At 38.4% G+C, this 288358-nt stretch overlaps 7 protein-coding genes across 7 annotated transcripts; 4 read left to right on the top strand and 3 right to left on the bottom strand.

Moving 5' to 3' along the window:
- Positions 1-5062: 5062 nt before the first annotated feature.
- On the bottom strand, positions 5063-13277 carry LOC139741031 (S-crystallin SL11-like). Its single transcript, XM_071651621.1, has 5 exons — positions 13062-13277; positions 11239-11334; positions 10275-10393; positions 8327-8431; positions 5063-6205 (listed from the first exon to the last, which is right to left on the bottom strand). Exons 1-5 carry the CDS (start codon positions 13201-13203, stop codon positions 6038-6040), a joined length of 630 nt encoding a protein of 209 aa, XP_071507722.1. The 5' UTR covers positions 13204-13277; the 3' UTR covers positions 5063-6037.
- Positions 13278-24439: 11162 nt separating this feature from the next.
- On the top strand, positions 24440-37111 carry LOC139741039 (uncharacterized). Its single transcript, XM_071651628.1, has 17 exons — positions 24440-25747; positions 26426-26505; positions 27323-27434; positions 28064-28138; positions 28652-28740; positions 29191-29264; positions 29740-29828; positions 30171-30254; positions 30712-30863; positions 31503-31563; positions 32398-32503; positions 33397-33617; positions 34200-34269; positions 34894-35000; positions 35368-35442; positions 35992-36126; positions 36965-37111. Exons 1-17 carry the CDS (start codon positions 24440-24442, stop codon positions 37109-37111), a joined length of 2985 nt encoding a protein of 994 aa, XP_071507729.1.
- Positions 37112-46534: 9423 nt separating this feature from the next.
- On the bottom strand, positions 46535-67551 carry LOC139741041 (ADP-ribosylation factor-binding protein GGA1-like). The gene is made up of 16 exons (XM_071651630.1): positions 67508-67551; positions 64348-64432; positions 63420-63594; positions 61282-61405; positions 59566-59666; positions 58722-58940; positions 57711-57792; positions 56285-56401; positions 55117-55257; positions 54338-54516; positions 53547-53761; positions 52270-52395; positions 49867-50183; positions 49533-49696; positions 48325-48435; positions 46535-47713 (listed from the first exon to the last, which is right to left on the bottom strand). The coding sequence occupies exons 1-16, from the start codon at positions 67548-67550 to the stop codon at positions 47621-47623; spliced, it is 2292 nt and encodes a 763-aa protein (XP_071507731.1). The 5' UTR covers position 67551; the 3' UTR covers positions 46535-47620.
- A 2353-nt stretch (positions 67552-69904) lies between these two features.
- LOC139741040 (small ribosomal subunit protein mS34-like) lies at positions 69905-72444 on the top strand. The gene is made up of 3 exons (XM_071651629.1): positions 69905-70179; positions 71190-71232; positions 72036-72444. Exons 1-3 carry the CDS (start codon positions 69994-69996, stop codon positions 72386-72388), a joined length of 582 nt encoding a protein of 193 aa, XP_071507730.1. The 5' UTR covers positions 69905-69993; the 3' UTR covers positions 72389-72444.
- Positions 72445-81253: 8809 nt separating this feature from the next.
- LOC139741030 (protein kinase C-like) lies at positions 81254-251673 on the bottom strand. Its single transcript, XM_071651619.1, has 13 exons — positions 251593-251673; positions 198097-198208; positions 152828-152956; positions 108207-108363; positions 102934-103156; positions 97631-97639; positions 93913-94038; positions 93183-93448; positions 92419-92620; positions 91000-91080; positions 89978-90085; positions 88989-89129; positions 81254-81460 (listed from the first exon to the last, which is right to left on the bottom strand). Exons 2-13 carry the CDS (start codon positions 198107-198109, stop codon positions 81281-81283), a joined length of 1635 nt encoding a protein of 544 aa, XP_071507720.1. The 5' UTR covers positions 198110-198208; positions 251593-251673; the 3' UTR covers positions 81254-81280.
- Positions 251674-269739: 18066 nt separating this feature from the next.
- Positions 269740-276457, top strand: LOC139741029 (uncharacterized). Its single transcript, XM_071651618.1, has 4 exons — positions 269740-271541; positions 272307-272456; positions 273117-273332; positions 274237-276457. Exons 1-4 carry the CDS (start codon positions 269762-269764, stop codon positions 274542-274544), a joined length of 2454 nt encoding a protein of 817 aa, XP_071507719.1. The 5' UTR covers positions 269740-269761; the 3' UTR covers positions 274545-276457.
- Positions 276458-278202: 1745 nt separating this feature from the next.
- LOC139741037 (uncharacterized) lies at positions 278203-285999 on the top strand. Its single transcript, XM_071651627.1, has 6 exons — positions 278203-278224; positions 278771-278948; positions 279847-279955; positions 280617-280979; positions 282828-282902; positions 285661-285999. Exons 1-6 carry the CDS (start codon positions 278203-278205, stop codon positions 285757-285759), a joined length of 846 nt encoding a protein of 281 aa, XP_071507728.1. The 3' UTR covers positions 285760-285999.
- Positions 286000-288358: the final 2359 nt, after the last annotated feature.

The following is a 288358-nucleotide window of genomic DNA, read 5'->3' as shown; positions in this document are numbered from 1 at the left end:
TCCTTATAATTTCCCTACAAACGATGATTAACACCCTCCATGTGACACACTTAGTATAGAGGAGAATGAGGAAAGATCAATCCTTAGTAACCTAGTTTTGTTTTGTTTTTCACAAAAACAAAAGCAGCACCGCTACTTACCAGAATGTACGAACACCGCAGGCAGCGCAAGGACTGTGAAACCAGTCGTCCGTCAGCTATAGTCAACGCCCTACCAGTACTAGCACACCCTGCTCACACGGATCAGGGAGGCACGGATCTTTTATGTCAGTGCAATACGACCTTGGACAAACTGTTCGGTGCACCGCAAAGCATGACACAGTTTGTTTTTTTTTTCCCACTCCGCTCTCCATATCTCATTATTCATACACATTCATTACGATCTATAGATACGCAGCAAAAGGTGCAGCAGACGATGCGCTGCAGGACCTGGAAGAAAAATAGTGTGTGACGCCGCGCGAACAAAGCATGGAAGGTCGGAAGCTGGCGGTGGACGTGCAAAGGTCTCTCGATCATTGTCAACTAAAAAAAAAATCTCGCAGGAACGTCCATGCGAATATTAACAAAGGAATCTGCTTAGTGTTGATTCAATGTCTTCTGACGATTTTGATAGCCAAGTAAATTCGCTTCTTTCACACGGAGTCCTAACATTTTTGAATTAACAAAGTAGTCGCTGGAGCTTTGCTTGAGTACTAAAGGACAAACTTTATTTTATTTTATCATTTTTGTTTGACAAAGGATATGACTTCAAGGTATGCAAAACGTATCAATAATGCTGACAGGAAGGGGATGTGAAAGGATGTGTCTCGGATATCTGAATATTGCGATGTTGCGATATTGCGATAAATCATTTCTTATTTATATTTCCCGTATAAATGTAACCTTGACAGATCTTCCTCTCCTAGCACCAACTTATACATAACTAGCCCTTTTTACACTTGTGTTTCTTAACCCCGTACTTTCTCTGACCCAGGACTATTGTTAATCCTGTACCAATTTTTTCAGCTTTTTACACTCGTCAATTAATCCCGTACTAAGCTCTTGTCCCGGGCTAAAGAGAAAACTGACCTTTTTACACTCGTATTTCTTAGTCCCATACTTTCCAAACCACATGAATATTCATGATTACGCTGTGCACTGTACACGTACACGCACGCACGCACCGGAAGCACTTGATTACCTCGTTTCTGATTGGTCAGTGGGGTTCGGGCTTCGTCTCCGTCGCTTAACCCCGGACTATTTCTTCGTTCTGTTAACACTCGCTTGCTTGGCACCGCAATTGCGGTGCTAACCCTGCTTTTTTGCAGAGTCAGATAGTACGGGATTAACGATGGGGCTAGCCCACTTTGGCAAAAACAAGTGTAAACAGAAAGTGGGCTAAGGAAAGTCCGGTACCAAAGGTGGGACTAAGGCCCCGCCTTAGCCCCATCGTTGGTACGGGACTAAGCAAAAATTTGCAAGTGTAAAAATCGCTATAGAGTGCATTCCGATGCATTTAGGATAATTCAACTTCCTTGGAATGTAACAGGTAAGGCAACTGCTAAAGAAAATGTCAGGATGAAGCATGCATACATGTTATTATGAATGCATTATTTTGTGGTTAAAAAAATCGTTTATGTCGACCCCATCATCCATAATCGGTTACAAAGAAAACATTCCTTTATTGCGTGTTATGTGCTTGATATTTTAAACATAGTTTCAAAGCTATTTAAAAAAGAAATCATCGGTATACATACTTCAGGTACTGTTTTAATAGGACTGCTGTTGTGTCAAATGTCTAATAGTGTCTGTGCCATAATGTGCTATGTTATATAGTTTATATCTTTGCATGCTAAAATCATAGTAAGTACTGTTTATAGCATCAGCATCATACTGTATTATGTCAGTGAGCAAATGTACAATGGTATATACACAGAGAAGAATTTGATATGAATATATTTTATCGGTGTAACAAATTGGTGCTGTCGTTGATTTGTTCCCAGTGTTCCACGTCTTACATCGGGCTTGGCTTTTAGTGGAACACTGTTTTCCATCGTTATGATTATTTACTATTTTTGTTGCCAATGCAAAGTGCATTGTTTCTTTTTTAATGACATCATTCATGCATATACTTTATATTGTACATGTAATAAAAAAAATGCCCTTATCAGACGAATGAAAAACAAATTGACAACATATACCGCTTTGAATCATGTTCTTTTTCTTTTTTGATAATCGAAATAAACAATTGAATCGAATTGAATTGAATAATTATTTTATACATTATAAAAAAATAATATGATACCCATTAATTTATTGAATTCATTATACCATCATCACATTCATGATCTATACACAAATGTCTGAACATTATGTAATCGTACATTATACGATACTGGTGCGTCGATTCCAAAATTTACCCCTTAAAATTAAAACAGTTTCTCCCTCTTTGTTTGATATCATTATCCTCTGCCTGCTGTGATTAAAGTTATGGATAGAAAATTGATAAACCCTTCTGATCAGATGATCATCTCCTTGTCGTATCTGATTTCTTGTCAATCTTAAAGGAATGATGCAGCTTCGGTTGAGAATGGGTTTGAGGTTTCCAACGTTTCTTAATGATGATTTTTTTTGTGTGTGTGTTAGATAATGAAAAACCTTTATGAAATATGAGAGAGCATTAATTTTAAGGCGAATTAAAATTTCATTTGATAAAAATGGGTTTTTGAATGGCTGGGATATCCAAAACAAAGCAATCCTAATAAAAGGTGGGACTCATCTTTTATTAGAATCACTTTGATTTAATTTGTTTTTGGATATCTCAGCCATTTTAAAACCAATTTTCATCAAATAAACTTTGAAATCCTACTAGAATTGAAGGCTTCTTAACACTTCATGAAGCGGTTTTGAAATATCTCACAAAAAGCTAAAAGCCCTATTTTCACCTCACCCAATACCATATCATCCCTTTAACCCTGTGTTCTGTGACAGAATAAATCCTTATTCCCCATCAATAACATTTTGTCTTTTGGAAGATTTATCGTTTGCACAAGCTTCTGGTTTACTTTGTCTCTGTAGCTATATCTTCTAGTCGCAACGTTTATCTAACCTGTGCCTTTGCTTTAACATTAGCGGGAATAGCCCATGCCTATCAATTATAGATGCTCCAACTCTAGAACGTTCTGCACATCGGCTTAAATTGCGTTACAATAATCCAAATCAGCCACTTTGATTGTTATTTTTTTTTTGGCTCTGACTCTAAACGCACATGTAGACACAGGTCAGTGTATTACGCGAATTTAAAATCTAAGTATCCTTTTCATCATTGTCCGGCTATGTGACCATGAATGTGAAAATTCGATATGGATTTATCTCTGCATACATTCTGCTGCAATGCACGGCAAGCCATCACAACCCTCAGGTGCGTAAAGGAGAGTGTTAGTACAGACATGTGGGTCATTTGTCCGGGTAGGCCCTGACGGTGGGAATTTTTGAGACGCGCTGTTTTCCATTTTCTTGAAAACCCCATAACGGATATTCAATTCAGTTCAATTCAATTCAGTTCACTGATAATCATAAAAAGAGAATATGTATCCAAAATACAGTGTAAAATGTGTTGGGGTGTTCACAGAGAGGCTTGATGCATATGTGATCCTCTTTGTAGAATTAAATACACATGAAATTATACAAATCAATACAGATTCAGAAACGAATTCAGGCAATCAAAGATATCGAAAAGAAAATCGAATGTGATTATTTTTTTTTACGTTGAAAATGGCTATGAATCAATTTTATATTTCGCTCTTAAACAATAAGAATATAAAACACTAAATTGGTGATAATCATATATCTAGGCAGGGTTCGACATTATTTTTTCTTCGTCACTACATTGTATTGATATTGTGTTATTATGTGTATGTAAATGCTTTGCACTGTCGGAAACCGTATAAAATGAAATTAATGCATGAATTAACTTTTTTTTTTTCTATGCTTGCAGTTCGGGGCACTAAAATCTTTAAATCTGAAATTTGGGGGGTCCGAAAAAACAAATGTTGTGACCTAAAATAATCTGAAACATAGCAGTCCATTTGAATCTTAGTTGCCTAATCGGGCTACCAAACGATAAAGTTGGGGGCCCGACACCAATTTTCAGTGACCCCGCGCGGACCACCGATAATATCGAGCCCTTTATTATGTATGTATTCAATCAGACGAGTTCACGAGACCTTTATTAACATTTTGTCTGTTTACTTTTGCATTAACTGTTTACCTAAGGCTCATGGTTCACTTTGTCTGTTACCATAATTTGATTAGTGATCTGTAAATAGAACCATACAGCGTACATTCAATGTTTACTTTCATTTCTCGTTCCCTCTCTTGACACGTACATGATCAGCAATACAGCTCTTCCGCAGTAATGGACATGTAACCCATCAAGTAATGACGTCACAGATCCAGACTGCTTCGATATCCCTCCGCCAAGATACCAAAGGTTTGCAATGTTTGTATAGCCCTCGTTGCATAGGGAGGAGGGAAAGTGAAACCGAACTATATGCAGGTATAGACCCATTGTCTAGGATATCATTCAATCCGTACGAAAGTATACATAATGTTAAATTCATGCTTGCAACTCATTCACTGATACATGTACTTCCCTGAGGAATCCCTTAAATCTAACACTTTCATTTCAATTGTCTTTATAATCCCATATATATATATATATATATATATATATGTATATATATATACATATATATATATACATTGTATATATATATATACATATATATGTATATTGTGTATATATATATATATATATACATGTAATATATACGTACAAATGTACACACGCACACATAGAGGCCTATTCATACACACAGACACGCACACGTAATGAAAATAATGTATAAAAATGTAGATACGTATATGATATATATATATATATATATATATATAATATATATGAATATGTATATACATACATATTTATAGAAAGTCCTACATGAATATAGGGCAGACCCCTCCTCCCGAGCCCCGTCTTCACCTCACAACGAAAATAAAGTATAGCATCATTGCAATCAAGCTGAGTTATGTGATTTTTATTCTAAATCAAGGTTATAATATGACGCTATACAGCCTGTTGTTTCTTTTCCCTTTCTAAAACTTTGAAAAAGGTGTAAATGATTCTTGTCAGGACCTGGTTTCAACGAAAACACTCATGTTGTGTACATTCCTGCTTGTAGTCTAATCAAGAAAGTCAACTTAAAGTCGGATTGAAATTTTCACTTTAGTTTGTCCTTTAGTGTCGAATCGTTTGTAATTACTTGTAAGAGATTAGACTGCACGCCAACTCAATAGAATGATTTGATTTCCTACTAACGTGAATACAGACTTTCGAAAGAAGCTTGTTAGCACATTTTAAAAACAGAGGTTTACCACGAACTCACAAATCCTATAAATAATTTGAACCGAAGAAAATAGGGGATGAGCTGAGCGGCTTTTCCCGTTTCATGAGTGAACACGTCAATTTAGTTCAACCGGATATAATTCATGAAAATTTGCTCTTTACTCTTCCTCTCGATGAGAGCTATTTTAACAATGGTGTTCACTCTTCATGATTGCACTGATATGATTAGAAAAAATGTTAACTCTCTAAGACAGCTGTACTCAACAAATTCTACAGATACGCAAACCAACACTCACAACGTTGATCTTGCCTGTGCCTGTGCCCCATTATCTGGAATAGTCCATGCCTATCAATCATAAATGCTCTCACTCTAGAACGTTCTGCACATCGGCTTGAATTGCGTTACAATAATCCAAATCAGCCACTTTGATTATTATCTTTTCTCGGTTTGAATCTAAACGCATATGTCGACACAAGTCAGTGTATAACGCGAATTTAAAATTTTGTGTATCTAATACACAAAAGTATCCTTTTCATCATTGTCCGGCTATCTATGTGACCATGAATGTGAAAACTCGATTTGGTTTTATCTCTTGATTCTGCTGCGATGCAGGGCAAGCCATCACATCCCTCAGGTGCGTGAAGGAGAGTCTTAGTACAGAGTTTTGGGTCGTTTGGCCAGATAGGCTTTTACACTGGGTATTTGTGAGACGCGCTGTTTCAGCTCCACGAGTTTGGGATATTTAGAGAAGAGGTCTTCGCCAAGGTGGTCCACACCAACGTCGACAAGGTTGAAGACTGTCACATCAGCGTAGGATGGCTGCAGATAAGAGGACAAAGTAATATCGAAAATGAGAAAGGGAAATCAGCTGAATCTGTTGACAGACAAATACCTTATCAAGCGCGGAACACAGCTTTATATATCAAAGGTCAGTATTGATTCGTTACCATTATAGTTTTGCAGTTAGGTTTTAAGTGGTAGTGATAATCAAAATGGGAATAATAATACCAAAAGTGGACAGTCTTGCCTTTGAGTTACAGAAACGGAACTTACTAACGTTTTCAATTCTAGTCATTGGACAAGTATTAGATACCGGTACACAAAACCCTTCCTCGAACCTTACTTTGTAAAAGTAATTCAAATCTTCTTTTTTTTTTAAATAAAAAAATCAAGGATATTCGCTTCTTTGCCGCAACACACCAATTTAAAAACATGTATTGCAGCTTGCATGGTTGCATTAATACCAAAGATATCTGGCCCTGTATAGTCAGATAGTTATCAGTCTGTAACAGCATTGCAAAATGCTCATTTTACACCATGTTAAACGCCTCTCATTACAACCAAGTTTTACTCAGACGATGATCAAAGATCGCTTAACACATCATGTAAACGACACCCACGAGTCATACAGCCCACGAGTCTTACAGCTCACAAGTCATACAGCCCATGGGTTATACAGCTCGCGAGTCATACAGCCCATTAGTTCGATACTAAGCTAACAAGGCCCACGAGACCGACACATTAAGCCCCAGTGTTGTATTTGTCGAACTCATGGGCTGTTTTTACCTGGTGTCGAACTCACGGGCTTTGTTTGCCTATAGTGTCGAACTCATGGGCTGTATGACTCGTGAGCTGAATGACTCATGGACCTGTCTTCAATGTCGAACTCGTGTGCTGTATGACTCGTGGGTGTCGGTCTAGTGGGATGACCCCATGCATGTAATCATCCTCCCAAGTCCCATGTGACTTGACTAAAATCTAAATGTCAGACGATGGAGTTCCCTCTTTCCAACATTAGACTGGTCAAAGGTCCTAAACCTTATTTGGGTCGTTGGTTGTTGATTTACAAACACGGCAAAGGAGGAGCTATCAATGTGTAACATGTTGTTGAGCAAAAATTGAGAGTCCTTTTTTTTTCTCCCCTCCAGGCCGTGGTACTATTTTTTATGATAATTTTTATGGAAATAGATAAGTTCTGCCAAAGCAGATCAATTTCTTTGTGAGTAATCGTGTCATCGGTTGTTACTTTGATTAATGTGAAAAGTGAAATGTTTCTGTTTCTAAGGTTGTGATAATTGCATGCTTGAGTGTAGGGTGCAACTTGTCCAGACGACAGACGTGGTGGGGGGGGGGGGGGGGGGTCAAAACAATATTTTGACGTCTATCTTAAGGTCGTGTATGGATGAATTATTAGCCATTACCCTTAAGTTTATTTGGTTGATATTAAAATGTCCCATATGCACCAGTTTGTCGTTTGTCAGGCGCATTTTGGAGGTTCGATCGCACTGAGAAATAACTTCAAGACGTATTTTAACTTCAAAACGGATTTTCTCTCGTCCATGTTGTCCTAAGACACTCGCAGAGTAGATTTAATTTTATTCATAATACTTCTGCATCTATTTCTCTAATTATTTCCGTGTCCTTTTCACGCATCCCATTATATCTTCGATATGCATCTGTCGAGGATCGCTGGATCATTCTGTTTTGCCTTTCTGTCCGTTGTATTGTCTTCCTATTATGTTAGTCTTGTCTCTCAGTCTCCCAGTCTCGCTTAATGTTTATTCGCGTTTGTATGTGTGTCTGTTTGTTACTTTGTCTTCTTAGTGGGCTTCCAGACTTTTTTCAGACTTTTTTTTCCAGCCTTTTATCCTTTGTGCATCACTTTACTTTTCTATTTGACATTCTACTTCTTTGTTTTGATTATGCAACCTTATTCTCTGTTAACAAAGAAAGTGCTTTGTCTATCTTCTTTTCGAAAAATAAAATACAATTTGAATTGAATTGAATTGAAGACCTCATTGTCAGTGAAAAACATGGGAAACAGATGATCGTTACTGCTTCATTTCCGTGGTGTCGAATTTTCAACGCAAAGGGATGATGTTCAACATTGGTGGCATTTTGAAATTTCGCTTGAAGCTAGCGATGGGTGAAGTTATTTACCTTGTCTCCAACGAAGTAGGCAGAAGAACTCTGGCCTCGTAACTTCTCTAGGAACGTGAGGAGCCGTGGAGCGGTCTCCTCCATGAATTTCTTCTTCGCTTCGGCCTGAGGGTGATGGAGAGGAGAAAACGAGAAGTTCTACAGCATTTAAAGGTATTCAACATTTTCTAGGGTTCCGAGTCTTACCCAATTCTTTTCTGGGTTAAACTTTATGAAAGTTTGATGAAAGTTTGATGCAAATCGCGCAATTCTTGTTAAAAAAAAAAAGCTTTGAATGTTTGTATCAATTTAGCGTGTTGCAATTTCGTAATGGGACGTTATGATAATTTGTCGTGAATTGAAGAGTTACAGGGAGCGAATAGTTTTGGTTGAGACGTAACTTCAGGTTTCTAATATCTTTTAGTGAGATGATGAGAAATCTTTCATGAAATGTGGAAGAGCATGTCATTCCAAGAGGGATTCAACGTTTATTCGATGAAAATTGGTTTTAAAATGTCTGAGATATTCAATAAAGACCAATCCAAATAAAAATGGGACCCACCTTTTAGTGGCATCGCTTTGTTTTACTTGTTTTTGGATGTCTCATCAATTCCAAAACCGATTTTCATTTAATAAACCTTGAATTCCTCTTAAAAGGGTATGCTCTGTACTATTTTATAAGTGGTTTCTTGGTATTTCACAAAAAAGTTAAAAGCCCAATTTTCATCTCCACAAATACTGTACAATCCCTTTAATTGAGAATACAATTTGCCTTCGCATAACTATAAATACGTAAAAACTCGAAGAAACGCAGTTTCCAAACAAACAAACAAACAAACAAAAAACCCGAAAACAACGCCCGAATCGTAAGTATTAGGGTGTTTTTCTTTTTTTTTGTCATGATAACGTGACGCAACAAGCTTGAGGTTGGAATATGTACCATTAGTGTATACTGATTTTCATAAAGGTCAGATGTTGCTGGTTTTTCTATCTTTTAGGTATGATATTACATTGTCAAATATTACATTGAAAATAAGCGTTACTAAGCATGTCACATCACACGTCAGAATTCAGTGGCATCGGGTCTTTGTTCGAGTTGCAGTCTCAGAGTGCAAGGTATCTTTGGCAATATAATGATTCTTTAATACGAGAGTGATAACAGTAACAGCGATTCTTTTCGTTTAAGATTCTTGACGAAAAGAACCATAGGCCTTTTAACAACACAGACAGTCTGATAAGCCAGTTCACAGCTACTCTAATTTGTGCACACGAGCAGAACAGGTCGATATTATTCAATCATAATTTTATGTGGTTTTTAAATTCACAGAGGTTTGAGCATCCCTGGAGTAATGGTTATTCATGTGATTCTTTTTTTTTATATAAACAATCTGCACGTACCTCCACCTGACAGCAAGCCTGTTAGTTAGCAAAATCGATAGACAAAGATTGTTCATGTATTCAGTAAAGAGAAATGAAATAGGTGCTTGTTGAACTTTCAACAAGATAGACTATTCTGGCCTCGTGCACCGGGTCTATACGCAAGTTTATCCTTTGTTTCAACGATGAATTTGATACTGTTGCGTCGGCCAAGCTTATGCATAACACCGGTTTGAAAACAAAAGAAGTGCCTAACCCACGGCGAAAAGAAGTCAATATTTCAATACATGTAGTGGGCGCTTGAGCTAACTGTGAACTGGCTGATACTGATAATCCATCAAAATTGATGCACTCAGTCGCATTAAGTCCATAAGCAATCAATAATCGACGGAATATATTTCTGGTGAATGTGTGTGAAGAGAAAAGAATGAAGAAAGAAACAGAAAAAAATACAGTTTGAGCAAACAAACAAAAAATAATCTATGCACTCTCTCCGATTCGTTCTCGAAGGAAACTATTTCATATAGGCCTATGAAAATTAAGTGTGTGAATTTCTTGACATTTTAGTGTAACCTTGAGAGATCACTGATACCTTTTTCGCTTCATCGCTATCGGAAGCGATGAACTTTGACAGTCCCTCTACGAAGTCGTCGAAGGTCTCGACCACGAGGTCCATGATAGTTGCCTCCTTGTTGTTGCTGCCATAGAAACCTACAACGTGATCAATCATAAAACGGGTGCTGTTCGTTATTCCGAAGGTTCGTTAATCCGAACATTTGTGGTGTTATTCCGTAGGTTCGTTATTCCAAAGTTTCGTTATTCCGAAGGTTCGTTTATCCGAAAATGAAATAAAGTTCGCTTTTCCGAAGGCTCGTTTATCCGAAAATGAAATAGGGTTCATTGTTCCGAAGATTCGTTAATCCGAAAATGAAATAGGGTCCGTAACGAATCTTCGTAATAACGAGCTTTGTTTTATTTTCGGATTAACGAACCTTCGGAATAACGAACCTTATTTCATTTTCGGATTAACGAACCTTCGGAATAACAAACCTTATCACATTTTCGGATCAACGAACCTTCGGAATAACGAACCTTCAGAATAACGGACTGTAACCCATAAAACAACGCTGTTCACGTCGGGCTTCAAAGTGACACTAGCCAGTTCTTCTTGCTTTCGTCAACAGACATTCATGACCCCCTGTGCACAGTCAGGTGCATTATTTGAACATGTATGGATTCTAGCCACCGAAAAGTTCAGTCAATTTCAATACAACTGAAGTGACTTTACATTCTTTAAATCCACATGTGTTGCGTTGAAATCCCCTCATATTTTGATAAATGGCTTCAATACAGTAGACTGAAATAGCCGCCAACATTCTGAAACATAAGGGGCTCAAATTTGTAAATAGTGGACCTTTGAAGGAATGAAGCGACCGAGGTTCCCCACAATGAAACCAAAGGGCAGATTTGCACAAGTAATACAGGCAAACAGGTCATACAGACTGACAAGGAAACGGAGACAGACACAAATTAAACACCTCAGAGATTTATCTCACCAAATTCTCGGGCGAGGTAGCGCTGAATAGCTCGGCTCTGTGGCAGGATTGGTCGGCCCTCTATCTCCAGAATGGGCAGCTGGCCTAGCGGGGCTTCTGTCGGCGTGTAGATTGAGAGACAAAAACTGACCATCGTATAAATCAACCTTAATGATTTTTGTCCCATCTCAAGAAAAAAAAAATGATATCTCAAAGCTTACAGGAGGAATACACAACCAACCAACAAAATATAATATATCAATAGATATATGAATAGATATAACATATTTAAATTGTATCAATAACAATAGTTCCTGTGAAATAATGCATTTTGCTTGACAAATCCACATGTGAAACACACACACACACAAAAGAATATTATGTAGAAGCAGGTGAATTGAACAAATCAATGTCAGGTTCAAAGAGAAAAATATTTATGAAATTCGAAAATTTTGTGAAAATATATAGAATTATACTTGTTCATTGAAAATCAAAGTGAACTTCACGTGCAAATATTATATTCTTTAAAAAAATTTTAACGCTAAATAATAAAATGGCTGCATTCCAAAGTGCTAATTGATGGATCATTACTGTCACCTGGTCTACGCAAATTAATTCTTTGTTTGAACATGACTGAGGTATTTCATAACTGTTTCGTCGGGCAAGCTTATGCCTTCTGTCACTTGAAAAGTATAGTGGAGTGCCTAATGAACCGAGAAAGAAGAAAGATCATTTTTACCCATGTACACATGGGCTAACCTTGAACTGGCATATTATGGGTATGTCATGCCAGCATGTTATGGAAATTATCGTGTTTGTGTGTCGATCTCGCAAACAAAATCATTATTGTACGATGTCAAAAATGCGAATAAAGATGAAATATAATGAGGATGAAATATCAAGACGCAGGTTAAATCAAAACAACACAGTAACACAAAAAGAGCGAGAACATGCACTTGATAACTCAGTGTTAAGGGAAGCATTACAAATCCTGCTGCAAAAGAGAATATACCATTCCTATGGTCTCTGTTTTGCCCCCCCCCCCCACCCTTTTTTAGTGGGTTGGGAGAGTATATTTTGTGGACTTGCTGGTATAGACCATATAACATGAATGTACCTAGCTGAAGGTGCAAAGCTTAGCTGGATCCTTTGATAGTTTTACAGAGATTCTCTTAATGTGATTGCCACCACCCCCCCCCCCCCCATACTCGTGGGATATAACGATTGTCAACCAATATCACCGACGAAGTGAACACCTTGGAGCAGCGTGTATCCAGCAAAAATATTAATTGTTAGCATTACAATTTGTTTGAAATAGCAGCTGAGGAAGACATGAATGCTTTAAGCAAGTAGTAACCATGGTAACAGTACCGATGGCTTTGAATCCCTTCTGGAGGGCAAAGTGATGAGGACAAAATGCCTTCGCTAGGGATATACTCCAAACCGCCGCAGTCCAGCGATTTGAACTGAGGACCTCGGATTGAAAGTCCGCTGTCTTATCCACTGCGCCACAATAGAAATAGCAGAATACGTATCTCATTGAATGCTTTCTTTACGCTTTCACAAGATATTACGTAACCACAAACATTAACGTCGGGTTCATTATCAAATACAATGTAATGCGATCACAGAGTTGAATTAGATCGATTATGACGGATGCTGAATAACACTGCGGTCAAGAACATAATATTCTTGACGGAGATTTCGTTAAATTGATAAGTATAACCCAAACGAGTTGTAAAAAGTTGCGTGTAGTGACGTATCATCTTATGTTGTTCTGTAAGCCCATCCCAGTCCTCAAGCTACCAACTGTCTGTCGTCTGTTCATAGGACACATAACGTACTCTTTTTCTCTTCCGAGGTGGCAAACGCGGCATCATAGGGGAGGCGCACGTCTTCGAACTCGACGCCTTTTAGGGCGAACAGGAGCCGGGCGATCTCCACTCGACCTCGCGCGTCAAAATAAGTCAACTTGTAGGACGGCATCTTTCTCGCGTGTCTCGTCTGTTTTTCGAGAAAAGGGAGGCGGAAGTGTTGCACAGGCGATGCAATGCTGTATAAACGAAGAGAAAGAGGAAAAGGAGGGAATGAGAGATTGATGATAATAATATGTTTTCCGCCCAATTTCATCAGATTTGCATTCGATTTAACGATGCGGTCATTCAAGTACAAGTGAATTTGAATGATCACAGAGATCGACATTCAAAAAGGTAACTATAGCTCATTCAATTTAATTTCATCAGCATGCGATTTCATGAGTTTTTCACAAAAAGGTGTTAAAAGGGCATCCAAATTAAAAAATGCAAGTGCAACGCATTCAAATTCGCATCAGCACCGCCGTGGAGAACGGTAAGGAATTCAAATTCACGATAAGGCAAACAACTACAAAGTATGGGCAGTCTTTTTCGTTGTTGCTTTTATTCTTTGTAGTTACTCAGCTGTTTGAATATGCAAACTTAATGTACCTTGAAGTGTGATTTTTCACTCACACTAACTAACAACTCGTATTACCCCACTTTCAAACACATACATTTACATTTTATTCATACACGATTGTAGCCGCTGCTATATACATTACAGAGTATGCGTGAACATCTCGAATACGGACAGATAAAAGAATGAAGTATGACATTGACAACCATCAAAACTGGCGATATAACCCTTTGGTGAAAGAGGTATTTACACAGCTGATCCGATTGCGGCAACTTATCACACGGGGCCAACTAAGGAATAGAATCTAAATGGATCAATATGGATTTGGACGTATAGGACCCCTAAGATATTCTGGAATATGTCTATTTCCTAAATGTTACATCCATAGGGATGAATTCAAAGTGACTGAAAGGTCGACAGGAAAGAAATCCATACATCCAATAAAATTAAGATAATTAAATGAGACTTGGAAATGAAAACGAAATTGTATCATTGAATCGTATAACAGTGAATAAAAAAGGCCCGTAGAAGTTGTGTATGTTGATTGAATTTGAACGTTCAAAGTGCCAAGTTGTGTTCCTGGCTATAAATGAAATTGAAACTGGTTTTGGCACGAATTTGAACGTCTATCCAGCTGGCGCGAAACTCAGTGCCAACTTCTGAGTCGTTGAATGGAATGAATTTATCTCTTAATTGAATGAAATAAAGTTTAAAAGGAATGATATGGAATAGGATTGAATACTCAAAGAATTAAAATTAACCTGAGAGTAGAGCAGTGACCAAAATCGCTTGAATTTGAACGCCTTTTCAGTAATTCTGATGATATTGGGCGGGAAAACCTATAACATTCAGTGTTACGTGCGAGGAGCTGCAAACATAAATCACCATTTTGATACGAATTATGCACCATCTGCTCGTGCATAATACAACATGTAGGCCTATATAGTTCAGTGGAGCTGCGACACGCCCATAGCTGTTTTGCACGTAGCACTAGGTCCACCCTAAATGATCGAGTGTGGTTGGATGGAGTTGGATGCGAGTATTGTGTCATGACTGAAGTGTAGTCTTTTTGTTACTAGCATTACTTTACTCTTATAATTTCCCTACAAACGATGATTAACACCCTCCATGTAACAGACACAGTATAGAAAAAAATGAGCAAAGATCAGTCCTTAGTAACCTGGAACACAGCAAGTGTTTTTCACAAAAACAAAAGCAGCACCACCACTTACCAAATGGACGAACACCGCAGGCAGCGCAAGGACTATGAAAACCACTCGTCCGTCAGTTCAGTTTTCAAGCTCACAACCTGCGCACACGGATCTTTCCATGTGAGTGCAATGCGAACTTGAACTTACTGTTCGGTGCAACGCGATACAATACTGCATGACGCAGCATTTTTCCCCCAATCCGCTCTCCTTACATTATCTCATTTTTTTTCATACACATTTACACTATTATCTTTCTTTCAAAGGTAGGCCTACCGATCTATACGCAGCAGATCAGAAGGTGCTCTGCACGACGTGAAAGGAAAAAATAGTGTGTGACGCCGCGCGAACAAAGCATGGAAGGTCGGAAGCTGGCGGTGGAAGTGCAAAGGTCGATCAATGTCAATTGAAAAGAAAAAAAAAATCTCATAGGGACGTTCATGCAAAAATTAACAAAGGAATCTGCTTAGTGTTGATTCAATGTCTTCTGACGATTTTAATAGCCAAGTGAATTCACCGAGCCCCAACATTTTTGAATTGACAAAGTTGTCTTTTCTTGAGTACTGAAGGATAAGCTTTATTATTATTATTATTATTTTTTTTTTTTTTTACAAAGGATATGATTTCAAGGCATGCAAAACGCATCAATTATAAGGTTGATAGAAGGGGGATGTGTCTTGGACTTCTGAATATTACAATGTTATGATAACGTATTCAAGTCATATTCATATTTCCCGTAAAAATGTAACCTTGACAGACCTGCCTCTCCTAGCACCAACTTATAGTTATATATAGAGTGCATTCCGATGAATTTAGGATAATTTAATTTCCTTGGAATGTAAGAGGTGAGGCAACTGGTACTGAGAATGTCAGGATGAAGCATGCAGACATCTACATGCATTATTTTCTGTAAAAAAAAAATGAAGTATATATATTTTGTTGTTGATACCATCATCCATAATTGGTTACAATGTTTACCAATTGGTTACAAATGGTAAACAAAACATTTCTTTATTGCGTGTTATGTGCGTGACATTTCAAACACTGTATCGATTAGCATATTACAAGATAAATCATCGGCATACACATTTGAGGGACTGTATCGACGGGATTGTTGTGTCAAATTTCTAATCATTATACATTACAAAAATATGATACACATTGATTGCATTCATAATACTCTCATCACAGCAACAATTATCAAAGTATATATATATGTATATATATATACACTGTATATATATTAATTTTATATATATGTATATATATATATATATATATATATATATGAAGAGTTTGTTTGCAAAAACCGATAAGTCCATATTTGTCAAATGGAGGTATTTGCGATTAAAAGTCAAGAAAAATAAAGAGAATAATAAGAAATTTTTTGCTTCTTTTGACCATAACTTCAAAAATGTACCTTTATGTGTAGTGACCAATATATCATTTAAAAGGTATTATTTTGTACTTTATGACAGATACCGTACTTCAAAATCTTCAAAAATGGACTTACCGGTTTTTGCAAACAAACTCTTCATATATATCATTCACAATTTATACACAATCAATGTCTTGACATAATCAGACAGTACAATACTGGTGCGTCGATTTCACAATTTACCCCCAAGAATTGACACAGTTTCTTCCTCTTTGCTTGACATCATCTGCCTACTGTGGCTAGAAAATTGATAAGGGCCGGTGCTTGTCTCCTTGTCCGAATTACGAATCTGGTTCTTGTCAATCTTAACCCTGGTGTTCTTTGATAGAATAAATGCTTATACGCCATCACTATCATCTTGTCTTTCGGAACAATTATGATTGTTGTTTGCCCAAGCTTCTGGTTTACTTTGTCTGAGTCACCATGCTCTTATAAGTGCTGAGCAAATAGAACCATGTTTTCTGTTCAACTTACACAATATCCCCGCTCAAGGAACGGACAGAATTAAACAGCATGAAAGTTCTTCCTCAGTGATGAGCATGCGAACCCATCAAGTAATGACATCACAGACTAAAACTGCTGGCCCTCCGCCAAAGTACCAAAGGTTCCCAACCGCGGCAGCAGCCGTTCGTGTTTGCAGAGCCCTCGATGGAGAAAGAGGAGAGGAGAGAATATGAAACCGAACCATGTAGACCCCTGGCCTGGGATAGCATTTCAGTGTTTCAAGTACACAATCATATTGATCTGAAGTAGTTGGCTTGCAAACTCGACTAACTGAACAATTCATCAGAATAAGCCAGTTCGGAGATAGCTTATGTGCACATGGGTACAAATGACCTTTCATTTTTCTCAGTTAGTTCAAAGCGACATAATGCATCAGTTTGCCCAACATAGCAATTTATGGAACTCGTATTAAAACAAACCATGAACCTGCCTAGATCAAGTGACCAGAATAGTTCGTCAATTACCACTTTGGGAATCATCCATTTCACTGTGCTGTATCAAATGCATAAATAATTTTTGCTTTGTTTTGTTTTTTCGCCAAATGCCAGGCTTGCTGTCAGGTGAATTTACTGGCAGGCATCATTTATAAGGATTACAGGAATGAATATTGCATCACAGATGCTTATCTCAGTGAATCTAAACACCAACCTGTCTTTCAGTACAAATGACCTTTTTTCTGCTCATGCGCAAACTGGAACCCCGAACTGGCTTCTAACTCATTCACTCAGGAAACGATTCGGTCTGAGACTGACACTTTCTTGTCACTGATGCTACATGACTGTCATGTCTACACACATAAACACACACACACACACACACACACACACACACGCACACACACGCACACACACACACACACATACACACATGCTGAAACACACACTCACACTTACACACGCACACACACACACACCTACACACGCACACACACACACACAAATAAACACACACCATTGATGTCTTAATATTTCACAAATATTACAACGGTGACTGGAAGAGTACTTGTGATAATAATAATATAATTATGATAATGATAAAACGACAATAGTTCAGTTTATTGTCGTTTAATCATTATCGTTATCACAAGAATCATTTTCACCAAACTCATCTTTGTAGTTGTTGTTGATGGTTCCCCCCCCCCAAAAAAAAAGGAAGAAACAGTCAGAATTATCACTGCACCGAGGAGACCAAATCCGAAACACGAGACCAGGCCTATAACACGACTCAACCCCTCACTCCGTCTCCCCTCCCCTCCTTTTTTTTTCCTTAAGGGAAATACTCTCAGGATGAAAACAAAATAAGTGCCTGTCGTTCTGATTTGGCCCAAGAAGTGGTTATTTCAATCAAGCTAAGTAGTTGTTTGAACATTATCATTATAATTGGAGGTTTCACAATGATCTGTTACTAGTCTGTCGTTTTCTTTCCAAAGTCTAGTTCCCCCCCCCCCTCCTTATTTCTCTGTTCATCTCTAATCTTTCTACCGTAATGCCATCATATTGAGTGCTATACGTGGTATCAAATGAAATTAATTAAAGGGGCATTCCGGACGATTTTCATAATTTCACATCATGTAGTACATAAATTGACAGCTCCATGTACAGATTTGTGGAATTTACTTTGGTCCTTGAGCAGAGAAACCAATAAATTGAAAATCTTAAACAAATTACACTGAATGTGTTGATGACATCAGAGCCTCATATATTTCAGAAATGCAGCAGTGTAATTCCATTACAATACCGCTTGCTCGACAAGTTCACCTGTGAAAAATGTATGCATGCCTTCTTCTTTTGTTCTGCTTCATTGAGCCCCAACTCATGCATTCTTATGGTGAGGCTGCCATGTCATCATCCTTGTTCATTGCAATTTGTTATAGATTTTGAAAACATTCTCATTCCTCATCCCGATCACTATAAACTCTTAAACTCTGTATCAAGTTTAACTAATTAATAGTTGTTCAAATGTAAAAGTCTGAAAATCATCCGGAGGTCCCCTTTAAATGTATTCAGAGTCACCATTCCTGCCTGGTGGAATTTCTTTCACTATACCCTTTTCCCCTCGCTAAAATCAACTGGATTCTGAGACACTAATGGAGAGATGTAACTCATCGCATATTCAGTCATAATTTTCATAGCCACTTTTAATCTAAGAATATAATATAGGAAGCGCACGCGGTGGTCTCAATGCGGCAAAATTTTGGGATTACGCCCTCTGTCGGCTCTTCCCCTGTAGATGTGAGTTGATGAAATTGATTACTTTCGGGAAAATACGTATTGGTAGGCGCACCTGTCATCTGAAAGATTAATTTGCACAGCTTTCTTGTGTTTAATTATTAATTTTCCTTCAATTCAGTAGGAAGATTAATTCATCTTTATCTAATATTTTGTTTTTAAGAATTGCGCATGATTAGGTGCTATACATAGATGTACTCATTTGTTAATGCTGCAAATTATCACTATCATATTCGCCATGCATTTAGTTATCAATCTATTTCGTTCAGTTCAACATCCAATTATATATATATATATATAATGTACCATTGATAGATAATACTTAGATACAGGCAATCACTTCTAATCATGTTGCCTACAGCACATGAAAGCAAAAGGCTACTCCCCCACCCCCAACACTTTTTAAATACAGCTTCCACAATCCTTGTTCCAGGGCTACGATTGAGTGGCAGTATATCGCACGAGACAACTAGCATATCATCATCACGATCCTCCTTAGGCCTACATACTTGTCACCGAGAAACTTTCTTTTCAACATGCAGGAGAAAGGAAAGTCTCCCTTTGTTTGCGATGCTAACAGTTCACCTAAATCCCCCACTAGCTACCCGCGGGGCTCGATTTAAGACCGTTGTACGTTGAAAGCAAATACATGTACCAGTAGGTTTTAAGAAAAATCTCACCACGTCCATCCTTTTCAGATGGGAAGAAAAGAGAAACCGGTTTTATTTGGACTACTTTGAGTGAGGGGGAAGGGGGATAGGCAAATTTACTTTGTAGATTTCCGCTTTGATTGTTTCTTTGTGTGGAAAACGTCACACGCATTTTTCTCCAAGCAACTAGGAAAGGTCTGAATATATTGTGTTACCGTTACCAAGAAGGGCAGATGGGGAATTTGCAGCTCCTCATAAAGCTCAAGGCATAATTATTAACTCGAGATAGGTATGTAATAATTGATGTCATCCTTCCTTTTTGGGTCAGTTTTTGACAACCTTCATATCTGCTGACAAGATCTTATTTCGATGTCACTCTATGAGGATGTATAGCATCGTTTGGTCTTGGATGCACTACAAGGAAATAATCACACCTAGACTCCAGTAACTGATCAAGAGCCGTTTGAAAGGTAGGTCACCAAAAATGTGTATGTTTGTGTGTGTGCATGCAATCCGTTGAATTCATACTATCAGACTATTGAGAGCCCTTCATTCACCTCTTATTGGTCTTTGGTTCTTTGATTTTGGTGCGGTTTGAGATTTATATTGTCTTGTTTTTCTAAAAGTGCAACAACGAATGAAATACAAAGCAGCCAGAGAATCAAACCATAAGAGAATAGCCATTTTCGTATTGATATTGCATGTAATATTTTTTATGATTATGTAACATAAAGTAAAGTTCCACACTGGAAATTGATCACGTGTCAGTACACTGTGAGGGGAGAAATGACGACATTGCCCATGCGAGGCAGTAAATGGCCAAATTGAAAAAGACGATTTCAGTCAAACAGAATTATTCAAAACAATCGAACCCTTTGCTATGCTTCTGAAACGGGCAACAATCGGCTGAGCATTGTTCAGATTCACTTTTTAATGGAAATCTAATTGATATTACGTGATTTACCGTATAGATAATACAATAGCAAGCGTTAGCGAAAACTGGGCGGCTGATATACTGCCTGTAACCATGGACTTGGTTTCGGTTAGGAATATTGGAATATGCCATCTGTAAATTGCAATTTATGAGAAGGAACGGAGTAGTAATTCTGCTACTGTTGATGTATTCAAAATGTTACCCACTAATAGATATACATAATATGCTCAGAACACACAAAATATTTGTACTTTCATGATTTGAATTTATCTTACTTGATTTTAGGCTGCATCTGTGACTTTGAATTCATCAGTGTAGTAGAATACAGCTCACACGATTTCGTTGATTTTCTTTAATATCTTACATTTCACCTTCTTTCGCATGCTTCCTTTTCTCTTTTCCTATTTTTGTCTTCTCTTCCTCGGTATTTATATCACTTATTTCACTACTTTGTCTTCATCGTGTACGCGCAGTATTCGTCCACAAATCCGCCTGATTATAGAGAAATGTCTTAAGTTCTCTTCTGTCTGATATTCACCGATTGTAGCTGAGGTAGGGGTCTCATCCGCATTAGGCTGAGCCGATCCCAACACAACAGCCTTTCCATTTCTTGAGAGTCTCGAAAGTCCATAAGCTTTGTACGGGGCGTGTAGCATGCGAAACCTTAAAATATCGTAGCATTATACAGCTATATATACTGTTATATATCGGATCAGACGATACTGGAGCTGACTATTGGGTCTGGTATGAAAGAAGAAGAAGAGGAAGAGAAGATGAATACAATGAGTGTTTCTGCAATAGTTATTGTGTATATATTATACATATATATATACATATACACACATGTACATGTAAATATATATATATATATATATATATATATGTGTGTGTGTGTGTGTGTGTGTGTGTGTGAGTGTGTGTGTGTGTGTATGTAGTTTTGTTATGCTCTCTGTTTCACCTGTTTCTTTTAATTATTTTCGTATACTATCTCCCCTCTCCACTAATATGCAAATTCCATGCCTGTCCAATAACTATCGGTTTACAAACTTATTTATTGAACTGCACCTTTAACAAATGCCGATCCTCAACACCAGAAAGCTTTTCGGGTACTATGCAACGTGGCAGAAAACAATTTATGCACGCTGCTTCCAAAGCAACGAAATTTATTTATTGGGAGCAGCGAATTATTTAATTAACGAGGTGTTCGGGGAAAACTTGTCAATCTGAATAAGGCGATTAGTCCTCACCGTATTTTACACCTGCTTCATTTAAAATAACTTCTTAATGTATACTTGGAATATAATTTTGTCCTTGTGCCTAACATTGCATCTCAATTGTCTCTTTTCATTTCCATCTCTGAGCTAAATGCAAATTAAATGTCATGTTTAATTAAGCGCTTTATAAAGAATGTTATCATTTATTATTTATTATTACCAGAAGGGGATGTGTAAATTCTATGAAGACTTTTTGATGTAGCGTTTTCCCCTTGTTTGTCGAGTCACTTGCTTAACATCAACAACTAACAACAAAAATAAAATGCACAGAATTCACCCATGATATGGTCTACCTTGCTATATCTTTTACATTTCCATGATGCCAAATTGTCAATCTCTACTGTCAACCTCCTAATGTTGATTTCTTCATTTGGTATAATGTTTTTCATATTTTCATCACAATGAATACCTCAAAATGTAACTGACTATAGAACATGTGACCGGTAGACAGTACAAACAAAAATCGAATTAAAAAAAAATACAGTAACAACAGTGAATATTATTCGAGGTCTCTTCCCCTCTTATAGTATAATAAGTTGATGTCACAACCTTTCTGGTTTTCTTTAATCAAGAATTTATTCAAATTCAGCGCAATGTGAAAGGAACATAAAACATACAACAACAAGATCCACTGTTTCATGCAAAAGGAATGACAGGTCAAAATACGTATATGAGTTACAAAGTAACTGTTGAAAGTTACATTACTACAACACAAAATACGCATATCATAAAAATATAACTGCATTACAATGACAACATATATATTCCTTGCCCGCAGTATCACAGTAACAATTCTCGATATGGATTAAACAAATGCAATACACACACATATACCATCATCTCAATCAATTAATGTAGTTCTTGCGCTATTTGTTGACTTTCTTTATTTAACGATGAGAAAAGCAAACAACCTATATTTTCCTGGAAAATCCATGTCATAGAGCTCAACCTGCTAGAAGTGTTGGTATTGCACCATACACTCCCAAAGAGGTGACCTTCAGTATACAAATGATGCACAGGACTGAGTGGATCAGTGAGAATTGGAACTGTTTAAACCCACGAGTGCAGCGAGTGGGTTTTAGACTGTTCCAAAATTAAACGAGAGCATCCAATTCTCACCGATCCACAATATAGGTCTGTGCATCATTTGTGTTATAAAATGGGCCCGTAAATTCATGAAATACAACCATTTTCCCCATCATGCGTCCGGTTCACCTACAACACTATACAAGACTTGAGCCATGCGTTCGGATTTTACCGGACGCATGGCTCAGTGTGGATCAGTAAAAATCAATGCATGACAATTGACCAATCAGATTGCAGAGATTCTAAAGCCCATTTTATAATGCAAATTTCTTGAGGGTTTTAAACAGATAAGTGTTTATTGTCGCTTCAAAGGGCAATTCAAATGAGAGGCATGTCGCTACGATGGAATCGTGTTCAAAGAAAGGAGACTCTTCCATATTACCTTGAAAGAAGGTACTCAGGGAAATTCCATCTTGGAATTTGATTTGAAAGAAAATAGAAGAATCACAGAGGTAAATCACTGAAAACTTTATTGGGAAAATCGGACTGAAAAAAAAGTTATAAATTGTAAAAATTTTAGATTATAAAACACTTGACTACTCTCTCTAATCTAGTTGTTTACAAACCTTCCCCGATTTCAGTATCCTTTCGAGAAAAACTCCTCAGACCTGTTCTTGACATAAAATTGTTATCAGAGTAACATGTTCTTGCTTGTCCTTTGCGGATATTAAACAATGTTTGAGAAAAGATACCATGGTATTTGGGAAATTTGACAAAGTTGTAAAATTCATTGTAAAAAAAATGAAGAAGTAATCAAAACATAGATTACAAACAGCTGCCAATTTGTCTTGTTATACTCTCTAAACTTTTACAGCATCATTTTTATGCCTCCAATTCATTTCTGAAATTTTTACTAATCAATTCCTCTGCTTTTATTTTGTTTTCATAGCAAAGCGACATACAAGATGAAATTTGCCTTCAAACAATCAGAGACAATGAAAGGAGCAGTCAAGAACATTTTTCAATTCTTCAGAAACGCAAACATTGAGGATGACTGAAAGGTGAGACTTACGGTTGTGACAGCAAATGTTGTATTCTGACGAGGTTTGGTGTTATTATTTGAAGCATACTGAGTCAGAATATTTGAAGGATAACGAAATGATTAACTAAAAGATTTAGGGAGAGAAAACTACAACTTCTGGGAGGAACAAATGACTTACTAGTATGCATCTTACGACCTTAAATGGTTAAAACTTCAATCCAAAATATCCATACTTTTATCTGTAGAACTGTCATACTTTCATGTTATTATCCTATACAGGTCAGCCTTGCTGTGAGGGGACTAAAAGGTGATACTGGTTCCACATAGATTTGTGTCAAGTGTGCCGCCGGCAACGAAAATGGACTATGGAATGAATCTCCTGTGAATACCGCTATCATTTTATTGTAATCGATGCAGTCAAGGCGACAAGATTTTTCCAATTTTGAATTTCTTTAGAAGACGTCTAACGAAAAACTAAGGACACCATGATGAGACATTCGGCTGCACCCGCTGAAACTGGTGTTTTTGTGCACGAGCCCGAAACCGACGATGATTTACAGTCGATACCCGTTATGCGCCGACATCGTCCAGTGACAGCCCTTGTTCGACGACGCTCGTCCAAGCTTGCCCAACTCGTCCAGTCGGTGGTTGACAACGGAGGCATCCAGAGAGATGATGATGAACCGGCCGTCGAACCAAAATTGGCAAAGAGGTCTGCCTCTGCACCCCATCGCATGTCGATCACCTCATTCTACGCAGACGACAGTGAGTTTCCCGCCCATCGCGAGCCGGAGAAAATAGACGATCCTTTGTCTGTTCTCAGAGCTAGAAGAAATTCGACACAAGAGATCATAAGCCAGACATACAAACGGAGAACCTCCATGCTCCGTCCCCCACCGAAACCTCCAAGAACAAGCGCAAGACCGAAGACTGCTTTTACAAAGAACACGTTGCCAGGGAGACAAACTCGCATGTCCGCCAAAAATCAGCGCAATGAGACGTGCGCCGACGAAGAAGAAAATGAATCCGACTCAGAATCCGACGCGGACTCAGACTCGTCTCTCTCTACTCTTGAATCGTTGGTGGAACTGAAGAAGAGAGTGGACGAAATTGTGGGGACGCGGCCGGTGCACGCCAGCCGAGCAGTTCGACGGGGGTCGGCCACCAACATTCCCCGCGTCGGCATGGTGAAGAAGGAGAGATCTGAGATGGTGCCAGAATCCGTGATCCGGCGCCGACCAGCCATGATTTCCATCGAGAGAAGAAGCAAATCGATGTCAAACGTACTCAGGACTAGGGAACGAGTCACAGTTGACGTAAACGGAAGTCCTCAGGGAAGCTTAAGGGGGAGATCGGCCAGCGTCGCCGAAAATTCGCCATTGCTGCCACCGCGTGGTCGAAGAATGCGCATAACGCGTCCGTCGACCTCTGCAAAGCGCTCTCAGCAATTGAAGAGGACAGACGCGAACAGCTCGCCTGGAGTTCAGATGTTTGAGAGCAGACGAGTAAGCATCTCAGGTGCCTTCTCCGAATCGAACGGCGACGTCTCTTACAAAACGAGGAAAAATATGCGCAGGGGTTCTCTCTTCGCCGCCGATACGAGATCGCCGTCTAGACTCGGCGAGGGGGAGGACGATATTCGGCGTGATTCTCTCATACCACCGGAGGACCTACTATCGGGAATACGAGGGTCGTTCGAGGACATTCGACGAGGATCGGCGACCAGCGCGAGTCGTAGACGAACGCCCATTCCCGGCGACATGGAGCTTTCTGTGCCGGATCGAATATCTGTGGTACGTACTGCTGCAAATACTAGAAATCAGATTTTTTTTCCCCATGAGATATCTGTTTTGATAACAGTGGGTCATATACACGCACTCACACATTCGCACACACACACACACGCACACACACGCACACGCACACACACACACACACACACACATCTTATATCCTTAAGTACCGCATACAAATGCAATATTGCAGCTGTCTAGCCAAGTGAAAGTAAATTTCCCTGGTACAAAGTGTGATAGATCTTCACACGGAAATTGATAACGTTGATTACTATAGTATTAGTAAGTACTGGGGAATCGAAGTGCCTATGATCTCATTTGCCTTCCTTATTGCCGGTAAATGCATCCTATATAATGGATGGAAATCTTTTTCTGTGCTTAAGTGGTTATTAAAAAATGACATGGTAACGAATGAGGAAAGTGATAAATGTTCCAAGGTCATTTTACTTTCATTCAATTTAATGAAAATATTGTTATAATGTTTTCTTCGCAAAATACGTTCAGTTTTCAATTATGTCGAAGGATGATTGAGCTAATTCTATTGTTTTGTAGTTTTTAATGCTGTCATCGTTATCAATGATCGTATTATGATTATTATTATGTTATCATTATAACCATTATCACTAGCATCCTCTTTGCGCATGTGTATTGTCAATATTAGCTTTATTTTCATTGCAGAAATTAGCACGTGAACGATTCCGACGAATAGCAAGGCTCGTTCTAAATTGTGTGAAGATCTGTAGGAGAAGCTATCTAAAGTGAGTAAATTCCAAAAATATAAGTTTGTAATGTAAGTGAAATAATTTTAAGCTTTGACAAGAACGAACCATATTTAATCGTGATTTATTGTTCACTCATATGCATTTTAAATGATAAATCACGATGACTTTTATTTGCATCCTTTTCCACTAATCGACATCTTTGGTGTTAAGTTAGGTTTATAACTTTCTGATTTGTGAAGGCGACTCAAATTTAATGTTTTTTTTTTTTTTGGTATGGCGATATTCTGTATCATTTTGACGTAGTGTAAAATTGTAAATGAAATTTCATCAATTGAACGATTTATTCACAAGCTCAGCTTATATAGGTGTGAAACTTAATTTTCACATTTTCGTACCCATACTTCTGTCTAGCACTGTCAAAATAACAGCAGGAAACTAATCATTTGATGAAAGTAAATCATACATTCCCTTGTACAAACAAATCCTCAGTATATTGAGTACATTTACATTCTCAGTTGTTGTTTTTTTGGCATAGCATGAAAGAAATTCTAAAATGACGAAACGTCGTATAAAGTCGTATAGTAAACAAAAAACAAAACAGACAAACCAAAACAGTACAAAACAACACCAACAGAATATGAAAATAAAAGGAATGGTACGGGGATGGGTTAATATTCGTAAATATCCAAACATTCATTGTCAACTAAATGAGTATAATAGTGACACTTGCTATGGTTTATAATTCAAATAAATCGCCAGCTCCTTCCCCCCTCTTTCTCCTTTGCTCTTTTTTTAAACCTATTCACCGATTTCCGGGTCACAAATTACATCACATGCACTCCTCTTCCTCCAGTATTGAGGAGGAAAAGTCAGAGTATATGTCTTTCATCCAAGTGGGAACACGAGCAGACGACAACGGGGACAGACTCTTCTTCGATCCGGATTACTTCAAGGCGGACAAATCGGTAAGAATTTGGCACTGATGCCCATGAATAGTTTGGGTTCATCTTTACGGGGATCCCCCTCCCCCCCCCCCCCCCCAAAAAAAAAAAACCCAACAACAACAACAATCTGATGAATTAGAATAAACAAGTAAACAAGTAAATAAAAATTATGTTTGCTGCTTAACAAGATGTTTATTTTCACGCGCAGCCCATGGCAGGTTGCGGCATTATACAACAAACCTACAGCTAATCATCTTTTACTGTCAATGTATAACTGTTGGAGCATACGTATTTCGAAAGCTAGAACAGAAGTTTCTACTTGCAAGATTATTCAGAGTAGCACCGATTAGTGTGTGTGTGTGTATGTGTGTGTGTGTGTGTGTGTGTGTGTGTGTGTGTGTAATTGCGAGAGCGAGTGTTACCTTAATTTAGATTTTAATTTTCTTCATCATCAAGACATGCTAAATACAGCATAGAATCAGACATCTCTGTATCATCATACGGTAAACCTGTAAAAACATTTTTCGTTCGGGCGACTTGCAGGCTCTTTCGCATCTACTCCGAATTGCAGTTAATGCATGGCATTGATCGTTTTCTGTCTACTGAATATCTAACAAAAAACATTAAACTTCCCATTCTTTCTTCCGCAGCAACGACTGTCGGAGGATACCAAACGCATTCTCACAGAACATCCGCACAAACGGACGGACAAGGAATTAAAATACGTAAGTCATTTCCACACTGTCAAGTCACCAAACAAAAAGCATAAGAAAAACAGTGTTCCAACATTCAAGCATGGAGCTTCAAGAGTAGCTTCATGATTCAAACTTTTAGCTTCACAGACCGTCCACATGGAGTGCACGCATACAAATCGTGCATCTCGTTACTTTATAGATGATATGAAACTCTCTCAAGGGTTAAAATCGGTTTCACTGTCACTGTAGGCAACCTCCGTCACAAAACATGACAATACCTTTGTATTTTCAGAATTGAGAACAGCACGCTGCATTTTCGTTTGCAGACGACTCCCTCTAGTTTGGGCAAGATGAAGTAAATGCCTTACTCTCACGGTTCGTATAACTTAATTACCAATCTTAGGTTCAAAATTATAGAAACGAAAGTAAAGTCATGCTTAGACAGTCATAGTGGAGACACAAACCCTTTAATCTATTTAATTAAAAGAATGTATAAACTTTGCTTTACTCGAAACATTACTTGATATGTTCTTCTCTCCTCAGGTTCAAATCGCGCTGAGAAACATCAAAGCTTTTGCCGAATATCCGATTCGAATGCAGGGAAGACTGTGTAAAGTAGGATGGCTGGAAACGTAAGTGGATATCACGGAACTCAAGTGACCCCACCCCAATTACGTCTCATGGCCTACGGATAGAGAAATGTTCTACAATATTTATTACCTAGCAAGAACAATCAACAAATTGGTCACCCTTTAATGTAACCAACGATGTACAGTGTAATTAGATTTGTAGCCAACAATGTAACCTACTTTTCATGATTATGTTTCCACTTTTTACCTATTAAAAAGTTTGTTTGTTTGTTTGTTTGTTTGGTTTTTTCGTAGTTTCACATTTTAATTATGTCTGAATGGAGATGTAATGATGAATGATGATACAGTATAAGTTATACAACATGTATAATGGATAAATGTACTATCTTCATATCATTTGTGTGTATGTGCATGTCTGGATGTGCTTTCTCTGTGCGTGTGTTAAGTATTAATTAATGATAAACAATGTTTATTGAACTTTCTCTTCTATAGGTATGGACCTAGTCGAGCGATTCTACGACAGGGTCATCCACCACACGCCTTCTATTTCATTCTCTCAGGAACACGTGAGTGATATGCCATTTACATTGTTATGTATAACAATAAATTATTACATGAATATATAATTTATGAAGAGATAATATAGTGTGTGTGTGGGTGTGTGTGTGTGAACTCTTTCTTGTGTTAGTTGTAATGATGATGGTGACAATAATTCTGATTATATTAGTGTTTGGTGTCTTTGGAAAGTCTTTAGATCTTCGACAATATCTTAGATTGATTCTATGTACCATTGAAAATGAAGACGAGAGAGAGAGAGAGAGAGAGAGGGAGAGAGAGGACATTATTCGAATTCTGTACGATGTATAATTGTTTTATATACATCATCTTCAATGGGAGTGCCATGTAACTAAAAGCGCTTTTACAACTTATTTCAATCCAAGCTGCGATACATATTTTTTTTCAAAAATCAAAAATTTACAGAATTACTCACATGATAATGTTATCTGACATATAATGTGGTTTTATCTTTCTTTGTTTCAGTTGTTGTGACAATCTTCACCACCAATGGGCCTAAAGGAAAACCTTGCACACAAACTGTGGCATTCCTCAGGAGGGGCCAGAGTTTTGGGGTAAGAATTCTCTAACGTAGTACGTATATAAAGTGATAAAGATGGTTGCTATCCCATCTTCTTCTCCATATTCGCATTTCCTTCCTTTTGATACGTTCCTTTACTTTCAGTTCAACACATTCTAGAACATGGACACTCCTTGCTTTCATTTCGAGCCGTGATGGGTTAACGAGTCCTTGCTTTGGCATTAAACAGTATTACTCTTTGCGTTTGAAGTATTGAAGCTCAACCCTACATTGTCATGTCATGAAATTGAAATCATTGATTCTCTGCACAGTATCACAATGCCGATATTGTCAAACTTTACCGTATATAGTTTTACTTTTATCTTGTTGCATTAAGGAACTTGCTATTTTGAACGAGACTGTTCGCGCATCAACGGTCATCACTAAATCCAGATGTGAACTCCTTGTCATCTCAGTACAGGTAATGTTCCGTCGTTTTTATCATTCTTTATCCACACAGCAGAATTTATTGCAGCATGGATATGATATGAACAGAGAGATGAAAATGAACATTATATTTGTAGGACTCGCTGGACACACACACACACACACACACACATAGATATGTACCGAAAAGCAGATTACGCAGCCACAAAGATCAGGTTCATATAAAAAGTCGAATCTTTCTTAACTGACTCTTGGAGTGATATACGTCTTTTCTTCTTCTCACCATGGAATTACACAAAGCGATTAAGCGACATCTGTTCATCATCATACCCTTAGGTAGATATTGATGAATCTGGCAAGACATCATCGTATATGTGATCTTTGTAATCTCTCGACGCCACGCTTCGCCAATAGGTCAAGCTGATCTTGATACAGACTTACAGATTTAAAATCTTTTCCCATTTGTGACATTCAAATTGAAAATTCCCCAGGATTTCCAAGACATTTTCATGGTGTCTGGAGGGATAAAGAGCGTGAACGACCCAGATCAGAGTGCCTTCCTCACCTCACTTCGGTTCCTCACACTTTGGCCCATTCACATCTTGCCTCAACGACCGAAGGACTGCCTCTTTCACTTCTTTGCGTAAGTTCGTGAGCAATTCCTCTCGTGTTAACACCTCCACTAAAAGGCAGTGCAAATATATCAGGATTGAGAACTACTGCTCCAAATTATCAGTGAAATATCACGCAGCGTAGCTGCCGGCGATAGTAACCGGGGTATATCAGTAATAATGGATCAGATCCGATCTGCCGATTATTGTTATTGATCTTCATACCAGTGAGACTTTCATTTCGTACCGGATGATGTCGGAAAATATCCGACCCTACGCGTTGACTGATTTATGAATTTCAGTAAAATAAGATGATTAAGAATGATGAATTTACAAACCTTTGTTGGGAGTACGTAGGACAATGAGTTGGCTTCCTCACACAGTATGACGACAATATACTTGTGGGCGCGTTTCAGAGTGTAACCGTTAGAGCTGCACATTAATGGATCAATCGATTTCCTGAAAGTAAAGTGCCGAGTGCTATATTGGTGGGGCCAAAGTGAAACCTGTCTTTTAGAATGCAATCAATTTTCTCATCTGTAATTGGGCCTTCACCCGAATCCAAGAACATGCCATAGATTTTTCTTCTTCTCGACTCCTCGAAGCATAATTATGGTAGGCCTATACTTTCGATTTATCTCACCGTCATGCTTCCGGGTTTCTCCTTGTAGAACCGGGGATGTCCTCGTTCAAGACAGTAACCACTCCGACTGGATCTACATCGTCAAATCGGTAAACTTTGCCAGTAATTACAATATATCAGTAACCTTTTATAACGATGTTGGGGTGTGCAGATTTCCGGGTTAAAGTGGTTGTGAGGAGCTACATACATTGGATCCCGCACACAAACACAGTTCTATCTTCTGTGTCACGTGCGTCAGAAATTTCTTCTGAGACTCGTGGTGCTTGATTGTGTGTGTGTGTGTGCGCGCGCGCGTGTGTGTTTATCGACTCTCTCCAATAGAATCAGAGAAAACAAAATGTCTGAAAAGTATATCTTGAATTCGCTCCTTATACGACTCCGTATTGTAATTGATGTTTCACAGTCATATGGAATGTTTCACAGTTACAAATCAAATAACCCCCCCCAAAAAAAAAAACAACAAAACAACAACAACAACAACAACAAACAACACAGCTATATCAACTTTACAAAACTGGTCAATGAGTGCAAATCGCAAAATATGAAAAAAAAATCTTCCTTAACATTTGTTTGAATATAAACATTGGTTATCATTTTCTATTTATTTCGTTCAAAGGAAATTTATTTTCTGCACGGCGGAAAATCAATCAGACAGAATTTAAACACGATATTTCTGAAATATCGTTACTTCTATCATTCATAATTGGTATAATATTCTTATTCATTATTCATTTCACTTGCAATATATTCACAGTGATAGCCGTCATCTCACCACATATAAAACTGTGATATGACTCACAAGTGAATGTGTTACCGTATTAAAGGTTTATCATCTAGCAGATTGTGAATAAGTATATAACTTATCATCGATGATACATTTAACTCTGAACCTTCAACATTATGATAATTTGTCTGTAATAAAGGGAAGCTGTTCGGTCATCAAGAAGTTGAAGTCTGTCTCGGAGAACGTCGACTCTGCGTACATGAGGAAAAACGTGTCAATGGCTTGGGAGAAGGGCACAATGTTAGGTAAAACATCTTTGCTTTTTTAACATCATAACTGTGAAATCGGAGAATGGCTCTGCATACAAGCAATTAAACATTGATATAACAATAGGATAACGATCATCTTTTTCTTTCAACATGTTCAGGGGGAAATGTTTCTTTCTCCCAAAATTGAGCTGAAAGGGTAAAAGGAAGAAAGAGTTGGGGAGGGGGATAATTGCTCAAGAGTTTTCAGCAGTTTATCTGATGAATATGGCATGGCAATAAGGAGATATAGTGCAGTATATATATATATATATATATATATATATATATATATATAATTATATATATATATGTGTGTATATATATATAGGCCTACAGTAAAATTGTTCTCATTCCGATTTGATGATACAATGTAGTTGTGAAGGAGTGAAAGAAGTCTCTAAGATTGCCACCAAACACAAAAATCTCTCGATTTCATGGTTATCAGTAACGATTAATGCTCTCTTTACTTTGGAAAAAAAATAAACAATATGACGCCTAAAACTAATCCCGAGTATACTCGGGCAGGTGTCTATGGGAAAATATGTATTTTAGCAAAATCAGCTCGTCCTCAACGGGTTAAACTATGCAGTGGCAAATGATTGTTGCAGACTTCTGTTTTTGGGCATCGAAGGGACGACAATGAAATCCAGAGGAAGGTTTATAAAGTACATAACAAGTCCAACCAGGATTGACATGCACTCTTCCATTATTCTGACTCAAATTTTAAAATATCTTTTCATCGCGTATATGCCACTAAAATATGCTTTATGCCCTCCTGCAGGAGAAAAGAAGGTGATTATAATTATGTTTGTAGTATTTGTATCAATTCCTGTTCACCTTTCAAAAGCCTAATACTTAAAGATTACCATCTTTAAACATCGCTCTAACAGGTGCACGCCTCGGGATCACGGGGACCGATGCTCCGAAGTCGCCGGCAAGAAAGAAGTCTAGAGGCTCAAGACGAAAATCCACGCCAGGTTCGTCAGCTGGAAAATCACATGACGATACCAGTAACACGAGCTCTCGGGGCGCCGATTCCTCAGCCATAGATTTCTCACTACAGGGCCATGGAAGCGAGACTAGCTCTGTACTGGCGGCAGTCACTCGGAAGGTATGACATCCTATAAACACCTTTCACAACTAGATACGCGCATGGCGTGCGCATGGCATGAAAGTTGCATTTATCATCCTATGGGGGTGTTGCAAGAAACTTGCAATTAATTGCATCTTGCAATTAATTACAAGCTCCCTTCTTGCAACTGTAACTTGCGATTGATTGCAAGTTGCAATAGATCTATCTATTGCAAAGTTGCAATAGACATTTGCGATTAATTGCAACTCTACTTTCTTGCAACACCCCCTATGATATGATTTTCTCTTACTTGCTCAAATCAGCAGATGGGAGGGTATGATCGCTATGCAGCGAGGCAAAACATTTTCATTGTAGATTGATGTAATGAATAATGTGGTGAAGGATCCAACATTTCAATTAAATCATACGCAATTTATTGCTGACGTTATATGTTCTTAGAATTAATGTTTCGGTTTCAAAACGACCGCAGCACGCATGCAAATTTCATTTTATGGGAATACTGTACCATTTTATTGACTATGTCTAAAGAGGACAGTAATTATTTGTAAGGCTGACAAAATGTGTTATTTCTGTCATTCTGATTCATATATGATCTGAAAGGGAGACGGTGTCTACTTGAAGACAGGCTCTCAAGGATCCTCTGACGGACGCAATGATAGTGACAATGAAGGTAACATTTAAACACTATAAATATATACAATACCATTAAGAGATATACGTCTCGGTAAACTATTGCGAACCTATATTAAGTATGGCATCTAGAGACACGGCAGGCTCTATACGGATGTAACTTCAACATACCCAAGAAACTCCTCACTCCTTGCATGCTCTGAAATCCGCTGATATCCATTAAGAAACAGTACCTGGAATCAATTTTGAAAAATGACAAAATAAAATGAGAATCCAGGAAAAGATAAGTCAAACAGAATTTTTAGAGGGCGTAATGCTTCAATTAGCGAACGTCATTGCACGACCGACACTTGGGAGTAGTGGTTAAGTGCACTGCGCAGATATCTAACTTTTTAATTTCATCCCATGCATATCTATCCAAGCATTCTCAGCAATCGCAAAATTTCATACATTCAACACGGTCAAACTTATCTAATTAAAAGAATTTGATATTCAATACACTCTATACTGTAGTAAAAAAAATGTATACAATCATGATTATTTACCCAACACAAACAGTCGTGTCAACTACAACAACACTGCAAAGACTGAAACTTCATTTAGTGCATTTTTGCAAGAATGAATCATCATCGGTTCCCTTTTTCCCATCTTCTTCCTTGAAAAGCAGGTGATGAGAATGAGGAATTAGACGAAAATACTGGTCTTCCCAAAAACTTCGTGGATCAGCGCCGGACGTTCCATACTGACCTCGATGCTGCCAAGGCCACGGGGGTAAAGTTCATGCAAACGGCTAACATATTGTTTTAATGATTATATCATAATCGTGTATAATCTTGTGATATACATTTTCAATTTATTTATAAGTATTTCCAAACATGTTTGAAATAAAAAGTGCATTTTGTAGGCCTATAAAGCTATCTTAAAAGACGGTGTATTTTATTTTGGCGTAATTCTAACTATTTATACATTGCTTACAACCGGTTATACCGGGAAATAGAATAGGACAGGACAGGAGGGTATACGCAATCTACTTGCACTTCACATTTCGGAATTGGATATAATTAATTGGTGAATTGTTTTCATTTTCATTTATCATCTATCGATGTAAATTTCTTTGCGCTCATCTCTCAATGTACAGCCTCGTGAGTTGACGGAAGCAGACAAGCACCCAATGTTCGTCACCATCCAACTCCTGCTCAAAGGAGGGGTCTTTGTAAGTTTCGTGCAATTTAGGAGAATCTGAGCCTTATTCTAAAGCGGAGACACCGTTATCTAAACTTTTGAATTGACATCAAAAATATCATTATCATAAATATCAATGCGCTGGTGGACATCTTACTATGATTAACGAAAGACATTGCAGGAAAACATGCACGTTATGCTTGGTCTAAGCATTGCTAGGGGAAGGTGCATTTTAATGTTCTTTGCTACTCGTATGAGTACTTCAGCAATGATTGATAGATAATGTCACTGGCAGAATCTTGGTTTGGAAGGCTTTTTAGTGGGCTTTTCCAATAATCCGACGAAAAATAGTAGGAATACTATAGAATATCATGACACATATTTATATAATCGATAATTCTTTTGGCCAAAAGTGATGATCAGGGTACTATGAATCAATACAGGCCAACGTGCATTTACACTGCTTAAGTAAGTTTAGAGCATCTCCCTATTACCACACAGTAAGACCCTGCGATCTGTCCTACAGGGTATTTATTCAATTCTTCATGTTTGAGAGATTCATTTTAATGACTTTGTACAGGGTGTAAACAACATCGTATTTCCGGACCAGCCAAGCCTGAGCCTGGTCAGCAACGGTGCCGAGTGCATCATGATCAAGAAACAGTTCTACCTCGAACACGCCACCGAAGACACGCTGAGTTTACTCCGCAAAAATGTGAGTGAATTGCCACAGTGCCAACAGCTTTTTAGAACATTGGGAATATCCGAAACACATACGTAGCTGTCAACAAATTTCTTCAACGAAAAATCTAAATGATTTCGTAATTATGCATAACTCCACTGTTCAAGAAATTTTGCCGAAGAGCAGACCATTGATACTACATTCATTCAAATCGATACAAATAACCACCTCAAGATAATCTGATGGTATCAATTCAAGTATCAAAATAATAGGATGTGATTTTTTTTTTCCTGTTACGAGGGAAGATCCATTTCTTCTATTACGAGGTAGGGAAGATCCATTAAGAGTTTTCTTCGGGACAGATGGGAACATGCGAGGTGATAACATCATCAACCATCCTGTCTTGATAAGACATGCGATACTTTAAATCTCAATTTATCCTTTTCCATATCAATATAATGTTCACTGTTCTGTTCATTTGACTTCATTTCTTTCTTTTTTCTTTTTCAATTTCAGCAATAGATTAGAATTTCTTTTCAAAGATTTGACTGATTCCAGACTTGCAGTAGCCAATGAAATACGATCGACACAGAAACTGTTCACGATGTGGGGCCAGTCGTCAGGTGGCACCTGCTAGATATTCAGACTACAGGACTGGGGTGTACCCACGTATCTACTCTTATTTTTTCCAAATAGTCACTTTAATCCGCTACCTCCTAGATTTGAATTTTGATAAATCTCCAAAGAAGGCACAATGATCCAAACCAAATCCTAAAGGTGATGGTTTGATTTCCTGAGTTTTATGTGACAGGATGGATTTTATCTGGGACACAACCGTATCGAGATTTTGATTTTTTTCCCTCAAATGCAGGAGTTCCCATATCCTACGGAGGAACAGCTCCAGGAAAAGCTTCAGAAGCACATGAACTGGAACGCCTACAAAGATCACACAGTGAAGTCTGTGGTGTTTGAGTCGCGGGCACACAGGACACAGCAGCTCCGCGTTGTTCACCGATAACAACATTTTATGAGCAGATAACGACTCTGATCTTTCAGTAGTTTATATTTTCATTATATCATAAGATGATTTCTTTTTTTCAATTTTGTTACCATGTTTTTTTTAACCCCATTCCCACCGGGGGGGGGGGGGGCATTTTGCCCCCCCCCCCCTCACGTTTCGCGTGATTATTCCGCAAGGCGTGATGCTCTCGCCGCGACATTTTATGACTTCTTTCTTTCAAGCATCGCGCAGCTTTTGAGACAAAATTTGTCGCTCCCGGGCATACCGTTTTGAATCCACGCCCCTTTGAAAAAAATTCGTCGACCCAAAAATTGCTCAAAAACATGATTTTGTGTACAAATCCAATATAAATTGTGTTTTTGCAATTAATTCATATAAAAATAAATATTTTCACTTTCAATGGCTGATGATTTATTTTAGCCTGATTATGCTTTAAAAAGTTTCTGCGACAAATTTTGACGAAAAAAACAAAAACAAAGAGTAAAAAACAAAGAAATACATAAGAAATTCAATAAACAATAAAATACATAAGAAATAATTATGAAGCCGAATTTTTGCTTCAATATTAATGTTGAGGATATTGAAAAGAATATGTTCACCAAAAATTAGAAGTCTTGGAGCTTTATTTTTTTATTTATAGGCAAAAAAATATTTTTGCATAAATTAGCATAAATTAATACAAAATACATAAATTAAAATTTGAAAAATCTAACTATACAGTCTTGTAGATTACATTGGTCTCTACCTTAGTGCAAATTTTTGCGAGGATCGCGCGATCCACGACCGTGATCTGAAGTGGGGGGGGGGGGGGAAGCCCCCCCCCCCCCCCCCCCCCCCCCGTGGTTTCAATCAAGTCCCTCAAAAAACCCGGTGGGATTAGGGTTAAAAGCACAGGAGTGCATGCTATCCCTGGAACGTGTGTTGGAAGAGCTGACAACAGCTAGCATCCACATGTGACCAAGAGAACACGAAGCTCGATGAGCTCAGTGCACTGTATTTTAGACCTTTGATACAGCAAAAAGCTATGATTATACCGAGGCGCGACTGACTGCGTCTAATTTCAGTCTATCTTGGTCGAGCGAGATGTACAATCCTTTGGTACAGAACCTTAATATTTCGATCACTTGTTTCAAGCGTGATCTTTTAATACTGCCTTTTATACCGCGATACAACATCTTGTGACTGCAACAAGGTTCTGCGAGTCAGTTTTCACACTGGATTTGTGTGCCATCCAACGACCTTGCAACAAGCCACGATATGGAGCAGACAGTTCGTGGACTACCATTTGTACATGGGATCCTCGACAATTTCTGTTGTATTATGTTTTCGATTACATGCCTATTTCACCTCAGGAAGTACTCTTTTTTTTTTCATGACAAAGGCCCGTAATAAAACAATGACTGATGTTAAAAGAGAGTATTGTTATTTCCTTTATTTTCTTATGTCCCTAGTTTGTCGTTAGAGGGAGCAGGTGCACGTATGTTTGAGTACACGACGCTTTCATAAACTTCTTTGTATGTGTTTTGTCTGGGATGGAGGCTCTTTAGAGGTCATGGTTAGATGAAATCAAGTCAGAATTAGTATGAAAATTTACGGTTTCTCTTCTGCACATTTCCTTTGAGAGGAGAGAAAGAGAAAAAATAAAATAAAATAAACAAAATAAGTGCTTATTTACATCGATGTAGGGCAATTTGTCAACAGTTGAAATGAAAACACCTCGACGGAAGAATTTCATGAATTTGAAAAAAAAAAATAAATAGTATTCCGTCACGCTGAAAGCGAGTGGGCATTCCACTGGGCTGGAGACTACTTGGCGACCTGGTGGCGACTCTAGTCCCCCTGGTCGCCGAAACGTATGTCTCCGCGGCGTCTCCTGAACGCCTCCGTGAATGTAGCCGAGTCTTCGGGGAGTCACCAGAGAATCGAACATGTTCGATTTTTTCGGAGACTCTTTCCAGGCATAAGCAGGTCTCCGCGACGTCTCCGCGACGTCTCCGCGAGGTCTCCTTGTAGTCGCGGCCAAATCGCAGAAAACCAATTTTATTCACGATCTCTCCGAGGCGCCTCTGCGACTTTGAGGTGACCCATATAGGCGACCCATCACAGACGTCCCAGAGATGTCGCGGCGACGTCTTCGCGTCTTCCGGCCGAATGATGATTACCATCTTATTTGGAGACATCTCTGAAGGAGTCACCTTCTTGGTGAGAGGACAAACCATTTTTGGTCTTTCGAGTCACACGAGTCACGACTAAGTTTCCTCACGTGAGATACACCCAAGGGTCTCGTGTCAAGAAGAATGCCAGATTCGAGGGGGAGATGAGACACGGGGATAAATCGGCATCACTCTGTCAACGACTGTAGTATGCTTTAACAAAGAGCACGGTGTAAAACCAAACTACAGGAAATTGAATTGCGGCGAGCGTGACTTGGATAGATTACTCTAAAGAAGAGTCAGCTTACAAATAATTATACACACACACACACACCCATATACTCACACAGACACAAATTACTATACATAATATGCGTGTTTATATCATAATACATCTATTATCATAACGTCATCAGCTTTGCCTCTTAAAAGTCCCATACAAACTGACCGAAGAAATTCCTTCAACTTTCGTTAATTTTGACTTATACAACAGAATTAACAAATGTTTTCACCCAACTCAGGTAGGATTTTTCTTCGATTTCTCCAATTTTTCGACTTGTGTGAGGTTGACTGTATATATATATATATATATATACATGACTATGGGGGAGGGGTGAAATTCATGCTACAAGTTAATTCAGATTTATATTTTTCACCGTAGTTTGCAGATACTAAGTATATGCAATAATGGCTCTCGTAGTTATTAGTGTCGGCATTGTAGAAGACATCCCAATCTAAGTTTGGTTCAAATGGCTGAAAGGTTTAGTCGCAGGTTTGAAGACATTGTGGTACATTATTTTGACTGAATTCCATAGCCTGCTTTTTGCATCATGACCTCTAACCTGCGATCCACTCCGTCCAGCAGAATAATTAAGTCAAACATAGAGAAACAATGATTTTCGTAAAAATACATTGTGCTAATTACTGTAACAAGATATTATTCTTTATAAAAATAATTTATATGGGGCAAATGGGGAGAAAGCAAATGGAAAAATAAACAAGGTAATCTCAGAAAAGTGTTTAAATAGTTTATGAGCAATTTATTCCCCCCCCCATAAAAAAAGGGCATAAAATCACACATCTTTCATCTATTCAAAACATACTTTTTTTTTCCATGAGAATGGTTTTCTGGTAGTTTTAAAGAATTCACATCACAGAAAAGAAACTACTACAAGGTATACAACGCAAACACTGCTGCCTTCAGCGAAGTAGTTTGTTGGCATAGTACGCGATAATCTTTTAATGTTCAAAGATAGAACTGTATGGTACAGACAGAAATGTGTACAACAGTGCTTACACTAGTAATGGAATCATTTTGATATTCAAGTGCCTTTAATCTTGGGAGAAATACATTCAGTTTGTCAAATGACAAGACTTTTTTATTATTAGAGCCTTCAGAAAAAAAATAGTCTTCAAAAAGTTGCACATTATGACAATTTTTGTGTCTGTATAGATGTTACTCTGACACACATAAACTAGAAACCATCAAGGTCTCATAAAGGCAAAAAATCACAATGTACAGCCAATATACATATTACATCATGACAGCAAATAAGATAATACTATTACAGCATTACTTTCAGCGACGGAGTTCCGCAAGCGCAAACAGAATTCAACTTTTGAAGTTGTGAACTATTACAGTGTCCCGCTTAAAGCAGCAATACAGCATTGTTTACATTTTCAAAGCCTTTTTCCACTTTCTTTTTTGTAAACTACACATGGGAGGGACAACAATCACTTATAAGGAAATATGAACCCATTTATCATGTTTTTTATACATCTATAATGGTCAACATCACTTAGCCACAATCTTGAGTAGACGTGCATATAATCATGAAAAATCTACAAAGTTTCACCAGAAACAAAAGTGTGCCATCATTTTGAACTCATGTATATTAGTAGGTACCCCTTCTGCAGGCCACTGGTTGTGGTAAAATCAACTTGTACACCTATTTCCATCCGTGACCACTGAAATTTGTAGTTCTTGTCATTTCAAGCCTAATCATCTTTGGGTATTTGTGAAGATGATTGTGATACAGACAAGCAAACATACAATAAACAAACACACTTTTGTCGCTGTTTAGAACCAAACGCATTATTCCTCCCTTGTAAGCATTGGTGGAGTTGCACACCTGGTATTTGTGATATCCATGTCAACTATGACTGTGATTACGATGTGGATGTAAACTCTGAATGTTAGTTAAAAATAAAATAACAAAAATGCAGGAAGTATAAAATGTTGACAGTGAAAAATTAGTTATAAATTATTACTGTTCCTACACAAAGTAGCTGTCAACAAATCATATTCCTGTCATCTTATACAAACAATATATTATATTGAATATCTGATGCTTATATAAGCATCAAAAATTCAGTGAACATGGTTGAATGATATGAACATAATTTCTCACGCTTTGTTCAGGGCCAGCCACCTTCTTCATAGACTGTGCTTGTGTAAGTTATTTCGATGCAGATTTGTGATTACACAGAGAAACATAAAAAAAAAAATACCATGCTTCCACTTTCTATGACAAATGTAATATCCCGTCTGCAGAAGGTTTTTGATGTGCCAGTATATTCAAAAACAAAATTAAAGAAATATAATCCTTTGGCCCTTACCGTAGATCATAGATATCTAGATGTCCGCTAAATTGTTTGGTAGTCAACATCATTCTCAATGCATAACTAATACTGTACGTGTATGTCTCCATTATTACATAAAGCATCAACTAATTAAAATGGGGCAACAATGATAGCAAAATTTCTTATCCAAAGAAGAGAAGATGTATTATATATCAACGCTAAAATTTGGTGAGTGGTACAAAATGATGAATACCGATGTAGATAGAACAGCAAAGAGATAACTGAAAATAGCTACTGATAATGTAGGCATAAGGATTCAATACCCAAACATACACATTGATACAGCAAAGCTCACAAATCATACATTGAGACTATTAAATACTTAAAGTGAAACAGGCGATTATAATGGCGGGGGAAGGGAGTATCAACATCAGCATCTATAAGTTGAACACTATAGTCAATCCACATTGAAGGGTTTATGCATATATCATCACAATATTATACAAATAAATTTATAAAACGCATATCTCTGAGCTGCCGTTAGTACGCGGTCAATGGTAAAAACTAATGACCGCTGGACATGTTAAGCAAAATAAAAAACTGGTCATGTGATATCTCTCAGCCAATCATTTGATTAGGATTCATATCACCATATACACAGCAGCTAACCCTTTCACGACCATCAATTTAGAATACTATGGACATCTAGGGCCTACTGATGTATAGTCACTGGCGGTAAAAAGGAATTTTATGTTGAGAATTTAGATATCTCTTCACATTGCATTCTTACCATGTTCAAGTGAATAGCATGACAATATACAGACCCTTATATGACAAAGTGATACTCATATGTTTTTTTTTTTGTTTTTTTTTTTTGTAGAGAGAGTACTGTTTTAAGAGTGTCTTTCAGATTTCATAGGCTTACTACCTAAGAAGAAATTTATGCAAAGCGATTTAATTTCAGGTCATGAAATGAAATACAACATGTTTTCTTTGGGGTTTAACTTCTTTGCTTTAGATCTTTATAGCTGAATACGAGAACATCTGAAAAATGAAGAAAAAGACATGAAGAAAGCCAGTTAGAAGACCATTACCGTGACAAATGTTTTGAATTGTCCTATTTATGGGCAGATCAATTATCAAAATAATTACAAAAATGTTGTACTAGGACAGAACTACTTAATGAAAACTAAAGTGTAACTCATACAGAGCTTGTATTCGTCAGTGATGTCATCAATAAATAGATGCTTTAGCTTGAAGACTTCGAGGTCAATGTGATGATAATAGTAATAATAATAATAATAATAGCGAGAACAAGAAACTTGACCGTGATGTCACAATGAAAAATCTTTGACGGAAACCAGACAAACACCAAGATGCAGCATGAATGTGTCACGTGGTTGGCTGATGCAGGATTTCATGCGAGAACTGTGCATAAACACTGTGGAAATGGCTACAAAAAAACTGTGCACTTAAGCAGAAAATAACATAAATTGATATGTACCACAGTACCCCAACAATGAGTTACTGTATCAGCATCCCTTGACAGAGATTGAGTACATATATGACTACACACTCAAGAGGATCACTGAATTATTTCTTCATATCCCTAAAGACTGGAATGACGAAAGATTGAACCAAATGCGCATCAAAAGTGACAAAATGTGCTGCTTTCATGTGGTATCACACAATATACATAGTCATATGTATTAAAGCAAATACCACGATGGAGCTTTAGTCACAAGAAACTGTGCTATTCTTCATTTAGCTTTGTTAAACAGGTGTTGACACAATCTAAGCAAATGGCAAGTCTGAGTAAAATGAAGGAAGAAATCCAAAGGGGAAAAAAAAAGATGATCATTAATTAGCATGAGCACTTGAACACACCCTCAGATGCTACAATAAGTCCAACTTTAAAGTACTATGTCTGTGGCTCTAAAGATAAAAGACTCAAAGGGCAAGCAAAAGATCCATTTGACATTTCAAAATATGTGTAATCACAAAATTTGTGTTTGGGGTCCTTCAGGTCATGGAGATGCCCCTCCCCACCCCAGTCTTTTAAGGGTCAAGCTATAAGGAGAAAGGTTCACATCTGTGAAATGAGTTGAATTGTTAATGGGCAATGGCCTATGACATGTAACATTTATCATTAGAAAACTAGACATATCGCTACGGCTACTGATATGCCTCCGCCATAATGCATGGTTCTCCTAATAGGTCTATAGTACAATGTCTTGACAATGTGTGATGACAGTTTCACACAACTGGCAAAATATTAAAAGGACAGGTTTGACACAAATGTGCTGAATGTTCACTTTCCTAGAACTAGGTTCAATTGGATGAATGATTAAAATGTCAGAGTGCAGGTATTTGGGGAACTGATGATTTTTACTTGACTTTTGACCCTTTTATAAGTTTATGCATTGAGTAATTTTCAAGGTATTGAGGAAAAGTATAATTTCAGTATCAAATGGGAAAATAGCATTATCTAAACCTGGCCTTTGACCTTTGACCTCACAGTTCCAAAGAGAATCACTGTTAGGTTGAACATGCATAAATATGTAAGTTTCATGATGATACCTGGAGTTACTTTCGAGATATGGAGGAAAAAGTGCAATTTAGCACTTTCACTTGACCTTTGACCTTTGACCTTTTGGCAAGAAACTTCCCCAAAAATATATATTGGGTAATACATGCCATACATCAAGTTTAAAAAAAAAAAAACCTTCAGGCATATTGCATTCTAAGGAAACTAGTGATATTTTGAGGAGTTGACCTTGACCTTTGACCCCCTGACCTTTGACCCACGACCCCAACTTCCCTAGATAATCACTGCCCATCAGTACAAGCATATATACTAAGTTCCATGAAGATACCTTGAACCATTTGCGAGATATGGAGAAAAACATGAAATTTCAAATTTTTTTTTTCACAAAATAACCTGTGACCTTTGACCCTGTGACCCTAAAATCCACACAAAGTATTATCCCCCAAGGATATACCCTCATACCAAGTTTGATGTAAAACCACCACACGGTTCTTGAGATATCGACAAAAACAAAACGGGACGGACGGACGTACGGACGGACGTACGGACGGACGTACGGACGTACGGACGTACGGACGGACGGACGGACGACCCGAAAACATAATGCCTCCGGCCACTTCGTTGCGGAGGCATAAAAATATATTCAGGTAATCTTGGCAGGGTGCAATATTTCTGCCAAATTTCTTTTGACTCAAACCATTGCCAAGCAATTGTGAATGACAGTATACACGTCATTTCACACAAATAGACACAAAACTCAAGCACAAAATGTGCCAAGTGTAATTATTAAAGGAAAATACATTATATGGTGATCCTGTAGCTAATACGCTCTTTTCATGACCACATAATAATTTCAATTTCCATTCATATGCAGAGCACACATTGTATTGTTTGTGTCTTACAGGTATTGTCTAATCATAAAATAACTGTGCTGTAGCAAAACTATATCTCTCATTTTTGCTTTTCTGACAGAAGTTTTGTTTGCTTGTTGTTCATATTTAGTATCAGGTAAAGTTTGACTAGTTCCAAACACACCCTTGTTTTTAATTCCCGAAGGCCATGAATAGCTTCAGTTAGACAAATTTTGAAGTCATAAATCCTGCAACATTCAAGGAATGTGTTTCAACACTCTTAAATTCCCTGAACTAGTAAGAACATTTCATATGTAACATGAATTGATATTTTCACAAAAACAACAAAACTGATTATTTAGTAATTGCTTCCTAAGATTCAGTATGGTTAGGAGTACATGTTGGTAGTGTAAAGAGCATTGTATATAATTCCATACCACTAGATTAGAATCTTTACTGACTATGGACCCATAATTTCTACTTCATTGGGATCTTCACTCTCTGTGCCAATGCCATGTACTGTGTGACAGGATATGCTTAATTCTTCAATAGTTCCAATTTGCTTTGGGTTCCAAAGGTGGACTTGGTGGATCCAAAAGCAAACGCCATGCCATGATACAGCTGGGCTGTGACAGTGTGGGCTTGCACTAAACAATAGGGAGCTTTAGATTTGCGACGCGGATGTTTGAGATGACGATTGCGCTGGACGTTCTCCTCTTTCCCTGCACCGTGCTGAAAAGTTGTTTTCGATTACGCTAGAACGCAACCATAAAAAATAAAATGGCCCCCTCACATGATCAGTGCATCAAGTAGCTCTCTGCGTCGTGAATTGAGCGGACGAAAAAATAGCCCAGAACGCATAGTGAAAACTCTACAGACGATGCGAGCTATAAATAGATCACTCTTGATAAGCGATTTTGTGCATGCTCAGAACAGGTTTTTTTTATTTCCTCCCAACATCCCCGTCACAAAAAATCTAAAGCTCCCTAATTACAGAGTTTTATTTGATGCTACTCACGGCAAGACCATGCTATATTTTTCACATGCACCTAGTGCCTCATCATGAACAGAAAATCAGCAGCGGAAGAGTTTAATCGCAAAACGGGTTAACTCTATTCTCATCCATTTGAGATATTTGCAATTAAGGCTGCTAAAAAGCAAAGAAAATGACAAGAAAATGTGGGATATTTTCAGTCACAACTTCCAGAATATCTATATGTATATTGGATGGCTATAAATGGGATACCAGAGAATACTGGCCCTAACAAGTGCAATATTCCCTGGTATTCCATGACTTAAAGTCATCCAATATAATCATTATTATTGTCAGTATCTAGAGAAAGCACAAACTGTAAAGAAAAAAAAAGTACCATACTTCTACTAGACTTTGAAGTCGACTCTGCACTGAAAACGTTGTGACTCGCACTTGTGTTATGTAGCAAGATGTGAATTGCAACAAGAGTTCTCACACTCATTACAGTAGCAAGATTTCGCGCACTCAGCAAGTGCTTGCGCATCAGATGCGACAACATACCCTACTTTAATACAACAGTAACCCAAGAGAAATCAATATACCGGTATTGGCCGATAGATGCGTTTCGTTCAATATGCTCTCGTATTGCACAGTGAAAACCAAGTGGACAAGAATGTGTCTTTTTAATGCACCGCTAAAACATCCTAGATAATAACCCTTGCCATCCAACAAGCAGGGCATCTCTGGAAAGGTTATAGTCTGCTTCATCTGATGATAGGTACACTTTATGATGTTTGAAGCTGGCATTTAACCCATCTTGCGATAAACTTCTTCAGTTGTGTAATCAATACACTATGGAATTACACAGATGTTCACGTCATTTGAGCCCACTTCATCAGGGATTCTAAAATAATCTTTAACATCTTGTGCAGTATCTGCATTGATGAATTGAAATAAGTTAACCTCTTCTATCACCTATGTTAAAACCCAACAAAAAACTTTGTCCTTGTTACATCACCGATATTTTCTCTTGCTGGTAAATCCTGGTGAAGAGTTACATTGTGTTCATGTTAAGTATCAACCAATGATCACCACATACAGAAAGTTCTGGTATAGATATATATCGTGCCTACAGCAGCTCTTTCTTTGCTAGCGACGGATACGAAAACAAAATTGTCATTGCTCCTATCTACTTCGATGATATCGAGTGCTTACACATAGTTCAAGGATTAAATCCAAGCAATTGACAGACATACAAAAAAAAAAACCAAGAAAACTTTGCGTTTACAATGCCACAGTTTCCCCTCAATAAGGTGAATTCGTAAAATGATTTACATCTTAAAGCATTTTTCTTAATAGTGTTCATAAATACATAAATCCAGTGCATGCTAGTTACTGTCAGTGTGTCGGTATCTTGTCGACTTCACCAAGGTCCGTGAAGGGCTGGTCGTTGAGGGAATATTGCATTTTGAATCGTAATCGGATCTTATCCTGTGGAATATGAGAAATGAAATAGAGATAGCAGGAGAAAATTTTGGTTAGGATTTGAACTCTTTCTTTTTTTTTTAACACTCTTCCATTTTCAATTTGTAGCTGTGGCCTTTACTTACTTATAACAACTTCACACCAATAAACAATGTATTACAAAATAGCCAAATGGATCAAGTGTGAAGCAAGAGGCACACTATTGGTTATCATGTACACTTTGTGCAAAGAAAAAAAATCCTAATATCTCCTGTAGACAAAATCATAATAGCCTTATCAGACACCATCTGCATCTTCATACAGAAAGAACAAAAAATTGACATTTTGTACATGAATCATATAATTATGTTTGTTGCGATATACCTTTTGCTTTAAAAAAAAAATGGAGCCATACTTTCGTACCTAATAGCCTAAACTGGAGACAGTATGAGAAAATTGCTCTTCTACAGTTAATAATGGTTCAACATAACTACATTCACTGGTGTTTAGAACAACTTCATTCAAATCTGAAATTGAGAAAAAAACAGTTTTTTCTCTCTTTTTTTTTTCCTGGTGCAGATTTGTGTGTGGGCATGTGTGTAGTACTGACATAGTTTCCAGTGAGTTTGAATTCTTACCTTATTAGGGTTGGCTAGGAGCATGACCTGGGTAATGGCTGATGGAGGGAGGATGGGGTTGTACGCTGGAAGATCGGTGGCCGAGGGGGGCTGGAGCTTGACCCTCATCGTCTGAAGATGCAAAGAAATAAAAAAACAACATAAAATCTGGACGACTCCTCGGTGACTAAAACACTACCAGCTTGTGTCAACAGCAATACATATGCTGCTGATGATGATGATGATAACAACAAATATAATCATCATCATCACCATCATCATCATCATCATCACCATCATCGTCACCATCATCATCACCATCACCATCACCATCATCATCACCATCATCATCACCATCATCCTCACCATCATCACCTTTATCATCATTATCGTCATCAGCAGCAGCAGCATCAGCAGCATCACCGTCATCACCATCATCATCATCATCACCTTTATCATCATTATCATCATCATCACCAGCAGCAGCAGCAATAGCAGCATCACCATCATCATCACCATCATCACCTTTATCATCATTATCTTCATCAGCAGCATCACCATCATCACCATCATCATCACAATCACCTTTTATCATCATTATCATCATCATCAGCAGCAGCAGCAATAGCAGTATCACCATTATCACCATTATCACCATTATCACCATCATCATCATCATCATCACCATCATCATCATCATCACCATCATCATCATCACCATCATCATCATTAATAGCAGCAGTAAGAACAACACAATAATACAACTAGAGACATGTATGAGTTTAAGAGTCTATCTCCAGTCAGAGAGAGATAGAGAGAGACCATACATGTTTTTAACTGGAATAATTGATAATCATTGTTCTTTTTATATTCACTTCTACATTCTCAGTCTCACAGTGCTACATGCTTACATAATAAAAGCTGGATTTCATACACTATCACAAAGCAATGTCATATCGTCGCTTGGGTGACAAGACCTCGTATCTACAAAATATCAAATGTTCAGGAGAGCCAAAAAACGTGGTGGCCACAGCACTATAGCAAATGGGAGAGCCTTTCCTTTGATATGCCGTGGTGGCTTCATTTTTGGAGTAAGACAGTTGGGATTTGGACAGGACATCACTCAACCCATTATTTGACCATTAATCCAAAAGAGTCATTTTCACTAAAATTGCAGATACAAGGTCTTGTCACCCCAGCGACGATATCAATCATAAGAGAATTGCCACCTTTGGAACAGCAGCCTGAAACATGAGATTCTTGAGGGGCGACGTGTTGGTGCTCATGGTTGAGACGACAATAACGACAATGTCCGGCCTTGGCGAATCTTTGCCAAAATGGAATACCGTCTTGACGTTATTCTTCTCGTAGGCTGTTACTGGTGCCACAGAACCTGTGATAAGATGATATGAAAACAAAAATGTTTGTGTGAAGACTTACTACTCCAGTCTTATCAAGTGCTGTTTTTGTCTATGTGTACTTAAAAAAAGAAGGTAAAAACATCTCCACATGAAAGGGATTAAACAAAAGCAAAGATAGGGTTCCCTGAAGTGCACAACTCACCTGGTTGTATCGATTCCAGAGGGACAAAGACGTCTGCTAACGAGAGGACTGTCTGACTTGCAGGTGATGCTGCTGCAGGCATTGGTTGCTGCTGCTGCTGTGACTGAGTTGCTACCACAGGCGTTGCAACGGTGGCAGCAGCTGGTTGCTGAGATGCCAGCTGTACTGCAGGGGCTGCTGCCTGGACTGGTGGAGCGGATATGGCTGCAATGGCCGGTGCCTTGGCTGGGGGTGAACCCCCTAGGAAGAGAAGTTGGTCATCACCAGACGCTGCTGGGATTGAGTTTGAGTTAGTGGCTGGTGTGACACTGGCATTCCTAGAGAAGAGAAAACAGAAGAGCAAACGAAGATTTATTACTTAATTTGTTAGGATTATTTATTGTATGATGCAAGATTATTCTTTCAGTTGGGACAGCAAACCACTTCTTTTCATTGGTACTGATATCAAAAGTTGAGAAAAAAATATTTTCAGCGCTTGATGAATCAGTACAATCTTAAAAACACTATTGTTCTAAGAATCAAAGTTTTTCTTTTTTTTTTGACTATAGTCAATGACATCTCTACACCTCAGTTTTATTCTTTATCTCAGTCACTTTGAATATTGATATTCCTTTCATGAATACCATATCTTTAATTCAACTGCTGCATTTCTGTGTCTGCATCACATGCATGTGACACAGGTCTGAGTATTCTGAGCTCTTTGTGAGCCAGGGTGAACACTCCCTGTATGCCACATTATTCTGAGATTGCAATGAATGAGCACTTCTGGAAAACATTCTGTTTTTCAAAAGCATGTGACTTTTTATAGAAGTGTTTGTTTTAGAAATGCAGTACATTAAAAGGATCATAGAGTTTTGATTGAGACCTAACTTCAAGTTTCTAACATTTCTTGGTGAGATAATGAGAAACCTCTTTAAGGCTCTTATGAAATGTGAAAGAGCATGTAATTCTAACAGGAATTCAATGTTTATTTGATGAAAATTGGTTTTGAAATGGCTGAGATATCGAAAACAGAGCAATCCTGATAGAAGGTGGGACCCACCTTTTATTACGATCGCTTTGTTTTACTTTGTTTTTGGATGTCTCAGCCACTCCATAACCGATTTTCATCAAATAAACTTTAAATTTCTCTTAGAATGGTATGCTTTGTACTATTTCATAAGTGGTTTCTTGGCATCTTGCAAAAAGTTGAAAGCCCAATCATCATCTCAACCAATACTATACCATCCCTTTAAGATTGTACAGGAAATTGCAAGTTTTGCTGTGATGTAAATTTTTAGATAAAGCTATGGCTATTTTTCTTGCAAATGGCCAATATTCAAAACAATTTGGTTTGGAAAATTGTTGTGCATTTGAGCAAAACATGCAAGGTTGGCAAGCCGTTGACTGAGTCAAGCATGCGAACATAGCACACAGAGAATTAATAGAGGCATACCCATAGATGATAGTGAAAGTGAAACCAGGACGAGGCAAAACAAAATTGAGAAAGGAAGCAATTGGTATGACTTCTCCAGATCAATGTCCATCAAGTGCTAAGCTTTCATAATCATGGACATCATAGTTATAAACCACAGCCAACACTTCTAATACAGGTATTCCAAATACCTGGCAGTGAATGGGAACTGTTGGCTAAGAAAGGCAAATGGTACAAAATTACAAAATTTAAGTTGTATAACAGGAAAACTTTTTTTTTTCACTTTGCAATACAATTCCATACTTTAGAGAAAGAATGAGAGACAGACAGACATAGATACAGACACAGACAGACAGACAGACAAATTCTGGTGCAGTACAGTCAAGACAACACGTGATTCACATGAATATCTATTTATAAACAAAATGAGATTATGTTGATTCAGCAAAGTCAAGCTTACTATTCAATATTCAGACCACATGACCGTTTCTTAAAGACTCTGCACAATGGAATGCTGTTTCTTCAGTGTTCCTAAGGAAAACTTTTCCACTGTAAGTCTATATAAAAGAAACTGTCACTACACTAGATAATTTCCCACTTAATTCTCATTCATGCATGACACTGCCAAAGTCCTAATGTATACTTTGGTTTGGGGGATGTGAATTTTAGCGAGAAACAAAAGGGTAAGGCTTGAAAATGCCAATAGCTCGGATCCGTCAGTGCTGCATTCTCTGTCTGTTTGTTTGTCTCCCTATCCCTCTCTCTTTAATTAGTCCTTTTTTTTTCACTTTTTCATGTCACATATTTGTGATGTTTTTGTATTCTCTATTTGGCTTTTGCAAACTTGAATAAAATTGCACGGACTTGTTGAAGAACAGCCTGTGGCTGAAACAAGTGAATGTGTGGAAATAAAATAAATGAATGAATGAATGAATGTGGAAATGCACATTAAACCCTGAATTTTAAATGCTAAACTATCTATATCTTACTCTTCTTTTGCTTTTGGTTTGATCATCCCCCTCCCTAAAGACTCGAGGTCGGCAAAGGCGTCGGATGAGATGGCCGGGGTGGCCGGCTTGCTATTTGAGGACGAAGATGATGTTGCATTCTGAGAGCTGCGCATGAAAGAGGAAACAGGACGAAATATGAAATGGAATGATTGTCATGCACGGAATGCCAAGAATACTAAAGAAAACTGGAGTGCATAAGATTGATATGAAGTCATACCATGCCTCATGAGAATTCAAGCCACATAATGTCAAACAGAAAAATGAAATCTTTTGCCTATATGTGAGAGCTAAAATGATAGAACCCAAATTTTGAAGAGTGCTTGTCTGACAGAATCATAGATAACAATTCCGACGACACGCTTTCAATCTTTTCATGCCACATGCAATGAACGAACATCTTATAAAACCTTTTCAAAGCACAAAACTTTATGACATGATACAATCTGAGATGAAAAGCCTCCAACACCTTTTCCCTGTCTAGATTACTACAAAAAGGTTTGGAAAATGACATCTATCTGAGGAAAGAATTTTGTCTACTTCTCAAAGTTAAAAGGCTGTATGATCAGGAGAAATTTCTATCAGGACTAAAGTTTGCAGAACACTGGAAAATTCGCAAATGCAAGGCTGACTTTCAAAGAATGCATTCTTGAGCAATACTTGAGTTTTCATAATTTGAGTACACATGGCACTTTACTGAGGAACTATCTCTTCATGCATTTATGCCAATATTCTAAAAAATGACAAGCAAAAACAATGAAAAATAAAGCTCTTCACAACGTTCATCAATATGTTTACTTCATTCTAATTTCTTGAATAGTTCTTCACATAAAACTTCTCTTGGACAGACTACAGACATATTGAAAGCAACATGAGACAAGGTGAAAAAATGTCGCTTTCAATTGTTTCAGGTAATAAGTGCAAAAAGATAAAAGAGATTGATCTCTAATCACTTTGCAAGGCTGCGACTACACTTGTAGTTTCTCTCTCTCTCTATTCTTCTTCTTCGTTGTCTTCTTCTTCTTCTTCTTCTCCTCCTTTTCCTTCTCTGTATCATACTTAGAATGCAAGGTTTCTGTTTTTTTGCCTACTCAGAAATGAAATAAATGAACACAATGAATCGATGAAATGAAGTTTACAGTAAAGGAATGGAGTACCTCATAGATTCATTTGCAGAAAAATGATTACGAGATGAAACAGAAAAATCCCAGAAGAATAGACAAATACAAAAAAAACCCACAATTGGATGGACAGCACACCTTGCAACTGTTGTGGGCTGCGTGGGGAACACTGATGTCACTTGTCCCGTCACAATGGGAACCCGCTGCTGCTGCTGCTGCATCATGGGAAATCCAGGGGTCATTCCCATCATGCCCATGGCTGGAGGTCGCATAGAGGGCGCCATTTGGGCCATCTGTTGCTGCTGCATGATCAGCTGCTGCTGCTGTACATTGGGGAACATTGTAGGCATCGTCTGCATAGGAAATACATTGTGACAAAATGAATGACAACTTGAATGCTACATGCTTTGGGAGAGACAAATAGAGAATAGAAGCACATTAAATTTTGGCTAGTATGCAAAAGCTGTACATTTTTGCAAATTTCACAAGTCAACTGATATTCAGGAAATTAACAAGCCACAAAAACACTGCTTCCCATGACAAAAATGAAATACATGTCTGTTCTACAGCAGAATTTTTGCTTGAAACCTCTTGATACTTATTTCTCGTATTGTCCCAACAGTGCTTCATTGTGAATGTAACCATTTGCAAGTTTGTCTATATACAATTCCTGATTTGTGAAATATTATGCTTGCAAACTGTAAATCATTTATTGTGAAAATACTCAATTCAAATAAGATGACTGCCTTCATAATACCTCATATAATAGAAGGCAGTTATGGATGACCTCAAAATATATTTTTCTTTTTAAATCAAAGTCTTATTTTGCTATTTTCTGATGAAGTAGGTTTTAACTTGGTTGTTTGTTATTAAAGGCATTTTACAGTGCATGTCCCTCATAGCTCCAATGCCGTCATGTTAAATCTCACCAATTGTGGTATGGGCTGGCTGTTTGCTAGTGAGTTGAAGGTCTGTGTTGGAGGGACCTGGGGCTGTTGTTGCTGCTGTGGTTGTGGTACGTTGATGGGGTCTGGCCCGAGAAGCTTGTCCAAGTCTGACGAACTCGTCGGCTGGACCACTCTGTTGGCAGACTGACCATTGTCCAAGCCTGAATCGCAAGCAGAGGCACGATCAGTGAGAGGGGAATACATGCTGACTTCTCTTAGATTTTTACATGTCCTATCAGAAAGCAAGTTACCATGGGACCAAGGATTTCAAGTTCCCCCTAATGGTTAAAGGAATGAGGATAGGGTGATTTGCCCGAGGGTTGCTTGTGGGTATTACTGCTGTCAACAGTAGGCTTTAAATATGGACTTTAAACTAAAGAGTTCATGGTCATATTCGAGCCATAAAGCAACTCTCCAAATATGCAATTTATGTCACAATACTTTGATTTCATCACCATAATCTTCATTATCATCATTGTTTTCCTCCTCATTTTGTGTCCATTCCACTTGTACTTATGTTGGATGTCAAAGATGATGATGAATCTTCCACTATGACTTTATAGTTTTATGAACTCAAATCCTCAGAAAGTGTGCTCTTCTTGCCCTCCCCCCACTCAAACTCTAATCATATCTACAACCACGACTACAACCACAACTGCAAACCCCCACCCCAACCACAACCACACAAAACCCAAACCACAACCACAAAGGAAACCCACGACACAACCACACTACCGTAACCAGAGAATGATCGCATTTACCTAGTGATGATAGCTGAGATTCAAGGAGTGCGGCGGAGTCTTGGGCTTGAGATGGTTGAGATGGGTCCGGTGGTTTGGGCAGCGTTGGGATCGACTGCTGCTTGACGGGACTGGTGCCAGCAAAGTCGATCAGCTTGCTCCCTGCACGGACAAAATACATAATGCATACACGTATGCCCTTTGGCCCGAATTCACGAAGATGGTACAATCTTTGTCCATGGTCTGACCGTAGTTTTGTATGGGGCGCCAAGTGTCGCATGGCCTATTTCGTTTAGAAATCAGTCACTTTGTTGACCAACGAAATATTCATTTCTTTACGAAATGTTAACATTTTGTCGATGAAATCATAATTTCGTTCACGAAATGGCCATTTCGTCTACAAAATGACTGATTTCGTAATGAAATAGGCCATGCGACACTTGGCGCCCCATACAAAACTAAAGTCTTTGTCCATGGTTTAAACCATGGACAAAGATTGTACCACCTCAGTGAATTCGGGCCTTTGAGATTATAATGGACATCAGGTTACTTCTCTACCGTGCTTCATGCTACAGCTCTGTATGCTGCTGTTTTTACATTACTGTCAATATGCAAAAATTTCATATGCTTCACATTTTATTTCCCTGCTGATACATATTCACATATGTACACTGTTTTTTTTTTTTTTTTTTCTCTCTTTTTCCTAATAGAGCATTCCCCATACAAAATAGAGCCTTTGGAATTTAGATTTTTATTTGTGGATTTGTCTACAGAAAGGATGTTTATGGAATATAGAGATGAAGAAACTGGGTGTATGCTCATCCAGATGATTCTCTATCATACTCGAAACAAACATTACAGTCTTAGATTCTTTTAATTTAATATGGCTTGTATAACATATCTGTGTATTTTCGCATCTGAAGAAATATTATTTGACTTTAGACAACTCCAAATCACTAGATGATTGGTTATTTCCTCACACAGTTCCACATTAACCCGTTGAGGACAAGTCCCAAGTATACTCGGGCAAGTGTCTTTGGAAAATGCGTGTTGTAGCAAAATCAGCCCGCCCTCAACAGGTTAACATACCAAAGAGGAGTGTATTTTGTGGTGACAAATGTTCTTGAGAGAGACAATTGGCCACGTACAATCCAAAACTACTTCTGAAGAGATTTAAAGGCAGACCCACCATCCAGTGTATTTGCTGACGTAGCTGAGGCTGAATTTGTGCTGCTCACATCGCCGAACTTCTCCTTGTACAGCTCCATCACTTTCACGACGGAATCGTTGGTTTCCAGAATGTCAGCTGGAAAATACAAGCATAGAAGAAAAAACATAATACACAAAGCAGGCCATGAACTGTCTGAAAGAGAGGTTTTCCCCAAACAGAGAGAACGACATGGTTCTACAGCACACTTGACACCAGTGGATACTGATCTCTTAATCTGATTTGTCTTGATAATCAGCCCATGTCAGTTTAGTATTTACTGGATGAGCATAGACCAGTCTAGTGTATGTAGGAGGCTGCCAACCCTGGTGGCAGTCACTGTACTTTCAATATTGCACCTCTCTTGGCAGATGGAGATGTATGTATTTATTTTTTCTTCTCTTTTTTGGTGGGGGGTGGGGGGAGGGGAGGGTTCTAGGCAAATGAGCATGTGACAAAAGAGACTTTTAACAATAATATATCTGCCAAGTATTCACTCAAAAGTGCAGGATACTGTTGGAAATCAACTTTCACTTCATATCTCCCTGCTCAAAGTCTTGTTAATGTTTAGTTTGAACATGCTGATCAGATCTATTGTGTTTTGTTGTTGTAGTTGCTGCATTTAATGACATCACATGAGAATCATGCGCTAACATATGTTTCCACTGTAAGTGGCTTGTTGATGAATCCGGCATTTCAAAACATGAAGGGGAGGTCAAGAAGGCTTTTCACTTTTTGCTTCCACAAGTGAAGGTAAAACACAGCGGGTCATGTCTTATATTCCAATACAAATTTTGTGGTTACCAAGAAGGCTTGCAATTGAAGGTTACTACAATAAAAATATTTCTTATCAATATGAAGCAAGCATGATAGTTATAACAATTATGACATCATCATCATCATCATCATCATCATCATCATATTTACAATGATAATGATAAATAATAATAATAATAATAATAATAATAATAATAATAATAATAATAATAATAATAATAATAATAATATTGATAATAGTAACAATGATAATAATAATAATAATAATAATAATAATAATAACTATAATAATTATGATATTGATAATAATAACAATAATAATAATGATGATAATAATAATAATAATAATAATAACAATAACATGGCTATCTATACAGCACAATACACAATTGAACAGTTTCATAACACTTAACAAAAGTAGTATTTAGTAGAAGTTACATAACTTGCTAATGCATACTTATTATTACTATTTTTGATCCATTATCTTTTATTGCTTATTCGTTTTCATGCTCTCTTATTGCCTCTGCCATAATGACTATGAATACTTAACGAGAAATAAATCTAAATCAGCAAGAACAATAATACCTATTAGATTGCCAGAAAGAACAAAGAGACATTCATTATGACTCACCGATGCAGTCGTCTTTCTCATCAGCATCACTGGCCAATCTGAAGAGGCTAGGTCTCATTCTCTCGCAAGTAAGGTATAATTCCTTAGGGAGGGAGAGAGAAGATATGGATAGATTGATCAATAGATAGATAGATAGGAGAGAAAGATAGAAAGATAGAAAGAAAGACACACAAATGGATGGACAGATAGATAATTTGTTGATATATGAAAGGAACAAAAGCCATCTTGGCCTTGTTGAGTCATTTTCTCAATTGATATTTGACTGCTGAAGCGAGGGTGTAGTTATTGACACCTTCCAACTCTCATGCCAGTACATACATGTAATGATGTATTATGGATAGATTGTGAGAGTCATTATTTTGTTTTACACACCAGTGATGAAATATGCTGTTGTAATAGTATATGTTTGATTCTTTAAATTGCCATACAGTTCAAAGTTTATCATGGCATTTGTCTCACACAATCACTGTTTACATTTGTCTCCTGATCCCATGACCACTGCCTCCCCCCCCCCCCCCACTGAGAGGAAACATGCCAGCCTGTCCTCAACTTCAATATTTAGAAATAAGTGGGGGAAAACAATGCAAAAATAGTCACTCTCACCCACGTCTCATACATATTTATCATTAGGTGTTTACAATAACGGGAATACTGCATTGATTAAAGCTTCTTATTCAAAAGAAAAAAAGAAAACAAATAGTGCTATTATATATGAATACTGTAAAAGTGGATATTTTCGCGCGACTAATTTTTCGCGCTAGGCCGGGTCAGAAGAGTTTCGCGTGTTTTTAATTCCGCGGAATCAAGACATCACGCACAGGAACGTATGGCAAGCAAAAATATTCGCGTGTTTTTATTTTCGCGCTAGTTTCTGGTTGCGCGAAATGCGCGAAAATTTCAACACCGCGAAAATTTCCACTTTTACAGTAGTTGGTAGGTGTGAAAGAAGGAGGGGCTAAAATGGGTGTGGTCCGTGCCCTTGGTCGCTCCCCTCCCCATCACCCCCCTCACCTTCATCAGCTCCTTCTCCTCGGGGCTGGTGGAGCCTTCCCTGTAGTGGGCCAGCATCTCATTCAGCAGCTTGACGTTGTTGTTGCAGCTCTCCAGCTCATTGGTCCGCCTCGACACCTTCTCCATCCTCTTCTGATCCTCCTTCACCATGTTCTTGATGAGACGGTTGGCGGCCTGGAGGTCCTCCGGATGTTTGCTCTTCAGTAGCCGCGCCAACAGCTGTGAGCAGGAGAATGTTTACTGTATTGTCATGTTTTGTAATGTGCTGTATTGCATTCTTACACTAGATGTTAAAAAAGAAGGTAGCTGCAAAGGTACAGTTTGTTACACAAAAATTACATTAATAGCACATTCACAATCACATCATAATAATGATGATTTCACTTTATGGTTTTCAAAATCAGATGCATTGTTTCACTAGAATCACCTGAGAAATCATATTTCATTCTACAGTTATTCATTTTTTATTTCATTATTGAGAATTATAAGACTAGAGAAGAGTTCTGGTATCTTGGAAAGCTAGGAGAGACAAATATTGTAAATGACAAGTTTTCTCACCTTTACAAACCAGAGATCACTGTTTACCATCTAATTTTCATTGTCTTACATTTTTATATCAATTTCCTCTCACACATTTGATTTTAAGAGTCATGCTGGACACTCTTCAAGGAGTACAGTATAAGTTAGTACCATTTTTTGCAATAATATCTAAACCTGTTGAGTATTACTTTCCTAAAGATAATATGACGAGTATTCCAAGCATGTTCTGGAGAAAATACAATCTACACTTTGCATGGAAGAGAATGGTATACTGGTAATTAGTCCCGTTTTCTGGTTTACAAACCTTTGATTTTTCCTCGTCTTCAAACTCAGCCATTCTGGGCTTTGGAGGAGCAGCAGGGAAAAGATCCTTGTCCAGATATGTAGGATCCTCTTTTATCAAGCCTGGAGGGAAAAAGGAAAACCAATCCAAAGTAACCGTATAGGACACATAATCTATGAATATACGCATATAGACACTGCAGTAGTCCCTATCTGCATATTGAAGAAACGAGTGCCAGAAGGATGAAAATAAACAAATCAGGTGAAATATCACAACACGAGCTCTGTCATTTTGCCTTTGAATTTAATTTTACACATTTTTGAGCTAGAGGTGGCTGAAGAATGCCTATGATTTTAAGGGTGTTGGTATTTCAAAGAACTTGAGGTACCATGAACAACTTTAATTTTTAGAGATAGACAATATTAGATGTTAGAGATAGACAATATTAGATGAGATAAAACCGAAAATTACCGAATGTTTTCTGGAGATGAAAATTTCTTTTAAACATTGCAACATTTCATTCCACATAGATCATAGAGGGACTGTCGCTTTTAAACAAACATACTCAACTGTGCACTTGGTCACTTTTACTTTCATTTTCATTCTGAGTACAGTACTCTCCGCGTAATCGGGTATCGCTTAAACGGGTACTCCGTTTAATTGGGTAGTAATGTCAAAATCAGTTCCAATGCACATTAACTTTACCTGATAATCGGGTTGCCTCTCCGCATAAATGGGTAAATAATGTTCTTCTAATATAATTTCCTACCCACATTTTATCGCAGATAAAACACTTTAAGAAACCATGAATGCCAAATTTTCCACGGCTAATCGCATAAACATGAAAATACAATTAATGTACGTGTAACAGGTAATCCCATTCTCTACTTAATTCGCAAAGGAGACCGATCATTTGGGGAGTGATTATACATGAGTTTTCTGAAGACATATTTGTCCATAAAAAGAGTGTAAATTATTGCTTGTGACTCAGCAAGTGTAAGGTACAGTATGTATTATAATGTGCCGTGCAAGCATGCGTGTTCAAGCATACAGTGTAGATGTTTGGTGCAATGTTCAATGCAATATACATACACACATTGTATGTGTCAACTGTGAATGAGACGTGTTCTTCTGTCAATCGGGAACTCCGCTTAATCGGGTAAGAAATGCTCTGCCCGAGCCTACCCGATTATGCGGAGAGTACTGTACAGTGCATCATAGTCATGAAATAGGTAATTTCCATTGGCAAAAATCAAAGAGTTGAGTGATGGATGGCACATTTGCCAGTTTCTGCTTGACAAAAGCAACATCCCCCACCCTACAGGGGAAAAAAAAAATCTCAGCAAATACTCTGTAACAGGAAACCTTTTACAGAAAAGATAAGAAAAATGCTACGAACAATGTTGTAAATTGATTTTTGAGGTCAAAATAAGGTCAATACTATGATATGCATGTTGCATTTATAAATAGTATTATTAGTCATCTACTACACGCATGCGAGAATGCATGTAACTTGGGTCTATGGTTAAATAGTGGGCGCAAACTGTTCACTGCTACTTGGCCTCCTAGATCACACTGCTTGGTGAAGGTTTATGTGGTATAATGACGAAACATTAATTCACTCCATGACAAACTTTGAGAACGCACTGAGCAAATGGCACAAACAAGTAATATCATGCCCTTCACCAAGGAGATCTATGGTCTGTCAAGTCAGTATTGACTGGATCTCCCACCAACCTTGCTTTTTCAGCATGTCATAAGCTTCCTTCACTTTCTGCTCCTGGGGAAGGCCCTTCTGCCAGGAATACATCAGTTCTATGGTTTTCTTCTGCACCTTCTCTGAGGTCTTGTTTCCCAGATACTGTATTAGCAGAGAAGACGGTGACATAACTTGAAGACATAGGAGTATATATGTGACCGTGCATCACAAAAAAAAAAAAAAAAGTTGCATGCAATGATTTTGTGTGATGATTGAAAATGGGTGAAATGGGTCAACCTAGCCAATCTTGATTTTTTTCCCGTATTTTCTGAAAAAGAAAGTCTTCTTGTGGGCAATTCCGCGGTTAGTAACGTTACATTTAAAGAAATTTAGATATTTATTTTTACTACTAAATCACCATTTATTCATTTCAAGTCAAAATCATTTTAAAACATGTTCATCCTTCCTAGGTCTATGATATAGAAAAGAATGAGTACAATCCAATAAATATTAGAATTGCTATGGCAACTAAAAGGGCTGGTTAGTAACGTTACGAAAAAAGGACATGACAAAAAAATCAATGTCTTGAAACAAAAAGTGTGCAAAATTTCAAGTTACTTAAAACAAAGTGTTGCATTAATTTCAATTGTTGCGTCATGACAAATGTTCACACAAATATTTTTAGCAGTTCGACCGATGATTTATTAGCTAGACCCCAAATGCATGGTTAGTAACGTTACGGTTAGTAACGTTACATTTGTCCGGAGTAATTCCGCAGGTCATTTCACCCTTTTGTAATCAACAAAATGTCACATGACTTCTGGAGTATTTAAATGTATTCATCTTTTACCTTTTAGCAAAAATTTGAGGAAAAAAATTTCAAAGCAACCCACTGTAATTTGCATTTAAGTGAATTTCAGCATCCCCAGTCCCACATGTACATTTTAAATGATGGTTTTAGATCTCGCAAAATCAATGAATATGAAAAATAAAATCTACTGAATTTGAAAGACCTTAGTGATTGGTGAACATCCATGGCATTAGTTGATACCTAAATTAAAGAGTAAGATAAAGAGGCACATTTCTTTTATCCATGTCATGTCCACCTAACTGCGGAATTGCCCTTCTATATTATGCTAAAATTTGGGATCATAAAACTAACATGAAAGTGTGTTTTTAGCTGTTTATCTGGCACAAATTTTTTAAAATAGTGTGATTAGGTGTGTCTTTAGAGTCCCTTTTACATTTCTTAAAAACTCTGTACACACTCTTCACTTTTAACTGTAATAACTTCAGACAGGATGCTACTGCTTTGAAAATTGGCATTAATCATGGACAGAATGTGTTAATAAAGCATGCTTAATTTCAGCTTCATCTGATAATCCCTTCATTGTTGTTACTCCAGTGGTTTGTACATCCCATTTTTTTTTGTCCCATATTTTGCACAGCTAGCACAGCTTGGTAAAGTTTAAGCGCTTAAATAGACCCTGTGCTTCAGAGCCTCTTTTCTGAGTTCACACTTTTCCTGGGTGGGTATTTTTTTTCCAATATTTAGATAGGTTAGGAGAGTCAATTTGATTTGAGTTATAAATCATTTTAAAGTTTTAATAGTCTGCTCATTCAGAATATGCTCTAAACTAAAAATCCATGTCTGGCGACTTCTTGTTGGTTTTGTGAAGCAGGGTCAGATATGCTAACACAATGAAAGCGATGCTTCAGCAACAAGAGGTAACAAACCAACTGGGCGAATGTCTCCAAATTTACCATGCACTTTGTGATAAAAGAAGAAATAATGTCTATCAAAGAAGAAGGATGTATTTTTTAAACTGATGGACAAATTGTTATCAATTTACTTTTTAGTCATATTTGGTCATTCGCTATTGACTGAGGAGTACACTTTGGTAAAAGCTCAAGTATTTAGTTCGGCACAGAAAAAAAAATTCAAGATGCTAACTTTTCTCCTGTTCTTTTTGAGGATTCTCTTCCCAACAGATCCATTCTGAATTTAATTCCTTCATTCTCACCAATCACTGATTTGCAAAAACACACAACTTGCAAGAGCAGTGTTTTACACGTATAGCTTCATACTGTCAGTTTCTGTATCAATACACACTTTGGCAGAAAGAGAATGAATGAATATCATACTATACAGAGTGCTCAGGGAATATAGACTTACCTTGGGCGAGATCAACTTGATCATCTCGTTCAGGAAGCGAAATTTGCCCAGCTCGCGATGGAAGGGCTCCCCGCAGTTCTTGACGCAGGCCTCCAGGACCGTCAACGCCTGCAAGGACTCCCTCTCCTGGGGGGACTGAATCTTGTGGCCCAGAATGCGGCAGGCAGTCAGAGGTCTGGGGTCAAAGGTCAGAATACGCATACATACATGTAGCCTTTACATCTAATATAACTCACTTTCTCTTCCTTCCTTTGAATCAAGCCATACAGGAGCCACATGTTTTCTTCCTTATTGAAGACATGGAGGAATAATAATTCACTTTTATTGACAGGGCTAAAGGTTACTTTTAGTATCTACATGTATATCATAGGTTATGTTATTACATACTTCAAAATAGAGATAAGGTTAACTCCTCTGGACAGATGTAGGATTTTTAAAGATTTGGCCTTTCTCTTGACTGTACTCAAGCTTGTTACTTGATAGGAACAGTGGTGCATAATTGTTACTCAAATGCAAGCATTATGTATGCAGCATGGATGCAATTCAGAAACTAATGAAAGAGTTTGCAAAAAAATGTCTGTCTCCATTCTTGCTCACATATGTCTCATTTAAGGCTGATATTTCCGCAACAATAGATAGTCCTCCAATGATATGTACAGAGCCCAGCCACCAGATTTTTAACAAAAGTCATCTTTTGTTGGCCTGACCTGGCAACTTTCAAAGATTGAAAATGAATCTTTACCTGTGCTTTCATTTCAGGTCACTATACGAATTGTCAATCTTTTTTTTTTTTTTTTTTTGAGCACCACAAATTCAGATTTAAAGATTCCAGTGGCCTGAATAGGCCATTAGAGAAAAGAGTTAGTGTTGAGCCCTAATACATGGGTTCTGTTTTTTAAATGATTCTCTACATCTTTTATACACTCACCCTTCTAGTTCATGATTGACCTTGTCACAGAAACTCATGATATACTCCCAATCTTCCTCCCTGTTGGCTGGATTCGTTGCTTTGTCTGAAAGGTTGACAGAGGGACATAGAAAAAATGTTCCTGATCTAGTGATGCAATTCAAATTCAAGTGACACAAGGTTTCAGGACTTTGATAAATGATACCTACAATCATACATACACATGTAAGATACTGCACCTATACACCTACTATAGTGCAGTTATGCTTACATTTGTAAGTCATAAATAAGGACTGTGATGATTGATATCAATCGAATCATATGAACTAAGACTCCATGAGGATTACTAGACCTTGAGCATTGACAGTCTGGTCAGGATATCTGAACCAAGTGGTTAACAAACTATATTCCCCGAAATATGTACTGAAAACTAACCATGCAGACGCTAACATCATCTTCAGCTCCTTTGGCGCAAGACAAAACGAACAAAATGTAGATGTGGATGTCATGTAAATAGTAACTTTTTCAAAGTTCCACAATAACATAAAATATGGTATGGATGGTAACAAAAGTGATATGTGACCCGCTGCAACAAAAGGATCCAAAAGTTGGGGAGGACAATTTTCTGAAAATGGCATGACATTATTCCCTTACTCTTCCACTTTAATGTCATATATAACATGACTCATAAAATTACTCAGTTGCGGAGATATCGATGATTTTATTAGCACATGTTGAGTGGTTTAAAAAATCAGCGATTCGAGAAAAACCGCCTTCAAAGTTTTCCTTCCGATGCTATCATGATCAAGGGGAAGCAAGGCAGTTTTCACCATTTGACAATAGAAGGTAAGCTCCTAGCAACCTCTACGATGTTCATTCAAGCTTAGTGCCAGCAGTCTACGCATGACCAATCAATAACCAGGATGCCACACACTGACCCATGAGATCACTCCCTTGTTGCTAGGGGCGGAGTCTAGCTGCGGGGCTAAATCCAAATCTTCGGACACGTTTCTGTTCCGTTGAAAGTCGAAAATCATAGCCCAGAAAAATGCTATTTTCTTGCCTTTCCTTTGATCATTTAGCTTCGAAATTTCGGCAGATGATAAAAGATACATTAGACTACAAAATCACATCAAAAACAGAAATCCGGACGTTTTGACGGATTTTGATGATCTGGCTTCAAACTTGATTTTCTCGGCTCGCCCGTCAGCGACTTTAGGATCCTTTTGTTGTAGCGGGTCACATATTCCTAACTTGATATCTGCATTCATTCTAGTTTACATACATATGAACTGACTTCACATGTGACTGATGTAATAATATGAAAAACAGAATTTCTGTTTTTCATATTATTACATCAGCAGAAATACAAATTTCATTTAGCCTCAGTGAAAGAGAGCATGGTGGTAGTTTATAACCTTAATCAATACCCTGATTCCATATTGAACTCTGTGTGTGCTGCTGCCTTTCATTAATACTATTAGTAACTTGTTACCACTTCTTCATAGGGACACAGAGAAACCAACCTTTATCAATTTATGGTTCTTTTAGTTTTCACCACACTCATTCTCCATCGCATGTGTTTACCAGTAAAATACTCATGAAATCCGTCTGTATGGAGGTGTTTATAACATTTTTGAAAAAACTTTTAATTCCATGAAGCCAGCCAGAAATAGTCTCTGCTGAACATATTCCAAAGTCTCCAATGATTATGATATTGATAAAATAAATTTTACAGTTCTACCATTCTACACTACACTCTACAGACTGATCTTTTGTAAGTTTGGTCAACTTAACCAGCAGGGGCCGTATTCTGAGAGCTTATTAAGTGTCTGATTAGCACTTAATTACCGAATTGGTATTCTGAGAGCATGATTAAGTAGGGGGTATATTAACTACCATAGCAACAAGCGTTTTGGCGGGAAGGACCTACGCGTTTGCGCGTATCAATGCGCGTACACCTCTGAGAGGACTTAATCACAGAGTTAATTACGAATCGGTATTCTGAGGGTGTAATTAAGTATGAAAGTTAATGGAAAACTTAATGATACCAAAGAGTGTCATTAACTACTCCGATATCACGCATTACATCGTGTTTTCTCTGCCACAACGATGCTTACCGTCTTCGGTAACCGAGGAGCTGTTGAATCTTGTTATCATGGTATCCGTAGAATTCAGAGAAAAAAAGAAATATACCCGATCTTCGAGGAATTTTGTCATTTTATGTGAGCGAAGAGGTTGAGATCTTCGCGTGCGTAGGTGAGGGGTTGTAATCAAATACCGGAGTGTGCGCACGGAGCTTGGCTCTTGGGTAGGTTGTAATTACAGGGGGCGTGGAGGAGCGCGCATTGAGGGCATATTTGCGCGTGTAATCATCATTTTGGCTTCTAACAACGCGTCTGATTGGATGGAATAACAATTAGATGGGAGGGACCTAAGATAATTACAGGGGACTTAATCATACCTTAATTACGTCCTCAGAATACCGATTTTGCCCATGATTAAGGGCCTATTAACTTCACGACTTAATCACGAAGTTAATTACAGACTTAATTACGACCTCAGAATACCACCCCAGCTATTAAATTCATTGAACTAGACTAGAGTTCTATTTCAGTATTTGTATTGTATGTAAACTTAAGTTAGAGGTTCTATGATATAGATCTCTAACATTAGTCTATATGAAAATAATTTAATGCCATTAAATTTACTTTTTATTAGTCATTACAAATTAGAATCTAGGGAGACTGAGAGGAAGGATGAATGAAGACTGGAGCTAGTAATTCGTTGCTGAGTTCACGAGGACTGCGAAGCAAGAGTCGGGGCAGGTCCGTTCTGACAGGAAACAGGGTAGTTAAATCTACCATTTATACAGCCACAGGATTTCGCCAGGTCCAAGGTCTACCTGGGCCCTGGCCCGCACCCCAGCTGCAGCTGGCAGGCCACGCAGGCCGCGGCCAGTCGGGAGCATTTAGACCTACTATCAATGCACCATAATCAACGAGTGGGACTGTGTGAAAGAGGCCATTAAACAGGGGGCGTTGGCAAAGTCATCATCACTTCACGAAAACTCTGTTGCAGCGACGGCTCTAGCATTAACTATGCAAATACATCTCAAGTGAATTGTTGTAGACTCCCAAATCGGGCTGTAATTACTCTAATTCAGCACTGTGGCACTTACTTAGCAACGTTTCCAGAGTTTCCCAGTCATCAGCTTCCGCCATGTTGACGATTTTTTTTTTTTCACATGATCAACCTAAAAAACTAGAGGAGCCCGTATAAATGCATGGGAGCTGGACAATTCGACCTCAAGATAATCTGACCCATAATAATGCGACCCAAACCCTGAACAGCTCGTTCAGCTACGAAATCCGTATGCACAATAAATGAATGTATACAACCACACTAAGTAGATGACTTCGGCATAATCGTGATATAGTCCCCACCTCTCCGTTGGGGACTATTACAATCCCACCTAAATGCCGATGACTTCTGGCATCTGAATTTAGGCCTATGGATGTAGAAAAAAATCATGGATGATAGTGGCAATAAGTGAAAACCAAATGCGACAATTACTTTTAAACAGCAAAGTTACTTACCGTGGCCGGACTGTCGGCGCCACTCCCTTTCAAAAATTGGGGGGGGGGGGGTGGAGGGGGATGGGAGGACCCAGTTTATATTTCTGGTACCACTTCCAGGTTTCATAAGCTAACAAGCAAAAAAAAAAAAAAAAAAAAAAAAGGCCTTCTAGGCAACTACTTTCGGCTGCTACTTCCGGGTTACATCAGCAAATAAGAAAACAACAACAACAACAACAAAACAAACAAACAACAAAAACAAAAAAGGCCTTCAGTGCAACTTTCTGATTCCACTTCTTGGTTCTTCAGCTGACAATCAAGCAAACAAAAAACAAAAACAAATACAAACAAACAAACAAAACCTTACCCCGCACTCCACTTCGATTCGGCAGTTACATAAACTTCACCAATGTCATGTTGTCAAGCTAAAGCATTTATTGGTTTGAATCTCCCCTCTAGATCAGGCACAATCTAAAAATTAGGCCTATATGCCTATAATAGATGTATGTATATCATACGTACTGTATACATATTTGTATTGAAGGTAAAATGGGAAACTTATAAGAATTACAGTATGTTGTTCTGTTAGTGGGCCAGAGTGGCGGGTATTTTTTTTATGACTTGAGAGGTTATTGTTATTGTTATTTTATTGAAATATGATAGAGGAAAATGAGGCCGGGTATCACAGGGAACTGTGTGAATCGTTTGTTGTGTTGCATATTAAAGATTAATATAAGTGGCAAAACACTGTATAGGGCCTTCATAAGATGAATGATAAACCTTAAACGGCGTATTTTTTATCATAGTTTTTCATTAATCAAATAATGTTGTTACCCTAATAATATATAAGCACATCAGGGTACCTTTCAACGGAATACCGATGTTTGTTTCATTAGTAGCATTCCTATTTTCGATAGTGCTCTTCCCACTGCTTCTTTGACGGTTTTGGCCGCAGCCTTTATTTTTTTTTTCAATTTCAATTCAGTTCAATTCATTTTCTAAGCATAAAATCCATGACAAGTAAGTATTAAAAATTGATTTCTCTAGTGTAGCCGCACTTCAGAATTGTTGTTGTTCTTTAGGCTGCTATATATCTTCAAAGGGCTCACTATTATAGTCCCATATAGTGCAGCCTGTTCAGGAAGATGATCCATACCACAGGTGTACGGCACAGGAGCGGATCCAGTAATTCTGTAAAGGGGGGCGTGACTAATATTTCTGGTGCCACTACCGGGTTTCATTTCATTGTTTTTATTTTTATTTCTTTTGTTTTTTACGAAAAATAAGGGGGGGGGGGGTTGTGCACCATTTGCGTCCCCCTCTGGATCCGCCACTGCGGCACATCTATAAACAATCGTATCCGGTGTCGAGCTTACTTAGAGAGTCAGTTCGCTTCTCATTATGTCCATACCATTCAATTACTTGTGAAAATGTGAAGATGCCAGATGAAGTTGCATATAGAGGTCTTACACGATCTATGTGAGTCGGGGGCATAGCATGGCCATACACAGGGGCCACACAGCTAGACAAAGCAGCGAATTGCTTGAAAATTCAGTATTTTTTTCCATACAATAATTATCTTATCTTATACACATTTGTGGCAAATACTTTTCTTTCATGCGAAAGAAGAAGAAGAAGAAGAAGAAGAAGAAGAAGAAGAAGAAGAAGAAGAAGAAGAAGAAGAAGAAGAAGAAGAAGAAGAAGAAGAAGAAGAAGAAGAAGAAGAAGAAGAAGAAGAAGAAGAAAACAGAGCTGATAACACATTTTAGGTAGGTCGAGGAGTGCGAACTCGACTTGGACAATTCGACCCATTGGACCTGTCAAGGACTTGGGTCGGATTATCCAGGGGTCGAATTGTCCAGGAACCGTCCACATCGCAGGCAAAGGTAGGGGTACACTCCGTGTGCACTCGTGCGCTGACGGTGCTGTGAAGCCTAGACCCATGTGTGATTTTATGTGTAGGGTTCTATGTAAACTCAGTCTAGGCGCAGGCCCTACCACTTGCCAGTGCTGATTATGTCGTGATCTAGCGGGGGCTCTTGGCGTAATAATTGCGTACTTTATTAGATCGATATATCATTTCCTGTACATGCTAAACATGGCAGTAGCCCATGCTCATCCCTGGAGAACTGGAAAGAGTCTCTTTGATATCCTGACACAGCTGCCGAAATTTGGAGTAGGCCGAGTGGTGACAAGAACAAGATGGCAGCATCTGTGGCCAGACCAACCTAGCTACTACCGGATAACTCGTGTGAAGATTGACTGTGAGAGTTTGGTAAGACTAGTTCCCGGACTCTGTTTCTCATGGGATACTTCAGGTGCTTTTGCTGGCTGTCAACATTGAGTAAATTTACAAAAGTTATTGCATAAGCACGCACGTTCATGTAACTGCAGAAATAGCTTAGCGATAGTGATCGGTGATGATGATCATGAATGACATGATGATGATGGTGATGATGATGATCAGATGATGTTGATGATGATAATGATGATGTCGATGATGATGATAAAAATAATTTATATATTTTACATTGTATATAATATTATTAGCAGTGATTAGGTCTAACAAATAGTCTAACAAGTTAGAATGGAAATGATGAAAATCATGAATACATGATAATGAACTAAATTAATGTTGAATGTATGACCTTTGTGGAACAGTCCTCCCTTTCTGAATTCTCTGAAGAGCAATTAAATGTTTTAGTTTTGCTAAATTTAAATTTTAATTGAAATTAGTCTCATGACCTCCTGATTAAAGCCTGCCCAGTGGAGGTCCCAGCTCTCTCCACCATCCTCCTCCCCCCCCCCCCCCATTCTAACATGAAGAGCAGGGGCCACGGAAGACGGAACATTTTTCAGTGGGGGGATGTCAAATCCCCCCTCCCCTTTTCTGCAGCCCCTGAGGAGTTCTGCTTCCTGTGGAGTGGATCTATATGTACATCCTGTAGGCTTTAGTGTGATTGTGAAAGTTATAGGTTTTAATCTCAAGAGTCAGACTCATCCCAGTAGTTGTTTATTGTGTGTTAAATACATACACTGTATATTTTTATTATTCTACAACATTTCAAAGACTGTGTTTGTTTGTTTTTTAGCATTCTATATCTTTTTCTTTTATGTCACACTACCGGTACTTTTTTTCTCATTCTGTCTTTATCTTTTCTCTCACTCTGTTTCTCTCTTTCTTTTGCTCATGTATCTATTTATCTGCATTATTCTATCCACTGGTGCCTTTCTCTCTATCTCGTCCACTTTGCTTTAACAAATGTTTTATTCCCTTTCCCATAGAATCTTGGCCAGGGAGAAGCATGGGGAATCCCTACTGTAAAGGGTGAGTAGAATTCCATCTCCCCTGGAACCCTCTTTTTAAAATATTTGTTTTAAAAAGAGACATTAATTTAAAGTGAAAGTAAATTCTTACCTGTTATTTTCAGGAACATGTTTCACTAAGAGCCTTACAGTCACTGTTACAGGAGGTTACATAATTGCAATTGGTATGATGGTCAGTGTTCACATTTTGTTTAGTGTTGATTAGCTCTAGCTAGTGCTGACTAGGTGACTGCTCTTACTGTAAATTACGGTGGTTACAAAGGCCATTGTAAATCAGTCACACAGACCATAGAAGAGAGGAAACGCCAATTGGATGTAGTTTCTCTTACACTTGTGTATATGTGATTCTTGTTTCTACCAGTACCTGGCGGTGGTATTCATCTTCATAGTAGACAAAGGGTTGTACCAGTCACAAGGTCTATGTGTGTTCACGAGCTCAGCTAAAATGAGATGATTAATGAAAAATTTTCAACTAAGGCAACAGGCAATTGAAGGTGTTAAACTGAATATTATTGTTCAATATTTGCTGGTTTTTTTTTTTTAATGAATTTACTTGATTTAATTCATTCATAGTTTAGTTGTAGATAATGTATCTAATTTGTCAGAAATAGATTATTCATGTTGTCATTCTCAGGGCATGGAAAGTGTTGTGGAGATATCAATTGGCATTGTTGTTTGGGGCATTATTGTCTTCTTCAAACTAAAATGTGTTCAGCCATTTAAAGAAGTGTCACGTTCCAAAAGTACTTGATCCAAATTCCTTTGTCTCTTTTTGCTCGAATATAAATGAACATTAAAACAAAGGTTATTCCAGTGATGGCATTGAAGTGCGTATTGGAGCGTGGTGGAAGAGAGAGTGGCGTCTCATCAGAAAGAGTGAGGAGGAGGAGTTCTGCGCCTACACCCCCAAGGAGACCGACTTCCACCAGGTACCCACCAAGGTGCCCATGCCGCCCCTCCTGGCAGCCATGATGAAGGAGGAGAGGACTTCCAAGGGACTTCCCCCTCTCGGTAAGGAGGGAAAGCCCCTCCTCTTGGACATCGGCATCCGAGGAGGCTACAGGAACAGGGCCTTTCAGATTCCTGAGGATGAGCTCGTCGGGTGCAGCTCCGGTGAATTTCACTTGCCGGATGTGACGAGGGATGTAAAGAGCTAGACCACTGCTCCTGGACATATATGAACCGTACAGTGTGTTCATGATGTGAAATGGAACACGAGGAACATAGGCAGAAAGATTTGCCTGCTTGATTACTTGCTTGGAATGTATTTCCTGACAGTAGGAGACCATGTTGGTATGACTGAGCCTCTTTATTAGCAGAGCAAAAGTGGCAATAGTCTTGAATTGGTATCGGACGTATGTATTCCAGAGAGTACTGTGGGAATGTTACATCTGTGAGGATAGTAAATGAAAGGTATGCAAATTTGGGTGCTGAATCAGATGGCAAAAAAAAAAAAAAGGAAATAAATAAATAACCACCAAGGAAGCACAAAAATGTTCAGAACGATTTGTTCACCCTGTTGGATGAGTAAACTGGAATATTACTATCCTCACATTGCAATTTACTAGCCCCAGCTGAAGGACCAGCAGGCTGGTACAATTGTAGTACATTAATACAGGGAAACTGAGTTATGGTGAGGGTCACCCACGATGGCTGAATTCACCTTGTTAAAGCGTTACATCATTCTGAGTGAGCCTGTTATAATGAGATTCCCCTTTTTGCTGCTCAGTGATTTGTGTTAAGTTAAAATCTGTGAGAGCATTCTGAAGTTTTACGAGGGATCCAGAAAGAGGAGTACCCGATTTCTGCAGGTAACCATTCACATTATCGAAACAGCTATTAGTTTGGCTTGTGTTATGATCATCATGCAGAATTTCATGTCAGGGTGAGGGAGATTGTTCAAGCAAAAACTCAGCAATCATGATAAAGATGTAAACTGTCATCAAAATATGTATCAAGAACTTCTGATATAACAGTGCGTCTATCTCCGTTGAAATTATCCATGAAATTCATTGTGTAGGCTGCTTGTGACTTTTTGACTGAATACCAAGTTCAAGGCAGCACTGCTTTCTGGGGTGTACAGTATAAAGGATCCTTCAAACTTGTTGCTTACATCAAATTTGTACCTCATGAAGTGTGTGAATCTTTTGGCCACTTCAAGACGAAGACCGGATAAATTCATGAATAAATGTTAATATGCAAACTGCACTCATGAAGAATCATCTTTCTATTTTCATTATTTTCATACACGACCCTCTTTGTAACATTTCATACATGTATATCTTTGTGTGTTGTGCTTGTGCATTTGCTTACGCTTACTATGCATACATCAGTATCTAACTTATGTACAGTTATACAATATCAGTGTGTGTGTATATATATATATATATATATATATATGTATATAGATATGTACAGGGCTCCACACTAACTTTTATTTTTGGTGGCCCAAAGGCAAACATCCGACCTCTTTTGGTGGCCCCAGGCCACCGGGCCACCATTAGTGTCGAGCCCTGATATATATATGTATATGTATATACACTTGGTGATTCTATCCTACTATGAAGAGTGCTCGATATCCTCAAAGGAAGGGCTTTAGACAGAAGTATTGGAACAAGTTCACTCGGTTGACTGCAGGTTCATCCGTATTTATTGCAACTCTGAGTTTCATGCAACCTCCATGAGGTGCAATCATCAGGCATTGCCTGATGATTGCACCTCATGGAGGTTGCAAGAATCTCAGAGTTGCAATAAATATGGATGAACCTGCAGTCAACCGCGTGAACTTGTTCCAATACTTGTATATATATATATATATATATATATATACTTCTAATATACAGTGTATATTATACACATATATTTTTTTTTTGTCTGCAAAATTATTCATACCCCAGAACATTTTTAATGGGTTTTTTTTTTCTGATAATTGAATGATGAAATGATTGTACTTCAGTGTGACTTTTGTGTATTTAGTTGTTATCTACCAGTTACAGTAAATTTGGATTTGACTTCATTTTTATAACAATAGAGACATAGAGATTTCCAGATTTTTGGCTGTCATTAATTATTTGAGTATTTTGTTGGAATGTAAGAATTCTTACTGGGAACATAGTAAAATCCAGTGCATTGAATGCTGGTATCACAATTAAATCACGTGGGATTTATATTGATGACTAATGTCCAAGTTGGGATTAAGTCTGTAAAGCCTTTAAAATGAATATCTGTACGTTTCTTTTTGTTGTGCTAGTGAGATTAAACTGAAAATGTAATGATTTTTTTGATATGACAATGTAAGGTATCAAATAAATGCCGGAGTGCCACTGTAAATAATTTTATTAGAAATAGGCATATTTGATGAAAAAAAAATATCAGAGGTATGCATGATTTTGCAGACGACTATATATATATATATATATATATATATATATGTAATCAAACTTATACTGATTATACTGTATTATAGACGAAGAGATTTCTATACATGAAATAAATAAAGAATAAATGATTACCTTTTTTTGTGTGAAAACAGACAAAGTAAATAAGAGAAATACAGTAATGAGGTTTACAGTTAAAATTCTTTCTAAAAATATCTTGTTTCCATGTTTGTTATAATATATACACTGTGTATATACATTTGTATACATACATGATATGCATATCCCAATGTATTTACAAGTCTGGAGTATGCAAAGACATGCATGAAATTTTCTCTATTCTTCTGTGCGTATGTCTTCTCTCTTGTTTGTTATGCCACAAAGTTTAGCACACACTGACTCGAAGAAATGTACCATCGGGTTGCCACAGTCATTAATTGACAAAAGTGCGTAGCTGAAAAATAGGAATAATCATTTCAGCTTGTATTTCACCATCTCATGTGCCTTGTGTATGTAATCAATGCAGAACACCTCTTGACATGAAACAAACATACACGCATACATAACACATAAAACATGCACAATTTAAAAAGCACACACACACACACACAAACCGGTAGACAAAAGAGAATGACGATTTGTATACATATACTTCTTTTCCAGAACAATCACCAAGTTTGAATAGATCCTTTAATCTTTGCTTATTCCTCCACCATAGCAAACGTCTACACTTGAGCATTACACATTATTCCATTGCAATGCCAAAAGTCGAGGGCTAACGTTTCATTCTCCTTTTCATTTTCAGTATTTGCATTATTATGATGTCCTATCTTGTGATACTTTGCAGACATGATTATTACACAATGTATTCAGACAATTGTCATCAAATCATCATGAAACCATGATCATGATTTCCATACACAAACTGAAAATACACCCAAGATTGAATCCTCTGTATACATGAAAAAATTTTGATACATGGAATATAGTATTTGACAAAATTATTCATGACTACCATTTGGGCTACAACTACTTCGGTTTTTTTACAGTGTCTGTGAAGTCGTCTTGTAATAAAATATTTGCACTACAGTAAAGAAAATAAGTAAATGAATAGATAAAGATAAAACATTTAGTCACTTAATTTTCAGTTTATATCAGAGGTGACATATCATGGATAGTCAAATTACTCAGCATTCAAACAAAACCAGAAATAATAAATTCTTATTGTAAAGTACTCTTCATAAAAAAGGACAAATCGTCCATTGTCATGCATGATACTCAACCTTTTAACTTTTGCTCACACCTTTGCTCACACATGGTTCAAGATGAAGATGGCAGAAATTGCTGTGACACCATAAATTATTAGCTTAAACTGACCTGTAGAGGCCTAGAGACGACATTCCTGTAGTTTTGTGCTGTACCACAAGTTTTATTATCCATCGCTAGTGTTTACATGGATGGTTTCTGATGCAGAATTGTCTTAAGAACTTAACTTGATTAAGTAATAACTTATTCTTGAAGTGAAAACATGTTATAAAAGATAATAAATTCTTGTACAGTGCACTCCTTTTATACCAAACACGGTTTACAACAAAGTTCTTGAAATAAAAAAAATTCTCAATATAACAAAATTCTTGTTACAATGAAATCAAAATTCATGTCCCAAAATTATCTATATAACTTTATAGACTACACTGTTTGGTTACTAGTATAATGAAATTTCAATGTAAGGCAAGAAAACCACCAGTCCCGAAGACTTTGTTAATATGAGAGTACACTTTACTTTGAAAGGACATATTCTTCTTCTTTTTTTGAGTAAATTTCTGTCGGACTTTGTGCAGATTTCATGATTTTAACCAGTTTAATCTTAAATAAACTTATTCCAATATAAGACAGGAATTGAAATTCAGTGGTGTAGCTCTCAGGATAACAAGATGAAGAATTCTGGTAAAAAATTTTGCGAGGACTAGATGGAATTACGGTGTCATTTTTGGTTTGACTTCTGGCTACCCTCTCAACAAATGCATTTTCCTGGTGTCCTGGGTCAGAATAACTTATGTACAAAAGGAAGCTGGACTCCATGACACACACATACACACAACACACCCACACACATCCACACACAGACACACAGACACACACACAGACACACACACACACACACAGAAAAAAAAATAATCCAAACAATCTCTGTTACAAACTACCAGTGATGGGAAAGCCATAACTACCACACATATTATTCTGAACAATGGACTCTGCCCCACCCTTGGAGAACTCGAGAGCAATCGACAGATCATTCTGCTTGAAATCTCCATACAATCATCCCATCATTCTTTGTGGATAGGCAGAAAAAGGTCTTACTCTGATTTTAACATAGTACATTAAACTGCATGCCTTTTTCATAGCACAAGATTTTGTCCGTGACAGATTATGTGTTGCATTTTTTTTTAGATGCTGATATTTCAAATTAATCTGTAGCTCCTCACAGCTTCTTGTTTACAAAAGAAACCATCGAGCCATCTTGCACATAATTTCATGTGGAAATCCAGCGACTTACGACATTGCACTACAAGACACTCGGAGAAACATTCAGATGACCTGCCTGTCTACATGTCCAAGAATAATCTCACAGTCTCATAAAAAACAAGAAGAAAGAAGAAAAAAATATCACATCAGTTCAAAGAAATTGATCCAGCAATTTTTATAATTGTAAAGTCCTCTCTGTAAAGTGTAAAAGACACACATTTCCTGTTCAGATACACTTTTTGATAGATATATTCATATTATGGTATAGTTTTCACATTGAATTTGAGACAATATCATGGTACTATCGAACAATCTGATAAATGATCTGTAATATAACAGCTGATATAATAGCTTCAATTTATCATAATAAACCATCCCAAATATACATAAGTATCCGTGATATAATCATACATGAAATTGGCAACCGGTAGTCGAAAATGGCTATTCTAATTACACACCTGGTCTACACGATTTCCTTAAATAAGAAATAAAGAGTTTCTACACTAAAGATTGAGGATAAAGATGACAAAAACAGAAAGAAAAAAACAAACAAACAAAGCCCAGAGAAGTTCCATTCACAGGAATATTTGATCTTCTAATAAATGTATTCATAATACTCTATATGATAATGGGTATACACCAGTAATATATATTGCATAAAAAATAATCAGGTTACCTGAATAGACACTTGAATATCTTCAAAAATGATTCACTACAAATTAGTGTATACTATTGTGATAACTTTCACACTCATCAGTACTTTCTAGTTGAAAAGAAATTATAGGACACAACACGTTTGGAAAGAAATATCGTGAATCATATCTTCACATAGGCAGATGAAACATATTCACAGATGATCCATTTTCACATCTTGTAAACATTATTTACAGGTGGTATTTAAAAGTTATATTCTAGTACTTGAATCTCACTAACACTCAGGTCGTGATCTACAGAAAGCATATAGTATACATGATGAGATCTCTTAAAGCCCTTTATCTATACATTTTATCTACCACTACTTGTTCACTAAATATCAAATGTTGACAATACTTAGTCCATCTCTCTCAAAACATACTTCGTACATAGTTCTTTTTCCTTTCTCTCTTCCTCTCTCTCCCTCCTTCTCTCTCTCTCTCTCCCCCTTTCTCTCACACAGTGCAAGGCACACACACATGTTCACACACACACCTTTCATGCCTCTCTTCATCTGTAGGAGTACATATACCTACAAATTTCCATGTCGGTGAAAATAATCATTTGTAATATTTTCTTCATTTTTTTTTTCCTTTTCTTATTATATGTCTAAACGATATCGTCCAAATTTCAAGGTTCAACACTAAGCTCAAGGAATATCAAGCACTTAACGAGCATTTTGTGTGCATGTGTGTGTGTAGGTTCTCGGGAGTATTACACTGTAACGGATATACCATGTTTATGCCAGCTTATATATGCATTTACAACCACTGAGAGAAACAGAGCTATTCAGTTTGTCCATTCTTTCTTTTAGCCCCCTCAACAGCATGTGGCAATTTGTTTTTTTTTTTCCATTTTTCATTATTTTTGTCACTATTTGTTAGCTGATTATAAAAAACTTCTTTAACAAAAGATATTTTTATGTTGCTAGTAATCCCTTGTATCAGACAAATTCAAGGCCAAAGGGGTATAACAAGAATAAATGAAAAAAAAAAAATGGTGGTGACTGTACTGATGATGCAATAGTAGAAGTAGCAGCAGTGCTAATCATAATAATAATGAAATGAGGTAATGAAATTAATGTTTATTATCATCATCATCACTATTATCTACTTATTCTCATGAACAATTCAATAGACATGATTTAATTTGTTTACTTTTGATATATCACATTATTTCCATCGTTATGGTAGTGACGATTAAGAGAACTGAATATTTTCGTCTGCGTGGATGCATGAAGGGTTGAAACCAAACCAACTGCCTACTTTACAAAAGTCTCCTAATACTCCATATTCTCTCATTGGCAAAAAAAGAAAAGAAAAAGAAAAGAAAAGAAAAAAAAAACCACCTCATTGGTATGTAATTCTTCTGTAACACAGATACACAGAACCAGTCTTTCAAGGGAAAATATGAAAGGTGGCTGTAAACCATTCTATTGTCTGTCTATTTGTTTGTTTGGGGGTTTTAGGCTTTTCTAAAGTCTATATTTCAGCCAGTCTATGTATGCTTTTACTGTCAAATTAATGATAATTCTGACAGACTGATAAATGGGAGAATTTGGATATACCTTTGGAAGGGAAATGCAAAGACCTCACCACGAATGTTTTTGAGATAACTTAGCAGCAAACAACAGAAACATGGCTGGTTGCTTGCATCCTGGAAAGGATGAAATAGTCATTCTCCCCCCCCCCCCCTTTTTGAGCACATAGAATCACGAGTTGCCAATTTGATTACAGTTTGAACTGTAGTGACTGTATTGCACTCATACACGAGATGATATCAAACCCATATTATTTTCAGACAGATTTGTGTGTTTGTGTGTGTGTGTGTTTTTTTTTATAGAACTGCTTGTCCCTTAAAGGTATGGTTAAAACAGACAGAATATGACTTAAAATCAGCAGATCATACATTTAGAGATTTTGTTGTTGTTGTTTTTGTCATGGATACAAACAAATCACATTCATCCACTATCTACTTATAACTAGCTACATAGAAAAATATCTTATTTTAGCCTGTGATGCACTCACTTTACTTAGTAAGCTGTATCAATTAATATACTGAATTTTCCAGTACCTAATGGGGTTCATCGCCTATTAAATAATTCATCTAGCTTTAATAAAAGAGGATAAAACACAAGTGAACTTAATGTATCTTGCAAAATACAAAGAGAGAGAGAGAAAAATTATCATGCTAAAATTTGACCCCAGTCCCTTTAAACTCCAAAATATAGAACCCCTTGAATGAAAGGTGACCTTACCATTCACAAGACAACAAAACAATAATTATTGAACCTACTATTAAAGGCACACGTCACAGGATAATGAGAGAAATGGGGGATAATACTCTCTCCTCCTCAATTATGAACAACATGCCTGCCTTCGAGCAACACTTAACTTTATCGCAAGCTATTCCTCTATGCTTATCAGCTGGTTATGTGGAAAATGAACACACTACAAAATGTTTCTATCCACAATGAAAACAAAAATGATTGTTGAAGTAATTACCACAGCACACAAAATGGTCCTTGGATGGAAAGTGTATAAACTAAGTGATTTTGATTCAGCTAGGAAAGCAAAAAGTGCTTCACAAGCACTGAAAAGATGGGGGAATGTGTTTTAAGGTTTCCAACACTCTGGATTGATTGGAAATACATTAACTGTTGACGACGTAGGGATTCTCCCAGTAACATGGATGTGACTGATTCAGACATGTTCCCTAAGATTTACATTGGATTTGAGGAAAATGTGATTTTCAAAATAAGCCCAAACTAGTATTGAATTCACACACTGGATCTATTCCTACACTCACCTTACCTACAGGTTGTAAAAAAAAAACATTATGTGATGGTGTTAAGAAAAAAAAAAATTCCCTGACCCATCATTGACGATGTGGGGATAATTTTGTATATTTCAACACCAGTGATTACCAGAAATTTTGTATGTAATGACTGGAGTGAATTCTTCACAGTCATACATATCATCCCGGGGTCCCTATTCGGAGTATCACTAGTGCTTCACTCGTAAAGGCTCTCAAGGCTTATTCCAGTTGCTTCAGTGAAAAAAAAAAGTCATGTGCTAACGGAAGTGGAATGTTGGAATACACGCAATACACGATCTAAAATCTGAAAACCAGCTATTGAGCAAAGTATTTATGCAGATGTCATCTCCTTAATATACCTCTTTAATGCAGCTATTGTCTTTCCAGCTTTTCACAGTGGAAAATAATACCATTGTGATTTGCCAAAATCTGACTTCGCCCAGAGGGCAAAAAGAAACTGTAAATAAAAATAAAACAGGCTGTAACTATAGAACTCTTCAAATTATTGATTACTCCTGCCAGCAGAATGTCTATATTGTCATGCATTGTCATACAGTCCCACATATAGAATTATCTAGAAGGACCCTCGGTCAGAACTTTGCCTTCGCCATCAACTTTTAGAGGACTGACACAAACTCACTGCTTCTCCTTCTCCTTCTCCTTCTCCTTCTCCTCCTTAAACTCTGAGTTTATAAACGAGAAGCCGTCAAACTCTGTCTGATCAAGATTCATTATAAAGAGTTTGTCCGTCGGGGTGAGGGTCGTCGACTCGCGCGTGAACTCCTTGTCAAAATTGCATAGGTCTCGAGGATTGTCCTGTATAGGATGCAAAACGAGAAGCAAAAAGGGGGAAGGGGTACAGGGACGGGAATTCCATGAAGTAGCAAGGGAGTGGGGATAAAAAGAAGACATACATGCATCAATGATGACCGTTAAATGTCATTGTGAATGGGCTTACACCTGATTGATAAAGGCTCCTACTTGTTGTTTTTTTTTTTTTTTCTCAAATTGAATTCCTTCTGCTCTTACATTCCTTCACTTCCTCATAGTAAACAACATGTCAAGATATACTTCATATCTAAAGTAGATTCTGCTTTGGTCTACTACTGATCAACAGCAAGAAAAGGTCACACCGACTCTTTACAGCCAAGCGAATGATTCACAAATCTGTTAGCTTTCCTGTGGAATGTTCAGCTCAGAACATACACAAAACACAAATGTCACTCAATCTCCTAGGTTTAAGAAGATATTTCTACCGCTGTATACAATTGCAACCTTGACAAGGCACAAAAATACATCAGGAGACTTTAAAACAATTTGCACACATGAGATGCATTGGAATGAGCTGCACAAAGCAAAGAAAATCTCACTAGTTAATCTTTCTAGTCACGTCACCTCGTTAGTAATCACACAATCAGATGTTCAAATTCCACAGCAATGATTGCACGACCTATGAACTGAGAGTTTTGAAGCTTCACTTTCACTTGCAAAGACATGAGAAGGAGAGGTGGGGGGGGGGGGGGACCCGGAATAAAATTAGTTTACATGTACGTATATCTATTCACTTTAATCCATACTTAAAGAGTTGCTTGGTGACTACGTGCTCAAAACATACTGTAAAACACAACATTTTTGCGGCATGAAATTTTCGCGAATTGGAGCCGACGGCCTTTTATGCGGCATGAAATTTTCACGAGTTGCCTCCAACATTCAATGCATATAGTGCAGACAAGAACTTTTGCGTGCATTTTAATTTCTCGAATCTTGCCTCTCACGAAATTCGTGAAATTAAAATGCACGCGAACATTTCTCGTTTTACAGTATACTGCTGCCATTTCCTCATTGTATGTTGTCAGTAATGAGGTGTCGATATCATGATTAACAAAGCACTTGTTCTTCTTTCACTGTTTTATACATGTGATGGGGAATGACTTGAAAACCACTGGTCAAGGTATTAAAAACACAGAATTAAAGTACAACTTCCCCCAGAAATTTGGGTAATTATCTTTCCCTTTCACCCTTATAAAATTACATCAATCTACCGAACACTTGAACCCCCCCCCCTCCAAAAAAAACCAACAACTCACAACTTGACAGCTATTACTCCTGCCTTCTCCAAATGTGTAGCTACATTTTTTCTATAGATTTATCATTTAGAATTGACAATTTTCTGACTTGTATAAATATCAAGAATATACAACTCTACCAAATTCATTGGAATTTATTGATCTCTTTGTGTGTGTTTTTCTTTTCTAGAAGGCCTGCCCCATAAAATAGTGATTTGATTGACATAGGAGGCAAAATGTTTGAGTAATTGTACACTGAATAAGACATAACAGCTGTGACCTGACTGGTCACAATGCATGAAGATTACAACTCAAAGCGTCTGGAAGCAGAAGGAAAAAAAAAATACTGAGAATTGTTATGGGGTCAAAGGTCAAGGCATTACACCTGTCAGCATAACCAGTAACAGTACCATGAATACAGAATGACAGTGATACTTCTCTCTCATTATGTCAGCTGCCCTAAACTGGTATGTGAAGTTAACGGCAACATAACTGATACTCACTTCCATCCATTTTGAAAGAGCTGTACCCTCTCATACATATTATTCTCCAACCCTCAACCCCTCCCCCCCTCCATCCAACCATGCTCCTACCCACGCATATACAGTATACATGTACACACACACAGAGCCTTCAACGAAATATTACTATAATACTGAGCTGTTTTACAAGATGTCTGTATCAATGACTTGTGTTCATCGATGAAAAACACAATATATCAGACAAGTTCATTCTTAGCACATAGCCTCGACTCAAGAGTCAGATTTGTACAAGGTTTGGTCAGTTTTCTGAAATGGTGTGACAGTATTCCAACTTCATGTTCACTGGAACAGCACACAGACATGATATGACATGGTAATGCTGTGTTGAAGGAGAGGATACAAAATGGCAGAAAGGTGACAAGTGCAACATGTTTTTTGTTTCCTACACACATTTGTACGACTAGAATGATTTCTTCTCTATCTGAAACGAAACCAAACTACAAAGACTGTGCTACGACACATATTTTTGACACGTACATGTACAGCTACTCTAATTACACTACCACATGGCAGGGGTGGGTGGGGGGTACAACCACGAAATTTACATCAGATAAACAGTGTAGATTAAAAAAAAAAATGAGATCAAAACCAAGTATATGCACCGTGTTTCATTTCATATACAACAGTTGTATATACTGGGCATATACAAAACTCCTAATGGCTCATTTCACACTGTGAACCAATATACTGTCATGTTTCATATTATGTAGGCACTTGATTCAACACAAAATACATAACGTGTCATTGAATATATTTTGCAAGACATAACAAGCTCAGACATCTCTACCATACACACATCTACAAAGTGACTGTACTCTTGAATGCAAAGAATGCATTTGTTGTTGTTTTTTCAAACCTCATTGTTCAGTATCACAAACCCTGCACTATACACAGATGCAACTGAATCTCAAGATTGCTTGTAGCATGGGCTCCTTGGCTGATGAAAGATTAGCCAACCTGAATTCAATTCTGACTTCCTCCAATACAGCGCAGCCCCCTCCCCCTTAAATTCATGCTCAAACATTTCTCCTTTTCTTACTATTACATTCTACATTCTGCTTGGTCCATTAGTTTGGCAAAGCATATAATTGTCTTTTCACTGCAGATTTCTGAAGGACTGATGCAAATTCCAGCTATAGATTGACTTATAACTGGAAAAACCTTTTTTATTGTTTGCTGTAAAACTAACACCCTGGAAAATTCACCTACTGATTGATAAAATCAGCTGTATCATTACCTGTGAAACCACAAAATTATTGACCAGCCATTTCTGTCACTTGCAAAACTCTTTATTCACAACAATCTTCTAAGAAATTTCAGCACACTTTTCCCTTCATCAAACAATGCTTGTTGGCTTATAGTTCTCATTTGAGGTCCTTCCAATAATATCACATCTTTGAATATTTCATCATTAGCATAGCTTCATACAAATGTTGACCCAAATTGTGTGAATGCTTCCTAAAATGCTGATATACAAGTTTATTGCAGACAATCATTTCTCCCAAAATCTGGCTTGCACGTTAACCCTAGGAACCCCAAGATATGACAACTTCCATTGCTTTCAATACATGACATACCCAGTTCCTATAGACGGTGGGTTACGTATGTACAGTTTGGGTCACATGATATTTGCAGTGGTAGCACACACTTTGACTGTTGGGGTTCATGAACCTCAAATGAACCATCGACATTAATGCAATGAGCGAAAGCCGAACGAGGTAAAATATTAAATGCTGATAGGTGCACCAGACACTCTTATGTCATTGGACAAATGCAATGCACATTTGCATCTACCCTGCAACAAAGAAGTATGCACTTTTTGAGGGGAGGGGGGCATTTGATTTTAATATCATGGGACATTAGCAATTTTGCTACAATTAACAAGAACATAGGGGGTAGGAATGCAACTAAGACAGAATTTATCACGTTGCTCTTTCTTTTTTCACCATTGATATCATGTACAGTAATAAAGCATCAGGATTCAAACTTTATTGAATAATCTTTGAAGTCAGTCATAAGTTGTGCAGCAATGAGTGCAGTTTCCTAAAACGGTAAAGATTGGTGAAAAATCCTCACAGAAGCTCAGACCAGATGCCAGGTTGAAACGCACTATGTACAAATAATATACTATGGTATCAATCAGATAGAATTCGCTCTAGAAGCATCTACTCTACTGTACACACAAAGCTCACTCAATTACTTGAGTCTCGGTCTAAAGACTGCACACACTGTTGCAACATTCCAAACCAGAAAGACACTGTGTACAGATCTAGTGGTGTTGCAGTTCACACGAACGGGTAAATTTACCCTTCAAATGCACTCATGATTGTTTGCGCATGTGAAAAGACAGGAATGACATCATTGCACAGGAGTTAAAACCTGTATTCACTTCAGACTGCTACACATTCTATATCCTATCTCTAACTAATCAAGCACTGTTGGCATGAACAGGAGACAAACAATGAAATTAAGAAAAAAACAAAGGCTGGAAAGATAAAGATTTAACAAACAAAAAAAGGTGGGCTCATTCTTTGTTCTTGGTCTTCTTCTCTTCACACTCAGGAATGTCATATTCACACAAATAACCCTTCTCTAGATTAACAATTCATCCAATGCCGACTGTGCACAATTCACGTAGCAACTAAAGACTAATGTACAAGTATAAACTACAAAAAAAAAAAAAAAAAGAGAAAAAGTACAAGGCTAATCACAGAAAGCCAAGGATGGAGTTCCAAGCAAAACTGGGGAGAACTATCCCAAGGTTTGGTCACAAGGGCATAGGACACAGGACCAGGGCTGCATGAAGAGGAACAGGACTCCATGAAGAGGGCCAGGACCAACAAGGGGGTGGGGGTGAGGTAAACTAGGACTATACATATCTACACTAGCTAGCTTCTCCAGTGACATCAACAGGACACACACTGCCAAAGCGGATTTGAGGCGGGCCACGATGACACTACGAAGGAGTCGTGGTTGAGCGCACATAGCTGGCGAAACTGGGGTTGGCGTAGGAGAAGCCGTGGAATTCCTCCTGTATGTTCATTATTATGAGTTTGTCTGTTGGGGTTAGCGCACACGGGATCTTTGTGAAATAGGGGTCAAAGTTTTCTGCTGCTCGGGGGTTTTTCTGCATGGGATAAAAAAACGAAAAAACAAAACAAAAACAACAACAAAAATACAGAGAAGAGCCATGAATGTGATATCAGGGACTTAACAGCAACAACAACAACTAAACGGTATGTAAAAGCTAAGGATACGTTAAACTATGGTCAAAGGTAACAACAATACAAATCACATGAACTACCAATCTGAACATGAATGAGTGGTCAAGCTAAGATAAAAAACTAGCATCTATACATCTTGCACCTCAGGAAAAAAAAGGGACAGCTTGTTTTGCATGCTTGGAGGCAATATCAAGAATTTGATGAAATAGTAATGGACACACATGACTAAGTAGTGGGGGGGGGGGGGAAGGAGGGTGAAGGGTGGGGCATGGAGGAAGGCTATCGTCATCACCAAAATATTGACCCAAAATGTTTCAGCACCACAGATTAAGACTCACAGCTTTGACCATATTCTTACAAAGCTTACAATAGCTTGTTAAACTGAATGATCACTTTGCACCCCTGAAAAATATCATATTTGAATAAACTACATTTTGAACCCTTGCATTATGACACAATGATTTATTTAGACTTCAATTTTGAAATTTGAAAATTGATAAATCAATAAAGTTTATTTTGATCACAAAAATCTTCAGTGTTTCACATATTTCTGAAGTCAATATGAAACAAAGAAAGAAAAGTTTATTGAAAAAAAAACAACTTTTAACCATTGACAATTGATCCTAAATTTCTTTGGGCTATCTCTGCAAAACGTGGCATACAAATTTACACTAGACTTTGAGTGAAATCGTTTTTGAATATTTACAACTGTTTCCAAACAGTCACATGATAAATTTTGGGTAGGGGTGGGGGAGGGTATCCAATGCCTCTTCTAAACCTCTTTGCTAGTTGGGATACGAAGCAAACACAACACACTTCTGATGTAGGACTGTGAGATAAGGAAATTCTTCTACAATATTCATATCAAAGTTTTCTGACTAAAGACAGAATTAACTTGATGCAGACAAAGTAGAAAATGTACAAGAAGAACAAGAATGTTAACCTGTTGAAGACTAGTCCTGAGTACAAGTGTATACTCGGGGAGGTGTCTATGGGAAATGCATGTTACAACAAAATTGGCTCAACCTCAATGGGTTAAAGGAGAAGTAGGAGGAGGAAGTAGAATGAAGAAGGAGATGAGTAAGAGGATAAAAAGGAGGAGGAGAAGGAGGAGGAGGAGGAGGAGGAGGAAGATGAGGAGAAGGAGAAGGAGGAAGAGGAGGAGGACGAGGAGGAAGAGGTAGAGGAAGAGGAAGAGGAAAGGAGGAAGTGAAGGTTGTTGATGCTGTTTCACAAAATTCAGACATTTGCTATCAATCCTTTCCACAAGGTAATGTGAGTATACTGTCTGATGGTCAATGTGAACTTTTAACATCAGATGTACATGTATATAACACCTACACACCTATGGTTTGAGGCTGCAGCTTTGCATTGATGCCACAACAAAGGCAAAATATTTTTAGCGATAAACCTAAAATGTTTCACTGTGGTATCCATACAAAATTCAAATATATAGTTCCATGAACATGCAGACACGCTAAATCAAACATGGAAAACAACAATGAAGTCTTGAACACTAGCCATAATGACTGCTATATGCAATTAAGAAGCATTTCCAAGATAATAGTACAAAATTACCATCATTGGACATTTGGGCTGATTTACACAATTCTGCTATCATTTCTAAATGGTAATAAATCAAAATGTCCATGTTTATGTTTGAATATGAGTAAAAATTTGCATATCACTGAAGTAACTTTCCTATGTCAAGAAAAAGCTCCAAGAGATTGGAAGTTTAATAATTTTATTTTGAGTAAAAATTAGAACCTTGAATAAATTTCAAATGAATGACAACTGTCTTTCCTTGTCATTTTGGTCTCCCCTTCCCCAACATTGAAAGATGTACATTGTCTGTGGTATTATAAGTGATAAAGTGTCCCTTTCATTTATCATCTTAACCATTACAATTCTTTGTTTAATCATCCTTTTCTTACATGTAGACAATTTGAACAAAAGAATTAGCATTTCGCTGTTAGCCTGAAATATATATTGACTAGGATGGCTTGATCAAAAAAGAAGAAAAAGAAAAAAAAAAAAGAAGATCATGCCAACAAGACTGGATGAAAGTATGCATAGAAATCTTCCATCATTCTCTGGGACGCAAAACATGCAAATTGTGAAGAGTTAACACAAAGACATCATAAGCTCTTGCTTTGAGACATGCAGTGCTTAACCGGACAAGTACAAAGCAGAAAGGAAAGGGTGAGGATGGAGGTCTAAAACATCAAGTTTTTGGACACGGGTTCTTTTACATGCTAAGTAGAACCTGGCTCTATCTAACATTGACATCTGCACATATTCCAAGAGATTCTGTTCAAGCATCTAATGAAAGGATTATCGAGACGATCGAGGAAAATTGTAAAACAGGCAGAGAACAAGCAAAGAACAGGCAGTGAGGCCACATTGTGCAGTGAAGTGAACAGAGAGAGGAGACAGAAACGCAGACGATAGATACCACCACCTGCCCCAAGAAGGGGGTAAAGGGACCACGCCCCGTTGCTAGGATACGTACCACTGAGGGGACAAAGGGGGGCTGCACTTCCCTGTTGGCCAGCTTCTCCCAGTCGATGCGTCGGAAGAACTGGTGCTCACGAATGTCCTGCTCTCCTGTCGGTCCGCTTCCTAACCGCTTGCCTGGGTGCTTGGTCAAGAACTTTAAGGGAGAGGGAAGAACGAGGAAGTTTTTACTTCCTCTGGTATTAGTGTAAATGCTCAAAAATTGGGCAAAAAACAAAATTGGAGCACATTGTCAGGAGCTGATACGAAAACCAAATATTCTGCTCAAGCTGGTGAATTTTGACACAGTTCTGGCTTGTGGCATTACTAAAAAAAAAAAAATGCCTCCCCCATTGAAAAGACATGGCGGGTTAAATATTTGCACACAAACTAAATGAGGCCAGTCTTGCATGGCCACAGACTACATCAAGATGGAGACTGAAATGAGGCTAGATAAAGTCGCCTTCACACCTAACCTGTCTCTGATCAGCATTCTTTTATCAGTCAAGGCTTCTGTGTATCATATCTAGCGGTCCAAATGTGATAAAGATCATTGTATTAAATCTTTCAGATATGCAAAAAGGGGAGAAAATCTTGTCAGCACATGCCATCGAATGACATCCAAAATTTGAGACCTGGGCCCCATTTCATAAAAAGTTGATATGATAACAACTAATGCTGGAATGGCAATTGTCATGGTAGTGACAAGAAGCAAGCTTCCTGATTGGCTGTTGCTATGGGAATTTGCCATTCCAGCAAGAGTTGCTATCTCAACATCTTTTATGAAATGGGACCCTGGATAATTTTTTTTCATATTTTCTTTTTTTCTTTTTAGTGATGTCCTTTAAACACATAAATCATGTTTGATGGGACTCATTCCTTAATGCATTGTATCTCCTTCACACATCTGCTGGTAATGCGCATTCTTGCTAGCACATGACACAAAGGACAGCCTTTATAAAACTCAGAGAACCAAGAGTCGGATGAATGAGTTGGAATACTCACGCCTTTGCATATTGATACCGATTCCTTGGACATGGACTTTGGATAGGAAGGAACGTGTTCCATGATGGACTGGAACAACTCGTCTTCATCCTCACCATCAAAGGGAGGCTGGACAAAATGAAAAAAAAAAAGAATGCAACAAATTAATTTTTTTTTTTACATGGACTGAAGGGCCATTTCACTAACACACATACAAATGCTTTTATATTTCCTGTTTCACTATCAAAGTATCAGACTAGCAAAATACCTATACAAATAAAAAACAATGACTTCTTTTTGAGACAGTCTCAATCAATGTACATCTATAAAGCAGCTTTTGATAGCAATGTCAGTCTGCACCGTACATGTATGTTGCTGTTGGTGACAAACTAAGAGCAATAAAATACAACATGTTCATATTTCACGTGGGTGCCAAGCCACAAGTTATCCCATTTCTGAGTTCTGTATAGAAGTCAATGCTGTACAGATGAAGTTTATTGAGGTAACCACTTGTCCACATGGAGGTACCCTCTTGTCAACAACAAGGTGTTCTCTTGCCCAATTCTTGGCATCACAAATGTGCAGAAAACTTTTGCGCGAGCTGAAGAGCCCTGTCACTAATGCATTGTGGGATTCCTCGGTGCCATTGTCGGTTCCGGTTGTCTCGCACACGTCGCAGTTGCCATATGATTCAATGGAGTTATTTGTCTGCTTTTCCGTTGTTACTCCTTTTTTTTTTTGGCTATAATTCAGCTTCAAAAAAGAGTTGAAAGTGTCAAAATTTTACTGATTTGCTGTCACTATCTGAGTCATGGTTCACTACTGCAAGGCTTCAATGTGCTGGTCACATGATGGAAAGCGAAGAAATCTTCAACAAAAAATACCCCTGGATAAAGACAGAACATGATCTGAGTGCATATGCAGCGAAAACCGAGAGAAAGTTTGTCCCCTGAGCTATCCCATAATGCATAAAAAATGCTGCTCTGCGCACGGCACCTACGTAGTGGCGGTACCGAGAACTCAGACAAGATCTTCTTACTCACCTGCCCTGCTAGCATTTCATAGAGTAACACACCAAATGCCCACCAGTCCACAGCCTTGCCGTAGGGTTGGTATGCTACAATCTGGTGGTACAAAATCAAGTCAGATGGGATTAGAAGATGCATTGGAGTCTCAGATACATTCGAAGATTTGCAGTTTGAGAATCTCTTTGCAATCAAAGATTGTATAATGAGTAAATCATTATCCATGAAAACAATGGTTTCTGATATATTTCTATTTCTTGAGTTATCCAATTTTGATGATATATATGTGACCCTGCACCTCCAAACAAACAAAAAGTCGCCAGACATGAATTTTTAGTTAAGACCATATTCTGAAAGAGCAGACTTTAAGCTTTAAAATGATAACTCAAATCAAATGGACTCTCCTAACCTATCTTAATATTGAAAAGAAAGCACAAACTCAGGAAAAGTGTGAACTGAGAAAAGAGGCTCTGAAGTACAGTGTCTATTCAAGCGCTTAATCTTTACCAAACCGTGCTGGCTGTTCGATGAATGGGACAAAAAACAGGAAGTAAACCACCAGAGTAATAACAATGAAGAGATTATTAGATTAAACTGAAATTAAGCATGCCTCATTAACACATTCTCTCCATAATCAATGCCAACTTTCAAAGCATAAGCACCATCTTTTCAAAAGTTATTAGAGTTGAAAGTGAAAAATATGGACAAGGTTTTTCAGAAATGAAAAAGGGATTCTAAAGACACACCTAATCACACTATTCTACCAAAAATGTTCGAGATAAACTGCTAAAAAACACACTTTCCTGCCCGTTTAATGATACCAAATGTTATTATAATGTAAAAGAAGACCCGCTCTTTCAGAAAATATGAAAAAGTCAAGTTCGGTTAGGTTGACCCATTTCACTTATTTTCAGTTCTCACGCAAAATCAGTGTGTGCGACTTTATGTTCGTTTTGAGGTGCACGGTCACATATTCTCTCTCTCTCTTTATTGTTCAGCAGTCTTGCTTGTTTGCCGTAGGTAATGTGGTCTGACTTGATGTTTGGGTTGTTGGTTTTTTTTTTTCAATTGAAAAAAACTGCAATAAGTGCTCAGTTAAATTGTATCCCCTGCATTGGGGAGAAGTTTGATATTTTGATTCATCTTGAATACGGACTTAACTTGAGAAAAACATCTCATCATCTTGTCTACACGATCTCTTCCGCATCTCTTTTAATCTCCCAAATCTTACGATGCCAATGCCAGCTTAAAACAGAGGAAGACAATTACAAGGGACATTTTTCACTTTTCTCTCAGGATAGGCAAATAGAAGCACAGTCAATAACGAACGAAGTCCAAAGTCTTCTACTTGTCGTGTGTGAGGCAGACAATCTGTTTGAAGCTTATTGAGAATGAGTATTAGCCCTGCTAGCCAAGAATTTCCTTTTGGGCATTCACCTCTGGCGCGATGTAGTCGGGCGTGCCACAGAATGTCCGCGTTGTGTCACCCTCGTTCATGTCCTCCTTGCACATGCCGAAGTCGGCAATCTTGATGTGTCCCTCGGCGTCGAGGAGTACGTTGTCCAGCTTGAGGTCCCGGTAGATCACACCCTGCATGTGGAGGTAGAAGAGCCCCACGGCGATTTCTGCAGCATAGAACCTGAGGTGCAAATAGTCAAGGGATCAAAGGGCAGGAAAGGGTACAAAGGTCAAAGGGCATACGTCCTGGAGCAGTCAGAATCATTTTTTCAAAGACTGCTACAACATTCTCAAGATGTGACAATTAACCCATTGAGGATGAGTCTAGAGTATACTCGGGCAGGTGTCTATGGGAAATGCGTTTTGTAGCAAAATTAGTCCGTCCTCAATGGATTAACTGAAAAAATGGTGGCAACATAAAAATTACATTTCACAGGAACCTTGCAGTACACAGAGGAAGGCATTATAAAATTTGACAGTGCAGCGCACACTTCTTGTGACTACAGTGCAATGTCATAGCCTTTCATCGCAATGGAAACTGGTTCTAGACAACCTCACCTGGTTCCAACCCAAGCTCAAAAAAGACTATGACATCATCACTACAGTATACTATAAAACTTTTCACATTTATTTGGGTACTTTTGGTTTGTTGGGCAAAATCTGGGCTCACAGACACTTCGAAATCAGGCAGAGTGAACTGTCCTATGTAACTTTAAAAATACAAGAGTTCTATCATCACTCACACAGCATGGGGCTCCTTGAACTTGCCAACTTTCTGGATCTGGAACATGAGGTCGCCGCCGTTGACGAACTCCATGACGAAGAAGAGCCGGTCCATCGTCTGGAAGCAGGAATGGAGTGCCGTCAGGAAAGCCGGCTTGCTGGGCAGCGCCAGCACCCGCTTCTCCGTCATCGTGCACTCGACGTCGTCGTCCTGAATGATGACGTCTTTCTTCAGGATCTTGATGGCGTAGAGTTCATCCGTTCCCTTCTTTTCTGCCAGCATGACCTGATGACAAGAAGTGGTGGTGTCACTTTTCTTATCAATCAACTTGCTAAAGGGAAAAATCCTCTTCATATTCACATTGATATCGATAAAGACAGTGAAGTCAAATGAAGAGACCAATGAAAGTGTTATCTGCCTTGGACATATAGAAGAAAATCTCATTTACCACAATTCCTTGGTTCCTTCTTGGTTTAGTGGTATTTAATGCTATTACATCATGTACATGTATGTCATGTAACAATAGCTACTAAGGCAATGTTTTAATAGTAAGCTCATTCTTTTTTTCCTTTTACTGTTTAACATGCTACAACATCATCTACACTGCAAGGTTATCTACTTTTCAGGAACACTTCACGATAAGTCATGCATCTGACTCTTTGTTGCTTTCACTTTTTTGATGTCACTAGGTTGCAAAACTGCAAAGGTTCCCCTTTGACCTTTGCCCTCCGACAATGTTTTCCACTCACCTTGCCAAAGCTTCCCTTGCCAAGCACCGACAGAAAGTTAAAGTCGCTCGCCCTCACAAGTCCCGTACCAACGTTGGCGGAGTTTGCGTTTGCTTTGGTGGGTTCCCTTGAGGGGAGTGGCAATTTCTAGGATAAAAAGATGCAGAGAAAATGATGAAAATGAAAATACATGACTATTACCTGACTTTCATAACTTGTGCATATGTGCGCTGGTGCTTGCTGCATTCTTTTGCTGTCGTACATGATGAAAGAGTAGATTCTGGCAGATGAAGGGTTAAACAGTCATCAGAATCATAAGTCACATGCAATTGTCAAATCACAACAACAACAGCTCAGACTATTCATTTCTGACATGATGCACATATCAAAACAGAAATTATGTAGTGACAGACTGGTATAGTAGTTAACTTCATGATGCTTAAATCCAGTGTTTGCTCGGTCACATACTCATCAAAAACTTTGTTAGAAATCTCCAGGTTTCTTTGAGATAAAGCCTTCCACCGTCCCTACAGTCAGTAGCGTCCTCATGCAACCTGCAATCAAATGTTTCGTGTTAGTTCAGAGATTACCACATGTCATTTCTGCTGTGAAGTGAAGTTGTGTGCTTAGTACTGAATATCAGTACTTGTGCACTACTTGTGTCTATACTCAGGTCATATTGTTGTCACACTAAAAAAAAAAAAAAAAATACTTCACCGACTGTATGCAGGGTCTTGTTATCTTGTGCTATGAAGGAAGAATTCTTGAAGGGACGTCAAGCAAGAAATATAAAGAGACCTGGCCTGTCATCCCAGAGAAGTGGGGGATAGAAACAGAGAGAGGGAGAAATGAAGGACAGATGAGGAGGATGAAAAGGAAGGAGAGAGGAGGACAATTATGAGATCAGACAGATACAGAAGAAGATCTGGAGAAAGAGCAAGAGGAGGAAGAGGAGCAGAAGGAAGGGTTGGAGGAGAGGATGGGAGAGAAGATAAATACGGAAAAAGAGGAAAAATAGAAGAAGAGTAGAAAAGGAAGAGAAGAAAGAGGAAGAGGAAGGGAAGATGAGGAGCAAGTGGGAGAGTGGGATAGAGGAAAGAAGAAAAGGAGGAGGAGAAAGGGAACGAAGAAGAACACAACGAGCTGGAGAGGGGTGATAGGTGTACCAGTACTAAAAACATCCCAATACTCCACTTCCACCGGTGTCTGAGGAAGGAAGATTGGAAACACGCCCCTCTCCTCCATTCTCGCTCTCTTTGCCCTGAATCCATTAGCTCCTTGGAGGCAGGAGGACGGATTCAAACATGGGAAAAGGGCAGAGGAGAAAAACCGAGACTGACAGGTACGTGAGAAAGGATTGAATTCGTCTTCCTGCAGGACTTGCTCAAGACCTTCTTTCAGCTCTAATTGGGAACGAGTTGATGCATTGTTGAATAGATTGATACAGACGAGGGTATTCAGAAGACAGAAACACACGAAGGAAAGGAAAGGACGGAGAGAGAGACAAAATAGATAAAGTATTTGATTAACCACTGAAGGGTGCTCAGATAGAAGGTTATAGGGGTTGAGACTTCATCAAAGATATAATGATGAAGACAATTCTGAGAATTCACCAAACAGGATGACTTCTCTAGATAATGGGTGCAGTGTCATCTCCCACAGTGCTAACTTGCATCACACAGTGAGTAATTGCTCTGACCCTTGTAGCGAGGACGAATCACTACGTCCATATCATCTCGAGATAGAGAAGCACGTAACTGCAAGCTTATTACCTGCGAATAATGCATGCATTTGTCCATATAAAACACAAGAATGCATCCCTAATGTAGCATGGAAACAAGAGCTGTGGGTGCCTACCCCTCAATGTGACAATCACTATAGTGATGACATTGTGAAACAAAGCCCTGTGAATATATTACAGGCTCATCAATTCCTGGGATAATTTTGCTACAGAATTTTTTCGTGTTGTCGTCTTTACACTGGCATCTCTAAATGTCACTGAATATCTCCAAAAAAAAAAAATAGACAGAATAGATAAGAGAGATGAATTAATCAAATGCGCACACAATCGGGAAGAAATTTGGGCAGAAAATTAGCAATTCAAGAGAAAAGCAGAAACTTTATTTGTGTAAAATGTCTGTGCCAATTTAAGAATCAGTGAAAAATTTAGAACAGAGGAGCATTTTGGAAATTCAACACAGTAAAAAAGAAAGAGGCTCTATTTTTTGTGTTTACTCTACCTGATGAAACCTTATAAATGGAAATCAAATAAAATGATAAAAAGCAAAATCAAGCCAGGAAAAAAAAAATTCTGGAATCTGATGGCTTAAAATAAAGCTTGAGGCATATTGGTGTAGTCCCACACAAAACATAACGGATGAGACATCCTATCTAGCACGGCAGCCCATTCTCTGCGCCATTACGGCACAGGCAGCTTCAATAAAGCATATCATAACATTTTCCCATTTTCCCCCTCGGGGGAAGGATGTGGCTGACGTGAGAAATTTGCACGTTGGGACGTCAAAACGTCTCCCGTTCGGTGAATCAGACGGTGAGATGGTGACAATCTAGAATCACGGATCCCTCCGGCATCTTCCTCTCCTGCAGCCATTAACCCACTGAAGACTAGACCCATGTATACTCAGGCAGGTGTCTATGGGAAATGCGTGTTATAGTAAATCAGCTTGTCCTCAATGGGTTAAGCATGGGAGAAGTCTGAAGATACACAAGTCTTTTCACTCCTCAAAATTTTCTTCTGGTTTCTGTGTGTAACAGTTGTTTGTTTGTTTGTTTGTTTGTTTTTGAGGGAGGGGCAGAAATACAATTGATACACAAATGTGGTATAGTTACATTGAAAACCAAGGATATAGTTACCTATTTTTTCTAGAAAGCTGTTTTATATGAAAAAAAAAATCCTTAAATAGTGTATTAAGGAAGACTGATTGAAGTCATACACTGTACAAATGCATTAATTTGACCTCTCTGTGTGTTCAGCGTGAGGCAATACACACATATACTATGTGGTAGAAGGTACAAGAGAGACCCACAAACCAATCCAATGAACAAGATACAGCTATCAGCTGCGTTGTTTTTAATATGGAGCCAAGATTATATTCCACCTCTCACACTGTGCTCTACTTAAACCTTTGTGATATGTCTAGACAGATGATTAAGGTCTGTCAATGCATTATATGCAACTAGGTCAGGGTGCTGACAACCGCTAAAGACCCCCTCAACTGGAAAATAATACATGGAACCTCTTTTATACAACAAATATCTCACTCTCATTCTCTTTATATCTACTTTAGATACCATTCGATTCAAAGTCAATGTCATTCTACATGACAGTGTAAATTACTGTAAAGTTACTTTTTACAGTGGTCTATGTCTTTACCATGAGGAGCAAATACGTCAAGTGAGGAAAAAGTGGCCACATTTTGTATGGATGCAGACAGACAGGAAACGAACGAACAGACAAACAACAAACAATCGGGGTGAGACGTCACTGGTGTCCTCCAATATGAAGCCAAGCGGTCGTTCCATAAATCTTTGGGCCAAACCCATTACGTCTTGCTGCATCGAGAATGGATTACATTTGCATTTTGGTGACAAAGGGAAATAAAAAGACAAGGTTACAAAACTGTTCTTGAGTTATTTTTTGAAAAGATCAAGTGGTGAACTTCTCCAAATCAATTTACATCCATCAAGACTTTGAATACAAAATGCAAGAAGCTTATACCTGAGTTGGGTCAGTATGAGGCAAATGGGTTACCATGACAATACATCTTTGTTCTTGTTAAAATATGATTAGGCCTATCTATCTCTCACACTTACCCTTGTTCTTTGGCAGAGTATATTTTCAGGACTGAATAAAATTGACCAGAAATGTTGGTGGATTGTTGATTGGATGCTTTTGTATCTACAGTCTGCATTTTGCATGGCTGTGTGCTAATATGTGTTTGTGTGTGTATGTGTGTGTGAGTGTATTTGTGTCTGTGTCAGTGTCTGTGTGTTATTGTTGTTGGTGTTGTTTGTGTGTGCCATTGGTTTTTTTTTTTAATGTCTGTTAACGTGAAAATTTGTTCTTGGCAAAACAAATACCTACATTGCCTTTGATCTGAGGAATGGTGCTGATATATCCAATAATGACCTCAGTCAAAGATGATGTATATGATAATTCAATCAAACATGATTTCAAGTGCTAGATACAGGGGTACAAATAGCTCTGTGCATTATAATGTTTCCATGTAATTTGTAAAATTGTGTGAAGGATAGGAAAACAGATGGATAACGGAGGAGGGGGAAATTAAGAAGTAGAAGAAACAGAAGAAAAAGAAGACAAAATGAGAACAAAGAAAAGGGGGAAGAAGATGAAGGAAAAGAGGAAAATGGAGATGATGAAGACAATGATGAAGGAGGGGGAGAACAAGGAGAATAATAAGATATATATAAAAAAAAGATGCAGATAAAAGGAGGGATGATGACGAAGGGGAAGAAGAAAAACATGGATACTATGAAGAAGAAGAAGCAGGAGGAGGAATAAGGGGACGGAAGAAAATGAAATGAAATGAAAAGAAGGTGATTAGAAAAAAAATGGACCAGAAAAATTATTGATTGAGAGGGGGAGTAGTGTTAGACCACAATCTAAACAAACAGAATGGATGACATACTGAGACAGAGAAAAACAGGAGAAAGAGTAAGAAATAGAGAGAGGGGGGAGGGTAGAGAGATATGGAAGACTCTGGGAAAATGCAGCATAAAGACATCAAACATCTATTTTTAGGTGTTTTTTTTTTATATAGAAGACGTGATGTCTGTGCACAAATGGTTTCGTGACCGGTGACAGATTACCACTGTCGACGCACGCTCATTTGGCCATTGCCAAATCAATCTGAGTTTGGAAGTGGGAGACGATTTTTGCCCGCCTAATGGGAGTGAGACTTGGGGGAAGCGTGCAATTCGTATCGGGGGTCGTGACGTTCCCGTATCTGGCAAGAAAGGTTGGTTTTTTTTTCTTTTTGGTGGGGGGAGGGTTGACGGAGGAGAAAGAAGTATTCCTGGGTCCCATTTCATTAAAAAAAAGTTGCGATGATAACAACTCTTGCTGGAATGGCAATTTTCATGGCAGAAACAAGAATCCAGCTTCCCGATTAGCTGTTACTGCGAGAAGTTGCTATTCTAGGAAGAGTTGCTATTCAAACATCTTTTATGAAGTTGGGGTCTGGACTTGGTTTGTAGTTGCCTGTATTCACTACAGTTTTATTTGGGCTTGTTGCTCATGATTTCTGTGAGGATTGGAGTGGTTATCAGGATGGATAGATCACTGGAAATGGTAAAGAAGCCGAGTCGAGATATTGATTACAGAACTGACGATGCCTATGATGAAAATTATGCCAGGCACGATGATATGATTCCTCACTATGCTGAGATTGATGGAGATTAACCTATCAGCGTGCCGCATTTACTTGAAAGTCATCATCTGCTTCTAAAGGAAGTCATCATATGATAGGAACTTGATAGGAAGTAAAGCAAAATGTAGGTATAAAAGACATTTGCACAGATGGATAGATAATAGGTAGGCAGCTGGATAGCGAGATTGAAAGATAGATAAGTAGATATACAGAAAGACAGATAGATAGATAGAGAGACAGACAAACAAACAGATAGATACAAATATAGATATGTAGGAAGATTAATTGTCAGTTGGTTTATAACAGATACACATATGATAATGTTAAACATTCGACATGCACTGACAAGAACAATACATGTCACAATAAAACTCATCTAATTTGACTCATCTCTGTTTCATTCAAAATTGGAAGAAATGAGTTAATTCAAGAATTGCATGCATGTACAAAATACAAACACTTGCAATTTCTGTGCACAACCTCTACCCCTCCCATCAACCATTCTCTATCAACCCATTGAGGACGAGTCCCGAGTATACTCGGGCAAGCGTCTATGGGAAATGCATGTTATTATAGCAAAATCAGTCCGTCCTCAACGGGTTAAAGACAGTATCACTGTCACTCTGAGACTAAGGTGTGATCTGCTATCAGAGTTCTTCCAGAAACCATGCCTCTGTGCACTGCTAGAAGTGATCCTAGGAGGGTGTGGTGTCTGTGAGAGAGAAAATATTTCACTTCTCATTCTGTGTTTCACAGCATCTTCTTTTTTGCTATTCTTTTTACCAACTGGTCTGCATCATCCACATCAAGAAGAATGGGAGCCTGAATTTTCAGGGCGTGCAGGCAGAGGGTCCTGCTTACACTATCGGTGGGTTCGGGCTTGACAGGGGAAAAACAGATATCGGAGACAGTGTAAGTGAGAAGTGTTGCTCACTGGCCCATTTGGCTTCACTCATCACTTCACATTCACGCAAAAAGAATGATCTCATGAACTTATTGGAGAAGGGAGATGTGTAAAGCAACTTATTGGAGAAGGAAGTGGGGAAGTAAACTAGTCACTAATGTATTCAACTTCATGAAAACTTTATGAATATGCAGCAAAGGTTGTTCACAACACCCTGGAATGCTTGCTGAAGACTTGCCTAACTAAGCAAATTCTAATGCATGCAGAATTTGAATTTGGTTCTCTATATATTGAAATATCTTTGTTACAGCAGGTGGAATGGACTAGCCTGTTACTATATTTTGTAAGGAAAGGGTATCCATAAATTTGACTAAACCAGTAGGCATGCTATTTTAATAGTGAGGTATAACTGTTCATCCTAAGGGTGGGATTTCACGGAGCACGCGAACGATTTGCGAATGACGCGAATGGCAAAATCCAGCATTCGCATTTTAGTCTGCAAAAGATCGCCAAACAAACGTGAGGGTTCGGAAGCGTCGTCAATTGTTCGCGAATGTCGTTTTTACTTCGGCGAGAATTTCAAAAAAGTTTGAAATTTCTTGCGAACCTTTTCCGCACACTTAGTCGGGATTTGCTCGTGAATTGTTCTCGAAAGTGTCTTTAAAGCTTCGTCATATGCGCAAGACCTTCGCAAGACACGCGCGATGTTCGCAAAATGTTCGTGAAACCTCAAACAGACTCCGAAACTTCGGAGAATGTCTCGCGTATGTTACGCGAAATCTGCGAAGTTTTTCCGATCATTTTACGACGTAATCGCAAACTGTTCGCGTACCTTTTGAGACATTCTCGCGAACGTTTACCGCACATTTGGGGGATGTATGACCTATACGTTTTCTACTTATAAAAGTCTTACCATACATCTAAACATCAAACAATTATTAACAACTATAGTAACAAAAGAAATTAAAAACTAGCAAACAGAAAGAAATGTTTGATATGATATACAAAAAAAAAATCGCAGAATACACCTAAAATTATTCTCAAGTAGGTAAAATTTCATTTGAACTATAGAGATTATGTGTTGGAGGAACTGCAAAAAAAAATCAAATGCTTTACTAGCGGAGATAGGTCCTAGGGAAAAAAATATATGTAGGCACACCATAGACAAATGAGAGGAAAAGAAAGGAGAAATAGAGTAAAGAAAAAAATTCAACTCAAGACAGCTTCCACCTCTCCTTGGGTACATTCTCTCCCATGATTAATGAAAATTTTTCGTTGTTCGCATTTCCGTCGCGTGTTCTTCGTGTACGAAACATGCTGTACTTTAGCAATGATGCACACGACATTCGCACATACGTCGTGGAAACTTCGCACAAATTTCGCAAGAATAGTTTTCGGCTTCATTGTCGGAAAACATTCGGAGAAAAACTTTTCCGAATGTTGGATTTTGTCATTCGCGTCCTTCGCAAATCGTTCGCGTGCTCTGTGAAATCCCACCCTAAGCAATATGTCTGAACAATCCTTAAAAAAAAACACTGAATAGCGTAGAGTACATGAAATTGACTATAATCATAATCTGCAATCTCCTACTTGCAGTTGCAGGTATGACAGATATTACATGTCTATTTTACTTTGTTGACTTAACAAACATCTACTGAAGTAATTCCTTTGTGCTCTACACATTTCTGTCCCCAGTCTGGCATGCAAAATTTTGCTGCAATCAACAACCACCCTCTATATATTTATACCAGTCATTCACACAAAATGAGACACATAAATCATTCCTGAAAGAATAGCAACATGTCAACTTGAATACTGCTGTGCCAAACACATCACTGCACATGACAAATGACAGCAAGAAAATGAGCAAGCAAGCAAACATTAACAGAGGGAGAGGGAAAAAAGGGTGAAGAGTAGCTCCATGGGATACATTCAACAGTGGTGGTGGTAGTAAGCAGGGGGGGGGGGAATGGCAATTCTGTCTAACGAGTTCCACCTGCATACTGTATGCTCCTAATGATATGCTCTACTAAGCTGAAATAATTTTGATTGTCAGAGGGCGTTACTATCCTTCTAAGTGTGGAATCAAGGCTCTTGTCAAATTTTGGCATGTCTCAGCTTTCTCAAAAGCGCATTCATGAGGATGAAACTTGGTACATCAAATTAGCAAACTGTCTCATAAGCCACTGAGAGTGAGAACTAATGTCTGCACCTTGCTTTCTTTTCCTTTTCTCAAATGTTTCTAGTATGAATCTGTTCCCTGCTGCTGATCTAAAGTTGGGTTCTTCTCCCTGTTCTCCCCCCCCCCCCCCCCCCCCCCATTCTGGCCTTCCATGTCTTAACATGAATTGCCAATAGGTAAAAAGAACTCACTTGTCATGGCATAATATTCTGCACACTTCATCTTGAATTAATCCTGCTAAAATGGTCTTTTATTGAGAGGTCTTGCATTTGGGAGCACAATAACATCTAACTTGGATATGGATATAGATATTTCTCACATATCCCAACCTTTTAGCATTGGATTTCACAGATTTTGTAATGGTAATGTTAGTCTGTCATTCAGTATTCAGAATAAAACAACAAAAATACAAAAAGTTAAAAGTGATACAAAGAGCCATTTCAAAGTAAGGGAACGAATATATCTGTCATTAGGTCATTAGAAAAATAAAAGAGAAGCACGATGCTACAAGCCACCACAGCATCGAGGCAGAAACGTACCGGTATCTTTGAAGTCAGCTCATCGATTGATTCTGTCTCGGTGATGGCGGGCACGTTGTAGTACTCTCCTTCCTCCTGACCAAGAAGCTTGAACCATCCATCCACGCCGCTCTTCATCAGCTCCGAGATGCCGAAGGACAGCGCCCCCATGAAGTCGTTGCGCGTGGCCCGGTCCCAGTCCCACACCTCGACGAGCAGCCTCCGGTTCTTGTCTGCATCTTCCAAGTTGCTATGGAGACAGGATGAAGGGGAGGGGGGGGGGGGAGGGGGAGGAGGAACAGGCAGAATACAAAAACAGTAAGATTTGCTAACAGTATTATATTGAGAATTCAATTATCCCGTTGAGGACGAGTCCTGAGTATACTCGGGCAGGTGTCTATGGGAAATGTGTGTTGTAGCAAAATCAGTCTGTCCTCAATGGGTTAACGCATGGTAACTTAACCCCTTGAATGCAGATGCATTTATCACAGTAACTTTCAAGGCTTTTTTCTTAGCATATGTTACCCCCCCCCCCCCCCCCCCCGACTTGACATGATATCACATGGACAAAATGTCTCCCTTTTAAAGCATGTATGGTAAGAGCACCAGTATTCGGTCAGCTACCGGTATTCGGTCACTTATCACTAGTCACCAGCCAGTAAGTTCAACTATCACAACACACGTAAATCACATCAATTCACATACTTGCACACTCATTCACAACAGGAAACTCCCATAGCCCCCTCGAAAAAACCATCAAAAATCCCAAATTTTATCGTCAAAAGTGCAGAATCGGCGCTACTTTCCAAAAGCGCGCGCAAATAAGGCCCAGTTTTAAGAGTACGGGTCGCCAAAAAAGCGCTAAAAATCGAGAAATACGCCATTCTTGCTTATCGCAAGCTCGGAGTGTGATGGTATCGTCAAAAACACAAAAGAAAAACAAAATTTCTGTCCGTGCCGATACAGTGTCTCAATGTACAAGGGTTGAATGCAAGTGCTGATTCCCCAGTATTCGGTCACCAACGGGCGCCGCAACGTCCCCGATGCAATTTTGCGACAACAAGGTAGCGCGTGCGCGCATTTTTCAGCTGCCTTGAACACGCATTGACTTTGAACGCGCATATCACGTGACCGAATACTGGTGCTGGTGACCGTATACTGGGGAATTTTCAAGGTGTTATATTTTGGGATTGTGTGAAATTCTGTGTGATATTTAACAAAATGAAAATTGAGATTAAAGAAATTTGATATATTTCACATACATTGCTGTAGATATGATGTATGTATGTATTTTTTTTAGTTTGAAAAATATTGCGAAAAAGCTTAAGTGACCGAATACTGGGGATGTTACCCTACTAGCCTTACATCAAAGCTATTGTGAAAGGAAATCAGAAAATTATTTACTCTCTATCACAAATGATTTGGGTCAAGGATATCTGTATATTTTGACAAAAACAGCATACAAGGGGTTGAGGGATGTAATAATTCACAAAAACAATCAAGTTTTGGGTTATTCTGTAAACCACCAATCAACTGTGTGAAAGGGGGGGGGAGGGGTAGTGGAAAGCAAGAACATCATACATCTGCTCACTCATTATAAAGCTCATCAGAGCATCAACATATCTTCACATAGTCATCTTTCATTTTCTACCCTGGGAGCAGCCACTTTGGGACACCTTGGTACTCTACACAAGGCACTTGCTAATGGACTGAGCATGGAGACCAAAGAGGAAGCTAATCCCATATAAAAGTGTACAGGGGTTTCCATCAAGTTGTGGAAAGAATCAGAGATAAAGTCAATCTCAAGAAGGCAACAACAGGAACTCAGCAATAAATGCAAGTGATCAGTAAAACTAGAAGTGAGACGGAATAGGTAATAACCAAGTTAGTACTGTCTAGACACTCAATAATCTAATACTACAATATATGAGAGCTTCAAAGTAGTACATGTATCTCAGTCGGAGGACTGAGACATCATTTCAAGAAATGTTCTCCATTTCCTTTGCATCTGGGAAATGTCAACGAGTTTGGGTTTGTGTGAGAGATATATTTCATCCTCCCCTCAACACTCCAATATTGGTAGGCAAAATATCTGTGATCTCATGTTTTTACAACCCATCAGATACGTAATGTGTTTATCCCGTCGTGCAGATTGACGAAAATCACAAGAGAAGCACTCTTTGACATCCCCACGCAAATGAGAAAGATGCCGTGCCGAGGTTCCCACGGGACGCAATATTCGCAGACATTTGAATGATCACGGCTGGCTCGTTCTGCTGCTGTTGCGTCATTGAAGGTGAAGGGAAGAGGTAATTGCGGGTGATACGGCATCGGTGAGCAGCCACCGAGGCCCTTTGGGAAATCCTCAAGATGAAGAAGTCATTACAAGGTACGACTTCTGATTCTTTTCTGGGGGAAAATGCACATTGTCGCCTCGCGGTATTCGGAGTGGAGTACCTTGCGGTGCTGCAATGAAACCTGCTAATATCCACATTAGAAAGTCTGACTGCCTCTTCACACATGCTCCTAGGGATGGGGGGGGGGGCAGCCTTCAAGCAATAAGGGTACTAATTCATGAATTTTCTTTATGTGCCTTCAGGAGCTAATCTATCTTCCATTTTCCTTATGAGAATAAATTAGTCACTCTAATGGTAAGATGTGCTTTCCTGATGAAGAAATGGTTTGAGCTAAAAGCGTTCATATTTATTGATGACTGAATCAGATGGCAGCAAAGGGTTTTCTAGGGGGAGATAAGATTTTACACATACCCTGGGTAACAAGGTTTCACTGCCAAACCCTTTCTTAGTAAGCAGTCACAACAAGGATCTATGCAGCATGTAGAAGACAATTCTTGAAGACTTGGTTTTGTTTATTGTGGCATTTCCAACATCCAGTTCAGCCTTGTGGTCACCACCACTACCAAGCAAGCAGTAGATATTTTTCCAGGAATGACTCCCATTATTTAAGAAAAACAGCAACTGATGATAAACAAAGACCATATATGCATAGGGTACATTTCAAAGGCTGTTTTTTTTTTAATATTCTTTTCATTCATGAATACAGCAAGGGGACAGATATACACAAAATCAACAACTTGCAAAAAATCTTGTCTCCTGTAGCACAAATGCATTTTGTATATTGCATTGTTTGAGAACATAAAGGGTTTAAAAAAAAGGAGCACTTGAATCTATACGTCAGGAAACAAACAAGCAAAACCCTGTTTCAAATCTGTTCAATATTCAACAATGCAGAGGCACGCAGATATAGAAATACACCTCGATCTGTGAGCAGTACCCACTGGCACACGCCCTCTGTGGAGGGCGGGCTGTTTGCCTAGCAGTCCCTAGATTCTCAGAAGGTGAGGTTAAGGGAGGGAAAAAAATTTTCCATCAAGCTATTTTTAGCAGCAGATAAAGCAAAACAAAAAAAGAAGAAAAAGAAATAAGGAATCTCAGAAAACACACATACACACAAACAAATGGAAAAAAAATGGGATAGATGTTTATACAAGAGGAGTGCACCGCCAGACCTGGAATGTTGCCATGGTAACAGCACCCCCATGTTAATTCTTCGAGATGTGCTGCTGTATATGTCAAGTGATGCAAGATGGGATTGATGTTAAAGGTCAAGCTGCTTAAAATGCATCAGCATTCATTCAAGCACAGAGAGATTCACGGCGGCCGAGTTCTGCTTTGTGGAATAAAAAATGCACAACAGAGTCTCAGCAGAGCTCGCTCAACACAACACAACTGTGACAAGATGGACCTTTAAGGGGGATGTCTCAAATCTTTCTCTCTTTGTTGTTATCACCATCTTGCGCCGAAGTTCAACCTCACCCTGCCCCCATCAGCTGTCTATCTTCTTTCCTTATGGCTGCTCATATCTGAAAGCACTTGAAAATAATCTTCAACTTGCAAGCATAATTGGAATGGTCAGGTTAACAAATAATTTGGGGTATGGATCGCCACGTTTACAAAACTACACCTGCAAAGATATATGTAGCCGGATATGCAAGACCTGGGGACCGTTTCATGAAACTTTTTGTCAGTGATTTACACTGACAACTGTTAAAAGCTACTGAAATCCTTGCGTCTGATTGGCTGATAGCAAATTTGTCGGTGAAAACCTCTGACGAACTCGTTGATGAAACGCCCCCCCAGGAGGTGGGGTACTGAAGCCACGACCAGAAAAATGTACTTCTTTCATTTACTGGGTCAACAGATTCTCAATCCAACAGTGACTTTTTGCACATGGAAAATCTTGTTACTAGAATGTTTTCCTGCAATTGCATCATATGTCATGTGAATACACTTTCTTTCTAGACTCGCAACACTGACCTAAATAGAAGAAATCCTAGTGGCTACTTCTACTACTACTAGTAAAAATGTCATACCCTAACACTACTTTGTACGAGCCACCTTTGAAACATGTGAGAAGGTATTCAAACTAGGTTTAAAAGGCATGTACTATAAGGCGGTACAGTCTTTGAGCATCCATTCATTTATACATGTTGGGAAATTCTTAATTTTTTGTCCTTGAGCATGTAAAAAGCAGGCATTGGAGGGGAGCCAGTGTAGTCAAGAATATGGATTTCATTCTTTGGTCATTATGAAAACATCTTGTGTTTTCAGTGTGAAATATTGATGCTAGAAGCAACACAGACCAAGAGGAAAGTGTATTTCCAACCATATTCTATCTAATTTCCACATCATTTGAATTATGAAATATGTAAAAATTATGAAAATCATCATACTGAAAAGTTAATTAGTAATGCCTTATGCATATCACCAATACTACTTGCATAAAAGTGTCATGCTTGAGCATATCTCACTAATATAGCCATATTACTTTTGATATCTTGTTGGGCGCTGGTCCAACACAGGTGGATAACTACAGTTGGATTATATGTATGTACATGTACATGTATGCATGTATGTATGTATCAGAGACTCCAACTCTCCCGTTTTCGACGGGAGATCTCCCGCCGAAAGCCCATTTTTGCAAAATCTCCCGTTCTCCCGTTTGAGATTTGATTTCTCCCGCCCTGGCTGTGTGTCTCCCGGTGGAAAGGATTTCTTACTTATTTCTATTGTATGTTGAAAAAATAAGCCTTAGATAGCACCAGAGAACACCTAGAACCCAAGGAACTTCGCGCCTCGCACACATCAACTTAGAGTCTCCCGTTTGCTAGGGGTTTCGGGCGGGAGAATCTCCAGATCAGAAGGTGCTTGGGGTTGGAGTCTCTGATGTATGTATGTATGTATGTCTGTCTATCAATATGGGAAGGGGAAAAGACTTACAACTCAAAGGACTCTCCCCACGTTGGGTTGAGACTGGCCTTGACCTTCTTTGATTTTCTCTTGGTCACTCCTTTCTGGTCTGGGATGAGTTTCAGCTTGACGAACGGGTCGGACAGGCCATTGGGGTCCATCGGAATGAGGTTCCTGGCCTCTCGGACTGCAGGCAAGACAGGAAGAAAAAAATATATAAAACAGATAATGAATGTTTGAATCGCTGGTCATGAAATACAAGAGAAATAAACAGATAGATTGTATTCATTAATTCCATTTTGAATTTTGATATATTCGAAATGGCCATCAAGGCAGCAATTGATTGCATTTACTATTTCCATTTTGAATTTTGATATATTCCAAATGGCCATCAAGATGGCAATTGAATGCTGATGACCACACAACCAGAGGGGACTGACCATTATGACCCCCCCCCCCCCCGAGACTATGCAATACCTTCCTCAGTTAAAGAAAAAATAAAATATTGCATTTATATGAAATGCTCAAAATTTCAAACAATCCAACAGCCCAGTCATAAGGACATAGGTAATATATGCAATTTGTCCAGAACATGGGAATACAGGCAAAATGGGTCTAAACACTGATTTATTCAAATGACATTAGGTTGAGGGCCTCATAATGAGAAAAAGAAAATGGCAGTGGCATTACTTTCCTAGTTACTTATTTCCATAATGACAGGTTACTCTGTGCAATGGGAAAAGGATGCCATTTCCATCAAGCCAATTTTCCTGTGAAACTACTGAAGCGGCAATCAGTATGAGATATGAACATGTTTATTGACAGAAACAGAAGAGAACTAATTAATAAAATAGATATAGTTTCAGCCTAGTTCTGCTATCTGACAACATTACCAACCATTGACTTTTGCAACTAGGAAATTGTTTTTTGTTTTCCCCATACAAGAGCACAGGTCCGGTGTCAGTTGTAGTTATCAGTAGAAGATATGAACTTGTCGGGGGGGGGGGGGGGGGGGGGGGTGCAAAGGAAGAAAGACAAAGAAAATAGAAGTAGATATTTCTATCTTAACTGTTTGTGTGCTTTGAGAGTCATTTGGCATAGAAAACCCCACGGCAACTTACATACTGTCAAGACTCTGGCACAGAATGGATTAAATAGCTTTCATACAAGGTTTCCAAATCAGACTGCTGCAACTTGTAAGAGTGGCTATCATCAGAAGGTATGTATGTGACTGTGGGTAAACAGACCGGAAGCACATGATACAGGGGGGTGTTTCATCAACGTTTGCTGACAATTTCAGCAAAATCCTTGGTTTTGATTGGATGAGATGCTCTGGTCACTGACTGTTACTATGGTATTTGTCAGCGCTGACAAACGTTGATGAAACACCCCCCAGAAGCTAACAAATGATATAGATGCTTATAAACATACCTTTTCACGCTGAACCGTGCATTGGCAAAGACATAAATATAAACACACCCTTGTGTGGAATGTTACAATTTGCTTATATTCAGTATGTGGTCACAAAGAAAGTGATTAACCCGCCGAGGACGAGTCCCGGGTCTCTTTGGCAAGGGTCTATGGGAAACGTATGTTGTAGCAAAATCAGCCCATCCTCAACAGGTTAAGGTAAAAGCTGCAAAAAAAGCAGTGTTAAGTACTCTCTGGTGGAACACAGGTGTAAAAAGGATAAAACGCCATGCCTAAGGATCTTACAACTCCTGCTATGGCCAGGGAGTTGAACTGTGAACCTCAAGAGTGAGCATCAGTTTCTTTTTTTTTTCTTTTTTGTACTTTAAGTTGTGTGTCCATCAAGGTCTGTACAGAAGAGTCTATAGACTTATAAACCGTTACCCATTGCCTGTGATGCTTTGGGCAATCTCCATAGACTTTGTACAGGGAAACCCAGGCTCCAGGAGGCATTGGCTTTAAAGGACACTCAAGTGAGCAAAGGTCAGTCTTATCGAACTGTCATGCCAATATGTATTGCATTTTTGTTGGAAATGAAATCAATGAAATAAAATGAAATTAATGAAATGAATATGAAAAATGAATATGAAAAATGAAATGTATCAGTATGTATCAGTATTTCAATGTATTGAAATGTACCGTATAATAATGTATGTAAAGTTGGTCTTCCTGAACGCATCATGATCACATGGACACGTGAATTTATCTGTCTCACCACATCTTTTTGAGTTGTGTAATAAATCACTCTCTCACACTTATCATCCCGAGTCAGATTGGCAACCTCAGTTCCAGGATAGCCACATGGTGTGTTAGGCAATGAATACCGCCCTGCACAATTCTACAGGCCATACACACTTGCAAGCAGTGATGGCAGTTTTCGCACTTTATTTTTTTCGTGTGTGCGGTGTGCGAGATGGTAATAACGAAAAGCCGCCTTCTTGACCGAGAGCATGCCATGCAATCGATAACACCAGTCCCATACTGTTGCGAGCTAGACAATGAATTAACCAGCCAGCCAATAACGAGAATGAGACAGAAGGGAAAAACATCAAAAAACAGCCCCCGGCTTCTATTTTCACCACGCATGGTGTTTGTCTATAAACAGCCGACAGGTAGCGCTGAAAGATTATCAATACTGCTCGGGGGGGCTCCCTCTCCATCTCGCTTCACATGATTGGGTTGCTGGATCAATGCACCAACTTCACATTCGAGCTAACTTCCTTGGAATGTCCTGTTTGTGGAAACCTTTCTGCCGCTACCACCTCATCCTGACCACCCCCCCCCCCCCCGAAAAAAAAATAAAAGAAAGAAGAAAACAGCCTACAGAGCTAGCAGTGATGTGGCAAATTGGCAACCCCCCAGACTCAAATCACTGCAATATCTGGAAAACGAATACTGGTACATCACATGTACATAGTAGACGAGATATCTCTAAGCAATTCTTGTCATGTCACATTGATTATGTGTTATCATCTCTAGGGCCGAACTGTATGGTAGATGCTATTTTTGTCACATCAGCTTCAAAACTCATCTGGCTCACCCTTATTTTCCCACTTTTCCCGCCCCAGTTACATTCACTTTCACATTCATCAGCTGCTTCGTGTCAAGATGGTCTCCATCCATGTCAGTACAATTACTTTTGTATATCTAATTTCCAAACAATCATCGCATTTATCTATTTAAGGAGACTACAATGAACGAATGGGTAGGCAAACCCCTAGTAACTAAAATCCCTAGAATTCACAGCCTTTGAAACTCATATGCCTTGCCCCTACCATATTTCATCACTTTTTCACACCTCAGTTTACATTCACTTTCACATTCACTGGCTGGTCTTGATCCAAGGAGGTATGTCGATACTTTCAAAACAATGTTTCCATTGTACCTCTTAAAGGAGACCATGAGGAATGCATAGTGGGAGCCCCTGAGCAATTTGAATCCCTAGAATGTTTATTACTCTTAACTGTACCATTTTTAAATTGTGTGTATAACGTCTTATGTGAGCTGATTATCACTGATGTGATGAAGCATACAACTCAACTGCTTGGAATTTTTCATGCAAAACACGACAGACATCGAGGCAAGTACTGTATACGCTATATATTTCGCGGGGGTTTTATTTTCGCGAATTTCGCGAGTCGGGAGCTATTCGCGAAATTATCAACACGCGAAAATATTACCTTCCAAAATGAATCCCTTGCCTTCAACGATACGAACATTTCAGTACTAGTATACCATGTCACGGCTTACCGAACAGACCATACTGGCTAAGCTTGTTTACGCACGTCCACGTCTACTTACGAATACTGTAGAGAGCCAATCCATTATCGCAAGGGGACCACTCGTCAGAAATCTAGCGCGATGGACTTAACCACTTCAAAAATGTTGAATTCTAACTTACTAGTTCGCAGAGTTTGGTAAGTTTTTTTTCATGCAGTGTATAACTAGTATCATTCTTATTTGCTAGTAAGTTGAAAATTCACACTTTCTTTGCCACTTCATATTTTCTCTGGTCCCCCAATCGCGAATTTAACCACTCGCGAAAATGTGTGACAGCGGCAATTTGCGAAAATTTATGTACGTGAAAATTATAGCGTATACAGTACCTAAAATCTGTGCTGACTGCTGAGATCAAATGTGACCACGGTTTTTGATAGAAGAGCAGAGGTATGATGTGTTGTTTTATCATGATCATTAAAGATCCCTCGTGAATTAGATGGTGTAGAAATGTATCATAAGTTACATTAAAACCAGAAATGTTTGTGTGTATGAAACTTTCGCGAATTTTGTGAGGAGCCATGGTCTTAAAAATTACTTTGCATGCAAAAGTTTTTGTCTACACAATGCAATGTATGCCACTGTAGTTCTGTGCACTGTATAAGTACTGCACTATTTAAATAATACATGTATTAGTAGTGTGCATTCACACTTTTTTTTAAACTACCAGTACCAGTGTTTAGTGATGAGCATTCAGTTTAGTTGTGTATTTTTATATCAATCAGCAGTGAGTATTAGACATATCCCTGTATAGTACTGTGGTACACTCTTATTTTTTCCATGGTCAGCAATCCAAGAAAGTTTCATGCCGCGAAAAAAGCCGTTGGCTCCAATTTGCGAAAGTTTCATGCCGTGAAAGTTTCTGGTTTTATTCTATACTCATTGACTGCCCCCATATACATGTAGTCTGTATGGGCCAAGGTCTGGGTTACTTTAATGATGAAAGAATTTAGCGTGATCAAAGAGGAGAGTTGTGTGCACTTATCTTAAGTGCTTTGCCCAAAGAACTACTGCCGGCAATTTTGCTATTACCACCTTGTATCGAGTGTTGTGTGATAATGTTTGCCTATGTGTGTTGTATGTGCCATTCGTTTGCATACTTGCATTTGTGTATCTTGGCCTGTGTGCTTAAGTATGTGCGGGTATGTTGTTTGGGCGTCTCTGTGTGTGGACATTCATATATGTGTGTTTATATACAGTGTGTTTGTGTTTATGTCTGTGTGCGTGTCCGCATGTGTGTTGTGCATGTTTGTGTGTGTGTATGTGTCTGTGTATTTATGGATACAAATGAGAAACTGTTTTCATGGCAATGTGATGACTTGTCACACCAACAATAATCCCACCACAGTCACTGGAATTGGGTTACCGTTTCTAGGTTTTAATACGGTAGTGCAGTTGATGATCACAACATACAGTGCATTCACAGTAAAGGCGTAAATGACATCTTAATGTGTCACTCTATCTCACTGAATACAATTTTTGTTTTGTTATTTTGTACCCATTCCCAAATACCTTGCATATGGGTTCCCTGGACTAGAAATGATCGAGTTTAAAAATGATTTGGCTTCAAGAAATAATATTTTTCTCTCAGAGTAAAGGACAAAGCAAAATGCTTTCTGTTTTGCTGACAAAAAAAACCAAAAAACAAATTGTAATGTTAATATGCATTGTTGTCTCTCACTGTGTGTGTGTATGTGTGTGTGTGTGTGTGTGTGTGTGTGTGTGTGTGTGTGTGTGTGTGTGTGTGTGTGTGTGCGTTTTGTCCTCTAAAGAATTCATAGTGTGGTCTCTGGTCTAGTAACAATGCCAGGGACTGACTGTGTAGTATCATTCATGGCATCGAGTGGTTAATACCATCATTAAAAAAAATAATGAGACAATCCTTCAGCTATCATCAGCAATCATCTTCCTCTTCATTGAGGTATACAAATAGAAACCTGGATGTTTGAAATACATTTGTTGCACCACAGAGACATGGGGAGGACAGAAAGGATGAGAAGGAGAAAAGATGCTGTGAGAGAAAGAGAGATGAAACATATATAGAGACAGCAAGTGAGAGAGAGAGAGAGAGATGAAACATATATAGAGACAGCAAGTGTGAGAGAGAGAGATGAAACATATGTGGAGACAGCAAGTGAGAGAGAGATGAAACATATATATATAAAGACAGCAAGTAAGAGAGAGAGAGAGATGAAACACATATGGAGAGACAGCAAGTGAGAGAGAGAGAGATGAAACATATAGAGAGAGATAGCAAGTGAGAGAGAGATATGAAACATATATATAGAGACAGCAAGTGAGAGAGAGAGAGAGGATATGGAGGATGGGAGCTGTGTGAAGGGGCTGTGGGTAACTGCACAATATTTCACAAAAGCAGCAACATGAATGAGCAACAACGTCGAGACCAAGGGATGGTCGGCTACTTCCACGCTAATCGAAATTAGAATTCTTCAGCGTTTGTGTTTGCTAAATGGACCGCAGCCTGTATCGTGCGACAATTTTAATACATCTCACACTCTCATATTCATGAAGCTCCATATCACACTTACACTCACACACACACACACACACACAGATGCTCACACATCTATAAGCATTGAAGCCGCCATATCTTGCACTTTGATGCTTAATGGACCATGGATAGCGCTACATGTTTGTTGTTTCATGTGGGTCTAGGCTCTCAGGTGAGTATCTATATCCAGCGATCCATGAAATATGATATGCTGGGAAATGAGGAGTATTGGGGGGGGGGGGGGTGGCCATGGAATTGAGTTTCAATCATGCGACTAATGGTCCAACTACAGGTGCTAAGGCTTTGGCTCATTACCCCCCCCCCCCCCCTTCTCCAAAAGTTCCTGTTGTTGCCACGGCAATGCCCATGATGTGTAATCTTTAAGTGTACTTGAAGAGGACATTTCACATGCCCTGCATAATCTTTTTAAAACTTACACAGGCAGGTACTTCAGAACTGAGAAGTGATTGTTAGCTTCTATGAGTACACTTACGGTGAGATATGAAGTGTTGAGTAGATGTTTCAAGTTTTGTGTTAATCACGCTATCTGCCTCTGTATCTTAGCCTCGGCGTACCCGGAACTAAAACTCACACAGGTTAAAGCACTACTGAGTATGGAACATACCAAGCATGTCTCATAAATAGCCACAATAGTTTACACTTCCTTGTAGATGGACACTCGAGAAAAAAAAAAAAAGGAAGACTCGAAAGCCAACACTGCATTTCAGTTCAGGTAATAGTAGGTTTTGCTCACTCTGTCTCAATCTCCTGCTAAATTGAGTATCTTTAATTTTCAAGCAAAAATTCATTAAAGTTTTGTTAGCTCATCTACAGAATCACATAAAATCAACTGCCACCTGTCACATACATGACAAAGTCCAGAGTTCTATGGATCAAACCTCATAAATACCTCATTAAGATCATAACTTGGCAAATTACACTGAACCTCATTAAAAAACTCATTAAGATCATAAATTGGTATATTATAATAGGGGTATTGCTCTTCCTCCATTTATTGAGGTCAAATGAAGTAAGACTCACTCTTTCCACCCAACACTTGCCAGTATCTACGATACCGCAAAGCACCGTTTCCAAAACCATTATATAATTACAATGAATTATGAACCCGTTTCATTCACCTGTCATTATCTAATTGAGTAGAATGGGAGGGGGTGGGGGGGGGGGGGGGCAGCCTGAGGCATATAAATTAATGCTCTGGAAACACAGACGCATGCCAAAGTACGGTTTTTATGACCCGTCCAGACACAGGCCAGACGGTTTCTGCCTCATGTCAAGAAATTTATGATTAATGGTCAGCGTGTCCATATTGGAAACTGCACATAATGGGGGAGGACCTGTGATATCCTGTGTGTGAGTGTAGAGAAAATCATCTTACATGTAGTCTAGACCGACCAAAGGGCAAGGATATGAAGGTTGATGACACTGGGACATTCAGCTGTACACTGGAATACAATCTGGTCAGAAATTGAGATGTAAAGAGCATTATACATATTAAAACATGTATGTGAACATATGAACAGAGAGACTATTCAAAAGTGTTCCAAAAATGACACACACATCCACAAAATCATGATTACATATGGAAGAGCTTTCAGAACTCTATCAAATTATGTCAAAATCCAAAATTTGATTTTGGGTCCAAATTTCATGCTAGGGTCCTTCTGCCAGGCAGGTGACAAGTACTTGCCACAGAAAAACAAATCAGGTGATATGAGGCCTGATTCAATATGGATTACTACATGGAATCCTACTTATTGGCTTAAGAAGAGCTCTACAGTAAAACTTTGTCTGTTAACATCCAGACAAAAATAATTTGACACAAAGTCTAATTTGGTTTGCTACAATAACATAACAGAGAAGTGCTGATTTAAGATAATTGAGCTGCACAAAGAATTATTGACATACAAGAAGCTTTATTCTATACATATAGGGGCCTGGGAATGTTTTTGATCACGGAGTGGCTGGATATGATCCAGAGACAATACTGTGCTCTCAGGATTTGAGTCAGAGCCCTTCAGAGAATCCACAGTGTGAATGAGTTTCTAACTTTTTGTTTTTCACACACTATACGGTTTTGATTTCTTTTTCATAGTAAAACTAGAAATGTCGCTATGGCGACTGATGCCTCCGCCATAATGCATGATTCTCACAATAGGCGTATAGTACAATGTCTTCACAATGTGTGATCCATGACAGTTTCACATAACTGGCAAAATACTGATATGACAGGTTCGTCAGAAATGACTTGAATGTTCACTTTCCTTGAACTGGGTTTGCTATAATTGTTGAAGAGTGCAGGTACACATACTTGGGGAATTGAGAATTTTTACTTGAATTCTGACGGACCCTTTTATAAGTTTATGCATTGAGTAATTTCCAAGGTATGAAGAAAAAGTGTAATTACAGTACAAAATAGATTTTTTTTTTTTTTTTTTTTTTGGGGGGGGGCATTGAAACCTGGCCTTTGACCCTTAACCTTTGACCTTTGACATTCTGGCTGGAAATTTCCTGGAGAATCTCCATTAGGTAATGCATTCTATGTATATATTAAGTTTTAAAACTAATAATGTAAGCATTTCATATACTAGTGTATGAGGGAAATAGTAAAATTTTGAGGAGTTGACCTTGATCTTTGACCCCATGACTATAGACCTATGACCCCTAAATTCCCTAGATAATCTCTGCCAGTTAGTACATGCTTATGTACCAAGTTCCATGAAGATACATTGAACCATTTGTAAGAATTGCAACATTTCACCTAACCTTTGACCTTTTGACCTTTGACCTTATGACATGAAACTCTCTCTGGAGAATCTTTACGCAGTAGTACATGTCTACACCAAGTTTCAAGAAAATACCTTCGGGCATTGCACAGATATTGGGGAAATAGCAACATTTTTAGCATTTGACTTTGATCTTTTGACCTTTGACCTCTTGCCACAGTCACCAAAATCTACTCAACTAATTGTCCCATCATACATCATACTTGGACCAAGTTTGGTGAAAGCTGCTTCATCCAGTTTTGAGTTATCACGTAAACAGATAAATTTTAGGATTTGACCTTGATCTTTGACCTTTGACCTCTGTCTGATTTCACTAAAAAACTAATCAAGTAATTGTCTCATTATATATCATCCTCCGACAAAGTTTGGTGAAATTTGCTCGATCCAGTCTTAAGTTAACGCGTAAACGGATACAATATCATGATTTGACCTTGACCTTTGACCTTTGACCTTTGCCGATTTCACTCAAAATCTAATCAACTAATTGCCCTATCATACTTTATACTTGGACCAAGTTTGGTAGAATTCAAGTCAATATTACTCAAGTTATCGCGTAAACGAAAGCAGACGGACGTACAGACGTACGGACGGACGGACGGACGGACAACCCGAAAACATAATGCCTCCGGCACCACTTCGTGGCGGAGGCATAAAAAATACAAGACACTGTTTGTTTGGGTTTTTTTAAGTGTTTTTTTTTTTCAGCTCTCTTTCTTTCTCTTTGTTCAGATAAAAAAAAAGGACTATAAAAGTGTATATTTTCGCGCTTGGCTGGGTAAGACGAGTTTCGCGTGTTTTTGATTCCATGGAATCAAGACATCAACTACTGGAACATATTGGCAAGCAAATACATTCGCGTGCTTTTATTTTTGCACTAGTTTCTGGTTGCGTGAAATGCATGAAAATTTCAACACTGGGAAAATTTCCACTTTTACAGTATTTCACTGGAGGAGACTTTGGCAAGACTGCCTTGACTAATCAGTCGCTGTGACTTGTGCGACTCCAAAGACAAAAGAAAAATGGCTGCCTCTCTCAGCAGAAACGCGATTCAACGGCGACTTCACAGACATCTCCAAATAAGGTGATAATTTATTCACCCAGAAGTTGTGAAGACATCACCGCATCATTTCCGAGACATCTTTGCATTTGTGGAGTCGTCTCCATCTCTGTGAATTCTACAGCAGGTCGCCAATAAGTCTCTGCCAAGTTGCGGAGACGTCTCGGAGACCTCGCGAATAAACTTACATCTCTGTGACTTGGCCACTCACAGAAGGAAACATCGCCGAGATGTCTCTGCAACCAGCAGGAGACTGGGAAGAGTCTCTGAAAAATACTGAACACGTTTGATTTTCTTGTGACTCCAGGGAGACTCGACTACATTCCAGGAGACTTTATGGCAGAGATGTTGCAGAGACATTTCCATGACTAGAAAGAGCCAGCAGTCGCCAGCAGGTTTTCAAATAGTCTCCATGCCAAATAAGATGCCCGCTTTACTATTACAAAACACAAAGATGACCAAAGTACACTTCTAAGTTGATATAAATAAAGAAGGAAAGTTTCATAAGTAGTCATAAAAGTTTGTCATACAGCTTACGAGAGGGCAAAAAAGTATTGTGTATAATTTGGATAAAAGCAGGCTGTTGAGAAATGAGAACGACACAAGACTACACTCACAAATACCAATCACTGAAGTGGTCATTGAATACTATTCAGCAGTTAGTTTCAATATCACTTTATAGTACTTCTAATACAAACTGAGAGATATAAATATCAGAACCACAGCACGTGAAAGCAGAAGAAGAAATAAGCAGTGTTGATACAATTGTTATCTAAAAGAGATAGATTTACAACACTCTGAGCTTAGACATGTAATGCAACATGCAACCATACTCAAGGAGAGTGATATTCGACACATGCTTCCTTCAAACTCACAGCACTCAATGCTGACAGTGCTTAATTTGCTGACTGACATGTGCTATCTTCACATAATGGCACAAATACATCATGGATTAATCGTCAACAAATAGACATGATCTACTGGGTAACCCTTATTGTGTCATCATGGCCTTCCTGTTGGACTACTGCATATTGCTGCATGTGAGTGGGCTTGCTAACTTAAACATAGGTCAAATTTTGGAGGAGTTAATGAATGCTGAAGAACAAGCTTGGCAAGTAAAGCCAGACGTGTGGGTACAACACATTTAGAATTCAAGGGTCTTGCCCATGATGGGCCGTAAATATAAATAGCAGAGATTTCAACCTGAAAATAGATACAGAGTTCCTTATGTGGCTCAGTGAGAAAAGAGATGACAGGTGGATAAACAAGCACAAAAAACAAAAAACAACAACAGTGCTATGAGCGAGCCGATACTCCGTTCACATTTGGGGACTTAGCTTGAATTTACATCAACAGTCAGTATTAAAGGAAAGCAATTATATCATTTTGTTACTGTATTTTCTAGTCTTCTTGTATGAACAGCACCAGTATACTTAGAAACACCAGTATAAAGTGCCATATAAATGCAATTAATATCATTACTATTATTATCATTATCATTATCAGTATCATTATCATTTTTTTATTATTGTTAATATTGATATTATTATCATTATTATTACTATTATTGATATTCTTATTCTTATTCTTATTCTTATTCTTATTCTTATTCTTATTATTATCATTATTATCATTATTATTACTATTATTATACTATCTTTAGCCACCAGCTGCATTTTGTAAGCATGCCTTCACACAAAGTCACTAGGTTTATTGTCACTCTTGTTCAGTGACTTTCGAAAGCAAAGGTTAAATAAGCACAAAATGATTTAACATGTCTACCATGATCAGCAGATCCGACATATTTACCATGTTCAACACTATTGCCAAGTTTGTCTTGTGTTTAGACTACACTTTAATACAAAGTTGACCATTTTGGCCTTGACAGCCATGTTTACCACGACAACCAAGCTTACTAGAATGATCTCACATATATATCTGACACCTACACAACATCAGGTTCATGCTGGTTACTAATAGGCCATATTTTACAAGTTACAAACTATTGGCCGCTATCTGCTTCAACAACACACTTTTTCAAGTTTAATCAGTTTACCATATCAACCCTACTGAATAATGTATCACATTAAACTACACGTACATCAACAGACTTTAAAGGGATCGTATTGTTTTGGTTGAGACCTAATTTCAGGTTTCTAACATCTTTTGGTGAGATAATGAGAAACCTCTTATGAAATATGAAATAGCATGTAATTCTAAGAGGAATTCAACGTTTATTTGATGAAAATTGGTTTTGAAGTGGCTGAGATATCAAAAAAAGAGCAATTCTAATGAAGTGTGGGACCCACACTTTCTTATGATCACTTTGTTTTACTTTGTTTTTTGATGTTTCAGTCATTCCAAACCCGATTTTCATCAAATAAACTTTGAATTCCTCTTAAAATGGTATGTTCTGTACTATATCATAAGTGATTTCTTGATATCTCACAAAAAGTTAAAGCCCAATTCTCATCTCCACCAATACTGTACCATCCCTTTAAACGTACCATGTTTACCAGGCTTAACTTCTAACCCAGTTCACAATACCACAAAAACTACCTACACTTGAGGTGGCTTAGAGCAAATCCTGCTTAAATTACCCCATTTATATTACTTCCAGTGCAAAAGGAGTCTAGACGTTGGAAGGGCCCCTGAACCGAGATGGTCCCTGACACATGATCTCGACAGACAGTCAAGGCCGCGGCGATAAACAAGTCGGCTCGCCACAAACGCGGCAGACTAAAGACGACGGGAAACAAGGATGCGGGGGAAAGGAGAGCCACCCACATGCTAAGTGCCGCGTCCGATCCGCCGACCTACGCCCTGGCATCTCACCCGATGACATTCTATTTACAGTCAAGAGACTCCTTGATGAGCAGAGAATTGGAAGGTCGATGCTTCAACACTCTATTCTCTCTTTAAATATTCTTTTGCTTTCTTCTTTCTCTGACCAACATTGTCCTGCAATGACAGACATTCATAGGATATGCTAATACACAAGCATACAAACTCACAGACACACAAAAACACACATACACATTTAAGCACTTCATTTCTCTTTGTAATACCGTCTATGTCCTTTCCTTCTTTCACTACTTTATCATCTCACATCACTCCTTCTTTGTTTCTACTAACATCTCATTTTTTTCTCTCTCTCTAACCACTCTGCACAACGATTCTTGTGCCCTTAACCGGTTGAGGACGAGTCCTGAGCATACCAGGGCAAGCGTCTATGGGAAATGCATGTTGTAGCAAAATCAAACCGTCCTCAACGGGTTAGGGGCAAAACAAACCAGTAGTTCTCAAACGCCTGCAGAAACAGTTGACCTTTACCTTTAAAGATAATATAAAGTTTTGGTACCATACCTCAAAAGTTTCCCTGAGTTTCCTTGTCTTAGTTTGTGTTTCAGGTTAAATTACCTTTCATATAACTAACACTGTGAGACTTACTCGCCCCAAAGTGCTCTCATGTCTTAGTAATCATGCAATAATGGTTTCGTACCAGAGCAGAGCGGGCTCTGAAAAATTCGAACGAGTCGTTAGTTTGACTCGACGCGTTACCGCGACAATCAATATACATGTATTGTACGAAACCATTATTGCATGATTACTAAGACATGAGAGCACTTTGGGGCGAGTAAGTCTCACAGTGTTAGTTATATGAAAGGTACTTTAACCTGAAACACAAACTAAGACAAGGAAACCAGGGAAACTTTTGAGGTACCAAAACTTTATATTATCTTTAAAATGCAGACATATGCATCAAGTTTGTGTGTGAAATTATGATGTGATAACACAATTTCTGTTGGTTAACAGCAAAAATGTGAAATATTGCCCCAAAAGATATGTCAGAAGTATTGCGATCTCAGAGCATACTGGAACTTGACTGCCTTTGATGTTTTATATTCGATTATAAAAAATGCAATATGGGCATGATCCGATCATAATGTATGAGTAAGTTTTTACCAATCCACTGCTGAGTGGCATGGGCACTTCACGACCAGAAGTCATAGACTATGATCAAAATTATTTTTTACACTTTTGATCTCGAAGTACTCTAAAGCAACTCATTATCCTGGCATATCATGTCAGCCTGACAAATTCCTTGGAAGACCCTTTTGATATATTATTGCAAATAAATTCTAGAGGGTGGAAGATGAACTTTGAACCCTTCTGAGAATGATGTTTTACCAGTACCTTAAAGTACTTGGGATTGAAAGCAAGCTTTTGAAGTGGTGACCTGGGCACAAGGCGTCTGAATGAGAACTACAAGTTGTATTGTATGCCACATGACATCGTAATGATGCATTCAAAACGCGTCAACCTGACATACAAAGTGTACTATGTCACTGAGACAGCAATGTGGGTGATTTCATCATTTAATGAGCAATGGACCAGTTTTGATAAAACCAGGCACGTCAAAAATCAATCTAAATGGAGGAAATCCAAGGACGCTTTCTTGTTTCAAGGCCAAACCTGGTAATGCTTTGAGCTTACGATGCAAGACGCACTACTCGGCAGGCTGTTTCGTCACCAAATGACGTTTGCCATGTATAATTGACAGATTATGCTACCACCGCCACCAAAAAATAAATTGCCAGGGCTCGAAAGTTGACGCTGTCTGAACACCAGACACCTGCTGATGGCACTGTTTATGCCCTTGAAGCACATAATGCAAGAGGCTTTCAGAAAATAGCACGGGGGGCCATCGCCGAGGGCTACAGCATCCAGTGGGATGAGAGCGGCACCTGCTGATGTCAACCAGGACACCTGTTCATCTGAGAAAGATATGAACTCCTCACCATGGATCTGAAGTCTTCATGTGCCATGGTGTAAATCCCCTGTGTACCATATCATTTCAAGACATCAACACATTTATGCTTCGGGAAAATATTCTGTTTTTCAAATCTCCTGTAACTTTGATAGATTTTTATTACTCCGGACATATATACAGCAACGATGTAGAGAAAATGCCAAACTTTACTTTGATGAAAATTGTATAAAGACATCTACGATTGTTTTTCTTTCAAATGATCAGTAGCTACATTACTTTACAGGCATAACTCGAACACAAAACAGTGACTGAAACTCAGAATATACTTGAAAAGTCAGTAGGAAACACGACTTGGTAGTCAATCACCACACAATATACAAGCTACATGTAGCAGGAAAGGAATTGCAAGAAATGCTTACATTGTACTGTGGCTTTTGGTGATTTATAGATTGGTTTTGGCGCGATTGTGAGTTTGAGCAGAGTATGCAAACTTGGCATGCCGTCGACCGAGTTGGGCGTGCAAAGGTGGCACATAAAGAGTTAATCCCCCACCCCCTTAGGATCAAGAACAGCATTGACAAAAATGTTTAACCCTTTAAACTGAGCTTTGTTCACTGATTAGCACACATGCTGGAGTACGGTACTTTCTTTTCCCACCAAAATAATTGTCTGAAAAGTAATTGTCAATGAATAGAGAATATCAATTCCCCTAATTCTATTGTGTCCCCAATGGCCTTCCTATAAACCTGGGGAACATTGCTATGCTTGTGTTGGCTTGCTAACTTCATAACTCAAATTTGATATAATTACTTTATGATCATAAAAAAAAAGTGAAAAAAAAGAACTTGGAGAAGTAAGTGAAGTGTCTGGCCACATAAAGGGTTAATTTCTTAAACATCCACTGAGCTTTTCAGCACTGCTTGTCTATCTTAAGACATGAATAACTGAGCTAAAACCAGCAAAAGACTTTATCACTGATGGGCACACAAGACAATTTGGGACTGGGGGTTTTACCACCCATCTAGCAGAACCAGTCATGCATTCAACACTTTCACTGAGATCAATAGGTATAAACATTGACTACATGCTGACTGCATGAGAAACTTGTATGTGGCATCTTAAGGGTGAAGAGAATATACACGACACAATATACCACACAGAGAAAACACCCCCCCCCCTCCAACTCCAAGCCATACTTCTTCTGCTGCACATGAAATATTGAATGTGAAGGACATTAGAGCCACCCGACTATGTTTTAAGGTCTGTATAGCTTATCACCATCCATAAACTTCTAATGAGGTCTACAGACTGTCTGGAAAGGGTAGCCAGATCAACTTGAAGAAGAAAGACGAGAGAGAGCGAGAGACCACAGAAGCATCCTCAAACTATTGACATGAAACCAAGCGATGTATTGGTCACTATCTTTAACTCCCTCAGTACCATCAACAATCCCTTCACATGCAATGTCTATGGTATTTGAGGGAGTGGTAGAAAGTGGGTTCATTCATCATTTAGAACCACCTGTTGGTGGAAAAAGATGTTGGGCATATGACAGCTTTCTAGGAGTATTGGGGCAGAAGATGATTAAGAAGCAAATTTATCTTACTGAATTTTTGGTGACTCTCTAAAGTACATATTATTTATGTGATATTCTGAATTAGATAGCTTATCAAAATGACGATGTTATATCAGGTAATTGAAGTTACTCACTGGAAACAAGATTTGAGAAAATTGACAGTAAAAGTAAAGCCATTCTTCAAAGACAAAGATGCCAGTGGGTTGCTGTGTGAAATTATCTATAAAGCATTAAAGCTTTTCCAAATTTTAGTAAACTTTCCTATGTTCTGTTTGAGTATCTATATTCTTTTTTCTAATTTTGGAATTACAAATGTACTACCATTTTTTCTTGAAAATATGTTACCTATCACCATGACTTCTGATAAAAGCACAGCCATTACAGTCAAAGAAAACTGTAACTATGGTTGTTTGAATGAAATGTACGAAATTTGACATCCTTTACGAGAAATATGGAAGTATGATATTTTAACTCCCTCTCATGAGAATTTCATTTTTTTTTTTTTTTTTGAAATCTGCAACTTTCAGGTTTCATACATACTGCTAAGGTGTGTTGAACTCATACATTACATTTAAATGCAGGCCCAAGAGTATCTTGGGATTGAAGCCAATATTCAAAAACTGCATTTATCTCACTGAAACAAATTTTACATAAATTGAAGGCACATCTTTTGAAAAGCGTAAAACTCTACAAATGCAGAAATTCATGCTCAATAATTTCATCAGACTCTCATAGTGATGTAGAACATTTTTTTTTCTGCTTTAAATTTCTCCTCTTCAGCGATAACACAAGTTCGGCGCTGGCTGAAAAGAATTCTCACGATGCAGTACCATGTAATGCATATCAGTGCCCGGTTCTTGATGGAGTGGCAAAGGAGACAGTTTGATGCTGAGCAGACAGACAATAGGCAGGGTCACAGGTACCCACATCTTTTTATGTGGCAGCTCCCTGTCCCCACTAGCAGTGCACTTTGACTCACTGCTCCATAAACGGGCGCGGTAGTCAAGGTGCCTGTAATTGTGTTTGGGGCGGCAGGTGTCTCAAGTCTGAGTGTGTTTGTGTGCGTGCATGTGTGTGTGTGTGTGTGTGTAAGTGTGTGTGTATGTGTGTGGGTCACATGTGTGGGAGGCCTGAATGACAGGTAAATAGAATTAACTTGGAGGTTAAGATGAGAGTTGGAGGGCATCCAGTTTATATGTGGGAGTTCGCCTCGCCGATCCTTCTCTTGTGTTGAGGAATTCTGTTGCACGAAGATGGGAAAGTGTTTTTCTGACAATTTGCTTCTCTGGTAATTGGCAAACTCAAAATCAAATACACCAAAAATAAACAATCAGCCTTGGGTGACTACGGATAGTGTTGTATGAGAGAAGGACACAGTGCATAACTCTTTACCTATTTTGTTGTAGTAAGTGTGAACTTGTTCTTTTCAGTACAGCACAAAAAACCTGTGAACCTCTTTACTGAATATTGTAATTGTGTCATTAGTTTGAAAAAGTAACATCCACCAGGTACCCATTTAGTTCACGACATTTTTTTCGTGATTTTATGTGCTGTCTCTGTATTATCAATACATTTTTTTTTAATCTTCTGTCTGCATTTCACAAAGTAAAATAAATACATCCCTTTCATTAGAGCACTACTATCTTATCCCATAGATTTATGAAATGCTTCCAAATCATTAAATTTGCAACTAATGATGAAATTGGCAAACAAATTTTAGAAAATCTAGGTTAATTATCTTGTCTCTCATTGGCAAATTTGTCCTTTTTTTCTGATTTAATGCAGCTTTAATAGATCCAACTAGTTCAATATAATCTTCCTCCAATGTAGGATATGCAGCAATATTTAGAGTTGTCAATTTAATTAGCACATGATCATTTCTGCAGCAATTACACCAGGACGAGATGGTTTAAAGGGTTGGTATAGTATTGGTTGAAGTGAGGTTTCAGCCTTTAACTTTTTGCAAAACACTTAGAAACCACTTTATGAAATATTAAAGAGCATACAATTCTATTGAAGAGGAATTCAAGGTTTACATATTTAATGAAAATGGGTTTTGAAATGGCTGAGATGTTCAAATACAAAGTAAACCAAAGTGATCCTAATAAAAAGGTGGATCCAACCTTTTATTAGGATTTCTTTGTTTTGGAGATCTCAGCCGTTTCAAAACCAATTTTCATCAAATTATTTGCTCTTTAATATTTCATAAGAGGTTACTCATTATCTCAAAAAAAATCAGCATTAAAAAATTGAAAACCTCTAGCCCCATCTCAGCTGAAAACTGTACCATCCCTTTAACGCATTTTATACCTTACAATAGTCACATTTAATCTATTCTTTACAACATGCTATAACACCCTACTACACCAATAGATTACTTGAGAATGTTTACAGATAATAAAAGTCAACAAAAAAACCACTTTTGCAGGTTTTGCCTCCTGTATGTGATAAAAATAAGTGCTTGATCTATTAATTCTACAAATGGGACGAGTTAATCCACTGGCATACAAACAACCATTGGGATGGAATGCATATCGGAAATTGCTACGCTGTATCAGAAGTAAAAGCTTTTAATCTCAAAACTGGCAAATATTCATGAGCTGCCTATCAACAAAATTACTTTGCTCATAAGGTTAGAAAGGAGGCAGTGGCTTTGTGTCTCACCGAAGCGATCTTTACCAATCTGTTAAATTGATAGATGAAGCATTATAATCTTCATGGTATGATCTTCAGTTTATCTAGGACACGGCATACTAGTTTATGCAGTGTGTTTGCATTTCTTCCCTTACACCATTTTATCACAGTTCTGATTATGATGATAATAAAAAAATGACAATAATATGATCTTATTCGCTAGGGGTAAACTCTTCAGTATAAAGTAGGACGGGCCTTGGCATTATAACTACCCCAGCACTCGTGTTTTAACCCGAGTTGAGAGGGACAGAATGTGCAACATATTTTGCCCAAGGCTGAATGCACTGGCGTGAATTGAACCACAGATCTCTTCTTCATGAGTCCAAAGCCATATCAACAGCACCAACACATTCCCAATTTGAACAAAAAAGAACCCTTAAAACAAACCAAACAAAAATGACTGCAAAGGGGGAAAAATGAAATAATAACTTTGTATCGACAACACGTTAGCTTGCTTGCTCAATATCACTGCCCTCATTCAGTGGATCCTGAATGATAAACAAACCATTCACCTTAATCTTAGTCTTGATTGTGGTTTGTTTAAACCACATCAAATAATACCGCCTACACAAACTGAAGGAGAGCAGGCACTGTTTCCACTCTATATTGGTCCGGATGATAGGATTACACCTGTTGTCGTAAACACTCGGCGAGATTTACGTCACAAGACAGCGTGAGAATGAATTATCCACATGTCACACGACCATGGGGGCCTCCCTTCAATGTTTGCTTACACCCCAAGCAACTCTTATGAATATGCATGCGGGGGTAAACATGTAGGAATGTCTACAAGATTACCATGGTTACGGCACCTTTCAGCCATCACCAATGTCCTTGAACAGCAGATAGAGAGATGTCCGGCCTTGTTCAACCATCACAGCGACGAAAACAAAGACCATGATTCGTCTGGGGTTTTTTTTCTGTTTGTCAGTGGAATTTCTCGAATGACATGGGTGTCTATTTATTGCTACTCTAACCTTCCAAAGCCAAAACTACCATTACTAATCCCATTTACGCTGATTTCCATACATTCTCTATGGATGCGATACCGAAAGTCACGGATGGAAATGCAACAAAAAGACGCCATCACTTGATCCAATATTCAGCCAAGCTTTCGCTTTCGCAGTGCCTCAAGTAGAATGTAGCAAACAAAGTGTATCACTACTTTGGGCACGGCCACGCCCCCCTCCCTTGTAGATTCAACTTCAGCAAAGAATCTTTCACCCCTGATACCAGGATGCCAGCATCATCATGCAACAGGTGCCGGGAGACCTCAGAACATCCTTTCAGGGACATCCAGCAAAAATTACCTCGAGTGCAGTTTCTGGGAAAAATAGATGAGGATATATTTATAGAGAGTCCACACAGAGACAGATCCTCCTTTCAAGGATACCAAAACTGCCAGTGAGAGAGAGAGAGCGAGAGAAAGAGAAAAAGATAAATCCAGAGAGGGATTGGAGGATTGAACGAAACAGAAAAAACCCAAACCCACAACAAAGACAACAAAGGGCTGCCTGCGAGTGGATCAGTAAGGGCTGATTTATGACACGATTTGTCGCCTTTAGGAAAAACGGCCTCCCCGCTTAGAAAAGGTTAATTTTGGCAGATCATTCCTTCTCATTCTCTGCCGTGCCCGGGCCGAGGTGCAATACATCTGACGAGACAACTCGCTCTCTCTTTTGCGGGCTGTCCGTCTGGCGCTCACCTCACCCCGCATCCAATTAAAGGATCGCCACGTAGGTTTCACATTCTAAATGTCAAGCAAGAGAGTTCTAAAAAGGGATGCTTGTGAAGGGCTTTGGTCTTTTTTCTTTCATCATCTTCATTTTTTTTTCTCTTCTCTTTTCTCGAAAGAAAGATGAGCACATAACCACAAGAAAATGCATTCGGTCACAGCCAGTACAGGTGCTGGGGGCAGCATGAAGGTTGAAAGACTGGGCAAAGATAAACATAGAAGAGAGAGAGAGAAAAAGAGTCATCTTCCAAGCGATGATCTTTTTCACTTTCATATGCATGCACACACACACACACACACACACATGGGTGTGTGTTGAGCTATATGTTTGCTTTTTCATATCTATATACATATACACATATACACAGATGTACATTAATATACATATAGATACACGTGTGTGTGTGTGTTTGTGTGCAGATAATGCAGAACCAGAAGCATTCGTGGCACAAAACTTTCGCTAACTGGAGCCAATGGCCCTTGTTGCGGCATGAAACTTTTGCAAATTGCCACTGACATGCAATGCATTGTGTAGACAAGAACTTTCGTGTGCATGTCACTTTCGCAAATCTTGGCGCCTCACGAAATTAGCGAAAGTTGTCATACACACCAAAAAAAAATCTGTTTTTACAATAGACAGATATACCTAGTGTATGTGCTAGTAAAAGTGTTCAGTCTATAACTGAACAGTGCTTAGCCATTGGAGCTCGTTCAGCGTAAGATTCATACAACATAGTCAACGTAGGACGACTCAAAAGCATTGTACACGATTATCCACAGGCCTATTTATATCTATATGTCTATCTATCTATAGATATATCCAGCCATCTATGTTAATGAGAGAGAAGGAAAAAAGTGGAGAATAAGTAAAAGCAGAAATAGAAACAGTATGTCTCCAGGGAAAAATGCCACCCTGGTGGCAAGAGATAATCTATCACTATACTCCAGCGAAGAGACAAAAATGATTTCCTGCTCGCACTACACGCTTCTCTCTCCATCTGAACTCAAATGCATGGCCTCCGGGCAGCGCTGCATTTTGGCTAAACTCCAGAAAATGATGGGGTACTCCGCTGCAACGATGGATGGATTCATAACGCCGGCATAATTCATCTCCAAATCAAATCAACACAATGCACATACATAAGGTAGGTTTTCACAGAATAACAGTCTACCTTTTTTTTCAATTACAATTTATAAGTGTTTATGGTACTTGACATCTACTTTTCCTTTTTTCGTTGTTAGATCATTTATGAAATACTGTACCAGTACATCAAGTTGTGCATATTTTTCTTTAATAGACAGAAGAATGTGCAATCCTGGGTGTCCAACACACACGGAGCTTACATGTTTTTGGTTTTATTACATTATAAACAAGGTATACTATTCACAGCTGTGCTCAGGATATTTATTGTTTCCATACCTGCTAGTCTTGACTCAAGAGCTGTGGATTTCTTTTTTTTTTTATCTATCCCAAATCAGTTCAATGTTGGCAGTGAGGTAGCTCAGTTGGTAGCATGTCTGTCTCATGATCCAAAGGACCCTGGTTGAATTCCTGGGTCTCACTGAGCAATGTTGTGTGTAATCATACCATTCCCTCTAGTAAGAGGCAAAACACTCTGTCCCTCGGATCGGACGTAAGATGGAGATCCCATGTGTGGGAGAGTCACAACTCATACACATAAGAGATCCCATTTCTTTTAATTCACCACAAAGGGCAGGGTGTTTCACCTGCTGAAGTGGTCCCGCCTTACATCAACTGGACCCCACGGAAGACCAGCTATTGCAGCTGAATATGGGCTATCCAGCCATCTTCTTAGATGGAAATGAAACAAAAAACAAACAAACAACAAACAAACAAACAAACAAACAAATGTGCCAGGCATTTCTTCCATAATGCATAACATTCTGAGTATCTCCGTATGACTGTAGGGCAGATTAATGTCCCCTAAATAATAGAAAGTCATCTCTGTTTGACAAGTATTTCAGACATATGAAAGAACAAGTGGTAAACATTTTGGAGTAAGGCTAAGAAGTAGACCTGTTAATTTCATTTAAAAAAAAGTTGCTATGATAGCAACTCTTGCTGGAATGGCAACTGTCATGGTAATGACAAGAACCCAGCTTCCTGATTGGCTGTTGCTATGAGAAGTTCCTAGTCCAGCACGAGTTGCCATCCTAACATCTTTTATGAAACAGGGCTCTGAAAAGCAGGTATACGAAGAGAGCAAGGCACGGAATGTGGACATACAAACATTGGGGAGAATCTCCCCCACTGGCCTTGAGACACTGATTGCTTGTGGGATAGGAAGCCATTAGAGTTTATGGTCAGCTTAACATCGAGGGGACTATCAGTATCATCCTAGACTCGATGCACCATGCAGTCTGACCAAGAGTACTGAGGTACCGACACCTGCCTTTCTGTCCAAAATTTAGTAACTGGTAGATCAGAAGGCTTTCACATTCTTCATCTAGTAAGTAATGGAGCAGAAACACATATATTCATAAGTAAAAACCCCTCCTGCCGCACCCCCACCCCACAAAAAAGGATATGTGGCTTAAAATAGTAACAGAACATGTGTGTGAAGAGATGGACAGTTAGACAGACAGACAGACAGACAGACAGACAGACAGACATACACCCCCTATTCAGACGCATGCCATTTTATACCAAAACTCGATAACGAAACGACGTATAAAGAATCATCGTATAACCGACAGACCGTTCAGACACTAATTTCGACCGTTCTGGGAAACGTCGTATAGATGTGCAGTTTCCCACTGCACATGCTGTTCTAGTCATGAGTGACAGCTGTGGGGTCGCCTTTCGTGCGCACTCACATTAAGCCCCGCCCAGTTATACCGTTCTATGGTCGCCATACGTTCAGACACACACGAAATGCTGATTCGTTATCGAGTTCTAGTTCGAAACAATGCTCTGACCATCGTTTCGCTATACGTCGTTTCGTTATATGTCGTTTCGTTAGTCAGCGTTCAGACGTATAAATTCATCGTATAGCTATACCATTTTGGTATAGCTATACCGTTCTAGTATAATTTTTTTGCGTCTGAATGCCCTGACAGATGTACAGGAAGAGGAAAGATGGGGGGGGGGGGGAGAGACTGGGGAAAGAGGGTGATGACAGGAAAGTGACAGGATACAGAAAGTGACTACCGGTACATGAGAGACAGAGGGGCATTTAATCCCAACGTCCCTCTCCCTGACCCAGAACAATCATCGCCCACGGAAGTTGAAGCTTAATGAAATGTTATCCCTGCTCTGGAAGAGACAACATTTGATGAAGAGAGATGGGACCAGCTCATCTTCTTTTACTCTATCTATCTCTCCCTCTCTGTCTGTATTCTTAATACTGATTGTGTCTCTCCGGCCCTGGCAAACTTATCTCAAGAGCCCACCATAATCCCCTCCTCTTCCTCCTCCTCTTCCTCCTCCTCTTCCACATCTCAACATCCCTCTTCTTCCTCACACAAGCCCTTCAGATGCTGAATGGAAAAATTGGTATGAATTGTGTGTGTGTGTGGGGGGGGGGGTGGGGGGCACCGAAGGGGGCGAGATCATTTCTGGGAAGGCAAGTTACGGAGGGGGAGGGGTCCCTCTAGATTCCTAGCAGTAGTAAGCAGCCTAAATATCTTAAGCTATCTTTATTCTAAAGCCACAGTGTTTCAATTCTCTTTAATAGGACAATTCTGGAATAGTTAAAAATTTTATCTGTAGTGAGGTTATACAAGTACAACAGTGAAAATCTGATTAAAATCAGAAAAAAAAATAGAGAAGCTATGAAATTTCTAAAGTTTTGCAAAATTGTACAAAATATTTCTCGATCCCTTGATATGAATCTGCAAATAAGTGAGTCGATTATGTCGTCGCTTCATAACTGGCCATATAGTTCTTCCACAAAATCTTAGAATTTCCATTTTTTTCCAAGCACAATTATGCCACAATCTTATATCCTAATACAGTTGACTGATCATTATTTTGAATTCAGCCAGGAATTACACTATGATACACTCTTATTGTAGAAATATTGATTTTTTGTCCATCGTTTGTAAACATTTGATAGAAAATTGTAAGGTAATGACATCATAATCATCAGCTCAGTCATTTGCATATGCAGCTCAAATATCTGAGAACTGTGTGCAAAAATTATTAAATCTTTCATAATTCATAACTTCCTCATCTTTTATCAAATTTTGATAAATTTTTCATGGTTGAGCTTGTAAATTGTGTGTCTTTTTTTTCCCTCTTTTTTTTAAAAGGATATAGCATACTATACAGGAAGCAGCCCATCTTTCATTTTTTACTGATGTACATTAGGAACGAGGTGTGAGCATTACTTAAAGAAGTCAATACTCCCATTCATTTGTTATGTCACTGAACATGCATGGACTAAGTTCAACTGAATTCCATAAGCCTTGCTCAAACCAACAAATTGCCCTGAGGTGGTATACTGATGAAAAAAAAATGACTACATTTCACTATCTGACTGTTGGATTGCAGTGAGAAATATTCATTCCATATCTGGACATTCAACTTTCAACATTTAATCTCATAACTCCCATATACCTGTGCATTTCATCATTGTACATGCAGATGTATGCACATAAAAAAGTCATTCTAATGTCATGTCAATATATTAAATTAAAAAAAAACCAGACATGTGGATGGATTGACAAAGGATATACACACAAACAGATGGACAATACAGAAATATAATGCTTCTGGTATCTGCAAGGCACTTTTCATATCATTTTCATTGAAGGCTTGTTTGGTAATACCATCATTCTAATTTTTCTGTTCAATCAACTGAGCCCTAAGGAGGAGCTAGCGATGCCAGCTCCTACTATATTCATACAACAATGATTGATTTGGCTCGTGGTTGACAACTTTTTTTTTAAAGGACAATGAATGCCTTTACAATTTCACGGTGAAAACATGAAAACTAATTTGTTTGCTGATGAGATTCTGAAGTTACTGTAGCTTTTGTACAGAATCCACCAACTGCCCTCTGGCGATGAGTTACACAAATGTAGAGAAAGAAAAAAAGGCTTTACAAATTTGAAAAGATAATAATATCTCAGTGTTTTCTTTGTCTGTGATAATCACACAATGTTTGTTTCTTTCCCTGTAACTCCCCCCTTTTTATTTCTAGACAGTGCCGAAGGATCTTTGTAACCACATTGTTCTCGCAGGCTACTAATGATATCTTTGAAAATGAAGTTTGCTTCAGCCCAGCTATGAGAACCAAAGTGAGTTGAGCGCGGAATCGTGTCATTCGCACCGATTCCGAGCCCGTTACGTCAACACTCACTTTATACAGTTTCTCCCAAAATTGCTACGGCAAACATTCGATAGAATCTAATTGCTTTCTTTCCCCCCGATGTTGAAAAAACAAACACACCAACCAACATTTACTCTCAAAGTTTGCCATTCAAAAAGATGCTATTAACATTCCCCTCATCACTATATTAGCCACCAATCCAGTCAGTGTTTTGTCAGTAGAGCTCTACATCAATAATTTAACAAAATCAGCACTAGCCACATGGTGGTTTTGTGATTGGGTGTATCCATTTGTGTACCATTTTGCTCCTTAATGATATCCACAATTTGTGGGCCACTCTTGTGTCCCCTCTCTCTCTCTCTCTTTCTCTTGCTGCCTCAGCCATCTCCCTCCTGTAATGCATCGCAAACAGGATGACGTCAAACGCCGAGATGGAGTGCAATTACGTCAAGCCACTTCCTCAGTGCAGGGCCTGGTTTACACCAAGACATGTCTCATATTGTCAACATCAATTTCATCTTTTTTTCCCCCTATTCTAATCTTGGCTTCTCTCTTCCTTTCTCTCTCTTCTGCCTTTTCTCTCTCTCCACCTTTCACCGTCTCTCTGTCTATCTTTCCATATTCATTTCTCCCTTTCTTTTTTTTTTTGTAACTTCATGCCAACAGAAGTATTCCCCCGTTTCTTTTTTTTTTTATTAGCCTTCACTATGGCCTGTGAATATACTCAAGTCTGGATTGCTGATTATATTATATTCCACTTCCATCTTCCTGTCTCTCTCACTCTCTCACCCTCTCTCTCTCTATATATATATATTTCCCTGTCTCTCTCTATCTATATCTCTTTCTCTTTCCAACTATCACTCAACCAATAACAGCATCCTTTGCAGCTCTTGTTTACATCAGCCTGCACTATACACCCTCAGTGCCAATACACACAAATCTGGATGATTCATTGTATTCTATTCCTCTTCTTCCACCTCCCCATTAATCTCAGTATGAAATTCTATATCTCACCACTATCCACCCCCCCCCCCCCGACTTATTTGCACCCAAGATTTCACTTCTGTTTATTCCACCCCTGTGCATACATGCTCCAAGTGTGTGTATATTTTCACAAGTTCAACATCCCTCACATGATTACAAATCTACATTTTCTTTTCCCACAAAAATGCAATTATCTCTTCTTTTCTTTTTTTTCAAACTTGAATTATGAAATGTTTGCTGCCAGAGACTACTTGAAAGGAAAACATAATTGCTCAAGCAATAAGGCGCCATCTTCTCGTAAGTCAGTATAGACTACGAAATGTTTCTATGAGGTAGTGCTCATCGAATAACTTATACTCACATAGGGAGCTCACACAAGTTATCTTCCACTATGTGCAGGCACTATATGGACTTGTATGACCTTAACTACTGTACCTTCATATGTCATCTACATATCAGTGTATACTTTTGGATTGCAGGGTATTCCAGAAATTAAACAGTCATAAATCCTAGATTCTGCAATGAACTCACTTAACCCTTTTTGTGCTGAAGAGTCAAATGAGCACAAATTTTACATTCATTTCTATGGGAAGAGAATTAATGAGGCATGCAGAGAAATAAACTATCTTATCAGTTCTTAGAAAGTGTGCTTATGGATAGGACTATCAGCAAGAATTGTTGACAAATGCAAGAAAATTGTGCTTACTTTGTGGATTTTAATCCAGTGTAGACTAGTCCTGAGCATACTTGTACAGGTGTCTATGGGAAATGTGTAATATAGCAGAATCAGCTTGTCCTCAATGGGTTATGGTAGAATGTCAAACCAAGCTGAAGTTCAATTAGGTACATGTAGCTGGTTCTCTAGAAAGTAATATGGACCAACACAGCCAATACTTTGGCATTTGATTTTTAAAAATGCCTTTTTTTTAAATAGCAATCCATTAACATATAGTCCCTATCCAACTGATATGATATATTCAATGGCTCATATATTAGCAATAAAGGTGTTGTCCACTTCAAGCTAATGGAAAAATCCTGTCATCAACGGGTTGATTGGCTTTGGACATTTTGCCTTCTCTCGCAAAGCTGTCAGAGGATTAATTATCATCCATCACCTGATGTGCATGCACTGTAAACAGACAAGACACATTTTGTGTTCAGCAGGTTGCTGTAGAAATCGAAGAAAATTGCAATTTTGATGGGTGTTATTATATTTAATTGGCATTTGACAAGTACAACAGTCTTACCAAAGAACAACAACAACAACAACAAATCACAAATAAATCAAAATTTTGTTTTGATGCCCAAGTTTCCCTGTAACTCCTTGCTTCACAGACATTTTGACTCTCAAAGGTTTATTACATGACACATTTGGTTTTGACAAGTGATGGCTTAAAGTGATAACTGCTGAATGATTGATTATACCAGCCCTCTTCTGTTGATAAGCAGCATTATCAGTCCCCCCAAAAAGATGATTTATTGCCTTAAATAGTGGAATTATCCTCATACCCAGCATCTTATACAAATAGGAGCATATTAGATGCAAATAAAAGGACATACTACCAGAAGAACAATTACTGCCATGACAATATCAAACATAAAGATCAATCGCTACTGCCCTGGTCAATATGTGCACATAATCCGAGGTCAAATTGTCTCTTGGTTGATAAGACAACACAATAACTTTTGCACATGAATTAATGCAAGCTAAGAAGCACACACCAACGAGTCAGACATTACTCCTCTAGCTACTTCAACACAGATTTTCTACTCTTTTTGCATTTAAAGTAATTCTTATTTATCTGGTCATTCTTTAGAGGGATTGTACAGTTATGGATGAGACCTAATTTCAGGTTTCTAACAATTTTTTGGGTGAGATAATGAGAAACCTCTTACAAAATATGAAAGAGCATGTAATTCTATGAGGAATTCAATGTTTATTTGATGAAAAATGGTTTTGAAATGGCTGAGCAATCAAAAAAGAGCAATCCCAATAAAGTGCGGGACCCACACTTTATTAAGATCGCTTTGTTTTACTTTGTTTTTGGATGTTTCAGTCATTCCAAACCCAATTTTCATCAAATAAACTTTGAATTCCTCTTAAAATGGTATGTTCTGTACTATATCATAAGTGTTTTCCCGGTATCTCACAAAAAGTTAAAAGCCCAATTCTCATCTCCACCAAAACTGTACTATCCCTTTAAGTCCTCATGTGAGAAATGTGATATCAAGTGCTGTCATCATTACTGTTGTTTGAAAAGAATATGACCAGAAAGAGGGTGTTTTAATGGTGCCCTCAAAGGTGGGGGAAGAGAAGTCATCATCACAGTTTTCATCTGTGAACCGACAACCTGTTGATTTCTGCGCTTCTGGAATGTAAAGCCTTCCTTTATGAGCCACCGGTTGGTATAAGACTCATTCAGTGGCTCACCAAATTAACAATTTGTTTGCTTTGAAACAAACAATGGTGTCTTCAACTATTAACCCGTTGAGGACGGGCTGAATTTGCTACAATGCGCATTTCCCATAAACACTTGCCCGATTATACTCGGGACTCGTCCTCAAGAAGTTAAGGGCAGAAGTAGAATTCACTGAAGCCTCGAGGGAGGTGTGTTGAGCCAATTCACATTCAGAACACTTGTGATGTTTGCTAAAGAAATGTGCAAGTGGGATGACAATCACGCACAAATCCTGGGTATTGTATAATATTTCCCTTTGGCTCTGCTAAACATTAACAGCAGTAAACAAGAGGATTATGCAGGTAGCACTCGAAGAGTTAACACAGGTAGCTTGTGACACACAAAAAATGTATGACATTTACAGCCCTTTGTCAGGGCGAACTATGAAATCATCTTTAATTTTCGGGACTCTCCCTGACCCAGAATACAAATTAAGTGGACATTAGTCCCATTACATTTCTCATGGCATAACAGGAGGAGGAATAAAAAGTTCAAATATTGTACAGATAAAAAATATTGGAAATAACAATGATCATATCAAATACTGGAATACTTCTATGCATACACTCTTTCCTTTTCTTCTCATTTTCAATGGTTGCCTGCACTTTTAGGTAAAGAGTCATCTTTATGTGCATGGCCTTCAAACTCTGCAAAATGTGACCAAGTTATGGTGCATTAAAAAAGAATGCATAGGTACCAAAGTGCAGGAGGTATAACTTTATTACATTCTATCCTTCCATTGTGAGGAGCGTGTGCTTTGATATTTGAGTGATGATCGTAAAGAGGATTCTGGAAAAAGAAATATTGATTTATATTGTGTGCAGTTCAGCCTTGAGGTGGCAAGAATGATTTTGAATGAATACACCAATAAACTCATGAAAATGAGCAATAAACATACTTCTGGTCGATAGCTCAAAAGAGTGACTTTTGTGGTAGTCAACAGAGCACAGTGCTAATGCACATATTTTAAAAGAAATTTATAGATACTTTGTTATCAGAAGTAGAAGTAGAAGTAGAGGTAGAAGTAGAAGTAGAAGTAGTAGTAGAAGTAGAAGTAGAAGTAAAAGTAGAAGTAGAAGTAGAAGTAGAAGTAGTAGTAGAAGTAGAAGTAGAAGTAGAAGAAGAGGAAGAGGAAGAAGAAGAAGAAGAAGATGAAAGTAAAAATAGCATCACGATCTTTGTGTCCTTGACTGAGAACTTCAGTAATCAGCACAAACTTCTGTCACTATCTGTTTGATGTTTTATCACATCAGCTTCTATCTTTAACATGTTAGAATTGATTAAAGAGGAACACCACTTTGTGAAGCATATCAAAATAGATCACCCCAACATGAGACACAAAGAGTTAGAAATAATGGATTTGATTCTGCCATATTCATTACCTGAACCAGGAAGAGAAAAAAAATTGTGTCGATGCATTTGCGGAGCAGACACGTGTGCGCAATTTCAGTTGTGTAACCAGAATTCTTGTAGGAGGGGTCAAATCATCGTGCAGTATCACACTTCTCTTGTGATTTTCTCTACCCTCCCAAGCCAGGCACTGTTATGAGCTCACACTCATCTGCATGCCTCAGTGAAGCATGGCTCTGGGCTAGTCCCACGTGTGGAATAATTTGTGCTCTCTATGTCCAATGTAATGCCCTCCACCCCCCCCCCCCACAAATCCTCATAGAAGTGTTGTATCCCAAAACGCAGGACGTTGACCTCCACTACGATGCCATTAGACATCAAATGAATTCCCACAGCCAGGGAATGAAATGTCACCCCCCCCCCCCCCCCACGGCCTAAAGCACACTATTCCCTTTTGGCGTGGCTTAAAATACCGCAGATGAACGAATAAAACCATTTACTAGAAATTAGTATATACTAGAATCTAAATTTGTTGATGCATCTCATATCAGTGGGGTAGCTGAAATTTATCCGAGTAAAAAGAAAAGAGGAGAAAGCGAGAAGAAGCACAATTTTTAACGTATCTAATTTTAAGGGGGATGGTACTAGCATTGAGTGATTGATGTCAATATTTTCCCAATAACTCTGCAAGAAACCAAGGGGTTTCGTTTGACTCGTGCCTAGCTTTTGACAGACATATCTTTAAAGTACAGAACAATTCTTCATACCATTTATCTAATATTGCACATATTCAAAAGCATTTGACACATGAAAGTACTGGGGGAAAAATGCATGCATTTGTCACAAGTCATTCGGATTGCTGTAACAGTTCATTTCTTGGTTTACATGACAGTGCATTAGGTAAAATACAATGGGTTAACCCATTGAGGACGAGTCCTGAGTAAACTCAGGCAAGTGTCTACGGGAAATGCATATTGCAGCAAAATTAGTCCGTCACTCAATGGGTTAAAAATGCATGTGCTAGATTAGTAATACAATCCTCCTTGTTTTTCTAACTGAAGTCCACTATTATGTGAGTTACATTGGTAACCTGAAAAACACAGAATTATAGTCAAAACTTTGTTTAATGGTATACACAGTTTTTCATGGTACACTTGTGTACATACAGGAGCTTTTACCATTTCTAAAGTTCTCAGGATCAAACAGTGGTGAAATATTCTTCAAAGAAGAAAAACGAAGAAACTACCCTTGGTGACAGGACAGTTATGTATGCTGCACAAAAATTATGGAATAATCTCCCTCTGTTTGTAAGGCAAGCAGCTACAGTTAATGGGGTTTAAGACCCCGTTAAAAACTCATCCTCTCAAAAATGCTACTTGGGTTTCAATTATGCATGTCATGACCACTTCTTGTGATGTGCAATAGAGAATTTCATTACAGCAGCTGTGCAATATAAATGCCCTTTATTATTATCATTATTCCCTTTTTCAGTGTTTAACCCCCAATGGCTGTACATCCTGTGCATTAAAAACTAATATCAAATGTTGCAAAAATGATGATAAACTAGTCTTGTACTTATAGAAATGCCAGACTAGAGGTACCTGCACAATAGTAATCATACCTGAGGAAAGGTCATAAACTAAAGTGATATATCTGGCCTCGAAGAAAAGCTATGTTCTATGTTCTTGTGACATGTCCCATGATATGCCTCATACGTCATCTAAACAAGGGTGTGGTCATACTGTGAAAGACAGCACAATGCAGACAGGGTAATACTGTTTTTCACCACCTCCTGAAAACAGAACCACAGGGCCTCAAAACACCTGGATATGAATTATAACTCAACTCACTCATCAAGACCGTGAGATACATCACAGCAAGGGGAAGCAAAGCTTCTTCCCCCGATTTGCAGCCAAAACGACGATCACATGACAGACTGCGTCGACTTGGAGCCACAGATATTGCCACTTCCAACTCACTAAGCATGCACACAGACAGAACTGGGCCAAACTGCCAAATTAAAAACCGAAGTGCGCAGCAGCGCCTTGCACTTGTCATTTGCCGGCAAGCGATGCGGGTCTTCCAGATTTCCGATGACGCCATAATGGGTCTCAACAACCATCATGCTATCCATCCTGCCATTACATTTCTACCAAAGCCACAGCCCCATTCACACCAGAGACATAAGTGGCCACTATGCTGACAAAAAAAATAAATAAATAAATAAAAAGAGCATATAGGCAGCATAAAATGGGGGTGCACAATGGGTGTGACAACATGGGTTCCATGACATTTGCTCCTACGACAACTGCTCACATGAAATATCTGTGAGATAAGCCACATAAAAATTCTACCCATAAACATAACCTTAACCCTAATCCTAATCCTCACATCAAAACTAAACCAAAAACCCTGTTACAAACCCTAACCCTAAGTCCAAGGAGAAAATAACGCCAGAGCCATTATCTCAGGATCAAATATGGCGTCACCACCAACATGTCTGGCAGAAGCGTGACATGTTTGTCTCAATGTAGGCCTGCACCTACACTCAAGTGAAGAACCCAGTTTTCAAAAAGAGAAAAGAGGAGTAATTAACATCATAGAAGGCATGCTCTTCTTGCACTTACTGTATTTCATGCTGTCAGTGTCTGCAAAATTTCATGCTCAGGAAGTATCATAGAAAAAGTGTGAAAGTGGTACTACAGGAGTAGTCCCAGTTGCTATATTTTTCTGAGTGTGAACAGGTTCTCTGAAATAATAAGCACTGCATGTTTTTAACCCGTTGAGGACAACTCATGAGTATACTCCAGTGGCGGATCCAGAGGGGGGCGCTCCAGGTGCCCGCCCCCCTCTTAATTTTTGGTTAAAAGAAATACAAAGGAAAAAACGGGGGGGGGGGGGGGTGCATGCGCCCCCTTTAATTTGTAAAGGCGCCTCCCCTTTATGGAATTCCTGGATCCGCCCCTGTACTCGGGCAAGTGTCTATAGGAAATGTGTGTAGTAGCCCATCCTCAATGGGTTTACCTAGACAGTAGTCTCTAAACACCATGATGAAGGAAAAAAAAAAATCAGTCCTAATTCCTTTCTACCACAGTTTGAAATCTAGTTTTAATTGTATTCTTTCCCGCAAGATCTTACACAACAAAAATAGGAATATTAAAGTACTTTTTTAATGGGAAGTTCACAAAAAGATTCAGAGTTTTATTCACACAAGCTGTGTTATTAATCTTCACTATAATGAGAATACTATGACTATGTTCCACCAGATATATCATCCCGTCTTGATTTCTCAGGCAGACGTGGCAATTAGATACTGTTTGACGTTGGATTGTTGTCCACTTTGGCATATGGTATAAATAAAGAAATTTTCATCAAACTGCATCCACAGAGCTGCCACAAATTCACTGGATTCACATTTCAGTGACTGCATGCATCGTTCACTAAGGGAGGTCAATTTTTTTTTGTGTGACGCTAACACACTGGCACAATCTTTCCATCGATCAAACCACATCGATGATGTCATGCCCCTGTTTTCACTGCATGTATCTTGGATGTCAGAGTGTGGACAGATGCATATCCCTTGCTCTTTGTGTTTGATTCAGAAGTATAAGTGTATGGAAACAGAAAACAAAACACTCCTCTTTAGTCACAGCCAGTCTTGAAAGCTCATTATTAATAACAAACATTTTGCAGTAATGCCTGTCTACGTGTATTTCCATGCTCCTCAGCAACTCATCGATGTAAAAAGGCCACTTCAAAATTTTTTCATGACAAGAGACATAAAGGCAAGTGATCCGGAAAAGACATTAAATCCCTGGATTTCCTTGAAGCTCTTGATAAATATTATATGGTGACATACATTCATATTATAAAAAGATGTAGGATCAATTATATGTCACTTTTATTCACTCTTCATCATTGGTAAATGCTGATATACATTTTAGTGACAACAAGGTATAAAAAAGAATAAGATTAAACAATGCCTACAGAGCTGAAAGTTTCTTTTAACACAAAGTTTGAATTGTGGTAATGTTTGATGCCATCATGGTACCAAACAGTCAGTAGTGTGTTCTCTCTGTTTCACTGCAAGACAGAACACTATCACACTATCGTCAAGGACAATCAAGGGGAGAAATGAGCTTCCATGCAAACGTTTCCTTGACTTCCAAATGAACCGAAGCATTAATCGGCAGATGGATGTATCACCTGCAGGCTGAATCAAAATTTGAATAAAAATTTAAATTGTTCAATTTCACCTGTACTGGGGACACACCTTAATGTTGAGAAGGCTGAGTAGATGAAAAATATAGAAAAAAAATATTTGAAAGATATAATCACTGATAGCACTTATTCATTTCCGTTAAGAAATGTTTTATTTTTGTCACATGACTTTGCTCTGTGACTACATCTAAAAGTTGCTATGGCAACCTCAACTTGTATCACATCATTATTCTTTTTAAAGCCGTATCCCAGTCTGCTACTGTGTAGTTTTAGAATTATATTTCATTAAAATGGGGAATATTCAATTATAATACAAAAACAAAACAATCTCACTTGAATCCACATGATTTTAAATTTTCTGAAAAACTTAACTTTCAAGATTGCACGGGTTTCTGACGTTAAGATACCAGAATTCACAATTTGATTTTAATGACGTGTTGAAATGGCGAAATGAAAGTGTTCCACAACCAGATAATAGGTCTATTACTACCCAGGTGGAAGAACTAAATGGCAGGATGAAAGCCAATTATCACCCATTTGCTCCATCTGTGGCACATGTGGTCATTTGCAGAAATTGAACATTTTTTCTTCTTCTCCTCAGAGTTTCGTTCTCATTATGTGATTGTCCGGCTTTACGGAGAGCAATCTACGATCTGACCTAATCGAGCTGCCTCGCGAGCATCCCCCAAAACTCGCGTGATGGGGGTTGCGGGAACAAATTTCCTTAGATCATAGGACGCTATGTCTGATTACACCCGTCTTTCAGCGCATTGTCCAGGGGCTTAATCTAGCTAAGTGCTGCACCATTGAGAAAGGAATCAAACTAATTGCGGAGGGAAATTTCTCCCGACATAGCCTATGTGATTAATGTCCGGACTTGAATTATCTGCCCATGCTAATAGCTATTGATGACATCCAATGAACGAATGCTTTCTCCACTGTGTAAAGGACAGCACATGTTAGAGGTTGTTTTGTGTGCCATTTGTAAGGGCACGGAGTATTAAGGTTTCCTCCATCAGTATTCCTTTTAGTCCATCTAATATTTTGGTTTTCATGATGTGAAAATCTATGTAGATCTCTCCTCCCCCCCCCCCCCACCCTCCCCATTCTTTCTTTTTTTTTTGGGGGGGGGGGGCAGGGGAGGGAGTATAATATGTGCATGTATATGCATACATGCATCCTCATTGAACTTCATGGTTTATTAGCAGTGCCATTACATCTTTAAACCGTTGAAGACTAGTTCCGCATATACTCAGGCAGGTGTCTATGAGAAATGCGTGTTGTATGTATTTCTGTGTTGGATGTAGTGTTGTAGCAAAATCAGCCCGTCCTGGATGGGCTAAAATTGACACATTTATAGATCTTCACATGACAATTTATTATGTTTTTATGTTTCACATGTGCTTTCTCAGAAAAAGTGCATACCCTTCTCAATGACATTAACACATTTCCATCAGTACCAGGTATCAGCATATTTCCTTAATGATCAGCACACTTCCTATAAAAATTAGCACATTTTCTGAAGGACCAGCACATTTTCTAGATGATCAGCACACTTCATCAAAGATCTGCTCATATCCTTGAGGATCAGCTGATGGTCTTATGCTTACTATTGATTATAACCTAACCTGTTCCTTCCACAATTCTCCCAGAACCTTCAATGCCCCCAAACAAGATTCTTTTTTGCTAAAAACTTTCATCGGTTGGGGATGACAATAAATCTAAATGTTTAAGCTTCTACCAACCTTTAATTGTAGTGGGCAAGATGGCAGCAAGACGGCAGCAAGAAAGACAACACCTCGCTGCATAAGGTTGGTAGAAGCTTAAACATTTAAATTTAAGATTTTTTCTGCCCGTTGAAAAAGAATAGACAGGTTGGTAAACGGCCTGTGTTGAAAACAGTCAAGGAGTACATTAGTATCCCCTTTTTATGGGTCGACTGCATGTGCCATCCAACAATGGGAAATATCGATCGGATGTGAGATTACGAATAGAGCATGCACTGATGGTCTAGCAAACTTTAATGGTATACATTATTTAAGGGCACCCAAATGTGGTCAGCAAAGTCAAAATCTAGTGAGCTAACTAGATTGCTAGGTATCTCTTCATATGAGTTTTACAGCCAAACACAACGCACACTTCTACACTGAAAAAAGGTAAATTATACAAAAACACACAGTGTTGATACACAAATGAACAGAAATTGATAAAAGAAACTCTAATCTTTCATTCAAAGTCATTTTGCTGGTCAGCATAACACAAATACACATGAATTTGGGCCACAAATTCAGACACTCCCATCTACATTTTAGGAACCTGGTATTCCAGGTTCCGGTACATGAGTTGACGCTACAAGAACCTGGTGTACCAGGTTCCCACAAGGAACAGGTTAAATACAGGTCACATGATCCTGTGCATAATCTCCATCGCTGCACCACAGTCATCACATGTTGCTATTGTATTGTGTTATCAAGTGGATGGGCGGAGTGAAGGCAAAAATCAGATAAATCATATTATGTCCCATACATCACATTGGGGTAGGGTGTAGCAGTGGCTGGACTATATTTTGTGACCGCGCATCACAAAACCAACAAAAAGTTGAATGCACTGATTTTGTGTGAGGACTGAAAATAGGTGTAATGGGTCAACCTAGCCAAATTTGACTTTTTCAGATTTTCTGAAAAGAGCAAGTCTTCCTCTACACTATATGCTATAATTAAGATCATAAAACAAACCGGAAAGTGTGTTTTTAGAAGTTTTTCTCGAACACTTAAAAAAAAAAAGAATGGTGTGATTAGGTGTGTCATAGAGTCCCCTTTTCATTTCTTAACCCGTTGAGGACGGACTGATTTAGCTACAACACACATTTCCCATAGACACCTGCCCGAGTATACTCGGGACTCGTCCTCAACGGGTTAAAAACCCTGTGCACACTCTTCACTTTCAACTCTAAAAACTTTAGAAAGGATGATGCTAGTGCTTTGAAAAATTGGCATTCATCATGGACAGAATGTGTTAATAAAACATGCTCAATTTCAGCTTAATCTATAATCCCTTTATTGTTGTTGTACCGATGGTTTACATCCTGTTTTTTGTCCCATCCATCGCAAAGCTAGCACGGCTAGGTAGAGATTAAGCGCTTAAATAGATCCTGTACTTCAGAGCCTCTTTTCTCAGTTCACACTTTTCCGAAGTGTGTGATTTCTTTCCAATATTTAGATAGGTTAGGAGAGTCCATTTGAATTGAGTTTAAACATCACTTAAAAGCTTAAAAGTCTGTTCTTTTAAAATATGCTCTTAACTAAAAATCCATGTCTTGCAACTTTTTGCTGGTTTTGAGATGCAGGGTCACATTTGGCCAGCGTTGCATAAAGATTTGATTGCTCTGTTAATCCTCACAGTGCCTCATTCACCAACTGGTATGCATTCTTGAGAGCTTTCCTTGCCCCGACTGGTACAGATGTTGGGAAACTAATTGTCAATGAATAGAGGTTATTTCACCCCCCCCCCCCCCCAATCTCCATTAACTGTGCCACCATGGCCTTCCTGTTGGACCGAGGCACATTGCTACACCTAATAGTAGACTTGCCAATGTTAGAACTTGGTGTTTCATTTGCTGATTGGTACAGATGTTGCAAAACTAATTGTCAATGAATTGAGGTTACCGAATCCTCCCAATCTCCATTAATTGTGTTACCATGGCCTTTCTGTTGGACTGAGGCACATTGCTATATACACCTGAGTAGACTTGACAATGTTAGAACTTGGTGCTATATTCGCTGACTGATACAGATTGTTGCAAAACTAATTGTCAAGGAATAAAGGTTACCTAATCCTCGTAATCTCCTTTAAATAGGGTTACCATGGCTTTCCTGTTGGATTGTCAAATGCACATTGCTATGCCTAAGTAGGCTTACCAATGTTACAACTAGGTCAAGGTTTGAGGAACTACTTAATATCGAAGAAAACGTGTGACAAATTAAAGGCATAGTTTACCTTTTGCAGATGAAACGAAAACCCAGCATTAGTGCTTTTGAATAGTTTTAAAGTATGAGTTAGGGATAGAAACAACCAATGTAAAAATTGGAATAAGTAAAATCGATGTCAAGTATTGTTAAATGTACAAAATGTGAACAATAGTTATAATAAAAATGTTTCCAGACTAAGCCGTCTACAGTTACATTTTACTGAGAAAAATACTAATATCTCCACATTTTGGGCTTCATTGCAAAAATCTTATATGGTAGGATGTTTTGTGGTACAACAGACCTAGGCATATGCATCAAATGTGATATCTTGAACATTTTCTTCAAATCACTGCTCCTAAAGTTAAACAGGACCTTTAAGCTACATGTATGTACCATGGCACACATAGGGGTATTGTCCAAAGTGGTACAGGTAGCCTCCACAAGAAAGTTCTCCTCATATCAATACAAGGCAATCAACCATTGCTGAATTTCCTTTCCACACAACATTTCAAATCTAATTCAATATCACCCACGAGCTTTCTCATAACAATACCAAATGAAAGTATCGACTTTCTTTTGCATTGAAAGGAATATTTAAGTAAGTTCATAAAAAGATACCTAATATCTGTATCATGTGAAAGTAATTGATACAGACATGCAGCTCAGATAAATGGGGAAAGCTGTTAATGAACAATGTAAGACATCATCAAATAATAACAACTCATGCCTGCAGAACTAGCATTACTAGGAAAAGTGAAAGACAATATTCCATTGTAAACCCTCAGAGTCATAAAACTATTTCCCCACACAATCACCCAAAATGCAACTGAGATGGCAAGGTGAACAACAACGCTGAGTGGTTTTGGTTTACAAGGGTTGATGGGAATGGACTTGAACAATTTAATTTTTTCTTCTTTTTTAATATCTGCATGAGAAAGGTACATGGTGTGTGTGGGTGTGTACATGTGTGTGTGTGTGTGTGTGTGTGTGTGTGTGTGTGTGTGTGCTTGTATGCAAAAAAAAAAAAAAAAAATCTGTTGGTTAATCTATCTTTTCAAAATGTATAGTGTGGCATGCTCAACATGTCACCAGATATTTACTTAACCCGTTGAAGGCGAGTCCCAAAGAATACTCAGGCGAGTGTCTATGGGAAATGCATGTCATAGCAAAATCAGTCTGTCCTCGACGGGTTAAGCATTTAAAATCAAAATGCATACAGAGTAGATACAAGCAATTTCAGCACAAAAACCAATGTTATCAATACTGGCACATCCACAAGAGGTAAGAAACACAACACACATGACCATTTTACCAGTGATAACACTCTCTCACTTAGATATTTTCTCAATTGAAACTTTTCTGTGAAAAGCATGTTGATTCAAGTTACACAATTGAATTTCCCCAGACATCACTATGACAATGGCGATATCAGATGAATTTGTGAAAATAAATAATTCCTACAACAACCAATAGAAGACAACATAAAGTTGCATTTGTGTGCAGGGTCTAAACGTGAAGTCACCATTTGAAAGAAGTAGTGAATAACGACACCAGCTTAAAAGAATATACGTATACTTCCACAATGAAGTGGAGTTCATTCTTTACAGAAATTGCATAGAGACTAGAATGAACTCTTTTTTTTTGAGAATCACAAAAATAGTCTGATTGACATTTTTTTTTTTTCCAGCACCCATCAAAGTTCATCCACAGACGATTTGGGGGAATAAGAGCTGCAATTGTCAACTTTTTATGCACACTATCCATACTTACAGAGCAAGAAACAATTACTTTTTTTAATTCCCCCCCCCCCCCCAATTGCCCTTGAATGCCTGTTGATATTATCCAGTCACCTCCCCACACAAATGACATGACTTGTCCGGCAAATGTCACATCAGCAAGAAATATGACAGATTTTCTGACATGTATATTAGTTGAGTTGACATTTGGAATGAATCCATGATGAGTACAAATTGTACATTTCTCTCACATACATATAACAAACAATAACAAATAAAACAACAACAACAAAATCCCGATGTCTGTGGAGTATCTGCCTTAAAATGTAAACCCTCTATGAAAGGTTGCTACCTGACAATAAGTGTTTACCCTACTCAAAGACAGGAGGATACACTATGTGGGATTGCCTGTAGTGAAATCTTTTATGCTATGCCGAGTTGATATCCTGGAGGTACCAGAATCACTCGGTCTTGCAGCTCTATTCAATAAATGTACAATATTAAACAGAAAAAAACCCAAACCAACAAATAACCATGGCATGAGACAAAGCCAGTCATGAGATTAATTTGAAATTCAGGGCCCCAAGCGAGACAGAGATTGAAAAGCACATGTAAGTATGGAAACACATCACCAAAAAACCATTCACATAAAGTTTTCATCGGTACATCTTGCAGCCATATATAATTCAGCCCGGGCATTGATGGGTAATGAGGTGGGGTTAAACCAATGTTTTCCCTTAAGACTGCTCTACTATTATTCTCTTGTGTGTGTGTGTGTGTCTGTCTGTCTGTCTGTCTCCCAGCAGGCTCCAATTGCATAGCTGGACCCGATGACCCACTTTCGTCGCAAACCCTTATTAAAGTCCCGACGACGAGACGGGCCATCTCGGGTTGAACGAACTGGTGTCCCCCCTATCCTCGCGGACACTCGATACTGTCTGGTCCCGGGGAAGACGCTCAAACCAGGTGATGGAGGAGACTTTCGCTGCCGTAATCCCAATCTGAATCGCCACCTGTGAGAGCAATCAGGCTTTAAAGGCCAAGTATTATGGCCCCGGCAGATAGATACTGTATGAGAGACATTCATTACGCTGGATTCCTCTCTCTTAGGATGTCCTACCCAAGTTAAGATGCAATAACCTGCGGGCTTCGTCCTAAATTACCCCCTTTCACTGTCGATAACATCGAGGGGCAGACTATAACCTGAACATTTTGTCTGCAAGAGCTCAAGCTGGCAAAGTCATTAAACATTCCATAGTCCCATACACTAATTTACCATGCGTGGATGATGAAGACATAGTGCTCATCCTGTTAAAACAGAGCCGTTGGAGACATGACACTGACAGCCACAGCATAGGAGTTGGGCTTCTGCTTTAAAAAGCCATATTTTACCTTACTATATTATCATTGTACATACGTATGACTGCAGATTGATGCTATTCTGAAAAATATAGCCCTCTAATATAGCTTCATCAAGCTCATGTAGAATAGTTGCCTTGTTAATCATTGGCTCATTGCACTGGCTCGTTGTAATATGACATGTATACATATAAACTCCAACTGAGGGGAAAACAATTTTTGGAGGTTGGCATCGAATTGTTTTCATACAAGAAAATAATTTGATTAAAAACATGCATAATCCATTTCTTGAGTCACTGACTTTCAAAATCCTGTCACATCAATCCAGCTAAGAATTTTGCTTGGATGAGGCATGGGCCTTTGAATAAACTAAAGAGAATTTGATCAAGAATAAAGAAAAGTAAAATGCAATGGAACCAAAATGTATGTAAACACTGTCCTGCTGTTAAGGATGGCTGTGCTTTTGTTCTGAAAAAAAGAGAAGAAGAAGGAAATTGATGTCTGGCGTTTCACAGAAAGGGGGGCCTCACAGGATGTGACTTATCAGCAAAAGTTACTTTTGTATGCATTGACATCATCCTGAAACTGGCGCATGCTGTATATCCCAGTCGCAGAGTAAACACACAGAAGAAATATTGTTTGTTACTTGTCAGCAAAGGCCTCTGGTGAGGGGCTAGACGGGTGTTTGAATGTTTGTGAAATCCTAGTCTATTTACGTTACTACATGTGCGGAGAAATACGTCACTGGATCGGTCTGCGATGCAACGCAGTAAAAAAAAAAAGAAGAAAGAGCGAGACACATGTCATCTGGAAAGACTCTATAATCACATGACTCAATCGTTAGAAGACTGGTGTACACAAGCACCTCAGCTTGCTCAAACACCCATCATACGCTATGAGCAAACACGCATCCATAACATGTCCCCGCAACGGCTCTCATTTCCAGTGGCGCACGCATGCATCATACGTTATGCACACAGCTGTCACATGCCAAACCAACACCATTTCTCTCGCGGTTTACATCGCTTTTGCCCCCGTGCGTCACGTAATTCACGTCCCATTCAAAATTTGCGAACCTGAGCTCCTCTTTGGGGTGTGTCATGAAAGTTTCAATCTTGCTGATCTAGCTAGTAGTATTCCCCAAGTTATGAATGCCTTTCAAAGGGGGTAGCACTTCGCCCAGTGTAAGATGACCTGGCAATTATCATCCACCTTATGGAAGCATACAATAAAAGCAGTTGGTAAACACAAAGGGGGAGGGGGTACCAAGGAACTCTTAAAGGGATCGTACAGTTTTGGTTGAGACCTGATTTCAGTTTTCTAACATTTTTTGGTGAGATAATGAGAAATCTCTTATGAAATACGAAAGAGCATGTAATTTCATGAGGAATTCATCCTTTATTTGATGAACATTTGCTTTGAAATGGCTGAGATATCAAAAACAGAGCGATTCTAATAAGTGTGGGATCCACACTTTATTACTATCGCTTTGTTTTACTTTGTTTTTGGATGTTTCAGTCATTCCAAACCCAATTTTCATCAAATAAACTTTGAATTCCTCTTAAAATCGTATGCTCTGTACTATTTCATAAGTGTTTTCTTGGTGTCTTGTAAAAAGTTAAAAGGCCAATTCTTATCTCCACCAATACTGTGCCATCCCTTTAAACCACAGGAATGGGATGATGGAGACAAGGAAGAGGAGGAAAAGAAAGAAGAGTTTAAAGAAAGAGGAAGAAACTAAAATAAAGAAAAAGTAAGAGATGAAGCAAAGAGATGAATATAAGCTCTGAGATAACAAGTGTCAGAAAGAGAGAGAGAAGATTATTAACAAGAAAAAAAGAGATGAATATAAGCTCTGAGATAACAAGTGTCAGAAAGAGATAGAGAAGATTATTAACAAGAAAAAAAGAGATGATGAAGGATAAAGCAAAAGAAAAGAAAGTACAGATGATGGAGACAGAGAAGAAATAAGCCCAAAGGAAAACACCATGTGGATGATGGAACAGTAGACTCACTTTCTTGAAACGGTCTGGAAAGCTTGCATCATAATCAATTCCTGTTTTATGTCAACCTCACTGCACAATCAGTTGTTAGTTCTTTTTTTTTTTACATGTGTGGTCGATATGTAATCATGAACAATGATTTGAAGCTCAAGCGATGATCAAAACTTACAGATAGCAAATTTTGTTGGGCGAGAATGATAAGGGCGTTAAGTTGCCACTATACCTGTAGTGTTGAAACAACTTAACGCCGTTCTCATTCTCAACCAACGATTAATGAAATGATGATATGGGGGGGGGGGGGGTTATAAGGAATAATAAAAGTATTTCAACTTATGCCAAGGGGAACACTCACACATCCTTTACAGCCTTGCTTACCTGACACGGCCAGTTTGTGTGTGCTGACTTCAGCCTTAATGGAAATGCGCCCTCTCCTTTCTGTGTGGTCCGCCCCGCATAGATTTGGCACAGACTTCTGGCACCGCTTGTGAACATTCATGTCACATGCTGTCAACAGGGAGGAGGAGGAAAGAAGAAGGGTAGAAAATGGATTGAGAATGTCATAACATGAGACTTCCTCACATTAGTCACTCATCACAGCTAATTTTTTTTTCATATATTGCCATTCATTTAATATAGTTTACTCTACGTTTGCCTACAAGACTTGATGTGGACATCAATAATGTAATCAAAATTTCCACGATGATGGCAGAGAGAGAGGCGACTCATATGAACATAAAGAAAAAATCATTAACCGGCCCCTTGTAATATGGATTCAAGAAATACAAACATCCAAAATGCACAAACTAAAGGAATATTCTCTAATAGAAATATTTTGCTGAAAGTCTAAAGTTAATCCATAATTCGTTGTGTGCTCACAAAAATGACACAAACGCACACAAGCACGTAAGATATCTTACGTGCTTGCGTGCATTCACGCCGTTCTTCCAGGCACCCGACAAATTCACTCTTCCATTAGCATCACACAATTTGCAGCTCATGGTGGTTCCTATGAAGAGGACAAATATATATCTATATGACAGCATATGTGGCGTTTTTTCATCCCTGTAAGTATCTTGCAGATCAAATGCAGTGGGAGAAATTCTGATTAAAGCATCGATCTAACTTGATGATGCTCTCAGTAACTGGAAATAATGCAAATTTGATTTTAACCCATTGAGGACAGGCTGACTTTGCTATAACATGTATTTTCCATAGACACCTGCCCGAGTATATTAGGGACTAGTCTTCAAGAGGTTAACTGTGAATGAGAACAGTGGAGGAGCCCCAGTGCCAGTGCAATATACCACAGAATTCTTGATGTACATTCCTGTGGATCCGGCCATTGCTATGAATGCTAACAGACTTTGCCAGGAGGGGGGAAGTTATGACTGTTGTCTTAGTTCATTGACTGTGATGCTCTTGCGTCATACATCATAAGTGATGTGTTCCAAAGTTTAGGCCTCTATTTGAAAGGAGTGACCTTTCTGTACAGGTTACAAGAAGGCAGAGAGAAAATTTTTCTAAAATATGATTGTCAAAACTGATGTTTAATGTGGTGCATAGAGGTACACTCTCATATGCGTATTCAGCCAGCTTAATTACATCAAATTAAAGTGTCAGGCATATTACAGATCTCATAAACCACTTCCTGCAATAATCATGAACGTCCCACATGAAATATGACCACAGGAACCACCTCCCCCCCTCCCCCACCATCACCCACAGCTTGCACAATAATTGTCTGTGATGAAATATTGCTTCCCGTCGAGCAAGAAATAAGAGTTAAACGGCAGACCAGTATATCAAGAGAGAGGGGTTAATGAATGGGCAGGTATTTGGAAGAGACACCGGCTCATAATTGGCCACTGTAACTTATATTTCGGTGAGGGTCAGTCCATTGACACCACTCTCCTACATCAGTCGCCATGGAGATGAGACCAACTGGGCTCTTCATCATCATGTGGTGACAACCAACATCCATCAGCCCAGATGATATCCATTCATCAATCAGGAGAAATGGTTTTCATCGTCTGTTCTTGACACGCAGGCACAGAGGGGGAAGGGGGGGGGGGGGGGCTGGGCTAACCCAATTTTGAAAAGTGAGGTAGATGTATCTTTTAAGTGGGTCAGCAAAAAGCCCTGATAAAGATTGTGCGAATTGTGACCGAATATTCTAAGGGATATGTTTATGCTTGAAAGTAGAGTATGTTTGTTTGTCATTTGTTTTTCATTCTCCTATTAAACATGGTGATGACAATGTGGTCAAACTCTTTACCCCATTGAGGACGGTTTGATTTTGCTACAACATGCATTTCCCATAGACACCTGCCCGAGTATACTCGGGACGTGTCCTCTATGGGTTAACTTTGAGTGCATGTTCTATTCAGAGGGAGACATTTGAGCAATAGTAGAGGAATCTGAGCAGAAAGCTAATAGAACTGTGAGTACAGTTAGACAACAGTAACATGATTTTGGCAGTGTTATACAAACACATCACTGAATCATTTGATTACTAAGACTGGCCTGCCCAGTAGATGTGATGTACAGAACACACACACACACACACACACACACACACACGCACAAACACACACAAACTTGAGCATTTGATTATTTCATGCATTGTTGTATGTAAACATGTGTGTATGGATGCACGTAAGAATCTGGACAGTTTCATATCTACCTAAGATAAATCATTCCCTGAGTCCTTCAAGACAAGGAGATTGAGAGAGTCAGAGACAGACAGACAGACAGACAGAAATACAGACAAAAGGAGAGAGGCGGATGAGATGTAACATATCTGTCTTGCACATGTGTTCATAAACATGCACACACACAGACATTAACACATGTAAGGCTATTGATCTTTGGATGTCACCTATAGGAAGGCACTACATGTAATGATTACAATCATTACATTAAGGAGATTCTAGCCCTTAAAGAGAAAAATTTGTCACCTATGCATACATATATATCTATACATATATATATATATATATATATATATATATATGTGTGTGTGTGTGTGTGTGTGTGTGTGTGTGTGTGTAGATATATATCAGGTATATATATGATTGAGTGATATATGAAGAAAAGAGGAAGAAAGAGAGATGAAGATAAATAGATAATTGCATGTGATGCATGGTATGCTTAGTAATAAAACAAATTATCCATGCACAAATGGCCTGGCAAATCTGCGTAACACCTTGCAATCTCTTATCTGTCCTTCTTTATGTGTATGTGTGTGTTTTTCCTTTTCCCCTGGAAGCCACAAAGGTGGAAATATAAACCCTATATCCCTCCCTGTCACTTCCTATGTGCAGGTTCAGTTTTTTTTTTTCTCTCTCTCCCTTTCTTTCTGTTCATACTTCACAGATAGACACAAACCTATGTATGTCTTCATTTTTCTCCCCTCCTACGTCCTCTCGCCGTTCTGTCATTTGCTGTTACCATGGCAACAACTGATAAAGGATCAGCACCACGATAATGCTGCATTAGACTAGCGACAAGGGTTTCATAACGCGGACTGCATGTGTTTACCTTCAATCATTGAGAAAGAGGCAATACGGCTGCAGAGAAGAATCATTAATGCAAATTTTTAAAAAAAAGAACTCATGAATTATGCTGGGGAGGAGAAACTTTAGTGGGAATTGAAAATTGGCCTCGGCAAGTACGAAAATGGGATCTTTCATGTCGCTATTTCTCTTAAAGTGTCTCCAGTGTGTGTGTGTATGTGTGTGTGTGTGTGTGTGTGTGTGTGTGTGTGTGTGTGTGTGTGTATGACAGACATACATATATTAGTCACAGCACATAGGAATGCCTTCGTTCAACTTTTTTTTTTCTCCATCAACTTTGTTAGAAGCACTACATCTTCTTATACCATACCCCTAATTCTTCTACAGTTTCAATCCTCTATTTGCTTATTTTGAGGAACTGACATGCAGGCTCACCTACTGCAATAACCCCTTATTCTTGTAGTTTGCAAAGTTGAAAAAAAAATGAAAAAAATGAAAGAATACTGCCCTCTTGTGATTATAGCTTGTGATGCAAACAGACCAATGGTGTGATTCTGTTAAAGGTTTGAATGCTGTTCAGACTGAAGAAGAAAAAAGAATATTTTCCTTGACAAAGAAAAATTTTCTATAGATGAAATAGCTATGACTCATTCCCTCAACACAAAACAAAAAAAGAACAACAACAGCATCAACATAACAGACACTGTTCACAAGAAACAGAAACCTACTATGAATCAGACTCAAGACTTGGTATATAGTGCATACTCTGATATAAAACAGTACCACAGTGTACTGTCATATCATATTCAATGGAATAGCAACTGTACAGAGTAATAATTACTGGAGAGTCCAACTAATCTTGATACTATTTACATCGATGCTGAAACCACATATACCACTGGCCCTGAAGGGCTTTGTAAGTCTTATCAGATAATTCTTTGCACACAAACACACTGGGATGATAGTGACATATAGCATTTAGAAGTCAACTGCAGCATTTCTCGCTCTCTGATCACACTGTGTCAATACTGTCAACCACTGTAACACTCTCCACACTGTGCTAACAGTGTGGTGCCTCCACAGCTGGACCTGTGTGGAACCCAAACACACTCACATACACATTTACACACACCCTTTGCTTAATATGTCTCCCTGCAATCACTAATGGACAAGAATTTTCACACCAATGTGAGTACAACACAAAACAACACTGTGTATAACACTCACAGCATGACACAGTGTCCAGCGCCAAGAGATGAGATTTTACTTCTCAAAACAAACTGTGTTGGCAAAGTAATTCTACAGCACATCCAAAGCAATGCCTTTTGAGAGTAATAGAGAGCCCCGTCCCTATACCTTCTCGTTATACTAATACTCTCTCACGGTGTCTCCTAAAGTTTTGCTTTTAGAAGTGACATGAATCGAGACACCGCTTTTGAAGTGCAGGTCATTGCTCTGTGATCCCAGAATGTTCACACTTTGAAAAACTGTGAAAAATCCCACACAGACATTGTCCTCTGGCTACCCTTTTCATCTGCAAATGTCAGACGAGGCATCGCTGAGTCCAAAGATCTCTACTTTGGTAAGACAATCTGATAAGAGAAGTGACATTTTAGAAACACGAACTGTCCTACCTATAGTATAAAGGGTTTTGCATTGATTTGTTGTTGGTGGGTTTATTGTTGGTTTGTTTGTTTATGTTTTGTCTTAGCGAGTGTGAGAACAGGGGGGGCGTTTCATCAACGAGTTCGTTGGAGGTTTTCACTGACAAATTCGCTATCAGCCAATCAGATGCAAGGATTTCAGTAGCTTTTAACAGTTGTCAGTGTAAATCACTGACAAAAAGTTTCATGAAACGGTCCCCAGGTCATACTCTCGGAAAATCTCTCCATCGGTCACATTGCGGTGACCGTCTAGGAGTGTCTGTCTGGATAACACAACAGCCTTGGCCCCCAAAAGGACCTCTCTCTACTTGATCTGCAGGATGAATTCTTCAGTATTGGTGCTTTGAAAAGCAACACTCAATCTTGATGGATTGTTGGCAGCGTGTTCAAAGTGTCACCAGATGGAGAATGAGGAAATAGATATACAGAGAGAGAAAAAAAAAGATAGACAGAGATATAGACAGACAGATAAAGAGAGGTAGATAGATAAATAGATAAATAGATAGATGGATAGATAGATAGATAGATGGATATATGGAGAGATAGAGCAAGGTTTGTAAGAATTGTTTCCCACAGTCCTTTTTTCCACCTTTCTTCATTTATTTTGCCTCCACCAGTTCCATTTCCATGCTGTGAAGTTAATAATGTTTGTATACTCTACAGTTTAGCTTTCTTCCTTCCATATCAAACTTCAATTTTCTCCCTTGCTTTTTCTATCTTCTCCCCATCACATGATCCCTCTCTGTTTCTCTCTCCCCATCTCTTTCTGGTTCTCTCCATCTGCCAGGCTGTCCATATGTTCGTCCCCCCCCCCCCACCCCTGCCATCTTCCTCCCCATCTCTCTCATTTTCTTCTCATTCATCAGGAAAAATACCCGTGGTAATTTTATTGATAACACAATCATTACAATGTGATGAAGTCTACAGTTCATTTGGCATGCACGATGGCATGGCCTCGTAATGGCACGGTGTTGGAAATCCTCCTTTACCACTCATATACGGACACACTTTGTGCATTGTGCATTTTGCATGCCACGTAGACATGATACGTTAAGAGAGACTGGCGTATCCATAATCGATTAATCATGGAACAGAGAGCGAGGAAACAGAAAGAGAGAGAGAATAAAACAACAACCAAGAGAATATAAAGTGAAAAGGCGCATGTGTATATGTGTGTGTGTTTTTGGGTGTGTCTACGTGCAAATTGTTGGGAAGGGGGACCGGTAGGGGGCCGGAATAAATGATAACTCTCCCTGGTCGATGCTCATGTTTACAGAAACCTCTCTTTATCGTCAACGATACTGACTTTCCCCCTTACTCCTTGTGATTTCATTTGCTAGATTGCAGCCCATCTGAATGTTTACAGAGACCGCTTACATTCCTGGTTGGGATGCCAGCCTGGGAAATGAGAGCGCATCCCTCCATCCACCGAAGATGCGGTTGTCATGGTAGGGGGGAGAGAGAAGAGGGATGAAGTATATTTTGATAGTGCGGGGAAATTGTTCGATTTGAGGAGTGGATAGGAAGGACAGAATGAGGGCTGTAACAACAAGATATAGCCCCTCCCCCTCCCCCCCCCAAAAAAAAGGGGAATTTGTTACCATGGGAACTTACATCATGTGTGTCTTCCATGCATCTGTGCTGCTTATAACACTGCATTCATGCTTAAGTAGATATACGGCTTTAAAATGTATACACTATACACTGACACACTTTATGTCTTATTGTTGAGCTATCCCAAAGGGTTTATGCACAGAAGCAAAAAAAGAAAAGCACAAACAAACAAAAACAAAACAAACAAAAATTGAATATATATGTTATTTCTATCCCTTTTTTATCTTCAGGAAGTCTTAAAGATTAAAAGCATTCTTCAAAGTATTTTTTAGGTTTTTCATGCTGATGAGTTATATAAATCATGTCTACAGACAATACAAAGTATCTAAATGCAAAAATCCACCCACTGATTTATTCTTAGAGCAACATTCCACATGAAAATATGGCTTAAAATGAAAACAAAGGACAATCATACAAAACTAGCATTTCTTTTTTTTTAATAGTGATGAGGTGACACAAGTCTGATAAGTATCACAAAGATTAAAAACTAATCTTGCCATTTTTCTTTCTACCAATAACACATCAAAATATGTTTATCTTTCCTGAATTCACTTTATTAATCAACTTTGATACTCCTTGACCACACATTGCTACAAAAAGAAAATGGAGGTAGTGGCATTCTGCATACACTGTATGTATAAAGATATGAAAATCAACTTCTAGCAGCTTCTATTTGACTAACACAAATATTTTGAGGTTGCCATGGAGATATCACATCGTACCAACATCATAATGACAGTCAATAATCCTTCTTTAAGCATCCAAGCTTTCTCGAGATGTAGGTGACCTGTTGCTTCTGATTTCTGGCTTCTACTTTAAGGCAAAACTTTTCTTGGGGGTACATTATTTCCTTCGGCAAGTTTTGAGGAAGACATTTCAGAGAAATATGGAGATCACATCAGAAAGCGGAAGAAAGGGCTACTATCAGACATACAAATAGTAGCATATGAGGGACATCACTGGAAAGTGTATTTAAGAAAGTGGATGTTTTGACCTGTATTTTAGTAAGTTTCTTGACTTCTTCCTTTTCACAAGCATTTTAAGATATTGTAACGAGAAGTCAAAATTAGGAAAATCATATGAAAAAGGGTGTCAGAGCAGAAGGAAATGTCTTCTGAAACAGATCATAAATATGACTTATTACAAGACTTTCATGCTATTGAAAATTGCACGTTAGAACTGATTAATATACTTCACAGATTTTTGCCCTGGAACAGCTGTTCTTTTGCAAGCTGAAAATTGCTACGTCGCAGAACAGCAACAGTGCAATAGTGAAGGGCTGATTCGTCCATTGTATGACAACATAACTTGGTTCCCCCAAACTTTGCCATAGGATCGGGTTTTGGTGTACAGTGTCAAAACATCATCTCTCTATCTTTCTAGGGAAGTTTTCATGTCCTGAAACTTAATTATTCATATTCCTGGAGGCTTAAGCTTTCCCAAAAATGCATAATTCACTTTATCTACAAATACCAGACCTTTTTTTTCTTGTGATAATTAAATCAAATGTCCCACGCTCAGTACAGAGGGGTTAACATGAGAAAGGCACTCTTTGGCCTCTTTCTTGACTTATGGGGGGGGGGGGGGGGGTTTCCAACTCTGCCTGAAAATGCCACTTGGTATCTATAGAGAAATATGTTTTTCAAATGTGCTGCACATAATGCACCCTCTTCTGGAAATGAGGAAAGAAAATGTTTCATCAATTTGTTACTTCTGCAGAGTACATTTCGATTAGGGATAAAAGAAAACAAGCAATTCAAAGAAGACATTTCAATTCCCCACTTTGTCTAACAATTTTAATGTCAAATACCACATGAGTTTGTTTTGAAAAAGCATGGCACTGCATGCAGTACTATCTGTAACTCTTATATATCAGGAACAGCAGGGAAGATTGCTGAAGGATATATCCTATTTTCAGCGTAAATGCCATTTTCGAGATTTAGGATGGATTTGCAAGTCGTGTCCATGATACTTAAGCCTCAAACTTACCACTCAGGAATAGCATATTGCAAATCTCTTTGCTGTAACATGATCGGGGAGGGGGGGGGGGAATACACAAAAATAACATCTTCATACAAATTGACAAAGTCACAAATATAAAAATACATTAAAAACAAACAAACTGAAAGGAGATGGTTTTTGGTCTCTGAAGCATGTCCCCAGACTCCTCCTGGATTAAACGCATTGCTTGACATTTACATAACCCTCCCGAATACTCCAAATTTACACGAGCGAGGCAAATTTAAACATCTGTCGTCCGCCGCAGATGACAGAAGGCAGCGGATCCCGTCCAATCACCGAACACTGAACAACGATCCCTCCACCCCCACTTCTGCGCTAAGTCAATCGTTGGACCGAGAGGGAAATGCTTGTTTTTCCCTCCTCCGAGTGTTTTGCTTGTCTTATGTTATCCAGTCTGCTTCAAGTTGTTGAGGCCTTGAGAGAAGTCCTGACCTCGTACAAGCCTAAACCCAAGCCATGGGGGTGGGGGGGGGGGGGGGGGAATGAGTATTCTTGTAGACTAGCTGAGAGAAGTCATGAGTACAGGCAGAGGAAAGTTGAAAAGGTTAACCCAATGACAACCATTCAAAAGCAACTTAGGCTAGCATCGATGAAAGTGAATGTTATGGTGAATCTAATCATCTTTTGGGCAATTCTGTAACATGTTCAAGCATCAGGCCCGGTTGGGCACGGAATATAAGCATACTTTATGGGAAGCGGACAGATGGTTTTTTTAATCTGTTGTGGATAGATTAGGGCAAAATCAGACAAATAGAATGATAGAACTTTTATCAAAAATCAACAACAAATATCAAGAGGTAATGGAAGGATGAAGCTGTATGAGTCTTTGACCAATTCACACAAGTTGGAAGGGCAAGGGAAGAGCTGGGCGAGGCTTTTGGTGAAAAGCCTGATGAATTGGAACTTGGCACTACGCTGAAAATGCATGCTTGGGACTACCTATCACTTGATGTACCTCCCGAGCTGTGTGCTTCATGCAGAACACTGCATGTAACTGAAATAGTACTTCTATTTCTATCAGTGTCGTTCTACACTTGAAAGAAGTTGTCCTTCCCTTGCTGTCATAAGTGCTGGATCCGAGTACAAACGCAAACTTCCCATTTTACATGAAAACTCTCTACCAAATGCAGGAGCTCCCATAGGTTTAACATAAGCCTTGTAGTGTAATTGCATTTTTTTACTTTTTTGTAATGGCCGCCAGTCCCCCAAGCTGGCCCAGGGCCACAACGGGCACGTCTATGAATTGTACATCATCAATCTTGTTGTTACAATACACACCCATGGTTACAACCTGCTGAAGTTTTCTAAACTAAGACAATCTATAGCTCAATCATGCTGAGCTGGCACCATAATAATATTGCAGCTTCATCATGAGAGATGAATATTGGCTCATTACTTGGCAGAAAAAAGCACTGTCAAAAAATTATTATACTTCAATGGGTAAAGCAATGCTGTATTCACAACGTCAGCTACAGACAGACACCATAACCAGTATATTATTGACTGTGGCAGGCATCTAAACACCACATTTCTTTTTTATTTCATTTCCATTCATTTCCATTCATTTCATTTCATTTGTTTCCAATTCCATTTGTCAAGCCATTACCTATAGTAGGGCCAATGGAAAGATGGTCTGACCTTTTGGAAATCATATAAGTTCTCTACAACTATACAAAAACACTCCATTACAGATTACCTTGCATATTGTGTGCAAGCTCTTCCGATCAAACTCTAAGAGTACTATGGGAGAGTTGATATCTTTGTAGTCCTAGAAGGGCCATCCAAAGACACCTTTGAATGCTAAGCAGGATGTAATGTTTGAGGTCACACGTACAACTTCAAGAAATAAAGATGAACTGATAAATGATGCAGTCCGTGTCCGTGGAAACGGCTTCAAATTTCTCATCCTGGCATCTCTCAATTGGGGGTAGGAGCTCTTGACCGATATCCATTTCCTTCTCTCTGCCCAGTGAACCGTAACCAGGTGCACTTGTGGGCCACCGCCAAATAGAGGGTTCATAATTGATTGCTATACTCCTTGTGATACTCCGCTTTATGTTGGTGCATCAATTTTGGGGAACAAGGGTAGTAGGACTGCGGCCGATAATTTCAGGAAATGGGTTTTTGGAGAGATGCACTCATGAGCTTGTCAGGGAGGAGGATGGTGAGGAACATTTTTTGATATCCCACAAGATGAATGGAGAAAGATACAGGATGCAACAGAGAGGGAGAGAGATAGAGAGAGACAGAGAGAGATGATCAGGGCTATGTTGCTGTGCTGCCTCTTCCAACAATGGTACTGATGATGATGATCAGATAGTCATCATCACTAAGTCATCATCACTATTATCATAATCGTAATCGTAATCGTAATCATAATTGCAATCGTAATTGTAGTTGTGATTGTGATTGTATTCGTAACCATAATCATAATCATAATCGTAATTGTAATTGTGATTGTGACTGTGATTGTAATCATAATCGTAATCATAATCATAATACTTCTCCATCTCATCATCATCATAATCATTATGCTGACAATAAAACAACAAATATTACAACAGGAAAGTGGTAACTTAATGATGTAGAAAAGAAAAGTATGATATCTATGATATCACAGTATGATTTTATTTACCCAGGGTAGCCCCTTCAGTATGCACTTTTCACACAGAGGGCGCTACCATTATTACTTCTCGAGTATTGCCACGTACCCGCTTATTCTGATGCGTAGGTCCACTGGTACAGAGTGGGTAAATAGAGCATCTGGCCTCAGGAGGTACGCACTGGGCATGATTTGAACCCAGGATATATTGTTTAAGAAGTTTGCCCACTATGCCACAGTGTTTCCACGTTTATCTGTTGTCAGGGTAACCACAGATGAATAGAAACTCTGTGGCACATTTATCAGTGATGGACTGAACCAACATCCCCTCTTCCTCTTCCTTTCTCCATCCTTCCTTTCTCCTTATCCTTCTCCTCCTCTTTTTCCTTCTACCTTCCTCCATCTCCTCCTCCTTCTCCTCTTCATCCTCCTTCTCCTCCTCTTCCTTGAGAACACAGAGAAAAATATATTTGTTTCTACCAGCATTTCCGTCTATTTGTCAATGCATGTGGGGCATCACTATGTGAACTTTTGTGGAACTTTAATAGTCTTGGAAAAGAGTATTGCTACCTTACCCGTTGAGGACGGACTGATTTTGCTACAACACACATTTCCCATAGACCCCTGCCCGAGTATACTCGGGACTCGTCCTCAACGGGTTAAAGGGATCGTATAGTTTTGGTTGAACCTAATTTCAGATTTCTAACATCTTTTTTGTGAGATAATGAGAAACCTGTTATGAAATATGAAAGAGCATGTAATTCTATGAGAATTCAATGTTTATTTGATGAATATTGGTTTTGAAATGGCTGAGATATCCAAAAAAGATTCTAATAAAGTGTGGGACCCACACTTTATTACGATCGCTTTGTTTTACTTTGTTTTTGGATGTTTCAGTCATTCCAAACCCGATTTTCATCAAATAAGCTTTGAATTCCTCTTTAAATGGTATGCTCTGTACTATATCATAAGTGTTTTCTTGGTATCTCGCAAAAAGTTAAAAGCCCAATTCTCATCTCCACCAATACTGTACCATCCCTTTAAGAAGCAGCATGTGAGGAAAAAGAAATTAGCCAGGGATTCACAGAGAGGAAAGAAAGAAGAAAGAGGGGAAAATATATTTACTGATCATTAACACATGGGAAGCAAGCATGGTGTAGAAACAAATTGGCGGACCAAAGAAAAAATTGCCACAGGAGCGAGCTGCTTCAAATTGGCAAAGCGAAAACGGATGAAGGCAAGCAACTTGCACTTCCATCTATCTACTCTGACAACACTCTTTCGGCCATTATCAAGGCAGGGTCCATTATTGCATTAAAGCACTCAGGTATCCAAACCTACCAGATCATCTCGTAATTAGCAAAGCCAGCCAATTTGTTGCCCTCCTTTTTTTCCTAGCTTCTCTTTCTCTCTGCAGAAAGAGGAGGAGGACAAGATAAAAAGGGAAAAATTCGCAGTAGATCTGAAAGTCAACACAAAGACATACTCTCTTTCATTTCTCCCTAAAACATACCATGAGGTTATGCAGGAGAGGTAGTGAGTAAATGATACAGGGCCTAATGGACCCTGCGGAGAGTGACAGTAAATAATATCGCTCGACTGCTCGCAAAAAGTAACCAAGGGACAGAGGATTCGCCCCCTAATTCAACGTTAGCCACATTCACGCCCCCACTTGTCCAGAGCGGCAGCTAATTTGGGAGAATAATATGCGAATGGGTCTCCTTTGTACTCGCTTGGAGGGAGCAAACGCACATGAAAGATGATGCCTCGTTTAGCATTGTCGGCCATATTGACAGTAGCTTGCAATGAGAAACACGATAAAATAATGATGTACTGATGACCCATGGCTACAATTTCCAGGAAACAAATCTAAAGAGAGAAAGAAATGAATTGATTCTTTGTAGCATGGTTACACTATACAGTCAAACTTGCTTCTACAACCACCTATCCATTAACCAGTTAAAGGCTAGTCATGAGTATACTCAGGCAGGTGTCTATGGGAAATGTGTGTTATAGCAAAATCAGTCCGTCCCCAATGGGTTAACTCCTACCATGCCAGACAAATTACAGTCCAATGGACTTTGTGTATATTATGTGGTATGTACTTCCAACTTTGGCATGTTGATAGTTAACCCGCTGAAGATGAACTTATTTTCCTATAACATGCATTTCCCATCTAACCCAGCCTGAGAATGTTCGGGACAAGTCTCCAGCAGGTTATGACCGCCTGTCCATAAAGACTACTGAATTTATTTCCCCTCAATGTATATCGCACAGGAAGGAACCTGTGTGTAAAGACCTGCAACAAATTAAAATTCTCCCCCATGGGCAGTCTTTGGAGACAAAGTAAGCATCATATTACATCAAATTTTCTCAAATCATATTTGAAAGCCAGCATGGACATTGAAACAAATTCTAGCTTTTATTTCTTCCATATAAACACACTCTAAAAAAAAAAAAGAACAGAAAGAAAATGTTTACCACCAACGTATCAAAGCTTTAATGGTGACTTGCAAATTATTTTCCTTGTTGCTGCTGTTGTCTGGTGGCTCTGTAAACCTTTTCTTCATTTATATGACCTCAAAGCCATACTCATTAAGAAAATGTCATTATACCCATGGATTATAGACTTCTTATGCCTGGTATCGGAACACAGCAATTTCAGAAGAAAAAAAAAAATGTAGGATGCATCATCACTAAGCTTTCTGCTGGTTCTAATCCTAGCCATAACAAGGACTTTTTTCTCTTTTTTCCTGTCTGTTTCGGTTGCTTCAGATGTTCTTTTTTTTATACAACAAATGCCTCTCACTCTATATTTTTGAGTGCTGGTTGCCCACAGTGTGCTGGTTGCCCACATGCACTGAGCCTGTAGAAGAGATAAGGAATGCCATTGTACGGAGGATAAGCAAAGGAGAAATGTAATATTCATGTGTGTCATTGAATCTCCCTTCCAATCATGACTCTAGCTAATCATGCGGGGCCAACATTCCGCGAGAGGCCAGGCTGTCTCTTTAGGCGAGATCGTTTCTGCCGTTTTGTGCCTTTCGGTGGCTTCTATTTCCATCTCCTAATTATTTTCTGCTCTTCAGTTATTTGCTTCTACCTTTTTTTCCTATCTCTTTATACTCGCTAGATACTCACTCAAACATAATTCCCTCCAGGGTGAAATAAGGACTGTCATTTAGATCCCAGCACTGTTAGGTTGCCAAGAAGAAACTGCTAATACCTTGCCATAACCTTTGAACTTATCATTTCACTGATAGTCTCCTTTCCAATCTCCATTTTCTTGCTACCAACAAGTTCCATTTACAACACTTTTTGTTTATCTGGGCATTTCCACAGATAAAGGGTACATTTCATGGATGTTACTTTATTTTCTGTTTTCAATGTGCATTTCTCCCAATACAATACAATATTTTAGAACAAGTGAATGAGAGATAACTTTGCCCCAAAACTGCTTCAAAGAAAGCAATGTATTAGATTTTTGGGGGCAAACATATGTAATTCTAGACAGAAAGCTATGTACTAACATATGACGGTCAAACAATGAATGCTCATTGGAAATTTGTGTTGTTTTTCAACCGAATGGCCTAACCTTGATCTCCTTTGGTAATGAAGCCACTGTTCAACTTCTTCTTATTTTACCGTTTTTCTTCTTTCTGTGTTTTTTATTACTGGAATACTGCATCAGCCACATCCTCAGCGAGTTTTTTTTTTTTTTTTCAAATAGGGACCTTTCGACAATTTTGCAAGTGGTTGCATTCACAATAGTGGAGTACAGCAATGGATGGAGAAATAAATGTGTGCATGTCACATTCATGCCAGGATCAGAGGGTTAATATTTTAACACACTGTTAAATTCGCGAATAGTACCCAAATTGCAAAATTGGCGAAAAGTATACAGTACTATCCAGGCTGAGAGATAAGAGAAAGGGGCCCATCTACCAAGTTGAGGCATACAAATCTTAGGTCACTCTTGCTTTAAATCTCTCTCTCTCTCTCTCTCTCTTCCATCTTATGTTCTTTCCAGACATATCATCACTTCATTAATGAAACATGAAACCTCGGGAGAGGGTATCATAGTCTTCCTCTTCTTCTTTGCTAGCACATATTAAAATGCATTCTGTCTTTCTCTCAGTACTCTTTCTATCACTATGCCTACCACCCTCCCACCTTAACAGTTCTGTGTCTGTATGTATGTCTGTCTGTCTGCCTGTCTGACTCTTTCTCTCTATAAATAAACTAATACTATTTCCTATCTGCTAAGTAATGACATTTCTGTTCACCTACAAAATTGTTTGGGTTTGTTCCTCTTTCACCCTGTCTCTTTGCCAATTTTTTCTTGTGGCCACCTTGAAATCATTTTCTTTTTTCCGCAATTCTAAACCCTCTCCATTTCCGTCACTGGCACTCTTCTTATTTGGCAGCACTCTCTTTTCTGAGACAGACAAATAGACGTGACGGGAATGTGGAGAGTTATTGTTACATTGCATCTCGATCTAGCCTTAAAGGACAAGTTCACCTTCATAGACGTGTCGGTTGAGTGAATGCAGCAATATTAGTAGAACAATTCAGTGAGAGTTTGAGGAAAATCGGACAATCTGTTCAAAAGTCATGAATTTTTTAATTTTCTGCTCAGTCACGGCTTGTGATGTCACATTTGTACAACGATATAAAGAAAGAATAAAAAAATTCAACACATTTTCACTTTTCTCACATAACAAAAGAACACTCGACTTCTCTCTTTCAGAAGGCAGGGGGAATAATATTACCCTTAACATACATCAGTAGCAAGTCGAAGAACTGTGCACTTTATTCAAAAAGTAAAGTTTTGTGAAATTCTCTTTTTATTTTCCTTATATGGTTGTATGCATGTGACATCATACACAATAGTAGTCTTCTCATCCAGCAGTGGTTGCACAGGTACTTTAGAAATTCATAACTTTTGAATGGACTGTCAGATTTCCCCCAAACTTTCACTGATGTGTTCTACTAATGTTGTTGCATTCTCTCAATCCACATGTTTATAAAGGTGGACCTGTCCTTTAAGGCAATCCACCAGAAAGAGACAAATGCAACTAGAAGGTGAGGGATGAGTGAGCAGTGACAATCATACTAATCTCAGTACATACAACACATTAATACAGCACTCATTAAGGCAAAAATTATTCTAAAAATCCATTTTCATGATTTTATTGACACACTGAACTTCACTCAAGTAAATGTGTTAAGTGGTTGTTCTATGACATATGCTCCTGTGAAATATCGCCATGCCAAGTCAAACAGGAATTCTACCCGCAAATGTAACCTAACCCTAATCCTAATCCTCACATCAAACTAAACCTAACACCCTGTCACAACCCTAACCCTAACCCTAAGTCCTTGAAGAAATTTACACGTAGCAGTTGTCACAGAAACAAATCTTGTGTTACAGTGGAAGTGCCATAGTAAATTATCTTTACATACACATACACATCCATGTGCTCTAGAGTTCTGACTATTTCTCCATTATTTGACCCATACATAAATATCGTCATCCATCCATCCACTGGCCCCAATTTTTCTCTCTCTCTCTTCTTTCTTTCTTTAAAACAACAACAACAACATCCATTCATCCATCCATCCATCGATCTATCCATCCATAAATACAAACATACAGAGGCAACTACCTTTAGGGGTTACTATCTTACAAACTTTGCTTGACATTTAAGGTTGGGTCTTCCACACGGCTAACTAACAGGGGATAATAAAGCTGTCCAAACTGGAATGGAATGCAAATTGTTTTCCATTCTGGTTTTCAGCATGACGTAAGAACCTTTCCCACAGCATCCTCCAAGTCTTTGACCTATTACCACTCCAGAGAAACAACCTCTCCCTCCCACTCTTCCCTTGCATCATAATCGCTCACTCCCAAAGAAAAAAAAAATATATTCAAAACCTCTGTTTATTGTTACTTAATCTGACCCAGCCCCCAATATCTCTTTTAACAACTATCAATGACCTGTTCTCGCCCTGTCCCAACCATTCCCCTTAAAAGATGGATGTGCACATTTACATCTACGAACGTCAGTGGCCATTACCACTGTCGAGCAAACGGCATGAATGATTGTTGCGACATTTAAGGTGATGACGGGAAAAAACTGAGCCTAGCAGTATTAAAACAAGGAGTAAATGAAAAAAGGCCAAAGGGACCTTTTTGTATCTGAGCACAGGAACGGGTTCCTAATTTAATGCACGGTCCATGCCATGGAAAATGCGCTGATTCTCTATGCAGTTCTACCAACTTACAACTACTTTATTGCAAAACTCCTTGCAGTATTTTTCTTTCACCTTTTTTTTTTTCATCTTCTTTGGCTCCACCTACCATTCTCTTTCATATATCATCTTCTTGTTATTTCCTCCTTCTCTATCCTCCTTTTCTTCCTTCTTCTCTTCCTCGTCTGATTCATTCTCTTCCATCACCTTTTCATGTTGGCTTGTTCTTGTTCTTTTTTCTTGTTCTTTTTCTTCTTTGTCTCCTTTTTCTTCTTCTCTTTGGATTTGTTATCCTCCTCCTCCTCCTCTTCTTCCCTTTTCTGGTTTCTATTCATCTACTTGCTTGTCAGGCAGGGAGAGATGCACATTTTACATCATTGAGTATTTCTTACTGTCTCTCCTTCAGTTGCTCTATCTTCAGGTACAGATATATCTATCAATTTTTGTTTCTACAAAACAAATCTCTATCTATTCATCTATATACTCTGCTCTATCTTTCTCCCTTCAGCTCCCTGACTCTCATTCTCCTTCTGTTTCTATTCCTCTCTATCTTGAGGCATATATGAATATCTATCTCTCTCTTTCTCCACATTCCTATCCCATATGTTCTGCTATGTCTTCCTCCCCCTCCTATCTCTGTCCACTTGAGAGAAATGTACATCTTCTTGGCTACCTCCCCCTCTCTTCAAGCCTTGATTCGCACACCTCAAGGTCCACCGATAATTAAGTGTCACCAGTACGGTCTCAGACCCCGCGACTCGACAATTCAGATTTCGGCTCCACGCCTCTTATGACCTGCCTTGTCGTCACGGTATCAGGAAATTTGACTTTTGCAAGGCCCTCTACACCGCCAGCAAGTTTTATCGGAAATTACAATTTACAAGCATGCTTTTAAAGTTTCTAAGATGAGATAAGAAATAAAAGATACAAAATGAGCCAGAAATCTTTAATAATGCATGCCATGTGTTAACATTTTGCAAAATGTGTATTTCTTACGTCTGGAACAGACAGGTCTATCAGAGTGAGCCATTTGTCAGGATGCATTTCACAAGAACGATTATATTGAATTCTTCAACTTTTAAAAGGTTGAGGTCAACAAAATAGGAAACAAGAGGACCTCGATGTTGCTCTGTAAATTGGTTTCCAATGATTTTTTTTTCCACAAGAAACTTGCCACCTGTCCTCAACTGTCTCCATTTTTTTTCGTTATTAACTTGTTGAAGACGGACTGATTTTCCTATTACATGCATTTTCATTTACCCCACCCCAGAATACTCTGGAATGGTCTTCAAGGGGTTAAGACTTCTTTAATCCCTCTGGGAGAATGATAGTACAATGATAGTCAGTTATGTGAGTGTCGTATGTTTGAGCAAGAATCATAGTCATGAGCCACGGTCACACCGGAAAAAGATCGCTAAGTTTAAGATCACACTCTAAAAGATCTCAATCTTTTGCCAGTGTGACCGCAAACTTCCCACAAAACTTCTCACGAAACTTCTTACAAAACTTGTCACAAAACTATTCGCAAAACTTCCCACTCAAACTAAGGATATTTCCCCCAACCCTGCCAAACTTCTCGATCTTTTGCGAGCGTGAACGCTAGAAACGGAAACTTTGCAAAGTTTGCCATGTTACCAGTCTATCACCTGTTGGCAGGCTGTGCCTACAAAGCACGTGGTTATCCTGATGAACAGTATTGTCACATCACAATCACCAGCCATCAGACGGTGTACTCTTTCTCTTTTCTTGTGCACACACACTAGTGACCCAAACTTCTTAATCCAAAGATCAAGAACTTTGGCTGCCAGTGTGAACGGACAACAAAAGATCAAGAAGACTTCACGATCTTAACCCATTGAGGACAGGATGATTTTGCTGCAACATGTATTTCCCATGGACACCTGCCCAAGTAAAATGTATACTCAGGACTCGTCCTCAAAGGGTTAAACTTCTTAATCTTTTGCCAGTGTGACTGTGGTTATGGATTTGTATGACGGTAATGGAACATTATTTGTTAATTTGCACAAATCTAATTCTTGATGCAGAACTCTTCCTCACTGTGTGCACAAAAGACAGCAGCAAAGCACTTATCATACATAAATGTTAATGTCTTAAGCTATCAAACCATCCACGCCACCACCCCATGCCGCTCGGTGCAACCACACCGTGACAAATCATCATGAGGATCCACACCACTGTTCAGCCAATCGATACCAACAGTGGGGGGTGTCCAAATCTCCTTTGCTAATTTGCCCTGAGATGCTATCCATAATTGAGGTTCTAGAACTCTGCGACTTCCAATTTGTAGCAATTAGCGTACTGGACGATCAGAGTTAGCAGAGTGGCAGCAGCTACAAAATTGCTCGGAGGAGCTGAATCCGGCGGGGACTTTCTGAAAAAGACAAGCACTCGCAGGCTGCCAAGAATCTCACAACTCCCTTCTCGACAAGATATAATGGATAAGTCTAATTGCCGTGCGCTAATGGAAAAATGGTTACGACTAACTCTTGGCCTGTGAAGCTGTTTTGTTTGGAGCCTCTAGATGTTGCAGTTTTTTTCCTCCTAGATATTCCAATCTTGTTCAGAGTAGACTTTGACGGAAAATTTCAAGCTCTCACTGCGAGGAAAGTCTCATCTATATCCTCATAGAAGATTCATTGTCCTCATCAGATATATTTTTCATTAATCAGCACATTACCCTGAAGAGATGTGGAGAGGTCTAATAAAGCATTCTTTGAAATATCATACAAACAGGATACTAAAAAATATAATAAATTTTGAGATATTTAGAAACCATTTAGAGGAGAAAAGCACCGTGCAAAACAACGCTTTTTACACAGTGTTAAATCTTTCGTATTTGACCTCGTAAAGGCTGCTTGGAAAGTGTCAAAAACTCAACACAAAGTTCTCTTTTAATCACTGCCTTCCCACTTCACATTCTTATTTTCCCTCTTTCTATCACTCACTATCTCTCTCTCTCTATCTATCTACCTATTTATCTACTAATCTATCTACTGACCTATCTATTTGTGTATTTATTTATTCAATTATCTATTTATCTATCTATTTATCTGTCTATCTATCTATTCATCTATATACCTACCTATCTATCTATTTATCTATATATCATCTATATACCTATCTATTTATCTATCTATCTATCTACCAAACTATCTATCTGTCTATCTACCTAATTATCTATTTATTGATCTTCTACGTATCTATCTATCTATCTATCTATCTATCTACATATCTATGTACTGACCTATCTATCTACCTATCTATCTGTCCATCTATCTATCTATCTATCTATCTATCTACATATTTAGCTATTGACCTATCTATCTGTCCATCTATCTATCTATCTATCTATCCATCTACATATCTAGCTATTGACCTATCTACCTGTCTATCCATCTATCTATCTATCTGTCCATCCATCAATCTATCTGTCTATCCACCTATTTATCTATCTATCTATCTATCTATCTTTTTATCTATCTATCTCTCTCCTACCCTTTATTGATTCTTTTCATAGTTCTTTTACCCAGCTTAACCTGTTGAGAAAGGGCTGATTTTGCTACAAACACATTTTCCATGGACACTTGCCCAAGTATACTTGGGACTCGTCTTCAACGGGTTAAGCATCTGATCAGCTCATTAACTTCAAGGCATCTTCAAACACTTTATAAGATGCCAAAGAGATTGAAGCATCTCACAAGGATGCTAGGAAAGTGTCAAAACTTCAGACCATCTCTTCCTCTCTCTCTCTTTTCTACTCTTTCTCCCTTTTTTTCTCTCTCTCTCCCTCTCTCTCCCTCTCTCTCTCTTTCTGTTTTAGTCCCTTTCACACTTCTCTAACTGGTTTCAAAAATCCAATCAACTCATCAACTTCCAGACATTTTCACACACTTGGAAGTCCATGATAAGTCTGCAGCAGCTCATGAAGGCTGCGAAGAATGTGTCACAATCCTAGACCATCAATCTCTCTTTTTCCTCTCTCTCTCTTAATCCCAAACAAAATTCAATTATCAAGTATCTAGAATCCAATCTGCTCATCAACCATCACATGAAAAGTTCTTGAAAGCCAGTGCATCTGAAAACATCTTGTTGCGGCTGCGACCCATGTCTAACAGCTCAAGGTCAAGCTGTCTATCTCTCATTTTCTCTCACATTGATCTTAAGTCTTTCTTAATACAGTTCTGTTACCCAGTACTGAGAATTCACTCTGCTCATTAGGCAGTAGACATCCTCAAACCCATTAACCTGTTGAGGATCTGCTGATTTTGCTATAACATGCATTTCCCATAGACACCTGCCCAAGTATACTCAGGACTATAGTCTTCAACGGGTCAAAGAAACCATAGGATCTCAAACACCTTGTGAAGATTGCACTAGCGACCTGTTGATGGGAACCCACCCTCGTGATATAAGAAGGGGAAAAAAAGGGAAAAGCAGCTAGCGACTGTGGGAGTTTAAAGCTGGCGAAAATCTGCCTCCAAAAAACGGCAACACACGAGGGCTGCACACTTCATCACTGATGTAAAGGTTGCCTCAATCTGAGCTTGGAGAATGGAATGGGACTCTGTGATCATTGATTATCCAATCAAGGAAGAAAAGTAAAAGAGGGAGAGGGGGTGATGTGAGTGAATTTGATGGAGAAGTGGAAGGTTGCATGGGTGGAGGACATATCATTTGACCTCTGACCTTAAACACAACACATGTTGAAATGAGGAGCAAATTTGAAACGCCTGAAACTTGCAATGAATTGTGGGAACATTTTCCTTTCTAAACACAGTCACAATAATACATAAATGTTGGTATAAGATGTTTATTCAAATGCTATCTAGTCATTTGACTGTTTTAGCTTTAAATAGTTACTTCCAAGCACACACACAAATACACATACAGAAGATTCTCTACATATATGTATATAGCATCAGTGATTTACATTCCAATTAACATCATTTGTAATCAGATCAGTTCTGTCTTATATGATCAGTTTAATTGATACATGAAAATAATGCACATACTATATTACACTATATCACAAATCACCATTATCAACCCCTTGAACACTAGTCCTGAGCTTGGGGTATATTTTAAATGCATGTAATATGAAAATGAGTCTATCTTCAATGGGTTAATATATCATAATGATCATTCATCATTGGGTTAATTTATCATAATGATTATTTATCTTTGGGTTAATTCACCACGATGATTACTTATCATTGGGTTAATTTATCATAATGATTACCTATCATTATAATAGGATGTGCAGTGTAGTAAATTACTTGTAATCATTATGAGTATTATGATCATTATTGTTATTGTGATCAGGACCATAACTTTCTTTATTATCATCACTTTCAAAATTTATCATTGCTGTTGTTTGTGAATAGAGTAATTAGCAGGCACCATAGCAGTGCTATGAATCATCATTATATGTACGAAGGTCACATGGTGCTGGAGTTTGTTAGAATATGATTATACTCATGTCTACAATGGTTCTTGACCTTGGTCTACACATCCACTCAGCTAGTCTGGCTTCCAGACCCTCTGTTTGTACTATTTTGCTGTACAGAATATTGACGCCCTCAACGTCAAAAACTGGAGCAGTTTTAAGGTGGATTTGTCCTCAGCAAAGGCGGCGACCTCGCCCCGGGCGGCGACCTTCGCAAAGGGCGCTTTATTGGGAAGGGACAATTATAGGGCAAAGGGTCTGGAAACCAGACTACCACTCAACTGGCCCCATTGATATTACATATCAGAAGACTACTTCTGCTGCTGTTACATTGGAAGAGAAACTGAAGCTCACCCCTTTAACCCTTACAGTGCTCTGTCTGCATAGCAGCACACGTGGTGGAGTACTTTCTTTGCTAATCGGCACAGATGTCTGGAAATTAATTCTCAACAAATAGAGCTTATCTAATCCCCCTTTATCCCTATTATGTCACCAAGACCTTCTTGTGGGACTGAGGCACATTGCTACACAGGAGTGGGCTTGCAAACTTTCCAACTAGGTCAAATTTGTAGAGGTTACTGTATGCTGACAAAAAAGCTTGGCAACTTATTCATTAAAGCAAAGAGCCAAGATATATGAAGGGTTAATTCTCTGACATAGAAGGCAGCCTTGTGTACATGGAAGCTAGTGTTCTTGCTTGGTTCTCTCTCAGCATTTGGGGATTTATCTCTTTTTTTTTTTAATCTGTAAGATGATCCTTTACCTGACTCATAGCTACCAGCAAGATTGGAAAGTTCTGTATTGTGTTTGCAACAAATTACCAATGCTTCCCTTCCTAGTGTCCAATCTGGCTCTCTCTATGTGCGTGGTGTATGCACAAGCAGTCAATTCCGGGAGATATGACCACACTACAATCACAAACAATTTGACTACAAGTATTCTAATAAGATTTAAGAATCCAGTCATTCAAAGTATTATGTACAGATCATTTGTGATGTAAGAAGACTCAACATTTTAGCAGTGGCCCCATGGTGCGGCCATCAGTATATTGCTTTTGTCATTTAGTTTTTTTCAGAGTCATCTTCCTCTAACTTAGAGCAAGATGGATGAGCAGAGCAATTATGAATTTCACACCTGGGATTTACAGTGCTACTGTACGATGCAATAATGTGATAATATTGTTGTAGATAATTTCCCTTAAGGGTTATCATACTTGTATCCACTGCACTGCGCATGAGTAGCTGTTGGTATGTTAAACATGATTTGACACTCCCCTTTCCCCCATAGTCTAGTTTTTTTAAGATTCATTATTAGTTTCTTAACCCACACCTCTTGTGCATTTCCACTTTATGAATCTGCCTTTGGGCTTGGTGAAACAAAACTGCACTTGGGCTCTGATTGCGCATTTGTCATGCAAATATTCCACGCAATAGCATATATTCCAAGTCATGCAATATTCATATCAGAGTTGATTGATGAATAGATACAGAGAGAACGAAAGATACACACATACACATTCACATACTACCAAAATAAAAAGACTACTTTAGGGACACACAATCTCTTTTCCTATCTACCTCTCCCTCTATCCCTCTCACCTCCCCCACCCCCCCCACCCCCCCCACCCCCCCCCCCCCCACCCTTTGCTCTCTCTCTCTCTGTCTGTCTCTCTATTCCAATCTCGGTGTGGACCCATGACTGATAGATTCACCCCGCTGGAAACTGACATGACCAATTTCCCAGTTCATGTTGCTCAGAGATAGAAAAAGAAATTGCCATAGAGTTAAAAGTCTGCTCCTAGATATGACTTTTTTCACTCCTCCTCCCCCCCCCCCCCCCCATGACTTCATGGCATTGTTGAATTTCCGCCAGCCCTACTAGCACTGATGTTTACTCTCGGTAAATCAAGTCACTCAGACAGTCAAACAACATTACTCTAATAGGTGCATCCAAGCATATCTAGCTCTTTTCTGTTGCTATCTGGCCCTACGAGCTGATGGCATTTCGGCAACTATGATAGAACATTTTGTCAATCTCTTTGCAAAATCTTTCACTCTTCTAGTTCACTTACAACAAAGAAAAAAAGGAGATATAATTGTCAGTTTCAAACTTTGATATATATATGTTGATTATTGCATTCCTGTAAGTAACACACATTCTACATGATCGAACAATTCCACATCTTCCTAAGATAACACTCTTCCATGGTTACTACTCAAAACTTTTAGTGTTTGAATCATAAATGAGCCACTTATAGATCCTTTGTCATGTAATTTCACTCCCCCAAACACACACACACAATGTGAATATATCTTGGGACTTTGGATAATTTCAGCATCATTTTTGCTGCATTCTCACCCTGAAAAATTCTCAGTGTGAAGGTATGTTTGACAAATAGTCAGGACATTTAAAGCAATAGAAATTTTGTCCTTGTCTATGGTTGGGGCAGGAAAGAAAAGATTATTATAGCATCACTGTTCTCCTAGACCATAACCAATTCTTTCTAGAAAGCTTGTGTGCTACGTAAAAACTTGATGGGAATTGTAAAATCTTAATGGCTACAGGTTAATACCTTCCATAAGCCCCCTTTCCCCCGCCCCCTACCATGTGACTCAAATTCAACGCCGATGTTCATACCTGTTTCGTTTCTCAGTGGTTTTTGTTTTTTATTTCCTATTGCTTTCAAGAAAGGTCGTTGGGGCAGCATTACCTCGGGCACGCCTCGGCTGCGGATGGATCGGGAGAGATATATGCCGCGACCCATCCACCGGGCACTGCATGGATATTGATTCCTGCGAAGGTTCACTTCCGATAGCCGCAGGGTTCAACCGGGGTCTACCCAGGGTTAGACGGGATGAATGGCTGCTTTAGTTGATACAACTTAACAACTTTGATGGAGAGTGTCTCTTTTTTTTTTCATGTCTCTCCACCTTCCCTCTTTGCTTTAAAATACTTTTCTTTTTCAAGGCTCTCTATGTACATGTATCATGCATCAATTATTCATTAACCTTTTCTTCTGTCTAGGTAACAGAAAGAGCTGTTGTGGTGGAAAACAAAACTCCGTAATACCAACAGCAACAGATACATTTGTCACCTCTGCTTAACATTTCAGAATGATTTCGCATTAAATAGTATTATTCAATGTGCTTTAGGCAGGGATGGAGCATAATCCCTTTCTTTTTTCAAGAGAAAAGACATATATGTTTTTTTCACTCTGCATATCAATGTATCCCAACTGATATTCACAGGGAGCTCTCTTTACAGCATTAACCACACCAATGGAAGTGTAACAAATAAATATGATCAGTGATTTTTGTCATTTATATCCGCAAACTATACTACACCATTTGTCAGTGACACCTGACAATGAGTGGGCAGAAGAGAACAAGATAACTATCAGGCAGTAAGAGTGGGGAAATATGGCAACAGGGAAAAATATGGCAACATTTCATCTCACATGCATCACTTTACATTAAAGTCCAGTGGATAGAATTAGATAATTTTTCCCCACTAGGCAACTGAAGGATAAGTTTATCTTTCTCCTAGTGAAAAAAAAAAATGAAGTGAATCCTTAAGATAGATAGAATGACTGTTTCCACACTAATCGCATAAGATACACTGTAGGCAATTTCAGTGAAAGCACTACACCTTAGGCATCATTTGTGGAAAATTGTGTTTAATATTACTAGGTTTTTGTCGTACTTGTCTTTCATCGAGTTTCAGATTTATTTTCACTTCTGACACAGTTACATTGGTTTTCTTTTTCCTAACTCATACATGTGGCATGAACCTTCTCAACATGAATTTAGATCTTGCATCCAAGAAATTCATGCCCCTATTAGGAGCCCTATATCCCCCTTTCCTACAATACTTTATCGGTTAAAAAAAATGAGGGGGAGGGGGAAGCTCTCAAGACATTTCCGGCTCTTGCAAAGCATCATGGGAACTGTAAGATGGGACTACTCTCCCAGCAGCTTCCAAATTGCAATTTTGTTAACCCACTTATGACAGCAATCACAACATGTCATTGGGTATTCTTAGCAAATAGACCACCCATGATGGAGGTGGAAGAGCTAAGTAAACATGCAATTACATTCAAACCCCAGTCATCACATATTGTTAGACATAAGACAGACAATCAGGCTATAATAATCTTAAACTAAAGTACACCTGCAATATGCATTCTTTGTTTACATATTTAAGGTATAATCTACCATTTGCAGATGAAACAAAAACTTAGCATTATTGCTTCAAAATAGTTCTAAAATGTGAGTTAGGGATAGAAACAATCAATGTAATAATTTGAATCAGTATAATCAATTGTAACTATCGCTAAATATACAAAATGTGAACAATAGTTACGATAAAACTGTTTCTAGACTAAACCATCTACAGTTATGATTTAATGAGAAAAATAGTGATTATATCTCCTTGTACTTTAGGCTTTATTGCAAAATTTTTTATATGGTTGGATGCTTTGTGACACAACTGACGTACACTAATGCATCAAAAGAGATATCTTGAACATTTTTGTAAATCACTGCTCCCAAAGGTAAACAAGACCTTTAATATTTGGAATATCCTGCTACTTATATATTTCAGATAGGGCATACAAGACTCATAAGTATAAGTACACTGCACATCTCCTGAAATAATATTACACTTTTTGATCTCATTCAACTACAAAAAGCAAAAAAAAATTAAAAAAATATAAAATAAAAAACAGCTTGAAATCTGACTATGCTGCCTTCAGCTTTAACAGAAAGTCTCCATTTCTCAATGCTAGTCTCAGTGGTATAGTGCTACTGTAAGTAAGCAATAGGTCAAGGGTCTTGATCCCACACTTGTTCCTTCAGACTGCTTTTGTTCATCCAGGATGATTGATAACGCTACAGTTCAATCAATTCTGCCTTACTATAGTAGGATGATTGAAAAGAATAATGAAAAGGTGACTGCACACTTGGTTTCATTTTTTTTCCTCTCTCTCTCTCTGAAGCAGCTTTGCAAAACATTGTGATCATCAGGTAATTTCCTGTTGTAACACCTTCCTTATTCTCAAGGTTTGATAATCTGAAAATGAAATAAAGGTTTGTTAATCCAATAATGAAAAATAAGTGTGTACTTTAAATGAAGCTTCAAAATTGCAAACTGTATTTCATTTTCAAATTAAAGAACCTTCACTAAAACAAAATTAATTTCATTTGTGATTTCATTTAAAAAAAAAACAACGTACATAGATATCAAAGCTTGTTTGTGTGCGCATGTGTGTGTCTGTCTGTCTGTGTGCGTGTGTCTGTGTGTTTGGGGGGCATCCACAAAAGAATCAGTTTTTCGCAAGAAGAATGTCCCTCATACAGCCTTGGGGCGTGCAAACTCAGTGTCGAGTTTAATTGATTGCTCCTGTCAAAATTAGCAGGTTCATGTGGGAATCTGTCAAGGGGCAAACACAAAATGTGACTCGTTCCTTTTTGATCTCACACTCAACTTTTTGACGCATGGATCACAAACCAAATATACAAAGCCACCTGCCAAGGAAAGTGACATGTTCTGCCCAAAATTGAATATGGAAAATGAATACAAGCTTGGTGGAATGAAATATTTCCTTTCATCCTCCTCCATGTGTAGAAGTATATGGTAATATTTGTACTAGTAGTTGAAGCAGTAGCAACTTATTTGCTACACTTGTTTTTGCTTTATTTTTTGCCCTGCAATTTCAGTAATATTGGTCTTTGTGCCATAAAAAAAAAATCATACAGAAAAAGGGGTCTCACACAGAAACAAAATTGCTTTTGGCTATACACAACCACATATTATTGTATCACTAAATTTGGTCTTAATAGGATGATGATCTGGGCCTTCACGTCATGAGCGCCAAAAAAAAAAACACAAGAAATTTAAGGAAATCTGAGGAACATTTCCTTTTCACTAATACAGCCTACTGCTTGTACAAATTTACATACACTTGTACAATATCACATACACTTCCTATGCACCAAAATGCCACCTTCATAAAAGATTTGATCAATATCAAGAAAAGGTGTACCTTTACAAAAAATGGAGATAAAAAGACTTAAACACCAGCCCTTCAATTCCTTCCATGAACATTACTATATTAATGTGAATATAGAGATATTTCTTTTTGAATTCATATTGTCTGAAAGTGAACACACACATAAACCAAACACACTGAGCTGTGTCCACAACGCACGTCTTATACTGAGGAAATCTGGCAGTGTTGGGTAAGAGCCAGCAGCATTCAGCGGGTTAATCAGTGGCCACATACAAGTTGCTGGTATCCAAGAGATAGGAGAACGGTATTGGGTTCCACCTCTGACGTACATAAACAGGGGGCCTTTTTTAGTCGCGCTGTGATATCTTTGGAACTGTCCTATCAATTTACTCTGATATACTTGAACGGGAAGGGTGATAAAATATATCCAACATGAACTACACGCAAGGCTCCAATGTACTGCGTATTGCCTCTATATTGTGATAAGGGGAGAAGGTTGTATAGAGAGGAATACTTGATTAATAATGCATGACTCGTGCCAAGATTACACATTTATTCTCTATTTCTTTCAGTCCGTGTCCCTCTATCTGTTAATCCTGAGTATGTAAGAGCCTGGGTTTCACTAGCTGTCTGTGAGACAATGTAAATGGTAAAAAAGGCAGAATTAATCAATGACAAAACAATGGTACTGAATAATGCTACATTTGGCTTATTCTGTTGAGCAAAACAAGCTTGCCATTGCATAGCCTTAGTTGGCTAGTGATACAGTGACAGCATGTACATAATTATACTATATATAGATGGAATGAGATAGACATTATCATATATACACATAAATAGATATATATATAAATACATACACATAGACAGATAGATCAAAACAAACAAATTTGGAGTGGCCACCACCACACAGAATTTTGCTTTGTGTGCCTTGTGTAGGTGACACTCGGTGGTACTGAGCCACAAGCACTTCAGACAGACACAAAGAGTTGTGGTATTATAAGATATCACCAGAGTGTACTGCTGTCTCATGGGTTAACTGAGGGGGGGGGGGGGGGGGGGCGGGAGCCAGAGAATTCTGGGAAGGTTTATTAGGGATGTCTTTGTATGAACTTATTTACAGGGGGGTAGGGGTGAGGGGATAGACTACCACAATTTTCTATTCATATCGGGCAGCGGATTGTTGTAGCCGTACTGTATAAAATTTGTCCATCCAGGACTAGCTCACCGCTAGCTAGCATGCTGTGAGTAACAATGTGATGGGAGAGGGAGTACTGGTAATTCACGTCGTAATTTCATTTTTTTTTCCACAAGGTTGGACTGACGAGGGAAACGTGATTTGAATGTCAAAACATCTTCATGTTCCACATCTCTCCAATGAGCAATGTTCCCGGAAATGAAGCGAAAGGCACGGGGATATTTGTCACGCACCGAATACCCGCTCCCCGGGTTGAATGCACGCAGTATCGTCACCGGTGGGTCACTGACCAATCGGGAGTAGGAGCACGTACTGAGGCTGCATCCCGAGCATGCACAGATTTTTAACGACCCATCATCATTACAGAATTAATTGCAAGGGGGAATGGGGAGGGGGAATACGGGGGAGGATATAAATTCCCCCATGCACAGAAGGTTCCATCAGCATTAAATACAGTAGAGAGAGATTGAGAAGATAGTGAGAGAGAGAATATATAATTTATATAACATGATATAACATATAGCTATATACAATGTCAATTCATACCATACCTTACAACCATTACTGGTCTCATTACTTTTAAGTAGCTTATGCCATCAAAACAAACTTGCTCCAGGATACAAATTTTGCTACTCATGGATCGCTGCCCATGCCAATATTTTGATCGCTATCAAGCTCATATGCAGGGAAGGCACATTTAGCTAAGCAGTGGGAAATTGCAACCATTTTCTATATGCCCCCCCCCCCCCCCCCCCCCCCCCCCCATCATCATCACATTCCTCTATAGGAGACGACCTCTCAACAGCAACAAAACTACACCAGCCACTCATTTTCTTAACAAGGATGCCAGAGCTTGCATGAGAAATAATCACATCAAGCGATATAGTGACCTTGGATCGTCACCTTCTGGAGGTTGGGAAGAGCCAAAAAAAGCTTGAGGTATAGCGTAGAACTTGCCCTTGGCACTGTCGTCAGCAAGTGATGCAATCCTCCCACTCCAAATTCATCCCATGACAACCGCATCTCCTCAGTAGATGCAGGGAAATATTATATCCTGTGCAACAGATAACTAATTTCAAATTTTAGCTGCTATAAAGAATACAGTAGACATTTCATTCCTCCTTCCCCTCATTCCTAGACACTTTAATAGGTTAGGTATTTACCATCATTTAAGAAACTGTTCAATCAAATTTCCTCATAAGCCTGATTCAAATGGAATGGAATGGAATAAGTATTCATTGTTCCTTTTAAATGAGATGTCCACTGTATGGGGGCAGGGATTCAATACATTGACTATCTCTTCCTTTCTTTCTTTCTTTCTTTCTTTCTTTGTTTCTGGATTCAATACATTGACTATCTCTTTCTTTCTTTCTTTCTTTCTTTCTGGATTCAATACATTGACTCTTTCTTTCTTTCTTTCTTTCTGTCTTTCTTTCTTCCTTCCTTCCTTTCTTCCTTTCTTCCTTTCTTTCTTTCTGGATTCAATACATTGACTATTTCTTTCTTTCTTTCTTTCTTTCTTTCTTTCTGGATTCAATACATTGACTATTTCTTTCTTTCTTTCTTTCTTTCTTTCTTTCTTTCTTTCTTTCTTTCTTTCTTTCTTTCTTTCTTTCTTTCTTCCTTTCTTTCCTTTCTTTTCTTCCTTCCTGGATTCCTTCCTTCCTTCCTTCCTTCCTTCCTTCCTTTCTTTCTTTCTTCTTTCTTTCTTCTTTACTTTGTTTCTTTTTCTTTCTTTCTTTCTTTCTTTCTTTCTTTCTTTCTTTCTTTCTTTCTGGATTCAATACATTGACTATCTCTTTCTTCCTTCCTTTTTTCCTTCCTTCCTTCCTTTCTTTTTTTTTTTCTTTCTGGATTCAATACATTGACTATCTCTTTCTTTCTTCTTCCTTTACTTTTTCTTTCTTTGTTTCTTTGTTTCTTTGTTTCTTTCTTTCTTTTTTTCTTTTTCTTTCTTTCTTTCTGGATTCAATACATTGACTATCTCTTTCTTTCTTCCTTTTTTCCTTCCTTCCTTCCTTTCTTTCTTTTTTCTTTCTGGATTCAATACATTGACTATTTCTTTCTTCTTTCTTTCTTTCTTTCTTTCTTTCTTCTTTCAGTCTTTATCCCTCTCTGTTTTTCTCTCCATCTTAAGGGATGAAACTATCATCAGTCTTCTTGCATCCGGTATTAGCCAAGGACAGCATCCCGTATGAAGGTGAGGTTGTGAAATACATGTGATGATGTAAAGAAGAACAAATGGGGACACACAGAGGGGACACCAAACCCTGTCTATGAATATTCATGAAGACTGGCTGCTTCAGAGGAGACATCAGACCAGTGGAGACCAATTGGAAAGGAGTGCAGAATATGCATCCCAAAGCTCTTTATCCGATGCTGGACATGGCTTTACAAGAAACGGATCTCTAAAAATGCAAATGTGCACATCATTGAAATATAGCAGACTGCAGGTGAGTTTGAAGTGAATCTTCGGCCCGAATCTTTAAACCCATTGAGGACGAGTTGATTTTGCTATATAACACACATTTGCCACAGTCACCAGCCCGAGTATACTCGGGACTGGTCTTCAGTGGGTTAAATGTGAGAGGGGAAAAAAGAATGTCCCACATGAAAATAAACTTATAATTCTCTCCTTAGCTTTTGTACAATATTCATAATTCAATGACTATCGATTCAAAACAGCTGTCACATGGCTCTGCTCTGCTTCCGTAAACACAGACTTCGTGTGGGCGCATACACACTCTTGTCTTCATGGAACCGTAGCGGTATATGGTGTGCACCAAGATCTACACTGCAGAATTATGCATAAATGAGTGTGTCCCTGTGCAGTTTTCTCGAGTTCCCAGAAGTGCGAGTTGTAGATTCCCCACGACACACACACACACCAAATATCAATCTAAGAATCAAATTGGGATATGGCAGCGATTTTGCTACCCCAATTATCCATTCATTTTGACTGATGGATATGCGGCACGATGCATTCGGAAGCATTTCTACAGGGTGTCAGTTTCAAATGGGCAGATTTGTTATTAGGTTGTAAGGACACTCAGAAAATGGAACATTAGGCCTATATACTCCACTGGGTGATTTCAAGTTCGGTGCTAGTGCTAGTGCTAGTGCTAGCCCCCGAATAACAGCGTTAAATCGAGCTCCAACACCGACGGTCAGATTAACGAAGCGATACCGATCAAAATTATCGATCACCAGCACTAGGTGTTGGAATCACAGCACCGCGAGCTCCGCGGGAATTGCGCGACGAAAAAAGTGATTGCGCGTGATTACAGTCAAATATAAAAAGATGTGGCCATGACTGTTAAGTTTTAGACACATAACGAGGAAGAATGATTAAAATTCCACAAATTTCATCCCTTCTTTAAAACACAGTTATCCTAATTTTGCTCATAGGCTCAGATTTATAAAGCCATGTCGATGGTGTTCGTTTACGTTACGTGGGCGACCACTGCATTAGCATAGACTTTGCACGTAAAACGTGCAACTACTTATGGACGTATATAAGTCTCGCACGGCAACGCTAACACCAGCACCGAACTTGAAATGACGAAAATGATAATCCCTAGGGGCTAGTGTTAGTCAATGGAGAAAAAGCACGTAAATCGCTATCACAAACGGCGGAGCTCGGTTCAGCAGACGACATTCAACACCGAGCCCAGCACTAGCAACCGGAAATACGTCATAATTTTTGAGGTCAACTCCCAACACCGACGTGATTTCAAGTTCGGTTTTATCGCCAGTGCTAGTGCTATCTCAGCACTAGCACTAGCACTAGCACCGAACTTGAAATCACCCACTGTCCAACACAATGTATTGTGGGAGCTACATGTACATCTTATAGGCTCTAATTTTTGATACACAGATACAGAAACACACATGCTCACACACACACACACACACACAAATAATGAAATATAAGAAAATTACAGCAAAGCTACACTGTATCATTCCATATTGAGCACACATGTATCACATGGGAACCACAAGTTCACCTTTGAGTCTTACCTTATCAAACTGAGAAGCAATCATTAACATTAGTCAGATGGCCAAGCACATACGCTGTATCAGAATTAATTTCAGTTTCCTTCCCGGCCCATAAATTATGCACTAATTAATCAATATACAAATAAGTCTAAACAAACATCCTTTCAAAATTAATTTGAGATCACAGACAAAGTAAAAGAATAAAAAACAAAGACAAAATTTCCTGCACTTCATTGCTGTAGAATATTTCCCTCCAATCACATCAACATACTGTGGATAATACCCTGTGTCTGTAGTCTAATCAGACAGAAATTGAGGCAGTCACTGATGAAATGTCCTGTCAAAATGTGGCAGTTCTCTCTATTTTATTTATTTTTTTGTATAATCATTCTAAATTTGCTTGAAATTGGACCTTGTACAACTGTAGGTGCTGCCATCAGTCTAGAGTGGTATTCTCAACAGCTCATGAGCTGCAAATGCAGGAGAAAAAATATTCCATAAATTGTCCCATTGGAGAAATTCTTTGTTTGCATACATGACATCTTTCAACAGCCAGTGGGGGCAAAAAAGTTGATGTCCTGTATCAGACTCTGACACTGATGGTAGACAGTGAACATGAAACATGCCTTCAGACAGCCTTCATGCAACTTCAAGATGATAAAATACTGACGTAAAGTCTCATACGAATTGTATTTGTCATGACCAGTGCTTAATACATCAAGGGCAAACTATAGCAACTCTCATTAAAAAAACATTGCACAGAGGTGTCTCAAATAGAACTGACTTTTGTCATCTGAATTAATTATGATGATAACAACTGTCTCGAATGCACCACCTCAATCTTGTGCAATACTCAACACACCATGAGGAATCGTCTCACACATGTAATTCTAGAAACGGACAGGAAGATGGGCATAAAGAGCTCAAATGCACACAGCAGCAAGATTGAACAGGTGTGCCTTTGGGCTGACCTTGGGAAATGGAGAGATGTTCCTCTTCTTCTTCTTCTTCTTCTTCTTCTTCTTCTTCTTCTTCTTCTTCTTTTTTTTTTTTTTGGGGGGGGGGGGAGGAGGGTTTCACTCCGTAGCAAGGACACATTTACCCTACCCATGCATAGGCTTACCCCTCCCTGAGGGTTTGCTCTTCAGTAGGTACTCAATGCAAATAATCGTCTGGATGAAATAGATATAGCAGGATAATACAGTGTGCTCCCGTTATAACTATACACGGTTATAACAAAACTCTTGTTACAAACTAAGTAAAGACTCGGGTTCTGAAATTGTCAACAAATTATATCTTGAAAGAAAGACATTTATTTAGAGGGGGGAAGGTTCAGGTGTGAGTTTCTTCAACTTGTCTCCCTCTACAATTTTTTTTTCGGCATGTTTCTTAATTTACAGATCAGCAGTTGCGATCTTAACAAATATAATTTGTAGAGGGAGACAAATTGAAAAAACTCACACCTGAAATTATATCTTTATATACTTTATTGTTCAGTTATAACAAAATTTCTACAAAATGAAAGAAAACTGTCGGTCATAAGGACTTCATTATAATGGGAATCACCTGTACTGTCATATTAAATAAATTTCTACATATAGGTGAAGAGAAAGCAGCAAAAGTTTGAATACATTACACAGACTGCCAAGAGAATTCCCAAGAATTCAAAAGACATATGACTCTCAGTTTTACTATGTGACATATCAGATTTAGAATTAATTAAAAGTTGTGATGGCGACCATAGAGATGATTCATTAGTTCGATCCGTGAAGACAGAAACCGAAACCACTAAGGTGAGTTTGACTGGGTCAAATGACAGCTCACACCTGAGCTTCCAGGAAGTAATAGAAGCACTGCAGGCTCCAGATGTTTGATCGTCTCAGTAGTGTAATATCAACACTTCTGTACTTCAAAAAAGTCACTTTCTTTCTTGGTCAATATATACACTGGTCCTTGCCTATTCAGTGTTCTGTTTACATGTATGCAAATATGTTTTACGTAGAAACATTTGTGGCACATTGATTTTTTTTTCCAGATTTGGTACTGTTTTTGGTTAATGCAAATTTCTAACAAAGGATTTTTTTTTTTAATGCATGGAGCAGTCCAAGGAAAACAAACTGATGGTTCGTATACAACTCAAATATGAAGATTTGCAATGCCTCACTCCTCAAGCCCTCAGCTGGCAGTGAAGCCCCAACACATACAAATTCAGATGGTACAAGCATTCGGAGTCACTCGATGCGAGCAACCATTGGCCCCGTCCCAACTATCTTTCTTTGTAAAACAGCAAGAAATACTTTCAGTTCCTTACCATAACACAACATCTATCAATGACAATGTCTAAATGAAATGCCTTCCAATGACAGGGCAACACGGGAGATGAACTCCAAATATCGCAGGAAGCTGGCAGTAGACCTCTCTTTTCCTAGTCTAGATTCTGGACTCTTTTTATGATATCTTTAGTTGAGCTGCTAAACCTGTAGGGGTTGAGTCGAGTGATGCCGCGATCCCAAGAACCAGCAAAAAAAAAGTCTAGACAGATTGCTCTAAGCTGAAAACAGAGGTCAAAAGTTCACGCACCTGTATGCATACATTCCCTTAGAATTCTGAGGAAAAAGTCAAAATTAGAATAAAGCAATCGGTCTCGACTTATTGTTCTCAGTTTCTCAGGATCGCGCCTTCCCTCAACTTGACGCATACAGATTTAGCAGCTGGAGTAAAGATATCATTAGAAAAAAAAAAAATAGCCCAGAATCTGGACTTCTCTCTTCCTTTGGAGTCAACACGAGGACTGTCGTGTGCCTATGTCAACTCCACTTACCCTGCCTGCATGCATGCATGCTCGGAGTTGCGAATCAATCACGTTTCTCGAGGGCAAGAGACGGAAGGCAAAGTGGTGCGAAAGATGGCACATGAATGCTAGTCAGGTGTCGAACATCGTCTACGAGTGATATTTCACAACACTCTCAAGGTCCCTCACCTATGATTCATTTTCCATTAGTCTGTAGACATATACATATATATATATATATATATATATATGTATGTATATATATATATATATATATATATGTATATATATATATATATATATATATATATATATATATATATATATATATATATATATATATATCATATTCAACTCTCCAAGAGACAATATCATATATGAAGATGCTGCATGTAATGGAATGTTCAGGCCTGATGCATTACTTTCGAGGTGACTTGAGTGAAATAAGCAATAAAAACTATATAAAGGTCAAACTCAATATGTGCATTGAATGATAATAATGATATTGTAACACACAGGGAAAATAATGCCAATGAACAATGATTATGCTATAAAGGATATATCTACAGGATGTATGTCAGTATATATATATATATCACAGTAATTCTCATTTCAATGTGTAAACTTGTTTCTCTTGGCTACCTGTTCTTAATTTCTAACCAAATATCTGTTAAAGGTCCTGTTTATCTTTAATCAAATTTACCAGAAATTAAAAAAAAGTGTCCAAGATATCACATTTGATGCATATGTGTAGGTCTGTTGTATCACAAAACACCCTACCATATAACATTTTCACAATAAAGCCTAAGATATAAGGAGATATCAGTATTTTTCTCATTAAACCATAACTGTAGATGGTTTAGTCTGGAAACATTTTTATTACAACTATTGTTCACATTTTGTGTATTTTTATACACTTAACATCAATTATATGGATTCAAATTTTGACAGTGGTTGTTTTTATCCCTAACTCAGATTTTAGAACTATTTCAAAGCACCAATGCTGGGTTTTTGTTTCATCTGCAAATGGTAAATTATGCCTTTAATGGGAGAGCTTGCAGAAGTCCCACTGACTGTAAAGCTGAATTACTTGAAAGCTGAGGGTAGCTACAAATTTTTTATTTATAAACAAAATGTTTATTGCTTTGTCATTTATGTCATTGTACTTCTCAGGGTTAAAATAACTGCTGAATTCACAGCAACATCTATCGAAGAGATCTGAAGCATGAATAAGAGCATAAAGAGACTGTTAAATGAGATATATTGTTTACATTTAACACAAACTACCATTTATTTAGAGTTTCAATCACATGCATGCCAGCACTCAAACACACTCACAACCGACATAATATATCACCTATTCAGATTTGTTATAACGAAGAAGAGAAATCATGAGGCATAAAGCAAGGAAAAAACCTCTGAAATGTCATCCTTTTGACTTTCATTCAAAAGTAACATGTCATGCAGTCATTCACATGTGTACACATCACACAGACACACAAGTCATAACATACAGCTTTCAGGATCAAATGTGACCCTGCACCACAAAACCAACAAAATGTCGCCAGATATGGATTTTTAGTTAAGGACAGATTCTGAAAGAGCAGACTCTAAGCTTTAAAATGATGTATAACTCAATTCAAATGGACTCTCCTAACCTATCTAAATATTGGAGAGAAAGAGCACACTCTGGATAAGTGTGAACTGAGAAAAGAGGCTCTGAAGAACATGGTCTATTTAAGTACTTAATCTTTACCAAGCCGCACTATCTGGGCGACGAATGGAACAAATAACAGGATGATAACCACCAGAGCAACAACAATGAAGGGATTATGAGATTAAGCTGAAATTAGGCATGCTTTATTGACACATTCTGTTGATAATCCATACCAATTTTCAAAGCAGAAGCATCATCCCTTCTAAAACTATTGGAGTTGAAAGTGATGAGCATGGACAGGGTTTTTAAGAAATGAAAAGAGGGCTCTTTGAGAAACACCTCATTACACTATTCTACCAAAGGGTGTTCCAGAAAAACTGCTAAAAACCAAATTTCCTTTTTGTTTTACGATCCCAAACTTTAGTATAATGTAAAACAAGACTTGCTCTTTTAGAAAACATTAAGTCAAGATTGGCTAGATTGACCTATTACACCTATTTTCAGCTCTCACACAAAATCAGTGCGTGTGACTTTTTGTTCGTTTTGTGATGCACGGTCACAAATATCAATTGCCGGGGAAGAGGGAGGGGTGGTGTATCTCTGCGGTACTACCAGCTGGACAGAGTCTTCCAGTAGGGAGGGGGAGATGAGGGGAATCCCCCTTAAAGGACAAGTCCACCTTAATAAACATGTGGATTGAAAGACTGCAGCAATATTAGTAGAACACATTGGTGAAGGTTTGAGTAAAATCAAACAATCCACTCAAAAGTTATCAATTTTTAAAGTGTTAGTTCCAGGATCATTGGACAAGAAGACTACTACAGCTTGTGATATTATATGTGTAGAACAATATAAAGAAAATAGAAAAATCACCCTATTTTCACTTTTCTTGCATACTAAGAGAGCACATGACTTGCCTCTTTCAGAAGGCAGGAGGAGTAATATCACCCTTAACATAGTCAGTTACAAACTGAGGGAATGTGTACCTTTTTTCATGAAATTAAATTTTGCATGATTCTCCTTATATTTTCCTGATATCATTCTACACATGTGACATCATCAACTGTAGTAGTTTTCTCATCCAGCAGTGACTACACAGAAATGTTAAAAATTTATAACTTTTTAAAGGATTGTCTGATTTTCCTCATGTTCTACTTTACATTGCTGCATAGTCTCAATCCACGTGTGTATAAAGGTGAATTGTCCTTTAAAGCATTAACGATCGCCCCGTCACTGTACAGGCATGCTAACCTGGAAACATTGAACTGCACATTACTTGAATATGAGACCATTCTGAAGCAAATAATTTTCACACAACAATAGATATGTAATGTACTCTTAAATGAATCCCACAAGGATTGGAACAGTCATCCCCCATCATTCCCACTGATTCCCACTGATCAGTAACTAGCCATCCCCTTTAATTCTACCATTGGTCCAGGTTCAAATGACATTATCAAGCCATGGATCAACTTGCTAAGAGGCAAAAACTGGATACATGTATGTGCAGCCAGCGCGTAAGCATTACAACCCATATCCCATCATCGCACATGATCTTATCAGGCCAGCTACACAGACAGGTATGCTGACCAGGTATCGCGCACTAGAACTACATGTATGCGCTTAAAACATACGTGATCTGTTTTGCCCCTCAGGCAACACTTTTTTTTAATGTCGAGGAACCTTGTTGATACCACTGGTAATTGCACTGCATAAAAAAAAACCAACTTCATATTTATTGTATGGTCCAGTAAGGGTTAATGGAGCTTTAATGCAATTTCTCCCCAACACAGTGGGTTGGGTCACAAGAGAAGAAGCCGTGCCATGCACAGGAAGTGTGGCAAAAGGTGGTTGTTTGTTGTGGCATGAAAATGTACCAATCCATTACTTTATAACTCTGCTGGGACGGACGTGTGCAACACTGTTTTGGTTTGCAATGAAATTATCCATCACTTCTAGAAGAGAGGGGCATGGTGAAAAGAAGGAACATAGGCAGAGAATGGAGATGGGGGGGGGGGTAGAAGGGGTAGAGACAGAGGAGAGAGGGGAAGAAGAAGAGTGAGGGAGAAATAATGGAAAGACAAGGCTGAGAATTAAAGGAAAGGAGGCAGAGAAAGAGGAGAGCTGAGGAGACAGAAAAGAGGGGGAGAGAAAGAGATGTAAAAGAGAGAGATGATACTAAAGAGGGAGAGATAAATAGAGTATGAGAGTGAGATAAAAAGGTGAGAGATGAGAGAGGGAGAGAGGAGGAGGATATAAAAGAATGACAGAAGAGAGAGGGAGAGGGGGTGAGGGGGGGGGGGAAGAGCGAGGAAGAGTGTACCACCTACCAAAGGTGTCTCTCTCCCAAATGGCGTAATGGACCTTTAATATGATTAAGCAGTGTTGCGGAGTGGCCCGGCCGTGGACCGTTACAATTTGTCGATCTGATGGCATTCTAAACACGGTAATTTCATTTGGCAAGCCTCTCTCTCCCCCCTCTGATCCCTTAACCCTCATCAAAAATACACAAAAAATGCAAGCAAACTGGAGCCAAAAATATCACTCCCTGACAAGCACTTGCCGAGCCTCTCCCGTAAGTAAAGGCAGCAGACTTGGAGACCACCCAAAAAAAAGTTAAAAGTAAACACACAGAATCATGCAGATCAATTATTCAACTTCCAATTACAATCCTCCATCTCTCCCTCTCTTCCCCCTCCCCCCCCCCCCTTCTATCTCTCTGTCTACGAGATGGGGGTAGCATAAAAAGGGCAGAGGGAGCAATTGCAGGAAATGAGACTTTTCAAATTTATTTCGCCTTCCCTACGATAGCAGAAAGCAATGAAATTAACCCTGCCACTGCCAAAGACCGCCTCTCTGCGCTCGTTCTCAATGACATTTTTAGGTTATGGTCCTGGGAGGATTAATCCAACAGAATGAAGAGCACCATCACTTACTGTCTTCCACAAAATGCCTACTCTTGATGCAAAACTATTCAAAACCAAAAATTCCAGCCAATCCATGCTAAATTCAATCACCCTCTGCACTGGTACTCTTTGACAATATTTACAGTGCGTTTGCTGCCTTTCTTTTTTGTTTTTCTTATAGAACCCAACTATCATAAAGTAATTGAAGCACATAGGTATGTATGACATATCACAGCCTTTATCTTTCTGTTAGCCTGTTTAAGACTAGTCCCAAATATACTTGGGCAGGTGTCTATGGAAAATGAATGTTATAGCAAAATCAGGTTGTCTTCAGCGGGTTAAACTTGCAATGTTCTTATTGTTTGTGATGCTGAAAATATTCTTCTCAAGGCAACTCCATCCTAAAAAAAAAGAGACTGACAGAAAGAAAGAGACTCTTCTCTCTCTCTCTCTCTCTCCCTGCTAATATATTCATCAACATGTCCATCTCTATCTCTTACTCAGTCTCTTTCTCTATCTCTTACTCAGTCTCTTTCTCTATCTCTTACTCAGTCTCTTTCTCTATCTCTTACTCAGATTCTTTCTCTATCTCTTACTCAGTCTCTTTCTCTATCTCTTACTCAGTCTCTTTCTCTATCTCTTACTCAGTCTCTTTCTCTATCTCTTACTCAGTCTCTTTCTCTATCTCTTACTCAGTCTCTTTCTCTATCTCTTACTCAGTCTCTTTCTCTATCTCTTTCTCAGTCTCTTTCTATGTTTCACTCACTTGTATACCTCTGTGTCTTCCTTTCTCAATGTGACACAGAATTCTCCTTATATCAGAGCTCTGAGAGCTTACTCGACATCTCACACATCAACACACTCCATCTCTCACTGGAGACGAGGAACACGCTGACAGACAAACCAAAACACACACAGACAAGGGTTTGCCAACATTCCCCTTATCTCCCCCTCTCTCTCTCTCCCACTCATTCACAAACTGTTGCTTCCCTCTCAAATGTATAAGTCCATGAGGGGTATAAAAGGGGCGGTGTGGACTTCCCTCTGACATACATCTAGTGGTTGGCGGAGCAATAAACATCTTGAACTGATCAGGCAGGCTTGGAAGGACAGAAAAACAGACCGAGAATGATAGAACGAGAGAAACATATCAAGAGATCAGGAGAGAGACACAGACAGAGAGAATGAAGGTATGGAAGAAACAGGGAAAGGCAAAGGAAAAGGTGTAGGTTAGCAGAGTTGGTATGAGATAGAGGAAAATGTCATGAGCGATAAGATGTTAAGAGGTATATACTGTATAAGCTGTTATTTTCGCGAGGGTTTAATTTTGCAAATTTCGCGAATCACAGTTGGATCGCGAATTTAAGAACGCGTGAAAATGTCTCACTGCACTTGGGTAATAGTGCATTAATGTTAGCCTAAGTGTCAATTCGCAAAAACAACATCTTGCGAAAATATCTAGGATCTCCTTATTCGTGAAAATATCTGTACGTGAAAATAACGGCGTATACAGTTAGTCAGAAAGATACAAAAGTGACAAAATACAGAAACTGACTATTAACCTGTTCTGTACGGGAACCTGGTGGTCTGTGTATTAAGTCTATGGGGGATCACAGAGTTCAACATGGAATGGGTTAAAACGAAGAGGAGGCTTGGAGGAGAGATCAGAGGGCAAGAGAGAAGAGAAGGAATGAGAGACAGAGTGAAGGAAGGAGGGTGAGAAATAAAGGAAGAAGATGGAGAGAAGAGAGGCATTATTTGTGGAGCGATCATTTCCCCTCGCGATGCGGAAGCCGCATCGTCACGGCGCCAACTTCTGATGAGAATGCATGGCCCGATGAGTCTTCGATGAGCCATTGGGAGGGGGGTACACGTCACGTTTTGGGGGTGCTGCTTTCAGGCACCGGATGCATGGGAGGGTCACAGGGGACAAGGGGAAGGGGGGGGGGGGAGCCAGGAATGGTGTGAGGTAACAAGGGGAAGGGAGGGGGAACCAGGGGTGGTGTGAGATGACAAGTGGGGGCTAGGTGATGAAGGGTGTTTCTTGACGCAACAATTTCCACCTTGCCATCACGGTTCTCCCTCCAGTTCAGCACTTTGTGTTCGCTGATGAGGATATAATTATTCTAACCCCTGGGAGTTGAGAGCGAAAAGGTCATTTCTTTTTGGATGTTGTGGCTGTGATGATCATGGAATGTAATGATGTAATCATTAAAAATTCCTTTTAAAAAGGAACAAAAATCTCTGATATTTTCAATGTACTTATTTCAATGTTTTAGGTGTGATATCTACTGAATAGCTATATCATTACATCATTGACATCAAGTCTTTGAGTACTAACTGTTGGGTTATGTGCAGTCATTATGTGACATTACTCTGGCTGAAACCATAAACACGCTTTGTTGGTGCAGATTGGCACATGCTGGATCTCTGTTTTATGCCAATTGCCACAGATTCCTGGAAACTAATTGTCAATGTTTACAGATTAGCTAATCCCCTTAATCACTATCATGTCACCATGGCCTTCCTGTGGGACTGAGGCACATTGCTATACGTGAGTGGGCTTTGCTAACTTTCCAATGAGGTCAAGTGTGAATGGATTACTAAATGCGGATGAAAAAGTTTGGCATGGTGCTAATGCTTTGAATCATCAGTCACCAAATCATCACATACAGTGTAATGAGTGCATTCAATAAGAACTCCATACGGCATTGCTCCAGTTACGAAACTGAAGGTGTCTTCATGAGTGATTCTGCATGTACTTCTTTATCCAGGCAAAATGTGGAGGTCTTCCCACCTAAATGAAATCCACCTCACATTCACACTGATTTCTTGGGATGCAATATCGCATCGCAGAATATGGTCCTATGGTACACAGTCTGAGATCTATGATAAAATGGCAGATGATTTATGAACTACCCCTCAATGGAAAGCAACAGCCTGCGATATCGCTCACAGTAGCACTGACACGCATTATCCCAAGACAAAATCACACAGTGTGAGGGCAGGTTTCAGAGTGACATCATCAAGTATTCAGTCATGCAAATCAAAGAATTCACTGGAGAAATTCAGGTCCATCAGCAAAAAACAAACAGATGAATTATTCTCAAAACATGCAGCCGACACCTTTCTTCTGAGAAAAGCCATCGGAGCATGCATCCGTGCCTTAGGAGATAGGGCATGAGAGGGAATGGAGGCGCTTGCATGAGTAAGCAACTGATGCAGTCAGATCGCTATGGAAACGAGATGGGAGAAGATGCCACCAGAGATGTTGAATTCATATCTCTTGTGATGCACACTGTAAAAGTGGAACTTTTCACATGGGTAAATTTTGTGCTTGGCCTGGTAAGATGAATTTCACATGATTTCAATGTCATGATATCATAGCATAAAGTGATATTACATATAACCAGCAAAACTTTGCGTGTTTTTATTTTTGCACCAGTTTCATATGTCACAAAAGTGGTGAAATTTTCCACTTTGAAGGATCACAGTTTGTCCAATTATGATCTATCACAGCAAAGTGTCTGTTGCCAAGTCATCTCCTGACTGCAATGAATCGTACCAGGTCAGATACATACTATCTGCCCTTGCTTCCAATGCTATGTGAAGTTCATGCTACATGCAAGAAATGTCTTTTTTTGTTCCTACGTTTGTCAGCAATACAGCTTTTTACTCTGGCATCTGTTATCTGTCTGTAAATCCACACACTGTATGGAACAACATACAAGATATTCCATAAATTTGGCCCCTGGTATTGATGAACTAATGCACACACAGCCCGCATCTTTTGATTCATATACACATCAGTTGGCTGTTACAGACTGCACTAGGGCCCTGTTGTATGCACAGCAGTGTAATGAGAACAGACAAAACCACCTGTTGCATTTCATTCTGACCCCAGTATGCATAGGGTTAAGGAAGGGGGTTCAAGTGGTACTCACATCCGCACTTCATGCCCTGGTGGTAGAGACCGTAAAGGAGCGAGCCGCAGTGGTCGCAGAAGGTGGGGCTGCTGTAGCTGTATACCCTGAACTTGTGCTTGTTCCTGGGATCCTGGACGGTAGAAAGAAGAGAAATGTGATAATATGTGTTATGAGAGAAGCGTGACATTCGCCTAATAAGTCCTCGACTAATTCTAGAGCAGAAATTATCACCTTGTCCTTGTTTAGGTTGAAAACTCAAAATTCTATTGGAGATCTTATTTTGAGATTCTAAAGATTGCATGAAATTGCAAAAAATCAACAAATCTGTTTTTAAGATGATTAAAGAAGATTTGAGACAGGATTATAAACTTTGGTATTTCTGTTACATTGCCAATTTAAGGAACAGTTACAAGTTTAGTACTTTACCGTTTATTTCATGGTTCTGAGATTTGAATCAGAATTAGCTTATGACCAAATTAGGAGTGAAATGAACTAAGACTTTTCATTTTATTCCATAACGCTCCAGCACTGAATGATAAATATCATTATGAAAAAATACAACATCATCAAAATGGAAAAAAAAAGTGTTGTTACTCATGACTTTTTACTCATGCAACTACACGTCCACTTCAACAAGTGTAAAGGGCTCACTCTCTCATTCGTTCAATGTCAAGACAATTATGACAATCTTTGCTGGAAAGTTAGAAAACATTGTGCCTAGCCACGATGATTCTTTGCACATTTAAAGCTCTGTTAATCATCTAAGTGTACAGGCACTCAGCTGCAACTGGGTAATCTCTTTTCATTGGTAATCAGTTGGCAGACAGCTGTACCAAATGGCAGAGATGGCAGTCCACGGAATGTGTCAGGTTGCAAACAAAGTACAGTAAGGGCTTAAAAACAGCCATGAGGTTTTGAAATGATGGATGTCACAAATACATGGTTCTATGGAATGGCACGAAGATACGTCAACCAACTCAACAACTCATAACTGTTATATATATTACTAATAGATAGTCCACTTCTTGGTAAGACCAAAGTCTCATGTGCCCTGGCATTGACCCTTGAACTCTTCCTCCTTTGCCCTTTTCTCTCTTCCTCTGTTTTCCTGTCCCCCTCTGGCCTTTGACCTCCTATTTATTCTTTCCACGCGTATGTAAGAGAGCAGCTTTGTTTTTGTCTGTGTGTGCGTTTTGTGTGCATACTCGTTTTATGTTCTCTTTCCCGAGGACTATGTCAAATTGTCTTGTTGCATTATTACTATAATTTTCACGACTCATGAGGGGACTGCATTCTACAAGCTTGGCTTTTTAGCAGTCCCCTCCATTTCCGACCTTTTCTTTCTTATGATTCAGTCACATTTTGCCCATGTATTTTTTCAACTAGTATGTTTATTGATTCATGTAAACAAATGACGTGTATCTAAATTTCATTTGGAAATGTAATAGTTACATTGTACTTACTTTGTTTATATGAAATTGTCATATTATATGCTTTGGCCGGAAATGAAATAAAAATGAAATGAAATGAAATGAACTCAACAATACTGTTTACTTCTTGCTGGCAATAAATGACACTAGCATATGCATGATCCATAAATTAGCATGTGGTTTTTATGGTCACAATCTATTCCTCTCCAGTCCCACACTGGCTTTTTGCTGTATGCATTGACCTCCAAGTTGCAAACCCTCAAATGAAGTCAATGTAACAAGGCATTAGTTGGATGTTATCTGAACTTGCGTAAGACTGCTACACAGGCAAACACACACACACACATATACGCACACACACACGCACACACACACACTCTTTACTGAGACGTATCAAGACGTAATAAGGGAGAAAATCTCATTAGATCGGTAACTAAAAAGCACTTCTCACTTTAATTACACTCTACTCTGACCCTGGGACTGTAATTTTTCACCCCCACGCCTGACACAACATGCCTTGTATCAAAGGCGCATGCTCCAGACGACTCCCATGTACTGCCCTTTGAATCTTCCACCGGAGCCGCTATCTAGTAATCAATTCAACAGTTGTTGGTTTGATGATGCATAATTCATACCATTCCACTAATCTGGAAAGATCCAACTAGAATTCTGCCCACATCTACCAATCACTTCAACCTGTGTATTCAAATTTATGGATATTATCAGAAGGACACTCTAACAAGGTTTTTTATATGCTCGATGCTAATGGATACATTTTGAGGTGATGCATGCATTCTGTGTGCATTGGTTGTTGCTACATCGGGCCTACAGGGAAAGTTTTGACAGGAAGACAAGCTTTGGGAGAAAAAAAAACACTACAAAACAAAAAGCAACAGTTATGTCAACATAATGTTTAACTCATTAGGTAGCAAATCTTGAGTGGATGTGTTCGTACACATTGTATGAGGATTTGCTTGAGTTGACAAACTTCATATCTACTGAAGATGGTTGGCAGAGGTGAATATGTATCCCACTGATGATGCTCATTGGTTACGTTCGTTAAAGGGGAAGGCTAGTAACTGATCAGTGGGAATCAGTGGAAATGCTGGGAGATGATTGTTCCAATCCTTATGGGATTCATTCAAGAGTTCATTGTATATCTATTGTTGTGTGAAAATGATTTGCTTCAGAACGGTCTCATATTCAAGTAATGTGCAGATTAATGCTCCGTCACTGACCAGGGACGCTAACCTGGAAGCATTAAACTGCACATTACTTGAATATGAGACCTTTCTGAAGCAAATCATTTTCGAACAACAATAGATATACAATGAACTCTTGAATGAATCCCATAAGGATTGGAACAATCATCTCCCAGCATTTCCACTGATTCCCACTGATCAGTTACTAGCCTTCCCCTTTAATCTATTCTTTTCATCAGCAACTACCAGAATGGTTTAGATGTTGTCATAAACTATGATGAATATTACAGGATCTGTATCACAACATATTACTCAACTACTACGGGACCATATTCCTAAAGGATAAAAGGCATCTGTGCAGGTGCTTTAGTCCACCCTTCACATAAATTAACATAGTTTACAACCTGACAAGTTGCGGCCCGCTACGAGAGACATGTCCATCAAATATGTAGCAGCTGAGGCTATGGGTTCCTCATCACCATGCAGTGTCACAAGCACCACATAGAAAGACATGAAATATTGCCCTAGTTCTGGACCAAAGGAACTACATACAACTAACTCTGCATCATCAGCTTACACTGCAAACTTCAAATAACCACTCCTTTTGAAAACAAAACTATACTGAACATTGCATATATGTATGTTTGTATATCTATACATGATAACTGCACATACTTTTACATATTTTCTTGAGTTATCTCATTTCATTACCAGCATAAACCCACTGTTTATCAGAGGCGATAGACTACAAAATCTCACAGGTGACAAGTTTTTAAGTCTCATGCATACATAGGAGGGTTTAGGAAGATAAATTGACAGTGATTGTAATGTTCTGAGATGCAAGCAAGAATCTTGAAGTAAAGTAAGATGTGAGGAACTAACAGCATCAATAATTCAGTTTGACTGTGAAACATATTACTTTTTTACAGTGATACACTATTTAATGGGAGAGTAGACAACTACAATATAATAATAACAATAATAATAGAGAGACTCTTATAAAGCACTCATTCTACCCAAAGAGATACTCATGGCACTGTGGAACAGAATATTATGTAACAACAGAGTATCATAGAAGATATAACATAAGAACAATATATACATACATATATACAAATGTTTGTATACATGCTTGTTATATGTGATGTGGCTTTTTTTGGGGGGGGGGGGGTGGTTGTTTTGCTGAGAACAATTTCCACACATTATTACTTAAAAGTATTGACTGGAGGATTGTATAATCCTACTCCACTTATGTAAGAGGTAATTTCCAGATCTGAAAGAGGGGCCCTAATAAACACATCTAAAAATAACAAAATCCCAATCAAATGGCCATGCCCCACTTTCACCATGGTGTCTCAAAGAGCAGCGACCTCCATTTCCACGACTGCCCAATCACAGCTATTGTTGAAATTTTTATGAAAGCCTGCGTTGGCTACAAAGAGTTAATCAAAAAAACTACTTTTAGACACCAGCAAACATTTTTCCAATCCTCCTCTGCCCCTCCCCCCTCCCTTGATTACACACACACACACACACACACACACACACACACACTCACACACACACACACACACACACACACACTCACACACACACACACACACACAAACACACACCTGGCTCAGATGTCAGTGATGATTAAGTAATGACATCATTAGTTTCTAGCCTTGACGACAACGATGTATAGACAGACAGACAGACAGACAGACAGACAGACAGAGGAACAAAAACCAACGAAGCCACAGGCCACCTTAGAAGGTAATGCCCTAGATTATTGTGGCACATTTGACATGAACCTCACACACGCATGCACAAATGGAATCGATCAGAATTGGTACACTGTATCACGTTTCAGCCTTCATCTCATTACATGGCCTTATTATGCAGTGAAATATCAGTTTTTGGAGCAGAGAAACCACTAAGCTTTTCAATTGCAGGAGTTGAAAAAAAGAAATATGCATCTATGCATGCATCTGATGGGAAATGGAATAAGCATGTGACATCATTCTCGGTGGATTTGTCGCCACGGCAACAAGAGCATCTCCTGAGCCCCTGTGACATGAGGGCTTTTATCTCGCCAGGGATGACAACCCTGCTTCAGACTAGTTTTTGCCCAAATCTAAAATAATAAGGAAAAAAAGTTAAGTCTGTGTTAGGATGCGACAAGGCTTTGTCACTCTACTTTTGTACATCGAACTTTCATCATAGAACGGGAGGCATTCTTGACATGCTTTTCTTGATATTGGTTCATTAAAGGGATCTGGAGGAGCGCATTAAAGATAATGATGGCGTGATTGAAGGAACAAGGTAATCTCATTTCCCAGACTGATGGGGTACCTAATGACAAGATGGTAGTTCCAGGGTCCCAAAGCGTTTCTTTTTTAATCATGTCGTTGTCGGCAGCAGGGTCAATTTGATGATTGGACGGCAAACCAAGACCGCTTGGACCCATGGGAGTGTGTGGTCATCCTATGTCTCTAAACTTCCATTGTATTACACTCTCTCTCTCTTCTCTCTGTATTTGTTAAACATATAGATAAATACGTATACATGTACACATACATCATTTGTCTACAAAAACATTGCCATATACATAAATGTATGCATATATACTGTATATATCTACAGTCTTATTTACCTCTGTATATGTACGTAAACATACTCATATCCCTATACACAAAATACACCTCATGGATTTATAGTCTCTGTTTTACTAGGCTATGAGATACCAAATTCTTTGTTTTGCTATTCCTTTCTTCTGATTTCTCTTTCCTTGTTTCTTCTTCTTCTTCTTCTTCTTCTTCTTCTTCTCCCACTATCTATGCTTATCTCTCTTCAACCCTTCCATATCTCCCTCTCTATCTCTGTTTATCTCACTTTGAGTAATTTTCATGCTTCTCTACCTGCTTTCACGTCCCACATCTCCCTTCATCTTTTGATGAATACGGCTCATATTGATGATTTTCATATGTGCTGCTGTAGCATAAAATGCTACGAACAGTCTGTCAACTGTTATCTCCGTACCTCGATCATCTCCATAGCCAAGTTTTCCTAGTTTGGCCTTTTCTTCTACACTTCTCATAATTTGCGTTGTGGCTTCAACTCATCCATTTTAATGCTTTCTGCGTAAACCCGGATATTTCTTGATTTCCTTTGTTTCCCCTCCTATCATAAGAAATCTCATTCAACTCCTTATCAATGGGTAATGCAGCTCCCCAAAGTCTGTAGTTTTCAAGTTCCAATTTCTGATTTCTTCCCCTGATTGAATATAGTGATACGCTCTCTCTCTCTCTCTCCTTTCCTCTTTCTCTCTCTGTCTCTTTATTCAAGCAGCTTTCGGCTCAGTTCTCAATTCAAATCATGCCTCAATGAAACTGTCATATTGTTGGCTGAGTACCAGAAGGCTGTTACTGCAGTTTTTTTGGGGTACTGAATTATTGGTATCACACTGTAGAGCATGATCTCCTTGACACTGTGATGTCAATTTTTTTAATCACTTTCTTTTCAGTAAAACTTAAAAAAAAATATCAAATTCACATGGATGCTAATGTAACTGATATACAGAACTATGTTCACCAATCTAGCCTTACTTTATCAAATAAACTCTTTATTTCATGAAAATTGACTGTTTTGTTTTTATTTGTGCTTGAATCTTAAAACTCGATAGTGCCTTTCTGGTTCTCAGCCAACGATATTCTACCTTATTCTTGTCTGTCAGGCAGTCTATCCATCTCTCCGTCTATTCATTTTGTCTTCTGTTTTTCCAACCCTTCTCTCTGTCTCCATTTCTATCAAAATTCTTTCTCCTCCCCTTTAATACATCCCTCTACATCTCATCAATCATTTGGCTTCTCCTCCGCTCTCTCGCTCTCTCCTTCTTTCTCTCTCTCTTCCGCTCCTTCTCTATCTCTCCTGCTTTCTCATCTCATACAATCAGTCTGTGTGCGGGTATTATGCTCGGCTGCTGAGTGATGGTATAAACATCTGCCAGGGGTGCTTTTAAAGTACAGTCAGAGTTTCAGGAAGCTACTGTTCAAGGAGCAAAAAAAACCCAACAATCTTATTCACGTAAAACTTTGCCTTTTCACATGATTGCATTTTGCACAGGTATCGCACAATGTATGCAACATCAAGAATCAGACTTAGAAAGCATGGGATTTTAGCAATCAAGTAATGGAGATGAAACTGGCTCAGAAAAAAATTATCATAATTAATCCACATACCCACTGCCATGTACAGTTCATTAACACTTGCAGTATTCAATGACTTTTTAAAATTGACTTTTAATCTTTTGATACTATACACTATAAAAAAATGAATAAATTGAAAATAGAAGTACCAGTAATCATCACTTTTGGAATAAATGTAGTCATTTTTTTTTTATCAAGAAAAAAAAACTGTCACAAAAAAAAAAAAAAAATTGTAAGGGGCTTTAACATGTAGTGGCACCATCCTTTGATAAAATTGATATGCAATGTTTGCCTAAGCATCTTCCCCAAACATCATAGTTTGAAGTATTTCCTGAAGGGTATAAGATGGTTTGGCAAGACTGGTAGGAGTCAGTTTACACTCAAGGTTCTTGACACAAACCACCACAGTTACTTACATTCCAAAACTTCTTACTTTTGAGCATTAAAGGGATCATATCTCATTTTATTTTTCAGTCTGGAGCTTCCACTCTTCTTTAACGTGTAAGAAAGATAAATTACATTCTGGATGCGCTCTTACTGTGTGAGATACAGCTGGTATTATTGCATGCTGCATTATTAATGTGTGTAGTGAGCAACACATACATTTATATTCTTTCTCACACTAATACACATTATTGATCAGCACATTTAACACACACTCATCCCAATACCCAATTACACATTCATAACATATACACACATACTCACACACACACATTCACAAATACACACAGATAAGCAAACACAAACATACATGTACACACACAGCATTAGCATACGTCATAGAAGGGGAACTGCCTTTATGAGCCAGGGTATGTTGATAGAGAAAATGAGAGGCTGGCTAACAGGTGTCACATTGGAGGGTATTCCGGTATCATCGTCATGGCGACAAGCATAAAGGGATGTGTTAGGCATTGACGTTACAGTTGGGAAGAAAAAGAAACGTGATTATAGTAGTTACAAGGATAGGGCTATATAAATACAGCGGGTAATAATGATAAAGGTGATGTTGAAAAGTTTGACAATGATAATATAATGCTTTTGTTGATTGATAAGGAGATTGTTTAATCTGTGAAACAGAATTATGATGTCAATGAAAAGAACTAGAAAAGCACTCTGAGAGCATGGACCTCCGCCAAGCAGCTCATTTCCACAATCAATATTGATGATTTCCACACATACACGCACGCTGAAAATCACGCAATTTCGAAATGATAAAAAAGCCTTGTGTTTACCTCATCAGTTTCCTGCTGCGTGGCGCCTTGATGAGCAGAGCATGCGTTTTAGTGCGCGTATGCAAACCTCAAATACGCGCAGCTTGTACTCCCAAGTTCATTGACCCTATCTGCCAAAAGAGTAACAAAAAATCCTTGAAAACTTGATAAAGATTCCAAAATCACTACCAAAATTTAATCACCTGTTCCTTCTGCCATTATCAACTTTTCCTGTAAGTTTCATCAAAAATCTGTTTACAACTCTTTTCAAGTTATTTTGCAAACAGACAGACAAACAAACAAATAAATGCTGACAAAAATATAACCTTCTTGGTGGAGGTAATAACAATGATGATTATGCTAATGATAAAATAACAGTAAAGGCAAGATAAGGTAAAAAAGTTGTAAGCAGTTAGGTATGAGTGGTGCAGATCATTTGGTTAACCCATTGAGGACGAGTCCCGAGTAAACTTGGGCAGGTGTCTATGGGAAGTCTGTGTTACAGTAAAATCAGCCCGTCCTCAAAGGGTTAATACCGATGAAGCTGATAGCAGCACATAATGAAACTCTCGTATGCCCTGTCCAGCGGTAATGTGAAATTTACAAGGACTCGCTTCATACTGGACACTTGCTGGACAAGCTATTTTTATCTGCCTGCCAAGACTGTTTGATCAAAATCATGATGCTCAAAAGTCGACAGACTTTCAGTTAGATTTAGATTGTCATGAGCAGACATACCTCTACCCATTCTCTGGCTGGCTAGTTACTCTTTACAAATACAACAACAACAAAACCTGATTAAAAAAGAAAAGAAAAAACAGTGCAGAAGTTGAATGGTGGCAACACACTCCAAACCAACATCCTTGAAAGAAATGTCATCTGACTAGGTTCTTATGATTTTTTTCGAAACAAAAAAAACTTTAACCAAAATTTCTCACTGTGGGTTTTGCAGTGAGTTCCTTTGAAAGAAAAGTTGTTCCATCAGATAAAGCCTCAATAATCCAGCCTCCTCCAGAGATTGACATCAAACCTCCCTCCCTCATCCCTCTCTCATCTCTCCCCGTCCCCTGCCTTAACGCTTTCTTCCGCAATCCTCCAGTTTCAGGGAGGCCTTAGAACCGATCACAGACTAAGATTTCTCTTCGCCTCGGGACATTGGACCAGTTCCCTCCTTCCAAGATTGATTTGCACTGCCGTTCGTTCATCCGGCCAAGTGCAGCGCTACACGACCCACGGTACAATTCACCTCGTTGCCATGGCTACGAGTGCACTCGACAGTGCAGGGATGCGTGGCTGCGTGTGGGGAAGATGTTACACAACTGGCACATTTTGCCACCTTGGGTGATACCTCCTGGATATCAAAAAGGAGTTCAGATTTGATGCAAAATTCCTTGCAGCTTATGTGAATAAACGTCCCACGGGCTTTTTTGACTACGCAAAAGTATATGAATGCAATGTGCCCTCTACTTACAGAAGTACCATTGTTTGAGGAAGGTTCAAAACATTGCTTACCATGGAGCCAGTGGGACAGGAATATCAATGTTTGAAAAATACACCAGCACTAGTTCATGACATACAGTACAAGATGTACTAACGCATTGAGGACGAGTCCTGAGTATACACTCGGGCAGGTGTCTATGGCAAATGTGTGTTGGAGCAAAATCAGTCCGTCCTCAACGGGTTATGACACTTGTCTATCCAGCTCTATGAAAATACACACAATCTTTACTTTATATGCATTTCCTTTTTTTGGGGGGGGGGGGAAGGGGGAGAGGAGGAGAATTCTTCCATATCTACAGCCGTAATTCTCTAAACCCCCCTTCCAATAAGTAACATTTTGAATATCTAGTAGCAAGGTTTGAAAGTACAATTGTACATGGTATTTAGGAGCAATAAAAAGACACGATCTCACCAGTCTTTCCCCATAGGGTGCGTTCGAGCGCTCTAAAGCGAACCAAAGCGAACTGAACCAATGCATACCATACCGAACTGTGCCAGATTCGAAGCATTCAAGCGCTCTGTCGAGGAAGCGTACCTCACGATTTATTTTCAGAAAAGGTCACGCATTCTTGTAGCAAGAATGTCATCCACCTGGCGCTTGAACTACTTACAGCTGTCCCGAACAGAGAGAATGATGTTTTTGCATTGTTACGTATGCGCATGATACGCCCATGCTTTACAGCGAACTTTTGGTACGCTTTTGGTACGCTTTTGGAGCACATCGGGAAGTGGTCCACTTTTGGCTCGGTACAGTATGGTACGGTACGCTTTAGGAGCGTTCGAGCGCTCCTCTGGCGCGGGTAGGGTACGGTACAGTTCGCTTTAGAAGAGCACTCGGACGCACCCATAGACTATGGGGAAAGACTGGTGAGATCGCGTCTTTTTATTGCTCCTAAATAGACGTTCATCTCCTTGTTACCTTCTAGTATATGTCTTGCTTCTATAGTTGAATAATATATCATAATTTAAGGAATTTTCTATCTCTTTCTAAAACAAAATAAAAACAACAATAATGATCCCTATAACATAGTGTTCTAAAAGTGTATAAACTGCAAACAAAATACAGTACATCTACAAGTGTACCTGTCGAGGATACTCAATGGAAAATAATGACATACAAATATAACATGCCTCATCAGAAAAAGAAAAGAATGTTATATTTGTATTAGCAATTACTGATTCTTTGCGGTAACAGCCACGCACGACTGGCCACACAGCACTTGAAACCTACATTATTCAAATGTACTCAAATCAAGCGTTTCCCCCTAAGAATGGGTAACACGTCAACTGCAACATTCTGAGGAATTCCACGAATGCTCGTGTGCTCAACATTTCATGCCCCTATAATCTTCACTGGAAACGCATCGCACAATTATTGCTCGTGGTCACACACCCGATCATTCTAAAAACTACAATGTGTGATCTATTCAACATGTTTGAGCAAGTCCCTTATGCCTCCTTGATCTTTACGTCTGGCTTGCGCACATCCATGAAAGGCACGCTATATTTAGACAGCAAGCACTTGCGGTCTGCAATCTTTCAAATGTGAAAAATGAAAAACTGACGCATTTGGACACCTCACTAGGAGATGATCAAGGAAACGCAAAGGGAAGCATGGAATCCAAAATGTCTATTTTGTGCATCAAATCACGTGCTGTGTCCTCTTGTGACGTGCCCACAAGATTTCCTTTTAACCCTTAGCCTCTCTTAACCCGCTGAGGACGGACTGATTTTGTTACAATACACATTTCCCATACACACCTGCCCAAATATACTCGGGACTAGTCCTCAACGGGTTAATGTAAAATTTAGTTCTCCATACATGTATTACAGGGGCGGATCCAGGAATTCCGTAAAGGGAAGGCGCCTTTACAAAATTAAAGGGGGATGCACGTGCCCCTCCCCCCTCATTTTTCTTTTGTTTTAACAATGAATAAAGAGGGGGTGTGTCCGGTGTGCCCCCCTCTGGATTCACCACTGTATTATACACCCAATTCTTTAAGCAGGAAGGAAACAACTAGCTACAAATCTATGTACATACACAGTCTGTGTTTCCTCCCTCATAACTGCTGCAGAGCAGGTAAACTGCCGAACTGGTTAAATTGTAAAATTTGGTAATTATCTTAAAACCTTGTAAATTGTATAGTAATAATGTAAATTTAGTTTCTTTTCCTCTTTCTGCTTTACAATGTACCTCAGAATAGTTTTACTAGATAATAGCTCTATACAAATGTGCTGTACTATTATTATCATTATTATTATTACAACATATAATACAAAATTCACTTTTACAAGCAATAATAAACTGCTGCCTTTCCATGAGTTAATTCTTTGTATTTTAAAATCAGGGCTTAAATTACATAACTTCTGAGTGGCTTTAAGTCTCTGTAAATTGCCCTAAGAAGGCTATCACATAGGGAGTGTGAAAGTATTTTCAGGCAATGACGGAAAGTGGATGTACAACCTTCTTAGCAGAACAAATTCATCTATGTCCGTCTCTATTTGGTATCTTGAACTTGACAATATCTGCTACTCCTTGGCGCAAAAATTCTACTCCGGGATCGAGAAAGGTCAAAGGTCAAACACAGCCCTCCGCAGCCCTCAATTGAAACCGGAGGAGCTGCTATTTGGGGCGCTCTGTCGTGAAATACAACACTGAGCGGGCACTATTTGCTCGCACGTTGGCGGGGAAATTGAGCAAATATAGCCATAATGGCCGGCAAATTTTAATGAGGTCGCCCCGGCTCCCCTCGTATGCTCTCACCGCTGTGAAGGTGAAGGGCACGGCGTTAGAGAAAGGTAAATCGTGATCTTGTCTCCACTGAGGCAGAGCTCCATTAGTCAACACTAGAGCTGTGAATGAATGGGGGGGGGGGGGAGGAGGATATTTTTCCCATGGGACAGTGATGGTAATGGGTGGGGTGGGGGCAATGAGGATAGGGAATGGAGTAGAAGAGGCAGCGCTCTCCCTCTCTCTCCCTCTAAAAGCATCTCACAATATGCAGCGGGGTTGCCTTGTTTATAAATTTATCTCTGGTCTGGCGATATTTCACAGCCGTGATGCCTGGCAATGCGTTTGCCCATAAATCCCCCAAAGATTGCTGGCAGCTCATTTACATCGTTGCTGGGTGCGAATGTAAATGCACTAATTGGTTCATGGAACATTATGCACACAGTCACATATCACTACCACTTTATCACATTAGACATTTTTCTACTTTAATATCACAAAACAAGATATTGAAAATAGTCTGGTCACATATGTATGCAGTAAGATCACAATCAGGATATAAAATACAGGCAAAGAAGTAGAAGTAGTAGAAGTTGTAGTTTTAATTTTCCATCTCTATTACAATAAACACACAGAAAAATACAAACACACACACATACACATTCATAACCCACACCATGAGAAATGGCTGGAGTTGAATAATCGGCATGCAAATGCATAACAACAGCATTCCATAGTAAAATCTAATTTGATGTGGCAAAAACCTAAAATTCGGATTCAAAACAAAAAAAAAAATATATATATCAATATAGGTTGCTAGAATCTGCCATGTAGCGTTTCTAGAAAATGTCTCAGCAATCAACTGAAAAAGTTCCTCGTGTGGTTTGATCTCTGATGCTGTGGTGGCTCATGGCCTCAGGTTCCTGAGATAATTTCCCCCAAGGTGCATGAAGCCACAGCATCACCAGGGAAAGAGGATCTCCCTTCTTTGTAACCCCGCCCCACCCCCTCCCCCCCCCCCCCATTCTAAGACTGGCAGAAGAAAAAAAAAAACAACAACATAAAACTTGCCTAGGGGGTGAGATATATGCAAGTATCACACATGGGGCGAAACATAATGAGCATGCTCATACAGCCACGAGTCAAGATGTGGCTGTCGTTTGGCCGACGCCAACATGCCATCGGTGTTACTTTTCACCACACTCAAAGGGAGGTGGACGGGCAATCTCGCCTCCCGCCCACAGACTGGTCAAGGCTCAATCCAATCTTCACTTAGCTGGGCAGAATTTCTACACCCATTCAGCATATTGGTTTTAAACTTGAGCTGCCGTCACGAAAGAACAAGAAATCAATCTCATGTTACACAAGAATCAAATCAGAAGGATGGAGGTGGAACAATTTCTTCATGCAAAAGCGCCTGATCTTCAGGGGGAAAGAAAAAAGCTCGCTTCAACAGTACATTGATAACATAGCACAGAAATGCAACCTCCTGGTCGAACTTGCCTGCTAAACCTTACACCACAGCAAACATCACAAAGTCAAATGTCAGGGGAAACCGCCCTGTTTATCCGAGTGCATTTGAGCAAAGTCTTTCATGTGATTTTAAAAGATGAGATATAAAGTCAAAGACCAACTGATTGTTTTAATATTTATTAACCAGTTGAGGACGGGCTGATTTTGCTACAACATGCATTTTCCACAGACACCTGCCCGAATACTAGTACTTGGGACTTGTCCTTAAAGGGGTTAAGATGCGTACAAATCTGACCACAAAAACCAAGAGTGAACTGTGATTACACTGGTCTGACGTGCTGGTATTGGTACAGTTCTTACTCTTTTGATCAGAAACCATTTTACAGGATCAAAAATTCCAAAATGAAATGGAAAGTAGTATCACATGAAAGAACTTATTTATAATTTGATTAATCTTTTTGCTATGAAAATGAAGCTCCTGTACATATATTGCACATTTCAAGAAATTCGGTTATTCACAAATATACCCCCATCTTATGTCAGTCTCTGAGGCTTACATTATATAGCAAGGACTTCTATAGATATCTATAGAAATCACAGGAAGTTCTCCAAAGTTCTCCTAAGTATAGAATCACATTGGTCTTTTCCCAAGTCTTATTGAATTATGTATCATGGAATGATAAGAATAAAAATATGCAACTTAATTACAATTCTACTCTAAGTGAATTATATATCATGAAAATATTACAAGAAAATTATTCATTAATTTAATTACAATGCTAATACAACTCACTAGAGGAATTATTGTGTTAAAGTAACATTTGTTTGTTTGTTTGTTTCATATTTCCATCTGACAAGATGGCTGGAAGGCCCACATACATCTGCACCAGCTGGTCTTCCATGGGGTCCATTTGGATGTGAGAATTCACATCTACACTGACTCTCCCCTTAACCCATTGTCTTCGAAAACTAGATGTGCCATGTAGTACGCATTTGTTGAGGGAATCATATTCCAGAGCCAAAGATTTAGAAAGAGTTTGACGCTTTCCCCGTCAGGTTTGAGATCATACATGTAAGAGTCTCAGCTTGCCCGACATATCTCCTGAGCAGGATCAGTTCCACCTGACAGGGTGGGGAATCAGCTCATCTTCTCTCCTCTTCTCTCTCCTCCTCTTCCTACTTCTTCCTCTTCTTTTCCCTTTCTTTGTCTTTTCTTCCTTCTTCTCCTCCTCCTCCTCCTTCTCCTCCTTATCTGTTCTCTCTGTTTTTCTGCCACATGGGAGCACCACTCCTCATATGCCTTACTAGAGGATAGTGTATCAGGAAAAAACTCAAGTTCATTTATTTTAGAGGCCCAGTAACCCTATCTAGCTAACTTCAGTGTATTCAAAGAGAAGATATATATTCATATATTCATATATATTTATATATTCATATATCCATGCATCTATTTATATGTATATAATTTTATACCTAGTTATGTAATTATTTATTTTATCTATGTATTTAATAGATATCTATACATTTATATTTATATATTTATATATTTATATATCTATATATTTATATATTTATATATTTACATGTATACACACACAAAGGTATTGAGAGAAGGCGGTGAAGAGAAAGAGCTACTTGTGGCAAACAACGGCATGATAACGGTATGATTAAAGAGGATAAGAGGTCATACACATTTCTTCATTGTAGAAGAGGTTTTAGTGGCAATCGTCGTACATGATTTATAGTTTATTGGTCCTTTTTCGGTGATGATCAAAGCTGTCTCGAGAGCATCAGATTAGAAAAATAATAACCTTCAGACAGTGCTTTTAGGCTAATGACTCTTAATCGATGATATATTGGAAAGCACCATCAAATTGTAATCAGTATCAGATTTTTTTTTTGTCTTGCCACTTGCGAGGATTTGTTATCTTAGTTTACACGATGACAGAGGATATATCATAATGTTGTCAAGTTTGTTTGTTGTTTGTTTTTACTCATGGATCAACTATGCTGAAAAAAGCATATACAAAGATATAATCTCTGATCTATGTTTATCAGTAGTGTCTTTGCTTGACAATTAAAGAATAACAGTTTATCTTTTTGAATTATGTGTATCTTTGGTGCAATTTATTCTGTTATAGAAGTAAAGGACATCAGAAGAAGTGCTGTATTATTATCGATATGTTGATTATTGCAGATTTCCCTCAATATCTACATGCAGATTCTGAACAATCCTTGATAGTAACTTAATTGAAGAAATGAAATGACACATTTGTACATCAATGAAGAAATATGGATGTCAAACAATATTTACTCTTCCAAACTCTCCGTCCAACTTTTTCCTTCCCTCTTTCTCCCTTCATCCTCCCTCATTTTTCTTCTACTTTTCTTCTTCTCTCCCTCTTCTCTTCTCTTCTCTATTCATTCTCACGCTACAATGGCACTGCACTACCTCGTGCTTTGATACAGCCAGTCCTTCTGACTATGTTAACATCTTAAGTAGCAGTGCATGCCACATTCTATGATGACGACTCCCTCTCTCACAGCCGACACAAAGAGTATGCCTCTCACGAACGGAACCATCCAACGTCTGGGGGGTCATTAGAGCTGCAAGAACCTGTGTGAATCCTCCTTGATCTCTAGCCCTCCCCTTTCTCTTCCACACCCACCCCCTATACTCATTGCCCCTCTCATTCTTTCCTCTACCCATTAGCCCCCCCACGGGGGGAGGGGGGGGGGGAGACAAAGAGACAAAATGGTGCCCAAGGCTACAGCTGGAAGTGCACATCGCTTTGCCTCGTACCTGTACGTGTACACATTAACATGTCCGTCTCTTTTGCACATGGCGTCAGGCGTTGGCCCATTTAAATCTGGGCTACGAAGTGCGCGTATCTATTGCATCTCGTTTGGCACGCGGCATGCATGCCACGCTGACACAGACGACACATCGCCCACCCAAACACATCTCCTTTTCCCCCGAGTCTGTCCATAAACAAGCAAAGTCTGATGAAATGGGCTGATTAGCTAGGGAGGTTAACCAATTCAGTCATCAGGCTACACCCTCTTGCATCATAATTTCTTTTGCTGACTTCCCTTTTCACAAATTTCTATAATGCAGACTAACCCACTAACACCAATAGTTGCAACCACCATAGAAAGAAAATTAATTTTTATGACCTTTGACAGTGAGTTCATTATATTTATAGTTAGACCATCAAGAACTGCAACATATGATTACAGCTTTACTTAACCTCCACAGAAGCAAGACTACACATCTCTTATTGTTCTTTAGCATTTACAATTCCAAATAATTATTTGAACAAAATTTCCCTTCAAAAAAATCTTCACAGTCTTAAACTACAAATATTTAAAAAAAAAGATCTTGGCTAGGTGGCTGCATATATTGTCATGGGAGGAAAAACTAATCAGTTGTTTTTTGAAGCACAAAACTCGAGCCCTTCGTATCATGAAATTAAATTTTTCTTTAACTTGAAGAAAGCCCTTTCAGTTAACCCTTTGAGGATGGGCTGATTTTGATACAACATGCATTTCCCAAAGACACTTGCCTGAGTATACTCGGGACTCGTCCTCAATGGATTAAGAACATGCCCTGTATGAACCCACGTTCCCGCGGAGAGTGACGCATATTGTGCGAACGATATGGTAGCTGCACTGATCATCTTAACACTTCATGACATCATCAAACACTTTGCCACGTGTTATGAAAACCCAACATGACACTGCATCCAATGAGACAGCTGACCAGAGCTGGGGCTACCAAAGTGACCGGCATTGCAATCAAAGCCATCAAGTCCTGATCAAAGTGATCTTTGTCTACCTCTGCCTACAACAATATCTAATAATACAATCATGATAACAATTCATGATAATAAAATCATTCAAGCACAGAGCTGCTTCTACATAATGGTGATACAGCCAGTTTCGAGTGAGTTTTCTTTCCACTTTTGTTCGGCATTATTATGCCAAATGGTCATCAGTTTTGTACCCAGATGCCATGAATGTTGTATTAGTCATTGTCCTTTTTTTTATTTTTTGGCATTTTCTATTCATGAATGTATTTTTTTTTCTTTTATCAAAACCATACCACATGGAAAACCAGAAATAAGAATTATTGGCACATTGATAGTTTACAAGTCATTTTTTTACTGCATATTTTTTTTAATAACATGCACTTGTATTTGATGAATGTTTGATTCTGTAATAAAACAAGACAAAAAAGACACAAAAAACACTAGAGATGGTTGGGTTCAAATTGCATGATATGCAAGGCTTGTCAAATATCATGCAGCAGGACAGCTTTACAGTTGGACCTCATCTATTATTAGCCACCTTCAGCTTACAGATTGTGATACAATATGTATCATGTGATGTGTTTGCTTCCTTTCTCTCTCTCTCTGAACGTGGATCGAATAATCTGTACATCTCTAGAATCAATCTCAACAAAACCAGCAGAGCTTTGCAGTTACACCACAGCAAACCTCCCATTCAAGTATTAAAGCAGGCTTCAAACTTTTTTCCTTTAAGTTGTCATTTTGTAGCTTCAACATCTCAACTCATTTTTTTCTTTCTTCTGGGTCATGTAACTGCTTCTATGGCAACAGCTGTAATAAATCCAGAGTAGGAGTGCGCACAATTTTTTTTTTTTTTTTTTGCTTTTAAGCTGTCTTCCTCCTTGATAGGAACAGAAAAAGCTAGAGGAAAAGAACAATAAAATCTGTTGGCTGATTTATGATATTGGTTGCCTCCTAAGTAATTGACATTTTGTATTTCAGTACTGGTGAGGGATTTTTAGCACACAGAGTGTGCAATTACGTGGATATTTTAATGGGTGCCAGATGCAACAGTAAAAGAGAAGGGGGAAATCCCACTTATCTCAAAGAGATGGAGCTCTCATGGGGGGAAAGTCTCCTAAAAGAGATGAATAATTACATGAATAGATCATGAAATATCCACGGGTATCGTAGGCTACGGCAGCTGTTTGTTTTACCTTGTCAATGACCTTCCGTAAAAGAGGGAATTTTTGCAGTGTGGAAATTTTTCTTGTATTTCGTGCAACCAGAAGTTAAAGCAAAAATGAAAGCACATAAATATTTTTGCATGCCACATATATGTTCCAGTAATTACTGTCCTGATTCCGCAGAATTAAACACATGCAAAATTCGTCTTACCTAGCTGAGCCTGAAAAATTACTCACATGAAAATATCCACTTTTCCAGTATGTGCTATCATACATTTAATAATGCAGGTTTCTATTAGGGAGAGTAATTCTTGAAATGGTGAAGGTTGGCATTGTCATTTCTTTCATCCAACTACTAGTGAATGTATCGTTTAACCAATCGATTCCTGGAATAATTTTTTTTTCCAAAATCGCAATTAGTTATGAGCTTCAAGGAAATCATCAATTAAGTGCCTTTAATGTCCCTACAATCCATAGCAGTCCTTCAAGAGCCATGTAATTACCCACCATGCATTTTAGTGATTTGCAATTAGACCACTTATTCCCGCTGATACCCCCCCCCCCCCACACTAAGTGATATGGCCATGGCGTATACTGAGAACAATCAAGCCGTCACACGCAAAAGCGTCATTACATCGCGAGGCCGGCAGCTTGGCGCATCAGGGCTTCCCCAGAGAGGAAGAACATCAGCGGGTATCGGACGCAAAAGAGCTCTCCAGCCACCAGTGAAAGTGTCCTCATCACGGGTAGAAACATACCTTCCTGTTCTCCAGGAGAATCACTTCTACGGCCATACACTGCACTCAACATTCCCTGCCAGAATGTACTATTTCCATAGACATTGTGCAAGGCCGACAAGGCCCCATACAGTATGTCCCCCCCCCCAAAAAAAAAAAAAATAATAAAAAATAAAAAATAAATAAATAAATAAATAAATAAATAAATAAAATAAAATAAAAAATACAAAAAAAAAATTACAATCAGATTTCTGCATTAATATCCTTCAAAATGATTTAAACAATCTGAATGCTATTTCAGGGTATGATACTATAACTTCTTACAGGTATCTTGCAGAAGACCCTGTTCAATTTGGTTAAGAGGTCAGAGAGAAATGTTAATCATTGCAAAGCATGACATGGGTCCACTCTTTCAAGTTTGGCACTTGGATGCCCTCAGCATTTTGCAAAGGTGTAAGCACAATGGTCAAAACTTAAGCTGAATGCCCACTGTGCGACCTGACCCTGCAAGCTGGTGCGAGCTGTATGGGGCGCCAAGTGTCGCATGGCCTATTTCGTTATGAAATGTTGTCATTTCGTCAAGGAAATGACAGCATTTCATGACAAAATGATAATTTCATAACAAAATGACTACATTTTGTTGCCGACAAAATGCCTGATTTTGTAACGTAGTAGGCCATGCGACACTTGGCGCCCCATACAGCTCGCACCAGCTCGCAGGCTCAGGTCGCACAGTGGGCATTCAGCTTATGAGGGAAGGGATTCCTGACATACTGTCACACATTTTCGCGAGTGTTTAAATTCGCGATTGGGGGACCAGAGAAAATATGAAGTGGCAAAGAAAGTGTGAATTTTCAACTTAATAGCATATAAGAATGATACTAGTTATACACTGCATGAAAAAGACTTGGCAAACTCTGCGAACTAGTAAGTTAGAATTCAACATTTTTGAAGTGGTTAAGTCCATCGTGCTAGATTTCTGACGAGTGGTCCCCTTGCGATAATGGATTGGCTCTCTACAGTATTCGTAAGTAGATGTGGACGTGCGTAAACAAGCTTTAGTCAGTATGGTCTGTTCGGTAAGCCGTGACATGTATTAGTATTCTAGTACTGAAATGTTCGTATCATCAAGGCAAGGGATTATTTTGGAAGGTAATATTTTCGCGTGTTGTTAATTTCGCAAATAGCTCCCGACTCGCGAAATTCGCGAAAACAAAACCCCTGCGAAATATATAGCGTATACAGTACTCTACAAAGATCCCAATTTCTCTGTGACCACTGAAGCAAATCGAACAGTGTCTTCTGTAAGATGTACACAATAAGTTATAGTTTCATACCTTGAAATTGCATATTTATTGAGTCGCCATTCTTAAAGTTATTATTGCAGAAAGTCAGATTGTATTTTTTTTTTTTTGGGGGGGGGGAGGATAGATGGTATAGTCAAAGGATTAAATGACAGGACGCCATTTCACTGTACACCATGAGTGACAAGTCTTTCATCTAACATTGCCTCACTATGACAACAATCACCATGGTACCTTTGTTCAGTCTTACATATGTTTATAGTAATTTCTTCTCTCTTTTGCAATTTTTCTCATGTGCACATTTACCATACTGTTTGAAATCCCTGGCATTAGATATCCTCCTTACAGTGACTTCTGTTGTTAGAAATATCTTGGTATCATCTGAAAACAATTTACTGTAAAGATGGAAATTTTTGTGGTGTTGAAATTTTCATGCATTTCGAACAACCAGAAAATAGTGTGAAAATAAAACCACGCAAATATCTTTGCTTGCCATGTGTTCCAGTAGTTGATGTCTTGGTTCTGTGGAATTAAAAACACATGAAACACTTCTTACCTCGCCGAGCGCGAAAAATTAGTTGCGTAAAAAATATCCACTTTTACAGTATGGCTTCACACCAATCACCTGTGCTGACTTATAAATGCCAAGATTTGACAGTGTTGACAGACTTAAAGATGTCATCACAGGAATTCTGCTCATAAGCTAGCATTAGCTAGTTTTCATAACACTGCACAGATATTGTAGCTTTCTCGCACACTCATACTTCTTCTCACTGTACATAGCACTTCCTACACATGTCCAGAGTACTGTATGTCCCCCAAAAAGAAGTATTTTGAAAGGCACACATATAGATGACCTTACCCTATCAAGCACCCCATTGCTTGGATACCACCTGTTGACTGGTTTTCTGGCCTGGAGGGTAGGGAGGAAGGCATCACCACCATTTTCCCTCCCTACCTCTTCCTCTCTTTTTTCAGTGAGAGCATCTCTCACGGCACACTGTGTTTGCTGACATTTCCACGCTGTTTCTACCAGCTGCCTTTTCAACATTCACGACGTCAAGTCTACGCTGGTGGGGGGGGGGGGGGGGGGGGAGGGGGGAGGGAAGGACCGGTACTCAAGACATCGGTCTTGGAGTACATAAAACTTGGGAGGTCAAGAGGAAAGAATCGCTGCACATGATCTGCATTCATTTCTCTCCTCTGAACAAGTCTCGCGGAAGCCATTTTCAGTTGACCAGACGGAATTGAGGATGATAAGCGTGGAATTGGATGGTGATATTTCAGCCTTCCCTGCAGCACACCATTGATGGTATGGGTGTAAGGTAAGCCCACCCCCTCCCCCATGTGAGGAATGAAAAGCTTACATCTGGGACATTGCAGTGATGTCACAGGAGACCATTGGTACAGATTAGTGTCTAAAGGCATCATTATTCACAGATTTGAAACACTGTTTATGAAAAACAGGGCATGATATGGAATAATGCTAAAAGCTTTCATTTATATTGCAAAATCTGCATCATTTCACATTGCATCAATTAACTTTTCGTGGGCTATTATGTGCAGTGCAAACAACTTTCTGATGTGTGATTAAATTGATTCCCTTCTTACTTTAATCTGCAAATAGAATGGTAAGTGTGCAATATTGCATAAAGCTGAACAAAATGGTACAAGCATACAATAATGTCATATGATTCATGCAAAGTATCACGTAACCTACTTTAGGAAAAAACAAACTTTTTAAAACACATCATCTGAAGATGAAAAATGTACAATGCATGTTTGTCATAAATGCTTCATAGATAATCCAGTTTGCGACATTGGCAAATGTGTGGCATTTCTTCATGTATTGTATGCTAAAAAGGAACCCTCCTACCAATACGTGTTCTGAAAAAATGCCAATGTAAATGTAAATAAAGAGTTTGACAGCAAGAATCATACATGAGGTATAAAAATACAATCGCACATTAAGAAGAAATATTAGAACAATAAAAATACATTTTCAAAACATATGGTCGATGAAGAAAGAATGCATACTACATGTAAAAGCAAATTATTTGCAACTCTTATCATGTAAAAGCAAATTATTTGCAACTCTTATCATGTAAAAGCAAACTATTTGCAATTCTTATCATGTAAAAGCAAACTATTTGCAACTCTAATCATGTAAAAGTAAACTATTTGCAAGTCTTATCATGTAAAAGCAAACTATTTGCAACTCTTATCATGTAAAAGCAAACTACTTGCAACTCTTATCATGTAAAAGCAAACTACTTGCAACTCTTATTGTAATAATACTTCAAATATTTTACCCAGTTGAAGATGAGTCTCAAGAATACTCAGGCAAAAGTCTATGGGAAATGCATGTTAAACTAACATCAGTCCATCCTCAATGGACTAAAATATGAAAATGACATTAACAAGGGGCGGATCCAGGAATTCCATAAAGGGGAGGTGCCTTTGCAAAATTAAAGGGGGTGGGGCGCACGCAACCCCCCCCCCATTTTTTATGTTTATTTCTTTCGTTTTGACCAAAAATAAAGAGGGGGCACGGGCACGGTGTGCCCCCCTCTGGATCCATCACTATGAACTACAAGTATATATAATATATCTATCAGCAGGTACTGATGTGATAAAAAGATGGCAAACATCTGATCTATTTATTTGTTTATTTGTTTGTCAGAGGCATTGTTTTTGTTTTTTATCATCAGCCAGTTTAGCACATTAGCCGGGTTCACACGTACAAAATAGCGGGATGACGATCGCGATCCATATCTCGAGTTTTTTTGCGAGCGTCCACACGTACCAAATTATCTCGCTAATTGCAAAGCCTGCAAACTGGGTAACGCAGCGCCCTTCTCTATCACTGCCTGTGCACACTTCCGTTTGCCCATTGTCTTTTACACGTCAGTGGTGTGGTTCGCACGCTGTTGTTTTGGTGCGCCAAAGAGGTTAAGGACCTCTTCACACAGGCCTCGCTGTTGTGATGTGCGCATTGCATGATGGGATGTAAAAACTCGAGATTCTAATCCCGACTGTTCACACGTACCAGCGCAGGGCTAATTATCCCGCTAATTGATGAACCAGCGCAAGATTTCTTGGGATTAGCATTGCGATGCTTATCCCGCTAATTTTCGGGGTTTTTCTGTCCACACATGCAAAAAAACTCCGGATGACGATCGCGATGCAAATCTCGAGATTTGTATCCCGCTAATTGGTGTACGTGTGAACCCGGCTATTGAGAAACACGGATGATGGTTGGAATGATTAACAACTCAGACCCAAATAAACAAAACATAAACAACAAGAACAACCCATAAGGGCTTGCTATGTCTTGTAGTATCTCCTGTATGTAAGCTGCCATTTTAATTTTCTTCAACGAGCATGGAGAGTGTCTAACTTGTCTGGTAAGCCAAAACTATACAGTATCTACAGGTAGGGACTGAACTATGTCACTGAAGCTTGTTCGTATGCATGTGTGTGTTTGTGTGTCATACAGTGGGTACTTTCATGTTTGGTGATAGTGCTGCTGTAAGTGATCATATTACATACATGAAAACAGCACCAGCACTAATATACCGCCAACCTTGGGTTGATAGTAGCTCTGTGTGAACTCACGTATTACCTAAAATGCATATTATGTGCTAAACATCTATGCCAGTACTGTCTTCACATATCAAAAAAAAAAAGAATAATAGGCCCTAATAATAATAAAAATAACGATAAATGCTTGAGACATGGCATACAAATCTGTGTTTAGGGGCTATAAAACGAAAACCATATTTTAAAGGCACTGTTTACCTTTGGGAGCAGTGATTTTAAAAATGTTCAAGATATCACATTTAATGCATAATGTGTGTAGGTCAGTTGTATCACAAAACATCCTACCATGTAAAAATTTTGCAATAACGCCTAAAATATAAAGAGATATCACCATTTTTCTCAATAAACCATTAACTATAGACAGTCTAGTCTAGAAACATTTTTATCATACCTATTGTTCACATTTTGTATATTTAATACCTAACATTGATTATATTGATTAAACTTTTTACATTGGTTGTTTCTATCCCTCACTCACATTTTAGAACTATTTTGAGGCAGTAAGGCTGGGTTTTTGTTTCATCTGCAAATGGTAAATTATGCCTTTAAGGGGCCAGAAACTTGCAGCATTCCCACCATATTTTCTTGTTCTGTCTTTAATACAGCATCAAGGTTACATCATATGTGACTACGCATGTATCAAATGCAATGACTTCTTTGATCGTATGCATCTATCACAATTTTACAGACATTGTACTGGTGCCAACAATATACAAGGTGTTGGCCAATCAATAGTGATGATCGGCATTGCTTGCGTCAGTCTGACCGGTGGTGTTGGAACTCAATTTAACACAAGCATTTTGAGAATAAAAACAAACAAACACCAGTACCAGCATCAACACCAGACTAGAAATTGTTTGATCTTTTCAGAACAACATCATTCCACACACCACATTATAGTTAGCTGTCACCATTCTTTAGGTGATGTATGATAGAGGAAAAAATTGTTATTCAAAGCCTGAATTTCTCCTTTGAATGGTTGTAAACGTTGATATTTTTGCACGATTGAATGTCATCAAAATTTATGGACTAATTTCTTTGCCATTTGTACATCAATCGCTGCATGAAAAAAATCTCCAAATTTCATTCTAACTAGGCAGTTAGAATACCATTGAAGACACACAGAACATACCGTAGTTTCAGGTCGATCTTAACTTTAACCCACTGAAGATGAGTCCCAAGTATACTTGGGCAGGTGTCTATGGCAAATTCATGTTGGACAGCAATATCAGCCCATCCTCAACGGGTTAATATCAGCTTAAATTCTACATGAAACATCCTCACAGATGCATCGTTGACTCCAGCCCATGATGCAGCCCATTCAAAATGTGTAGAGAATATTGTGCAGAAATTGTTTTGTAGGTTTTATAATTTGTGCTAGCCAAAAGTAGCGCAAAATATGTGAAAATCAATGTAATGATAAAATGTCCATGTATACAGTACATTGCCTAATCAGTACTACTACCCACAGAGCAACACCGGATGTAAAATGCTGAGTCGCAGTCTATTGTTAAGAGAGGTAATTGCCCATGTCAGAGACCGACAATTTCAAAGGAAAGAGATCAGACTGTTCATCTTGCAAAGTTCTTCATCAGTAAACAAAGAGGAACACTGTCCAAATATTTTTCTGGACGACTAAACAAGTTTAAGCGGGGTTCCCACTATCACGATTGGCGCCACGATTGAAATCGTGGTCTTAATCGTGAAGCAATCGTGGTGATCTTATTAGATTGTATCAGATCTTGAGGTCAATCGCAGCAATCGCGTTAATTGTAGAAAATTTTTGAACGGTTCAAAAATTTTCTACGATTAACACGATTCTTTTTTGATCGTGATCATCGCATCAGATTGTCTTGGATCGTATCAAAACCCAGCAAATCTTAACTTATCGTACTTCTTGATCTTGTTAATCGGGATCGACTTTTTCACTTACCTTCTGCTTATTTCGGGTTGTTTTGGGGGGGTTTTTTTGCACATTTATTTTGCCCTTATTTTACCTGCAAATCGTATATATTTTGTATTCCGCGAAGTTGATTAAGGAGGGGTGGCACAATGAAATATAAAATAACGACATCATTGAAATATCCACCAGAAGGAGAATGTTTCACTTATCCCACAAAGTAACTTTTGTGACTTTTGAAAAGTGACCATTGTCGTGGATGTTAGGTCACTCGTGCATGACTATAAATATCACTGTCATTATTTCTCACATAGAAGTTAGTCAATGAGTGTAGCAATACCCCTGAGAAACAATTTTACTTTACTTTTTTTCGTTAAAAAGTGACATTGTTATAGGGGAGTTACCTTTCTGTTGTGTGTATATGGATTTTGTTAAACACTGTTAAATAAAACAATAATTCAAGTCAAACCAACCAAACTTTCAATACCCCATGAGATAACGACATTTTGATATAAAAATGCATAGGATACATATTATGCGAATATGAAATCAAACACACAAGTAATACTATCGGTTCGGCCAATGTTCTTATATTTAGCGTATATAACACATACAATGTACGTTATATCATATTTTCGTCATGTATTTCAAAGGAAGGTGAAAACATTTTGTCTTGATCTTTTCTTTTTTTCTGGGGAAGAGGGGACAATGATCTGATCTCGTGTATTCTTTTTTTTTTTGGGGGGGGGGGAGGGGGAGGGGAAGGGTGAGCAGGTCGATTCAATAACTTATTTCTTTCGGTTAAATTAGAGGAGGGACTAACCGAGGTTGTGGCTGGCCTATAGGTGATGCTTTCTCTCTGATGATAGTTGTCATTCGCAATACTGCAAAGGTCATCATTCTCAACCTGTCAACCCTTGCCATCATCAATAATTGTGGATAGTAGGCTTAATCACTCAGCAGAAGTTAAGGAAACGATGAAATCCATTGTCAGCCGTACTATAATTTCCCATTCGGGTCCAATCGCACCTCTTAATGGGGGTCGCTTTTGATCCCGATCGTGAAAGATATCGTATCTTATCTCAACAGCCCGCATTGGTTCGCAGTATTCGTATTGGAACGTATCAGAACGTAGCTGCACGCACCAAATTGGGGATCCCGATCGTAATGATCGTGGTAGATCGGAACCAATCATGGACTCAATCGGGTCAATCCTATCGGATTGTATTTGAGTGGGAGATCAGATCGTGACAGATCGTGTTGCTTGAAATAGACCAATCGTGACCATATCGCAACTAAGCGAACCAACACGTATTGACTCGCATAAACTCGTATCCTAACGTGAAATTTCAAACGAGTTCAATGAATCTTCCACGATCAGTTACGAATGTCCAATCGTGGCGTTCGTAATAAATCGCACGATAGTGGGAACCCCGCTTTAGCAGGAATGCAAGTCAGACACTCAAACAAAAAGGGAAAAATGTCTAATTTGGTTGCAATACGAGTTCCGCTCCGAAGTGAGATCATTATCATACAGTGAAAAGAAGGTGATTGTCCATTTTGACAGGGAATTCCCCTCTTCTCCCACCTTCTCCGCTTCCTGGTTATATAATACATTTTAAGCAAAAAGTCAGCAGCAGGAAATCTAAGCATGAAGCTAGCTTCATGATCTAAGCATTCCTCTTTCTTTTCATGTTTGCAGTTTGCAGTATCCTTCTTTCATTTTTATTCTTCTGTGTTTGTCCTTTTTTTTTCCCTTTTTCACCCGGTTGCTTCAAAAAACCTACAAGTATTGTTTAAGAAAAATACCTTTCCTTTTACGCGATCACCAGCATTGGTTTGTCTGTTTGCAAAATAACTCAAAAATTTGTGTATGGATTAAAATGAAACTTGCATTACAGGTCGATATTGACACAAGGAACACCTCATTCAATTTTGGTAGTGTTCCAGACATTTTTTATGGATTTTTAAAGGATTTTTCATCATTTAGCATATAAGGTCAACGAACTTGGGGTTTAAGCTGCGCGTACTGGAGGTTTACATGTATACGCGTACTAAAGCTCTGCTCAGGCAAGGCACCGTGCAATGACGTAACAAAAGGCTCCTATTTTGGGAAATTGCATGCGTGTAAGGGTCGAAATAAGTTGCTGGCTTGGTGGAGGTCTGTGCTGCCTGAGTGCTTTTCTAGTTTTCTGTATGATACAACCATGCTGTGAGATTTTCATATCCTGGTTCTATACTTATCCATTCTGTAATATGGGTTTTCTAGGGTTAAGAAGTGTAGTCACAAACACAGGATGTTCTACTTCATGAATGGATTTAGGCAGGAAATATCCGGATTCATGGTATCCTTGCCGCTGAATCCGCATTCTCGTTTTCCGGGAAGGCTGAAATTCTTAGTATTTGGCATGGCATGGCATGGCATCGCACTGATTTCTGTTTGTGGTTTAGCAGCTGTTGGTGGCTGGTTGATTCCCTAGTCTAGTCACTGACAGATGTACCTACACTGATACCACGGTTGCTATTATAAAGGAAAACCATACTTAAAAGTGAATGTTTTCGCGCAACAAATTTTTGCACTTGGCCGGGTAAGAAGAATTTCGCGTGATTTTAATTCCGTGGAATCAAGACATCAACTACTGGAACATATGACAAGCAAAAATATTTGTGTGCTTTTATTTTTGCGCTAGTTTCTGGTAGCGCAAAATGCGCAAAAATTTCGACACCCGCGAAAATTTCCACCTGTACAGTATGTGATCAGTAACACACAAAATTGGCAATATCCACGAGTTAAATTTCAACTACCCTTGTGAATCTAGGCTAATGTGTCTACAAGTACAGTCAATGTCTGTAGGGGATCATCCTAAATATGTTTTGGCAGCAGAAGTGCATAAAGTAATATTCCAGAACATGTTGGGTGGCATGTCAAATCTTGAAAGAAAGATATTATTCAGAGGGATGAAGGTTCAGGTGTGAATTTCTTCAATTTGTCTCTCTCTACAAATTTGATTTGTAGAGGGAGACAAATTGAAGAAACTCACTCATATCAAATCATGTCGCTTAAAGGGACATTCCAGACGATTTTCATAATTTCACATCATGTAGTACATCAATCGACAACTCCCTGGATAGATTTGTGGACTTTATTTTGGTTCTTGAGCAGAGAAACAATACTTTGAAAAACCTTAAACAAATTACACTGAACAAGGATGATGACATAGAAGGTTCACATATTTCAGAAATGATAGCAGTGTAATTCCATAACAATACCGCTTGTTTGCGAGTTCACCTGTCTATAATCTATGCTTGCCTTCTTCTTTTGTTCTGCTTCCTTGAGTCCCAACTCATGCATTCTTATGGTGACTCTGCCATGTCATCATCCTTGTTCATTGCAATTTGTTCTATTTTTTGAAAATATTCTTATTCTTCATCCCAATTATCACAAATTCTGAAACTCTGTCCTCACTATAACTAATTTATAGTTGTACAAATGTAAAAATATGAGAATCACCCGGAGGTCTCCTTTAAGTTTCAGAAACTTAGAATGGCAAATCACCTTCCAGTTCTCACCAAGCTCCTGGGTGTTGTAAACCGCCCTCGTTAACAACTGTAATGACTAACATAAGACATAATTTTTCTCTTTTAAGAAATAAACTGAGTCAAAGTCATGGTGAGGTTAAAACACATGCGAGCCATTACCACATCAGCAAATATGACACATCTGGGCCCCGTTTTATCAAAAGATACAAGTGATTATAAATTCCCTTCCTACACAGGCTGCCATAGACTTATCATCTAAATCCACTATATAATCAATTATAACTCTTCATAAAACAGGCCAGGGCCCTAATCAATCAAATTCATTCTTGATAATGATGATGACAAATTTGTAGTACACACATATTTGTAGCATGTATAAACACTGCAAAATAAACCTAAAAGTATGTGTCACAGCTTGCCTCCCTGGGTTATACACAGTAAGAACTGTTATTAGAGGGAGATGAGGTGTTGATATTGACTGCACATCTCAGTACTGTCTCAGGTTACAGAGTCACAAGGTCTAAAACAGTACCAGTAAAAAAAAACAATATATATATATATATATATATCCCTTGATAGAGATACTATGAGTGAAACGTTAGGGATGGTAATACCAGTAGTGCAATGTATACAGTGAAAATATAAAATACAAGGCAGAAATTCTCCTCGGTACACTACATGTACATTGCACCATGCGGCCTCTAGGTATATCTTTCAGATGCATTGAGATCAATATATATCCAATCTTGTGCATGTTTATGCAGCAGATATTTTCATGGGCCACCCAAGTGAGATAAGTTATTTAATCCTTCCAATGCCAATGAGTCAAATGTGCACAAATTTTAACCACAAACCTATGGACAGGAACCTAATGTACATTGTAGCATGCAGAGGGTTAATAGCAACCATGCAGAGTCATATAACAACACACACACACACACACACACACACACACACACACACACACACACATATATAAAAATGATGGTCATGGGCACTTTCTGTTGACAAACGGACCAGACAGCCAATGGAAATGGTACAGAAACTAATTTTGTTACCAATTTCTCTTTTTTTGACAAGGACATGTGGCAAATGATGACTCAGAGGTTTATTCATATGAGCTAACACACACACACACACAAACACATACACATACAAACACATACACACAAGTGTGCATCCACAACCACAATATCACTTTAATGACAGAATTTGAGGCAAAGTGTATTCAGTTGTGTACAGGTACATCCTACATTACATTGATATCATTGCACAAAATTGGGAAAAGCAGTGAATGCGAAAGACAGAGAAAAAACACCAACTACTTTAAGAAGGAAATTGATTGGATAAGAGGGAAAAGTGGGTTGGAGAAAACACAACACATTCGATTAAACACTTCTGATACCACTTAACCAGGCAAGTGGGGAAAGGGTATTGTATATATCACAATGAAGCATCACGACTGAATCTACCCCAGGTAAGGGATACTGAAACATACATTATTCATCAATCATTTGAATTTCATCTCGCTGGCGACTGTGAGTGTAGCATCCCGCCTGATTTCGGTGAGAGTGAGGAAAAGAGTGTGATTCTATCACTGTCTCTCATCAATTTTTAGCCATTTGTGAGCAGAGATCCGTTTTCTTCTCCTTTTACACTTTACATCATATGCAATTTATCACAAATGCATGCATCAGAGCTTTACTATGAGGAGGGAGAATGGAGCAAGGTTAGTCAGGATCAAACTTTATGGCCCAAATTCATGAAGGTGGTACAATCTTGCCCATAGTTTAAACCATGGACAAAGATCATGGAGCGCTATCAAGTGTCACATGGAATATTTCGTTACGAAATCAGTCATCTCACTGACGAAATGATTATTTTATAATAGATTGACAACATTTCGTAACAAAATGAACATTTTGTCAACGAAATGATTGATTTTGTATCGAAATGAAATAGACCATGCGACACTTGCCGCTCCATACAAATTGTCCATGGTTTAAACCTTTGTTTCAATTGTACCACCTTCATACATTCGGGCCTATGAGTTTATCTCTTTTGCGATGTATGAAAATGCTCTTGATCATTAACAATAACACTGATGCTGCACTTTGTGAACATATACCATTGTACATCACACTATCACATCTTGTAAAACAAAAGGGGTCTGAAGCTACAAGTAATGAATTTTATTATCCCACATCCTATTTTTTTTTCATAAGAAAGTTGTTACAAGAAAAAAAAATGTGACAGCAATTTATTCCCTGTTTAGCTCCTTTTTCTGCCCTCAAACGTTGCTCCCTGTTCCAATATTATATATTTTGTAGGAAGCAGAAGGCCTGTAACTGTATCTCAGCTTTCACATTTGAACAAAATGTATACCAAATACTAAAAATGCACTTTCTGCTGTACGTACATAATATCTGAAATCCACATGATTGTGCAATATTTTCATTCATAATATAGACAGAGGAGACAGAACAAAATTAACAAAATGACCCCTGCTGGACATTAAAAAGAGATTAGAAATCAATCTAGTTGTCTTAAAACTATATTATCATGGTCTTACTCGTGATATATTTGATTTATAAAAGTTCCCTGGCATACAATGCACCATCTGAAAAACTACTAAAACAATGCAATACTGATGTCTATGGGTTCAAGAGAAATGGTGTATACTAGTACATGTACTTAACACAGCATGGCAAGAAAGCCTTAACACTTAGTGGCTACTGTATAGCCATCTAGCAAGCAATGTACAAAATGACATTTTCTGCAACAGTTCTAAAAGGGTGCCTTGCCTTCCTTCCATCCTCCGGGTAATGCGTGGGAATCAAGAATCAATATTCGATCCCCATTCACGGAAAATGCACGAAACAATCGCACGAGTAAAAAAAGAAAAAAAAAGTCAGACCTCGCTGCTGCACTAGTCTTTGCAAACCAAGCCTCACGGTTCCCAGAGAAAAGTCCCTTGAATCAGTTTGGCAGAAAGGCTGTATAAAACTCAGAAAGACATTTCTTCATCTATAGGAAGAAGTCATGCTTGTCTATTAGCTAGCTAGATAAGAGACTGGAAAGTTCTAGGGTGAAAAAACAACAACTACTATTTGACTGCTTCAACATCACAACTTTGTAAGGTTGAGACTCATTGAGAATCATATTTTGATTATGCGGTCTTCTCTACTTTACAGTACTGCTCTCTATCCTAGTTTTTACTGTTCAAAGAATCTCTCTACTCAAAAAGTTTTCCTTATCCCTCATGACCTCATAAGAATATATCAAAATTTGTGACATATTACCATATTGCAGCCATTATGCTGACTTTTATATGTTGAAGAAAAAAATTCTTTATAGAAAAATGTTTTACATACATGTGTCAAAATGTAAAAATTGATATCTAATCTGCCTCCTGTCCAAATTTCTTTATCTAGGAATGTGTTGACATATATCACCTTTTGCCTTATTATCAAGCATGTTACCCAGGCATTACTTATCGACCTTTTGTATTTTAATGGTGACTCATCACTGGCGACTATTTCAAGACGGTATAGGTTTCTTAATTTCATTGTAGGTGTTAATTTCTACAAAAAGCAATGTATACATCATGTGAGAGCTTACAATCTGCAAAATTGGAAAAAAAACTACTATTTAAAAAAATCGCAAAGGAAAAAAAAATGGAGATGGCATCTGCTTCTTCTGATGAAATGTGACATGGGAAATTCCCAAACTCCCTGTAATACACAGTAAATTCCTTTTTCACAGTACATACAAATGCTTTGAATAAATCTCTTGTGTTGTACCTCTTATGTAGAATATAAAAACCACAGTACAGTAAATTACAAACATCACTTCAATATTAATGGTCTCCTGTATTAATGTTCCAGACAACAACGTATCTTCCTTTTCTTCTGCACTGCTGTTAACTTTGTACACTTCATTTTCCCAATTCCATTTTTCCCCCCAGGCCTTTTGACTCATGAAAACATTGATGCACTTTTGACAAATCTGACAAATGCCGTCGCTTGAAAATATAGACGAAAATGTCTACACTTCATGAGTTCATGAAAACCATTGTATGATTTATTGTAGACCACATCAATTGGCCCTTCACATTTTAAATCATGTAGCAATTGTTCATGCGTTGAACAAGGAAGTAAGCCCTAGCAGAACTGTATCATCCTGAAAAAAAAACCCAAAGAAACAAGGAATAAATTGTCACAAAGCATGGACATTCTAGCACGTTTTGCTTGAGCGGCGCAAGACGCAGAGACCTTTCTGCCCCCAATTGTCGCAAAAACGTATTTTCTTTGAACAAGTGCACTGTTGTTTACTTCCTGGTTAACATGAAAAAGGAGAATAATTGAGGCCCTTGGGCAGTGTCACCCCAAGACAGATTTGTTGTGGCTTTGCTCATGTCCTCTGTTGCCTTGGGTTTCCTCTTCTATTGGAGTGCTCGGCAGTGATTTACCACACGCCACCATCTCGTCACTGAAGCATCTCCTTGCAAGTTGCCATGGCAACGGAGGTGCACACAGATGAAAATCAGACTCATGTTGCTTACGGGTTGCGATTCTTCATCATGAAGGCATGAAAACCTTGCACAAGGCAACTAGATCAACGAGCATGTAATTGTTATGCATTGTGGAACCCTACCAAGCGTGATGCGGAGGGTCCAAACTGGAGCACAGGAAACTCTGTGTGTTGGACTAAGGCAAACTCTGTCTGCTATGTAACCAACTGGGAAACCTTCACATTGAACAGTTGGATACATACAGACCTATTCCTTACTGGAATTGGCCTTACCATGGGGATTTTATGGGCAATTGCTACAAGTCAGAGGCAAGAAGTTACAACTGGTTCACTTATGACCTTTCACAATGCTTGTCCTATTAAATTTACATACTCACATACACATTAGTATACACATACACAGCACTAAGACTTCATGTGTATTACTTATCAAAGGAAGGGATCTAGGAAGTGTGGATGATGAATATCAGATTCACAAACATAATGCCTTAAGGAACACCCCATAGGTATCAAAGAGGTAACGAAATCTAGCAGGCAGCCAACTGACATCTTCTGGCAAAAAAAAAAAAAAAAATCATATCATCAATGATTCATTACTAGAGTTAAAGATAGAGAGACAGAGAGAGCAGATCGAAGCCCTGAGCTTGAGTTTGATACCGTGACTCTCTCTGATGCCCTGTGCAACGACTCTGCCTTACTACCGACTGACACCTTTACATAATTCATCCCAGCTCAATCCTTGGGTCTTCGTCTATTCCTCCATATCCCTTCTTCCCCCTGCCACCCCGGGACTATTTTTAGGCTCAGCTCTCTCCATCGAGCAAGCAACAAATCAACTCAAATTCCCTCGCAGAACAGCGGAGGGTATCGTAGCCGCTGGGGCTTTATTGTGGCAGCTGGATTGGCGCGCAATGTCACCGAAATAAAGGACGAGATGCCGTGCAGGGTGCGAAAAAAAAAAAGACGGTGCTGCCGCGAGCAGCTGGTCGGATTGCAGCTAAGTGTGTTTATCTTCTTCCTGTGTCCATTCTGATGGGGGCAGCGTTCCATCCTCCAAAAAGGTGTCTCTCCATCCCCCCCCCCCCTCCATCCGACACAATGCCCAAAACGCTAGGCACGTCTATAACAATGACAAGTGCACAGAATAAACGGTTATGACAGGCTCTGCTACACTCTGCCTCCAAAATACTGTCTACTCCATTTCAGCTCTGCTATTATTTACCACCCATAAGATGGAAAGTGGAAGTGTCAGCTAAGTCCAGATTTGCTTACACCCATAATGAATACTATGCTACAAGAGCTGCGACAACCTCGGAATCTCTGAATTTCTACTTGTAGTTTAAAGCGTATATCCTCTGTTTACAGTGCACAGTAATCAGCTCCGTCAGACGAGGGAAAATTTGAAAAGTTCACCTAATTTCGTCCAAGATTTGCTGTAACATGACCCAGAAAGATGCCAGAAGCCAATCTAATATAGAGGTTTACGATAGTTGCAGTTGCTATGGCAACAGCCAGGATACAATGAATGAGTGTCAAGTTCACACTGCAGTCCAAACTAAAATTAGTGGGACATAATGATGTTGGCAAACATCTCTAGGATTCGAACGTGGCAAAGGGTCGGGCACAAATTACAGGATGCCACATTTCAGCACTGACATGCAAAATGAATTGTCTCTTCATAGTCCTGCTTATGTTCAATTCAGTGTGAGTCATCCAACAGCAAACCTCGCAGGGGCCAGACCTAAGCAGTACATTGTGGGAAATAGATGATTATAAACACCCCTTCCATAGCAAATGAATGCATTGCATGTTTTGCATTGTGTAATGTTCCATCTGCAAAAATATATTACTACTTAAACATGAAAATGTATCATTGACAATACGTCATATTATATTGATCTTTGTCAGAAGGCACGATAATGGACTTTTTGTAATACATTCACACATTATGAAAAACAGATTTTCCTGAGAAAGGGCTAAGATTTTCCTAGTACTCTGTCCTAACTTGCCACAAATAACTGGACCTGAGGCAGGTTCCAACATTAAAAAAAAAAAGCTCACAAAATAGGCAAAACATGTAGGAATTTCAAATTGTTTGCATCACTTGAAAAAAAAAAGTATCTATAAAGTAAAATACATTACAAAGTTCCCGAAATTGCCCGGGGGGTATTCAACTGCACCATTAATGGTTCATCCTTGCAAAATATTGTAATGTACATTCCCCTTTTTTAATTCTCTGAGCACTACAAAGCAAGGTGTGCATATGGATATGACTAAAGTGGAAGTGTAACAGTCATAACCATCATGGACTATTGTCTTCCATGATTTGAATGCCATATGATGAAAATAAAAACAAGCAAACAGCAGCTAATGGATTCTTTCATTCCTTTCACAATTAACTGCTTCAAACAAAAACACTTGTTAGAAATAACTGCAAGAAACATCATCACAAGATGCAGTGGTATGAAATTATCTCAGTTCAGTGAACAGCAAAATATAAAGTTTACCATTGATATATTGGTTTATAATAGAAAATATATATTTATGATATACATGTATGATATACAGTCCCTAACAGTGTACAATGACATGAAAATGCACCAAATTCTACACCTTGTTTATACTTTTCATCATGAATTATAATTTTAGATGGGGAAAAGGGCAAACGCAATTCTTTCACACCACCAACTAAAAACCAGCAATGTATTAATGCAGATGATTTCAAGAAGCGGAATATCAAAAAGCCTGAGGCAGTGTCCAAATGTACTGAGGGCGTGAATACAAGAAGATGTTATCAAAAGGAAGCATAGCGGTCTGCCAAGAGAAACAGGTTAGAGAATGGTGCATCCAAGGTGATGACATTTACTGCATCTCCATCACTGTCATTCTGAATTAATGGATAGTGCCTCTATTTTCTGTAATGTACTGTTTGTTTATAACAAGAGTAATGTTCAACAATTAACAGAGTATCTCTCCTCTGGCATTCATATTTGAGGAGTGTAAGAACACAAAGTTACAGTACCCTAAAGAGAATTCTTGCTTGTCACAAAAAGCACCCATAACTGGGAAATATCAATTTTTAATATTCATATGTGATTGCCCATGTTGCATCAGTAATGAGCTCGCCTTACTTGTAACCGTGTGAATAAGCCCGCTGGCATGTTTGCATTTCCTTTGCTTATAAATGTCTTTCTCTGTTGAATACTTTCTATGTCTATTGGTATCGCCTCGCTTCCTGACAGATCTTACTCGTACTCTCGTTTGTAGCTCCCTGCTTGTACACATGCCTTTCCAATGCGTGGATACAATAGGAGTCAAGTCTTATTCTGGCGTGTACCACTGTATAGTATGGTACATACAGTACATGTATGTATGAACAGCAAGCATGGCCAAACCTAACAGTATGGTAGAGGAATCTGATCACAAGTTATCCAACTACACAATTGAATGCCATCAACAACAGTAGTCAAGCGAGGCTTGAACCTGGAAGCTTTTCGCAATTTTCTTCACTGTGTAGTTCTGACATCTGCTGACTACCCTTACCACAGATGGCATCCACCCTCTTACTCTCTCTCTCTCTCTCTCTCTCTTACACACACACACACACACACACACACACACACACACACACACACACACACACATGCACCCATCTTAACATCAATGCAGAGAGATTTACTAGGATTACAAAACAACCTGTTTGTTCACCTGCTACTGTACAGGAGAAAGCGGCCCGTGGTTGCCTGCACTCTTATTGCGGCGCCACGGCGGCAAACAGATCCGCGCCCCCCTGATTCATTCATCAATGGACACCCACACACTGTCGTCATCATCTTGCATCGATGTAAAATACCCGCCATGCTAAAACTGGAAGACCTTTTTGGCCAATCCATCTCAAAAGCTAACAATTTTGGACGTTTTACTCCAATCTTCATCATTTCCCCCGCCCCCTCCTCCTACGTTATGTGAAAATCAATCGTATGGTATCATGACTTGTATACTACAGACAGGGAGAGCATTTTATGTGAATTTAAAAAATAAAAAAATCTAATTGGCACAACAACAATCACTACATGATGGCAACAGATGTAGATATTATGAAAAGCCCAGTTTAGCTTACAAACATCAACATAGATTTTTCACTCCAGGTTAAAATCAATTTCAATAGATACAGTCTCCCACCACAAATTTAATTTTATGATGTAAGCTATCTAATCGCAGTTACTGCTAAAAGAGGAATGACCTCAACAAAAGTTTGAAGTTTCTGTTTTCAGCTAATGGGAACAATCTATTCAAAGAGGAAATCTAGAAATGTTCAGTGACACAAACAATTGAGCACAGAGTCTGTCCTGTAGGACAGAACACTGGATAAAATTTCAATATCAGCTCAGTCCTCCACTGTTTTTTAAGGCATTATTTATCATTTGTAGATGAAACAAAAACCCAGCTTTAGTGTTTCAAAATAGTTCTAAAATGTGAGTCAGGGACAGGAAAAAACCAATGTAGAATTTTGAATCAGTGTAAACAATGTTAAGTATTGTTAAAAACGTAGAATGATAATAAAAATGTTTCTAGACCAACTATCTACAGTTATGGTTTAGTGAAAAAGTAGTGATATCTTTTTACATTTTAGGCTTTATTGCAAAACTTTTATATGGAAGGATGTTTTGTGATACAACTGACCTACAAATATGCATCAAATGTGATATCTTGAAAATTTTTTTAATCAGTGCTCCCAATGGTAAACCGTACCTTTAAACAGTTTTCTGCCAGATGCTGTCCTTATAAGGCTACTGCTACTATACAATTCAATTCTGAATAAATCATGATCTAACTCCATTTTTATAACTAACTCCCACAGCTTTCTTCTGCATCTACATAATGTCACAAATAATCTCTCCGAATACAAAAACTTTCTTCTGTCCATTCGTTCAATTTGTGGAAAGGACGATGAATGCATGGATGGGAGAAGAGTCTTCTGTAACCATGGCAACGTAGATGAAGGATGATGCATGCAAACTCCTGATGAAAAATTGAGGCATTTCCACTTTTGTCCATCCTCACTGTGTGTGCCTTGTTGATGCCTTTACTTTCATTCACAGGGATATCTCCAGTGTTAGCAACAAGGGAGCATCTTCCCTTCAGCATGCTGGTAATGCCAGCTGAAGATCACTACACACTCCACCGTACTGATATCGAAGGAACATCCTTGCATGAAGACGCACACTTCATGTTGCACGATTATGCACCTGGCTGTAGGGTGCATCAAGACGTGTCACCTAAAATACAAATCTCCAAAGAAGACATAATACCACTGCAACATGAAGAGGGAAAGTGGGCCTCGTTCTCATTGCAAAATATCGCGACATTTTCATATTGCGCTGTTTGAGCCTTCAATTTTACATGGCAGCGAAACAAAGAAGCGTGATTGGTTGCGAGAGTGCTCCAGCAGCTGTATTGTAACAAGAGAATGGCCGACTAGCTTTACATTTAGTCTGTGCCCATGGGGTAATGCAGGCATGTGACACATATGACACTCTTTTCTGTGGTTAGTGTTCCCACTGTAAAATGTCACACAAATTTAGAACAACAACAACAACAACATCAACAGAAACAAATCTGCACTCTCCTTTTAATTTTCAGGCAACATTTCGAGCTTGATTCAGTAAGGTTGCCCAGCAATGTTCACCCAAATTACGGGAAATTTCTGCTGTTACCATTCTGTGCTGGCATTGTGAATGGCCCATACAACACTTTTTTTTTTATTATGCAATATGTGACCCACTACAACAAAAGGAAAGTCGCTGACGGTCAACCGAGAAAGTCGAGTTTGAAGTCAGGTAGAATTGGTCAAAACTATCAAATTTCTGTTTTTGACATGATTTTGCAGTCTGATGTTTCATCTATCATCTGCTGAAATTTCGAAGCTGAACGATCAAAGGAAAGGCAAGAAATTAGAGTTTTCTGGGCCATTATTTTCTGACTTTCAAGGGAACAGAAATGTGTCTGAAGATTAGGATTTAGCGCCGCAGAAAGACTACGCCCCAGCAACGAGGGAGTGTTCTTATTGGTCAGTGTGTGGCATCCTGGTTACTGATTGGTCATGCGTAGACCGCTGGTGCTAAGCTTGAATGAACATCGCGGAGGTTGCTAAGAGCGTCCCTTCTATTGTCAAGAGGTGAAAACTGTGTTACCTCCCCTCGAGCACAATTGCATTGGAAGAAAAACTTTGAAGGCATTTTCTCGAAGTGCTGATTTCTTGGACCACTCGACATGCTCTCATAAAATCATCGATATCTCCGCAACCAAGTACTTTTATGACTTGTGTTATACATGAAAGTAAAGCAGAAGAGTAAAGGAATAATGTCATGTCATTTTCAGAAAATCGACCTCACCAACTTTTGGATCCTTATGTTGTAGTGGATCATATATAATTGACCCGAAGTCTCCCTCATTAATAATTACAGGGAAAAAGCTACATTTCCCGAAGCAGCAGACAAGGGGGGGGGGGGGGGGAGCCCTGTGCAATTCGAACCATACTGTATTACGTTGATTGCTGTGGCTCCAGCTTCTATAACATCACTCACAATTTTTGGAATTCAAATTCTCGTCAAACGACTCCTCGTGGGAGGAAAGATCTTGGCAGCAAAGAAAAACCACCCCCCTGACAGTGTTCTGGTGCACACATAATCAGTTTAGAGAATTATCCACCTCCTCAGTCTAAAACCCTATTCAAAACGGGAGAATAAAAAACTCCCGTTTGACAGAATCTGGAAGCTTTACTCTACAGACATTTCATTTGCCTTTCAGGATTAGGGAGATGTTTTATTGCTGTTGCCATAGTTACCAAGTAAAGATGACATCAGAAGAATGCCATAATCATAAATCGCTACCTCCCAATCTCACAAAAAGAGTTAGGATTTCAGGATTTAAATGCTTTCAATTTGACACTCTACGGAGTATAGATATATAAATGCTTGGAACGATATTCCCTTCAGTGTTCTGCAAAAAAATATATATATCACAAAACTTCATGATATCAGCTTGAAAAAAAAAAAATCTTAAGTGACTGAGCTGTTCAATGGGAGAAAGCAGAATAATGCGATCCATTTGCTGGTGCTTTAAGGATAATATAAATTCACTTAAAAAATAAAATAGAATAAAACAGTTTAATGACATTAAAGAAAAATATAAAAAGAGAAGAAAATATATATTTTTTGTTACATAGTGATTCTCACTGTCACTTCTGAAGGATAGAGTTGACTCACTTTGTCTGGGGGGGGGGGAGGGGGTGGGGGAGGGATGAAATGTTCTTGAAATACAGTTAGTAGAGTACTGGTTAAAGTTTTGATCTGATTTCTTTTTTTGTGAGATAATAGGAAGTTTTGAGGTGTCAAACTGGTATGCCATTATCAATTTTCTCAAACATCCCACATCACTAAAAGTTTCACAGCACCATTTCTTTTGAGTCATTGCTTCCTCCCCCCCCCCCCCCCCCCTCACTGTAATCAAAAGGAACTTTCCCGTTGGGGTAAATTACCCTTCAGACGAGATACAGAGTGTGTTGTCATGGTAACCAGGAACTATGCAATCTGAAGACTCTGGCTCCAGCTTCAGGAAACCAATCCACAATATTTCTTGATTGAATATTCCTGAGTCTAATACTTCGCATTTGAAGAAAGTCTATACACCTCTTTGAAAGGTTATCTCTTCCTATTTCTCCTCTATCACTAACAGCAACTGTCAAGAAAAATAAACTAGATAAAAATTTGGAATTTCTATTGGAATATGCTGTAAGGGAACATAGACGCACGATTGACAGGAGCTATGTATTTTTATCCTCCTGCATTTCATTTGCTGAGGATTTAGGAGGTCTGCCTGTTGTCATGGCGATGAAGAGAGAGATAGAAGTGATCTAAATAACTATTCATTATCAGTGTCTGACTCCTATTTTCATTAATAATTCATACAGCCATGATCCCAATACATCTTATTTTTGTAGCTTTTTGAGGACAGTTCAAAGCAAGGATGCATATCCCTTGTGCTTTTGTTTCCTAACAAAAACACATTATTTACATATCATATGTATATATATATATATATATATATATATATATATATATATATATATATATATATATATATATATATATATATATGGGTGAGAATTTTGAACGATGTACAATTGCCGATATTCGTACCTTATGACATTCTTTCCCTTAGAACACGCCAGGATGATCTAAGAAACCAGATTTTTTCATGTCATCTCAAAGATTGGTAAATTTCCTTTCAGGAAATATATGGTTTGGTTGACTTTTGCCTGATATTTTTCATTTCACAAGGACTTAAAGCGTAAAAATACGGTAAAAACGCTATTTTCACAATAATTTTTGTTTTTCAAACTAATGATGTGCATTTTTAATGGTACGTGGCATCTAATATCTGACCATGTTCTGGATTTGACATATCATGGGTATGTACCACAAAATTGTAAGAACTTTATGAGCACGTATAAAATTACAGAGAATATTTAAAATATCAAAGTCCTAAACAGACGAACGTCCGTGATGCTTTTATTTCTATCGCTGCTGCAAATTCTACTTTGTTGTCCCAACTGTAACGTATACGAAAATTTGGTGTTCCACCTAATGAACATATCCTGCAAAAATTGTACGTCTGCTGGCTGTACATGGGACGTAATATTCTTTTATGCAAAATTATACTCAGTTTTCGTCACGGACGTGCTTCCGCTATTTTCTAATAAAGATCGTAGCCCATGAAACGTTATTGGCGATATTGTTCTGAGTCGTAATCAACTAAGATCTAGCAACACGATAATATGCTTGTTTTGAGTTTCTGTCCATCCTTTGTCAAATAGGAACCGAAATTATATTTTTAGACGAACCTCCAAGAAAAAAAGAACGTCCGTGATGATTAAAACGTTTTTGAGTGGGACACCATCTTGCTTTGATGGAGAAGGTGCATTTTACCTTTCGCTCTCTAGCCGAGGAGCTGCATGCTATTTTTGGAGCGGACTGAGGTTCGTCCGCAGTTTTTGGACCTTGCAATTCACCAAAAACCAAGCAAATAATTAATATTTTCTCTGAAAATTCACCTCCTCATTCCCCCTCTGAGCAATACATATGTTGTAAGGATGTCAAATTTCTTATAATTTGCATTGACAATACCTTTTCAAAATTTTGAAAGAGTTAGGAAGGCTAGGTACTCTCTGCCGATTAGTTATCCGTCCTGGAACATGACCCTAGTAGTAGAACGAACGTCCGTGATAATTCCAGAGAACGTCCGTGACGTATGCAATCCCTCCGATAGGGATAACTTGTCCCGAAAGTATCCTGTATTCTTTAAAACTTTCGGCTCGAATAGCGACAAATAAAGTTTTACAAAGTAGAAAATGAGTTTAGAGCAGTAGTTTCGGAATTTTTAAGGCGTTATGTGATCATGATGAACAAACAATTGAAAATTTATTCACAATTTTACGCTTGTTTTCCCTCTAATTATACAAAAAACAGCTAAACACTTAAAACAAAGTTATAGGAAAATGGAATGTTGCGTAATCTGTAATTTCTGTGCGTTTAAATTTCTTTCTAATGAGGTTCTGGAGACAATTTGTACTGTTACAGGTTCTGAAAGTTTCGCTCACGGACGTTCTGTCCGAGAAAGGAAATTTCTGACGATTACAAATATATCACTGCACATAAGATTAATGTTAGTTGAAAATATTACTAAATCACTGAGCCGCTCATACCCGAAAGTGAATAGCGTTCAGCACTCAATTTACCTGTAATAACAAACGAAAAACGTTTTTTTCACGGATGTTCGTTGGTTGAATAAGTCAGTGGATTACATAGTAGGAGAAAGAGGATCAGTGCCACTTTTTAGTGACAGGTGCTCTAAGTGTTTATCTTTTGAGTATGGTAGCTGCCGTCTCAAACAGAACACATCCAGTTTTGGTCTCCATAACGGACGTTCGCTGTAATTGTCATGATATTAAATGCCTTAATTCATTCTTATTTTTCTCTTCATGACGATTTTTCTCTCATTCCCTCAATAGCCTGAACATGCTGCGACCAAACAGAAAACAAAAACAAAACAAAACAAACCAAAACAAATCCGAAAAGTGTTACGCAATCACATGAAGGATAATGACGGAAGAAGTCTGCAATGAGCATGTGTTGAATAAGAAACGGAAAAGTTTCAAAAGGACATGGAAGCAGTTGAATGAAAATGACTGAGAAACAGAGAAGGGATCGAGCTCCAACACACAGAGAAAAGAATTGCCAGTGCACTCCCGTTATACCAAATTCCTCTGGAGAAGTTTTTGTTTGTTTATGTTTTTTATTCATCGAAATGCCATCACAAGCGAACAAAAATCATGCAGTATACAATTATTGTCTGATGAAAACACACAAATCCTCCGCTTATCATCACATTGTGTTGTTTTATACTCATCAATGAAAAGCAATATTCATTTGTAATTTTTTCAAAGATTTTTTTTCTTCATTTCACATTTAAGAGACAGAGAGATCGTCAATTTGTTTGTGCTTTTGTGCTTACTTTGAAAACACATGAATGATTAAGAATAGGTTTAAGGTTGCACTTTGATACGTTCGCTCTTCCAAAGATTCGTTACTCCGATGTCCAAAGGTTTGTTATTCCAAAATGAAAAAAATGTAGTTAATTCAGGAGGTTTGTTATTAGAAATGTTCTTCGAAAAATAGATATTAAGGATCATTATTTTTAGGTCCGTTCTTCTAAAAGTGGAATGGGCCTGATATTCGTTTAGGTGAAAACGGTTATTATGAGATTTTGAAATTGGAGGATTTTAGTTGTTAACTTGTTTCTCCACATTTGGATAAGCGAACATAATTTTTCATGTTCCAATTGATAAACCTTTCGATTAACCTTCGGAGATTCCTATCATTTACCGAATAAAAAAGCTTCATAATTATACGAACTCTATCAATTTTCGTATTGACAAACTGTATGAATAACAAGCCTCCGAAATGACGCACTACAAAAGGTTTGTTATAACAAACCATATTGTATAATATCGAAGTCACAAACATCCATCCAAGTTATATGGACTTATTGTGTCTTGTTATGACGAAACTTCGCAGTATCGAACCTATTATCATTTCTGACTAAAATAATAACACAAATTCTCCTCAGTAACAGTGTGTAACACAAGGAGCAAACACAGAGGGATTTCTTCCTAACGTATTCGTTTGCCCTCCCCAGCTAAACTTCGTATTTCTATAATGGAGCACATTTCTGTTGTTTTTCTATATTAATTCTTTGTCATAATTTTAGCTGTGACTATGTTCGTATATAAAAAGCAAATTTTGCATTGTAGACTTTATATAACAAGTTTAGGACCTGAATATTTACTTCATGATAACGAAATTTTGATAAATATATTCGTTCTCAAGGATGGACTACGTCACTGAGATTACACGTACGTTTGTACGCTCATTTACGAGAGATGGAAAAATTTGTTTTCTTTGATTTCTCAGTATGAGAAGATAAACAAGCTTATATAACTGAGAATTGGTAATATCTATTCAGGATTTTGCAGAGGAGTTTGTTCTCGACATGAAATTGCTGTTTGTCGTGAATAGAATGCGTTTCCAACTCAAGAGAGCTGCATTGTTCAATATCTTGTTTATTCCGAACTACCGTGAGCTACATGCGAACCTCCGTGATGAAAACTTTGCTATGTTTGTTGGGTTATAGAGACTGCCCAGATGAGATACATTTTAAAAAGGTATGTTATTATTTGGAAGTGAGGATTGAAGTATGGGATAGTGAAATAAGAGGTGAAAATATTGAGTTTCTGTAAAATGCGCGTAAAGTTAAGAAAGTGTTTAGCGGAAGAGCAATATTTCCACAGAAATGACGAATTTAGTTAAATCATCAGTTGTCTACCATTACGTACAGGTTAAGAGTACAAGCTTAATATTCTGCAATTACGTACACATGTCCCTTAAGACATTTCGTTAGGATTTTGAGCTGAATCAGATCTTTGGAAACTATGTTAAATGGTATTCAAATGTATGTGCAGTACTATTCCTCACGGACGTTCGCTGCTCTGGACATGGTAAACTTCAGCGGTGAATAAAAACTTGTTCCTGTGGGAAAATCCTAGTATAATTGGGTTCATATTAAAGCTTGAGTTATACTCTTTCAGGTAAGATGAATGATTTGGAGAATTTCCTACTTTTTAAATTTTGCCTTGTTTTGGCTCAATTGTACATCGTTCAAAATTCTGACCCATATATATATATATATATATATATATATATATATATATATATATATATATGTGACCCGCTACATCAAAAGGATCCAAAAGTCGGGGGTGGACAATTTTCTGAAATTGGCATGACATTATTCCCTTACTCTTCTACTTTGATTTCATGTATAGCACAACTCGTAAAAGTACTTGGTTGCGGAGATATCGATGATTTTATTAGCGCATGTCAAGTGGTTGAGGAAATCAGAGTTTCGAGAAAAACGCCTTCAAAGTTTTCCTTCCGACGCTATCATAATCCAGGGGAAGCGAGACACTTTTCATCGCTTTGACCTCCTCGACGTTCATTCAAGCTTAGCGCCACCGGTCTACGCACGACCAATCAGTAATCAGGATGCCACGCACTGACCAATAAGATTACTCCCTCTTTGCTAGGGGCGGAGTCTAGCTGCTGCGCTAATTAAATCCAAATCTTCGGACACGTTTCTGTTAAGTTGAAAGTTGGAAAATCATGGCCCAGAAAACGCAATTTTCTTGCCTTTCCTGGAATAATTTAGCTTTGATATTTTGGCACATGATAGATAATACATTAGACTACAAAATTATGCCAGAAACAGAAATGTAATCATTTTGACAGATTTTGATGATCTGACTTCAAATTCAATTTTCTCGCCTCAGCCATCAGCAACTTTAAGATCCTTTTGTTGTGGTGGTTACAAATGTTCCACAGCATCCCAACTTCCACGAGACACACAGGGTTTGTCTGTCCTCATGGCAGCATAGACAAGAAATTATTCAAATTACTCTCTCTGGTCCAAAAATACTATAAAACGAGGAATTTTCGCATGCATTTTAATTTCGCGAATTTCGCGAGCGCCAAGATTCGCGAAATTAAAATGCATGCGAAAGTTCTTGTCTACACTATATGCATTGAATGCCAGTGGCAGTTCGCGAAAATTTCATGCCGCAAAAAAGGCCGTCGGCTCCAATTCGCGAAAAATTCATGCCGCGAATATATCATGTTTTACAGTACATTGGAGGTGTAAGGTTTCACATAAGATAGAGGATTTAATGTTGTTCTTTATTCAAATGAATTCTCAAAGCACTTTTTTTTTTCTACAAGAGATCAATTCTTTTTTTTTCTCTCTCTCTCTCTCTTCCATCACCATTGTATTTCCAGTTTCATCGATTACATTACTGATTATTATTTGGCCTATTAAATTGATTTCACACAGTTAAAAAAAGAAGACATATTACATCTGAGTGTTGGAGATGTTGAAATAACAAACGATTCAGTTGCAATGAAACAATTCAGAGTATGCTGAAACGTCAGAATGTGCACTGCTTCCATCAGATATCAAGTCTGAACCTGTGTATATCATTACTGCACAAAGTGACAATGTCCACTCTTTTTAAAGAATTTCTGAAAAGAGAAATCCACTACAGTGTGACTGCATCCCCAATCCCTCTCCCACTGAACAGCTAAAAAAATAGAATATGAATTATTGGATGGGTAGGTACTCCTCAATGCATTTACCACGTATGTACAGTCAGATGCAACAAATACAAACTCTCCCTAGATTCTTATGAGTCTGAATGCAGCTCTCTTCATGTAAGGCATTGAAATGAGAAGGGGAGATGGAGAGGAAGAGGAGGAGGAAGAGGAGGAGGAGGAGGAGGAGAAGGAGGAGGAGGAGGAGGAGGAGGAGGCAGCAGAGGAGGAGGAGGAGGGATGGGGGGGGGGGAATGATGAAGAAAAAACACTCATAAAAGAAGGCTAAAAGGCTTCATTCCTATGCAGAATATTAACAGCACTGGCCGAAAAAGCAAAGGATTTTTTTTTTCCACAGCCATCAAGGTTTTTAAATACTATCTTGAGAAATTTTCCTGTTTACTGGAAAATTTTGCAATCAGTTGAATGGAGATGGCATATACTGAAGGGGAAAAAAAAAGGAATTCAACAGATCAAACAGTAATTCTTGAGGAATGTACATGTAGGTCTAATCATCAATGATTATAGAAAAACTGACTACTCTTTTGAAAGAAAATTTAATTCATTCTCCCTCCAAAATGCCTCTACTACTACAAGATTTTTTTTCAACCCTTTCATAAATAGTCCATAGCAGTAAAATTGAGAGCCAATGCAGGTTGATTGCTAATGCATATTTCTATCATTCTCGTGTATGGTTAATGAAGTGTACTACCAAATCAACCACTCTTATTGAGTTGTAGCAATTTGCTTGAGTTGTTCTTTTTTTCCTACACTCAAAAGAAAAAAAAAAGAAGAAAAAAACCTTGTCAACACGTTATGTATGACATCATTTCTTGAAATGGCAGCGAAACGCCATATTTGTGGAACTCGCACCAATCAATATATGTACCATCCATGGCATTTGAGGGGCATCTGCTCTATGAAATTACAGCAATCAAATTTGTACAGAATGAAAACATTTCTCTGAGAATCTTGAAAACCAAGATACAAACACATTGGGCTGTCTTCACTCAAGTACTAACACAATTTTTTTCTTTTTCTTCCTCTTCTTCTTCTTCTTCTCTTTCTGTTTCTTTTTTATTTTTCTTCTCATATATCATGTTTACACTAGAGAAAAAAAATGTACAAAAGTATATGTAGTGAAGTTTTGGTCAGCACAAAATCTCTTGGATTTTTTTTATTTCTGTTTTTCATCACCAAAGTCAGAAATTGGCCAGCGAATAGGGTAATTGGACAACTTCATATAACGACAGATTGCATCCTTAAAATATGGAATCACATTCTGATTATAAGTGTATTGCAGATTTAATCATCAAGGACACAAAGCATGTTACTAGTTCTACATTCACTGCAAAGATATCTTTTATTGGTTTGGGGGGTTTTTTTATTAAAGAGAGAGAAAAAGAGCACAAGTAACCAATGTGATAGATGCATTACATACAGCATTGATTTGAGCTGCTGCCTCACATTCCCAAACAGGCAGTCCACATCAATCAATATCATATTCCTGTTTGAATTTAATATGTATCTTTAAAAAAGTATTTAAAAAATTTAAAAAAAAAAACTTGCTCTGTTCCCGAAATGAGATCTGGGGTTTTGTGGTCGTGTTGGCAGCATCACTCAATACTTTTCAGTCAGATGCCAAGCTGACACAAACCTGCTGACGTAAGTAGGGTTGAAAGTAGAGCGAGATCTTTGTTGCTTTTTTTTTTTCCAGTTTCGGGGTGCAAAAAACTATGACAGCGAGAAAAAGGAAATGGGTAAATATTTGCCACATTGGGGAGAGAAAGAGACAAAAGAAGGAGAATTAGAGTATATATCATGGACTGACAACCCTGCACAAACAGAGAATGCAGTAATGCACTGATTATTTCATTCTTTTATATCCCTCTCATTATGTTTTATCCCCCCCCCCCCTTTCTGATCATATTTTTTTTTCTGTCACAGTGTCAGGCATTACATTTAACATATCACTTTATATCACACTTCTATCACTTTCTTTTTCTTTTCTCTCCCTTTCTCTCTCTCTCTCTCTTTCTTTTTAAATTTCACTTTTTCCTCTTTTCTTCTCTCTCTCTATCTATCTATCTATCTCTTTCTCATTCTCTATCTCTTTGTTGCATATTCACACATTCGGGAATTGGGAAGACTTCAGTATAGAATTCTCCCATATATAGTTCCAAGATATGGCACTGAATTGTTTAAAATACAAGGAAACACTTCACAAAAAATCCATCAATCTTTCTCCTCCGAGTGGCACACACAAGACAGTTTCCTTGTAACACATAATTGCTCAAAGACAAAGACCTCGTAAGGGAATAAACAATTTGAAGAAAACAAAAAAAGACCAAAGATATCTGACTTAGGGTAATATTGGGAATGATACTAAAAGTTCGCCACGCAAGATCACTTTTAAACTTGGTCAAAACTCCTGAGGATGAGAATAGCTGATCTTCTATAACAACAACAACAGCAACAAGCCACAGAATCATTTTTTCATATCTAATACAAGCACAGCCACAAAACAGCAATCAGGTACATTATTACTCTAATGTTGCCATGACGCGGATGATTGATGTGAATTTTAACAAATGAACAGCCTTAACAATGTGTACAGTGGTATGTGGCATACCATTATTGCTTTATTTTCCTGTGTGCCGTTTGTTTGGTAGGACTTGGTAAAAGTAACTGTGCATTACAGGTTGTTTTGTCTGGCCCAGTTGCGTACCCTCCAATAAGTTACTCTAATGAGCAAAAAAGGATTGATCACAAAACCAAGCCACAATACAAATTGTAATTTCCTCCTGTATTTTATTGGCCTAACCATGCACTCAGGTTTTCATCATCATACATCTCCTGGCTGCGAGGACAAAACCTCAGTCTGACACCATAATAAAGGTTATATAGACCTTATCACTGAATCAATGTATTTAAAAAAAAAAATCAGTCAACAAAGACATTCTATGTTCATGGTATCCATAAATCATTTTTCAGAAAATCTGGTGTCTATGGTCAGTCAAGAAATTGATGCTGATGCAAATTTCCTATTCATTATTCATCTTGACGACCAGCCACTTGATGCTAAGGATAAACCTACTTCAGACCACTGACGCCACAAATTACTAAAATAAATATATACATATAATGCAGGACTGTGCTGGTTTGTTTGAACATAAACATGAACAATACTTTATCAAGATTTATTATCAAAGTTTTTGTCTTGAAACAAGATTATTGCCTAAGCCTTGCATTAAAATTTGTTATGTGGTATCTTATTTGAATGAGTGTGATGGGACCAAAAAAAACAAAGGTACAGACATGTACACTTCTTTTTCTGGCACATCCTAGTTAATATGCTCTACAACTTTGTGATAGCGGTAAGAGAGCGGCCCAATTAAATTTCACTTGACATTTACCACAGTTTATTCGAGGAGAACACCTGTAGTTTGAGCAGAAAGAATAAGAATGTATTGCTTACATCTGTATGACTGGCTTCAAGTACAATTTACTACAGCATTTCCTTTTATTTTGGTTTAAGGCTCCGCTTATCCAGCAGGTATGGATATCATCAAATTACTAGATGAATTGTTGATGAAAGTTATGATTAAAATATTTCTGCTGCAAATTCTCCTGCCTGCATGCACAATTCATAAGGTTCCCACTTTCATTTAACCAACCCTTTTGTCCCCCCCCCCCCCCCCAATTCCACCTGTAAAACTTGACTGGTCATGCATGAATATTCAGTGTACAGAGCACTTCAGCCGAGTCTGGCGAAGTCATTACAAAAATGGCAATTATCACTGCTGCATTAGATCAACTTGGCAACACGACATACCTGCTCACAAGGCAGTAATATCACCTGTGACAGCTATCGAAAAAAAAAAGGGAACAAAAAAAACTTAATCAAAGTGGCTTGTACCAGCAGCGTCTTAACACATTTTACCCTAGATGGGGACACAAATTGTACAACGGAAGGTACATTGTAGCCAGTTGATGCAGCATGTCAAGATAGATTAGTTGTCGACAATGGCTGTCGTCAGGATCCAATTCACACCCCTTTAGAGCTGGTAATTTAGATATACGCTTATACACGGGCATGATGATAATACCAGGATGTTCGTTTGTTATTTGGTTGGTTGGTCGGTTCATTTGTTTTGAGTGGGTGATAAAATTGTAATTTCTCCATCAATGACATTTCCTGAGATATCATTAGGGATGCTAACCTCTTCAGTCAAGAGAAAAAAAAAAGACAACAACAAATAAAACATACAGAAGCACAGTGAAAACATAATTCTGAGTCAACAATTATATTTCAGAGAAAGAAAAAAAATGGGATAATTGCACTTACAATACAAGGCATGCTAAATCAATTTCAAGACAAACATATTTCTTTGAACTTCACAAATATACTTTTATATTGCTGATGAAGAAATGCATACTCTATGCCACAAAAACATATTAGTTAGCAGCTTTGTAGTATTTATCATAAAATTCCAAGTTCTCATATCTACTGTATTATGCCAGTGTGTGCATCAACAACCCAGATGAAATTCATACCATAACTCTTCCATTATTTACCATCATGAATAAAGAAGGCCACTTCAGTATGACAATACAATCAACATCTTTATTTACAATGTACACACACGTTTGGGTAGCTGCAAAATTTTTTGACAAATTTCTTCAAAATTTCAACAAACCTTCTTTAGTGGAGGTCATGTAATGTCAAGTCACAATGGTCATTATTATGAGTATACTGTCCTTGAATTTGTATATTCACTATAGCTGGTACTGATAACTAAGGTCTTTTTCTTAAACCTAGTTAGTCCCACATGCAAACATCCATGGTAAGTTACATTTATGTAAAAGCAAAGACCGACAAGGAAGTTTAACCCACTCAAGATACCTTTAGTTTCTTTCGCTATGACTCCTCAGTCCTTGGCCTTACTAACAATATAGCAAGACCTGAACAGGTTAAACAGAGGTGTCATGCCCGTGATCCTTTATGTTTTTATTTCCCTTTTTCCAGTAAGAAATTATTCATTTCCATTCAAATAATATAAGAAAACGGCAATTCAAATTGGTATCATTGTACAATGTTACAAAAAATAATTCCTTTTTAAAAATCAACATTTCCGCACTTGGAAATTGAAATTAACAAGGGTAACAATTGAGACACACATTTCATTTTTCATTGAATCACCAAATAGCACACAGACACATAAGCACACAATCATACATGCACACACATGCACACACACACACATACACATACGCACACACATACATACACATATTCAAAATAATTACCTAAACCAATGAGCTTTTAAGCATGACTGGGCACTTCTATCTCATGCACCTGTTTTAGAAGACACAAGAAATGTTTGCGGTAAATAGTCGTGTGTGGGCAACTTACGTCCGAGTCGGCCCCAGGGTCTGTACCCGGGCAGGTGAATGTGACGAATTCATGGCAGCGCTTGTGGACAACAAAACTGCAAACTGTGGAAAGGAGAGCAAAAGAAAAAATATGAGACCATTGTCATCACTACTAAGGAATTATTAAATCAAATTCCTATGCATTTTTCTAAGAAAAAAAGGAAGCAGAAACTAGGCACTTTGGTGAATTTATGGGATGAATTGTGTTTAAAGTTAGAGCCATATATAGTTTTTTTTTAATAGCTACAGCTTTTCAAGAAAAAGTTTTCCATCCTTGTCTGAAATGCAAGTAGAAGTAGCTGCAAGGTTGTTGTATCGCCCATCTGGAATACTAGTACATAGACGCCATTCGATGTATTTTAAAAAAAATAAAGATTTGGGCGGGGAGTATATGGATATCAATACATGAAGCATAAGCTGGATCGATTACTTAAACCTCATGATGTCACGGGGGTGGTTTACAAAATAAACTCACATTTTATACATTACTTTATAATGAAGGTTTTTTTTCAAAACATCAAGAAAGCTTGAACAAGCCTTGCCCCACATAGTAAGTTAAAGCACACAAACTGGATTCTGAAAATTGTAATGATTTCAGTACATAAAGGTGGATAGAATAACTTTTCCCTCAGAGGATAAAATACTGATGTGAAAAAAAAAATGCACTTTTTTTTTCCTGAGAGGATAAAACATTTATATATTGGAAGATTTTACCAAGCTTTTTCTGGATGTCCTCCCCACCCCCTCTCCATACAATGAACAATGCAGATAACCTGCATGAGGCTTGTCCATAGCTTGCCCAACATAGCATCAACTAATACATATAGAGTGCATTCAGGCTTTGCTTTGAGATGTGCATAAAAAAATGTACACATGAATAGAATAATTTGGTACCAGGTCATGAGTGGGAACATATTTATGATGACTAAGTATTTGAATGATACAAGTACCATGTATCAAGGCGATACATTCCACTCTTCAGCTGGCTCTGGGAAGTGTTGGAATGTATGTCTTCAAATTTCTTTAATTTCATAAATCAGAATGATGCAGGAAATTGATATTTCCAATACACTGACATAAGACAATAAACCTGGTTGTCTCAAAAGCAATGCTTGCATTCGGCATACATTTCTGACGACCCCCCCCCCCCCCCACAAAAAAAAAAAAAATGTGTGCGGAAGATCGTAAAATTGTCAATCAGAGCTGATATAAGTTCATAACCTATTTCCAAAAGTCGTAAACCTCTTTTGCATTTATGACCTCGTCATACATTTCTGTGCAAAAGCCACCAGCACAAGGCCTTACTCTGAAGCAATGCTTTTGTGTTTGCAGGTCTATCATGTATCATGAATGTCACAGTGTACATAGAGTAGTACAATAAATAATACAGTCAACCCCTGTTATACTACGTCCTGGGAACCGACAGTTTTCTTTCGTTATATTCAAATTTTGTTATCTTAACCAAAAAATTAACAATAAAAATATAGAGGGGATAATGTCGAAGCATGAATTTTTACTTTGTTGTAACCAGAATTCTGTTATAACAGTGTTCATTATAACGGGATTGCACTGCAGTCCCCACTTGATTATCCATCAGTCTTAAGAGTTATCACCAATAAAGAAAAAGAAATTTGGCAGACAGAAAAGAAATATGATCCTAGGATACACGTGAATGTGTTACATTATCACGAAAGCCACATAAAGTTGCTGATGATCAATACCCTTATTTTTTTCACATTCTTGACTGTCAAAGCTCTAGATGATAGATTATTTTCTCAATTTACTCCAGAAAACTTGCAAAGTATAAGAAAACTGATCACAATCTTGAGCACAATCTTGAGGAAAATCAGATGCAGTCAAGCATGTACAAGATAAAGGTAGTTTAGACACAGCATAACTTTAAAATCTGGACAAGAAGCGCTATTGCATTAAAGATTTGAGCATCAATAAAAATTAAAGAATCAATTTTCATGAAACAAAAAGCTTATTTAATCAAAAGTGAGTACAATGTATATTTAAAGCATTGTTCCAAATATTGGGCAAAATAGCACCCTTTTGGTTTTGACTTTTAACATTTTACTGAAACTGGAAATTACTTAAGATTGACACCATAATGTAGAGGACATCAAGCTCTAGAATGTGATATCAATAACTCAAAAAAAAAAAAAAAAAAAATGTGATAACGCCCTTCTGGTTCTCAGCCAACAAAATATTCTGTATGATGGTTTCTTCCTTGCTGCAGTATTAACATAATAAAAAAGGAGGTGTTGAGAGGATTTGCAGTTCCAGCGCAGTTAAAAACATAAATTTCTACATCTCTCAAATACACAGTTTCTTTCCAAGTTTTGCCATCATCAATGGCGATACAACTTCAATTGCAATAACACAATCCCAGACATTACATACAGCTGCTACAATGATCAGCAAAATATACTGCATCTCCGTGGGAACGACAACAATGCATTCAAACAGGAGGGCATGCAAGAAAAAGAGGGGGAAAACAGGTTTAATATTTCGTGTCGACCCGTCGTAATCGCACGCGACGGGGCGCCATCAACTTCTGATTGCGCCGTAATTTGGGTGTCGCTACGACTAGACGGGGATTTATTTGCCCCCAAATTGGAGGGATCCCACTCAACGGCAGAAGAGAAAAACCCTCACACGGTCGGAAAAAATTGCCACTGAGTGGGACCCCAGCGCAAAATGCCTGAACCACGTCGGCAAGGGGCATCAAATTGTCAACAGCGCCGAAGTTGATGCATCACTTCCAGTATATTCTTTACCGAGAGACATCCTTTAAAGGATGAGACAAACTGATATACACCAACCACCCTAATACTATACAGACAAGGTCTATGAATTCTATAATACCAGCAGAAATATTTCCTCATTTATCGTTTTCTTTTTAATACCGTCTTCTTTTTAATACCGTCAATTTTTTTTTTTCATTTTACAATGGCAACCTCTCTTTCTCTCCTATTACATCTCTCTCTCTCTCATTCTATTTTTTCTGCCTGTGTTTTCATCTCTTCATCTTCTTTTTTTTTCATTTCTTCTTCCTTTTTATTATCTCTCTACTCTCTTCTTTTTCTCCTCTTCCTGTCTGCCTCATTCTTATTATTTCTTCATAGCTCTGTCCTCTTCTTTATTTCTCTCTCTCTTTCAACACTTTATTCCTCTGCCCTTCTCTTTCTTCTTCTCTCTCTCTCTATATTGAATCTTCTTTGCCCCATTTGGTTGAAGCTGGAGTGAGAAACAACATAGGTACACTGTAAATACACATAGTCTGAGACGATCTCATCCACTCAGAGGAAAGATCAAAAGTCCTGGGCCCCATTTCATAAAAGATGTTAGGATAGCAACTTTTGCTGGAATGGCAACTTCCAATGCTCAACAGCCAATCATGAAGCTGAATTCCTGTCATTACCATGACAACTGCCGTTCCAGCAAGAGTTGCTATAATATCAACTTTTTTTATGAAACGAGGCCCTGAAGTAGCATATTCAGAAATGTGACACTGTGATTTGTGCGACATTCAATATATATGCCACAAATACCAGACTTCAGAAACAATGTCTCCACTTTCAATACTCTCCAGAGACGGAATATAATCATTATGCAGTATCATATGAGGGTTTGAAAGTAGAACACTTCAAGCACCTCGGACATTTTCTGGGCTCGGCTAGTTTATTGCATAATCAAAAGCAGACACACATACGTATGATATTAAAGTGCATACAATATCACATGACGTATAATGCGCATTGGGCTTGACACTCACTCTTTTGTCTGGTTGGCTTGTTGGGCCACTAAAATTTCTAAATCTGTAATTATGGTGGACAGAAAATAAAAGATATGTAGTGGGCCCAAAATAGAAGCAAAAAAAAAAACCCCAATCCATTTGTACACATGGAAAATATACCTATTCAAACATACATGAAAATCTCAGTCATTCTTGACAGGAAACGTGGGAAAGACATCTGAGAGTGACAGAAATAACTTCCTGTATTATACATCACATCCTACGCACAGGAAGCACTCTTATCAAATATTTTTCTGCACGAATCAGGTTCATTGCCCTCAACCTCCTTTATGTTCTCAGAAAGTAACTGTAGGGGCCCCCTTCTTCAATGCAACATTCTCCCCCTCTGCCTCACTTTTTTTTTCTCTCTCTCCATCCCATCTCCTACATATCTCTACTTTGGATCTATAGTTATGCATACTTGGGAAGAAGGTATGCATGAAAAGAAAGAAAGAAAAAAAACCTGCTGTGAACTCATAAGAGAAAGTAAGTTCTCGACTGCTTTTTTTTTCTGCACAGGCATGGAGAAAGTGGCTCTTTTATTTGTATGCCTTCTTCCCATCCTATAAACACTATTCAATGTGTAACCAGAAACCCACTGAAGTTATTCCTAACTTTATGCCTTTTTACTTTAATGTTGCAGGCATCTGAAATTATGCTCAGATAAAACCAATAGAGAGGGTTTGTGTTCGGGGCTCATATGATGTATAGGGTGGGGTGGGGTATTAAAGTAAGGATGCATTAGGATATCAGACATGACACTAGAACTACGCTTTGTATACTGTATACGCCAAATATTTTGCGAGGTTTTTATTTTCGCGAATTTCACGGGTCAGGTGCTCTTCAGGAAATTAAGGACACGCGAAAGTAATAACTCTCATCCCAATACGAATATGATGCACATGGACACATTTCTCCGTTCGATACAGTTCTCCATGATCGCAAATTTAACAACTCGCGAAATCGTCGGAAAGTCCAAATTCGCAAAAATTTAGACTCGCTATTAGTGTACACAGCAGTTTTCTCAGAGTTCTCCCCTCTTCGGTCCCCTCTCCCATCCCCCATCCCACAACCATCAAAAGTTACACAGCACCTCAACCCCTGATGCACGCACTAATCAGCCACAGTCTGAACAACTTGGGCTCAGCAATTCGATAGGTCAAGCTTTTCATTCTGTATCGGGCTTGGATGAACAATCAATCGCAAACCACTTTTTTTTTTTCCCAAGGAATGAGGTTTCCTCTCTTATATTGGGATCAATCCAAGCATGATACACATCGAAATCCAAGATTCAGAGCAAGATGAACAATTTTCTTTTCATCACTTTGTGCACTCAAAGAGCGAGGCATTACACGTCAACAATGTCTGTGAAGCTCACCGAGCAAATATCTGTAGCCTTCCCATGAAAATTTAAAAAAAAAGACAAAAATGGTAAAGTGTAGTGAGTACCAACTGAAATTCTTCCACTCTGCCCATTGCCATGGTAACCTAGAGAATGCCAGCACTAATAATATTTGACATTGTTGACAGCAAAAAGTATACACATATATTGGTGGTAATTTGACAAGCATTGACAAGTATTTTAATCATTCGCTCAGGCATAGAAAATGTTTCTGATCAGGTATAACAAGAAAATGGTTAGGTCATGTGCATCATGTGCTGACACTCAAGCAATCTATCCCAAATTTCCAACGTGAGGACAAATTTATAGAGTAAAATGCAGAGAAATGTGCCAGTGCCAGCAACTATACATAATATTCCCTTGACAGCAACTTTTTCATTAAGTTTTTCTGTTTATAGACACTCAAAGGTTTCAATGATGCTTGCTGGATTTAACTGAACATCTTTCATTGATCATTGACTCTTGTTCATGGATTTTCCCCTGAGGGCAGTTTGCTTCTTTTTTTCATCAAAGACCTTCTACAATACACCCATCAAATCCACTGTAAATAAAGAGTTGTTGTAGAGCTGCTGCATCGTGCATCTAGTACTGTATACTCCAAATATTTTGTGAGGTTTTTATTTTCGCAAATTTCGCGAGTCAGGTGCTATTCATGAAATTAAAAGCACGCAAAAATAATGACTCTGATCCCGATGTGAATGTGACGTACACGTATCCATTTCTCCGTTCAGTACAGTACTTCAAGGTCGTGAATTTAACCACTCGCGAAATCATCGGGAAGTCCCGATTCGCGAAAATTTAGACTCGCTATTAAAATATATGGCATATAGAGTATCAGGTATAGTTTGTTAAATTTTTTGCTTTTGTTTGCTTACAAGTTTGTTTTTTCTCAAACCTGCTTGGACAAGAATGAGAGAATATCTTGAATGTTTGTGGTAATGTAATGGTACCTTCTTCCATTCACATTATATCCTATAGTTCACACATAACACCGACCACACTATTGATATTCTATTCCCACTGTACCATTATCCACAACATTACACAAACACCATGGTGTAGATCTCCCACTCACACAAAACCATTATCCACACCATTACACAAACACCATGGTGTAGATCTCCCACTCACATTATAACATAATCCACACCATTACACACACATCACAATATAGATCTCACACTATTCCATAATCCACACCATTACACACACATCACAGCATAGTATCTCACACTATTCCATAATCCACACCATTACACACACATCACAATATAGAGCTTCCATTCACACTATATCATAATCCACATAATAGTTACACACACTCCAAAGTACAGTACGTCCCAAAAAAAAATAACACTCGGATTTTCACATTGATAACTTCCAATATGATTTAACCGTCAAAATGCTACTTCAGGGTCTTAAAATATAACATCTTAGCTATATTATGCAGAAACCCCATTCAGTTTGGTTGAGTGGTCACAGAGATATGTGGATCATTGTAACGCATGGTGGTCTCCTGCATTCAATGATCTCTGTTGTTTACTGAAAAATACTGTACATCTTATTTTATGTTTCTGTGTATCTACATTGCTCAATGCAATCGCCTATGTGTATCTATTTATGTACTGTTATTGATTTATTTCACTGCACTTGTTATTCTCTGTCTTTGTACTTTTTGAAGTTTGTATTCAAATTGCATCTGATTGAATGCAGAAATAAAAGCAAACAAACAAACAAACAAGCATGTCATGGGTCTGGTTCTTCCAAGTTTATAGGCACTTTGAATTTGATGTTCTTGGAACTGCGTAATGTGTGAACACAATGGACAGAACTTCGAGGGAAGAGATTTCTGACATGCTCTACAAAACTCCTCATTCCTCATTGAATACTGAAGCAAATCGGATGGAGTTTTCTGTAAGAGGTGGGCGATAAGTTATAGTTTCATACCCTGAAATTGTATTTTTTTTTATTCACTATTTTTAGAGTTATCATTGTGCAGTGTCCCGTTGTAATTTTTTTCTTTTTTTTTTTTTTTTTTTGGGGGGGGGTATACGGTATAGATCTTCCACTCACACAAGACCATTATAATCCACACCATTACACATCCCACAGTGCAGATTTAAGCTACCGTAGAACAGTGTTACTGCTGTGCTGGCAAAGCGATCTGAGTACCACGGTACATCTCGCACATGAAATGAAAATTTGAGACCCACTTCCTTCAAATGCAGCCCCTGCCGCATACGGATGTGCCTTGAGCACTTCTTACATTACTGTGGGAGGCCCTCAAGGTGAGACTAGACATGATGCCACAAAAAAAAAAAAAAAAGACACGAAAACTTGGCAACCACCAAGTCATTTTGTGGATGCGTACAACTTGTTCTGCCTCATAACTAGCTAACTATGGAGTACAATTCCCTGAAAATCAGAGTTCTCAGCCAGTTATTTTCCTTGCTGACTCACACTGTCCCAGAACTTTCCTTACATCGGCACCACAATCCTCAGTTTCTTTGTATTAGCACCACAAACACAACAGCAACAAAATCTCTCTGTTGATATGACACAGAAATACACACAAACATAAATATATAGTTGCAGACTGTTCCTACTTACTGCAGATAAAGAGATAAAGTCAAATACGTGAAGTTCCCATAAAAGTATTTGGCGCGCCAGAAGATATCGATTGAAATACAAGGCTGAAATTATATCTGAAGGAAGCTATTTGCCCAGAGAACTGTTTTTTCTTGGGGGGGGGGGGGGGCAGATGCACCACTCTCTCCCTCTCCCTCTCTTTCCCTTTTTTTGTCATATACAAACATGTCTCTAATCATTCAAGCCATGGTTAATATGAACCTGTCTAGTCCTGTAAAGAGTCTGAAGGAATTTTAGATTCTCATCGGAAATGGGTTAACAGAAAGCAGTTTGAAGCGGATATGCACAGTTCTCTCTAAATTTATTGATTCAGAAACAACCTTCCGAGACATTTGGTGAGGTCACAATCTACATCAAATGGAAGGGGGAGAAGAAATATGATATTGGGCAAAGCTGCAGAATCTGGCTAATTTCAGAGGATTTGGTCCAGTGGGGGGGGGGGGGGGGGGGGGGGGGCAGGGTGGAAGGAAATTGCCTTGGGATTGACTGCACAATTCTGATCTTACTGTTTCATTTCTATAACTATTATGTTTGCAGTTAAACATAAAGCGGGCCGAACACTTGGGCAAATTGTGTTGAAAAATCAGTCCAGGTTTGTAATTGTTCCATTCTTCCATGCTGTATGTTTTTATGCCTATGTTTAGATGCCCATACAATATATGACTTGTGTCAATAAAGCCTGAATATCAAAATCAATGTACAGCTTGAGAAGATGGTGCTTGCAGCATTTTTATTTCCATTTTTTTATTTTCAAGGTTATAAAGTGTCTTACAAATGTATGGATCTATGTTGTTACAATCATGTAGGACTATATATACTAATACTATGTATAAAAGTGTATCAATCCAAATTTTCCATTTTGAATAGAAACATGCACATCATCTTTCTTTCTTTTTTTGAAAAAAAAATGCAAAATCAATTCAAATTAATCAATCAAAACAGGTTTTCTTTGCACTTACCACAATGTATAATTCTAAGTCTCTTCCTATCTGCTCCTCTAACCTGTTTATAAGGCCTTGTTAACATTTTCTCTTAAGTTTTAATAATACTTTTTGCCCAAATTTGTTTATTAGTGTGATTTCTTGTCTCATTGTCTTAATGAGTTCAATTTTGACACTGCTCTCTTTTAATGCAATTGCTGAATCACAGCACCTTTACACCATTGCCATTACAGTTACACCATTACAATTGCACCATTACAATACCTTTTGCTAACAGCTTCACCTGTGTAGAATTTATGTAGTACGCTTTCTTATTTTGTTCTGCTTCCATGAGTACCCAATCCTGCATTCTTATGAGAAGCTGCTATGTCTTCATGCTCGTAATTTTGAAATCATTCTTATTCCTTATCCCAATCACTACATGAATTCTGTATCTCTGTGCCCAGTATAACCAATTCATAGATGTTCAAATGCAAAAGTCTGAAAAATCACCCGGATTTCTCCTTTAACTGGGCAAAACTTGCTGTGGTGCCTCACCCACAGGGTGGTTTTGCTTTCAACCAATTAGCGCTGATTTATCATTTCGAGGAAAGAGAGATACCGCATGTGCTACAAGTGCTCACACAGAACAGAAATGAAAAGATCCCATTTATAAGAGGATGGTTTTTATTATCTGCTAAAAGGCAAACCATTGTGTCGCACACCAAAAGAGCCATTAATCCGACACATTTCCATATGTGCCCTGTTCTCCAAGTATCATTTACATCAAATATCTAACAACAACAAAAAGAAGACACTCACTCTATTTTAATCAATAAGGATGACAGCCTATCACCACGATGTTTATGGGTTTAAGGAATGACAATAAACTGGAGGGCAGTGGCACATCCAGGCAGGGATGCATCGGGTGCACGCACCCTCCCCTTTATTTTTTTGTTAAAACAAAAGAAATAAAAAGAAAAAATTGGAGGGGGGTGTGTGCGCCCCCTCTTTAATTTTGTAAAGGAATTCCTGGATTCGCCCCTGGGAGGGAGATGGGGTGGGGTGGGGGGGGGGGGGTGGAAGGAACCAGCAGCACAGACAGGAGAAGTTCCTTGGAAGTTGGGGATGGCATCTAATAAGGGGTGGTAGAAGTTACCATGGTGAGGAGACAGGCAGATCAATTGCAAGGTTATTTGGAATTAGTGCACATTATGCGTGGGAATGTTCAATCCACATCCACGCTAGATAATGTCTGTAATTATGCTGAGGGGGAACATTCTTCCTCATTAAAGACACGATATTATTTACAAGCAGGCGGGTGCCACACACGATAACTTGCCACGTATGATAAAAACAAAACAAAAGGTCTCTGACTCTGGGCAACCTCTCCAATGTAGATCAAATCTAAGTTTCGCGGTGTGAGATCTCTTTCACAGATACCCAGGGCCATTCTGTCTTAGCCCATCAACTCGGTAATTGAGGAGCGCACCACCATCGCGTTGGGTGGAGACCATTCTGACACCAGGCATTAACAGTGACATTCTAAATCATCCTGAGAGGAACCAGCAAGCTTCAGTTCGGGGTGAGAAAAGAGCAAACCTAATATCACATGACTGTGATGTTCACAACATCACTTTCTTTTTTCTTCCAAACCAACACCAACATCAACATCAACATTTTTCAGCATCTGTGAAAGTTTGCAGTATCTTGTGACACATAGAAATGTGACTGAGAGAAAATGAGAAATCAAAAAAAAAATCTAGACCAAGAGAGAAAGAGAGAAAAGGAAGGAAAAAAGAGAGACAGAAAGACAGATAGGCACATTCCCTAACACACATATACACACAAACAGAAAGAGAGAGAAAGAATGAAAGGGAGAAAGGGAGGAAGAGGGGGAGACAGAAAAGATGAAGTTAGAGGAGTGATTTCTGCACCCACCATGGGTTTGGCAGTGCAGACAGCTGTACCAACACAAAGTCTGTACAGGAAGCATATTGGAGGAGGATAAGGGCCACAAATCAGGGATAATGTCGTGGCAGCACGGTTACCATGGCAACAGTGAGATTGGAGAATAAACTGGGAATGTGGACAGAAATGCTCTATTTTGAGGAGCAAACAGTGCCCTCATCACATCGCCTGACACTACAGGCTACATATAGGCTGGTCCATCACTGACAAATTCTACTCATTGAAACAAAACCAGCAACAAATAAAAAAGCAGTGGTATCATCAAAGATTATAAAGAGCAGTGAAGAACCAAGGTCTTATGTTTTAGGAGTCAGTCTCCCAATTTGTGGGATCATGTTAGGATCAGATTCCTACCAGTGCTGCACCCTACCTCAAACTTGACTGACTCGATTAAAATCAAATACTCTCACAAGAATTTGACATTTGGATTTTTCCAATAGAAATCAATAAATTTTACTCTGCCGTTTGCTTGATTTCATTACGTTGATGCAGCTCAACTTTTTGAAGGAGACAGACACACGGAGATGAGCACGCACACAAATAAGACATAAAATGGAGATTCTGTGTGTATAAAGATACTCGCAAAACAGTTGGTAAAATTGCTCTATTTTACCACATATGTAACTCAGTATCATCAAACTGTTTTTTTTTTTTGTTTATCGAGATTTCATTAAAATCATAATGGCATCATCATGTAGCTAAATTCAGTCAAATGCAAACTTTCTGAAAATACATAGAGTCCATTATACAAATCACAGTGCTTAAAAAAACTACTCACTACATCATTCTGGTTCCGTAATGTCATTTCAACTGAAATGAATAAACTATATTATCACACACGCGATGCACATATGTATCAGAACCTTTAAACATACAAACAAACAACAATCTTGAAACCATATGTACACAGCACGTCATTGATTTCCTTGACTTGCAAGATGGACTTGTTTGAAAACATTCAAATCTTTAGAAATTCCTTTGTAGAGCAAAGGTTGATACTGACAACCAAAAAGGTTGTGAAGCCATTGCTTGACATAGCAACAACTCATGTATGCAATCTCGATTCCAGATACTGAAATGCAAATGAAATAGCTTGTTTACTAAGTCCTCCAACAACAAAAAAAATCACTACATTTGAATCTAGTAGTAAACTGGCCTATTCAATGCTACCATAGAACAGCATAAACAGTGGTCTGCAAACTTCTAAGCTCATTCTCTAGGAAAGAAAGGACGGAAGGGGAATAAGGCTAGCTCAAGACAGGCTTTATGATTGAATTTGATGACTTTTAATTATTGATATCCCTCCCCCTCCCCCATCATTTCTGTCCTGCATGCAGACCGACCTACGGCGTAAGTCTCACCTTCAAATAACCCAAATATCACTCTTACCTGCCCAGTGATCATTTTCTCATGCCTCCCAGGAAAAAAACAAACAAACATAGATCAATAATTAACATCAAATGGGAACCCACTAGTGCTGAATTTAGTACAGTCTAAGTTATACCCTTTCCTTATTCTCCTTTTGTTGGCTGGAGGATACATACATAATATATATAGATACATATATACATACTATTATATAGCATGGTTGTATCACAAATTACAGCTATTACTAATCATTGTCAATAAATAATCCACAGAGGTCAGTAAAAATTGTGCCATCTGCTGTAAGTCATGTCAGTCAGACATTATAGATGCATTCACCCATGACCAAAATTTGGGACATCAACCCCCCTTCCCCCCCCCCCCCCCCCCCACCCTTATCGCTTCATTCCCTTGCAGTTATCTCACTAACTTTCAGCCAGTTGAGACACGTGGCATATTTGTGCATGTATTACTAACAAAAGCTATTCAAGTGACAAAAGATGGCCAAACCACTAGGGAGAGGTTTTGCCTTACCACCACAATGACATTATCTGTATCACTTTATGAATACCTTGATCTAGATAGAAGAATCTACTCTTGGCTTCACAGCATAAACAATCATTTCCCTGTTTTTGCCAAGGACATGAAAACATATAGATCTTCCAAGTGAAGATTTTGGCATGAAGAGAAAGGGAGTGATGAATGATTTGCCAACAGCAAGCATAAGGAAAACAAATTTTCTCAGGAATTAGGATCAGCTCTGTCTTTCATTCGCATTGACAACACTTGTTATAATTTCCTCTCCTTACTCACCATGTATGCACTGATCATGTTTAGATAAATGTTATCATTTTATAAGCAGGTTACTATTTCTGACAAGCTGCATTCAATTTTTCTTTGCCTCCTTATTATAATTCAAAACTAAGTTTCAACTGACAGATGTGTTGACATGAAAGTGAGCAGCCATACTATCGAAGAATTCACACACACGTACTTTGCACATATGAAATTCATACACTAAAAACAAAATTAACGACATCAAATTTAGATATAGAATAAAAGATGTTAGAAATATGGCAGACTTATCCGTTCTTCTCAGATGAATTTGTGATCTAGTAACTGCTCCTCTATTTCCCCACTGGGATATCAATGTCTAAAACCACCAGAATGCCACAAAAATTAACGATTATTGGGCAGGATCAGTGAAGGAAACAAAGAATAATGTAAGACGCAGTCTCCATGCTTCGCATCAGATTTCATCGCAAGATTTCACTGCACCTATCAATTTGCCCTGGCTGCATCCATTAACCCACATTCGATAGAACCAGAACCATTTCCGTTTTAATACCACCACATCTTCCTCCTATCATACAAAAAAAAAAACATATTAAACAAAAACTATTTGAGGCATATATGATAACTTGATGATTATAACAATGATAGTAGCATAAATAACAATAACACATCATTAGAATTGTTATCATAATTATTATCTTATTAGTACTGAAAATATATGTAAATGAGCTGTTATTTTCACGAAGGTATAATTCTTTGCAAATTTTGCGAATCACTGTTTGCCCGCAAATTTACGAACATGCGAGAACATCGCCGTATGCTACCAGGGTAAAAGTGCACTTACAAAAGCCTACAGTGTACGTGTCAATTTGCAAAAACAGCATGTCGCAAAAATGTCTGTGACCCCCTCATTTGGGAAAATAACAGCATATACAGTAATATCATCATTATCCTAATTGTTTCCATTATTATTATCTTAATACTATTTTAGCACTATATCATCATTTTCATCATTATCATCAGTGACATTACTGTCAATAGGTTTTTTTTTCCAAACAAAGATGAGATGAGAGGTAGAAGTTAGGGTGTAGCTGGGTCAGACTGTAAGGGTTGTGTATCATAGGGCTAGGGGGGGGGGGGCTTGTCTATACTGGACATCCTCTTGGAGATCACAGAGGCACTATAAATGAGATTAAATGCCAAGGTCACTGAAAATGCTTGGGAATTAGACCTGATTTGAATGGCAACCAAAGAAAGTAAGAACAGAGTTCTCCCCAGTGATGTGTTGAGATCTAGGGCAGATATCATGAAGCATTTACGTAAATTGGAGATGAAATGTACCAGTGTCCTTCCCTTTGCAACATACAGCTGGAGTGGGGGGGGGGGGGGGGGGGGGAGGGGGTCAATCTAATCATTCTGTGAACATTAAGATGTGATAAATGTCAAGGCTAGGAACAGGAGCTTGAAGTAAAGCCAGCTTAGAAATGAATTCTTCTCAGCTGAAAATAGGTGCCTGTTTAAAGGGAAAAGGATTGTTTTCACAGAAACCCAGGTCTAGAGGCATCAATACGCTGACTGAGCATGCAAAGGGCATGAAGTTGCCATTGAAGCTATAATGTTCGTGGCACCTTAACACCCTTATCATTCTCAATCGATGATATTATACAGCAAGTACTTTACAAAAACAGAAAAATATCCTAGTTTCCACGGCATGAAACAAATTCTCATGAAAATCAAGTGAAGGACAGCATTGAACAATTTTTTATAAAACAAACCTAATTGAACAAACAAAAGAACTGGCGAGAGAAAAAAATCCTGAAATTAGTAACAAATATATTTCTACAAGGAAATTGTTATTTGGCAGGCATGAAAATCAATTCACAGAAACAGCTGCTTGTGGTATTATAAAACCAAAAACATTCAAACTTTACAAAGCAGCAAGAAAATGTCGCAAATTGGAGCCGACAGCCATAATGGTGAGATGAAATTTTCACAAATTACCAACCATGCAAAATATTACAAGAATACAACATGTACTGAATTCTGTAGACAAAAACATTTGCGTGCATTTTCCTTTCACCAATTGTGGCTCTTCCTAAAATTTGCAAGTTTTCATGCACGTGAAAATTTCTGGTATTACAGTATTCTGCAGAAACTTTCGCTTATCCAAGTTTGAATGTCTCAGGGCCATATAGGGTATATCTCTCTGCAGATCACCTAACAACTTGCTATGCATTCTGGATATGTCTGCTATACAAAATGTCATTTGTGTCGCAATATCATATTCTACATAAGTGATCCAACACTTTGGGTAACACTACGCTTTCATTATTTTGCTGGTGTCCCCCCCCCCCCCCCCCCATACACTCCATATCTAGATCATTTACCTATCCTGTCCACAAATACACTAGATCCATAAATTTCAAAACGGCTGTCCAATTACCATAAGTATACCAGTACATGTCCTGTAACATTACAGTAAAATATGCCCATTTGTGAGCACCCAGTGTATCTACACACAACAGAAAGCTATATATATGGGTCATTCCATGAAGTTGGGTACACAATGGGCAGTACTGTTCATCATGTTATGTATCTGTTTTCAGAGGTCCCAACAAAAGTTATTTTAATCTAATATCCACATTGTCTGATTAATGAGGAGTGATAGAATATATTATCAAAAGGGCATAGTTGAGACTTTATGAAAATCCCGTTTTTTGATGATTAAAAATGTTATTTTTTTGTAATTTTTGTGTTTCTTTTGTGACATCAAAACATTGTTTGTGTTGTTTGAATATTAAATAAATACAATTTACAGTAAAGAAAAATGAGTTGTGTATTTATTCACATTATTAACTCTCATAGTCGGCACTAATAGACAATTCCCCAATGAAGAGGTTTTTCTTGGAAAATTACCTCTTATGAGATCATGTTACTATCGTAACATTTCGTGTCCGCGAAATGGTAATGAGGATTAAATATTTGCGAGTGGAAAACTGCAGAAATACGAGAGAAACATGGCAAGAAATGTCTTATATATGTTTGTTGTCAATGGATCTTTAAAACTGTGAAAAGAAACAATCGCGTTTGACTGCTTTTGGAAAATACGGAGGAATAAGGTGCTTGTATATTTTCTTCGTGTCCGTGGAAAAAGTTACGATGGGAACAATTCTCCACGATCCATTCGGCAAATGACGTACGCTCACGAGTTGACGACACATTGCCCGGGTTTCCGGATGATGCGACTTGAATGTGACGAGTGCGATCGGCTTGCAGACGACCGGTTAGAACAGCTCAAGCCGCTTTTGTGTTTCGTGGGCAGCTGTTACGATGGAAACGACGTGTCGCTTTTGACAAGGTAGGCTAGCTATCTTTCTCATGTTCTGACATGATCGTATCGTACTTATATTACACTTTATGATCGATATTTCGTAGATTATACCCACAGTTAACGAAATTGTGTGGGCAGAGCCTCGAAGAATATTTCATTTAAAAAAAAACCACAATCGGCGCGAGTAAAGTAATTCGTAATGATATTGCATCTTTAGTCCCACTCGTGTCTTTTTATGTAAGTAAATACATGTAGTTGATTACACATGGAAGTCTGGTGGTAAACGACGACATCAGCGCCCTTTAGTAGTATCGAGTCTAGACTAGTATGACCAAGGAGGTACTACGCTTGCCTAGTAAAGTCCTCCTTGGGGCTTGGTATGACCTCTTGCTGTAGTATAAGACTTCCTTATTGAGTTATCACCACATAAACCAAACGTAATTTATTGGTGAGATAGTTTGCTGAGAACAAGGTTCCACAAGGACAGGCGCATGCAGAAGAACGTCGCACGCTATTCTCGACGATATTTCCGTATGGGATGACCTCATCGAGAGTGTGACAACACGATGTCAATATGCAGGATTTATAGCACATTCTGAGCTAAATTTTAGGTCATTTAGAAAATAAAATATTTCACTAAGGAGGCTGACAATCGCTAGTTTACCGAAACTAGGGGCCCTCAACCATACAAGTTACTACTAATATGACACTAGTCTCTGTCTATCTTACAAACGGCAAAATTTGCACATGAAGTTTACTTCGCTAGTGTTTCTAAGTTTAAAAATGACCATTTAATCGCAGAGGGCACCCTTCAAAATACAATTCAAATAATGCCATTAATATACAACCCAATATAAATTTGAGGTACAGTGGAAACTCGATATAAAGATCAGTGTTCTACTGTTCTTTATAACAAGATTCCCCTGTATTAAAAAATGTAGTGTTCATATTTACCTAGAAGGTTGCCAGAATATATATTGTAATCTGCAAATCATATTTGAACTACATTTCAGTTTTAATTTTATTTTAATTTTAATGTTGTCTTTTCCCCCCTACAGCCCCCCCCCCCCTCCTTCCAACTTATGATTACTTCAAGTTCAGGCTGGTTAAACACCGATAGACATGGCTAAGAAAAAGCCTTTCCATCTTCGGTTGCGATGTAGTATTGATTCGGAGGCCCGGAAGCCCTCAAAAAAACAGTCAACAGTAAAGTTAGTAAACAGTAATGAAGCTGCTTCCCGAACAACAAAGTGGCGACATAAGTTGAAGGCCAACAACCCACAAGAATACACAAAATTGTTGAAAAAAGCTGCGGAATATAACAAGTTACAGAGGATCGAAATGTCCCTAGCGGAGTCCACCTTAAAGAAGAGAAATATCTCCACTGAAGAGAAGGAAAAGTCTGAAAAGTTCCTAGAACAAAAGAAGCGGTGTAATGCGACTGCAGCTCTGCGAATGAGGAAAATGAGAGCAAAGAAAAAGGAGGAGCAACTACGGCTTCAATCAAACAAAATGAAACAAACACCTAGCACCAGAGCTCAAGACAAAAGGCAAAAAGAAAAATTACAAGCACAGGCAAGAAAGAAGCGAGAGAGACGAGCAGCAATGTCAAAAGAAGAACATGAGCAATACAACGCAATGCGACGAGAGAAATACAAGCAGAAAAAAGAAAAAGAAAAGCTTATGTGGATTGAATCGCAGAAGCTCAAGGCTCGAGAAGCAGAGCTAAAGAAAGAAGAGGAACGTTTGAAAGAAATTGCAGAGGCATTCGATCAGAAACATGCGGAGTTGGAAGTCACTCGCAAGAAACTCTCATCTGCAGGATGTGACGTGAGAAGTTCTTCGGCTAGAAGAAAAAGTTTGGAGAGAGTAAGGGCATTTATGCCACAAGACCGAGAAAAGTGTGTTTCTACGATGATAGATCTATTTCAGAAGTCCTCTCCAAAAAAGCGTGCAGCACTGAAGAAGAGAGGAATGCACACTGGCCTTGAGGATGCCCATCATGAAGTCCAAAATCTCCTGACATCAAGCATTAGTGAGGAAATGGGCAGACTAAAGAGGAGCAAGAAGAAGAAAGACCTAGAAAAAAGAAGGAATATTGCTGCATCACTAAAGATCTTGAGCAAGTACCGACTTCAGAAAAAAGGATCGGCTCTCTTGCAGATGGGCCGCAAGATCATCTCCTCGGCAAGCAAGAAGAAGCAAATGCACGACAAGAGAAAGCTGTCCCCAGAGGTAGCAAGCGCAGTCATCTCGTTCTACGAAGAATCAGCCATCGACCTGCCTGATAAGAAAATGGTATCCATGAAGACCATGAAAAATATTCGATATCTTCAACAGTCAGTGGCGGCTTTGTTCTTGAAGTTCAAATCACAGAATCCAGACATGAAAGTAGGTGCAAAAACATTCTACAGCCTCCGGCCACATCATGTAAAGCTCCAAGGATCAATCAAATTCAGGGCATGTTTGTGCGAATACTGCACAAATATTGAGTTGAAGGCAACAGCAATTAATAATTTAGCACACAGTTACGGAATGAAGTCCTTCTTTGATGGCGTTCACTCAGTGAATCGCGTCACAATGTGTCCCAAGTCTGAAGGAGCGAAGACGTACATGCGACATTGCTCCGAGAGGAAATGCAAAGAATGTGGTCCCAAATTGTTGAGATCTTACCTGAGACCGCTGGTGGAAAAACACGGCCCTAAGCATATGACATGGAAGAAATGGATTCGGGTCAGAGTGGACGAGAATGGGAAGACGATCACCAAGCAACAGATTGTCACCAACGACGGGACAGTATCTCAATGTCTGGAGGAACTTGAAGGGGAGACGGTCACTATCAGTAAGCATCTGCATAGTGCGTCTTGGCAATCTCAGCAGTTTGCTACACTTACCAAGGACATGCCAAACAACTGGGTCGTCATGGTCTTGGACTTTGCAGAGAACTTTGTATGCAAGTACCAAGACGAAATACAAAGCGCACATTGGTATCACACAAACGTCACAATCCACCCTATTGTTTGCTATCACAGATGTCCAACATGTGATGAGACAATGCAGGAGTCACTCGTCTTCATAACAGGCGATAATCGACATACATATCATGCAGTGCACCAGTTCATGTCACAGGCAGTACAGCATCTCCGGCAAAACATGGAAATTGACAAGATCATCAGATTTACAGATCAATGTGCAGCCCAATACAAAAGTAGAGGACCATTCAAGGACATTGCTCTTGCACAGCAACATTACCAAGTTCCAGTAGAGCATCACTATTTTGGTGCCAGACATGGGAAAGGTCCGAGCGATGGGGAAACGGCTGTTGTGAAACGACAAGCTTCATTAGCTATTAGTTCTGGGCGTAAAGTAATGAACAATGCAAAAGATGTATATGAGTTCTGCCAAGATGAATTGACAATACAACCAAGCCAAGCCGAATGTCTCCACTTTCAACGGAAAGTGTTCTTCGTAGAGGAAATGAATCACAACAGAGATCACAAGGACGTCCAGACCATCAAGGGCACCAGGCAACTGCACTGTGTAAAGGGTGAAAGCAGTGGACGGCTGTGGACAAGGAACCTGTCTTGTTTCTGTAAAGGCTGTGTTCTCGGGAATCAGCAGTGTGACAGCAGAGGGACTGTAGATGACTGGAAAAGTGAAAAGCTGTTTGCTGCTACGATTGAGACATCTCATGGTAAGAACTAAATTAACCTTAATATTTACCTAGAAGGTTGCCAATATATATATTCATTTAGTATTATTGACTAATGCTAGTTATTTGTGATCCAAGCAGAAAGTTTTCAAACAGACCCATCTTATTCATTGGTTGTTTTAAAGTCAGTGGTTAATATTGTGGGTCGATTTAAAAAATTGTACAACTGCGATGTCTAAGCAGTGTAACAATGTTCAAGTGGATGAATAAACGGCCAAGAATATAAAAGTTTTGAAAATCCTGCCTTCACTATCCAGATTTCTATGAATAAAGAATGAACCATTTCAGTAACAGTTTATTCAACACTATAGCCAATGGGGAAATTTGAGCATCGTAAAACAGTCATTGCAAATTTACATTTTTGCAGTAGTATTTAAATTATCATTTTCACAGCAATTTTTGCAGGGCTTCATTTCTACACTATATCAGATTTACTAGTAGCACGTGGGACCATGTAGCTCAGATTTTTTTCAACTGGATTCATTGTTAACCAATGCCTTTAACATATATTTCTGTAAGTCCAGGGTTTTTGAAAGATGTTCTTAAACTTATAACTCATGAATTGCTGCTGCACATTACACCATTGTCTTGCCATACGCTGCCACGATGACCAAATGTTGTTCTATACTACAGAGTTAAATATGTGCGCACTATCTGTACATATTTTTCTTTGGATAGACCAATGTTTTTGTTCGTTACAGAGTGGTACAACAGCAAAATTGTGTAAGTGTGAGGTGTTCTTTACAGATACAGGTGATACTGAAGACCCGTCTTCCATGACTGTTGCAGATGATGACTTGGATGCTGACGGCCCGTCTTCCATGACTGATGCAGATGATTACTGGGAAAGCGAATCCTCCCCTTCCTCTTCACCTGTGAAACAACTGCATGTTACCGGTTTGTACAAATCAGTAATATCGCTGTTTATGTTTTCTTCAACCCTTTTTTATATTAGGGAGTTAATTTTGGCGATATGAAAAACAGTTTATTTGTCCCTCGGATGAAACATTTAAGGTAGCCAATGCCTTTTGCAGAGCCCACAAAATGCCCCAATCATTGTTTGAAACCAAAGATATTAGTATTTGGGCAATATCTGTGAAATTTCGAAATCAAAAGTTGTGTAGAATTCAAAAGATAACAGTTGTAGTGTAGTCGGCATTCAAGCAACAACAGTGCATTTATCGTTCGGGGACTGTAATATAATACTTAAAATCCAAATAATAATGTCAGTAGGTATACGAATGTCATAGTAAAGAATTCACTTATTTCTTTTTGCTGTATTTTTAGTGATAAAATATACCATGAACATGATCAATCGATCAAACAGGTCTGTAAAAGGTAGACTAAGTCTAGAATAAATGTAAGGCCTTATAATAAATATACCAAAATAATTTGAATCATAGTTTTCAACTTAACTCCATAAATAAAGTTGCACAGAGGTTTCACAATATTGTCTGCTTGAATACTGTAGTGTTCCCACTAATTCTGACAAATTTCATGCAAAAGTCATTGTCTACCATTAAGGTCTTTTTTATGTATAATCTTCAACTTTCACAGATAACGTGGTCATAGGTGTTCCAACTTCCCACCCGCCTTCTACGTCTGACAGACAGCTTCCCGTTGAAGTCCCAACTTCTAACTTGCTGTCTACTGGTACTGAGCTTCATGTTGAAGACCAAACCTCTCACTCGTCAACGTGTGACACACAGCTTCACATGGAACTCCCTACTTCTCACTCGCCATCTACTGCTGGCACTCGGGTTCATGTTACAGGTTTGTAAAAATTATTTTTTACATCTCAACTTTCAAAGTTCAATTCAAGATTCAAATAATTTACTATCATGCACTGAAGCATAGAAATCATTTCAAATTTTCTGATATACAAAGGAAAAAAATGGCAAGTGGTATAATGTTAACAAATGTACTTAAGATTTTACTTGTTCTAATCATTGAAATTGGTCCCTGCACATGTATTGATGTTCTTGGCAATTTAGGTTTTAACAATCATAGCGCACATGGATTGGAACCCCACCAGCATGAACCCAAACACATGCGCACACACACACATTTATACATACCTCACAAATGAACACACACCTGCAAATGTCCCCATTTTTAACGCTTAAGTCCACCCACACCAAAATACTGATGTGCACTTAAACACCTCAGTGACCTCACCCACTGCAATGCGTATGTATCCACGTGCACTTACAGCATGGAGTCAGCATGAACACACACGTGGGACACATGCTCACCTGCACCCAATTCTAGTCCCAAAATGTCTGTGTTATTTATGTTTAAAGTTAATATACCCAATTGCACATGCAATATATTATGTACATGTGAAGGGATATTTTTTTCCCAACAAGTTAATCACACCTCCACTTTATGCATATTTAGGGAGGCTGTTACAAGATTTATGGAGAGACATACCAGTTCAATTCTGTTCAAATGAGTTTTTCTGTGGATCAAAATTCTCTTTCAGAATAACTATGTCTGAATGCAGGAGGATGTATGTCTTCTTTCATATTAAAGATCACTGGAGATCCTTTTACTGATTATGTTACGTGCAGTACTGGTTATCTGAGAATTGTCTATTGGTGACAGTTTTCTTCTATTTTGCAAAAGCATTGTTACTTTATAATTTTAGATATTTTATCTTTATTCATATATACAGCTTATCGCCAAACTCAGGACCTTCAAACTGGGGATTTTGTTGCCGTTGTATATGGTAAGACGTGGTGGGTCGGAGAAGTCCTGGAGCTGAAAGGAGAAGATGCACATATCAACTTCTTACTCAATAAGGGTGATAACAAGTACTCTTGGCCAGACAAACCGGAGCAAGACTGGATTCGGAGAACTGGGATCTTTGCCATCTTCCCCTCTCCACCAATTCCTGTGTCCTCAAGACATCTTGGATTTGAAGAAAACACTTTTCGTTCACTGGCAACTAGAATCGACACATTCATCAATCTTGAAGAATAGGATTAGTAGGACAGGATGCTGCATTTTAGAACAGGAACATGTATATGTGAATTAAAACAGCCTCAGGACAGCTTTGGCATTCTTCAAATTTTCTAAAATGTTTTATTGGAAGAGTATATGTAAGGAATAAAATACAATGTTTAATGGTGAAAATTCACCTTCCGTATCTCATTCCATTGTATGTTTGCCTTTTTTCATTCTTCCCATGAAAGATATTAAAATTAGCAAATGCCGAAGCTGTTTCGATCCTTTTATGTTATGAGGCACTACTGGCCAGGATCTCCTGCACATCATTCAGTGTAGAGTCTTAGTGCTGTAGTATTCGGTTATTTTAAAACCCAGTTAACCTACTTCAAAAATATGGTTGTGTTTCGGTCATATAATGTACAAATTTTTATACAGGTTGTACATATTCCTTCATTATTTTGCAGGTAATATTTATAGTGATAATTTTACTCGTAATTCTATTTGTAATAATATTTTCAGAACATAATGAGAATCAAAACAGTTATCCAAACCCAAACCATTTTGACCAAAGACGGTTTGGTTACTGCTTTGTTAACCTTTTTACTACAGCACTAGTGTAGACGTGCAGGACTGCGCTGCAGTCATCAGCTGAGGAGCTAGTAGCATGTGGCCTCAACTAGAACAAAATGCAAATGAAAGTATGGGTTATTTGGAATTTTTCATGTGAAAAATGAAGTTTGAATTCTGAATCAAAACATTGATTGAAAAACAAACACACATGCTCATATAAAAAACTGTTGACAACTCATGAGAAACAGGAAAATCTTAAATCAACAAGATATTGTTATAATTCATGGTTTAGGAACTTAATTTTTAATTCATTTAATAGAATTGATATTTGTATGCTAATCAGAAATCAAGTTTTTATGTGACATTACTTTAATACTAAATAGAATGACACAAGTTAACAATACAGGGGAACCGAGAACAAGATTCTTAAATTTCTTGGGACCATCAAAGTTAGATTGCTGTATTGAATCCTTGATAGTATCAGGGCTATTATACATAAGTATTATGAGTATAGGGAACTTCATTATAGTGAGGTCCTTAAGACCATATAAATTAGTGTGTTATATTGTAAATATGTTCTACTAGTAACACAAAAGAATACAAAGAAGTGGGACAAGAAAGATTACATTGTAGTAGTGGAGTTCGTCAGATCAGTGTTCTACTGTTCTTTATAACAAGATTCCCCTGTATTAAAAAATGTAGTGTTCATCACAACGGTGATGGCAAAGAAATTCAAAGTTAGAATTCCTGTAATAACTTCAAAACTTGAACAAAAGCAAAATGCAGGCACTATGTGACTAAAATTAAAAGTATTGTAATAAAATAGTATCAATATAATGTACATGCAAGAATATGGATGTAAATATAAAAGTCACTGTAACTTGAAAACGCATTGATAAACCAATACAAGAACTGGAGTGCCAAAAATATTAGTAAGGTAACATGCAAGAAAATGTGAATATGAGTTGTAACAAAATCTGAAGATATTGGGAATTTCATTTTGAATTAATGAATAAAATTATAATTCTGTCGTTCAATATGTCATTGTGATAGGCATGCACATTAAATTTGAGCCTACCCAGACTACATGCATCAAGTTTTCTGTAATCTGTACATTGTGTAGGAGGAAAGATAATCTTTCAAAGAAGGGTAAACGATTGTAATTAATTAAAATTATCCATGTGATTGCTTATTTTTGTTCAATTAAAAGCTGTTCTTGAAGAAAATCAAACAAAAATAATGAGATACATGCATTATTTGAGTAAAACTAGCAATTTGATGTTTCACGTGTAACAGGACGCCGGTATCTTGGTGTCTTTGTTACATGTGAAACCACCAAATAAACTTTGGGACAAATACATTATGATTATAAGAATAAAATTCTTATATATATCTTTATATAATTATTCTCAGTCATTACTTGAAATTTAAAAATGTCTGATAAATCGAAAGACAAATTTATTGTTTCACATGTAACAGGACACCAGAATCTTTGTGTAATTGTTACATGTGAAACCTTAAAATGAAGTTTGGGCAAATAGTCATTTTGTATATGTGTCCGCATCTTTACTCTCCGATCTTATTTAAACATTAACCTGTCCTCTTATGCTTCACTCTATTTCCTTTATTATTCATGCTACATTTAAAAGAATATTAACAAATAGGACACTATTTTAGTGTTTCACATGTAACGGGACACCGGTATCTTGGTGTCTTTGTTACATGTGAAACCACCAAATAAACTTTGGGACAAATACATTATAATTATAAGAATAAAATTCTTATATATATCTTTATATAATTATTCTCAGTCATTACTTGAAATTTAAAAATGTTGAAAGTCTTATAAATCGAGAGACAAATTTATTGTTTCACATGTAACAGGACACCATAATCTCTGTGTAATTGTTACCTGTGAAACCTTAAAATGAAGTTTGGGCAAATAGTCATTTTCTGTATGTCCGCATCTTTACTCTCCGATCTTATTTAAACATCAACCTGTCCTCTTATGCTTCACTCTATTTCCTTTATTATTCATGCTACATTTAAAAGAATATTAACAAATAGGACACTATTTTAGTGTTTCACATGTAACAGGACACCAGAAAATCTGTGTAATTGTTACATGTGAAACCGTAAATGAAGTTTTGGGCAAAGTAGTCATTTTTGTATGTCATTTTGCATATTTATTTTCTGATCTTATAAACATTAGCATGTCCCCCTATGGCTCACCATATTTCCTGAATTATTCATGCTTCATTTCAAAGAATATTAACAAAAAGGACTATGTTTCAGTGTTTCACATGTAACAGGACACCGGAATCTTTGTGTAATCGTTACATGTGAAACCTCAAACAAGGTTTTGGGAAAATAGAGTCTTTTTGTATTTGTTAACCTTTTCATTTTCTGATCCTATTTAGGCATTAGCATGTCCTCTTATACTTCACCCTGTTTCCAGTATTAGTTGTGCAGCATTTCAAAGATATATTTACATTAAGATTGAATTTCAAAATTGACCCCTAAAACTGTCTGCAGACCTTTCTAATAAGAAAATGTTGTAGGATTTTTAAAATTTTTAACTTTCGATTGGTATTTTTTGCTGTTGCTGGTGTGGAAAGAGTCACAACATACTTTCCAAATATTTCTTGATTTATAAATATCTTGTGGCAAACTAAGAGAAAAAGCAGATTTTCTTCAGATCAAATTGGAAGGTTGGTGTCCCTGTTACATGTGAAACAAGTGGGCGTTATCTTGAATGTGTGATGATGTGTAGTGGCTACGCTGCAAGATTCAAACTTCTAATAGTTTGTTTGATATACTCCATGTATCTATGTTTCTTGAGATGACAATAACTAAGCTCTGCATTAGTTTTGAAATTTTGAGCCTCATGTCACACTTTGTGTACCCAACTTCATGGAATGACCCATATACATTGTGCTTGTATGCTATACCAAAGTAATATTCTGGTACAGCTGTACACTGTATGTTGCTAATTTTGGACATATCAGTGGACTTACAAAATTTGTGAAAATAACAACACAAAAAAAAATATAATGCCATGTACCATAAACATTGTCTCTCTTTCTGCCATGCTGTGTAGAGTGTAAGGATATTGAAAGTAATGGCATTTGACAATGGACCTGGTAGTGTTTAAAGGGATGGTACAGTATTGGTGGAGGTGAGAATTGGGCTTTTAACTTTTTGCGAGTTACGAAGAAAACACTTATGAAATAGTACAGAGCATACCATTTTAAGAGGAATTCAAAGTTTATTTGATGAATATCCGGTTTGGAATGACTGAAACATCCAAAAACAAAGTAAAACAAAGCGATCGTAATAAAAGGTGGGTCCAACACTTTATTAGAATCGCTCTGTTTTGGATATCTCAGCCATTTCAAAACCAATTTTCAGCAAATAAACGTTGAATTCCTCATGGAATTACATGGTCTTTCATATTTCATAAGAGGTTTCTCATTATCTCACCAAAAAATATTAGAAACTTGAAATTAGGTCTCAACTAAAACTATACGACCCCTTTAAGCCATGTGCTTAGTACAACATCTAATTTTGTCTTGTTCATGTCAGTGAATAACGTTGGTATTGTGGTGTGTTGTTAAATTGACGAATAGCACTCGACTCACGAAATTTGCAAAAATAATAACCCGCAAAATATATTCCGTATACAGTAGGTATTATAAACAGGTTAACAAATTTAGAAACCTCTGTTTTGATTGGTCAGGAGGCAGTGGAGGACTTGAAGCTCCTCCAGAGGGCGCTAGTCAGGTATCACCGGGACTTGGAGGAGCTGGAAGATTGGTCTTCTCGCCTCTACCAGGATGTTGGCCACACCCTTAGCAGGGAGGAGAGGTGAGTTACACTTTGTGTGCATTTAAAGTCATCCTTTTTTTCTTTTTTTTTTTCTTTTTTCTTTTTTTTTTGCATGACAACGTGACCGCAGTTTATGTGGAAGAGGGGGCGTAAACGGCCTCCATCTCATCTTTTTAGGGTTAGTCATGATGTGTTATGCATTAAGTCGTAGGTTTATTTGGGACACTTTATGATCACATTTTTGTTGTGATGGTTTTTTAGCCAAAACATTACAAAGAATTCTGAGATCATATCAAGGTTTCCAGCTTAACCCGTTGAGGACGGGCTGATTTTGCTACAACATGCATTTCCCATGGACACCTGCCTGAGTATACTCAGGACTCGTTCTTTAAACCGTTTAGGATAGGTCCCGAGTATACCCGGGCAAGTGTCTATGGAAAAGGCGTGTTGTAGTAAAATTCACCCGTCCTCAAAGGGTTAACGGGTTAATGTAAAAGCTCCAACAAAGATTGTCGGAAGACCAAGGAATCTGTTACCTCGTATCCTATTGGTACGTTTTGCAGTCTCTGTGATTATAGGTATATTACTCTTAATAAGGACTACCCCATTTCTTAAATCTTCGTAGCATTGACAATTTCAGGGAAATGGATCCTGCAACTTAATGTAAAAGCTCCCCCAAATATTGTCGAAAGACCAAGGAATCTGACTTCCTGTTCGTTTGTTTAGCAGTCTCTGTGATTACAGGTATATTACTCTTCATCAGGACTACCCCATTTCACAAATCTTCCAAGCATTGACAATGTTAGGAAAATAGATTATGAAAACAAACTAGTATCCCCTGAATAGGATTTGTCTCTTTGTATACTTTATTCAAGAAGCATGTTTTATCCGACATTTATGTCTCTCTCTCCCTGTCTCTCTGCATTCTCAAACTCAGGGATGACCTCAAAAGCTTGTCAACTGTTCGTCATCAGATTAAGGATGAAATCTCTCGATTGGAGAAATCCTTGAGGGAGAAGTACCATTCTGTGGTAACTTCAGAGGAGGTGAGACATCAAAATATTGGACATTAGCATTTGACATGCATGTACTGTTTTTAGTCCCATGTATTCAAGTATATGTTAGCCAGTAACATTTGACCGAATCTTATGTTGGACATACAGTAGGGGTGATGTACATGTACTAGCGATTAGTGAAAGTAAAATATGAGGATTTTTTTTCATTCCGCTTCCACATAATAATTTTTTTTTTTTTCATTCTCCCATCTTGTGCAGTGAAATGCTTGTTTCCCTGATACTTGTTTTTATGTCACTTTGCAAGGCTAATCAAGTTGCCAAAGTTGGTGTAATTAGACTGGGAATATTTCCGTTTGGACCAGGCACATTAGAATGATGGTCTTTTTTTTCTCCCCAACTCTGTGGTGTTAATTTGTATATATAGGCATTTTCTATGTCCCTGGATGGAAAAAATGTGAAAGAATATTAGAATTGTAGTGCACTCTTCTTCTTCTTGTATGGCACAATGTGCCCACTAAATACCATTTGCTACCTGTTGCTAGTCATCTGGGGCAAACCACGAGGGGTTAGCACCATTCGCCCATTTTTCTACTTAGGGGTAGCTCTTATTACCCAACATGGAAATTCTAAGTATTCAGCAGGTGTTTGGAGCGCTTTCTGTTTCCCCTTGTTCTCACCAATGGACAAATAGGACCAACTCTTAGATGGAGAAAACCTCTGGTCACCAAGCCTAACCCAGGTCATGTGTGAGATGGTCCACCTTCTCAGGGAACAGACGACACTGCGCACTCTCCTGGAGGAACTGGACTCCCTGGACAATCCGCCCACTCCGCCACGATCTCCCAACAAAGGGGCGGAGTTTGCCATGGATGAAGGCGCTGCCGAGGAGATGGACGGACGTGGTTTGCCCCTAGAGATCAGCGACCTCGAGGACCTGACCTTTCCCCAGGTCATGACCCATCGAGAGCTGGTCGACGAGCTGGTCAGAACGCGGAGTGACCTGAGGCAGATGCGGAGCCAGGCTAGGAGGGATGTTGCCACGGCGATCAAGGAGGTAAGCAGCTTCTGACTTGTATTTCTCTCCCACCGGAAAGACTCTCATGCCAACATCTTGTTTCTTCGTCATCTTCATTGTGGAGGGTGCTTAATCTATCCAAGACAAAATCCAACCTTAGTCAGGCAGATGGTATAATGGGGTATTCACATTTCATCTCATAGTTTGTTTGTTTGTTTGGTTCTGCATTATGTGTTTCTCATGAGATAGTTAATAGAAAAGATAAAGATGTCTTTGAATTATCAAGGGGACATATGCAATATGCACAATTTTGATGTTCATTTTGACTAAAACAATACTGGCAGGTATTAACCCTAACCAGGCCGGGCTTTTTGGCCTGTTCTATGGCTGGGGGAGGGTTGATTCAACCCCCCAACTCCCCCCCCCCCCCCCCCCCCAAGATCTCAGCCGTGGATCACGCAATCGGCCTGAAAATTGGCATATGCATTACCTGTTGCGTAATCTACCAATAAAAGAAAAAATTGAATTTTTCTTTTTTCATATTTTATATTAATTAGTATGCATGAAATCATAGATTTTGCTCTAATTCAGAAAATAAAGCTAATGGCATCCTAATTTTTGGTGACATTTTTCCTTGTAGCATTCCTAACAATGTACTTGGAAAATAAATTTGGTATCAAAGTTAATTTCTTATGTATTCTATTGTTTTATGAATTTCTTATGTATTTTATTTGTTTTTTTGACCTTTTGTTTTTTCATTTTTTTTCCACAAAATTTATTACAGAACCTATTTTAAGCATAATTGTGCTAAAATTAATTGATTGTAGCCATTGAAAGTGAAAATCATATCTTTTTGAATAAGGTGAGAAAACTCTTTGCATCAGACTTTGTACACAAAATCCCGTTTTTGAGCCACTTTCTGTCTGACAAGCATATACAAAAGGTCGTGCAGCGTCGTAACGGTATGTCCGATTTTTTGGTGTCATAAGATGTGCAAGACTTGAAAGTAAAAAGTCAGCGAACGGCGCTTTAAAAAAATTTGCACGGCAGAATGGTCGCAAAAAAAGTTGAGGGGGGTGATTCAACCCCCCCCCCCCCCAGCCCTTTTAGGGTTAAAGATTCTAGGGAAATCAGGCAAATAATATGAAATATCTAACCAGTGGAATATCAGTTGAATTTAACATGGTGCAGAGAAGAAATCTCAAAATATCTGATCTGACTTCCCTCACAAGTTATTTCATCGTCTTTCATCCTTCTTTAACAGCCATTCAATCTTTTTCTTCAAGAGGAACACTTTTCCCAAGATAACACATGGAGATTTCAAGAACTTTTTTTACCATATTTTTTTTTTGCAAATAGTGATAATACCTTTTAATGCAATTTGTAATCTCCTTATGTTCTTTGCAGAATAATTTGTCATTCTCATTTTTCTCTTTTTACAATAATACTGAGTGAAACAAGATTTTTACTAACATCTGTAGTCATCATCTCATTGAGATTCTTGTAATGTATATTACAAAAAAAAAGAAGAAAACCCTGAGAATGCTCACACTTTCTAATATACATGTATTTGCTTTTCTGACAGAAAAGTGCTGATTTCTCTCTTTGCCCTGTCTTTTTTTGTATCTTGTCTTCCTGTACTTTGTCTTTCCCGGAGCATTGTAGTTTAACAGTTTTCAACAATCAGTCTTCTTTTCATTAACGCAACATTCAAACTTTACCGCAGCTGTTCTCATTTCATTCAATTTCTGTCATGTAATAACTCTTTTTTGTCTTAATTTGCTAACTTTTTGTTTCCATTTTTTTTTTTTTGACCAGTCCAGATTTATGTTGCCATGGCATGATGCACTAACATCTGTGTAATGGGCTGTTCCATTATGTTTGTAGGTGAGACAGTCCATCCTGTCCGATGTTCGGAGGGACATTCAGTTGGAATCTCAGTTTTTGCAAGTTCAGATGCAGGTATAAATTGCATTGGAATATCCTTGGTGGTGTGAAGTGATTAATCAACACGAGCTTTCAAACCGCATTCATGTATCTCATGCACACATCTTTGCCATTTTTGTGCAGTCTTCATGAAAAAAAAAAAAAATCATAGATTCAGCATAAAGCACCCCATTGCTGTGAGATTTGTTTTACACAGCAACAATGCCGCACCAGAATCATGTATTTCCACATGTTTTTGACTTTTGAATATGTGATATTTTTGGGGGGTAGATTCTTACACTCTTACAATTGTTGAGGCTATAAAAACCCAATCACCTTCTGCAGACAATTAGTTCATGTGTACGTAATAAAGAGTCATAGTGTTGTTCAAAACAAAAAGAAAGAGTAGACTTCAACAACAAAAGGACCAAGGTAAGAATGTCTTGCCCATAAAAAGTATGAGAATATGTCACATACATATGAATTGCTGCTGAAGGGAATTTAAAAATAAGATTGTTGTTCATTCTCTTGATGGACACACCTTATTCACACATTGTTTATCATTTTAATTTCTTGGTTCTGTCATATAAATATCTTGTGTACAAGAATTCATGGACTTCTAAGTATACTTAAAAGCCAAAGTTAGCTTTTTCATACTCCCATTATCAAATATTACCTTGCACACCAAATTGCTTTCACTAATCCTAAACAATATCATTGGGTTTGTTCATAACAACTACTCAAAATCAATTGTATACCACAAGGAGAAAGGGATGTAGCAATAGCAGCAGTTTACAACACAGTGCACAGTGTTTCTAGCCGTCTTCTAGCCCCCCTTCCTCCCCCCCCCCAAAAAAAAAAAGTGAAAAGAAAATGAACATGGTTGAAATATGAAAACTTCGAAAGCTCTTCCATTTATCTGAAAATCTGAATTTATGAAAGCTTGGCTTTTAAATGAGCTCAAGGGATTTCTCTCATGGTATTGACTCTATCCCAGTCCCCTTGCAAGTTTTTGTTTTGTTTTTCTATTTCGAGTAATCTACTGTACAATGTAGATGATGTACGTAGTGTATGTTTATGTAGTGTGTATTGTAATTATCAAACAATCTATTTTATGACGTTAAAAAACAAAACAAAACAAAAAACAAAGAAGCAAAGAAGCAAAATGAAACCAAGAAAGCAAAACAAATTCATATGAGAGTGAAATATATTGTTCACTTGTACAGTTGAACCTCTCTTATCCGGCCTCCCTTTATCCGGATCTCTCTATTATACGGACGCAATCTCGCCGTGATTTTTTTTTTTATAATTACGGGAGGAAAGGGGGATTCCCAACTCCTTGAGAACTCCTACACAAACACACATGAATTACATGTACTTGATACATTTCTAAATAATTATTTAGGTAAATTATCCCAAGAATTTATGAAAGAAAGTGATTTCATTCTTGCAAACACGAACCTCTATTTTGGGGTCTGTTACTGAGTGTAACAATGAAAAGGTTGCAGTATACACATTACTTCATGTGGTACTACAATGGGCTACATCAGTACATGTGTATGTTACTATGTACAGTGTATATGTACATGTATAAAGCATTGAGTCTCCCGTATCCGGTCAAATCCCTTATCCGGATGAGCCCCGGTCCCGACATGTCCGGATACGAGAGGTTCAACTGTATATTTCTTTTTCTAATGCAACCATTAATCCATGAATATATTCACTGCATTTTTTTTTTTTCATGCATGCCCTTCAATGACCGTGTGTGTTTGTATTGTTTCTTTAACCTGTGGTTTCACTTGTTTCTTTAATACATTAATGATGTCGTGTTAACAATCCCATTTGCTCCTTTCACTTGTGGAGTTTGTGCCCTAAACACTGCACTGGCACTAACACTGCAGTATCTTTGATGTGAAAGTTTATTGAACTTGGTCATGAATGTTGCACACTCATGTTGTTGTTTTTGTTTTTTTTTTTCATTACAGTATGTTTTTCCTCTGTTTAAACTCACCTTGAAACTTGTAAATTTTTTAATGTAAACCACCATTCCCGACATTCCAAGTGTGAACATAGTGTATTTGTTCTTATTTTCAACAGTGACAACACTGCACCGAATCAAAGAAAATTTTTCATTTGTTATAATCAAATATACTAGAATTCACTTTGCTTTCAAATATTCCATAGTCTTGAACCAGTAAGGTAGGAGATTGCAGGAAAATTGGTCATTTCCAGTTTAGCGTTTCAACTGTAGGTTGGTCACTGTGTGATTTTCAGTAAAGCAAAACTTTATTCCATGGCTTTGAAAAAAGAAAGAAAAAGAAATCCATTAAAAGTATTTAGCACAAATCTTCCTTTTCCAAGCTTTCATATAGTACAGTTACATTGTACAGCTAATGAATGACATCAATCATAACCCAGTGGCAAGCTAGGAATTGAACTAACATGCATTAAATTGGAGCTATTATGGATTGATAGATTGAAAGATACAGACTGAGATAAATATAGGGTTGGATGCATAGTTAGTGGGATAGATAGATGGATTACATTGTAGATACTATAGGAAGATATAAGATAGACAGGTAGAAAAATACATGGAGAGATATGAGTTAGGAAGTGAGAGACATATATGTACATGTACATGTAAATGGAGAGAGATATCCTGCGATTAACAGAAAGATAAATTAATGTGTAGGCAGAGTATGAAGGCAATGTTTCATATTGAACTACAATGTCAGTCAGACATTGTCACTCTCATGCTTTATATTCTCTATCTTTGATCCCTGGATACGACTAGGCCAAAGACGTGGAGATTGGGAACCTCAGGGCCATGGTCAAACAGCTGAGAGAGGCCAGCCTGTCGACCGCAAGCTTTGATTCCGCCTGCAGCCAATGACAGTACTGGACAAAGTCACATGACACCGAGGCAATATGAATGAGATCATGTGATATCATGCAGAGTCATAGAGGTGAAGATTCCTGCTGCATGATGGCTGATTCAGAGGTGTGAATAGTCCTCTTTAAGAAGGAATCCAGCTATACATCTGACCAGACAGAGACCTTTTACACGTGACAGTACATGCCTAGATCATGTGACCTCAAAAAGTCACATGATACTGTGTCACCTGATGGAATACATTTGTGATGAAACATTTTTGTTACAACTCAGGAAATAGTCTGCTATTGGTAGTGGCACACAAAATGTTCTTCCATGATCAGTTAACGGTGTGCAAAAGTAACGTGTGCTTAACATCTGAATAAAGATTTCTGTCGTAAGCCTTTTTGAGACTTTTTTCTTCTGTGGAATATCTTTTTATCTGTCTGTACATGTTGAAAATTGAAGAGCTACTGATGAGCTGAATTGTCAACTCTTATTGGAAAGAACCCTGAAATTGCACAATTTTATATCGCAAAGAAATTTTAGGCATAATGGACAACACACTCATCTCTTCTGATGAGGAACACGGACAAAGTGATTGTTATTATATTGTTCAAGTCATTTCATGCTGGACTGTGCAATACAATCCATAGGCTATGCCCCAGACCCACCAGCTTCCAAAAGGCAAATGTGTTAATTTGAAGAGTTTGATCACAAAACAAGCTATTACTCCCAGTGATGTTACTTTGAGATATGTATGATTAAGACTGCTATAAAACAATGAAAATGATAAGAAAATAGGGAATATTCTTAATCGTAACTTCAAGAATATTTCCTGTTATGCACCAGTGAGGTATCACTGGAAAGGATTTATGTTGCACGATATGATAATGGACTTGGACTTCAAAATTTTTGCTAATGGTGCTTCAATACCAGTTTTGCGATCAAACTCTTCATTTGTGAAACTGCAAATAGTGTGTTAGTCGTGCATCAATTGTTGAATATACTCAACTGTGCATGACAATATAATAAAAGTAAACGAAAGGCAAGCATACTAGTATGATACTAACCCACTGCAAAGCAGTATTGTCTTTAAAGTATTTTCTACACCATTGTGTACCACCACCAACCAACTCCTTATTTAGATTAAACAAATGACAAATATATAGTTTTGAAATTGTTCCAGGCCATGAAATGATGGAAGACAGAGAAGAGTTTTATTGTTTGGTTTGGTTTGTTTTGTTTTTGTTTGTTTTTTAAACCTGTTCCTTACGAGAACCTGGTATACCAGGTTCCCAAAATGTAGACGAGTTCCTGCATTCATGGCCTAATTCTTGTTCATTTATGTTATACTGCCCAGAAAAATGGCTATGATAGAAATCTGATAGTTTCTTCTATCAGCATTTGTTCTCTTTCTATAGGAAAACTGCGTATATTACAGTATTATTTACTTTTTTTTTTCCAATGTAGAATGTATTTGTTTTGCTATAAAACTCTTATGAAGATATACACTGTACATTGCGATTAAGGCTGACCTCAGTAGATTTTGGTGTTCGCTGATTTCATTGCAGGTGCCTCGTTTTGTGTATGACAAAAGAGTCTGTGAGCCCATCAGCGTACACTCTATTCATACCTGGCACCCGATTGATATTTTCAATGTTTGATGCCACATGTAGTTGACTGTGGAAAAGGGATACATGGTATATATACCGCTTGACCGCTTTCGCACAGGTGGATTACCAACCTGTCTGTTCTGTGTCGATGGGCAAAGAGAATCTCGTTGGGGGGCATTGAAGGCTCCCAGAGAATTGCAGGAGGAATGGGTTAATGAAATTGTAGTGTTGTAACCATTACAGAAAAGGGCAGTGCAAGAGGAACTTTGAATGGAATTGTGAAGGAGGAAATTCTCCTCGATTTGAGTTCAGTGTAATGTTTTTTCTGGTGCATAAATGGTGCTGAGTGATAAAATTTGAAGAGGGGTATAATATGACAGTGACTATCAAAGTGCTAGCAAAAGGTGTTCTTTCAGTCTGTGTTGTGAAATAGAAAAAAAAATTCTAACATGTTTATATGTGTACATACAGAGAAAAAATTATCATCGTAATGAATCTTGCGAAGTTATAAACATCAGTGCACAGTTTTGGGTAATTAATGGTGCTTCACACTAAATTGAATTTGTTCGGGGGGGGGGGGGGGGGGGGGTCAAGCTAATTGTGAGGGCTGAGTGTAGATGTTCTTAACCTGTTGAAGACTAGTCCTGAGTGTACACTGTGCTCAGACAGTTGTCTATAGGAATCATGTGTTATAGAAGAGTCTTAGCTGGTGCTCAATGAATTAAAATTGTTTGAAATGGAACTAAAAGCATGCAAACTGCACCACCAGACTTCATGATCCTCAAAAGTGACAGTGCTTTCAATATTCATGGGAGTGACAATATGGGCATGAATTTTGATGTTACCAATTCATAAGAAATCGAGAAACAAAGCGTAAACTTGACAATCTCTTATTTTGTGAAGAAAAAGAAAGACACGTCCTCTATTTTGTGAAGCTCAAAACCTTGATATTGTCTTGTCTTCCAAAATGGTTTATCATCCTGGGCAACAATACTCCTGTCTGG

Source organism: Diadema antillarum, unplaced genomic scaffold (genome assembly GCF_040938485.1).
Source record: "Diadema antillarum isolate AM-2024a unplaced genomic scaffold, OU_Dant_1.0 seq00000898_RagTag, whole genome shotgun sequence".
Taxonomy (NCBI): Eukaryota; Metazoa; Echinodermata; class Echinoidea; order Diadematoida; family Diadematidae; genus Diadema; species Diadema antillarum.
Note: the sequence above shows the minus strand (reverse complement) of the source record. Positions and strands in the feature narration are given on the sequence as shown.

Coding starts and splice junctions, on each gene's coding strand:
- LOC139741040 (XM_071651629.1), top strand. CDS start 69,994: ATGCTAAACATGGCAGTAGCCCATGCTCATCCCTGGAGAACTGGAAAG. Junction 70,180..71,189: donor AGATTGACTGTGAGAGTTTG/GTAAGACTAGTT, acceptor CCTTTCCCATAG/AATCTTGGCCAGGGAGAAGC. Junction 71,233..72,035: donor GGGAATCCCTACTGTAAAGG/GTGAGTAGAATT, acceptor ATTAAAACAAAG/GTTATTCCAGTGATGGCATT.
- LOC139741039 (XM_071651628.1), top strand. CDS start 24,440: ATGATGAGACATTCGGCTGCACCCGCTGAAACTGGTGTTTTTGTGCAC. Junction 32,504..33,396: donor GGAGAAGGGCACAATGTTAG/GTAAAACATCTT, acceptor TCGCTCTAACAG/GTGCACGCCTCGGGATCACG. Junction 35,001..35,367: donor ATGCTGCCAAGGCCACGGGG/GTAAAGTTCATG, acceptor CTCAATGTACAG/CCTCGTGAGTTGACGGAAGC.
- LOC139741030 (XM_071651619.1), bottom strand. Junction 108,364..152,827: donor ACACAAACTGGCCGTGTCAG/GTAAGCAAGGCT, acceptor TCTTGCCTGCAG/TCCGAGAGGCCAGGAACCTC. Junction 93,449..93,912: donor GCAAGGGAAGCTTTGGCAAG/GTGAGTGGAAAA, acceptor TCTTGTCATCAG/GTCATGCTGGCAGAAAAGAA.
- LOC139741029 (XM_071651618.1), top strand. CDS start 269,762: ATGATAGATCTATTTCAGAAGTCCTCTCCAAAAAAGCGTGCAGCACTG. Junction 272,457..273,116: donor GAAACAACTGCATGTTACCG/GTTTGTACAAAT, acceptor CAACTTTCACAG/ATAACGTGGTCATAGGTGTT. Junction 273,333..274,236: donor CACTCGGGTTCATGTTACAG/GTTTGTAAAAAT, acceptor TCATATATACAG/CTTATCGCCAAACTCAGGAC.
- LOC139741031 (XM_071651621.1), bottom strand. CDS start 13,203: ATGCCGTCCTACAAGTTGACTTATTTTGACGCGCGAGGTCGAGTGGAG. Junction 11,335..13,061: donor CACCTCGGAAGAGAAAAAGA/GTACGTTATGTG, acceptor ACACGCCGACAG/AAGCCCCGCTAGGCCAGCTG. Junction 8,432..10,274: donor ATAGCGATGAAGCGAAAAAG/GTATCAGTGATC, acceptor CATCACCCTCAG/GCCGAAGCGAAGAAGAAATT.
- LOC139741041 (XM_071651630.1), bottom strand. CDS start 67,550: ATGGCGGAAGCTGATGACTGGGAAACTCTGGAAACGTTGCTAA. Junction 50,184..52,269: donor AAACCAAAAGCAAAAGAAGA/GTAAGATATAGA, acceptor TCTCTTCTCTAG/GAATGCCAGTGTCACACCAG. Junction 48,436..49,532: donor TTCAGGCTGCTGTTCCAAAG/GTGGCAATTCTC, acceptor TTGCATCTTCAG/ACGATGAGGGTCAAGCTCCA.
- LOC139741037 (XM_071651627.1), top strand. CDS start 278,203: ATGGCATTTGACAATGGACCTG. Junction 279,956..280,616: donor CTGTGGTAACTTCAGAGGAG/GTGAGACATCAA, acceptor ATGGACAAATAG/GACCAACTCTTAGATGGAGA. Junction 282,903..285,660: donor TTTTGCAAGTTCAGATGCAG/GTATAAATTGCA, acceptor GGATACGACTAG/GCCAAAGACGTGGAGATTGG.